Source organism: Cinclus cinclus, chromosome 3, assembly GCF_963662255.1.
Source record: "Cinclus cinclus chromosome 3, bCinCin1.1, whole genome shotgun sequence".
Classification (NCBI taxonomy): Eukaryota; Metazoa; Chordata; class Aves; order Passeriformes; family Cinclidae; genus Cinclus; species Cinclus cinclus.
Window position 1 is genome coordinate 66,422,152 of NC_085048.1, and position 288,358 is coordinate 66,710,509.

At 37.2% G+C, this 288,358-nt stretch overlaps 1 protein-coding gene across 8 annotated transcripts; it reads left to right on the forward strand.

Annotated features, from left to right (window-relative positions):
* Nucleotides 1-8,388: 8,388 nt before the first annotated feature.
* RGS7 (regulator of G protein signaling 7) lies at nt 8,389-235,652 on the forward strand. 8 transcript variants are annotated; one of them, XM_062488943.1, is made up of 17 exons: nt 8,407-8,484; nt 105,432-105,528; nt 135,080-135,130; nt 154,745-154,851; nt 164,825-164,876; nt 176,871-176,935; nt 178,639-178,715; nt 178,853-178,934; nt 193,388-193,462; nt 194,527-194,625; nt 195,364-195,425; nt 196,861-196,971; nt 197,446-197,571; nt 204,584-204,770; nt 207,486-207,575; nt 208,841-208,894; nt 218,819-218,977. In XM_062488943.1, the coding sequence occupies exons 1-17, from the start codon at nt 8,407-8,409 to the stop codon at nt 218,975-218,977; spliced, it is 1,572 nt and encodes a 523-aa protein (XP_062344927.1). The 8 variants fall into 8 exon arrangements, with proteins under 8 accessions (XP_062344934.1, XP_062344927.1, XP_062344928.1 ...); XM_062488944.1 differs by lacking the exon at nt 218,819-218,977 and adding an exon at nt 209,706-210,016; XM_062488950.1 differs by lacking the exons at nt 208,841-208,894; nt 218,819-218,977 and adding an exon at nt 235,491-235,652 and having other exon boundaries at nt 8,389-8,484.
* The last annotated feature ends 52,706 nt before the right edge of the window (nt 235,653-288,358 follow it).

Consider the following 288,358-nt stretch of genomic DNA (forward strand, 5'->3'; position numbering starts at 1 on the left):
CTTGCTTTTCCTCACTGCCTGGGTATTTCAGGCAAGGAGGTCAAGGCTATTTAGTTTTTCTTGCTTGCAAAGTGGCTTGATATTATATTATAGCATAGTTTAGTAAAGATGCATTTTTTTACTCATTGACTCTCAAATATTGAAACCTGAGGCAAGTATTAGGATACTTGTGAAAATATTTCTGTAAAACTATTTTGTGAAACTATTCTTGACTGTCTAAACTATTCTGAATGACTACTTTGAACTACTAAATCTATATCTAGTTTAGATATAGTTTTTCAAAAATAAATAGCTTGTTACAATTTTAAATAATATAGCCAAGGCTTTCACCCTTTTCTAAAAAGAAATATAATTTTTTTTCTCAGTCAACTGTTTTGGTCTATACATCTATACTTTGGAATTTAAGGAAGTTTCCTTTAATATTGGAGAAATTGTATAGAAGTTGAATGTTTGCTAATAATCTTGTAGGCTGAAGTAAAACAATCTTTGTGGTAAGGAGTGCATTCTGAGAAGGACTTGAGTTTATACTGTGGTTTGGGAAAACTCAGCAAACTCACATCTTTTTTTTTTTCTCTTTTTTTTGTGTTTCTGGAGAATATGATTTTAAAAATAAAAAAAATAAAAATAAAGCTCTTCTTTTAGCCTGAATGCTACGTAGAATTTATAAGAATGAAAACTCCATTCATTTCCTGTGAGAGGATGAGTATATTTATTGTGTGTACTTGGATATAAATGGATGTAGATTGGTTCAGTTTGTGATGCACAATCAGCAAATTGATTTTGGTTGATTTAAATCGTTAGAAAAACAGAGCAACCTTGGGGAAAAAAAGCTGTTTTATTCTACTGTCAGTGGGTATAAGGCCGGGAATTCATCAATGATATAGGGAACTTCGAAATGAAAGGTGGGGGAAGCAAAGAAAAATGATGAACGAAGCCTGTTAAACTGCTGAGCTCTCTTTTTCTCCTGTGCATTCAGCTCAGTGAATTAATGAGATTAAGTCACATCCACTCTGATTGCTGGAGGGAATGAACAAAGTGGGCAATTTCAGTAGTAGCTTGCATAGGCAAGTTTGGTACTTGCAGGCTACCTATGATGGTGTACTGCTAACCTTTGAAGCTATCTCCCAACTTGATAGCTGCCACAGTTTTTATGGGTTTTGTGGTATGTGCAAGCTTATCTTGCAGTCCAAAAAGTATGATGGAGAAAAATAGTTTCTTAGAGAAAACACCATGAGAACTGACAAAAACCTGCAGAAGCCAACCAGTATTCTGTATTTTTGGCATTTACCTATTTAACAGGAGTTTCTAGAAATTCTGTCTCTGTGTATAGAGAATGAGATTGGATACAGTAAGGGACAACTTTTACTTTTCAAACTTTCTAAGTTGCTGCCTCATCTCTCCTTATGAACACTTTCAAGATATCTTCCCCCAACCATTGCAACAGCCTGCAAGAACCACCCCCTACTGTGACCAGTGTGAAGGTTTGTGGATTTTGTTTGTTTTCTTCTTGTTTTATTCTGCTTCATTATTCTTATTTATCAGCTCAGTTGTTTGCCACATAAATTATTCCTTCAGCTAGTTTCTCAGTGTTTCTGGATAATTCTGTTAGGAGGTCCTTTTACAATTAATCTGCTCTGGTATGTAACCATGGCATTTTCATATATGGTGCTCTTTTCTCTTTCCCTTTATAGGGCTTCTGAGTCCTCCTTTCTCTGGTCCTTTCATGTCAAAGGATTCTAAATCAATGTCTTCCTAACTAATCCTTAATAAGTGGCTTATTCTATTTTGATCTGATCAAGTGTTGTCCTATGAATCAGGCCTGCCTGAGAGATTGTCATGAGGAATGAAGGGTAAGAGCCTTTTCCTTGGTTTGTTGAAGTTTTTTGTTGGTTTAGTCACAAAAAAAAAAATACTATGGGTACTGTTTTTTTTTTAACCTGGGACTACTGTCAGATTGAATTAAGCTTATAGCTTGTGCTAAAAGCATTGTAGCTAAATTTACAAAACCACAATCACTGTGTTTTCTTTCCTTACTTTGTATGAAGTTGCTCAGTAATTGGACACTCCTATGTGAAGTATGTGGCATCTTAAGATGCAGATATTAACCTATAAAATGCTCATCTTTGCCTCTGGGGAGAGTGTTGTAAATGCCAAGTGATAAGAAATGCTGAGAGCATGAGAGAAACACACCCTTATTGTAATTATTTTATCTGAAGCAAAGACAAAATGTCCTATTTTGTGAACTCCTGGTTTGTTCTGTGTCAATAATAATATTTTAACACAAAATGGAAAACATCCCCAAGAGCTGTTTTGGAAGCTGGGAGAGCAGGATTCAGAACCGTGCTTGAGTCAAGGCTGTTAGTATGATGAGATCCAAATTTTACTCAAACCTCCTTTATTTTTTTCTTATTCCCCCCCCCCCCGCCCCTCGGATTTGTTCTGTCTGTCCATGCTTGATTGATTTCTCCAGCTTGTAGCTTATTGGAAGATCAAGGCTTATTAATCACAGGTCTTCCAGGCAGTTTTGAAGGAACGTGGTGTGATGTTTCATTTCTGTAAACACTCTCACTTTTTGATGACATAATGGTGTATAGCCAGTTGTGGTAACTCTTTTAGGTTGAAAAAATCCTAGTGGTCTGTCAGCCAGCGAGCCTGGCTTCTCTCTCTTTGCCTGAGACAGCCTGCCCTCTTCTGGGTAAAGTTAGAACTGGATAAATTGTCCGGACTGCAGTGGAACTGCTTGAGGTTGTTCTACTTTGCCTGGAGAAGCTGTTGAATTTCCATGGTTAGCTTCGATGGGCCACTATATTGACATCAAATTCTATGTAGCTGTGGAATTTCTGTTACAATAACAGTAAGGGATAAAATTTGTTGCATTAAGGTTTCAAATATATGCAAATTGTACTGTGTTCTCTGTGGGGGTGTGTGATTATGGGAATAGGGTCTTTCCTTATTTCTAATGATTTTGCATTCCTGTGAAATTATATCTGTCCACGACTCATTTTTTCCCATCAAATCAGAATTCTTTTTGTTAAATTCAGATTTCTTTTTAGCTATCTCCTTCTTTTATGTTCTAAAAATATTATTTTGTTGTTTTTAACTTCTTCCCTAACTGACAGAATACCAATAGCTTTGATCATCAGCATCATGAATTGACAAAGGTAATTAATGTTTCAATAGGGTTGTAAGGTAGGTGACAAGCCAAATCCTAGAGCATAAAAAGAAGAAAGTGGTGAAGTTTCTAAGTCAGTTCTGGGTTCAGCTATAGAAAATATATACTGTAATATATACTGTCACCTGTAATCATCACAATAACATTGGAAGACCTACATTAAACAGGTTGATTGCAATTCACTTCTGAAGAAGCAGGTGTTCAGATCTCATCCAAAAGGCCAAAGACTGGGCCTGGAATCACCAGGTACCTGCTCAGAGCCTGGCAGTGAAACACTTGTGGTTCAGTAGGGTCATAAATATATGAGTTAAATTAAAGTAGGCAGATTGTCTCTGTGCTTAACTGGCCAGAGGGGAAAAAAAAAATAAAAATCTGGGTCTTATATTTTAAGATAGCACAGTATTAACTCGTGTCAGTGTTTAGAGCCCAGTTAGCATGTTTGAATTATTTCAGTAAATTTGAATGTGGTTGTTTATAAAGTTCTAAAGCTTTAAAAACTTGGTCATAGAACAAGATCATGCTGTGCTAAGAGCTTGCACAGCATGTCTTTACTTCAAGGAACATTTAGTCTAGGCATAAGATGAGATAAATTGATGGATATAAGCGTCATACTGACATAACGTTACAGCATTGGCCAGCAGGACAGACAGCAACATTTCTGATCATATCCACATAGATTGTTGTACACATCCTGACTTAATGTTTTTACTTAAAAATGCCCCGTGCATGTGATGTCACTGGAATACTTGAGTTGTACTGAAAGCTAAACACAGAAAAAATGAAAAGCTAAACACAGAAATTGTAGTCACCACCTTGCTCAATCATGTGTACTTTATTGCCTTGTTAGATAAAGCTGCCCCTTGGCAGCCTTTCCCCATCATCTTTGTTTTATTAATGAGTAGTTTTGCCTTGCATTTTGAAAAGGCCATTCCTCTTCTGGCAGACCATGCTTTCTGGGGAGGCTAATGCTGGTTGTATATGAGATAAGTGATGACTTTCAACATGGGAAAGATGTGTAAGTAATTTATAAATTAAAGCCTTTTATAGGCTATTGAACAAACACGCCCAAGTACAATGGAATGAGACTATCCTGTTACACATTTTTAAAATAAATTATTTTCTTTCTACTTGCTTTTATGGAAGTAGTCCAGCCCAGGGTCTCTTTCACCATGAAGTGATGGCAAAAAGGAAATTCTGTTGGGTTGTTTCTGGTCTGGTCTTCTTTTTAACCCCAGAGGGGTTTAGAGTTTTATTTCATTTAGACAGTTGACATGCTGGTGAAAAAAAAATTGGTATGCTTCAGTGTAGCAGGTCTGTAGTTGTGAGATACATCACTGATATGTTTAAGGTATTCCTCTGGCTCTGAGGACAAGATTAAAACTATTCAGAATACAGTTCCTTTTGATGTTACTGGAGAAATACCTATTAACTTCCACGGGCCTGAGTAATTGCTCTGCTTTAGAACTGCATTTATGTTACTAAAATTTTATTATTTTCAAATAAAAAATATAAGCCTTGCCTATTAGTATACGATTTTGTATTTTACTTGTAAAATAATCAGAATGGTTAAAACAAAGGTAAAGCAGAGGCAAAATTGGAGGCAGCATAGCCAAAATCTAACTCAGCTGGGAATGCTTATGCCTTTAGTTTTAAAGTCATTCTCAGAAAATAAAAACTTGGAAAATGTTGCTGCCTAAAATAATCAGATTTTTTGGGGAGCTTTCCAAAGACATGTAACTGCTACCAAAATCTATTTGCAGAATACCTTATAGAAAGTAAGTAGTTGGAAGTCAGCTTTTAAGTAACTTCATGTAGGTACTCCAAGAACTGTAGTACAAAACAATTTAATTTTATGTGGGTTTTTATGTCCCTTAAATTAGCAACAAAGTGAGGGCAGAGTAAGAGAGCAAATATTTGATCTCATTGGAAACTTGCTAATGCTTGATTGTTATGCCCTTTAACACAATTACTATGTTAAGTGGCTGGCAGAACAAGTGGAAAGAATATGTGTCTTATCAATATTTTTAAGGATTTCCCTCCTATTCCTCTTTAAGGGTAAAATTATATTTGAATAATATTTTGTGCAGTGCCCATTTTTACTCTAAAAAGAAATTTAAACACCACTCTGATAAATAAGATTTTGAGTTTATTTTGATGCCATACAACCTCAAGGGTGTCACTTGTGTTCTTAGCAGATCTTGGGAGGCATTACCCTTGGCTTCTAGTGCACCTGTCAGAATTACAAAGTCAAATTGCTGAGCTCTGAACACTGCGGTGCTGCTCATTCGTGTGAAAGCTAGGAATATTACAGACTGAGATCTTTATTGCTGGTTCCCATTTCTCAACGGTGGACTGGGCTGATTCAGAGAATCTGTTGGAAGATTAATATTTTGATTATGACTTTATTAGCCTCACCGAGGTTATATGTCAAGTGAATTTTAGTGGGAAACAGGTCTTAGTTCTCTGTTTAATCTTTAATAAATTCCTCTGCCAGCTACTTTCAACATTGATACTTCTTCATTTTATGCTTGTGCTGTTGAAATCTTTCCCTTGGTCTCTTCCACTTCAAAACTCCAGAGTTCTCTCTTTTCTACCCCATTTGTTTTCACTTTTCCTTTTCTTTGTGACATGCTAAATTATTCTCCTCTATCAAAGTTGAGACACAAAATGTCTGCTACAGAGCTCCTTTGCTGCCAATGAATCTCCAATGAAAAGTGTTCTTATTGTGTCATTTCACCTTTTGCAACTTCTGTCTCTGAAAAACATTCCTATTTGTGATGGAGATAACCTTTCTTTACTTTGGTGTTTGTTCTAGGACCATTTTCAAACTTATGTCTTCCTTTTGTCAGCTCTCCAAGAAGTCCAGATCAGTTACGTCCTTTTCCTTACATTTTGTTGTGGCCACAGTGACTCCCTGTTGTTGCCTGAGCTAATTTACCACATCCTCTGTTGAAGTATCTCAAAGCATCTGCAAAGTTTGGAAGAGTAGTTGAAAGTAGTTGCAGTAGATGATAATAACCAACTTCTTGCAGGGTAGTGTTGGTTTGAGGCTCTCTGAGAAGTGAGAAAGGTAGAACAAGTAAGGGTGAAGGTGACCCAGTATGCGTGGAAACCTCTCTGATTGAATTGCATGATTTACCAGCACACACAACGTGCAGTACACAATAGAGGATTATTTTGCAAGATTGTTCTTGTAACAAGAGCTACTCTTTCCAGAAAAGACACCTTTAAATGGAGATATACCAAAGTTCAGCCACTTAAGTATCTTGTGTTCTTGTGGATGTTGAGTTCTGGGCATTACAGCCCCCTTGCAAAAGTGGTATTGCAAAAGTATTCTTGTCTGCATGTGATGGGGAAGTAAGACTAACAGAGCTGGTCTTTTTCTCTTGTCAAAGCCAGTTGCCCAGGACGTAGCAAAACAGTCCTGAGGGTGTCTTGAGGTGTCCTCAGGGTTTCTTCATATCTGAAACAGACTCTCTCTCTGCTCTCTCTGTTCCACTGTCTGCGGTGCCAACAGAGCACAGGCTCTCCTTAGTTTTCACTGAAAAAAAAATACATGAGGCATCCAGCATAAAACGGAGAGGGCAGATTCCCTGTTGCTGTCGGTAAAGAAATATGAAGGAGGCGACACAGTTTCCCCAACAACTCCCCCTTTCCTTCCCTATCCCATTAGCCCACATTTTCTTCCTGCCCAGCCCTCCAGTGATGCCTAATCTCATTTACAGCGGCTGCTGCCAGATCTGCTGGCAGCTGCAGTTTCTTGGCCGCGGTTTTCGGTGAGGGAGCCGAGAGCTCCGAGGAAGGAGAGGAGAAGGAAGGAGGAGGAGGAAGGCTGTGCCGTGCGGCGGAGCGGCGGCAGCGGCAGCACCTTTGACGTGCCCGTCCCCCACGTGACGGCCGCTCCATTGCGGGGAGGGAGCTGAGCTGCCGCCGCTCCGGCACAGCACGGGAGAGCCGCAGCCTCGGCGGCGGCAGCGCCTCCGCCCGCAGTGCGTGTGTGTGCGTGTGTGTGATGAGCGATCGCCGCGTCCCTCCGCCCGCTGCCGGCTGACACCCACCGCGCGGGGCGCGCCAGGAGCAGCAGGAGCAGGCGAGGAGCCGCGGCCAGCGCGCAGTGACCTTGGCCCAGGAGGTAACCGAGCGGGCGGCTCCGCACCCCTCCGCGCCCCCGCCCCGCGCCTTCCGCGGCGGGGACGAGGCCCCGCTCCCGCCGGGCCCCCGTGCGGCGCCGCCGCTGTCCGCGGTGCTGGAACTGCGGGCTCCGCGCCGAGCTGCCCGCGGGAGAGCCGGACCGCCCGGCCTTTGGCCGCCCGGAACCGCGCACCCCGGCGGGCGGTGCGGGGACAGCGCGGGCGGACGGCGAGCAGCCAGCCCGAGGAGAGGGGTCTCGGGGCTGGGGAGGGCTCGGGAGGTCAGTGCTTGGAGCAGGGCTCGGCGGCTCTCCGCATCCGCCGGTGCGGTCTGTAGATGGAGCACATTCTTACACCTGCGTGCAAAGCCGGAGCTACGGCATGATCCGAGCTCCTGCTTAGTGCAGCTCCCGTGTGACCCGGGGGAGGGCGGGGAGGAGACTGGGGGCTGTCAGAGAGCCGGTGTTTGGCGGTAAAGTGCGATGAAAGTAGGTGAAAGCAACCGGAACGGTGTTCTGGCTTGTTTCTTCATTTTCCCTCGTCACCTGCTCCCCTGCCCCGGCGTATGTACGAGCACAGATGTGCTGGTGAATTACAGGGAGCTCAAAGCGTCTAGTTTGCTTTTTGTGCGTTTGAATGTTGTGAAAGTTGCTACGACCCGAGCTGCGAGCGGAGGGTAGTGCTGAATACACATCATGGGCCGAGTCCGCCCTCCCAAAACTGGCCTGGAAGGTGCAGAGCGTCCCTTGGCGAAGCCCGGGCAGGGGAGGAGGAAGCGCTTTGTGAGAAGGTGTCTGTGTGATGTGGTGGTTAGAGGTGTGTTAGGGTTCTGAGTGACAATTCATTAACATTTAAATTAGATCAGCAAGTTACATCCATCATTTACCTGCAAAAGAGCGTAATGACAGCAAATGGTGAATTAGCAGCTTCGCTCCAATGTAAATATCTGTTGGAGTAAGAGCATACACTGATTTTGATAACACGTTGGAAGAAAGTCAGGGCCATTTATCTTCAGGGAAGCAAGGAGATCTGAGGTGATGCCCTATTGAAACCACTTTTACCTTTTACAGTGCAACATCCAAAAGCGGATCAAATTTGTGGGATATGGCACAAGGAAATAATTATGGGCAAAGCAGCAATGGGGTGGCTGATGAATCCCCAAACATGCTGGTGTACAGAAAGGTAAGCCTTTGTATTTTTCAGAAGCTGAGGAAGGTGAAGTCCTGGACTTTTTTGCCTAGTAAGTGAAGCCATTGTTTTTTGCTGTTTCTCTCCAATTTCTTGAATAGAGCAATGACTGTATCTGTTGTTTGAAATGGTAAAATCTGCAATTCTCAACTTGGCATCTTGTTCAGAAACAGCTGCTTTTCAATTTCAGATACTTGATGTATTTCAGTCACTCTCTGCATTGATACATATGATATGTGATGGTGGTGACGTGCCAGAGACTGGACCATGCTTTGAGGTCAAGTGTTCACTTTTAAAGTTTATTTGTAAAATGATTTCATGTATATTAAAGCTAAATATCAGCTCTACAGTACGGTATTTCTGTCTCGCGCAGAGAAATTGGAACCATTAAATGATTTAATATGAGGGGAAGAACTGATTAAAGATCTCACTTATCTGCAATTGCCACAAGTCAACCCCCCCCAAAAAACATACGCTTTAGAATTTTTCTCTGAGAAGACTTCTAGTGTAGTTATTCTTATAGTATAATATATTAATAAATATAATACACAAAATTCCCAGGTATTGTACTCTAATAGTAAGGCTTATTTAGTGATTATACTTTAATTTAAGTGAGAGTAAATGCTTGGAGATTGTGAGATGCCTTTATACATTTTTTTTAAAAAGCCTTAATTACATTTATGAAAAAAGAATAACAACATAAGTGGTAATAATAATGGAAAAAACATAATTTTGCTGTTGCAAACTGAAATAAGTAATTATGCAATTGCTTTTTTCTTCTTAGAACACAGTACTTCTTAACTTGTTTATGGTTGTTTTTACCAGGTGGAAAAAAATCAATACTTTAGTTTGTTAGAGGCATTGACTTTTCCCCTTACAAGTTAACTGTAATAGAAAACACCTGATACATAATCAGTTTAGTCTTTGAGGTGAACTGAAGTATAAACTGTAACTGTGGTAAGTGTTCTTTTCCCACAAGTTAAAAAATAATTTCAAATTGAAGTCTGATGCATGCTTTTTTGTCTTTCTGTTTTCAGGTGTGTTGCTGATTTCAGTTTATTGTGTCTGCTATTTTGTGAAATTAGGCTCCTTTTACATAAGTGAATGAATTTATGAACCTAACTGTGGTTATCCTTGTATGAATGCACATCTAGAATAAAGATTACCTTGCCATTAATGCCATAGGTGTGTTTAAAAAGGCAATTGCACACATGAAAATATGCTGCATATATGAAAAACAATATACAAGGTCTTATACTGTTCATTGCAGGTTTTTGATCTTTCTAAACAGAATCTTTCCACATTTGCCATTTACTTCAATGCTGGCAAAAAGGTCTTGTCTCAGCTTATTTAGTACACAGATGGACCAGTTTATTTAGAACACAAAGGGACAACATAGAGAAACTTTCTCTCTTCCTTTGGTGAGTATGGTAAAATCTGTGGTAAAATTTGTGACCTGTGGTATTTAGTATGACCTTATGCCAAAGTTTATCACTGGCTCCAGGCAGCATTGCCTCTGAACAGCATCCAGGTTGAATGGAACACCTGAGGCAAGTGAGAGTCCTGGTGATGCACAGGAGATTTGAAAATGAGGAGTGGGAATAGGACATACCACCTCAGGTGTATACTCAGCAAATCAAGACATCAAACACCTCTTTTGTTCTCTGCAATACATCTGTAAAGGGATGCTATGACTGTGCAGCAGTGATCCTTCCTTTGTTGCCACTAAACAAGTGGTGCTCTGAATATAAAACATTGAAGAACACTGGCCTTCTACAGCATTACCTGTCCTATTTGGTTTTTTTTCCCTATATTTTTGTAGCAGGGTGAATTAAAGATAATTTCATATTATGTAAACTGTATATAATAGAGTACAGAGAGAAAACTAAGTAGCCCTTCCTTTGGCAGTACTCAAAGAACAGGCAACAAAATAATAGATGACTTTTCAAGACGTCTGCCTTTTCTTGAAATAGGATATTGGTGTAAGCAAATGTTCTAAATTCTGGGTCTGGAACATTAAAGGAGGATAGTCAACTGGAAATTTCACTTTAGATTATATAATCTCTGAGTATAATTCTTTAATAGGAACGACTAAATCACAGTATTCCTTGTAATACATTTGAAAACACAGTACTTCTCTGTCATTGTGTTGGAAATGAAAGCACTGTATGAACAATGAACTAGATCTGATACCTTTGTGAAGGACTCTCTTTTTTGGCCAACTGGAAAAGTATTAACAGTTTTTAGGAAAAAAACCAAAAACCATGCTATGGGCTGAATTCAGTCCAAACTGAATTTGAAGTCTTATATTTTGAATAATGTTGCTGAAATGCACAAATGCTTTCTTCCAGTAGTGTATACATCAACAGATGGAAAAGCACACATTTTGTGATGTCTGTACCTGCAAAGAATAGATGGAACATCTCTTACTTATGTTAATGAAGAGTTAAAATTTGGATGTGAGGTGAAGGCAGTTATTTTGGCTATAAACCACAATTTTGTAATCTGGTAACTCTGCTAGTCTGTCTAACTTCCAGACACAATCTGAGCTAAGTACGTTCTGCACTACATGGAGTAATGGATCTGTATTGCCTAAATCCTGATTCTGTCAGGAGCATTTTATAAAAAATTTTATGCAGAATGAAGTCCTAGTGTTTTCAAATTTGGTTTTTAAAGCTTAATTGTTTCAAACTCTTGACAAAAAAAAAAAAAGGAGGCTGGTTTTCTATTTTTTAATGCATTTGTTTTTTAATTATTTGCTTATTTGAAGAATTGAGCAATTGATAATCAAATTGTAATCTCAAGTAATATAGAGTGTAGATAGTCTCTTATTGTCATCAGTCAGATTTATTCCTAGCTGAACAAGGGTTTCATTACATTTTGCTTTCAAAAAAGAATTTAAAAAAATCAGCATAGGATAATTCAATATTCAATGCACACATAACTAAGAATTACTTATTTGAATCTGGAGAAGACAGCAGCACAGATAAATAGTTCCCTGTATAATTCTTACTCTGCCTTTTAAGATGCTCGTGTCAGTGTTTTTATGCCTTAGGGAATAATTTTTATTTTAATAGAATGTCAGCTGCATTATTCTTTTTGTCTATCAGCCTAATTATAAAGTAATGACATGTGACACATCATTGGCACTGACGTACCTTAGAAAAAGTCCTGAATTTTTCTGCTGGTAGCCTGAGGCAAATATGAAAAAAGTAGAACCCCTCCTTTTATTTTCTATCTGACAGAGTCCATTCCAGCCACCAATTAAAAGAGATAAGAGACTGAAATCCACAGTATTTTAATATCACAAATTTCTCATGCAGAAATCTCATATTTTGGCAACACTAACTTCTTGCTGTAAGCTACGTCTTAGGGAAGAAAATTGAGATGTAGTAGTGTACTAGAAGGCCCATACTATGAAGTTTTCCTGAGTTTCAGAGCCTGACCTACTTTTTTGTTTGTTTGTTTGTTTTTGTTTTTTAAATAAATTTGAAATCTCTGCACACGATTAAAAGAATAGGAGTTTCCTGATAGGAACTTCTATTTTAGATGACTTAGACCTACTGCTGGTCTTGCTAAACTTTCTGGTCTGTGCTTTGCTTACTTTTTCAGTCAAACATATGCTTATTAGGACTTCTGATTTGCAATTTAATGGCTATTGTATTGCTGCCTGAACTAGCTTCATTTGAGAGTTGATAGCTTTATTTTGTAGCAAGATTAAGATTAAGATTATCCTTGTCTGAAAGGTAATATTCTTGTGACTGACATTTTGGCAACAGTGGGGCTTTCAGTGTTCAAATAAAGATAATGAGGTGTTTGTTCTGTTTCTGTGAGAATGGTGGAAGGTCATATATGTCAGTACTCATGTATAACAAGGGCTGAATTTGTAATCTCATACTCTGTAGTTTATCATGGTTTGATATTCTTCATAGAAATGACACCTCCAAAGCATGATACTTTCCAGTGTTGTTGTAAACGAGCAGTAGTCATGCAGGGACAACATCTGAAGAAGCAGTGACACCATCTTCTAATAACCATTCTCCATCTCTGCTTCCACTAGAGATGACATCCAGTATAAACTGCAGGTAGTGCTGTGTTCTCATGCAGCCTTTATCAACTGCTCACTAAAAAGATCGTTGGAAGAAAATGGTATAATGGATAACTGTGTTCCTTATAGCCTTCTAGACTAAGGAAGGACACTTTAGGTGGATTTTTATAAGTACCATAACTCACTTTGAGAAGGGAAGAATCACTCTGATACTCCACATTTCTGAATATGCTGTGACATTCTGTGAAGGCATTTTGTTTGTTACTACGCTGGAAGAGGCAGGGTGCTCTAAGGTACTAGATAAGTAGTGTGGGGTTTTGGGGTGTTTTGTATGTTTTTTCCTAGTATGTTTTTAATTTTTTTTAAATTACTTATTAAATTATACTGTACCTTTGGATTATGCTGTTTCTTCTTCTGAGAAGAAGAGTGGCACTGATGTGAGTCTGGTTGATGGTCTTGGTGTTATTCTAACACTCATCATTATAGAATTAATAGTTCAGGAAGGGTCGACTTTTGTGAACCTCGGGAGTTTCTGTTGTAGGAAGAAAATAATTTACCTTCCTGTCCAATAAGTTATGAGGAAGTTGTAGTCCTGGAGTAGCTGGTTGATAGTGAAGTAACCTTTTGCACAGGGAAATGTAGGGAGCAGGAACTTAATAGAGATGGACAGAATAACTGCTTGATGCTGTGGAGTGACTTTTGTTTTCCTGTATGCTGTCACCCTCATGTTTTGTATTTATTCTCTGTGCAGATTCACTTTGCTGTATCCTCTCCTGGAATGGTTATAGTTAGTACTAGGTGTAGCATGTATCTAAATTTTGTCATCATTTGTGATAAAAGCAGTATAAAGAATTTGATTGTCTTCACAACTATATAGAACAACTGAAAATTCCAAGGAAATTAGATTAAAAAAATGTGTCTGAGTCTATAGGTGGCTAGATCAGCAAGATTCCTGCTGGTATTTTCCATCCTTTCTGTTCTCCTCTTCCTTCCACTAGGTGTAGAAATACATCAAGTGATACTGCAGTGAGAAGTTTACTGCTGCTTACTGTTCTGAGCTTGATGTGTTCTCATCACTGGCATTACTGTCAAATGCAAAAACCCCACAGCATTCTGTGCCACCATGTTAATTCCTTTCTCCATCCCACATGTGCCATCTGAAAAATGTATGTGCCTGTTTTGATTGTGCATTGTCATTTTCAGTTTCTCTGCTTCTTTCCTTTGAAGCAGTCTACATTTGTAGCTATGGAAACAATGATGCTATTGAGAGTGACGTGCAATATCGAGGCAGAAATTGTTTGTTTTGGAGTTTTGTTTTCTTTCAGTTCAGGCTTAAAACATTCTTTGTGGACTGCAGGAATTTTTATAGTAATCTCTATCATATCGTAATATTTGACAGATCCCCACCAAAGCTGATCTTAAATATACTGGTAAATACAATAAAATACTTCCATGTAAATACAAATTTATAAAATATGCTATTTTCCTAATTCAGGAATATCAAACCAATTCAAGCATAGTTGCAACTTTATTACAGGAATCACTACACCCACTTCTTCAAATCAGTTTGTAAAAGCTGCTAAAAGAGAAGAAATTTGGATTAATTTCCACAGTAAAATAAGAGTTTTTTACTTTTTGGTCTTGATTTCCACTATTAAAAAAAAACCCCAAAACCATAATCCCAGGTCCAACCTAGAAAGAACAAACCAAAGTAAACAGCAGAATATATGTATTTTTTTTAAAACATACTTTAAAAATTTTCTCCCAGGATTGCAGAAAGATAAATAATGCAAGTATATAATAATATAGAGGGTGAACAATAACCAATTTTCAACTATTACTCTAAAAGATAAAGCTTTTGTGAAAGAGATACATATGAATTATTCTCTGTGTTATAGATATCCAAACTAAGATGCAACAGTGACATGTCAGAGCAGAGGAAAACCTATAAATCCTTTTATTTTTGGTGAAAAAAGGAGCGAACTATTTTCTACATGAGAGGGAGCCATTAGGGCTAAGACTGCAAAATAGTACCTGGAGTGGCATTCATTATTACTGCTCTTTTTTCCCCTTCTGGGTTTTGTTTGTTGCTTGTTTTGGGTTTTTTTGTTTGTTTTTAAATGGAAACACATTGCAGTAGTAGGGCAAGAAAAATCTAGATTTTAATAGTGTTAATATGAGTCTTACCAAAATGTGTAAGGGATGAAAACTTTGAGGGTGGGCTTACTACTAATAAAGATGGACCACTTCAGGGAAATGTCTTCAGCTAAAACTTTGAGATGCTGATGCATTGAAGAAAATGTACACGTGCAATTTCCCGTGGTGAAGGGATCAGGCAAGGATTTTGATTTTTGGTGAGAGATTGCCACCAGCTACAACTAAAAGCTGAAGATAGAAAAGGTTGAGCTAGTTATTAAAGTATGCGTTGGTTATAAGAGTAATTGGAATAGATAGAGGGGCAATGAGGCTGGCTGGGAAGCCACAGGGGGCATTGAAGCTGAGCTGGCTGAGGAGCAGAGTTGGGAACTGCAGTTTCATTTGGTATGTGAGAACAGCCTGGGTTAGTGCAGGAGAGCAGGCTGGCCAAGAAATAGAGTTCTAGAACAGGTATAGGAGCATCTCATAAATTCATTGCAGCTGTCAGGGGAAGTTTTTACTAGATAACATTTGGAATTCTTAACTGACACAAATGGGACTGTGGCATTTGGACTATTCAGCCTCCAAAAATTTGGGGCTGGTTTTGTGCTTGTGTGTGTATTTATCTGTGTTAGAAAGCTTACTCTTTCAGATGCTGCTGTGGATCTTTCTCTGTTTGTAATGCTCAGTGTGTCTTTAGAAGACAGTTTTATGGGCTTAGTTTCAGAGGAGCTACCTTGTCTGGGAAGGTGGTCAGGGCATCAAAAAAACAGTGACATCACTCTTGCTTTCTCTTACTGTTACTGCCTTCTTACTGTTACACCCTCAAATATACTTCTGCCTAAAAGTTTATTGCTGATGATTAGAAACTGGATAGATGACACTCTAATGTGTATTTTATCCATATTTTTCCAGTGAAGAGGCCTATTTTTCAAGATTTTTATAGTTCTATTATTTCTACTCAATTGAGGATATCTTGATAGCTGTTAATTGAAACTGGAGTCTATTAGATCCATGGTGTAATTCAAACAAGAAATCCTTTTGGGGAAGGCTCTAAGAATTTATCATGTAGCATTCATATCAAACGTGCTGGTTTGAATCTGAAAAACCTCAGTCAAGAGCCAAATAAGCGCCAAGAACCATCTGGATAGAAATTTTTCCATTGCAGTGAAATGATCATTCTCCTGGCATTCATGTACTGTTTTTACTGAAACTGGGTAAAATGGGAATTTTGAAGCTGTATTAGCTCTTCTGCGTCATGCTGCTGGAATTGTGTGCTTGCTTTCTTTCTCTGACCTGTGCTGAATCTTGTTGGCTAATGGGGTGAGAAGTTCTAGGGAGATTGTGCCATAGAGAAACAGGTAGCAAACAGAGAGGATCTCTTCACAATAAAGTTCGGATGTAAAAAGATTATCTAGCTGAGAGTGAAAACTGCTCCCTGTAACATCAAAGGAATTTATTTTTCTCTTCCACTTATTCTTGATGATGAAGATAGTTATATAATGTGAATGTACATCTGTGTATATGCATATCCTCCCAGCCATGCAGTCTTGCTGCCCTGAGACCTATTGATTATTGATTCATAATTGAATAGAGATGAACAAATGGTTGTATTAAAATATATATAGTATTTATATTTAAATATATAGTAGCTTTTTACAATATCTCAGATATGTGATGTAACACTATTGTATATTGTCTTCCACGTTATGAAAATTAATTACACTGAAGTATTCCAATTAGCTGTTTAAAAACACCCTTAATTATGATGGAAAACTACAGTTTTGCTGATTTCCTTTTGTATTGGGATGAATAAACAGTTTACTGAATGCCTTTTGAAGGACATATTAGTGCTTCCTAACACCTACACTTCTCTGAACTAGGAACTGCAAGAAGTATTAATCTTCTGTGAGCTAGATTATGCCCTCAGATGTAGATTCATGGCATCTCTTGATATCAGCAGGAGCCATACAATTGCATTTGATGTAGAATCAATATCAAAAAGAAGAATGACAAATCTTAATCGTAGCCTCAAAATGACAAAAACTTGAGACAGGTGTTTTACAGTAAGAATTCCCTTTATGTTGTATACATCTCTCTGTACAGAGGAGAAAATATGGAACATTTTGTGACTGTACTGCAACCCCCCTGGTACCAGCATATTTAGTGCTGAGGGTGTAAGTTCAAAATGGCAAAACAGAATGGGTTCTTAGCAGCAAATGCAAAACTTAATGTATGAATAATGAATGCTATTGTATAGGGCTATACTAAAGTTTCTGTACGTCGTGAGTAGTTTCCTTTAGCTGTGTCATCTGCAAAATAGGTCCTCAGTGGTATAATTAAAGAAGTCATAGTGAAATTCTGTAAAGATCTGTTTACTCTGTGCAGAGTACCTTAAGTTTGTCAAAGTACTACATTAGATGGTAAGGTATTACAATTATAGGTATGCAGTTTTAGACAAGCAGAATACTATAAACAAGTGTTCTATACAGCTGCTCACAGCATTACTAGTTTTCAAATGTCTCCGTTTCCTTAAGAGTTACTAGGCAACAAAAATTCTCATTCAAGTCACTAGGAGCTAAAGGTTTTTAGTACCCTTTCATAAATTACATTTGTGACTTGGTGGAGTCCTCACACTACCTGCGTGAAATACTTAGATTCTGACTCCTGTGGTCTGGAGGGCATATCAATGTCCATCACAGTACAGTAGCCATACTAATGCCAGTAAAGTTAATGCATTGGTTTGGTTTCCAAAATTGAGAAGAAATACCTTCAGCTGTTTAAAAGATGAATAACCGATAGTGTTTTATCTGTGCTCATTTCTTAAAAATCTGTACTGCAAGAATAGTACCTCTGCTATAGGAAAATATTTTTTCAGAGTTTAAGAAATGTGCTTCTTTACAGAGAGTTGTGCCCTTATGCACTTAAGTTTGTTTGGAATGGAAAAAAATAGTTCTGATCTTGCTTTCCCTTTGCCATCAACTCCACTTCTATAGCATTCTTTTTAGATGTTGACGTTCATGATCAGCAGTTTACTGAACCCACTGTCCTATTCTTATATTGAGGTAGTGTTTGTGTCTCTTTTTGAGGTGCATTCAGAAGAAATGCCTGTGGAAATGTTCTATTTATGTAGCTGTATTTGTGAGGTGTCTGTGGCTGTCATGCCATCAGCCTTTTAACAGACACTGTGGTGCGCAGCTGCTGATGCAAGCCATAGCCATTTGCATTGTCTCTGGGATTCTTTTGCTTTTCTTTTGTTTTGCTCCAGAAATTGAGGGCCAACTTTGATTCCAAGATACTGGACTTGACAGTCATTTCTAGTTCCGCACTCCAGAGTTTAGGGGCTCTCAACTATAAAGTACAGAAATTACAGTGCAAGGCTCAGGGCTTTCACTTGCCATCTTTATATAATGCATGTATGAATTTAATTTAAAATGTATTGAAGATTTATACTTCCTCCTTCCTCTTGAAACAGGAATTCTACCTTTGTGTCCTGTGAAATAGTTTATTTCAATAGATCATTATATGGGGATTATTCTCGGTCACTTTTGGCAGTATTAAAGGGTATGAAGTACATTCAAGGACAAAATGCTGAGTGTGATGCATGGAGAGAAAAACATTAACATTGCATCATTCTTTCACTTGCAATATACTGTATTCATGTGAGCTATACCACCAGCTTCTCTAGCTGATGAATATGACGAGACAATCAGGGATGATGAGGACCACCGGAATTCTGCACGTGCTTCAAGAAACGGTGCTGGAGCTTCACTAGGTGGTGCTCTTCCTCCTGCTCTTCCTCCAACACATCCCAGGGGGATGTTGAGAGGAATTCTCTTGAGGAGACAATGAATGCTGGTCTCATGCAGAGATCTTCCATGCTAGACGTTGATGTTGGTGCCACTGCCCTGGTCAAATTGTTGATCAAGTCTTTTGACAGTGTTTTTAATTCATTGATCCTTGTTCTGTGGTTTCCAGGGTGGGAGGTCTTCACTGTTGCCGTGTGTTCGTCAGTGAGTCTAAACACTGCTGTTAGTTGTCTGCACACGTGTTGCACATGGGAGGCTGCTGGGCTTAACATTCTGTTGGCAAACCGAAAGGATAATTTTTGTGCATAAGATTTGCAATCTAAATATAAAATAAGAGGTGACAAAGTGATTTGGGGAGACCAGTCAGGAAGGGTTGGAACTAGGTAATTTTAATTTTCCCCTCAATGCATGGAATGGTCTTTGTATCATCTTCAAAATAGTATTTGAGGATCACCAGAATAGAACAAAAATTTGCTACAAATTCAGTCATTCACATGATTTGGTCCAAATGTCAGTGATTTTATTTTTTATCTTGACAGGCCTTAGCAAGAAAAAAATACGTTTCTGTATGCTCTCACTTTTGTCCCATATCCCACCTTTTTGACCTTTGCATATAATCCATATAGACATGGTAAACGGGTGTTAGCTGAGTAGGCCATGGCTGATATGAATATATTAGCATCAGTTTAAGTTATAGCCATATGGTTGGTTGCATTGATATATTTTTGTCCTATTCTTTTTCCAAGCTATCTTGATTAGTATTTATTGTTGGACTGATGGACTGCTTGGATAGATTGTTTCTGTGCCTTCATATTGGCCACTTAGACTTAGAATGTTACTAGAAATATGTTGTTGCTTATCCTGGGGACATCTTTGAGTGTCTCAAACCTGTAGTAGATGGTTGAGGGTGAAGGTGCCTCCTCTGTTTTTTTTTCTCTTTTTCTTTTTTTGTTTGTTTTGATTTTTCGTTTGTTTGTTTTAAGCTAGGTTCTTTCCTATTTATCTTGTAGAAGTAGAGGTGCAATTTTGCCTTATTTATGTGGCCCTAAGTGGAGAGTAATTGCTGTTCTCACTAAAGTTATTAAGATTAATTTCTTAAAAAGTAGTACCACAGTGTGTTAGTGAAGTGCTACTACAGAAGCTGTTACATGCTGGGGCTCTGGTGGTGGTGTACTAGGGGTGTGAATTCCAGTTTTTCTTGTTTTCCATTGAAGTAGGCTACACTGTAGAATGAATTAGATGAAACATTAAAAAATATAATGTTTTTCATTTTCCCTTCAAAGAAAATAAATTTAATTATGATTTTTGAACGACTTGGTTCTTCTGCAAGCAAAATAAATTTTTACTGTTGATTTATCAATTGTAACATGGACTACTAATGCAGTGAATGACATCTGACAGGTGAGAATAAAGAACGTAATAGTCATTATCCAACATAGCACCTTTTTCCTGGAGATGCATGGTGTCTTGAGGACATAATCTGCATTAGAACACTGTGGCAAAACAGTGGCAGAGGGCGTGTTGTTCTAGAATTCAACAGTAGTCATACTCTCTGCCAAGGCTAGGGTGATCAGTGTTCTGTTACATCACTGTCCTAATGTCAGATCTTGGCTGATTGCCTCCCTATAGGGCTGGAAGTGATCATGCAGGGGAGACTGAAAGTGTGGGAAGTTGTCTGGGTTTATGTAGCTGAGTGGTTTTGAATAAACCACTCCATATCAAGTGACCTAAAAGGCGTATAGGTATTTTGTGCTTAGCTCTGGATATACATAAGCAAAAGGTGGGTATAATTTTAAATAATATCTGAAACAGCATTTATCTTAAAAGTAAATGACCCCTTTTCACTTCTCTAAAAAGGATGATTAGAATAACAGGAAATCTTGATTTGTGCAGGGCTTTTAAAATCATAAACACTTCATGACTGCAGAATTCTTGCAATGCTACCAGAATGCTGTTTGCTTAAGAGCAAAGAGTTAGTTTAAAAGTTGAGTAGTGGAACATGGATATGAGTAATTGTTCTTCTGTTGTGTTTGAAAAAATACTGGTTATTCTCTGCCTTTCTTTCCCATTTTCAATTTGGAGATAATTCAGGTGAATTATGAAGGCACACTGATGATAAGATTAATTGTGTTTTTGAACATTGTATGGTACAGTGATGGCAGTTTTGCAATAACCATTATTTCCTTATTTTTCTGACACACCTTTTTCCACCTCTTTTTCACAATATCATTGTGATTCATTACAAATCAAAACTTTGATGAAGCGATTTTTTTTCCCTTTTGAGTTAGATTTCATCCACCTGGCAAACTTTGTCTCCCAGTGGAGTGTAAGTGGAGACACAGTGGCTAAATCTCCACATGGTGTACTATAGTCATTTCTAGAGTCTTTGCTTCTGTTCCTTTACCTGCTTCTAATTCTTCTGTAAGTAATGACAGAGGAAAGACATACATGACTTATGGTACTGGACCATCTGTGAAGACCAGATGGCATATTTAACAAATTTTCCAATGATTTGGTTATTTTCCCTTCCATTTCCTGTAAATTGTCTAGGGGAAATTCATGTGCTGAAAGAAGAAAGAATGATGGAAGTGCTGACTTTTATTGACAGAATGGCATTTTATGCTTTATAACCACTGCATCCTAATCTCACTCTGTAATGCCTCTAAGTGCTGTGTTCAAGTGCTTGTGTTTCTATAGAGGCCAAACACATGGGGTGTTGGGGTTTTTTGTTTGGTTGGTTTTGTTTATTTTGTTTTTTTAAATTTATGCCACTAAAAACCCAGAGTGTATCTGTAACTTAAGTGTGGAGCCATGTTTGTCAGATTTTGCTTTTCAGGAATTTAAAGCTAGTCAGAACACTGAATAGGTGTCATGGATCTATTTACCCATGATCTATTTTTTTCTTTTTTTTGTAGCACATACTTTAATTGCATCTTTCAGCAGGATATCCTAACATTCCTGATGCTGAAGCAGGCTTTCAATTTGCATTCATATGGAAAGAGTGAGTCTAATATGGATAGTGATGATTTGAATGAACCTATGAAGTGACCTACACAGTATTCCCATGAAACATGATTATACCTGCAAATCAGGTGGCTTGTTTGTTTCTTTTGTTTGGCAGTTGTGGTCAGCTTGTGGTTTTTTGGGTGGTTTTATTTATTTATTTATTTACTTTCACCCAGTTTGGTTTTATTGACTTTTGTGCCATTGCCATCAGGATGCAATTTCCCAAACTGTGTGTGCACATGTGTACCCATGTAGGGTATTCTGGTATTGTTTTTTTGCCTAAGCTGTGCTCTGGGATGACTAGCTTTGCCAGTGATATAAAATATTTTCCTCACTTTGGATTAGTGTCCAGTTTCTTTTTCACTTTTCATAAACCTTTATAAAATAGCATTAAAAACACCTTACTATGTCACTTCTAAAATCCATGATGCTAAACCAATATATTTATTAAAAATACCTTTACCTCTCAGACATTGTGAGTTTTTTTTATTACAAGTGCAACTTATAGTCATTACACTAAAATCAATATCCCATTAAACTGTTTGTTTAGAATGTTGCTGCATGCTAATGAGGTTGAGTCATGATCCTAGACACTGCATGATTTTGAGTCTGATGCTATGTTGGGTTTAGTGCAGCTTCTGGCTGTGTCTGTGGGACATACATGACAAATTACAGTTTGAGACTAAGCAAGATTTTCCTTCTGCAATCACAAAAACTTTTATGAGAAATCTATTTTTGCAACTTCAGTTCTATTTTCAGTGCTTCAGTTCAGTATAGAAATCTAATAATTCCTTTAATTTGCATTATTTTATTGCACTGAAATTTAAACCACATTCCCTGAGCAAGAGACCAAATTAAACACCACATACAGTTGATGTGTACTAAAGAAATGCAGCTTATATACAGAGGAAGATTTATTTCTTAGTCTAATTAAATTATCAGCATCCTAGTCAGAGTTTTTATGTGTCCCAATATAGTATTTTACACAGATAGACTCTCAAATCTCTATCCCGAATTATCCTATTATTGTTAATTTCAAAAAGTTTTAGAGCTAAAACTCAAACATGAACAGTTTAGCAGCCATTTCTTTCTCTGGTGTTAGGCTCTTTAGGGCCCTAAGGTCAGTAATGCCAAGTTGTCTTCTAGAAGGATGTGAATCCTGATAGAAACAGTATAACATTGATGTTAAGTATTTCTTCCTCTTAGCTCTTGGATCTGCATGTATTTCTTACTTTGTGTTTGCTAACCTGATCATATTGCTTGCTCTTTATTTGTTGCTTCCCAACTTCTATTTTATATCTGAGTTTTACTATATGGGTCTTGTTTTGCCCAGCTACTAAGTCTGCATTCCTTCACCAGGAATTTGACAATATATGATTTGTGTTTTTAGCCCTGGAGCCCAGGTGTCAACCTATACAAGTAACAGCAAAAATGTATGCTATCATCTGCTGCTTGAACTTTTGGGAGTTTCTGTAATAAGACCTCTACATTTCTTTAACAACGTTCAAGCCTTTTTAACATAAGTAATAATTTATTAGGACATCCTTGTCATCCCCTTGTATTAGGGTAACTGAATTGTTTGCTGTAAAACAACAGTGATCCAAAAGAAAATCTGTGTATTTACTGATACATGTAGATACAATGTTTTGGTAATTGCTCACTGTTAATTTTGTTGGTATGTTACCAGAAGTTCCCTATAACAGTTTTCACAAAAAAAGGACAAATTAGTCTGGTTGTAAATACAATGACCTTTAAAGCTTCTAAATTTTTGACTTTTCTAAAGTAATGAGAGAGCCACAGGATTTGTTTTCTAAATCTTATGTAGTCTACAGTCTGTGGATCAGAACACACCATTTACACATTACCAGTAAAACAGAGGTAAATATAACAAGTCAGATCCATAGCTGTTATCCAAAGATAATCACTAGTGCAGACTTAGACTCTTGATGAGTATAATCTAAGAGGCCCTGTAAAAACCATGACCTTTAGCAAACAAGTGATTATTACCCTTGTTTCCACTCAAGTCTTATAACTGATGCCTGACTTTGCAGCAGTTTGAACTTTGCAATCATCTTGAATACTGGAGAAAGACCTTATTAAATGGAAAGCAGAAGCAGAATGATTTTGGACATAATTTGAACATCCTCTTGGGTTAATGACATTTACAGTATTAATCAGAGACCCTGAAAATCAGAGTTGTTGATGCCCAGAATAATTGAAGCACCTCAGCTGACAGTGTTGATGCTCTTGAATTTGATATACATGAAAGACAGTTTATTTGCATATAACTTTTCTTGTATTCAAGTGCACTCTGTCATCATTTACTATTTTTAAGAAAATATAAGAATTGCATTTCCATTGCGAGGGTACAAAAATATGTATTTTCTTTTTATATTAATCAAGCAGTATTGCTATGAAAGCTACAACACAGAAATCAACTAACAATTGCAAGCAATATTTATAGAAGCTCTGTTGGAGCCATATGTCTTCTTAACCATTGCAGCCAATGACTTCTGTTTGTTACTTTTTAAGCAAGAAAATCTCTCTGAGCTTATTTTAATAATAGTCTACAAGGGCCTTTTTCAGTTTTGGCTGTTCATATTTTTTCCTATCTTGAAGTGCTCACCAGACACTGTAGTTCAGATGAACAGAGTCTTTGATTGTCAGTGCTTCACTAATATGGCAAGAGAAAATGCCTTTTATCTCACAGCCTGACAAATTGATTTTTTCCTGCAGGGTACTGTTGGATCTTGCAGCTTAAAAGTGCTTCAATAATGTGCCAGATATATTTTGATGTACTGTTCCTTAAATGGAATTTGCAGTTTCTGAATTTTGGCTTTTTTTTGGAGCCTCTTCGAAAGAAATGAGACATTTTTAATACACAAAAAGATGAGGAGAATGTTCTATACGTTATTTCATTACTAACTTCAACCGTACTCAAAGGAGGTGTGCTTATTTTCTTTCACTTCTGAAATACTTTGAATTCCAGTTTTAAAATGAAGTTCCAAGGTTGCACGAAGTTTTCAAATGATTCTATTACTTAAGTTCATTTTTCAAATGTTTTTATTTCAGAGGAATGATTGGGTAATTAAAAACTAAGCTGTACACTTGTGATTTTGCTTTGAAATACACACTCTTATCAGTGCAGGTGTCCTAAAAATGATGTGATTTTTGCAAGCACTAATTGGATGAATTGATGATAAACAGTGTGAAAAAAATACCGAGTAATATTATAGTTTCATTTTATTACATGGGATTAATGTGCTTGGAGAAGGACATGTTTAGGGAAATAAATTGCCAAAAGAGCACTGGCTTTTATTTCTCGGTTTTGATCAATCAAAGATATGACATTGTTATTCTTTTTTTTTCAGTTGCTGTAAAGAATTGACTGTTATTCTGTTTGAGAGGCTCTTAAGTTTCAAGCTTGTATTCTGTCTCATGTGTCTCTGTATGACCACTTGCACTCACCATTTCAATCCTTGATCATCATAAACTTTGAAATGCTGAAATGCTACCTGTAGATACTTGTTGGAACAAGTATTCCTATAACTGTGTTGGTGACTGATCACTTAATGCACAGGCTATTGTATGCCTTTGAACTATTTTAGTATCCCAGTTGCAGAATAAAATAAAAAAAAATAATAGTGGCAGCATAAACCACAAGATCCTCAATGAGTGGTCAAATTCTAGAACTGTCAGAAAATGGTACTATACTTTTAGAGGGTATTCTCAATCACAGTTAGTAGAAAATGAGAAAATATTTTTCTGACTGCATATCAGTGACTATATGAAATTTGACAAATAGGAATAACATTGCATAGGTCAGAGTAAGTTAGGTGACCTTTAAATGTCTCTTCTAACCTAAACTATTCCTATATTCCATGAAGTCAGCTGAAGGTGGGTTTCTTTGTAGGGCAGTGGAGCCGTGTTTTTTCAGTGCAGTTTTTTTGGTTGGTTATTTTTTGTGCTTTGTTTGGGTTTTTTGCTGTTGTTTTAGTATCAGCACAGGTTCTCTAAGCCTTAGCAGGAGACAGACTGTTGCTGAGCCTTTATGTTGCCAAAATGGTAAGGCAGATCCATTCATTAGTAGGACTACATGGCTATATATTTTTAGAACTTTCCTGTAGTTCAATTAAGGCAAACTGTGTGATTTGTCTTTGACACAAGAATTAGCAGATACAATTTACCATGCTGCTGAGCTGACTTTCAGCATGATCTGGTTTTATACCTCCTCTTGCACTGCAGAATGTTTGGCTTAGAAGCAAAACACTTGGCAAGGTTTTCTAGTTGAAGAATGCAGGCCTTTATGCTGGTGTGTACAGCAGCTAGAGGTATGAATTTGGAGGTTCCTTAGTTTCCTTCTGAAACAATTTTTATATTCAAGGAGAGGCAGGATTTTTTTTTCTTTTTTTCTTTTTTCTTTTTTTCTTTTTTTCTTTTTTTCTTTTTTTTCTTTTTTTTTTTTCTTTTTTGGTTGTTTGTTTCCCCATGGAGGGTCCATCATCTAACCACCTAACTATAATAAAATCTCTTCCTGTTTCTTCCAAATGTTAATTGCCTGTGTTTTATAAAGTAGATGATACACATTTTAACTGAACTAGTATTTTAGAGGAATTTTAATTAAATTGTGTTTTGTGTATTGGATATAAATCCAATTTTCTTGATAGTTTCATTAATGTTGCTTTGCATATGGAACCATTTTTTGTTTGATGACTTTCATGCAGGTGTACTAACTGACATTAAATTAGTGGTTATCATTCTAATTTATCAGTGTTCTCATCTTAGGCTGCATTGTATTTATATTTAACTACCTGCTTTACCACTGATAAGTATCTATTGGCTCACCTACTTACCTGCACATTACTGTATTGATCTCTCTTCTTATCTTGCATTTTGTACTCTTGTACTTGAGTCAATTCATTCCAAGGACACAGAGTACTTTTCAAACCATTTAAACACACAGCAGGAAGATTATCCAGGTGATAGTTTTATCATTGATTTTTATAAAAGGGACTGTTGTTCTTTATTCTGAGCTGGCACCTAAACCCCACACAGCTGCTCACTCTCTCTTCTTCCTTATGGAATTGGGGAGAGAATCAAAAGGGTAAATCTGAGAAAACTAGTGGGTTGACATGAAGACAGTTTAACAGGAAAAGCAAAAGCTGTGTGCACAAGCAAACCAAACCAAGTAGTTTATTCACCACTTGCTATGGGCAGGCAGATGTTCAGCCATTCCCAGGAAAGCAAGGCTCCATTATGCACAATGGTGACTTGGGAAGACAAATGCCATCACTCTGAATATCCCCTGCTCCTTTTCCTCAGCTTTATATGCTGAGCATGATGCTGTATGGTCTAGACTATCCCTTGGGTCAGCTGTCCTGGCTCTGTCCCATCCCAGTTTCTTGTGCACTCCTGGCACGATTGTTGGTAGGCTGGGGTGAGAAGCAGTAAAGGTCTTGATGCTTGGCAATAAATAAAACCTCCCTGTGTTATCAACATTTTTATCATCACAAGTCCAGAACATAGCTCCATACTAGCTGCTTTGAATTGTAGTTTATTGTATAGTTGTTCCCATGTGCTTCCAGGGTTCCACAGCTATGAGGTGTGGGTTTTATTGCTGGAGGACTGATGGTATTTTTTTGCAAGCTTGGAAACCACTCTACAGTAAACCTGCCTGCATTGCACCAGGAGGGAAGAGGGGATAAAATGCTTTTTAATTGGATGGTTTAATGAGTAGGCCCAGTGATAACTTGCAACTCAAATTTTTTTGATGCTACTGAAAAAGTTTAGTGTGGTGGTAAGTGGCTAGAAGTTTGTCATCTCATCACTTTTCTGTGAAATATAAAGCTCATAACACCACTGGTATCTTGGTGCATCTTAACATCCAAAGCATAATGCTCTTGTTGGTTCTGTTATCCTTCTTCCCAGTGCTTAATTTTCCTGCTTTTATTATCTTGCTCTGTCTTACCATATTCTGATTTGGTAAACTCTGAATTTCTTAGTATGTGAGTGAGGTCCTTCTAAATAGACTGTTACACAAAAATAACATACTCTAAAACTCTTGGAAGTAGCTTTTCATATATTCTGTCCTTGTGTGCATTTGTAGAACTGGGAGATAGATCACCTTTTTAAAAAGTGAAAGTGGCTGCAGCCATAAAGATGCAAATTTTGGTTACTGTTATAGATTTTTTTTTTTTGTGTCTATGTGTGTCTCCGTATAACTGTGAATTAGTAAAAGTTTGATGACTCTTTCTTTCCCTACTTAACACTTTCTCAAACAGGCTGTGTTTAACAGCGTTATTTTTTCAGGTTATTCATGAGAGTGGATGAAGTGACTGGTTAAGCATCTTCACCCTGCAAATTTGGTATTAGAATAAATATGTAATGATCTTGTCTGCTTGGTGAAGTGAGATGCTTCAACCAAAGTTTGTTTTCAGCCAACAGGGTTACATCTGCATAAACCAGTGGAAGATTAATAATAGCTTCTTTTACCTACTGTTTCCTCACCAGTTCCTCACCAGTTAACACAAGAAAAAGTCTTCCAGTCTTCCACAATAATTGTTTGTCTGTCATAACAAAAGATTTATTGTATAAAACCTTTTCTTTTCTAAAATATTAGGCTGTTTTCAAGTGTATTGAAGTAACAGACCTCCCACACTCTCTCTCTAAATATACATTCTATCCAAAACATGCCAAGATGATAGGAAAAGCTGTGACCAGTTATTTTCTTATAAAATGAAACTATTCTGTAGATAACTCTCCTAATCGATCTTCTCTTAAAGAAGGCAAACATTAATTTATTGTCTATTTGATTAGTTAATACTCTCTTGCAGAATGTCTCATGATTGTCTTTGTCTTGTGAAGCCCATTTGTGCCTGCTCCAGCTGACAGAGCTGTTCCTGGTACTCACCCTGTTGAATACACTTTAGAGTGCTGCAACACTCTCCATAATGCAGATTATTCATTGTTGTTTATCTTTTGGTACGTTTTCTACTTTGCCCTAAAATGGTGGAAAATTTTGGTTGGCTTACTCCCCAGATGTTTTATATTGGTGAAATGATATTTGGGCAAAATAATGCCAACTCCTTCATAGGCTGTGAAGTTTTCTGCTATATTTCCTGTTTTGTACAAAGAAGTATGACGTTTCTGTGCTGTCACAGTACTTCTGATGAGCTAGCTTCTAGCACTGTTGTTAGGAGCCATCTGTGGAATTCAGATCTAAGGTGTATGCATCACCTTTTAATCTATGCTCTACTTAGGGAGGCTGTGTGGATGTGATGCTCAAACTCTTCACTTGCAACACCACCTGTGTTTTCCCCTTATCCAGTGAAGATACTCTCTCTCACAAAACACCCCATAGCAGACACTTTTTAAGTCCAGGCTTTTTGCGATTGGAGTTCTCCTATCACCATGGCACCTTTGCTTTAGAGGTACAGTCACTGTTCTTAGTTGATAATGAATTCTCTTATTAGTTGGTAAGATAAAAACATGTTTTCTGAATTTATAGAGATATGCCATGTAACACTGAATGTTTTAAAAAAGTCCAAATGAGATTCTCTAAACAGCTCTGAAATTTAATCTCTTGGCCAAGTCATATGCAGTACACTAAATACTTATTAAGGATAAGCTGTTTCTGCTTTTAGAACAAACATTAAATGGCAGATGCCTATAATTCTAATACCAGATGCCCCTGATGGAAAGGATTTGTGACCTAAATACTCCTGAACAATTTCTTCCCTAAATGCACATTCACAGTGGCACATGACTTAACTAGGTAACTGAAGAAACCTTTATCTCTGCTTGTGTTAGGAAACATACATTGGCAAGGTGCTCTTGATACCATTCTGTTTGGATAGAATAGAGGAGATAAAAGTGCAGAAGGTACAGAGTTACTCTGTTTAGTGAAATCAGTTGAAACACTCTGACTCTAACATGGAAGCATGTGAACCAATGTTTTAATTGGAACCTGAGAGTGCTAGAGAAGTATATTGCTCACCTTCTCCTGAATAGGAACTTTATTTTTGAGTTGCTTCCCATTGTACACTGAAAGGGCTCATAACAGTGCTGATGTATGCTAAAAGGTAAGATTCCTTGAAGGAGAGAAATGCTTGTGAAGACAGAATGGATGCATGAAGCCTGTTTTTTTTCTTTTTCCTTTACAAGCCATTTAGAAGTCCTAGGCTTGCTGCAGAATTAATTAGAGGAAGTTCTTTTGTACTTTGTTAAATACAAGGTCAGATTAGATTGCCATAATGGTCTCTTGAAGCTTTGTATTAAATCAGAGTCACAGTTTAACCCCAGCTAGCAACTAAATAGCAGACAGCTGCTTGCTCACTCCTCTGCCTTCCGGGTGGAGAGAAGAATCTGAATAACAAAAAGTAAAATGTGTGGGTTGAGATAAAAACAGTTTAGTCATTGAACCAAACCAAAAATATACTAATAATACTAATGAAAATAATTATAATAATAAAAACAACAACAATAATAACAGTAATGAAGAGGAGACAGAAAGGGAGGAATAAAACTGAAGACAGACAAGCGATGCAGAATGCAATCGCTCTCCACCCACTGACCAATGCTCATCCCCGCAGACAGCGATCAGTTCCTCTCGACAAACTTCCCCAGTTTCTAAACTGAGCACGGTGTTCTGTGGTATGGAATATCCCTTTGGCCAGCTCAGGTCAGCTGTCCTCATGATGCTGCCTCTCAGCTTCTTGTCCACCTGCTCCCTGGCAGAGCATGGGAAACTGGAAAGTCCTTCACTTAGGGTAAGACCTGCTCCACAACACTGAAAGCAACAACGTCTTACCACCAGTATTCTCATGCTAAATAAACCACAGCACTGCATCAGCTACAGGAAGAAACTGAAATCTATCCCAGAAAAAAACAAGAGTGTCAAAGGAAATTACTATGAAATTCTAAAATCTAGGTTACCTAAGCTAGAGAAGGCTACTTTTGTTTCAGAATGACTTGGCAGCTTTGCCAGTAAAATAGCCATATATTTTCTTATATTTATATACTTATTAAACAGAAGTTATTTTCTGAAAGCCCTTTCTTTTCACTGTCTGGGGCTGTATGTGCCTGCAAATGTCACTTTGAGACACAGTCCATGAGATCTCAGTCTGTGGTGGATTCTAGCATTATTTTAAAGTGATAATCAGCTTTAGCTGGTGGAATGGCTGTGTGCTTGTCACTGGGTATTGTGCTCTAAACTTTGGGTGAAGGGGTACTTACCTACCTTCCACTGCTGGTTTCCTTTGCAATGTTTTTATATGAACAAAATCTGCTGTAAAGTAACTCTGGCTTGAAAAACTTTAATATCCACCTATTCATGTGGATCCTAGCTGTCAGGGAAAGTTTTATGTGCATCTATAGTGTCCTTTGAAGTAAATGAAAAAAGACTTGTTTTCCCTTATCAAAATGTTTCTCCTGGGCTGGTGGTTGAATATTTTGTCACAGATATTATCCAGTCTAAAGTTGCAATGCTGAGAACCATTTAAAATATTTATCCACATAATCTTCCCCATGGATTTTTATTTTTAAAATTTTTTTAATTCTCCCAGGAAAATATTTGCATTTAATAAAAAAAACCTAAACAACCAAATGACTTAGATATAGACTAAGCAATGGCCTTGCTACACAGTTAATGTCTCTCTGTGTATATTTTATATTTTGAGGTTAAAACTGGTCCTTGAATCTAAATGTGTCTAGTGGTCTCTTTTTTTTTATCCTCCTAAACAATTGCTTTCTTATTTGATGTTTCTCTTATCTTCTTTCAAATGTTTTCATCTTTTCTATGTGTTGTTTTTTTTTTTTTTCTTATCCCATCAATTCTATTTGTCCCATTCATACTGGCAGGCCATTCAGAAATGATGTGTGGTAATACTTTATTGGAAATGTTCTGATTTTGCCCATATATTAACCTAGAAATACTGAACTGTGATGCTTTGGTTAAGGTTTATTTACAGTGCATTTCAACAGATCAAATGGAAATTCGATCTGTAATTATTAAACCTTATCTCCTAATTCTGGTTATTTGCTAGATGTTCATATGAAAAAGTGGTGTTCACAGAAGAGAGACACTACTGATAGTCAATGTTGAATTGGAGTTGTAGTGAAAGTTCTAACCAAAAGCAGATTTTTTCTGAAAGAATATGAACCATAGAAGGAAATAATAACGAATAAGCAACCTTTTAATTAGCGTTTGTTATCACTGAACATGTTCTGTATTCTTAAATTATGTGATATTTGAATTTATGTATCATTTCTAGAGAATAAAAATGCAACATGGATGAAACTGCAGTTGGTGGAACTTGAGTAGAAACTTCTAGATTTATTTAATGACAGCAAAATTAAATTAACTTCTAAAGACATCTCAGTACAGAGAAGGTAACAAATGTGACTGAAGCAAATTAATTTGAAACATCTGTTGATTTGTGGGAAGTATTTTCCTTCTTTTTGCCTTCCTCTACTTGCATATTCCAAACCAAACAATGTGAGAATGGCAAAGACAACTTAGCTGCTGTGGTGAAAAAAAGTACTGGGAAATCTCAGTGTGAAATAACAATAAAACATGGTGTTCTGGTCTAGTCACAAGGTAAATTAACTCCCTTCTCTATGTAGCTTGTAATGGTACAGACAGGGAAAAATACTTTAGAGCTGTAGAAAGCAATAAAAATGGACGGTCTGTATTGCAGTCTGTAGATAATCAAATAGTTACTAAAACCTTGGTCAATCAAAAAAATTTGTTACTAGAACTATAAACTAAGTTACTTCTGCGACTCAGAAGGCAATAATGCCTCATGATGTGAAGCAAAAATTCTTCATCTTTGATACTGGTATGTAACTGCAAATTTTGACTGCATTACTTGGAGAATATTCTTTCGAACAGAAATGCAACTAATTGGTTAGACAATGGGCTTGTTTTGTTTGTAGTTGTTGTTTTGTTTTTGGTTTTGTTGTTTTTTCCCTTTTGGGTGAAGGCAGGGCTTTATAGTAAATTTTGTTACTATACCGGAGAAGTTACAACAGGAGAAGTTAACTTATCCCCCCCAACACATGTTTTAATAAGGTCAGTGACCAATGGCAAGGCTTCTTGTAGGAACAGTGAATCTTTGGAGAATTTGATCAAGATGGAAAACAAGGGTTGGAAGTATCCATTTCCTCTCTCAGATACTCAACAGGACAAGAAATTTCCAGTATGTTCACTTTGAGTTAGTGAGTAGCACGTATCCTCAAAAGCACTGCAATGTAGTTTTCAGAATTAATACCCCTTAGAAAAGGGTCTGTGTGAGAGTTGTATCATTCAGGCACAGACTGGGACAGGATTGTGATAAACTGGTCTTCATGATATTGCATGTCATCACCTATGTCTGCAAGGCAGAGAGTACTTATTGCACACTGACATTTGAATTACCTATCAGCTGACCATGGAACATTCTAATGTACAGCAATACCTCTGTTATGAACTCATCTTTTTACAAGTTCAGGATACAATTTTTTTTACAAAGATCAATGAGCAAACAGAAAGAGGTGTGTGATGCATGCATCCTTTAAGACCCTCCTTCAGTGTATGATAGAGCTGATATAGAATACTCAGCAGTATGTAAAATAATAGAATTTTGCCTGAAAGATGGGTTTGGCTTGCACAGTATTTTTAAGAATGAGTTTATACTGTTAGTTACTTGTTAAGATGGAAAGGTGAGGCGTGTGGCTAACTCATTGCATTTCTAGCTAACTCAGGAGGGTATTGTCAAGACTGTGCTGGAAAAATTGGATATTTTTCAATAGCGTGGGTTTACACTGTGCTACAGCAGGTGAGCACACACTGATATGGCTGGTTTTGGAGTCATATGTACATACACAAATATTACTTTTTAAAATATATATAAAAGGCTGAGTGATATAATAATATATTTGAGAACACATTATTATTGCAAACAATCATACATTGAGAGAAGTGCAGAATATCTTTCACAGAAAACATGATGGTGAGCAGGCAAATGAGTCTCTATTGATTTATGTGGATGTAGCTGCCATAATCATGTCTAGGAACAAGTTCTGTTACTCATTTATCTACGTAAAGTACAGGGGATGGAATAAAAACAGTGGAGGTATGCATATGGAAATTCAGTTCCTATCAGTGTAGCAAATAAGAAAGAATTTAGAATTATTATTGGAATTATTATGGTATGCTGTAACTGGTGCTGCTTGTGAGAATCTGTGAAATTTACTCTGTGTTCACTGATTAAATATTTGTACTTACAATAACACATTTTTAATCCTTCCTATAATTCTCATTTCCAGTAAGAATTCCATGAATGAGGCTATATTTTATGTGTGAGGTTAAAAAAAGAAAAACTTTATGCTGGAAGCTAGGTGTAGAATCTGGAGAAATTGCAGCCACACTCTTTCTGATGGGATTGAATTCCAACCTATACAGCCTTCTTGAGCTCAGTGGGGCTTGCAGCTAGGGAAAAAGTGCTCACTTGACACAGACGTTTTTGTCTCCAAAAAACCCCAAGAAATTTTCTTCTCTAACGATTATCAGAATACTTATTTTGGTCTTCACTTCAAGTACAAATGTTTTGTCTTTGAAGATGGTAAAGGTAGAAATCTTTGTCTGTCTGTTCTTCATCCTGTGGTGAGTCACATGGATTTGTGACTCATATATAGAGATATTATTTGTTTATATAAATATGCTGTAGTTTGCCTATTTTATTTTCTATCAGATTCTTGATTTGACCCTAATATTCACATTTTATTTAGAAATGTATTTTGCTTTCTTGCTGTTTGTTAGTTAACATGCTAGGAGGGTTGTAAATGAATTAAATAATCCTCACCTTTCTCCTTTGGAAGTTAGAGTCTGTGCAATTGTGTGAACTTCTTAAAAGGAGTGTATGAATGAATGAGAATCTTAGCAAGTAACAACTTCCCAAGCTCAGTGATCCAGGAGACAGTGAAAAATGCTCTGGTGGACCTCCTACAGACAAGTAAGGGCTCATTGAGAATGTGAATGGCTGCTGTGACCATGAGATGATAGAGTTCAGAATTCTGAGATGAGGGAGCGGGGCAAAAAGCAAGATCACAGTGACGTCACTTTGGGAGAGCAGACTTTGATTCTCTAACTTCAGAGATCTGTTCAGTAGAGCCCTACAGGATGAGGCCCTGAAGCAAAGAGGGACCCAAGAAAGCTGATTAATATGCAAGTATCACCTTGTCCAAGCTCAGGAGCAGTCCATCTTGAAGAGTAGGAAGTCAAGAAAAAATGCCAGGATGTCTGCATGGAGTTCCTGTCAAAACTGACTTACAAAAATAAAGCATACAGAAGGTGGAAGCCGGGATAGGCATCCTGAGAGGAACACAAAAGCAGTTTGAATATGCAGACATGGAGTTAGGAAAGCCAAATCCCAAAGGCCTCAAGGTGGACTTCTGTAAGTACAAAAGGGACAAAAAGACCAGTAGTGAAAATGTGGACTTGCTGCTGAATGAGGCAAGGTAGAAAAGGCTGAAATACTCAATTCCTTCTTTTCCTCAGTCCCTAAAAAAGACTTCCCTTCAGGAAACCCAGGCCCTGGAGACTAGGGGGAAGCTCTGAAACAGTGTAAAAGTGCCCTTGGTGAAAGATGATTAAGTTTTAGCAAACTGAACATACACAAATCTGTGGATCCTGAGATGGGAGGCACCTACAAGTGCTCAGGGTTGGTGTTGTCAAGTTGTAATTGAGAGTGATGCCACTCAATTATCTTTGAATGGTTGTGGTGACTGGGAAAGGTATTTGAAAACTGCAAGAAAGCAAGTGTCACTGCTATCTTCAAATAAAATAAGGAGGATTCAGGGGACTACAGGCAAGTCAACCTTAAAGTCTGGAGAAGTGAAAGAATAAGTAATACTGGAAAACCTTTCCAGGCACATGGAAGGCAAGAAGGTCATCAGGAGTAGTCAACATGGATTCAGCAAGGGAAGTCCTGCTTGACTAGCTTGATAAACTTATATACTGAGTTGACTGGGCTCCTAGGTGAGGGTGGAGCAGTGGTATTGTACACATTAACTTCAGTAATGCTTTTGATGGCATCTCCCATAGGATCCCTGTAGAGAAGCTGATGTAGAATGAGCACACAGTGAGGTTGACTAAATACTTATTTAATGGCCAGGACCAGAGGGTGTTGATCAGTAGCACAAAAGTGTTGGAGGCCAGTAACTGGTGGTGTGCCTGGGAGATTTTTAGAGTCCTAAGTTTAATATCTTCATTAATGCTCTGAATGATGGGGAAATTGCAAATTTGCTGGTAACACAAAACTGGCAGGAATGGCTGATACACCAGAAGGTTGTGCTGCCATCTAAAGGGACCTCAGTAGGCTGGAGAAATGTGCCTCATGTAGCTGTGGGTGTAAAGTCATTACTGAATGTTGGTTGGTTTTGTAACAAAAAATGCAATAAAAGTGCTAAGCACAATGCAAAGGTAAGCATTGTATTATATAATTTGCTATGAATTGGCAAACACGGGAAACATACAAACGCATTTGTCAGTCCAAAGCTTATATCTCTCCTTCCACTTCCCATCCTCCTGCCAAATCTGCTTTCTTTCATGAGAAGCTGAATGTGATGTGATACTTACTTTAAATTATTTCCTAAATAACTTTGTTGCTATGGCAGCAACTGCTGCTGCTGCTGGAATTTACATGCAGAGCACTCCAGTCAGGAGATTTACAGAAAAGTAATTGAAAATGGTCGAGTTTGTCAGCATTTTTGTAGCCTACCCACAAAGCAGTTCATTATGCATCTCTTTGCTAGAAACCAGATCATCTGTTATGACAGGCACAGTTAGCAATATAATAAAAGAGAAAGAAAGGCCCAAGCTATCTAGTGTAGGGTCTTGGCTAATATTTTTAGTTCTTGCAGAATGTAAGTTGCTGTTGTGTAGGAACTAGACTTCAGTGTGATGAAATGATTAAGTGCAATGTCATTTTATGATTTTGCTTACAAAATAAGGCTGAGTTCTTTGAAAAAAAACGCTTTTTAATTTATATATTTCAAATGAAGACTATATCAGTATATTGCTTTTTGAAATGTTCTGACATTGCTTTTGAAAGTGTTTTGAAAGGACTTCTAACCTTGTACTTTGACACTTGCTTTCAAAGGTGAAGCCCAAACATTGCCACATTCACTTGATTTTCAGGAGTGGTTTTATATATAGACTGAAGAGAATATGAGTAGCTGAAAGGGCTGGGCTTGTATTTCTCCTTAAACTTTGCAATGAGATTGTAGCTTTTTCCTGAGTAGTAGTAGTGAATGTTGTAATTTTGACTCTGAGAATTAAATTTGTACAACAGCACTGAAAGTTCATGAGTAAATGAAATGATGGATTTGAAGATCTACTGGTTAAAAAGTTTGTGTCATACCTAACACTTAATATTTATTCACCTTTTGTCTTCACTTTCTGAGGTCGTCAATCAGTAATCAATTTAGCCTGCAGCATTATCTGTGAAGGGCATATTTTCTTTATTCTGCAGCTGTGAAACAAAACATATGTCATACAGTATATATGGCAAGTAAATACATTGAATTAATTTGTTGATATCTATAGTGGAACAGGAAAGAAAGATGAGCTATCTTAGTCCATTCTGTGTGACCAGAAGCTTTTCCCATTCTTAAGCAGCATTGTTGCTCAAATGGTACAGGTTATTAATCAGTAAGCAGTTCTCTGTTCCTATAGTCCATATAGAAACTCCCTAAGAATGCAGTCCAGAAGTAGAGAAGCCATGCATAACTGGCCAAGAAGTGTCTGTATTGTCGTGGTGCTGACCTATGGAGTAAATCAGCATCCCTTAGCAGTTGATTAAGCTATCAATCTACTTTCTCCCCAAGTGGCTTCAAAACCTCTGTTACCTTAACTAAAGCAGATAAGACCCTTCATTGCACTAAAACATGAGTTAACAACTAGATACAAGATACGTAGTTTTTCCCCTGGTTTAAGTGGTTTATAGGCCCTTTTTGTATGGATGCACAAAATAAAAATAAAGTTAATATTCTTCAATGAAGAAGTACATATTCCTTTATTTTTTTCTGTAATATATAAAGCTAGAGCAAATGAATGTAGGTCACATCTATCCATTTTACTCATCCCTTAATTAGTCCTTATTTTGAACATAATACATTTTTTGCTATTTCACAAGCCTTGGAATAAAAAATCGACTTTAAAAGCCAACTGATTTTCTTTTGAAGTTTAATTAGAGATATTACATTGGGATGTTTTGAAATTAAATTTAGCTTAAAATGGAAACTCAAAGTACATATTACAAATATATCCTGGCTTAGGTGTGTTCTGGAAAATAAAAAAAATCACCTAATTCAAACAGCTTTGGGAAATTGCATGTCATATACTAAGTTTCCTTCCTCCTTTCCTTTCCTTTCCTTTCCTTTCCTTTCCTTTCCTTTCCTTTCCTTTCCTTTCCTTTCCTTTCCTTTCCTTTCCTTTCCTTTCCTTTCCTTTCCTTTCCTTTCCTTTCCTTTCCTTTCCTTTCCTTTCCTTTCCTTTCCTTTCCTTTCCTTTCCTTTCCTTTCCTTTCCTTTCCTTTCCTTTCCTTTCCTTTCCTTTCCTTTCCTTTCCTTTCCTTTCCTTTCCTTTCCTTTCCTTTCCTTTCTTCCTTCCTTCCTTCCCTCCTTTCCTTCCCTCCTTTCCTTCCATTTTATATGTTTCTGAAATAAATGTGACCTGTGATCACACTGGCTGTCAAGATAGCTAGTTATGAACATTTGATCTAACAAAACAATGTTACTTGACCTTATTATATGCAAAATCAAACATAACACAAATTTCTGCTCTCAGAAAAAAACACTAATTACATCCTGAAATCTGTGTTAACATATGTAAAAAGACAACTACTAAAATGCAAATGCAGTACATGCAATTTTAATTGGAGAGTTTGAAGCAGGATTTGAAATTTAAAAATGCATTTGCCTGTGAAATCATTTGCAACAAACAGAAGTCAATTCATGAGGTTAAATAGAAAATGTGAGTGAAAAAAAAATGCATTCATAAACTACTTTTTCTACCAATATGTATAAACTATTTCCCCAAAGTGAGGTGGAGCAAATATGTGCCTTATGAAATTTCAGAGCTTTGATTGCCACAATAAATTTTCCTTGTATGAAAGATTTTAAATAATATCTCTATTAAGTCTGAAATAAAGCAAGTATTTTTTCTTAATATTTTTTTTCCTAATTAAGGAGTACCTGAAATTATTAAACTTCTGTATAAACTGTTACAGTTTGAGAAACTCTTTGTTAAGTAAAAGTAATGAGGCAATCTACAAAGCTGGCATGCCTTTACAGAAGAGAAAATGTCTTAATGGATTTCTATTCACAAGCACTTATTTGTGAGGTAATGAATTGCTGCATGAAGTAAATATAGTATGATGCTCTTGCTAATCAAAATACTCAGATGACAGGATTGCAAGGCAAATACAGATGACTGCATGCAAAAATTAAAAGTGTTGATGAGTCTCTAATGAAACACCCTTTCGTTGGCTATGTAGAAGAGATTCCAAAATGCTTCCCTGTGCATTCTGTCATTACACTATACCTAAAATGAAAAGGGAGAATCTGGAAGAGACTTGGTAGGATGTGGTGCATTTGGTGGAAGTTTTGATACCTGATTTTGGCTGGGAATGGAAGAACAGAATGTAGGATAAATACCAAAGAGGTCACATCCTAAGTCCTCAGGTCTTGGCAGTGGATCATTTGTCTTGTACAAACTTGCTCTAGACTATGTTGATGAAAGAGTAGTTTGTATAAAAACACTCTCAGTACTAAGTGCAGCATACAATTAATTGTTTCTGTAAACTTGCAGACTTCAAAAACTCTTGTCTTTTGCCATCTCCTTTCTCTGCCTGCTTTTAACTATCTCTGGCATTACTGGCTTGCTTATTCAAAATTCATCATCACCATCATTAAGTCTCTTGAAAAAAGTGCTCAATGCATGATTGAAGATGCATACTGAGATTGCACCTAAAGCAGAATTAAAGATATTTGGTGTTTTTTGGTGGTCTTTTTTTTGTTGTTGTTGTTTTTCCCTCAAGTCTAGTAAGTGGGACTTGTTCTCATTTTATGAATTGATGTCTACATTGTTACTGTAGACATTGTAATTTCTTTTTTCCTTGTAGGGGAAGAAGGGAAGTGTGAGAAAGGATAAGATTTCAGTGCTAACACCGTATTGACAATAACAGAATACTAGCTGTGCTAGAACCTCAACTGGGGCTGAAAAAGGAGCTGCCCTAGATATTAGTTTACCTTAATATTAAAGGAGCTTCTGATCTGACATGCCAGGATTTACACTGTGGCCAAAAAATCTAAAAATAAAGATTTCCTAAAAGCTTGTAAATGACTGAACCTTTTGACTGTTCTGCTTATGCAGAACTTGACTTTCTCTGCTTGGCAAGGAATCTTAAAACATGGTGTGGTTATTAGGGACCAGATATTTAGGGACACTCTTCACCCTTCCTTCCCTCAAAGTACTACTTTTAAAGATTTTACTGATATTTTTTATTCTTCTTTCAGTTCAGCCAACTGTTAAGTTTCAGTCCCATATAAAGTAATAGTAACAACCCCTCACTTAACTTTTCAGAGTTTTTTGGTTTTGCTTCTAGTACACATTACAGGTACTTTTGAGGAAGATTTCAAAGGCTGCCACACTTGTTGCAGAGATTAAAATATATTTTTTTAGTTGTGCTAAATGGGTTCCCAAATAAAAATTCTACTTCAGAAAATAGCTGTGCTACCAGTGAGACAATCTATTTTCAGCTGTTATGTGTGGCATGCTTTTGGACAACTTGATAAATGGTATAATGTACATTTTTTTATTGTTCCAGCAGGAAACCAAGGACATTTGGTCCTAAACTTAGCGCCTTGAATGTGGGAAGCTCTATGGAACTAGGAGGTGGCCATTATCTCATAAAATCTATTTGTTTTTACTTGTCCAACTTAGAAATTCAGGGTGCACTTCTGAATCTAGGTGGTCAGTCGAGATTACATTTAGAGGAGGCAATGATTTTATCTACTGCTGATGAAAGGAAGGAACGTAAGAAAGAGATGTTACAATTCTTAGTAAATTAAAAGAAATGATTAAACAATAGGCTTTAACAGTAACTAGTAATTTTTGACCAGGTGCATAGGTCTAGCATTTTAAATACTTCTACATGGCAAGACATGCTTTTATGAAGAGGTAGTTTAATATATGTGCAATCTCTAATATTTTTTAAAACTGATTTTAAAAATAAAACATTCCCAAGAGAGTCATGCATGCTTTGCAATAATTATGTAATTATGTAAATGAGACCATTGCAGAATTTTAGATTGTAAAATGTCCAGTCCTGCTTGTTAGGACAAAATGTGTGTTGCTGGGAACAATATTTTCCTTTGAGCGTGGCACAACTAGTGTCCTTATTATGTAATCAAATAATCTTGCAGATTTCAAGTATTTCTAAAATTCCCATAGAAAATAATGCAATAAAATTGCAATCAAGATGATGATAGCAGTTCTTGCGAAAATTTGTTGGTGGTAGCTTACTAACCAGAATTCTTTTACGTTTGGAGATTCTGAAGTTCAAGTTGGATGCTTTGAAGTCGTGTATAGTTCAGCACAAGTCACTGAATGCTGATGAAATAAGTTCTTTATTGAAAAAAGCTTTCATTTTGGGTGTTGAAAATTAGGAAGGAAACTTCATACATATAAGATGGTCACTTGCATCAGCATTCTTATAAACCTTTTAAGTTGAATTTGGCTGACTTCAAAGGCAGCCATTTCTGATGATTTTTGAGAATTATGTATCCTTGAATGCTGTAAGGAAGTGGAGCATTATGAGACCCAAGATTGGAATAAAGCCACAGCAAACAGTGAATAGGCTAAATGCTAAATATTTTTCCAAATAATCTTGGTGCTGTTTAGTTTTCTTGTCCTGAGATGAGGGTTTCTTTTTTCCTCTCTGATGCATTAGGTTAATGGATATAGATGGCTTCTGTTTATTTAAGGTTTTAGACACACTGTGTCCTTCTCATCATTAATCAGTTTAGAGTAAGTTTGCAGGATACAAATCTCACAGTGGCCAAAATGCTGCATTATATTTCTGCACTCCTTACAAGTTTGAGTAACAGGGTAGGAGCAGTTTGTTCTGTGGTTACAGATAGCAGCCCACATAGGAAATAACTGATTAAAAAGAAAGGTTTCTGATCTAGTCCAGAGCATGCAACATTATGAAACTTCATATCAAACCAGGTTTTTAAAAACAGTTCTCAATGTCTGTGAGCTGTTTTTACCCACTATGAGCATATGCTAGAAAAAAAGGTGACTTGCATTTTCACTAAAATTTCACAAAATGCCAAAACACGCATTTTCTTGGAAGAGATGGAAAAAGGAAAGAAAAAGGATGGGACTCGCTTAGGTAGTACCATGAGGGAGAAATGTTGTCCTTCTATGAAATATAAATTTCCATGCATATCATTTGTAATGGTATGTTGAGGTCAAGTAAAATGGCAAGCTCTTTTCAGAACATGGTGAAGATAGCAGAAAAATCTAAAGATAAGAAGTGATGCTTTTCAGAAAATCCTACTGTTTATTCTAAGAGCAGAGAGAAGCTGTGATTGAACTTTGTTAAATCTTTGTTCATAACAGAAACTAACATCAATCAAGCATATATATAAAATCTAATTATGTTTCAATGTGTATTTAAGATTGAAAATATATTTGTGCTTAGCTGGGGGCAACAAGTTACAACTTGCTGTAGGCAATTATTTTTGTGTGTGAGAAAGAATGTAATAATATAATTCTGTTTGCTTTATATTTTAATTGATTAAAAATTGTTGTGTAAGTCTTCATGTATTTTTACCTTGTCAAACCACTTTTTAATCTTCTTCTTCTATCTAAAATGGTTTGGTTTTTTTTTTCTATAGATATGCAAACTGTAGCTTCCTGCAGCTTGCTTTGGCTTTGAAAACAGTGATTTCATATTACAGGAAAATAATTGAGAGCAGAAGAAACTTCTGCTTTCCTGTAAGATAATTTACCTGTAAGGAGTTTTATTATTGTTTTCTTTTTTCAATGAAGAGTGAAAATAGTGGTTGTTAAAAAGTAAAATAGTTGACTTTAAAAGAATTGATATTTGCTGTTTATAAAACTATCTAAAAATGAACTGAAAAAGTACATGAACACTGCCTTCTAGTAAAATTAGTGACGGAATGGAAATGACTATCACCCTGAAAATAGGAAACTGTATCACTTGTCATTAGACTCACAGGCATGGTCTTTATTGTTCCCCACTGGCATTGTTAGTTTCATGGAGAAGTCTCACATATTCCTTGTATTTGCCTTTTATGGAAAGAAATGTTATGTGTCAGATTAGAAGCAATGGATGTAGCAACCACCTGCTTATTGGAGGAAAATTTATGAAATGTTTACATTTATGGATCAGCCAGAAAGCTAAATTAGAGCCTCAAAACAATACACTGAAAATAGTACTCCTCCTCCCTTTTTCTTGTTCCTTGTCCCTATGTTGCCTTTTCTTTAATGAAAGTTTTGTGAACCAAAGGAAGAGTCAAAGAGTAAAGAAGATGAGACAACTGGAGATAGAGGAGTCGATGCAGAAGAATAATAGGGTGTTCCAGCTGTACAAGTGAGCAAAGAAACTGTGTGTGTCCATGTTTTCCTGCATTCAGAAGAATTTAAGTCTTAAATTAATTTTAAAAAGGACTCTAACCATGATTTGTAGGTCTAATAAGTTTCCCTACCTCTAGCACTTTTTTGTTGTCAGCAGTATGCTGGAAGAGTCTTGACTTGAACTACCTGATTAGGAGAGATGTGAGAAATAGCACACTTCTCTTTGCAAGCAAGAACTAATTCTGGTGGAGCATTTTTTTCCTGTTTCTTTGTGTAAAACCTGGGTTGTTTAGCTGTTTGTTTATTTTTTATTTTTTATTTTTTGTGAGAGAGAACCCTGTTTTAAACAGTGCTATGCTTCTGGCCTGTCCTCCAAATGACCTATGTAGCTAGAAAAGGAATGAGTGGTTAGAGTTCCAGGTGTGTGATAGCTACAGCAAGTGTCAAAGGATCTGGCCTACATTTTGCCTCTTATCACACGGTTCGGACTTGCTTTGTTGCAGACTTAAAATTATTGTCACATGTTTGTAAAAGTTCTTACTTTCATCTGTGATTGTGATTAAAGAAAAGAAAAGAATTATCTCCAAAGCAGTGGAGAAGAAACTAAAATTGATTTAGTGTCCATGTCCCCAGTGACTTCCCAGTCTAAACTGTATGTGCTCTTTTATTCTGATATTTTTTATTTTAATTTAATAATGTGAAAATTCTATAAAATGCAAGGGAAACAAAATTGGTAAAGGGTCTAGAGCACAAGTCCTACAAGGACCATCTGAGGCATGGGAGTTTATCCTGGAGAAAAAGGAGGCTCAGGAGTGTTTATCCTGGACAAGAGGAGGCTCAGGGTAGACCTCATTGCTCTCTACATCTGCCTGAAAGAGTCTGTAGAAAGGCAGAGGTTATTAGTGGATTCTCCCAATTAACAAGCAATAGAAGAGGGAAAGGTCTGCAGTTGCACCAGGGGAAGTATAGACTGAATATTTAGAAAACTTTCTCCACCTAACGGGTTGTCAAGCATTGGAACAGGATGCCCAGGGAAGTAGTTAAGTCTAAATACCTCTGGAGATACTTAGAAGTTGTGAAGGAGTGGCACTTACGAACATGATTTAGTGGCAGACTTGGTGGTGCTGGGTTACTGGTTGGATTTGATGATCTCAAAGGTCTATTCCAACCTAAATGATTCAGTGATCTGAAAAATCTGGAGATTTTATCATTAAATTGTATTACATTTTCAAGGATTTTGATTTTGCTTGTTACAGCTCATTGTCAGAAACAAGACTTCTGTCTGCTCTTTAGGTAAGTACCTGTGTTTCGAGAGGCACAATTAGGCAATTGTCATTAACGCCAACACCAGCAGCTCCTTCCTCTAACTGGCAGAAATAACAGAATTACATTTATAGAAAAATATTTACCAGGGACATGCTTGAGTGATGGCTCAATAAAGATCAAACAAATTACATTTTGCATAATACTTAGTGCATGGCTTCATTGATCCCACTCTTGAACCACCACGTATGACCTATATCCTATCTTTTTCCTCTTGTCTCTCCTCCTTGTTTCCCTTGCCCTAATATATAATATTCAAATATATAAGAAATAGTTTTAGTATTGTCATCTCTGATTTCCACAATCATAGTAGGTAGTAATTATTGCAAAATGGCAGCCATAGTAGAGCTCCAGCAATCCTTGCTCCAACATCTTGAAAATTAAAAGGTGTCAGTGTGGCACTTTCTGTCTAATTACATTGATACTGTAACTTAATTTGCATACTTTGAATGAGTTTGCAGTTTAATTTTTTTCAAGGGTGCCTAAAAGTCAAACATCAGAGTGCAGGTCTTGAGATATGCTGCTGTTACTACAGCATTTAACATTGTGTATTGTAGCATTTCAAAATGGTATTTCAAACTTCAATTTTTTTCCCCTCATAGAAGGAAACAGCAATGTGACAAAGAAAAGGTACTTGCTGAATAAGGATTCATTATTTCTGTAACTATTTCTTTTTCATATGAATACAGAAATACAGACAGGTAGGAGGTCTGAGGATTCTTGTCCTTATTCAAATACAGAATGTTCTATTGTCTGTGCCATTTCAAGTTTTGATTGTCATGAAAGAGATCTGTGGCAGAAATGAGTCCAATCAGCAGAGTGCAAAAGTGAACAGAATTATTGCTTAGCTCAGGAGAAGATTTCTGGTTTGAATTGGAAAAGATTCATGGTTACGAACAGGAGTGCCCAATACAGCCCATTGGATTTCAGGATAGAACAACCTCTGTGACTGGCCAGGTTTCAGGCTGATTTCTATTCTAAAATGCAGGAGTTGTTTTAATATTAACATAATATTTTTTTTCTTTTTATTCTTGGAGTTATCTGCTTTTCTGAAATATATTCAAACAAAAATCTTTAGCACATGTCAGGCATTTTGCACCTTTAGTTCATTGGTTTATTTAGTACAATTTAATAAACAACTAGAAAAAGCTTCTTAGCTTTCTTACTGTGGGAATTAGTGACCTGTTTTACTAAGCAGTGCTGCACCCCAAGCTCTGTTAGGCAGATTTTATCACTGAGTACTGTTCACTGCTAAGCAGAATGGAAATGACATCTTCACATTTTACTAAATATAGTTCCATCTCTTGCGAACCCTCAAAGCTATAGAAGTTTCTTTTGTCTCCACTGTGATAATATCACAAATTAATTTTGTCATAACCTTGATAGACTTGATAAGGAGTGCTCTCATCCCTCTGCTATGTTAGGCAAGTTTTACTGTTGGGCACAGGCAGATATCAACTTACAAAAGTACAAATGATGCCTAGGGGTGATATTTTTTGGTCTCTTTATTATATTTTTTTCTAATTTACTGATAAGTGGATGCTGCTTTACGAATGTAGAGTTATTCTGTGTATCTCCAGTGTTGTATTGTCTCAGCTGTGGAGATAAGCAGTCCAGATATACCATGATACTTTTTTGCTTGCTTCTTCTACTCCTTTCCCATCACTTCTTTTCAGACAGTAAATACAATTTTCATTTATGTGGCAGAATTCATTAAATTCCTGATAAAAATGGAATAATGCCTTAATAACAAGGATGTAAACAGTAGGGATTCACTGTGACTTTCAGTGTTGTTAATGAGGTGTAACTTTTTGGGACCTCTGGACCTGCTTCAGGCTCTTAATATTGTTTCTAGACTTTCATCATACTGACATCTGAAGTCAGACTGTTATATTTGATTAACAGCACATTCTGCTTACACATAAAACACGTATTTAAATGTATTTGGTTCCCCTGTGGTATCCAGGTCTTCGAAACACATGCTAATCTGAGTCTCACCAGCTCTCTGTTCCAAAATTGTGTACTTCACTTTGATGCACCCTTCTGCGATCAAACTTTGTCATCAAGGAACAACTTTTCTATATAATAGCTAAGTGAATGGTGTAGGTCTGAAGCTAATCTCTGTTTCTCCAGTGAAGGTAAAGTTCCATCTCTTGTTGAAGATACAAAAGTTGTTTGTCCCTAATTTGATACTACAGCAAATTATTTTGTCACAAAGTCCTGTGAGCTCAGGTTTGTGTTCAAGAAGTCAAAGCCTGGAGCCCCTTAGAGTTTCATGATAGTTTGTTAAATGCTAACATAGAATCTAAATAACTGTGGACTTCCTGAAAAATCAGTAGAGTTGGTTCAGCGATTAAGCAGGCTCTAAGGTTTCATGACCCATAATGTCAACTTTATAGTATGTCTAGCCTATTTTTAACTTCATTCTAGATTTTCCGATATCTTCTGATTGTCCGCTTACAGCACCTGTTAAAAAATCTCTTCTAAAGAAATGGATTGTGACTGTAGATTTGAAGAGACCTCTAGATTTTATACTTGTCGAAGGCAGTAGGAACTCTGCTTGAGTAAATCCTTTGCTCTTTACCCTAATTAATTCTTTTTCCAGTGGAACTCTCTTTAGTGCATAGAGTAACTTGCATGAAAAAATACGCAAAATTTGTCCCTGAATTCCTAGAATACCTAGGAGAACACAAACTGGCATCTCTTGTCTCCCTACAGTTCTTGTTGAGATCCAGGGACTGAGATTTCTTGCTTTAGATTTATCCTCTATACCAAGAGCCAAGTAAACAGGGAGGTATGAATGTTCCTGTTAATGTAGAGCTGAATTTAAAGCATGTGTTCTACTTTCTGGAATTTTTAAAAAATTCCTTTTAGGAACTACTTTTGTTTTTTATATCTCTGAGACGTTTGAGCAAACATGGTGTTCATCTACCTTGAGAACCCTGGAGAACGATGGTCGGATCACTTCAAACTGTAACGTACTCAGGCTTGTGTTTGTTTGAAGATTGAGCTCAAAGTGATTTGCAATGAGTACAAACGGTCCAGATCTTGCCAGATTTGCCTCAATTCTCCAGTCCTTTTTAACACCACCTCCAACATGATTTAAAATCAAATTTATATTTTTTCTGCAGTCATACTAAGATTGCTGTGGGTATGTAAGGCTCTTCTGAATTTGGCCAAGGCTGCTAAGTGGCTGCTGGCACCTGTTTGTTAGGGATTATGGCATGTTTTTTATAGTTGTAAAAATTTTGGGTAGCAGTTGGGAAACAAAAAGCTTTTTTAAAATTATACATATCTGAAAAAAATATACATTGTGAGAACATGCTGTGTTGTATACTGAGAACTAAGTCTTATGCATTCCCTGCAAGACAGAAGGGTCTGCAGCTGGAGTTTTTCATTGATTTCAGATTAAAATGTGAAGTTGAGTTCTGTACTAAAAGTTTTGAATATGAAAATGAGTAGTAGGATGTCACATCCTTCCTGTTGATAAAGTTTTCAAAGGCAACTCATATCTAAGAGCTAGAAATAACTGAAGCTTATTCTTCACATTCTCTTTCTCATTCTAAGAAGTTGTAGGAGAGAGATTGGTTTACCTGAAAAGCATATTTAATTAACCATGAGACAGTTAATGCTGGTGCTGAAGTGAAACTGAAGTATTCATAGTTCTGAGTTCTTATGTCATGCATTATGCAAATTCAGGCAAACATTACTTCAACAGCCTAATTGCAGTTTATGATTTTAGGTCTTATTTCCTACCAAAAAGCTTCACTAGAATTTTTTTTTTTTTTTTATGCTACAGAATCTTGATTTTCTACACAGATAGTGTGGGAACCTCTGCAGCTGCAGAATTTTAAAAAAACCCCAATCCTTAGTATGGTTTGTTATTTGATTCTGGTACTTTGCTAATTATACCTATGTTCTTTTATAAAACATTTGGAATATGTCCTTCAGGAAAGTATGTGTATTTTTTTAACATGTTTTGTTAGATAAAAAACTTTTTCTTCCTCTCTAGTTTTAATACCAATTTTTCAGCTACAAGTATATATCTAGTATATATCTACAAGTAGACCCATGGAAGTCTAGCTGCACAGAGTAAATTCTACCTCTCTTATGCTGTGCCTCCCATAAAGTTTGTAGCTGTCTTTCGTTAAGTCAGATAAATGAAGGCTGCTTACGGCATGAGAGATAATTGGGAGTCTGAACACAATTTTAGCATAACTTTACCTGTGTCAGACCATTCTTATGCCTTTGATTATATGACATGGCATATCTTCAACAGATTAATGCCTGTAAGCAGAGGTTTGAAGCGGGTGAGTCTGTTCATCAGTGTTTTTTTCCAGACATGGCTCCAAGCACCCTGAACAGAAAGCACCATATGCTTTCCAGTAGGACTTGAAGTTTGTGAGTGTATGTAGGTGCTGATGAGTTACAGTAAATAAAAATATGAATTCAAGTTTGATAAGGGAAACTGGCCTTCAAGACCTGTGAAGTATGCTCAGGTCTAAGACAGCTTCTGCTCCCAAATATTACTGCCAGGTGTGTCTGGCTGTAAAAAGACAGCTAAAATTGAGTTGTAAGAATAGGGATTGTTTTTTTTCTACTTTGAATTTTATCTTTAACAACTTTGAGGACTTAAAAGTAGAAGAATTATTTCATGAAATTGTCCCAGAAAAAGAGATAAACCGGATATTTTGTTTCAGGCTTAGTGCACTCCATGCAACACTATGACTAACAGATAGCACTCTTCCTGGAAAATGTTATTTGGCCAAAATGCTTGTGTGATGCATTATTTAGAGGTAGGAGAATTTGCTGAGCAGAGATGTTTGCATCAGCATGAATATTTGACTCTGGTTTGAACCCATTTTTAATTTTTTCTGGTGATGGGATTAGACATGGTCATCCAGCTCATCACTGGGCCTTCTCCCACTTTCCTGAAGATATCTGCAGGCCAGTTATCCTTTTCTGATGAGCTCATGAAACAGTTCTCCCTGCACCACAAAACACATTCCAACACTTCATAATAAACTGCATATGCTGCCAGATGGTAAAAATGTGAAGCTTCTTCAAATGTTTAAATAGTTTTAAATATATGCTGTCTCCTTTCTCCCTTATTTTTCTCCTTCCTTAAGGTTCTTGCTCACTTCTTTCCCACACCTTCCCCCATACTTTTATGACTTCACTCTCAAGCACCAATTCTTCTTTTTCCACCCCTTCACCCAGCTGCTTCTATTGCTCCTCCAACTCTTTAATTCCAATCTCTGCTTCTGTCTTTTTGCTGCTCTCCTATTTTAAAGCTTTAAATTCTTTCCTGCATTTTTAATCTGATATTGGAGCTCTTCTTCCAATTTGTCTTTATAAGGTTCTTCATGAGTTGTCAGATCAGAGGGAAATTAGAGGGGTGAAGTTAACACTTGGCACCTTCTTCAGGTGTCCAGTGGTACTTAAATCGTAACAGAAGTTCATCAGTTTCTGCTTTCTGCTTATGAAGATGATGTAACATATTTATTGCTAAAATCAAAGCAGTTCTGTACCTTAATATAGACAACAGATGTGTTTTTCAGAAAAAAGATTTGAAAGACTAAAAGACCACTCCTTGAAATGTATCTTTCTCAGACTCTCCTCTGCCCTTGGTCTATTTATACTTCCACACCAAGTAAAAGAAATTCTGAGAGAGAAATTTCAAGAGACCTAAATATGCTTGCTTTGTTTTGAATGAAATTCTCAAACTTTGCTTTTCCCTGAGTATAGCAAACTACAGCATATCACTCAGATCTGTTTTCTCATATCCCCTCCATAAATCTTCTGTTTTTGTGTATTTGATGTAGTGCATGCAAACTTTTACCAGTATGAAGTACCCATTTTGGTGTCAGCTTTGCAAATCTCTTGGCATACTGGGAAATGTGAGTTACACTTTATGTGAGGAGTATTTGGAAACACAGAAGAAAACCCATTGAATTCAATAGGGAGTGTCACATCTCTCTTTTTAGGTATGATTGGGGTGCAGTGAGAGATAAAATGCATTGAAGATAATATTGATAACATTGATAGAAATGTTCTAGTGTTCTGTGAATATTTGTTTTCAGTTTCATATTAATTGGCAAATATGTATTTGTTCAGTGATTTCTTACCAGTTTGGAAGATGGCTTGCTTCCTCCATCCCTACACAGCCATCTCAGCCTCACAGATAGAGACCTAAGTGTAGCTCAACTTTTAAACACTGAACATAAATTATGACAGGAAATATTGTATCATTTCAACTCATTTAAATGGTTCAAAATTGTTGAATAATCCAGCCTAATTTTTAGTGATTTAATTTGACTTTGAACGTTAACCATAATGTAGGCAAACTCAAGATATTTTAGACTTTTTCCAAACTGCCTTTATATTTCTGCATAACAGAAATGTGACATTTTTTCCTTTAATTTTAGGACTGAAAATATGTTTGAAATCTTGTCTCTTTCTTCATGAGATGGGAAAAGTCTTGGTCTAGCTCTTACAGCAACTGATGGGTTTCCTGTTAAGTTTTATTGCATATGCAAGAGTTGGGGTTTGTATGTAGACTTGAATGGGAGCTGGGATCTTTTAGTGTGAATGAAAAGGACCTGATTCTCCTTGTTTCTGTCTTCATGTTTAGTGTCCCATCTCCTTAGCCAAATGAAGGTTTTGTGAAACCCTGACTGAAACAAGATGTTCTTTTGAGCATGTTATACATTCCAGAACTATAAATTTAGGACTACTGGATTTTTGCCTGAGGAAACCTAGACAGACATGCAGGTGGATGTGTTGGAGAGTATACATGATGTAAAAACGTTTTACTAGGGATCCAACCACTATATATACTCAGTCAACCCAGCTGCTGGACTGCACTAAGTGGGTGGAATGATACTGGAGTTGCTAGAATGCTGCAGGCCACGGCTGGGACTCTTAGTTTACTATAGACATGTGGTTGATTTAGTGCCTTCAGATTCTCTTTATGGTCAATGGGGATAAACAGATACTTTGTGGGATTTGATTTTTTCCAGCCAAATGTAGATGTTCTCTTTAGCAGAGGGAAGTCACAACCTGGGCTAAAAAGAGAGCTCAGTAGGATTGGCTTACAGGCAGATGTCTGCATTGCCTGATGAAATCTATTCAGATGTCATCAGGTCCAACAGTAAGTGTATTCCCTCGTAAGAGAGGGCCAAAAGCTTTGTAGTCTTTGTACCCTCACTGCATTTTCCAGGTCCAGCCTAAACCCAGTTTTGTCCTGTTACTGTAGCTGGACTTGATTCAGGCAATAAGAACCTGATATGAAGACCCAGAGAATAAGCCAGTCATAAGAATCAAGTGTTTTTCATATGAGAGGTGCATTTCAAGGCTTAGAGAATCTGTAGCTTCCTAAACAAGAACACAGAATCTATTTGCAGAATAAAGTAAATCACATGCCTCAGGCTTTAGTTATACAGAAACACTGGGGAAAGAAAAGGAAAAAAAGAGGTGAACAAAGTCTCTCTAGCACTGCAGTGTAGATGGGAGTCTTGCAGAGGATTGAAGGAAGTGCTGTCTTGGTTTTCTAGAGGTGTTTTTAAAGAACTGAAGAAATAAAATCTTTCATAATGGTAGTCCTCAAAGTGTTAATGGGCTGCTAAAATAGCTGAAGGCTGATGATGGTGATAATTTTTTTTTTTTTACAGACCTGTGCAATAATAAGTATTGAGCTAAATAATGTGATAAGACTGTAGACAGCAGGATTTTAAGTTGGTCTTGATTTTGGAAAGGAGTGGGTGATTTACTTCTTGATGAAAATCTCATTTTCCAACTGAAGTTTAGTGCAGAGGTTGAAGAGTAGACTATATTTTATAAAATGCAAACCAAATGTGGAATGCAGATTTTTGTATCTTATCAGAGGGTGTAAACTTTGTAAAAGCGCATTGCTATTGCTGCCTATGTAGTCTGTTGTCAGAGGAGTTGACAAAACCCCACAGGACCTGCAATGTTACCTTCTCCCCCATAGTAGAATGGCACACTACACTGCCTCGCTTAAAGATTTGTGGTTAAAATCAGAAATGGTAAAAAATGCACAGATGATTAAAATAATCTCTACTGATGATTTTGGGAAATTAAATGTAGATGAACAAAACTTGTCCAAGCTTTGGCAAGGTAGGGGTTGGAAAATCAATCTGCAAAATACAGAAAATGTGAGATCAGCGCAACTCAGGGAAGATGTGAGCCCCAACACCATGTTTGTGGTAGGGTGATACCTGGAAGACCCTGTGCAGTGTCTGTGTGTGCTACCTCGCTGCTTTCCGTGCCATTTCACAGGGAAAAACTCTGCTCTGTGTCTGCCTGTGACAAAGATAGCCTAAATAACATAAACTGTGACACTGGCTAAACTCTGAACTGAATGGGAGGCGGCTATGTTTAATTTGAGAGTAGTAGCATTCTAAAGGCTCTAAGCCATGGTCTGTCAACTTTAGGAAACGCAATGTGCACCATTCTCCTAATGAATGGAGGATATATTTTATACATCAATCCCTGAATCTTATGCAATTGAGGCTTTTTATGACATTAGTACTCATATTTCCCTTGGCATTTCTTCATATCTCATGCTTTAATTGAGGAAAAGTTTGGCAAGAGGGCCTGTAGCTTAATATTGCTTCCCAAGAAAAGTTTTAAAGGGTTTGTATTTTCTAGTTTCCGTCTGAGCTTTTGTTACAGGTAATTTGTAGCTTGCAAAACAAATTTGTGTAGCTCATTTCCTTCAGTCACTGAGTGGTTGCACAGAGATGTGTGAGATGGGTTTGTATCTGGGAGCTGATGCTAACTGTGTGGCAGTAGTTTATCCTATCTGTATTTTTTTTCATAAGGAATGGCATCTTATCAAGAGAAATTTTGTCTGATTTGTGCATTAATTTTCCTCCTTCAAAGAAGGTACCTTAAGATTAAAAACACCTTTTCTAGCAAAAGGATGATGATGATGATGATGATGATTAGTTTAAATCCTGTATTAAAGGTGTGTTTTTATGGCAGTAGAAGTATGTCTGGAATACTCATTAAGCATTGTAGCAGGAAAGCATTTTCCTAACTAATAAGTATCAGAGCAGCCATCAGATCCACAGAATTGCTTGTGACTTGTTTAGGCTGAGCTGACAGCTGACCCTCACCTCAAGCTCTTATCATCTATCCTGTCTCTTGCTGGCATAGTGCTTCATCACAACATGCCACTTTCTTTCTTATGTGGGCTGTGTCTCAGAAAGAGAATCCAGACATTTCTAAATGACTTTTACAGCTCTTAAATCAATTTTTTTATGAGGTGAAATAAAAATATTAAAAATAACGATCTGGCAAGTTGGAGGATGCCAAGGGAACAAATTTTTTTGCTTCTTGTGGCTCCTTGTCAGGGACATTTCTGTCAGGTGTCATAAGATTGTTAGCATAAGTTAATGATGCTTAGCTGTACAGCTAATCATCAAACCTTTATAAAAGCCAGTGAAATACATCAAGATTAGAATTCTTTTGCTTGCATCTCTGAGAAATGTTTAATATCTTTGGAGATTTTTCATAATATAAAACAAAATGGAAACTAAATCTCAAAGGCAGTTTGTTTTGTAGGTGAAACTAAAGGAAGCAGAACATCTTTGGACAAGGTTTCTCTTTGTGAGATTATAAAGAGTGATATGAGAAGCGCTTGATGAGCTTGTTTTTTTTTTTAAGGGTTTCAAGATACATGAATCTCTTTTTTGCCTATGAAATGAAATCTAAAATGCTACTGAGGGGAAGCTCATTTATACTCTGAAAACTAGAGATAATGGGCAGCCTGCCTGCTCATGTAGCGCTTACTGTGTTTCTAACTTGTTATTGTTGTATCAGATGACATGGTGTTATTTTCAGAGTGGCACTGTGGGCTCTGGGGAACTTTCTGGTGACTGGAAGATAAAACTGTCCTTTTTTTCTTTTCTTTCTTTATTTTTATTTTATTTTATTAATTCAAAATACACTTTATGTCATCAAGTATCAAATAGAAAATAATCTCTCTTAAATTCTGCACACATGTAGCTGTGTTCACATATATTGTGGAAGAAAATACCACATATATTGTGGAAGAAAATCATAAAGGATGAAGAGAAGAAGAATACCTTATTGACTCATATGCATGGCCTGAAAGGAAAATCATCTTTAGCACCTCAAACCACATTATGACTCTTTTTGCATTTGACTAAAGAATTTTTTTTAATGACTAGATAAAATCAAATCCTGCCTTTTAATACTTTTTTAAAATGAAATTTGCTGGGTCATAGTTATCCCTTAAGATTGCCTCTGCTCAAGAATTGTACCACTTTGTTTATACTAGTGTTGGTTTTATAAAGCTGAATAGCAGCATTATCATGGGAGGAGAGTTGACTTTTTGTGAGGTGGTCTTATTTAACTAACAATTCAGCTAGTAATGATACCACCTTTTTATAACTATCAAGTTTAGTCTCAACACTGATATCCTCACTATTGTGACAGTAGGAAGCCTCAAGATTCTTGAACTTCTAATAAAAGCTGAATTTAACTTGCCGTTTACTTGAAAGAGTCTGTATGGGAGTGCTGTCTTGACAGTCCTCTAGTCTTCTGACAGTATTTATTTATTTTTAGCACCATATTTTTTTTCTGTGACAATAGTTCTTGACCATCATTTCACTGTTGGAGTGTGAGCAAGTCCTTGCTATTCTTCTGTGCATTAATTTTGTCCTGGTTGTTACTTTTAGGTGGTACTAGATAGATAGTATCTGGAGAAGGACATGGGCAGAAAAGTTTATTTTCTGGGATAGGCAGTGCTGGTCCGTTGGGAAATCCTCCTGTGGGGTCCTTGCAGGAGTGCATGTGGACTGCAGCTGAAACTTGTTTTTGTGAGACAAAATGCTTCCCTCAGTCAGGGATGATATAAAGCTTTAAATGAAAAATTCTCCAGACAGGGTAGTAGGGGGTAATGAGAGGAGACCTGTGCAATGAAATAATTGGTGTGATCCTCATCACACACCCTTTAGGGACATTATTTCAGCCAGCCTCTTGTCTGGTCCCATGGTACAATGGATAATTAGGAGCACATTTTTGTGTTTACCTTAGTGTGAAAAGAATTCAGCTGGTGTCCTGTGAGGAGACTGCACCATAATGTGAGGTCTCCACAGTTAAGTGGAAAGCTTGCCTTGGAAATAGATTTGTCATCTAAACTGGCACACTAATGCAGATGAGTCTTCAGGGAAGCCAATCATCCTATTAGGAAATGCTGAGAAGAAGCACCTCACCCAAGATATCTAAGCCTTTGGCATGGTACATATCATGCCTTCTCCACAGCTGTTGGTTCACTGGAAGCTTCTTAATGACAGTACTTGGAATTGTTGAAGTATGATTGCCATTGTGACACCTTTTAAAACCATGCTTAACAAAATATGGTTTTCCTTCTGGACAATGTTGAAATTTTAAGCATATTTGTTAAGGAAAATTTATTTTTTAAAATAGAATAAAAAACTCTGAATAACTCTAAACGAATTTATTAAATTGTTAAATTAACAATTGCAAAAGGCTGTTTATTAAATGTATTTATGTAAATTTTTGTGATAAGTGCTGCTACTGGACAAGAAGATTCTGTGAGTGTTTAATTTTTTGTTGTCTTTGCATTTTTTGTTATATCTTTTTTATTACCCTGCTTTAAGCTATCTTTGGGCAATTGCAAATGCAAATTGTCTTTTCAAAGACAGTTTTCATCCTGATATAAGAAATAAATTTTTTACTGTAAGAACAAACTTTTGCTGGAATGACCTCCCCAGGAACATGGTGGAGTCCCTGTGATTAGAGATTTTCAAGATGTGACTGGACAGGGTGATGACTAATCTCATTTTAAGGTTCTCATTGCTACAAAAGATTGGCCTGGAGGATTTCTTGAAGCCCCTACTAACCTGAGCTGTTCTATTTTTCTAAGATTTACTGTCAGTTGTTTTGTAATTGCTTTAATGGATGCTCAGTGTGTTCTACAGTTGCTTGAGTAGCAGTTAGCTAGAGTTCAAAATTTTCCATCAGACTTAAGTACCAGGAATTGATGCATATAAAACTTATGTAGGCTTAGACATCTTTGTAGGTAGAAACACTTTTGCTGAGCAGTCAGAATATTTTTCTCAAGTAGAGCTTTATTTTCTCGCTCCTTAGACTGAGTAATAGCTGTGTGTCCTCCTCTTGCTCCCTCGTGTAGCTTAGTCACTCAGGAACAGCTCTCTGAGCTCTGGCTCTCTGCAAGGTGAATGATTCCAACAGATTTTGGTGGCTGTTCATGTATGGTCAGGGAGACCATAATTTGTGGTGGTTTTTAGCTGTCTGTTTTGAGATTGTTTATCTTCTGTAACAGATTCACCTGTCTTTCAAATATACCATATTTGAAGAATGGGAGGAAAGCAAAAAAGCCTTCTGTTGTGAAGGTGTTTTGGTGGAGAGCAGATGTAATTTTTCTTAACTTCTATGCATTAACTTCTTCCAGCTATTAATCTTCTTTCATGAGAAGTTTCTCTCAGATGTGTAAAAATGCTTCGACTACTTTGTGCTGTTTTAAATCATGCTGAGGTAATTAGGATATAAAATGGTTGTTCCTCTGTCACCTCGACCTAGGCAGTGAAAAAACAGTGTTTACTTGCCACTTGTTCTGGAAGGATAATGCATTTTTCAAGAAAGAAAGGGAACTGAAGTATAATAAAAAAAGAGTTAAAACAAGGCTACCAAAGTGTTTCAGAGCCCTGTCTTCACTACAAAACCAGGATGTCTTATTTTAGGACAGTTAGGAAGCAACTTAGAGGTGATATTTAAAAAGTATATTTAGTATGTGTCATTTTCCCCTTACTGTACTCTCATCTTAATGCACAGTTGCTCAATTGATCGTAACAATTTTTGAATCTTTTGGCAGCCTTTTGAGGGAAAATTAAAAGACAGTGGCTCCTCTTGCATCTGTTTTCTCATAGGTGAATGATTATCTGATAATGATGAAATATTAGGAAACATAGGACAAGATAATTTTAAAAAATAAATAATAATGCAAGTATAAGGTAAAACTGACTGGGATTCTGAGCTTCTGCCTGGAAATGAAATGAAGGGAGGTGTTGGACAGAACATCTAAAGGGATAATATTGCAAAGTATTTGAAACCTGTCATTAAAATGTGAAGTCTAATATGCGTTTTCTAGAAGTTTGGTCTTGTAAGTATTGTTGCTGGTTTCTTTGTTACTGCTCCCTCCTCCCACTATTCATAGTCCAAATTGCCTAGAATGGTACTAAAACCTAGACCTGAGCTCTACTGCTTGCAGTGCATATCTACTCCTCAACACGAGCAGTTCAATGAGTTTAGGTTACAGACCTTCTGGACCCAATCTGCAACTAACCAGGGTTGTCAGCTTCTGAGAGTGGAATGATTACTTTTTGTGCCTGTGTGAAAAGGAACATTTTTATTCCTGAATATGTTGGTGAGATCAGATTGTAGGGGTTTTCATGCATAAGAAGGTCTCTGTTTTTCATTATTTTATCTTTGGTATTTCATAGCTAATACAGCTTTTAATCAATTTCTAGGCAGAGATTCTTCATTTCTCTTTCCTAGAAACACTGAAATGTAATGTTTCTAAATTTTAGCATTCTCCCTTTGTGCTACTGTTGCTCAGTGACATTATCAAGATAGCAGCCAAGGGTTCCTGAGGTTCTGAGTCACAGTTCTGCAGTAGGGTGCCAAAATCCTTACTAGACTTCCCAAGCATGCCTGATTGCAAGCTGAGGCTCCTGGGACTTCTAGACTGCCAACTCTGTGACAGAAACTCTGGCATAACTTTCTTTTCTGTATTTGGCAAACTGCGGGTGCTGGTATCCTCTGTTAGACACATCTGGCACACTTTTCCACAACCCAGAAATCTCATTTTTTAATATCTCATGGCATGAACAGACTGCTTGGTATATATGCCCTACATCTACGGATTTCTTTATTTCACCTGCAGCCTTTTGTGTTGAGAATTTTGAAGAATGTCTTAGAGGAAGTCTTCTGGCAGGAGAAGACATATTTCTATGTCATCATTTTTTGCAGGAGATAATTGGTGTTAGAGAGTACCCTTTTAAATTAATGCATATTTTGGGATGCCAGGTGCATTTTGAATTTCATAGTTGAAACACAGAACACTATTCCTGGAATTGTACATTAGTTTTTTCACAAAAGAAAAAATCCCAAACAATTGGGATTGAGATTTGGATTTTCAGAAAAAAAAAAAAAAGACTGGAATAAAGTACTCACTAATATAAATTTCACTACCTCTTTTGCAAAACTCCACCTAATGAAACAATAGTATCTGAAGTAATATACCTGTGATTTAAATATTAAATGTAAGGAAGCAAATTCATACATATGAAGAAACTTAGACATATGAATTTAAAAAAAAAATTAGGAGAAATAACTAGGGAATTCCAGGAAAATAAAAATTAAGTATTTCTATGACTTATTTATTTATATCACTCTGACAGTACTTGTCATTACATATCTAATATGTTTTGTTTTTTTCTTACAAAACAGCTACAGTTTTGATGATGTTTCAACAAGTTTTGTGAAAACACTCTGTATTAACTTATGGCTGACAATAAATGTTTCAGATTAACAAACCTGGACCTTGAAGCAAGAGCATTATGTATTATGGCTGTTCAACTAGCAGAACAGTAAAAAACCTGTGTCTTTCATAATGGCAAATCAATAAAACACAGTTGTTCAGGTAATGGAGATATTTCGATTTCATTTTTCCATCAGACCTATATTATTATGGAGCAAAATGGCTTGGATCTAGCATCTGTCCTAGAAATATTTCTACCCATGCACACCAGCAGTCAAAATGCCTGGGCTCATTTCTATGTATTTGTGGGTGGAGAAAAGATAGCAAGGAAAGTGTTCCGAGTAACATCTGTGTTTTTTGTTTTGCTGCTGTTATATAAAAGGCCAAAATACTATTGTGAGATAATCTGAGAATCTTAAACATGTAAATATGGGTTACTGTTACCTAACACTTGCTGTTTATTTTCCTGTGCTTACTTGTTAGGTTAGGAGAATTCTATTTTGTAGAAGAACTCCAACTTCTTGGTGTTTGCTATAAGCAGCACATTTAGATTCTGTCTATTTTTAATAAAATAATGCAAGTGTAAATTTGTGCATTTCTGTAGCTCAGTGGATCTCATTACTCTTACACTTATTTGATTAAATGAAACATTGAATTCTCCATAAATTTAGCCTATTCCCAATGTGTCAATGGGGTTTCTGGCATCACAAGTCAGTTGGGCAATTTATGCTGGTGCTGTCAAAAGTCAGACAATAAAAATAACATACAGAGGTAAATTTGATTAATTCAATTTATTGAATTGCTAATTTGAAATGTTTAATTGTATTTGACAGTTATACTGCTTCAAAATATAGAATGGGAGGAGTCTTTCAGTATGTCTGGAGAACACCTGCTGCCTTGATAACAAATTATTTGGAAGAGATGGTGTTTGCCCAGGAGTGCTACAGGAACTCAAGGGGGAAATAGCTGTATTGTGGTCATGCACAACTTTTCATTTAAAATTTTCTTGGTGCCTACGATTAGAGGATGGTTAACACAGTGCCAGTGTTTAGAAAGGACTTAATATGAAATCTAAAGAGCTGCAAGTCTTTAAGTCTCTCTGTTCTGTATTATAGTACAAATTACTTAAAATAGACTTTGTGAACTAGTGGATAAATATGATATAGATACAGTAGATATATTTGGGAAGTGTCAGCATTGCTTTTGTGAAAGGTGGTCTGGCATAACCATTGTTTCTGGAGTTCTCTGAAGGATTTGGTTCATTGTTGATGAGGGTGACCTGAATGATGTGCTCTACTTGGGCATGCCATATATAGTAACAAAATCTGGTTTCATAAACCAGATTATTTTAAGGAAACAAGGCAGTCAAGACCCAAGCATCTTTTCTTTGACGAAAAGTCAGTTTTTGGAAAGCCAAACTTTTGGAAAGTTTTTTAGTTTTTGGAAAGCCAAAAACTGAGGATAGTAATAAATTATTTGGTTTGGAGATGGAAGGGGGGAGAGAAGACTTGCAGGGGTTTAGTCCACATTCTGAACTGCTCAGTATACTTTTCAATCACCTGAAAAAGGGGATAGTGTAATGGCAAGTTATTGTGGGAATGTGGATATGGCTAATTGTGAGGAATGGCAGAGAATGGCAAAACATTTTCTGACTGGTTAAAAAAAAGGCAGATAAAATTCAAGTAGATAAATATTGGGGTATTTTTTCTTCCATCAATTCATTCATGATGGTTTCCAAGTTCTTCCTTGCTACCCAATGAGTTACTGTCTAACAAGGACAAACACCAATCTGTCATTACAGGTAGAGCCATGGAAACATCAACCTAATGCTAAATAGCAGTCAAAGAAGGAAATAAAATGCTAGTAGTCATTAGGGAGAGAATGCAGAACAAAGCAGAACATCAGGGCAGCATTGTAGAAATCCATGGTTTGTCAGCATTCTGAATTCTGTGCAGGTTTCTGCTCTTCTCAACATGATGAGGAGATAGTGGAGAAAATTGAAAAAGAATAATGGTAGCAACTGAGAAACCTTTCTTACAAAGAATTTTGTTGCTTGTGCATTCCATAAGATGAAACCACAATATTTTGTCCAGTTTTTAATCCCTTACAAATGGAATTGAAACTACTGCTTCCAAAGTATGCCTAGTTTGATACAAATTGCAATATGAATCCAATTAATGTTATTTTCCAAGCAGTTTTTCAGGATGCAACTGAATTAGAGCTTAATGACATCAGCTGGCTAGGTTCCTGTGAACTGCAGTGGGCCTGGAATCAGGCATCCCAGAACAAATTATGAGAGGGTTTGGGTTCTTACATAACAAAGCAGCAGAAAATAAGCATTGTCCAGTTTTGCCAAATGTCCGTTGGATGCACTCTCCCCTAAAAAAAAATTATTTATGCCCACATCCCAATTTATAAGTGGGGGAAAATGGCTTTTTAAAAGAAACCTTTATCACTCTTCACATTGTTCTTATTATTGACAATATCTGGGTGAGATACTCTGGGAGAATCCAATAGTAAAATACGTAATAAGGAATAAGATTGAGAAGGTTTTCCGCTATTTCTTTGTGTATGAAAACATGCACCATCTTGAAATGCATAAAGAGATGTATTACACAACGCTATTTGCATTAAAACAGTGCTAATTACAATAAAGCTTTTGCAAATCTCAGCTACTTTTCTTGTTATCATCTGCAAATAGGGTAGTTTCTCCATTTTTCTATTGTTTGCAATTTAAACTTGTATTTCAATCACTGGCATGAGATATTATTTTTTGATAAATATAAGCAGATGCCTTCTCTTTCTTTTGGCAACTTTAATGTGAGGGAAAAAGAAAAAGATTATTTACTAATTAATGTTTTTGCCTGCTGAGATGCCTTACCTTAAGCAAGCCCTGTTTGTCACAGTTGTGTAGCAAGTGTTTTGTCCTGAGGACTAATTGGCAGGCTAGATGGACTGTGACATTCAGAAATATGGAAGAGAATTCAAGAAAGTAGAATGCAGCCAGAATTTTAGACACTTCTGTGCATTTAATATGAGGTTATCTCAGTGGTTTTTCATACTGTTTACAGCTTCTGGGTATTTTAAATTGCAATGAATTCTGCAGGTTTTCTTTCATTTCTTTTCTTTTTTTCCCCCCTCCCCTTAGAGTAAGCATTTGATTGAAGACCAAATAATTTCTTTTAGGAACTAGTTAGTATTTTTTTTAATGGTGGTATAATGATGGAAAATCGGTTATGGTTTCAATATACTCACCCTTGAATGTTGTATTACATTTAGGGTATTTTTTTTCTCCTTCTTCCTTTAGTTTACTGAGAAATTTTATCATTGACTGTAGTGGATTGGAACTGGCTGGATGCCAGGTACCCATCAAAGCTGCTCACTCCCCTCCACAGCTGGACAGGGGTGAGAAAATATATTGAGGTGTTCATGAGTTGACATAAGGACCAGGAGAGATTGCTCATCAAATACTATAATGGGAAAAACAGGCTGAAAATAGAGATATTATTTGAATTTATTGCTAACAAAATCAGAGCAGGAAAACTTCCCAGCTCCATCTCCTGCCCCAGTGGCAAGGAGACAGGGAATGGGGGTTATGGTCAGTTCATCACCTGTGCTTTCTGCTGCTGCCTAGGGAGAGAAGTCATTCCCCTGCTGCGCTATGGGGTCCCTCCCACAGGACACAGTTCACTGAGAACTCCTACAACGTGGCCCCATCTCGTGAGCATCTCTGAACTGCTGCAACCTGAATCCATCCCACAGGCACCAGTCCCTCTCAAACTGCTGTGTTGTGGGCCACTCTTTCACGGGGTGCAGTCCTCCAAGGACAGGCTGCTCCAGCCTGGAAACAGGGGCACCCTCTCTCCACTGGGCCACTCACTGGATCACAGCCTCCTCCAGGCATCCACCTGCTTTGGTGTGGGGCTGGGGCTCCTCCACAGGCTGCAGGTGGATCCCTGCAGCCCACTGGACCTCCAGGGGCTGCAGGGGTACAGCTGCCTCACCATGATCATCACCAAAGGCTGCAGAGAAATCTCATCTCCAGCTCCTGGACCACCGTCTACCCCTCCTTCTGCACTGACCTTGGAGTCTGCAGATTTGTTCTCACATGTTCTCGCTCTGCTCTTCTCTGGCCTCAATTACAACTGTGCAATAACTTTTTTTTATCTTCTTCTTCTTAAATATGTTAGCACAGAGGTGTTACCACCATTTCTAATTTGCCCAGCCTTGGCCAGTGGCACGTCCATCTTTGGGGCTAGCAGGGGCTGACTCTGCTGGACGTGGAAGATCCTCCTTCTCACAGAAGCCACCCTGGCATCCCCCCCGCTACCAAAGCTTGGCCATGCCAACCCAGTACGTTAACTGATACAGGACTCTATCAGTTTAGAAAGTGCACATTATTTTACAAGGTTTCCAGAGGAACTTATTGAGGAAACATCTCTGGGTTAGCTAGATTCTGCAGGTCGTCACAAAATCCTGCCTAGTATGGAGACTGTGATCTGAAGCTGACATTACTCAGTCCATGAAACTGAAGTTCAGGTGTTACTGGTATATTATAATACTCTGCTCCCACTGACTCCATTGTAAATACTGATGTAATTCAAAAGAATTGAACCTTATTTAATATTTGCTTAAAATTGTGCATTCCTTTTGCTTTATCTGCCACTCTCTTCTTCATTCTCCACAGATTTTATATCTTCTCTGCTATGTACACTATTCAGAATTAAAACCCCTGGTTGCTTGGATTGTGACTGTGCTTGTAAACCTCAGTCACAGTCTGCAGTGTTGAGCTATGTGTGACAGAAGAGTATGCTGTTTTTTTCCCTTTGGGAATCCTCTGACAGTTGCATCCTGGGGGTTACTTATCCCTGCAACTGTAGGCTGGGTGCACATCTGACAGTTTTCCTATATGCTGCAATCCTGTTATATTTTGTGATAGCACATTAATGACCAAGGAATATGAGCCCAGAGTACTTTGCTTTGGCTTTAATGGTGATATTGAGATCAAGTTTTAAAAAAACTGAGAAAAAAAACCCAAAGCAACCCAAACAAACCTGCTGTGCTAAGAGTCCACAAACCATGAATGGAGAAGGGGTAGTTGGCTCAATTGGGCTGTAGACATGAAATCACTTGTGCTCTCTCACAGTTTGGGCCCTCTCTTTTCAGAATGCTCTTAGTGGATGCAGTAGAACAAATACTTTATGGATTAGTTGCAAGTTAATGCAGTGATTGGCATAAAACTTGCTAGTAAAAGCAATACTTCTTGTTTGCATTTTCCTATGCTGTTGGCATATCTCATTAAATATCCTTTTTATCCCCAGATGCTAGCCCTTTCAGTGTTTACAGTAATTAGAGTGCAAGTCACTACATTTACCTCATCAATGTCAAACAACATTGAATACCTATTGAGCTTTTACCATTATGTCTGTAAAACCTGCAATAGATGATTTTTAGGAAATATATGGGTTTTACTGTGTTTCTGAGTATTTGATTATTTGATCCTTGTTTAGACTCAGTTGTGAATATGTACCCTGAAAGACAAATCAGAATAATATAAATCATTAATAGAACTCTGATGAAACTATTTTTAAACTAAAATATTTGCTGAAAATTTAAGGTATAGGTGAAATGTTGCCAAGAAGGGAAAAATCTAATGCTTTGTAAAATTATGGGTTTTCAGTTGCTAATAAATGCTGGTATAGTTAATTTTTGCAAAATTTTATTTCTCAAACTGTAATTTAGCTGGCTATTATGCCTTGCTGCTTTGAAACCTAGCATTGCTAACACAAATTGTATCAGCATACTTACTGAGACTGCCTTTTTTAGCTGTGATAACTCATACCTTAATCTGTAGGTGATTACCTAAATCTGATTTTGTGAAGCAACAGGGGCATGAGAGAAACTATGTAACATTAGACAGAAGTAAAAAGTGGACAAAATTTGAAAAGCTTCCTTAAATTTATATCTCCTTTAAAAAGTATTTTAAAGCATTGTAAGTGATCCTGGCATACCTCACGTGCCTGTGTGCTTCAGCATCTGAAATTATGTGGTTTCAAAAAGCTCTCTGTCAGAGGCTGCTACAAAGACTGCTACAGATTTTTTTTACAGACATGTTTTTTTTGTTGTTGTTGTTTTCTTGGCTATCTAAGAGCTGTGATAAAGGATTTTGCTGTCCTTTAACACATTTTAATTTTCACATTTTTTTCTCCCACCAATTTTCAGTCTGTTAATTGCACCACTGCTATGAAAGGATGTTGAGAGGTGTGTTGCTTTTAGGTTGACTTGGAAGATAGGTTTATGTGCATTAACAGTAAATTAATATATTGCATATGTAATATTTGAATTCTCTACTACTCGCCTGTTCGGTTTGGGTTTTTTGTCTATTTCCTACTTACATTAGTTGGGAAATATGAAGGTGTATTTATTCAAGATCCTAAGTTCTTCTCAGACAATATTCAAAGTGTATACATTTGAAAGAAAATTAGGTTCACTGTTTTAGTCATCTGTGGGCTTTGAATTGTATGATTTTTAAAATGTAATGTGACTTAGCAAAATCCACAGAAATATCAGTAGCTTTTTGATCATCAGGCCTCTTGAATACTCTTTGTGAGGTATGGAATTTGTAAATGGCAAACAAATATTGTTCATCTGGCCTATGACTATGATGCATTCTGCTTTGTCTTCAAAAGCATGGAGTTCAAAAAACGGAGTGTTCAAGGCCTTGGAGACTTGATTTATGTATTTAAACAGAGATTTAACCTAGTTGAAGATTAAGGGTCTATTGATAGAACTAATAACAATATTGTATGTGTTAAAATCAATTTAGAAAACATTTAGAAATATCCTTGTACATTTTTTTTGTATTCATGTCAAAAATCTTTGGTACAGAGGAGAAGAAAATCTTGCTTGTGTTTTTTTACTAGCTACTAAAATTAGAAAGGCTTGGATTTTGGAATGTGTTTTACCTGTATGCTTGCTAACAATTTTTAATTAATTGGAAGAAGGGGTAATATATTAGTTTATCTGTATTTGTGTTCTTGGTAGGAAGTTCTTGGCACTGTTTCTTCTTTCTGTTTTATCCCTTTTCCTCTTGAACCACACCATGTTTCCTTCTGATATGAAAGAATGATTTTTTTTTTTTTTTAATAAATTCCTTCATTAACTGCTGAAGTTTAGCAGAGCTCTCTTAGGTGAGCTGAAGTTTGCTTCTTTCAGATACCTCAAATTTTTTGGGGAAAAGTTATGAAACTGTGAAAGGCTTCTACTCATCCAGAAGAGGATACAGATGAAAAAAATCCACTGCAAAATTTTATGGAAGGACTTTTTATAGAAAAATGAGAAATTATATGTCTTTAAAAAATATTCAAAAGACTGATATAGCAAGTGCTTATATTATCTCAGAGATTACCTTGAATGCTTCTGTAGAATTTCAGCATGTTCTAACTGGAAGTTATATTTAGTACTTTAGCATTTTCAGTGTCATTTAGAGCATTAATAAATTTGGAAATTGTAGCAATTGCTTCCCAGAAATTGCAAAATTACTCTTTCAGTAGAGGCTTCCAAGAACATAATGTTCTGAGACTAAATATCAGTATTTACTGATAATAAACCCGATAAGAAGCAACATCAGTGGGCAAATGAGAGGAATAATGACATGATAGTGGTAGAGGTAAATGACTTAATGAAAATAATTTTTCAAGAACACCTTTGTTCAATTTGAAAAATGTGGTTCATTCAAATAAAAAGCCAGTTAAGTTACCAACCAGAGATGGTATCAGACTTTTTTTTCTTCTGTAGTGTTTTGCCACAGGCAAATGGCATCTGATAATTGCAGTGTCAAGATTGCTTTCTGCTTTAAGACAATTTCTTCTGAAAACATGCAGAATTTAGATTGTTTTTCCACCTTGTTGCCAGGAGATTTTAAATTACATGAATAGTTAATTGAAATTACTTTTTGTTTCTAAACTGTCTACTTCTGCTTTATATGCTTGCATGTTTTGAAAGGATTTTTTTATGTTTGAATAGCTCTTTTCTCATTATTGAATTCAGTGTGATTGAGTTTGGATTTTTATTTTTTGTTTTAATAAATTGGAGTTCTATTTCTGATCCTTGAAGGGCTTGCTCTGAGTTTCAAATCAACAGCAAATGCTATGTGACTATGTTTTCTCTAGCACCCACTGAATATTGCAAATAACATTGCAGTATACAATATAGTAGAGTCCTCTGTAGGAAGGACCCAGGCAGACTTCCAGGAAAGGACTAATTCTTGGTAGTTGGCTAGTTACATCTCTTTCCTTCAGTGATTTGAGTCTACTTGTTTATGAGAAATTGTGGTGTCATGAAAATGGATACCAAAAGGGATTTCAGGAGATCTAGTCCCCCTGAAAAATGTGAATGCAAGACCAAAAGTAAACATAGGCCAACCCTGATAATTTGTTTTTTTTATTTTTTTTTTCTAAAACCTTCTCTTTGGAGATACTTTGCAGAATCTCTGGAAAGTCTTGTTCCAGTGGTTAACTCTTCTTTCCTAACCATTCTTATTTTCATACCTAGTTACTTCATAAGATGTTACTTTCTCAACATCAAAACACAGCTGCATAAACAGCATTGGAAAGTTACTTAAGACTGGAATCTAATAATTCCTCCTTCTTTGTTAAGAATGATCTTACATAAAATGAAACATGGAAACATGGATTAGTTTAATTATTGGGGGGTGGGGTGGTGGGGGTGCAGAGAGAGCGTGCTCAGAAACCACATACTGAACATCATATTATCTTGTATGCACCTCTAAAGTTTCTTAGCATTGCCCAGTATTTTCCTGAGTGCCACAGTCAGATTGTCTCGCCTGTAAGTTTGTCTATAGGTTGCTCCCTCTGACTTTAAAGTATTATATTTGTATTTCACAAGTCCTTTGGGACTTCACTGATCTTTCCTTAAGTATCAAAAATATGTTCCTTTAGCTGATTCTTAACATATCCTAGATAAATTACTAAGTTCTGCTGAATGAGATATACCTAACCTCTCTAAATGTATTTAGCTCTCTGATTCTGACCTGTGTTTCTGCAGACAACTGTTCTTACATGCTGGTGGAGAGGAGTGCATGGTGTTAAACAAAGGTGAAGTGCAGATGCAGAGCAGGGAAGTGGGTGCTGCTTGGCCTGCAGCACATGAATGACTGGTTTTATTGGTGTTCTTCACCTGAACTGGAGATTTTTGAGATGCAGTAGAATGTTTCAAAATCTGGTATTTATACATTGCAGATTTATTACTGTTTCTGGATTTGTTTAACTTTCTGTGCACTACAGAAATTACGTTTCACTGAAGTAGGAAGAAATACAGTGGGGCAAGTTTTAATCCCAATAGCCCTATAGAATTATGAAGCCATAGTGCCAAAACTCTGAAGCTCAAAATAAAGAAGTAGTTACAAGACTGCTTTGTACTCAGTTTTTGCCCTGAACCCTGCCCTTCTTCAGTCCCAGAACCAGGTGTTTTTACTAAAGCAATTACCCATGAAATAGTTAATACATAATTGCTATTTATTTATGTAAATAACTGTGGAACCCCATAGATGGGGAAAAATATTTCACACTCCTCAGAATATGAAACTGTATTTGGAGACAGAACCCAAACTAATTCAGAGATGTGCATGTTAATGAATGTAACTCCTGAGTTTAAGTTCTACTTTCTGTATTTTCATTTTGTGACTGTATGGGTCACAGCTTTTTGTAATGTTTTTGATAACACAGGTTCTGTAGTCTCTAGAACATCTAAGCCTGAAATGCGTCCTAAAACAGAGACTAGCAGGTGATGCAGACTGACATTCTGCCAGTTCAACTGTTATTGATTATATGGACTAGATCAGTACACATCAAGATAAATCCATACTTAACCAAATCCATGAAAATCATTTGCAGTTTTTCCTTTCCTTATCTCAGAAAGGTTCTATTTAAAGCTAAAAAGGTTCAAAGATGGATGACAAGTATGCTTAAAGGTATGGAATTAATTACTTGCTATCAGCCCAATGTTAACTTTTGCCAGAGTGGTTTTCCACTACTTTTTTGTCATGATGAGGATTTGTGCTCATGAATTGCAAAACAGCAGAGCTCATTGGTTACAGGAAGTACAGATCACTTTGTTTCCATTGTTCAGACTGGGATGTTGAAGGGTAACATATTAGAAGCAGGAATTATTCTCATGGGATGTTTTGACTTTTTCTTGGCCCTAGATAACAAATAGTAGCATTTTTGTTTCCTTTAGTGTGAAAACAAACTTAAGTATAAAGTTTGTGTAAAAAATCTCCTTTCTAGAATGCTGGTATTAAAACAAAAGTCTGCTGTACCCATCTGCCTCGAAAGTGTCTCATGCTTACCTTAGAATGAGAATGAAATTCAGAATACCTCTCCAGTACCTTCTGTTGGAGACACACTTTACTTTCATTTACTAATTGTAGTTACATGACCTGAAGGTATTAGTATTGTTCTCCAAAACAACCCCAAACAAAAAAACAACAAAATCCCAAGAAAACAAAACTATTGTTTTGTACAGATTAGATTCAGGAAGTTTTTATTCCAACTTTTATTCAGCTTTATTTAAAGAATTTTACAAATTAAGACAGTTTAAGAGTAGGGAAGTACTCAGTAATGTAAAACTCTAGTTCTGTCTATCATAGATGCACATTTTATTTAAAAATTCCTCAAGTGGCAGCAGGATGAAAAATACTGTTCTTATGGGAACGAAATTACAGTGGAAATAATTATATAATAGTTACATAAACAGATTCTGCACTCTGTATTTTCATGCAGGAAATATAAAGATACTTAGGTGGTGATGTGGTTCATAAGGCATTATGTAGGAGGAAAAACTATGTTCTTAGAAGTAATAAATGTGTGAAAATGGCTTGGTTGTCCTTATATTGGGAGTAGTGTGACATGTAAAAATTGCAGTTCTAAGCATATTTAATAATGTGTAAAAAATTTTTGCTGTTTCATGCATTTTTTTCAAAAATACAGTTGATTTGTCTCGACTGCTTCCATACTAAACTATGGTTTAGGATACCAGCCTGTGCTCAGGAGTTGGAGATTTAGGGATTGTGTAGAAAGCCCTTAACATAAGCCCAAGAACATTCCTATGAGGACATGGATCTTGTCCTTGCCACATGTTCTATCTGGCGCTATGCCATCTATAGCCAGCTCCTGACTTGTTCCCCAAGATACAGCTTGAAAAACCATACATCCCTACCTAAGATTTATTTAGGATTCATAAAACATGGAAATAATTTTTTTTGATCACAAATTATGTGTCAAGGAGATGAATGCTCAAAATATTCAACAAATTGTAGTGTGAAATTAATTTTCAAACTGGCACATGTACAACAAGCAAGTAAATATGGGAATCGATCAATAAAAGAAAATTAAGTTAGATAATTAGAGTGGACCTTAAGAATTACCTCAGCTTTCCTGATTGTCATGAAAAAACAAAACAAAACTGTTCAGTATCGATTTAGAAAGTGCATGAACTACTTTGGTCGAGTTTGTATTAATAGAGCCACACACATTGTCTGATGGGTAAAAGTGCTTTTGAAGTAAGTGCTGTATAAGTGTTAGCCATTGATAAATTGAACTGAACTTTTTCTTTAGGCAATGTAATACCTCCCAGATTGAGTATAAGGAGTTTATCTATTAACATAATCTTATAAGATTATGTTTGAAAGGAAATATAATTTACACACAAGTACTCAGCTTTCCTAAGAGATGTTTATTGGAAGAGAAAGATGCTAGCTGTATGACAGAATAATTTGTATGATACTAATTGGAGGCTTAATTTTGCCAGACACACAAAAGGATGCTCAGAAAATGTAGAGAAAGTTGGATCTGAGGGACAGCTGTGCTTTCATGCTGGAAGAATCTTCACAGATGTGAATTTATAAAACCCAGTTTAATGGCAGCAAACCAAAGATGCTATGACTCATAAAAATTGAAATCTGCTTTACTTATTCATCACTTTAACAGGTTTTTTTTTGGACATGTGCATTAGTTAACGAAGACGTGGAACTATATCTGGTTTCAGTGAGTTACTGGAGCTTTTTCTGGAAAAATGCTGCTGATTTTGCTATAGAAATGCAATATTAGGGTGGGTTATTGAAATTTTAAAAAATGTAGAATATAAGAAAGATCTTTAGGAGTATTTACTTTTCGTAATGCACAACAAATACTTTTTCAATATCAAGAACCAGTTGGAAACTACAAAATTAGTATAAACTCAGACTTCCCATCTGAATATTTAGATGATCTGTGATTATGTAACTGGACTGTGCTACAGTCAACCGGAAAAAGATTCTCTTAAATTCCATAATGGTTTATAAATGCTTTTATTTAAGCTTGCAAATACATTGAAAATTACTTGAAAATTGTGGAGTTGTAGAATATGGCTTCTGACTTCATGCTGAACAGTTTATTTTAGTGGGTAGTGGTGGACCTCAGCTGTCTTGTGGCAGAGGATTGCTGCAGCACCTTGTAAGTCATGTTAAAAATGAAAATAATAAGTTGTATCTGTAAATTGCTGCATAGACACATTTAAATGTCTATGCACTAGACATTTTGAATAGCTTTACAATTTGATTGGGCGTCTAATTCCCTAGTCTTGGAATTTAACCCATTAAAGTCCTCAATCCAAATATCTATTGACTCTAATAAAGTTGCATTTGATTTTGATGCCAGTAAATTATGCAAAAACCCCAGTCCATGTCTCATTTATGTGTTCTTGTATTTTAGGTAAAAGCTAATAGTGTGAATTGTTTCTCTTTTAAAAATTATTCTAGTCTTCAAGAATTAATAAATTGCCATCCTGGTTTTGACTAAAAGAATCAGACTTCAAGAATGATATGTATTTTATTGGCTCCTCTTTGTAAATTTTTTTCTACTAATTTTGAACTCAAACTTTTCTGATCTCTCCCTTACCCATGCAAAAAAAAACAAAAAAAAATCAATTCGGTTTAGTTTGTTCTTATCAGCTGTAAGGGACTAAACTTCTGTGGTTTCCTAGCAGTACATATTCTATTAAAACATGGTGGCTAGGGGAAAAAACTAGAACCTGCCATTCCCCAGCCTTATACAGCAGTTAGTCTTATGGATAAGGAAATTTTCTTTAATGTGTGGAGCTTCATGAATACTGAGTGGCCAGCACAGGAAATGAATAATAGCTAAGCTATGCCTTTTACTCAAATTAGTTTCTTCTATTACCCACCGATTCTCCTAAATTTTACAAGAATTTAATGTTTGGGAGCTTTACCATTGGGTAGAATGGACTGGAACTGTCCCTTGAATGTAGGAGCTAATAAGACTGAATGAAAGGGCACAAAAGTATAACATATGTGATATTAACTTCATAACCTTTATGTTTTTTGGAAACCATCTACAGGCTCTCTCCCTTACTGTCAGAGTTAAAAGTAGCAGTGTACAGCAGTTCCTCCTCTCTTGTCCTCAGACTCTGAAGTGGCACTTCTGTTCCCTGCTACCAGTAGTCTCTTGTGGTTTTCCACTCGCTGAAGGGCAGGAGTGGGACATACCTTTGACTCTCAAGCTAGCATTCACTTTTAAAAGTAAGCCATCTTCTTTGTAGTAATTGCTGTTACCTAGTTCTTGTGATTTGTCTTTGTTCCTTATATGATCTTCCTTCATCCCTGCCTGTCTGTGGAGCACAGGCCATCATTCTTGATCCTCTTCTTCAGTGATAAAATCACAGAATAACTTTGCGATATGATTTTAACTACAAATAGTATGCCAAATTGATAATGTTTTTTTATTTGATGCTAAATCTTCTTGCATCCAAACTAAATCTGTTTGTCTAACCTACATGGTTAGCTGGAATTTTAAATAGGAAAAAGATTTTTCTTCTAAGCCTTTTAAAAAGATTGTATTGGCTTCTGGAGACCTCGGGCTGACAAATAGAAATACGTTCAGTTCATCCTGAGTTAATCTGGCCATGTCTTCTTGCACAATATTTTCCTTATTACTTTTCCTCTCCAGCTGTGCAGCACTAATCCAGATTTTGCCAAATTATATCTGTTATTGAAATACTTTCCTCTCTGTTTTGGGAAAGTGCAATCTAGTCCCACTCATACCTTCAAATGCTTTTTAAAATTCTGCCTGTTACTTTTACTATGGGTATTTTTTCTTCATTTACCTGTCACAGTGTAAGTTCTTCAAATGTCTCAGATTTTCAGATCCTCTTGTCTCCAAGTTTCAAAGCAGTTTATATTGGAGTCTTCCCTTCACAACAAGGTGTTGCTGTATTTTCCTGGCTGGTTAGTGGTGAGAGATCTTGTTCCCCTTTTAATAAATTTCAAATGAGTGCTTGTTTGAAGAACTTGTTTAATGCTCACTTAATACTTGAGTACTCAGATTCCCATCATCATCTTTAACTTTCCCAGCATAATCTTTAACTGTATATGCACTGTTTTGCATGTGCTTATCCACTCATTTAACATTTGTAACATCTCTTCCTTTGATGCTGTGTCACTCTGGGTTTTTCTCTTGGGTACTAACTCAAAACTGCCATTGTTCTGTAATTTTGTCCTGCTTAGGATGTTCAGTTTGAAATATGCACTGAATTTTCAAAAGTGAATGTGTTCCTCATTTTGTGGGATTCCAAACATGTTTTGAAAACTAGATTATCTAATGTTAAATATTTTTACATAGAAGAATGCTAATTGAGAAAGATTGCCATATCACAGGCTTTCTTGACTAGTAGTCATTTAACTGGAAACTAGAAGTATCACAATATTTGAAAATGTATTAACCTCCATGTTATACAGGTTTGCATGGGTATATGTCTGATTATTTTCTTTTTGCTATGATTGCTGTTGAAGCAGAAATAAAAATCTGGGATAAGAACAGGAAAATGTGCATATCCACAATAATGGCACTGTTTTATCAAAAGTGCTAAATGCAGCAGATTTTCAGCTCTCAGCAAACAAGAAATATATTTGCCAAGTCACTAGTTGTCATTAGACATAGAGATAACATTAGAAATTCAGATAAGTGTACTGAAAACATGAAGGTGACTGAGTGCAACTGGTGTTTGCTCTCCTCACTGCCACAGGCTAATTCTGGATTGTAGTTCTTTGTAGACAGGTTCCAGTCATGAAATTTTATTTAATTACTGTAAGGTGAGGCATAGCATTCTAGAAAGAAATATTGAATTTCAGGGGAAAGAAAAAGAAATACTTTTCTTGGTAAGAAACTGAAGAGATCTCCAAATGCTGTAGTTCTCAGTCTTCTTGCTGGCATAGAAGTAAATGGCTGTGCTTATATTTAAGCACATTACTGTAACACAAAGTTCCGTCTTTTCATTAATCACGTTATTTTGAAAATCAGCTAGTAGAATATTGGCAGAGCTTCACATCAAAATTTGCACTACAAAGTTGATAAGGATGTTTGAACATTGGTCCAATTAAACCTAGAGCAGCTGACATGCTTACTGTCTCCCTTTCTTAGGATTAAACTAGACATGAACAAATATTGATTGTTGTTTATATCAGTAAGTTGGCTTTTGTTCTTATGCAACACTTGCATATTCGCAGTAGCACTCCTCCTGGAGTTCTATTTCCCCATGTCAGTTGGAAGAAATAGTTAATGATTTTTGTCATTACAGCACTAACAAAAACTGTTCTTAGTAGTTACTGTAGAAAATTCTTCATAGGTGGCATTAACAGTGACTTTGCAACGATCTTTTCTTGGGAATGACAATACATGATAGGAAATTATTTATAGCACAAACTATTCAAAGGCTTTGTGAGAGAGAGAGGGTTTAGTACACAACCCCAGACTAAAAGATGGCATAAAAGCAGTAGCTTTATTTTGGATCCATCTTCCTTCTCTTAAGCTCAATCTTGTGTTTCATGGTCACCGCAATGTATCAAACTTGATTCAGACTGACAGCTCATGGAACAGAAAGCTTACCTCTGAGAAAGGCTGCTTATGTAAGTAAAAATCATACTAAAGGTGCTTTCTGTGAATTAGGTCCAGAGTATTAGGTAAAACATAGATGGTGCTTAAGAATTTCTCTTTAAATTTGTGGTTCTTTAACTACATGTTCTTTCACAAAATTCATGGCTATTTTAAGTGAATTAGATAAGAATCTAATACTAAGCAAGTGTTGTAGGCTTTTTGAAGTATTTTCTAATGGAAGCTTAGAAATAAAAGTATGGAAATCTTCACACTTTGAAGTATCAAGAAAAATATTATGAGTGTATAGTTGTCAAGAAAAAACACATAGTTGCTTTCTTCCAGAGAAGCAGAAAAAAGATATGTCTGGCATCAAGATGATGGACTGTTCAGTTGCCTGCTCCTGTTTGAACAAAATATTGTGTATGAGTTTATTTAGAACTTTCTTTGCTGACACATGTTAAATATATGCAGCTGTTTGGGTGTTTTGTGCAATTTTTTCTTAAAAAAAGTCTTTACTTCAGCTCTTAGAGATGCCCATATGTGCTTTTGACTACAGTTAAAATAACTCTGCTTTCAAAAGAGGAGCACATTGCTTTTGCTTTTAAAATTTAATTCCTGTGAGTTATACTATTCTATTTTTTTTTCCCTTAAAATTACCTTTGGTGCTAGCATTTAAAAACAGTTTCATTATTTCACAGTGTGGCCCAAAAAAGCCCCCAAAACCAAAGGAGCTGGTGGGGGGCATAGTATTTCCTTTCTTAGTAAGTAAAATAATCAGATATAATCAGAGAGCTATGTACATTGCTGAGTCCTTTTTTTTCCTATTATAAACATACTCTTTATGTTACAGAGCTGCTACTAACAAGAAAAAGACAGGTAATTTACAGATTTTCCCAAATTTAGGGAATTTTTTTCCAAGCCATTAAGATTCTCTCACATTAGGATTTCTGTGCCAACCCCATCCTTGGTTGCCTTTTTGCACTGTTTCGTTGCCTCATACAGTCTGTAAGTAAAGACCAAAGTGTTGCAGAGGAACTTTTAGATGAAATTGAGTGATGGATACTGAATCTTCTGCCATTTATATCCTGTTGTGATTATTCAGGTTTTTCTAATTTGCATCCTTTTCATTAGGAGACTGTTGGTGTTAAAACTCACCAGCCACTCAGTAGTGCATAGCAGGTTTTTTGAGGTGTACCATGTTGTGCTTTGAAATGCCTTTTTAAAGATACTCTGTTCTTCATTGTCATGTGTTACTTATTCATATGCCTAATACCTACTTCAAGACACTTCAGATATCTCTCTTGTTTCAAATATTCTTGAGTCTTCCTGATTTTATTTTGTTTTGTTTTTCTTTTAATAGAGGGGAGGATTCTGCTGTGATATCTCTTTGGATATTGCTATTTAATCAGCCATTTCCAACTTCCTGGCTGCACTGTGATAGGGCAGATGTTTGTTGAAAACTTCAACAATCTGTTGTCTTCATCCCATACAGGTGATCTCCAAATAGGAGTGTGGGGGACATCTTATGAAAAAGAGCAAGAGCAGATTTTATCAGGTGGGGCAGGGTGGGGGGAAGGAAAACAAAATGCTATTTGTATTATTGCAGTAGGGTAGTAGTCCTGAAGTAAACATGGTGAATTCTTATGTGTCCTTGAGAAGGGTGATTTTCAAATTCATGAGGACAGTGATTAATGTGAGCTGGATGATTACTCCACACATCCTGCTCCAGGCTACCTACAGATTCAAATCAGTATGGCTGTGTCGTTTATGCTTACTGTACTGTTGTCATATGTCAACTTTCTGAAAAAAAACCCCAAAACCACAAGACAACTTTCCAACAGAACTAGGGGAATTTCACTTGCTTTTTTTATGTAAAGATACTTCACATTTGCGATGAAGACTATTAGCAACAATCTAAATAGATAGTGGCGGCTCTTGGCCTCCAGTATTGACTGCAGCTTTTGGCTAGCAGTGGTTATTCTTATTGCTCAAGGAATAATCAAGAAAGAGTATAAATGAAAGAAATAGCTTGTGAACTTTTCTGTCAGTGGGTTGTGGAGTCAGCTTGGACTGCTCTGAGTCAGTGCTTCTGTAGCACTTATCTCGCCAAATCCTCTTCACATGGGAGCTGTTTGTTCTTAGTGGAACAGATAATCTAGAGTCCTAAGCCTCTTTTTCTTCCTTTCAAAGTAACTATACAATTTGTCCTCAGTTTATACAGGAGATTAGCTTAGATCCAAATACCAATGCCTGTTTGCAAGATTCACTTTGTTGATAAGGCCTAATGATTCCTCAATTCAGAAAAAGAGCCACAAACCATAGCATGAGTCTCTGGCTAAAGGAAAATACTAGAACAGATTGAAGCGGACTCTAGTTTATATTTTATGGGCATATTTTTAAGCCTTGTTTGTTGGTTTTACATCATTCCTGTGTCCCAACAGAAGGAATCCATGTTTCATCCTCCTTGCAGAACCAAAAGAAAGGGAAAAGAAAAAAAGCAGAAACAAGTCTTACTTTCAGAGTAATTGTAGGTGAATAACATATGCTCAAGTTATCTACTTTATGCCTATTTAGGAAAATCATAACAAAGTTTAAAATGCATGTTCATATTTTTAATAACTCCAGAAGAATACTGTCTGAAAATATAAAAACACAGACTTATAAAATTTACATTTTTAAGCTATATATCAAGTGTCAACCTTTTTATTCTGATTCCTTGTCATCTGTGCTCTAATGAAAAAGATAATTTTGATATGAAGATTGTATTGACAGTTTGTCTTTTCATGCAACACACGTTGTATGGTAGCTGTGATGGATTTCGCCTGAAAAACAACATGCAAAATCTTCTTGAAACACATTGATACCTCAAAGTACCAGTAATAAGCTTCACATAGTTATTATGTCACTTTGTATCAACTTGATTTCATTGTACTGATTAAACATTACATTTGCATTGCTGCAAAGACCCTCGCTGCTATTTAAAAGGATTTTGTGATGCACCATGAATGTCTTTTTATGACACTGAACTATAATACATTGTGAATACCCACACAACATACATTAGAAGTTCTTATACTTTGTAGCCCCTTCAGGCCATATGTCCTTTTGTATGTCAAAGGTAAGCTGTTACACATGACATCAGACTTTTCACTGCTTTGGTGTCATTAAATAAAACACTTAGGTCTACAGGAAGCCTCCTTTATTTCTATTTTTGTGTTTAAAATGGCAAAAAGACAACTCTGCTTGATCTTTAATGAGATCAACACTCATTAGCAGCTACTTGTGCATCTCACCTCATGCCTCATTTCTGCCTTACCTTCATTTCATTTACTCTTAATTTTACTTCATTTCTGCCTTGGCAAAAGCGTGCTGCTGTGCACGTGAGGTTTAGGCTGAGTGCTTTGGAGGCATTTCCAGCTGTGGCAGCAGAAGTCACCTGTTTCTCCACAGGCACAATATCTAAAAGCTTTTACAAGCAGAGCTCTTCCCATATTTCTGTACTCTGGACAGATCTGCTTTAAGTGGGTCAGCTGCAAAGCTTCTCATTGCCTCATCCCTTTCCATGCAGTGAGAGAAGAGGGAGATGGCTTCCTGCTCCTCTGATTACCCTTCCAAAGCTGAAGGTACTGTTGAAGCAAACATTGGTAGCCAGTGGAAGCTTTCAGTATGGCTTTTCTGATGTCTGTCTCGCTGACAGCATTTGCTTGTTCTTTGGTGATGGGCAATGCCAAATTCATGCAGAGCTCTATGTGTTTTGTGTAGTTTTTGTTGAGCTTTCATGCAGGTTTTGTTTGAGCAAATGATGGCAAATAAAAATTTTCTAGCAAATGACTAAGAGCTAGATAGCATGATATATGTAAGCATTTCAACTGAAATAGTGGAAATAATAAAATCAAGCTGAATATTTCCCCACAATGCATTTTATATTTCATAATTCATGGTAGATATGACAAATTGGACTGTTAGCTTCATATCCCAAAGCTTCAAGAAATATTTTGCATGTTTTGAAACTAAGCTTGTATGCAAATCAGTTAGGCTTAATTTTTCTTCCTACAGCCCAGACTTTTGTCTTCTCTAGGACTCACAGAAGACTATATAACCACATCTTAGAGTATTACAGATTTTGTTTAATAACAACAAAAAAAGAAGCAGCAGGTATGTGTTGATCCTTAAGCTTAGGTATATGAACAATAATTTGTAAAAGTAGAGTTGCACCAGTAGGTTTTTCCATCAAAACTATTCCATTCTAATAATATATGGATGTTACTTCCTTTTAATTTATGAAGTCTCTTCATTTATGAAAGTATGGCCCAAACTTGTGAAAAGTTGAAAATGCCTTTTGAATTGAAAAAACCATTTTGATTCTGTTTTGAAAAGCTCTCTTAGATTAATTGTTGAAAAATAGTATTTAATGTTGGGCAAAAACTCAATACGGCCAAAAAGCAGTAGAGCAGTAGGCTGGGGAAAAAAAGCTATGGAGTTGTCAGCTATGCCTCGCTGTTTTCAGTTAGTCTTTCATTTTTTTTAAGTAAGGCAAAAATAGTACAATGTCATGTTAGTGTATGGAAGGGAGAGCATGAATGCAGCTAGGCAGTACAGTGCTGAAGACCCTGATTTTGGCTTTGCTTGGTGTTTTTAATGATTAAATGATAGTTTATGTTATTGCTGTTCACCAGTTTTTTAATATCTATGCAATGGTAATATGACTAATATTACGCAGTTGTGTGTAAGTAGATTAAAAACCAAATAATAATAAATGCCTTATTCATGAAAGAAAACATAGCCCTATTATAACTTAACACTATTCAATTTATACTTAGCTTAGCCTAAGAGATTTTTAAATGTTGTTTATATTTGAAGGATCTTCCTTCATTTTCTTCAGAGGTGAACATGGTACTTCTGAATCCTCAAACTCAGGGGGAAATTGAAAAACAGAGTGGACAATTCATAATCTCATTCACACATATTGGTGTCTTTCAGATGGCAACATAATCTGGAAGAAATTAGATGTAATTTATTTGTTTGAAATGTGTTTTGGTAAGAAACATTTCATAAAAATTCACAAAGAGAATAATTTGCTGAAAAGGACCTTTTTTTTGGCATAACAATGATCAACAGAATGGGAACATTAACATGAAAAAATTGAGTTCTTGGTAGCATTTTGAAGGAAACTCCCATCATAGCCTTTTCACTTTCTGCCACTTTTGTGGCAGACCTTAAAGTCTACAATATTTCATGCATGGTTTCTTGTTAGTGGACCATGTATAGAGTATGTGCTACCTTTAAGGTATATTTGCACATAAGATAACATGAAAAACAGAGAATCTCCTTTGTAGTGCTGAAAAAACAGTAACATAACTACAGAAGGAAAGCCTTGCTTTCCTGTGTTCTCAGTTGCTGGTGTTCTCAGTCAAGCATTTTGAGATTTGAAAAAGGAGCTTATTTTCTCTGACAGGTTTACCTTTTATGATTTGTACCACCATTCTGCCAAACCTTGGCAGAACACCTTGCTTTATGCTTCATCTTCTGCTTGCACAGTGTGCACACAGACCATACATAAATGTGCAGTTCACGTGACTATGTGAAAGGTGCTGTAAAATTCAGTGCAGAAGCATTATAAATATCAAAAATGTGTATGCTGAATTAGGTAAGAATCATTGAGATAACCATTTTAAAGGAATTAAACCATGACGTAGGCTTTCCTTCCTCAACTACATCACCTTCAGCACAAAATCTGCCACTAATCCTTTTTGTCATAAGCACAGCAGTTGCTGTGTTCTAGTGAAGCAATGGCTGGGTGCATTTGTAGCATAACAGCCCTTGAATCTGTGATGATTTTCACAGGACTAATCAAACCATGATCACTAGTAACCCTCCTCCCCCACCCCCAAATTATTGATATAAAGGCAAATTTATTATACCTTTTAAATATTTCAGTTTGCATTCTCTAAGATAATCTTGCACCAAAAATGTGGTGATATTCTCAATTAGCTTAATTGGTGTAGGTTCAAGGCAGTGAAGAAACTCTAGAGACAAAACAATAGAAAACAGTATAAACATCTAAAGATTTGTCACAATACTCGGAATACTCCAGATGACACTATCTTTGCTTTGTCACTGAGCTGATGGAATTAGCATGCAAATCACATTAAATTGAAATGCCTTCATGGGTGTTTTTCAAAAGCGTCAGTGAGCTTTTTACTCAGTTAAATGTCAGTGCTGCTTTTGTGCGTAGAGCAGGTACCTCACACATGTGACCTCTGACCACACACTGGCTCAGTCTGAGCTTATAAAAAGTCACTCTGGGGGGAACCATTTGACCATAAAAACAAAGCAAATCAGGCAAGTGGAGGAGACTTTTGCAAATGTGGTGCTCTGCTGCTGAGTGCTGTGCTTGGAGAGAAGTACTTCATACTGATGTGAATGGTTTTCTAGACTTTTTCATTGGGCAAGGGGAAGAGAACGGGCTGAATATCAGGTTTTGTCTATGTGATCCCTCTTTTTAGTTTTGGATATGAGCACGTGTTTGTATCCTGTGTCACCAACAAATTTGTGGGAGGAAGAAAGTAACCATTTATAACTGACTGTGGCACAATTAGAAACATAAATGCTTTAAATGCTTTTGCATGTGAGGTATCCTTCATTCCCTTAAAGAAAATACCTTTACTTCTCTTTTGTGGTTTTAGGATTAGCAAGAACAAAGTAGCATTAATGGACTCATTTCAAGTCCACTAAAGTGCCCCCAAACTGGTAGTATTTTCTTTTTAATGGAGGGGAGCTTTAAGGCTATGTACATATGCAGTCGTATCCACCTGTTCTGGCTGGGCTCCTCTGCGGGCTGCCAGGGAATCCTGCCCCAGTGCAGATGGCACAGCTTCCCGCCTTCTTCTGGAATGACCTGGGTGTTCCCAGAGCTGGTTCTCACATGTTTTCCCCTCATCCCTTGTTGCTCTCATTTTTTGTCCTTTCTGAAACACGCTTTCCCTGAGGCACTCTCCAGGGTGGCTGTGGGACTCAGCTGTGCCCTGCAGTGGGTTGGTTGCAGCTGACTGGCATGATCTGCTCCTGGCATGGGGCAGCTCCCATCTCTCCTGCAGCACCCTGGTACCTGGGCAGAGAATACCCACAGCAGAGGTATTCTTACAGCAACAGAACATCAGCCTATGTCGTATTCTGTGACTCTTCGGAAAAAAACAGCAATGAGAAATGAATCTGCCATTTCAGTCTTGGCCACCCATGGCAGACTGGGAGACACCAAAGGTGGGGTACCCGTGCTCTCCACTTCAGCTGCCCTTGCTGCGCTCCATTGAGTTTCCCTCAGGTATTGCATGGTGTGAGCTTTAGCTGAGTGGCACTGAAACACAGAAATCTTTCAGGGTTAGAAGAGAGGCTGAATGATGAGAATGTGGGCACCACTGCAGTGATCTCAAAAGTGGGGAGGACATCCCTTGGCTAGGGCACAGATCTCTGCTGCAGGCTGTGAAAACAGCAGCGTGTAGTGCTGGGCTCTGAAGTGTCATCCTCAGCCTTGAATGAGTGCAGCCTGGGAATCTACTGTGGTCAGCAGTTTTTAAGGCATACATGACTAGAGTGCCAGGTAATTGTTTCTTGAACTTGAAGCAGCTTTATAAAAAGTATATTAATTTCTATAAAATCCCACTGATTTTATGACCTCCAAAAGCCTTGAAAAAAAGATTTTCTTACCTACTCTTTTTGCTGTCTTGTTTGACAGACTGATGACTCATTTATCTGTCAGCAAAACTACAACATCTGAAACTTTAAAAAAAATCAATCCATATGGAGTGCTATGCCTAATTATGGCAGTTACTAAGAAGCTGATATCACTTAAGAACAATAAATGGTAGAAACATTCAAATCTCATGTTGAAATATTAAAGTGAGGACTGTTTTCAGTTTTGGTTTACTGAATTGTTGTACTTCTTTATTTCATAAAACTTGAGTTTAGACTCAGGTAAGAAAGCTGTGGTGGTTTGAAATGGACTGGCAGCAGGACTGAGATCTTGCCTTAAAAGGCTTCTGGTAGTGAGATAAAGACCAGGAGGGGTTGAGAAATTGGAAGATGAATAATTTCAGTTTTTCTTCTTGGTGTTTAATAATGTAAGAAGTTCTGTGCATGGTAATAGACACTAATACTGGGAATATAAAAGGAAACTCTCAGAAGTCAAGGCATTGCTAAGTTGTTCACTGTGACGGTGTGCCCACTACCTCCTCCCCCTCTTTTCTCCCCAGTTTGAGTACTAGATATCAGTGGTGATCTGACTGGCTGTCTCTGGCTTAAGCTGGACTCTGGGAAGATACAGAACACAGTAGTTAGAGCCATAAATAAGCCTTGCTGAATAGCTGAGGGCTATCTGAGCATGTGCCAACCAAACTACAGCTGTGTCTACCAAAAGTGACTACAAGGAAATCATCTTGCTCCATAAATAGTGGACAGCCCAGGGCCTGCTGAACTCTTGTGAATGGCAGAAGGCTGCATGCCAGGATATTCCCTTTAATTGAGACACCTCTCAATGTTATTGCTTTGGGCTGAGTCAGTAAGTGAGTTGGGAATAAACGTGCTGAAATGTGCTGAAATCTTTTCTAAGTGACATAAAGGATTGATTGTGCACATATAATTCTTTAGACATGAACCATTGGCTAAGTCTGGGATCAGGTCCAGATCCAGCACACCTTGAACTCCCTCAGAAAGGAGTTTGAGAGTGAGGGGGTCCTTTCTTAGTTTTGGCTGACTCTCTTCTCTAGAGTAACTAATCAAGTGTACTTTGCCACTGAGTGTTGTTAAACATCTGAAACATTTACTATTCAGCTTGGTTAAATTGCTGTTTTATGTCAGTCAACAAACTTACTGCTACTTCTCTCTTACAAGTTCAGTGCATCACTCCATCCATGACACCCACACAGTAGGAGTATGTATATCCTTACAGATGCATCCTTACATCCTTACATCCTCTTGTTAGGAGCTCTTGAGCAATTTTTCTCATAGCAGCCCAGCTCATTGACAGCATAGCAAGTGAAGACCTTGTGGAGTAATTTAAGGTCTTACACAGATTTAGGATTTAATTGGAATGTATGACGTGGCTACAAAAAGAAATACATTCATACACTATCTTTGAAACATATTCCTTCTTTTAGATTTTGAAACTATTAAGTTATTTGAAATAAGCTAAGCAGTCTCTTCCTGTTTTAGTTTTTATGGGTAAACTCTGTTTAAAAGGATTTTAATATTTCAATTATTTTATTTAAATCAGTATTATAATAGATATTACTCTATATTATTTTTATTATTATTATTTATACTTTTTGATGCTGTATGTAATCACATATGCATAAATATATAATTAAACCATGGCTGTGGTGAATAAACTGTCCATATAAATCTGAATGTGTATGTAAAAGAGAACAGTTACTACTGAAATCTAATTGTAAGAACTGGGAGAAAGACAGTATGGTCATTAGCTTACACTGGAAGTCTTTTAATCACATTGTATCTCCAGATAAACTGCTGTTTCTTTCAGTCTTGTTTGCACAGAACAAGAAGTTCTACCTGTAAAGTGCTCACTTTTGTGTAAATGTAGTGGCAGTGGGAATTCCAATAAGCATTGTATTGGTATGTTTCTATTTCCATAGCTGTAGGGAGGTGTTCTCTGTTTCAGTCTCTTCTTTTGAGATCTTGGCATGGAAAAAATTGTCATACATCGAATTACAAATGACATTGTACTTTGGATTGTATTGGTATTCTCTCATCCTATCTGCTTTTACTTTTGAGATTTTTTCCTGGGGCTGGTAAATTAAAGATTGAAGGTGAGAGTCCTATGATAGAAGAAAAATATGTTCTGGTGTTTTAAGTGAGTTAGAGAAAAAGAGAAAATGAAAATCTATTAAAACTCAGAACTACAAGCAAATGAATGTGAAAGAGTACCTCTAGTCTTTCTGCTGATGGATCCTCCTATTGCCATCACATAGTTGGCTTGGACAGAATCAATAGTTTAGTTGGGTTAGGTGATGGCACTCTGTACAATGTCTGTCTGTTTGGAACACAGTGCTGAATAGGAAGGCAAATTTTTGCCCCACAATAATTTCCTGACTACTGTCACTGACTGAGCTTTCTGCCCCTACATTAGTGCATACAGCATCAAAGTGATTGACTCAGAATGGATAAGGATGTGAAAGTCATCATCAGCAGAAAAAGTGTGGCATGAGAAAAAAAAAAGTATCTGGTTTTGTAAACCTTTTATATAGATTAAATAACAGAATTGGTCTCCATCAGTGGTAGCTCTACTAAGTAACTTTCTGGTTCTTACACAATGAAAGTTTCTACCTCTTAGTTTAGCTACCTGACAAATCAGTTCTCAGTTGCTGGTTTTTTTTTTCATGGCTTGGAAGTCCTGAAATAAAGTCAGAAATGAAATATTATTTTTCCATTGATATCAGTGGATATTATATTTGCAGCTACAGCCTTGACAACCTTATTATCCTTTTAAAGCTCTGAGGTACCTTGACCCTCTTTGTGAGATGGCAGAAAACAGGGAGTCCTGGGTCTGTCTCTATCTGGCAGTGGAAGGTGTAGCATTCAGGATCTGTAAAATTGAATGGTGTCTGTTTGGAAAAAATATTAAAGAAAATTTGAAATAGGTTTTTATTATGCAGAATTACTCACAGAGCTTGTTGTCCTGCCAGAGTATTTCACTTTCATTGTGGAGACACTGTTTGTGTTGCAACAAAAAAGTTATAAATTACCTTTGTCACAGTAAGTAATTGTGATTGGTTGAAATTCAGAATTCTCTAACTCAATTTTACCAATACAAGCCAAAAGTAAACTTGAAATAAAATACTCTTACATTTAATTTTCATAATTCTGAATTAAGAGAAACTTAAATTGTTTTTATAGTATATAAACTTTAATACTTAATATTTACATTGGTGTCTAGTGATTTACTTTAAATACAATAGAATTGAAATTTTAAAAAAGTAAAAAAAAAACCCAACCAAACAAAAAAACCCTCTTTTTCAATAGAAGGAACAAAAAGTGGGAAATTGTTAATAAGAGGAAATGCTCAGCTCTAAATAAGAAACAGAATATTCATTGAGTTTATTTGATGAAAACTCATTCTTTGGTAACTGCATCTTGAGCTTAAGCCCAGGTTTCTTTGAAATGATGCATCATGATGCATATTTATTTTATAGTAGAAAACCATTAAATTTTTAATTTTTTAAAGTATTAAATATGTGTAAAATACTGTATGCACTTATATACTTAGTCTTTTGATATTGTCTTATTGAGATTATCCTTCTGTAAATGAGCACAAACTCTCTGAAGATGTTGTGAGTATGTATTTGCAGTTTTTGGGAAATGTGTTAAGTGCATTATTTTTGTCCAGGTGTACTGACTTGATGTTTCCTCTCCCTCTCCTTTATGCTCCTTTTTCTTTTAAGGATTGCCTCTTTAATAATTTGGATAAAAGAAGCTTGTGGTGTGGTTCAGCTGTGAAAGAGAGTGGCAACAATGTCTTCATACATTTGTAAAAAGGCCTGAATTAGCACAAAGAAAGTAGAAGAGAGCTGGAGACCTCAACTGAAATGATTATTTCCTGAGAGGATTCATTAACAGTACTAGTCAGTTCTTTGTACTTAGGAGAGAGCAAGCCCTCCATTAATAATAATAAAAAAGAAATCACCAGAATTTTTTATGCTATTTTTTTTCCAGCAATTTTTTCTCTCTCATTCTGAAGCAGTACATCCTGCAGTATGTGCACTCCATAGTGTTCATTAGCTGGCTCATCATCTGTCAATTATAGATTCTTGGTTTTTTCAGGCACCTAAAAGGAACTGCAGAAATCAATCTATGTAACTACAAAATCATAAATAATTGAGCTGGAACAGAGCTCAACCATCTGTGTGCCAGTCACTGTCTTAATTTCGAGATGTTGCTTGGAAGATATTTCTGTGTAGTTTACAAACAAATTGTTATACTTGATTTGAGGATGGTTCTACCTGAAAAATCAATGACATGGAGGATACTTGCTATCCTCCATGGGAGTCTGGCAATGTCACAATTTCAGTTCTGGAGGAAAGAGAATAGTTCTGTTTGCTGTCACTTTGGATGCAAAAGGGCTAAGACCTTAGCTGAATTCAGGGATGTATTACCAACAGCTAGAAGGCAGATAGGACACTGAGAGTTTGAAAGGAAAGAAGAGTAGGTTACATTTGGAAAAGCAGAGAGGCACAGAGAAGAAAAAACAATGCTGAAGTTGATGCTCAGACAGATAGTGGCACATTTTTGAATGGAGTTATTGAGAAGACCAGCCCTAAATATTTGGGTTGAATTACACTGTACAATTAAAAAAAAAAAAAAAAGTCCTGAATGTATCTAATAATAGCTGTGAAACCTTGAATCAAAAATTTGGAAGAATTGCTACATGTTATGGTAGGAATTGATCATCTTATTTAGTTCCTATCTGAGCAAGCATTCCTATATTACTATCACTCTTAGTTCAATTACATTTAATTGATTAAAAGAGTTTATGAACCAAAATTAATCCCAAAAAGAAATTTGCATACTATTAGTTGAGAGACTCTGCTGACAACTACAAAAGAATTTATGAATTTTATAAGCCCTTAACTGCCTTGGCAATAATTCTTTATTATGACTGAAATAAAAATGGATTCCATGGTAACATGTGCTGCAGTATAAGCAAACCATTTTTTGTGGGTTTCATTTTATTCTTTGCACTGATATTTAGCAATATCACTTGATCGTATGGCTTACCTAATGAGCTGAACACTGAACCTCAAAAAATACGTTTTTTTTAACTGATTAGCTCCAAGTACAATATATGCATAAAAATCAATTACGGTATATGCAAAAAAAGTAAACCTTAAACTTGGAGATTCAAAGCCAGGACAAACAAGAAGACTTGAGCAGTATTCTACTCAAGGATGTACAGACAAGAGCTTCACTATCTTGCAGCTTTAAGCAACAGTAAAGGAAGTCTGGAGTGGTCAGAAAGTAATAAAATACGAGTAATATAGGTGGAATTTATAGAAATCTAAAATCAATTTCAAATTGAGTGCTTTTTTGTGTGTGTGTGACATTTGTGTGTATGACTTGGGAGAAGAACTATTGAATCAAAAAGTCTTTTTGGCACCTGAGCTATTGAGGCTGATGTTGAAGATACCTCTTTTCCAGTGGGAGTGGAAGAATGATGAAAAATATAAAAATGGAGATGCTTTCTACATTTTATTTTATTCTGTATCTTTTAAATTATGGCAGACCTTTTATGAATTCAAGTTGATTATCTCAGTCTTTGCAGTCCATGTGCCCTAGGCCCAAAAATTAGATTGCTTCAATACATGGGCTGATGGTTGCGAGTACTCATGGACACCACAAGAAGGGAAAGAGGTTTGACTTGGTTACAGTCTGTCCTTGTGAAGCATGGATTAAATTTACTGCTTTTTCTTCATTTCACAACCTTTACCAAGTTACTAATAGTAGAGATGTATTGTCCTTTGTAGGTGAATGTGAGTGAGTTATGCCCCCACTGCCTTGGGGCTGCACACTGAGTACAGACGTAATCCCAAGATGGAACACGCTGTGAGTCTGGCTTTGTCAGGCTCTGTTGCCTTTGTGCTCATGTGGCTGCTCGTTACTGCAGGGCACAGGCAGGGCCTGCTTATATTTGTGTGGAGAATTTTGCCTAGGTACATTCTCTTTCTTCAGTGGTTTATATATAAAATACATATATCATTTCTCCATAAAAGGTTACTCTGAGGAAAGAGGAAGTGCATGTTGTGAGGTGATCAGGCTTGGTCACTGCTGCCAAGATTGCCCCCAATCAGTTTTTTCTTGATTTGCCCCCAGCCAGTTTTTTCTTAAGAGGCTGTGAAGCTCAAAAGGGCACTTGCCCTTCTCAGATTGTCAGTCAGCTCTGTCAAGTTATCATCAGTGTCCTCCAAAAACCTCCTGGGAACAACCATGATCTCCAGCTCCTACTGCTTGTTCCTCTTGCTGTTTGTGTTGGGATACAGGCACGTCATAGAGGCACCCTGTGCTGATTTCCTAGGAAAGGCAAGAGGGTTTTCCCCATAATGTTGTCCTGTAGGCACATCCTTACTTAGGTGGACATGCTTGAGGTGGGCTCATTTTAGTCCTGTGCTGCTGATTACAAGGGCTCTTGTGTGTGATAAACCCCAGAGAGCTTTTATTTTCCTATCTGCTCCACCACTTCCTCACCGGGTTGTTGATCGTCTTTATGCATCCCTGTAGGTCTTAGTTTATAGCAACGATGCTTTTCCTCATTTAGTGAGAAATAACTTGAAATAATTATACTGCTGTGTCTGGAAAAATATGTATTTGAAACAAAAATGTACTATTTTAGATTTTTTCAACATTAGTAATATAAAATGGAATTAAGGGATAAAGACTTAAATGATGCATTTAAAAAATAAATAGTGTTACATAAAGTAGCTTTTGAAGATCAGTGGTTTGGTTCTCAAAGATTTTGATGGGATGGGCAAAGGATGAGCATATGATAAAGTTCTGAGATCTAAATATTGAAGACTTGCTTTTGTGTCTGTGCAGTATGTATCAACATGCACAGCTACGTAGGTTCTCTTCAAAAAGCATTTATATTTTTCATCATTGATTGATTTCATTATTATTTGATTTCATCATAAAACCGCTACCTCATTTTCTTCCTACTTAATTTTCTTTCTTCTTCCATGTATGAACTGTTTTCAGTTGTATGCACAAAAGACATGATATATATAAAACTCTTCTGTCATGCATCATCCTAACTGAGCCATTAAATGGTTAATAAGGCTCTCAAAAGCAGTCACACCCTGCCAAACTTATTGCAGTGAAATTTTGAAGATACCAAGATACCAAGGATGAGAAAATATGACCTGAATTTGAATTACATGTTTAGAATAATATAGTGTTATGCATCTTTAAAAACTTCAATTGAGGTTCTTGCAACAGCACTGAAAGCTGTGCTTTGCTCCCAGTACATGTGGCATAAAGATAACTTAAATTTTAAGAACTCTCATAACTATCATGTGCTGCAGAAGCTTCAGTTGTCTAAGCTGAAGTTGTCTCACAACTTATTTATGTACTCATTTCTTTCTTAGCCTTAAACGTTTTACCTACTATAATTAAATTCTTTTAGTTTGTGTGTAACACAAATGATCAATTCTCTCATACTTTTTTTTTTTTTCTTTTTTTTTGGTCTTTCATTGATCAGTAGAATCACAAAAAGCTATGAAAGGGACCTTTCAGATCATCTAGTTAAACTCCCCTGCCATGGACATGGATGTCTTCCACTAGATCAAAAACCTGTCTATGGCTTTCACATCTGTCCTCTATCTATTTGGTAATCTTGAGTCTTCCTTTTTCTGTGCATATGTTTAACCCCTTCCTTCATGGACCACATTCCAGAACTTCATTAATTCTTTTCCACACTTCACTTTTTCATCATTATGTCTTCTCTAGATATAAATATTAATTATTTCTGCATAGTCAGAAGAGGGAATTATAGTGTTGTTTTTATTTCTGTGAATGTTTTAATTTTATGAGCCTTGCTGTAAGGTCTGAAGTTCTAAGATAAACAAGTTAAGAGTTTATTAATTATATTAATCTGATTTTTAGTGTCATGGATTCAACAGCGTCTGAGATAACACTAGGAGAGCATTAGTGAGGCTAAGAACTAATTATTGTTTTATGTATGTGCTTGGCAGGGATGCAAGAGAAAAGGCAGCAGAAGCAGTTTGGTACTCAGAGCAGCCCTTGGGGTACCGTGCTGTCCCAGTTGCCTCCATGTGAACTGGAGCAGAGGGACTGAGGTGGGGCCATCCTGGGGCTGTGCCCTCACTCAGATGTCAGGACAAGGCCATTGAGAGCTCTGCCCTGGATTTCAAATGAATTTCAAAATGGATTTCAATAGATTTCAACAGTGTGGCTTACTGCTTTACCAGTGTGAAGAAAACTTATTTTGGATATGAGCGAGGTGTTCTGGTGCATTAATCTTGTAGGATTACATTGGTTTGCCAGCAGCAATATTCAGTAGTTACAAACTATGGGAATTATCACATGTTTTCCTATATTTTGGCACCTGGTTTATCTTTTAATTTTTGTGTCTCTGAGGGCTATCAAAGGACATGTACTGTGCTGCTTTTGAGCTTTTGGTAAAAAATTACAGTTTTATGATCTGGTTTGGAACATGTAGTCCTTGGAATAACCTGGACCCTGAAGTGAAGTCAAGATTCCTCATTTGCTATGTATACTGTGGAACAAATTCTGATTGGCACTTTCCAGTTGGTTGTTGCAACTCTTTTAGATGCTTTAGAGCACACAGTGGGGATGGTCTCACAGGTTAATAAGTCTTACTGACATAATAAAAAAAGGAAATAAAGCAAACCATAACTACATCCTTTTGGGGTCAAATTGATCTCATAATTATTCCTAATGAACTTTCTGTGTCTGGGGATTTATTGCATCTATTTTATTTTGAAAGTATAGTTAAATTTGCAAGTAATTACTGTGTAGATTCATAAATATAACACAAAAATTAGAATTTTAAGCCTGTGGTTTGATAAGAAATCTAAAACCAGTACAATATTCCAACATCAGAAAGCCCTTTTGCATCAATTTTTTTAAGACATGCTTTTTTAAGACAGTGGACTACTGCTTAGGAATGAATGTCAGACTTTCAGTGACATTATAGAACTAATTCCTGAAGTTAAGGCTTAAGTTCACTTCTGGGAGTTTACAAATGTTACAAGGACACAAACAACAAGGAATGCAGCCAGATCTCCTCCTGATTACTGTGTTTTAAGCCCAGCTGGAAATTAGGCACCATGCAGCCTCTTGCTCAACCCACACACTCCACCCCTCACAATAGTGGAATGGGGAGGACAACTAAAGTAAAACTTGTAGGTTGACATAAGAATAGTTTAATAATGGAAAATAAAGTAAAATACACCAATAATGGTAAATTATAATAATGGTGATAAATAAAAAGGGAAAAACAACTGATGCACAATGCAGTTGGTCATCACCTGCTGACTGACGTCAGATCTCCCTTCCTGAACCCCAGTTGGCTGCATTTCCAGATAACTCCCCCAGTTTATATACCAGGCATGACATTCTACAGTGTGGAATATCCCTTTGGTCAGTTTGGGCCACCTGTTCCAACTGTGCTCCCTCTCAGTTTCTTTTGCTTACCTCCTCACTGGCAAGGCACAATACAAGGAAAAAGTCCCTGACTTGGGATAAACATGACTTACCGAAGAAACAAAATGTAAGTGTGTTATCAACACCATTCTCATTCTGAATCCAAAACACAGTGCTGTAATCACTACTGAGAAGGAATTAACTCTATCTAGCTGAAACCAGGATAATGATGAGTAAGTCTTCAATTCAATTTGTATTCAGCTGCAAGGTATACAGTGGACATTAATATGTTCAAGACTGTTCCTGAGCCAAGTGTATCATTAATGTCTTGATACACTGGATATGTAGCATTCAGAGATTAAATACTTTCATTGCTTTTACCCATTTATACCATCTTAGAAGTCACTGCTGTCTGCAGTCTAACCTCAGTAGGTTTACTCAGAATTTACAATCTCCATCCCCTTTTGTCAGCATCTTTTTATACCAGCTCTCAATTTGCAACAGTAGTTCTTATGATAATAAAGATCTATAAAATATTTGAGATAGTACTAGAAGCACCATGGTCACTCTCTGGTGGAGATTGTTTTAGAGCAAGGAATGATTAAAATGTAATGTCTCTTTTGGCAGAATTTGTCATTTTTGTCATAACAGTCAGATCTGGGGGTCTTTGATGTTACAAGATTTCCCTAGACATCACATTTATTTGATCTGTAAAGAAAGATTTCTTTAAAATAAGAATACAGTGCTGTTACCTAAGTGATATATTCTGGATGCAGGATTTTGGGAGGTCTTGCCAAAAGTTATGAGATAGTGAATATTTTAGTAATTTCATCTTTCAGTATTAGACTTCAAAGATAGTATCTTATCTTTAAGTAGGATTATGTATAAAAAAATAAATCCTGGTAAGGCTGTGTATGATGACCATAAACTAAAATGCAAATTGACACAGTTTCAAAGGAGATGAAAAGATAATTAACATGGGCCTTTCCTTTGCCCTCCTTGTGATTCCCTCCTCCCTTTCTGCTTTGTCTAACACATAAAAGCCTTTTAAAACTATTTTAGTGTACAAGTTATTCCTTATGTTTCTTCTGCAACATCATGTACTGCTACAGGATGTGATAAGGTAATGATGGAACAAAGAGGCATACAGTAAACAAATGCCTCCAAACATTCTCCTTCAGAATAATACATTCAAGACGTCAACATCCAAGATGTTAAGTTAGTTTTAAGGGGGAACCATACAGAAATAGAGTTTTGTGGGTTTGTGTATGAAATGCAAAATCTTTAATTTAATTTTTGCAACTTTATAAATAGTTTAGCTTTTGATAGAAAAACAGGACATGTGCTGTCACAGTCATGAACTACTTAATATTTAGAAGCCCAGCCCCAGTGATGCTAATATTTATTCCCAAAATATCAAAGGAAATGCCTTCACTGACTACAGTAGACTTTGATTCATGTGTTTGAGAAGATACAGGGTGGGAAAAAATGTCAGGACTCTGCAGCTTTCTGGAACAGAAAGAAACTCCAGTATGTTTTAAAATCTGTATGCTTTAATTTTATCTAGCATTACAGTGCTCCAGCACATCAAAAACTTTAGAAAGTTTTTTATTTAATGTTTGCTTCCTTAGTTGTCTTTCACATTTCTCAGCCACTGGAGGTTACAGTGACTTGCCGAAGGTCGGTTGGTAGCAAAGTGGAGAAGACCAAGGATTCTCAAGTCCTCATTAAGTAACTCCTGTGCTGAATGTAACTCATTCTGTTTTTTCCAAATGTCAGAGGAATCTTACCTGTGCGTGGGTATTTTACTTTTCTCTGACCTTATTTGAAACCATTTAAAAGAACAGAATTAGGGTTTTCTATATTTGTACACAAAACCTGCAGCCCCTTAATTTTTCCAGGTAAAGACTATTTGTGTAATGTATTACCTCTTTTCAGCCAAAAATAGGAATCTATGGTTTCTGCTTGGAAGGTGTAGGTGCTTGCAGACTACCTACATTTATTATATTTTAATTTATTAGTGTGGAGATCTCTTTAAATGTAATCACTCTGTATAGGAAAATATGGTTTCTTTTTAGTAAGAGTCTCATTTCTTCTAGCAATTTTTCATAGCTAAAATACTTGCAGTATGAGGTAGGTCATTCTAAATGCTTCCTAACACAGATACAGGATTAATGAAGTAGTGCTTCAGTTGTTAAACCTAGTTACTTTCCATTCTTTAAACTGGTAAAACAGATAAACTCATGACAGAAGAAATCTCTTTCAAAAGACTTGTGATTTTTCAAGTGAGAAATTGCTTTATTGCAATCAAGCTTTTCTGTTCTGAAAGTAACTTTCTAGGAATTTTTTTTTTTAATTCATGTTACCAGTTTGATCCAACTGGATCTATTACAGAGATTCTGACTTTTCCAAGTATTCAAATTAACCACCTACATATCAGTTGAGAGATTTGAGGTTGAAGTGAGAATCTCTTGTCCACCCCTATGGCTGACTGAGGGGTGGGTATGGCATTCAAACTTCCAGTAAGCATTCCTGTCATATATACTGGTCACTGCACGAAATAACTGGAATGAGTTTGTCCTTCTGGGAAATTAAAATTTGACCCAAAAATAGTGTTCCATAATTCTTTCCTGCAGTGTTTTGCCTTTTTTTTTTCTAGAGTAAAAAAAAAAATCACAAATTAATTTGTGGGCTTTAATTTTGATTTATTTTAGTTTTATGGGTTTTTTTTAAAATTAATTTGCTTAAATCCACTTTCATTTTTTTTGGTTCTTAAGTTACAGTGTGTCTGATCTTAATATTGTTCTAATCTCGTTGCATACCTATAGCAGTATGTGAATACCACAACTTTTTTATAACAGAAGAATATCTCCTTTCCCAGTTGTGTATCAGGTAGAGTAAAGAAATGGTTTTATAGCCATTATTCACAATTCTCAGAGCTCACATATTTCAAATCTGTTAATGACTGCTGCTCTACTTTCTTTTGTGGCGCAAATGTGATTTGACAATAAAGACATAGAATGTTTCTAATCAAAAGGAAAATGACTGCAAAGGAAAATAAAATGTAGATACTGTAAATGTCAAACTGTGAATAAATTGGACAAGTACAGAACATCCAGACCTGATTTGCTTTGAAGTGTCTAAATCATGAGAATTCAAAGGCTCTGGTGTTTTGATGGCAAGATAGCCTTTTCTGCTTTCTTTATTCCAAAGGAAATTGAAGTATGGTTGGTTCTTCTGGAAAAATATAACATGAATTCATAAGACAAATTAATGTTTTTAGAAACAGAGAAAAATTAAATAAGACACAGACACATAGCCCATTTTAAATTTCCTTAATTCCTTCAGTCCAAATCCAGTGGAGCGCTAGAGCTGATGCAATTGCTGCATAGAACTGAAAGGAAGTATCATAAAATATGTTCTGCTTTTCCTAATTATGCTGCAACCAGTCAAAATATAAACTGGGAAATGTCACATTGGAATGGGGTCCTATTTCACAGAGCACTGGAACATAACACACTCACCACTGTGTCATGCACTGTCTTTTGGTATGTCAGTTCACTAGCTTCTAATGAGGTAGGTACTTAGCTGCTTCCATTTTCTTAGAAAATTTCAGCCTTAATGTTTACAAACTGTTTAAGTGCTTTGATAAACAAGCCCTTGCTGAAATTGCTCCCAAATAATTACATGGCAGAGGATCCTTCAAAAAATACAGCAATTTAGAGAGGGATTGAAAACAAACTATGTCTTTTCTCAATGGGTGGAGAAAGAAATCGGGTAAATTTAATTGTAAGCGATGAAGCCAAGAAGTCTTGGCTTGTGTGTTTGTAATGTAACTGCATACCATGGAATTAGGTGTGGACAGGCGCTACTGCTCTTTAGCAGTGATTTCTTTTAAGAAAAGTAAAAAAAGTAAAAAGCCTGCTTTGATCAAGGAATATGCCTAACTTAGCTTTCATTGGCAAATAAGGAACTTCCGTTTCTGTTTAGCCCATTAATTGTGTAGAATCAAAAACCCATTTCAAAATTCTGACTAAATAACTCCTAAAGGAAACCATGGACTGCATTTTGTTAATCAAGTTATTTTCCTATTACTTAAGTAATATTTAGAAGAATGCCAGGATTTTGTGAATGCTGTAGAAATTTTGTCTGTTTTAGGAAAATAAGATTTTAAATTCATCTTAGAGTTTGGCTGATACAGTTAGAATCCTATATGGGAATAACTGGGGAGATGCTGAGAAATTTTAAATAAAAGAGTGGCAGTTTTGGCACTTTTTTCAAAATGCAATTCCTTTTTTATATTACAATTTATATTTTTGTTTCATTGCAAACACACATTTTTGGGTGTTTCACCACAATCAAATTAAAATACATTTTAAAACTGCAAAAACCAATGCAGAAAAAAATGTTTATTTCCACATAAATTCACCCTAATGTTTTTGTTTTTTAAGTTCATGTACAACTTATTTTTATTACTTCCTGCTGAATAAGAAGACCTATGACCTATTTTTCTTAAATCTTATAATGTTCTGATTGATGAAAACCTTGACTAATTTGTGTAGTCAATAAAAGATGAAATCATTTGCTTGACATGTAGAAATGCATAATTTTTGTCACTGAAGGGCAGGCTAATATATGTATGTACTGCTTGTCTTACATAAACCTGTAGTTTGCACTACAGTTCCTGAATTGCTATTAGCAAGAGCTAATATTTTCATGCTTTTTTCCATGAAAATTAGTACTAGAGTGTGTGTGATCTTCACAAGAGGAATAAAAAGATGATCAAGACTGGAGCTTCTGCTGGCTTGAAGGGGAGATGATGATAAGACTTTTATTAAGGAGGGAAAATGTCCTGGTGTTACTGGAATACTAGAAGCTAAATTTTTATGGAAGAAAGCTTTAAATGTTACTCTTCTTGGTATGTTTGGGTTTTTTTGTGTTGTTGTTTTTTTTGTTTTGTTTTGTTTTATTTTTAATTGCATAGGGAATGTACCATGATTGTGTTTTCTGTGGACTTTATCCATTAATTATCTGTGTTTTTCACTTGGCAGACCAATAGTTCAGTGTTTAGTTGTTTTAATTTCTTTTACATTGTTCTCTAAGTGAAAATGGGTGAATTCAACATGCTTTAAGAACTGACATAGCCAGAACATCCACAACTGCCTATTTTCTATGTATTCAGATTAGGTAAGAATAAAATATTTGTTTTAAAGTAAATTGTGTAACAGAGGGTGAACAGATGACTGTGAAATGAGTCCATCTGTCATATAATGCTACATTACTGTATTGCATCAGCAGACTGTTTCTTAAAATGCCAAATAGAATTGATACTGAAAGCTTTCCATACTGTAATATAATTAAGGACCCTTTTTTTTTACAAGAACATGATGTAAAAGTCGCTTGTAAAAATTTATTTTGATGGTAGCAGTTTTACTTCAGTATTTAATGGAGTTTAATGACTCAGAGAAATTTCAAGGACCAATAGACTAGAAATGAAGTTTTTATACAGTATTTCTCTTCTCTGGGTGCTGAAATATTAACAGAAGATCAGCTAGCCTCCTTCAGTCTTCGCCCACCACAGGGCAGGGAGCAATGCAGAAATCACCAAAATACTTATTGTTTTTTGCCCTAAAATGTTATTTCTGTCAATGTAATTGTAAACATTTCTTTCAAGTACTTTTTCATGCATCAGTATTTGAGGGATAATGATATTTTACTTTTTAAGAAAGGTTTTATCCTTGGTAAGCAGTATCTGCTTCTAAAATGATCTGCTCCTGACGTGTGGCTTTGTAATTTTTGGGCTCATCTGAAAAGCGAGGAAAAGAGATTCCAACCAGAATAATTTAGATTCAAAACCATTAGTAACAAATGTCAGAAGACAGATGTACCAATTTAAAAAAAAACAAAAAAACCTGTTTTTTTGGACTTCAGAATTAAATGACAATATTTTGGAGTAAATGTAAGTGTTCTCCAGAGGAACATCACTTTTTTGTTAGGTGGATGAATATATCATTAGTCTTATAGCTAATATTTTTGTGACTCTTTTGTGAAGGAAAAATGTGCTATTTGCTACAATTCAATTTTGTATCTGAGTTACCTATGTATAAACTAACTTATTTCATTATTTTCCATCTCCTACAGAAATGTCTGTATCTGTTTTCTTCTTTTAAATGCTAGCCTGTGTACTGACCAGAATCTGTCCTTTAATTATTTTTTTTCTGTTGAATTTTGACATTTTACTTATTTTTTTGGAAAAAAAATCAAACATTTTGATCACTTTTGTAATATTGTTTTGGAAGGTCCATTTGGGATCTCAGAGATCAGGTTTCCATTGAACTTCTCTGTTTCTGAAATGTACAGGGGGACTCAATTTTTAGTGTCAGGAACATCATCTTACAAGTGATCAGTACAACCCAGGAAACAGCTTGGCTTTGAAAGACTATATTTTTAAAGCTTTGTATTTTGCCCAAGAAGTATTATTTCTATGTGTGGTAACATGGTCTAGAAGCTCAAATCTTGGCCTGACAGATTATTAAAAATTATTCATAGGTTTAGCTGCCTTAATAATATATATTTTATTATTAATGAAATATTTTTGTAGAAATCTTTCTATTAATAAAAGCAGTCTTTCACCAAAACCTCCTTCATCAAGCTTTGTTTTCTTCTGAAGTGTCCATAATGATGCTTCTCTTTCTTCTGTCATTCCCACCAAAGATGGAATGTGATGGAAATAATTATTTTACTGAAAGCAGAAATGCAATTTCCAAAATTATCATTAACTTAGGTGGCTTTGAAATTTCACCATCTGGATGTGTTTTTTTAACTCCTTTGGGTAAGCTTTCTCTCATGTTTTTGCGCAACAATAACATTCATGGTTTGAGAAATGTGTATTTTTAACTAATTGTCATTAATTGTTTTTAAGTTCCAAGAAAAACCGGGAATCAAAATGAAATGCTTTTCTTTATCTATCTGGAATTTAAACATGAGAACCATTTAGTTAAAATAGTAATTTTTGCATCATTTCACAGCCTTTTATATTTTCTGTATCTGATTCTGACATTGACTAAATATGGAAAATGCTTCTTGGCTAAGAAAGGCCAGAGTAAAAATACATTCTGAAGTATTAATACTATGAAACAATTTTAAAGCATATCTGAATTATTTTGCAAGTGGTTAATTTAGAAAATGGCCTATTTTCTTGCTTGCGATTTTTTTTTGTTGCCAGAAATTGCATTTTGATGAGGGCTAGGGAGCTAGAATTGCCACTGCCTGATTTTCCATAGACTTAGTATAGAATTTTCTAGAATCTTTTCTTGATTTCAAAGCTTAATCAGTATGATACATTTCTCCTAAGTTATATGATCTTTCTGTAATGCCAATTGAGGTTTTTTTAGCAACTACTTCAGTCTGCTCTTCACAGTCCAGCTATACATTGATATACATTCAGTGAACTGGGTGTATGTCTTATATATCCAGATGTTGGATTCCTAGGTGAGATAAAAATTTAATTGCAAAAGGTGACAGTAATAGCCCTTGCAGTACTATAGGTTTGGTGACAGTGTTCCAACGTGTTGAGTGCTCAAAAAAATTACAGTGATACAAGCAAACTCACATTTTTTTCTGAATTAGAATGAAGAACTTTTTTTTTTGGGGGGGGGGGGGGGGGGGCAGAAGGGTGGGAGGAATACAGAATAAAGTAAGTGTTTTCAGATCAACTTATCCAAATAAATAACAGTGGGAAATAACTGTAGAATGATGGAGGAATATAAGATTACTGGGGGATCATTTTACCCAGTGAATGAAACAGAGAAAAAGAGTGGTGCATCAAAGCATGCTCAAGACTAGCAGTCATTAGGAGAAAAGATAGTTACTTACTGGCATAAATTGCTACCTACAGAATGTACTATATGCTATCTTCAAGATTTTACATTCAGTATTGTACAGTTTCTTGTGACTTGGATTGCCCTTTATTCAATCCTTACTCAGGGATCACTGACAGGTTTATGCCACATGATTACAGGTTAGTAACAGGAGATCAAAGTATGCTTTTAAGTTATCCTTCTTTCAAAAAGTATTATAATAGGTGTTTGAAAAGCACAAAAACTACTTTTATGGTTTGTATTAAACTACAAGAACCTTTTAAATTAAATGCTGGTTTTGATGAGTCAGCACTCAAGTTACATGAATAAAACAAGATCGTGCTTAAAATTATCAGTCAAACCCACAATTTTAAATCAGCAAAGTGTTCAGAGCCTATCTTATTGATGCAAGTTCAGTGATGAACATACAGGGTTGATATTAAGGAGAAGCCCAGTGGGACTGTTCATTTAATTAGGCCTCAAAAAATAATTGCACAGAACAGGTATCAATTTTCAAATAAATTCAAAATAGCCTTAATTCTTTTTAGTAAATGACAAAGGTTTGCCCTGTGCTCATTTAATGTAAGCACAGGCTTAGACATGTAGTACCACTCTTGTTTTACAACCAGTCTAACACATTACTTGTTTGTTGAATCTGAAACAGTATGGATAATAAAGGAAAATAAATTTGAATCTTAATTAAAAATTCACATTGACAACTACAAATGAAGCCATAAGAGTAATGACAGATAATGATTCAATACAGACCTTTGTGCTACATATGAAGCCAGAACATCTTTTGCTCTCCACAGGTATTCTGTTTAGGGACAGAGTATGAACTATTTGCTCACACCAATGTCTTCATATACAGAAGGAAAGAAACTTGAGGCAGAGGTGCCAGCATCATAGGTACATGTAGAAAATTAGGCTCTTCAAACTATCTCCAGTGCATCTATTTAATATGATTGGAAACTTTTGTGTTGGTTTGTCGTTTGATTTTATGATGTCAAATAATTATTTCAGCAAATAGAAGCTCTGAAAAGAATGAGAGCAGTCATCCTTGTACGCTTTTAATTAAGTTATTCTATAATTTAATGTTCATCAGAGATTACCTAGGGCTGTTTCCTGTATTGGTAGACCAGAGATGCAGTATTGCTATCTTAGAAAACCTCCTGACTGACTGCCTTTATATCAGCAAGCTCAGAGAGTTCGTGCATGACTGCCATTAACAGTTTGGTTAATCTTGCATGCTTCAAGCCATCTTTCAGCACTGTATTTTAGTCAGAAGTGTAAATGTACTTTTCTGAACTTCTGAATGTTTTAAACTTGGTTTTCGTACCAAGTAGGAATAAAGAATTGAAATAACCAAATTCTGCATTAAATGGAAAATGCTAAAATCTTTGACGTGAAGATATTAAACCATCTTGTTTCTACGCATCTGATTTAGAAAAAGAGTTGCCAGCGTTGTTAAACTGAGATTTTTTTTTTATTGTACTTTGGTTACTTTGCCTTATACCCTGGGTAAACTGAAGGTCTCCCATTAACCTTCTATCTCCACCTCCAAGGTTATTTCTTACTGATTTCATTTGGCAATCACTTTGCCTGTACCTGTGCTTGTCAGTGAAGCAGTAAGAAGAAGAGTGGCACTTGCATTGTAAGAAACCTTGTATCTGTCTCCTACCCTGCAAGTTTTTGTTCAGCCTGTGTTGCTTGAAGCACATCTCTGCACAGGGAGAGGCTGAGGAAAACTTCCTGCAAAAAACCTTCTGGCCAACTGCACTACTGACCTTGGACTCTGTAAAGTGCTAAAGTAGAGAGGGGAGAAAATATCTAAAGAAGTATGTTTCATACTCTAAGAAATGTGACTCTTAACAAGTAAAACAAGTTTGGATAAGTTTTTTAGCTAGTTTCACTTGGCTATTCTACCCCTGTATTTGTGTAAAATGAAGAAATGAAGAAAGTTGTATTGTGGGTGGACCCCAGTACATTCTATAAGAGCAATCCCTGTTCTGATGTGTGATAACTGAGTACAAAGTTGTGCTTATTTAATTTTGATATTCCTGAGTATAGTCTTAATTCCCAGACATTGAATTTATTTTTAAGGGACAGGAATCAAATTACGACATCTGTGTGTGTCTAAGTAGGCCAAGGCTTCAAGTTTTTACTATGTATCTCTTGAACTAGGTTAGTTCCAGATTAATTACTTTTTCTAGTAGTATCCTTGTGTGTAGTGATCAGCTTTATGTGGAGTTGGTTTAGGCTCACTTTTAATGGAAGAAAACAACTCCTGCACTAACAAACATTTTGTTTTTCACTTTTGCTGTGTTTGAATCAATGAAAAAAAGAAAAAACAAACCAAAACCAGTTCTTAAGGTGCAGTGATGCTGAATTATGTTGATAATTTTTGCCAGATGTGCAGATGAGCAGCAATGAAATTGTTATTTAGATTTGGAAGTTTAAAGATCAGGGTTTCCCCCCACAAACCACATGGCATGGTGGCACTGAGGAACCATAAAAATTCTGCTCGTAGGAGCTGTATTCCTTTCACCAGGCTGTAAATAGCTAAAGGATACTGCCCCTGGTGTGTTGTCAAGACCTCCACTGGTTCTGCTCCTGGGGTGAGCTGGGCATGCCTGCATGACAAGCTCCCAGTGTGTTCAGAGCAGAGTCAGTTGTCATTGTTCAATGGTTCCTGTATCCTGTAGCCCTTCTATTACAGGATATTGTTACCTGCTTTCTTTTTGCTTTAGAGAAGATGCATTGTCACTGTTGTCATAGAGTTAGGCTTTGAAATAGATTTCACAGAGTCTTTACGTGTCAAGATGAAGGCTGCAAATTATCTTCACAAGGAGACAAGTGAAGTTTTGAATATTAATATTGCAAGTTTGTTCTGAGTTGCCTATGCATCAGAAGTTTAGTGAGTTTTTGTCAGGGTTAAAACTACCTCACTGGTAAAAGGCATTTTTTAAGAACACGTTTATTTAGAAAGCCTTCTGTTGGATTTGTGCTGCGCTGAAATGTCTTTATAGCTCTACTTTTTATACAATAAGTAGCTGTACTTAATGATGTATAATGATGTCTGAAAAGCTAAAAGATATGCTTATACAACTTCCTCTTCTTGAGCATATTGGCCTTCATTTTCAGAGGCGAGTGATTTGTGGGTTTGTTTGAGTTACTTGAGAATGTTTAGGATTAAAAAGGACCTCACTGCAAGATGAGGGCCAGACAGGTTTAGCCAGGTAAGAGCATATGAATAGAAAAAAGTCTAATTCTGAGGTGAAATGAGGAAGCTGCTATTTTATTTTTGAGCGTTTGGTCAGGTGACTCAGAAACAAACAATGATACATGAGGAAGGAAAATTATTATATCAGGCAGCAACATGTGTTTCCCAGATTAGGCTTCTTGAGCAAAATTAGATTAAGATTTTCTTTCATCATTCTAATTAAACTATTCTGCCCTTTTCATTGTCTTAGGTCATTGTTGATGAATGACAGAGGAGTGCCTTGACTGCTGCTTCCCAAATATAATTAAGTTTGATGGTTTTCAGTGGAAGAGGTTATATATTTGCTGAATTTAAACTGTTGAAACAGAAACAGCAACTGCCTATTTTGAAAGTTAAACTGTGCACCTGCATATGTTGAATTGGATAGGTTTGAATCTTTAATTTAAACTTTTTTTTCATTTAAATTTCCCTTAATTTTCTAGAGTTCTTATGCTTAATATTTAAGATAACCACAAACCACAAGTAACTTAGATTTCCATGCAAGAGGTCAACCGTACCTAATTAGTGGACTGCTGTTGTTCTGTGTGTTCAGAACATTCCTGCTCACTTAGGAGGTAATCTTTGCTCACTGAGTTATCCAGACAGTTCCCAGTAATGCTGTCTGGAGTGTGAGCTGCCTTTTGCACAGACAGGATTCATACCCAACACAGAACAGTAATACAAGCTTGATATTAAAGGGGAAGGCATGATTTTACAGTGCAGACATCCTAGAGTTCACTTTGCCAATTAAAACCAGGGGACTCTCCTAGAGCTTCAGTCTCTCTCATAGTTAGATTTTATTCTGTTTAGAGTCAATACTGTCCATGAAGAAGAAAGTTTAGGAAAGCATATGTAAATGTCAGTTAACAATTTGTTCCATGCACTCTCAAAAGACTTACTGCTGTCAGCACTGGGCATTTAACATTTGCACTCCTGTGTTCTTGAACAAGCAGTAACTGCATCTCTCTACCTGTAATACTGTGCTTGAGAAGTGTGGCCTGTGTTTGTAGTAATCCTTATTATATTGCAAACATACCTTTAGCATGTTGCCTTATGTACAGATGGTCTCCTATACTTTGTCCTAGCATAATGTTCATTATTCACTCTGGGGTTCTAGCAGAAGTCTCACAATATTTTCACAAACTTACTCTGATGATAATTAGCAAGAATATTTACTTGAATCTGAGTGAATTCTTATTCACTTAAGGGCTAAATAGGACAATTCACCAACTGAATTTGGAAGGGGTTGATACCAACTTTCACTTACTATATGGTTAAAAACTGTAGGGACAGATGCTGTTTCACAGATAATGGTTGATAAGCATAGATATGCTTGACAGTTTCTTCAGAAATCTATTATTAGCCTTTTCTATTTAAATAATTAAACTCCATGTCTGATGAATATTGGTTCTTCTGTTACATTTTGAAAATTGCTTAATTCTGAGCAATAGACTAAGTTTTTCACACCTTGCTAACAATATCTACTTCTTGTGTTTACTTTTTACTTTTTGTTTTGGACAATGACACTGGATTTGTATTACTTAGGTTGTTAATATGTGATCTATAAATACATGGAACATGGGAACCTCCAGACACTCAATATATAAGTAGCTTTTTCATGACTAGTCAAGCTAAATTATTCTTTTTTTCTTTTTTATTTTTTTTTTGTATGGATATTTGTTCTTTTTTCCTAAGTACACCACTGTCCTAAGTACCCCAAATGCTGTTCCCTTTCCTGGCTCTATACAACTCCGTTATTGGGCCAAGCAATGCACAACTGCACCCAGTGCTGGTTTGCTATTTGTTAATGTGAGACATCTGACTTCAGGGGAAAAAGAGGCCTGACAGAATATTGTCTGTTATTCTGCTCCCGCAACACAGCCGAGCCACAGACTTTTATTTTTGGGAACCTATTAGGGGTACAGAAGCAACAAACAAATTTTTTTCAAACTTTGACTAATAAAAAAGCATGAAGTGCGCTGTCACACGGAGTTTTTCATATAGAGCATCTAGGTGATTTAAGTAAAAAGAAAGAGTACTTGCAATTAATTTGTCATAATTTCATTGAACATTTTGAAAAGTTAGATATTCAAAGGAAGAAATTATTTATTCCTCTATTTTTAATTTCTCTATTCAGATGGAAGACGTCATAGCCCGCATGCAAGATGAGAAAAATGGGATTCCTATTCGTACGGTGAAAAGTTTTCTTTCCAAGATTCCCAGTGTCTTTTCTGGTAAGAGTCAAAGTGAATTTCATACTATTTTAAAGTTTTCACTCTGCTTTTTGTAAGAGGATGCTTTAGTGAGAAACACCTTTAAATAAGTACTGTTGAGAATTCACGGTCATCTGGTCTGGAGGAGGCATTCTTTATCCTTTGAATAGTTTAATAATAGAAATATTTGATGTTTCCCTCAGATTGGAGTGGGTTTACACAGAGTCATTTTTGTCCTTAAAATTGGGTGAAAGGAATACTTTATTTGCTACAAAAAGTTAATTATCTCAAAATGGCAATATTTTTATGGCAGGTCAGGTCTGTTTTTTAGCCAGCTACCATAGCAAGTATGAGTTTAGTGTATTGGCCAGTACATGAAGATAATTTCATAGCAGCAGAACTAAAGAAAAATCATCACCACATTCCACATACCACAGGAGTGTATAAGGAGTGTATCCTTATACAGAAAGTATTTATACAAGTTTCTACTGTCCAGAACATCAACAAGAATTCTGTATTTTAATTTTCAACCTTTGGAATGTTTTTGGTTTTGCTAGTGAATAATCATGTCATAAAGAAGGATAGAGTCTTACGAGTAAATAAAATTGCTTCCTGATTTTTAGAAAATAGATTTTAGATTTTAGAAACTTGCACAAATAATGGCATCTGGAGAATGGACCTTTCTTTGCCATGAGTTAGTGGCAAATTTAGCACGGCATCTTAATGAATAAGTCATATTCATTGTTAATCTCTGCCTTAATTTGTATACTATGGGTTTCAAAATAGACCAACCAAAATGCCAAATGTCTTTTTTACTGGAATAGACATCACACTTTTAAAGATTGAGTATATCAGTTATACATAAAAGTTACTTATGTACCAACTTTTATCAATGCATTAACTTTATTAGCTTCAGAGGGAAATAAAAATCATACAGTTAATTTTCTTTTCCTCTTCTCTGGTTTTCTCTCTAAAATATCAGGGAGTACCAGTAATTTTTGCTACACATGACTAAAACTCCCACCAGAACAGTGTAACTGTCATTTTAGTTCAATTAATCTACTTTCCTGTCAGTTCTCTCTCCTGAATGGAATCTGAAAGCTTCAAATCCATGTCCTAGGTCACTAGTTTCATTCAAAGTGCTAGGAGTTTATGTATATGCAGCAAACAAGTATTAGCTTTAACTCAAAACTGTTGATTGCTAGGAAACATGGGAATATTGTCTAAGGATCATGGCGACAATAATGCAAATATATTTAACAAAACCTTATAGTACTCTTAATACCTACAAAAGCATTAAAGTAGATGCTCTGATGTTGAAATATATATACTTAGATGTTCACTCATATATTTTTATGCGTGTATGTGTCTTGTATGCGTGTATGTGTGTACATAAAAGATGTTTTGTACACAGCTGTCTGTCCTGGGTTATGCCCCATAAATACTGGAGCTTTGCAGGTGTTTGGAATGGGGAGAAGCAAAGTGGATAACTCTACCACAGTGAAATCATGTTCCTGCAAGCACTTAGGAAAGACTCTAAAAGTCCTTTAAACAACTTGTAAAAGCTAAGGATGTCCATAAGTTATCTGTAGGAATAGGGTTTTATGTGATACAGTTTTAATTATATTGTTGTATACCTTTGTTTAATGTACTTTAATTTGTTTAATGTACTTTGTTTAATGTTGAATTTACTTTTATTTTATAATACTGCTTCTAAAAACAGCAAGTGAGAAACTAGTTGAAAGAGCCATCACTTTTTATTGCTGAATTACTGACCATCTCTAAAGATGACTGCATCAGCAAAATTAGCCTGAGGAATGGTATTTGAATTTAACAGAAAGTTGTAATTGTAATAAATAGGATGATGTAATCATACTATCTCATTTACTGAGTCATTCCTGAAATGTTTTCACAAGTAAAATATCAACAGAGAGAAACATTTGAAATACACATATTTCCCTAAACAACATACAGATTTTGTGCTTCAGAAAAATATAATCCTAAATTAAAGATTACTCCACTTTGTGAAATTTTGAAAATATGAGGAATAATTTTCCATCATGTTGCATATATTCCATAGATTCATAGAAGTAAAATAAAAATCTGAAACTTTTTAAGACTCTAATGAAAAAACTAGGCAGGGGACTTCGCTCCTTCTATGTGGTTATGCATTTTAATGAAAAAAAAGAAGGACTTACTGTTGTCTTCATGCATTTGAAAAGTTTTGGAGGAGTGAAGTAGATAATGTACATAGACATCTTCCTGGTCAGCAATAATAATTGCATGAAGGTTGTCATGTGCATTCTTTTATTAACATCGATTAGAGTATTAGAAATAAAGAGGAGGTGATTTTCCTGGTCCATGGTTCACCTTTAGACCTGGAAATGGATAAAAAGTGTTGTTTGAAATTATTAATTTAGGGAGTCTGACATATGAATCACAGAGATTAGAAGAAGGTCTAAAATAAAATTTGTATTTTTCCGAAGGAGGGATACAAGAAAATGCCAAAGCTTTGCTGTTCACTTTGAAGCAGAAAGAATCATTCAGAGTTTGCTCACAAAGCAGGAGTTGAGGATTTGTGGAAGTCTTTGTGAGGTGGTGTGGGTGGTTTACCCAGTATTAGTGCTGAAAGCTTCATAAGCTAATGAGAACATGATAATTTCATTAAGAAGATGTAGTAATGTTTTGTGGTCATTATGGAATATCAGTGTGATTCTTCATAGGACTTGGTGATGAATAAAACCTGTGGGAAATGTGCCAATTGAGTGGTGTGTAAGCTTGAGTGTGGAACATGAGAATTTTTATTGAAGGAACAGGGAGAGCTATGAGAAATGTAAGTTCATTTAAAGAATACACACAGAGGGAGAATAAAATAAAAAATTTTCCAGAAAAGCATGCTTATACTAGTTATTACTGGGTATTTCTGATGCATGGCTCAATGATTTTGGAATGTAGTCACAGCTTGAACCAACAAAAATAGGAGGAGATCAGTAGAAAGGTGTGTTTTTAACCTCTCCTATGTTACAGAGAAAATGAAAACATTAATTTGCCTTTCACGGGAAAATATGACCCATGTGAAGTCTTTAGTTTTTTTCTCATTGCTGTAGGTGAAGCTGATGTAGTATCTTTTCCATAGAAACATTGTGTTTTCTGAGTTTTAGTAGGATTATTTCCTTTATAACTAATTTTTGTTAAATGTTTTCCCTGATCTCAGAAAATGCTTATTTCTCTTTTACCTGTGAAATCATTGCATTTTGATTAGTAAATGTATTAATATAATGATTAATTACCAGTAGCAGTATGCTTGGTAAAAAATTAAAGAATTTATGTGTTTGAACATAAAAAAATCCAACTTAAAAGTAGGCTGTCAGTCTTAGTAGCCTGGCCAGATGTAGTGAGCGACTCCAGAGGAAAGCAGGGTTATAATAGCACATCATACTCACAGATCACAGGTGGGTGAACCCAAGGAATGAGTCACAGGGGCTACCTGCAATAGTATTGCTTGTTATACAGAGGCAGGCAGCAAAAAATGAGGAGCAGTACAGTGAGAATTGTATGACTCAGGGGACTAATAACAGGAAAGAGAGTTTCATCTGTCATTAATTTTGATCTTTTCCAGTTGAGTAGTGAGTTGTTAGCATCTGATGACTTCTCAGTGCTGCATGTGAAATTAGTTGCTTGGTTTATCCACTTCACTTCTGGAAGTTACCAACCTGAAACACAAAATGAAATAGAAACCTCTACTACTTGGTTTGACAAGAAGCGAAAGCTGCAAGGCACAACACTTTGATCATCTGGTGCCTTTGGAGCAAAGTAATGTTGCATTATAGGTAAATAAAAGGATTTTTGAATTTATATTTTTGAGAGATTTTTCAGAGTAAATAAACCATTTTGGAGAATCTAGGATTCCCATCCAAGTCCTGAATTTTATAGACCTTGTTTTTAACTCCAGTGTCTCCCATGCTGGGTTGATGACAGGTTCCTGTTTTCTTGTTCTGTCCATTTCTTATCTCTCTTTTCTTGCCTTGTCCTAAAGTATGATTTAATGGTAGAATCATTGCTGATTTCTTTATGCTAAATGAGCCTCTTGTTATTTGCAAACCGAACTTTCAATGTTAAAACTGCAAGATCTGTGCCTGGATGAGGTTCCACTCTTGGTGAAATGCTTTGATGAAAAGCTTGCTGTCAGTTCATGAAGGACAGAAGCTGGATCATTCCCTCTCCTGTGCCCTCTCAGATGGGCAAATTGGAGCAGGGACTTGCTATCTTTACAGTTTCACTTTTCAAAGCAGAATTTTGAGAACAAAAAGTTAATAAACCTCTATTCCCAAACGAATAGTTTGAAGTTATAGCACCAGTCTCTTGCATTCATCATTTTGTCAGAATGATGATTTGCATTCAAATGTTCATGATCATTTGGGAGTGGATATGTTTTGTTCATGATTTTTAGAGTCATGAAGAGATTGACTAAGTGCAGCCATAAGGTTGGATGCACAGTCATTTCCAAGTATTGACATAATTAAGTGATTAATGAGTGATGCTTTGTATACTTTACAGAAAACCAGAGTGGATATTCGAGTGCTGTTTGCATCCCTTCACCTCCTGTTTCTGCTTGTTTGCCTGTCTTGGCCTTGTGACTGGAATGGTCGCTAAGGGTGATCATAAGCTACTTAAAACTTGACAGAACTTTTGTATCTTATGGAAAATCAGATTTGTGACAGCTTTGCCGTTGGGAAGTGCAGAATGAGCAAGCTGTGGTGGGCTGGGATCGAATAAGACGAATGCTGTTCAAAAAGAAATGAAGAGCTCTTTCCACTATCTTTAATAATAGAATCATAGAATTGTTTGGGTTCGAAGGGATTTTAAATATTATCTAGTTCCAGTCTCCCTTCTATGGGCAGGGATATCATCTACGAGATGCAGTTGCCCAGGGGTCCATCAAGCCTGACCCTGAACACTTCCAGGGATGGGGCAGCCACAACTTATCTGGGCAGCCTGTTCCAAGATGATTGTGCTCTTCATTTTCATTTTAAGGAATGTGTCAGACCTTTATTAAATTACTGTTGGAATTAAAAGCTTTTCAAAATGTGAAGTTATTTTAAACAGAACATCAAATACTAATTTAAATTTTATTGCTTCTTCCTAAACAAACAACGTAATAAAAAATTTTATTCTTTTGCTTACTTTTCAATTCCGTTGCAATTGCCATTTGGGAGCATTAGTAAAAAGAAGGAATAATAAAGTAGAAAAAGTCCAAGGCAATTTTGCAAAATTGTCCTAGGAAACTGAGATATACTGAAAAGCCATTGAAAAAGTATTTTAAAATAATCTATGTGCAAAAAAAAAACCATCACAACTATCTGTTCCCTTAAAATACGAAAATATTATTTTCACAGACATTTGCAAAATAAATAGATATAGAAGTCCTGCAATGATGAAAAAAATAATACCTTAATACCTCTTCACTTATTGTGAGATGGAAAATTGCTAGGAACATTTATCTTTGAGGTTTGTCCACATGAAATGCACATCTTGAAGATGATCTCATTTCCTAAATGCATGCTTCCTCCCAAACTCCTCTTTCCAGAGAATTAGCTCTGGGCCTTGTTGATCAGCGATAGAAATTTTTTGCTACCATTTCTACTATGTTGTTTCATAATGAAAATACTTCACTCTCTTTGCTGCGCCTTCTTACTGATCTCCTTGTGTGTAAGATTTTGCCACTGTTTTAGTTTGCCCCCCTTGATGCTCTTTCTCTGGAGCGCAACATTCATGGAATATGTGGGTTGAAAAGGGAGCCCTGAATCAGCCTCACATAAACCTGCAATTATCAGGAATTCCACAATCTATTACAGCTTCAATTTCAGTAGTGTGCCGTTTTTTCTGTTGTTAACACTGGCAATAACTGTGTTTTGCTGGTTTTCCATTGGCAACAGTGAATCGTACTTTGGGAAAGCAGAGAAAATAGCCCCATCCAACACAGACAAGCAAACATAAGTATTATGCATACTTATGCCATTTGTATTTGCCCATGGAGGCAGTGTGTAATGTATCAGCTTAACAGAAACCCTCTTAAGCTGATGTAAGCAGCATCTGTAGTAGTGATAGCTTAACTAAAATCTGTGCACAAAGCCCTGTAGGAAGGAAAGAGCAGGTTATGTCTAAAGAAGAGTGAAGATATGGAAATACATTCAGGAGTTCTGTGAAAGTGGTTGTCCTTCCTTGCTATCTCTTGGAAATCTCTTAAAAAGAAATATTACTGATGCTGCATAGCAATGATTAGAACTAGTGTCATAAGTATCAGTGAGAATTTGTCAGGGATATGTATTTTAAGCAATTGTTTTAATTCGGAAGCAGAGTAAAGCAAACTATTTAACTCCACCAGTTTAAGAGACACTTCTATGACTGCAAAACTGTTTAAATCACATTGGTATTTTTACACAGAGCAATTTGAGGGAGGCAGAAGAGAAGTACTTTCTCAGAAGAAGGGGTTGGTACTGCATCTGCCATCACTTATTTCTGAGACAGGAGGGAAATTTTCAGCTCATGTTAAGAATAGGGAGAGAAAATGTGTGGCTGAAGACAAATGAAGTCCCATCATGTAGTCTTTTTTCATCATTAGTAATGTTGCCACAATGGGAAATCTGTTTCGTGGTACTCTTTTCAAGTAGTCTCTGGTTACTATTTCAGAAATGAACATCCACTTGGACAAATGGAAAAAAAAAAAAACCAACAAACTGTCCACTTGGACAGTCTGGTTCCTCTAACGTCAGACCCTTGAGTCCCAAAAAGTATCCGTTGTCTTGCCAAAAATCAACTTTGCAATAGTAGATGGGATTTGTAAATGTCAGTTAATGGAGTGTAGTATAATTCTGAAGTGCAGTGTAATTCTGAAGCTGGGAATATGTGTTAGCAGGTTTGGGTCCTGAGTATACTGTCAATTAGAATGGAATAAAATAGTTGCAGGGAATTTCTGCATGCAATGCTGTAGTTAAGCAGGTACTGTAATTGTTTTATAGATGGAGATGATAATTATTGATGCAATTATATTTTGGAGTACACGCTGAAAGATATCTGATTTTTAAATTTATGTGGCATTGTACCCTATTGTCCAATGGCATGTTTTTGGTTGCGTGATGATTATTAACTATAATTTAACAAGCAATGTAGTCATGTGATAAGTTCTGCTGGTACAAATAACAAATTGTTTACAGGCACAAATAACATATTATTTGCAGGCATCCTGCTAGCTGTAATACAGTGTAAACAAATTTCCTTTTCTTTTTAGTATGATACATATGTGTTTGGAATAGTCTGCTTTTCATCTTAAATGATATCTAACATTGACTCCTTTTGTGACTTTCCAAGCAACATAATTTCTTTCTGCTTCAATATAATTTCTTTCTACTTCATTTTTACTTTTTTAGTACATAATTTTCTGTCCTACTGTCTTAAAATCTATAGGTTCAAAGAAATTTGAAATATTTAAATGAGCTTCATTCAAAAAGGAAAGTGGTTCTGTATTTGCAGATTTCAAATTTCCATTTTTACACACACATACATATAGTTGGCCAGCAGTTAAAATAATCAAACTAAGTAAAATCATTCCCATGAGAATATGCCCCTTAAGCAAGAAATCAAGTTAGCAGGGTTTACAAGATTACTTGTGATTTAGCTTCTTATTCTATTGGTTCCAGCTATGAGGAAAAACACATTGTCATTGCACTTGCATCATAAGACTGCAGACTTGTCTTTGCAAAAGGAAGCAAGGAATAAATTGTAGTAACTGTAATTGTTTATATTTCTGTTGTTGCTGAAGTTATCTATAGGCTAGTTTTGCATGGTGCTGGAGAAGTTCTGCTGCTATTTTCTGTCAGCTGTGTTCCTGGAAAAAGTAACATACATTAAATTAGAAAGTCACCCTCATGGGAAGTAAAGGTAAGTTCATGAAGCATACGGTGACTGACAATCTATCACTATGCAAATAAAGGGTCCATTGATAGTAATCAATTTTCTACAAATTATAAAAATAATTTTAAATGGAATTATGGTATCAAGAACAGTTTTTTAACAGGAAATAAGAGTGCTTGAATGTGCGATGACTGTTGCTTACAATGCTCCACACATTTGACAAAGCTTATTATACTCCTGAGCTTCATATTAAAGGCCAATAATTGGGTTTATTGTTTAAAAAACTACTTTCTAGTCTATGCAGTTGTAGACTAAGCCTTGATGTTACAAAACCAGCATGTAAACTGGCTATAGTTAGCATGTTTTCTGTTATCCCAACCCCACAGACTAAGCAATCCCCAATGCCAGAGGATGTGAGCAGATTTGGAGGCGCAAATCCCGGTGCTCCTGCTGTGTCCCTTGCCACACAGCATCTGTCTTTTCTTCTTAAGAATGGAAGATCTCAGTGGGGATGCTCTTGGTTTACTTGTTTCCTCTTCTAAGGAAGATCACTGGAGTAGGTGCTGCTTCCCTGCACAGCTCTCCATAGCAAAGGTTAGACCACACTTGGAAACAGGCAGAGCTGTTGCAGTGATTGTCAGGAATTCAGAAGGAGCAGGCTTGTGAGTCTGGTGTCTGAGGAGCAGAGCAGAAACCCAGGAATCTTCCAGAATCCAGGTAGATGGCCTAAAAGAATGCATTGTTGATAGGAAGGAGGACACAGTCATTACCACGACTTGGTTAGTGATGCCCAATTAATTAGAAAGCATTTAGAATATCTGGGGAAAAAAAAAAAAGAAAATAAGACAGGGAAATTAGTATTAAACTCCCCTCCCAAGCACACATTTTGTAAGATAATAGTTTTTATTGAAAGGCCTGGTAGTGTGTGAGTGTACAAGCAGACATGTGGGACTTTTTTGCTTTTTTTTTCTTCAGAGGCAATTACCATAATATGTGCATGCAAGGCTCTCATGGTTACCAGCACCCATGTGCTTGTCTGATACCAGAATCCTTACCATTTGAGATTTTATATCAAGATGTGAGACAGCTACAATGTGGAAGTAGTTTAAAGACTTAAAGAACTGAGTCTATAGGTATTACTTATTATGGAAAGAAGCTTGCAGATCTTAATAAGTATACAGTAAAATGCTCAGTTTTTTTCTGAGCTGTGTCTCTAGACTAAGCAATATGTTGTGACTAGAGAAAGGGCATTGAACTAAACCTGCCCATTAATGGTTTGATCACATAAATTCCACCTTCTGGTTTTCTTCCTACATTTTTACCTTCTCTTTGTTTTTCTAGTTGCTTTAATCAGTAATCGAGTTGAATTCTCATTTCTTCCATACTCTTTAGAAAAAAAAATAGACTTTCTTTGTTCTCTATTCACTTGTTTTCTGAGTAGTTGTATTTTTGTGTTCCTAGTACCTGAGTTCTAGAAGTGGGTGTTTTTTTAAAAAAAATTATCAAGTTCTTTCATACTTACAAAAGCATCTGTTCAACAGAACAAATCAGAATCTGTCTTAATGAAAGGTGGAGGTGGAGTGACTCATCTCCTTGGCTTTTGTGCCTGAGGTCAAATACAGTTTTACAGAAAGATTTAGGCCTTGCATGTTACTTATGTCTTTTCAGACTGTTGATATATCATTCGAAAAAAACTATCATGAGTACTAAAATGGCAAGCCACAAAGACATGGTTAGCATGGTCAACATTTGCAGAGGGACCTCATCTGTTCTGCATGAGTGATGGGTTGCTGTGGCCTGGAAGTAGGTAGAAAATATGGTTCTGTTAAAAAGCATCGTATTGCTCAAGCAGGATTTATGAGGCTAATCTTAATTTTGTGTCATGCTTACAAGGAAGCTTCCAGCAGGCATGACATCCCCTAACTCTAGACCATTTAAAGGCCAGTAATTGAGACTATTTTCCAGAAAATGCGTTGAAAACTGGTCTTAAAAATACATTTCTTCATGTTTAAGAAGAAAAAACAATCACTCCCAGACAAGTGGGAAATCCAGGTCTCTCCATGTGTTGGTCATAGCTTCTCTGGACAGCAGTGCAAGGGACAGGGAACCCAGCTCCAGGTACATTTCAGCAGTGGTTGTCCTGAACTCTGTCACACCAGCAGAAAGGTAAAGTACATGAATTGGGTGGTTTAATATGTTGTTTAATTTCATGTGATGTCAGTGAGATCTCGGACACTGCTTATAAATTACATCTGCAATGAGTTCAATGACCTCTGTAATCTAGTGACAATTAGTGGAACTCTCCTCCTATTATTCTAAGGGATGATATACCATGTTTCATCAAAACAGTCACCTACTTAGTTTTGGATTTAGTCTGATATAATTACACTTTTGATTATTCTTAAATGTTTTATTTCTAGTAATTAATGATGGGATGCAAAATTTTAAAAATCATTTGAACAAGTTTATATGAACATAGCAATATTAAAATGGAATTGTGTATTAGGCAGAGGAAGAACTTATAGGGCAGTTAATAGGCTATGAAAGCCAGGCTATTGCAGAAGGCTAGAGGGAAACCATTTTCAGTGAAATGCTAAAACTGAGAATAAATTGAGCATAAAATACTCTTTTGAAATGTATTTTAGTAGAACCAAAATAAACTGGTAGAATAAGAAATATAAACTAGTGTACTAATTGGAAAGTCCCAATAGAGCAGTGGTCCTCTGTGATTTTAAAAAGGGGAAAGGGACATGTGAGCTCTTAGTTGCAGAGAAGAATTGAAGCAGACTTCTGAACAAGAAGTGCATTGGGAAGAGGGAAGGCACCATTAAATCTTTTTAATGAGAAACGTAATGGCAGTACTAGACACTACCAGTTTAAAGGTTCCAAAGTGCTTTGAGATTTATATTTTTTGATCAAAAGCATTGCATTTTTTTGCAAACAGTGTCTGTTTGGATTATTTGGGAGCAGTGATTATTCATGTAGGTGTCAGAAAATAAGAAAATACTTCCTCAGTGTACATAAATTATTAAATGTGGAATGAGTCATTACTTCTTGTGGAATAAGCAGAATTTCATATAGAAAGTGTGTCTTAACTTTTGAATCATGTAAGTTTTGAAGGGCAATCATGCTCTACAAAAGGCTATTTGAATTACGGGTATCCAGGACAAGGTGTCTGTGTAGACACTGTCTTTATTCTCTGTGGTAATCTTACTATTTTGTAAGAGTTAAATATCTCCATTACACATGTACTGGTGTTTTAAAATGTAATAGTATAATTGGTTTCAATTGAAAACTCGCTGCTTGATAGCTGAAAATTAAAAAACAATTTAAATTTTCTTCCAATTTTATTTCTTTTAGAACAGTACAGAAGGGAAAATAAATATTGAGGTTAGAGTGTGAAATGTCAATTTAGTTCTTCTATATATTGCATCTATTTTAGGTCAAGTCATAATTGTTCATCTGAGAAGTAGCTCCCAGTGTAAGGGGTTTGTGTCAAATAGTTATGGATCCTTTGTTATAAAAGCTGAGATAAAAATCTCAAACTCAGTGTATTTGAAATATTCTTTTGGCACATCTCTACAGCCTGGCTATTCAGGCCACTCCATCAAACTTAGACATCAATATTTGCTGAATCTCTGTGCTCAGTTTGTTATTAGTCAAGCCAAAATGGAAACTGTCTGTACTCTCTGTACTCAGAAATGGAATCCTGATGTGCAGATGAATGTAGTGAGAGATCTAAAAGTCCAGAAATAAGGGAAATAGATAAAATATAATTACATTAATGATAATTTGCTACCTTCTGTCCAAGACACCACTTACAGGTGCAGATAATTTGTTTTAAAAATTCACATGTAATTTGTGGTTTAGCAAGGGAGTTATTCAGTTTAAATGCTGTATTTTATGATAGGTTATCCAAACAGGAAATTTTATTTACTTATTTACTTTTACTATAAGATAGCAAACAGAAAGAAAAAAGGACACTGCACAGAATATAATCAAGAGTTCCTAAGTCTTGCATTATCTTCAGCAAGCACATAAACAGGCACAATGCATGGCAAAAAGAAAAATGGAATGTATTAATTGCAACATTTGCAGTAGGTGTCCTCAGTCACCTGAAACTTTTCAAATCAACACCTCTGTCAAATAAGAAGGATATTATAGCCCTGGGTCTCAGATCTAATGAAGATTTGTATCACTCTTGGAAATCTTTTGGAGCTATCTTTTGCACCATTATTCTGGAAAGGAAAACGTTCCTCTCGCTGACATAATTAAAAAAAATAAAACGTGTTTTTCATCTGTGATTAGTATTGATTGGTAAGAAAGAAGAATAAAAGAAACAGTAAAAAAATTCTGCCTCAAATCCAAAATGCTTTCTTTTTTTGGTGAGTATTACTATTTCCAGCATGAGATTTTTCAATTGGTAAGTGAACCCTGCAACTTTAGTGATAATGAAATAAATAGATTCATTTGAAAGATTTGTATACACAAAAATAATACCTAAATACCTTTTACAGGAAGAAAAACTCCAATAAAATCCATGCACATGTGATTAAATCTTTCTTCACTTAGAATCTAATTAAATCACTGAACATATACCACAACATCAATACATGAAGTATGTGTTTAAGCAGCTATGAAACAGCAGCCTAGTTTCTATGATTATGGGTGAAGAGTCTGAAACTAGTAGTGGGCTACAAATGAGGCAGCACCCAGCAAGGTCAGAGAAAAACAAGAAAAATTGCCTCCTGCCCCTGTTGTCAGGGCCCTGGGCTCCTGCTCTGCTGGAGGGGATGAAAGACCTTGTGCCTGCTCCTGCTGCTGCCCGGAGCTGGGTACCCACATGTGGGTACTTAGTGGAGCTGCGGGGCTTGGAACCCCCAGACTGCTCTCAGCCAGCGCCTCACTGTGATGCCTGGGCACCTTTATACTGGTGCCCTCTGTATAAAACAGACTCTCTCTGTGGCTCCATTAGAGGCCCAGTTAATTGTCTGAAACTGAACAAAGTGCAGGTAGGCTGCACCCATTAGGACTAAAATACTGCCTTGTGTTTCCAAAGGTGTTTACTCTTTATCTGCAAGGTTCTTCTCTGCAGTTTCCAGTCAAGCATGTTTATTAACAGTATCAACCCTAGCATTGAATCACACAAATTGTCCTTTAATGTCCATTTATAACTACAAAATAATCCTGTTTTCCCAAAGCAACTTTTGTGTAGTACATCAGACTGAGTGTAATTAGCATTTCAAAAAATGTAAAGGATGTGATAGGAATCAAAGTGCTTGAAAGGAGTGATCAGTATTATCATGCTATACTTTTTCATGACCTTTTAATCTGGCAGATACTCAGAAATATATGGTTATGGTGCAACAAAGCCAGAGAGAAAGCCTGAAGTTTTTCATTGAGAAAAGCCTGAGCTCTTTTCATTGCTCAAATGTTCAGTTTATATCCCCTCTCACAGCAAAAGAAAGAAAACCTGGCAAAATGAATGCTAACATTGATTTTTAAAAAGCACAGAAACCCATTTAACTTATGCCCAGCCATCAATGCAAATTATATGAAGATTTTTTGTATGAAATAAAATCAAGAAGAAGCCTGGTATACTTTGAAGTCCTGCCTGAATTCATCATGTTAAACAATGATCTTTATATTTTTCCCGTATCTTGCATAGCTTTTATAAATAAATAGACCAAGGGTCATTCATTATTAAAGAAGCATTTGCAATAGGTAGTTCAGCAGGCTAACAATCACTGTTATTAAGGCTGAATCTTCCCTTTTGAAGCAACATGAAAATTTTCCTGTCATTCTTTAATTACATTTTTAAAAAAATTTTGAGTATAGTATTAGTATTCCTCTTGTAATTGCACCAGCCCCCCCCCCCAAAAAAAAAAAAAGAAAAAAAAAGAAAACAAACCAAAAACCCTGGTGTTGCCAAAGGCATGCTAGCATAACCTATGGCTCATAAGTGGGGCTTATAATTAAGCCCCTTTGATTTTCATCATTGTCTTAACTATTCTCTCTTTGTGGCAGCAGTCTTTTCATTTGGCCTCTCTGACCATCAGCACAGCTAAAAAGTGAACTGTATACTCACTTCATAGTAATACTATGGGCCTTAATGTTGCTGTAGTTCTTCCATATACCATAGTACAAATTGTAAATCAATTAAATAATTTTCTGTAATTTTTTGTAGGGCACTTGGTAAGTTTTACATCTTTAGGAAATAACACTCACTTTAGTAGTGCATCTTCTGGGACAAACTGAGCACTGTTGTTTCCCTTGCTGAAAAGCTTTATTAAGCAGTGATCATTCCTCTCTCAAATCCTTTCCCTTGTGCCAGATATAGGTAACCAACTTTGGTGCAGGTAACCACATCTGTCAAACTCAAGAAAACAGCAGGTCGTTCAAATAATATGTCCTTCAGTAACCTCGTCCCATTTGTTTGTATATACCCACTTGTCTTTCCTTTTGCTTTGTTTTCAGCAGTTACCTAACTGGCATCTAAGACACTCCCTGTCTGACACCCCAGAGACCTGTCCTCCCTCAGCTTCCCTGCACACAGAGAGGAGGCAGCACAGCTTCTCCTGGTTTTTACATACGTGACTTTAATTAGCAGCATTTGTGTACTTTTCCTTATGAAGGCATCAATCACACATCAAACAAAGTGTTTTTGAGGGAGGGAATATCATAGTATTGCTAATGCCTCTGGTAAAACGAATGTGTTTTGTGTCAAAATAATTGGAGTGTTTCTTCTTTATATAGCGTGATCATGACCAATTTAGAGCATGGTTTGTGCATAGTTAGTTTGCATAGCCCAGGAAGGTGCTTGAGAGATGATCAGGACAGCTTCTTAAACAATATGAAGAGTTGGAGCCTTTGTTTACACATTCCTTTCACCTGTCAGGTAGCAAAGGTGCAGATGAGTATAAGAATGTACAGTATTGTATAGAGTTTTATGTTAGAAGTAAATAGCTCTAGATGATTATGCTTTCACCACAATTTTGCATGCATACTGACCTTAGGAGTAAAGAAATAGACTTTAAGTTTCTTAAGCAGCTTTAAATTGCCATTTGTTTTCTGTAAGTCACAATACATATCATAGCTGAGAAGAATTTGAGCCGTATTTCAATGTCTTTTTTAATCACTTCTTGAAACTATGTTGATTTGGAACTTTTGAAATGTTTTTAATCACCGTAATGGAGTTACTTTGGATTTTTCCATTGCAACTTAGATGGAGAATGTTTTTTTAATATTCCCTTTGATTTAGCATTCAATAAAGAGAAATTACTTTTCAGCATAGCACCAGAATAAAAATATAGATTTGAAATTAAATCTTAAAAGGACATGATTCAAAACTGCCAAAAGAGTAAGTTTGCTCTTACTCTTACTTTCAAAGAAAGCATCTTTTACAAGCTAAATTCCAGATACGTCCCAAATGTTTTCATCCCCACTCTATATAACACACTGACTGGAAACTGGTGTAGTAGTTACAGGAGCTGTGATTTTACAGATGCGTTTCCCAAATGGTATTTGCTATATAAAATTGCAAAAGTGTAAGCTTTTCAAGGCTCATCTGTTTTCTTTACTACATGGTAAGAGGAGAGATGACTCATAAACCAGAGAGAGGCATGGTATGAGATAAGGAGAGCTATCACTGCTATCCTTATAGTGTTTATATGGCACAGTAAGAATATCTTTGAATTTAGTTTTGCTTAAAATGGAAGTGGCAAGTTACTAAAGACATACAGTGGAATAAAAATTTTTACTTAGTCTGATAATGATTGACAACCTAGCACCTTAAGAGGAAAAGGCAGATGAAATTGCCCATTATTCTCTTCTTATTTTATCTCTTGTGTCTAAAAATATCAATTGAACGACCCTGAGTGCTCCATGTAGCAGATCCTATGGCTCTGTCCTCTGGTCTTGTCAAAGAGAGCATAGAATCATAGGATAATGAGGCACATCCATCTTAGTTCTGTTCAAGCCTTATACATCTTCTTAATTTGGAAGAATTATCTATTAAAAGCATTTATGATGTTATATCTGGCAAACCAGTTTTCTGCTGTGAAATGTTTTCAGAGCCCCACTTTTTCAGGAGAATGTTTTTTACATTGCCATTATCAGAAAATACTGAAATACTGAGGGTTTTTTATTGTTTTATTATTATTATACTCCCGTTAGAAGGTGTCGTATGAGTCAGAAAGATGAAGATGAAAAATTCTGTTTGTTTTATGCTAAGAAAAAGATTTTGTCCCCGTTGAATCACACATTTTGATAGCATTAAAGGAAAATATTTTTAATTTTTCAGTTTATGCAAAGCTTTGATGTTTGATGTTGGGGTTCCACTTCATATCAAAATTAAGTTTGAGAGCCTCAAAGTGTGTTGCAAGGTAAGAAACTCTGGTGTCTCTGGTTCTGTTGTGATTCGTGAAGCATCCTCTTGAAGATGCATTACATCAGAAATGCTGGTTGTAGGGTCCTTAGCAGAGGGACTCACTGTTCCAACATGTTTGAACAGCAATTAGTATAAAATGCTTCCATATTTAAATTACTGAATGAGCTCAGCAACATACTCAGTGAAACAGCAGAGTAACTCCTACCTCTGCCAGATGATCTTCCTTCACTGATATGCTTGGTTTGGTGATGATCATCTTTACTTAGTCTAGAGTACATCAAATTTAGGCATCACTAAAGCATTACATGCTCCTATTTTCTATGTATGTAACAAGAGTTACTTGTGGGGGCTTCATCTTAAGAACCTCTGCACAGGGCTGTAATTTTCCTCTATTTTCTCTGCACACATGTTCTTGTTTGAAGAACAAGAACTTGTCTTCCTTTGTTAGATTACTTGCAAGAAACAAGAAAACACTAACTAGCAAGGACATCTTTCATAACACAAGCTACATTATAGTTTTAAATATGTGAGAAGGAAAAATTGCTGAAATGTAAACTTTATTAACAGTAGTAAAACCTTGTTGCTTCCTTTCCCTGAGTCACAGTCATTTCTAGAAGCATAACATGCGAGGGAAAACTCAATACTACAAGTAAGAAAGGAAGTCAGTTTCAAAGTTGAATCTATAGATATTTTTTTAGTATAATCACCCAAACTGGTAAGCCATCCCTTTCTTTTTTTTTTTTTTTAAAAAGAATAATTAAAAATAGAAGCATATGAATATATTCCATCAGCCATCACTTAAAACCATGGAACGTTGTTGCAGAAATGGCAATGGCCAAATACATACTCTTTGTTAAGTCAATAGAAGATGAGAGTAGTGAATTTGAGATGGAGAAATTCTTCTGATATTTTCTGACTGGTGTGAATTGCTGCTGTGTTTGTGTGCTGCAGGACAAATAGAGTGGTCATCTCTCGCTTGAGAACAGCATGTTTTACTGGCTGTTAATGTGGCTAGCCTGTTCCCATCCATTGGGCATTATTTGTTGAAAACACTGCTAAGGCAGGCATTTATTTGTGTATTGGTTATTGACAGGAACTCAGTTCTATGCTGGGTCAGATAGAATTGGAATAGTAGAAAGGAGGACTAAAACAGTCTAGAATATTCTTGGTTTCTAAGTAGAAACCTGCCTCATTCAAAGTGAAGCCGAAATTTGAAGGGGATAATCTACCTAAAACTTCCTGTCTATGTGACTTATATCCATACAGTTTTGCATTAAAAAAAAAAAAAACCAACAACAAAAAAATACCTCTCAGCAGTCATATTACCACTACTCCCTTGCCCCTGTATTTTGGAGAGGAGAATGGTTCTGTTCCCAGGCTATCAAGGGGAAGTGATTTGCATACTGCCATAATCAGGCTATTTGCTAGTCCAAGCACAAGCACCCTTTGCTACACTCCCCTGATTTCTTATCTGACAATAATGTAGCAGGAGAATCATATTAATTTCTGGTGCCAGACTGAACAGGTACATTTTTCTATGAGAAAATATTTAAAATTTTTTAATTTTGGCATTTTGTTGGGTTTTTTTCTGTTGCAGGGGAGGGCAGCTAGTTTTCTTTCATAATCTGTTGATGAGTTCATTTTAATTCTTTTAAGGATGTAAGAAGATTGAGCAAGAACATGTTTTCCCCAAATGTCTTCTTGCCTCCTCCCTCCCAACCTTGGGACCATATTTCATGTAAACAGCACAATTCCTTAGCTGACTGACGAATCTTTATTGTCTTCAGCACTAAGCACAAGAGTTGTGTCTACTTTTGCCTTCCACTAGTGAACAGTAATCCTATATATTCTGGATATCTATTTGCTTTATATTTCTTCACCAATCCTGCCTTTATATTCCCAAGAGAATATATATCATCTGTTCCTGAGTCTGAAGTAATTGGTAAAGGAAGAAATGGTGGCCATTGACAATTTTCCATAAAATATGTACCTCAAGTTCTCAAAAATTACATAGAGAAACCAAAAGTGAAATAAATGGTTTATACAGGGACTGGGAAGGGGGACCAGGACTGGTTTGGATATGGCTGTGTATATGTGTTCCCTCACCAAGGGTGATTTTACATCTTGATACTGACAATGTAAACAGCAAAGTTGCAACAAGTGCTAAAAGTAGTATTCATATCATTGCATACTCCTAGGCAACTGCATGAACCTAATCTTTTTCCTGCATTTTGTGAAGAAGGAAAAAAATAATGAACTACAGTCTCATCTTTACAAAGAGCTTCTGTACTCTCAAGTCTAAGTTACAAAAGATCCATCCTATGTTCACAGTAAGACACCATCCGTTCTCAGCTGTTTTATCTAAAGAAATAAAACCTTGAAATGTATATTAAAATAACATGAAGAAAAGACTCCAGACTCCAGAACATGCACTATTATTTATTGCACTAATACTTACAGGTTGATCTTTTCAAAATGCTTTTCTATTCTCTAGCCCCCAAAATCCACAGGACAGTATGAGGAATCTTTACTGCGGAAATAAATACCAAAGGTTACATCTTGGTCCAGGATTCTTCAGAATAATGTCTTTTTTATCATTCATCAACTTGATAATCGATGGTGGAAAATTACTCTCTCCAGCTTTTCCACACATATTTACAAATGCTTCCCATGAGGTTGAGTCTCAGTGTTATTAAATGGTTGCTCTGGATGGAATGAATATGAGGGTAGGGATGGGAGAAAACAGAAGGTTTTTGCAGAGATTGTTTCTTTGTCCAGGCTCCAAGAGACATTCCTAAAATGGAGACATTAGTGAAGGCTCTATGAACATTGCCTGATAATGATGGAAAGCAAAGTACTTTGCTTCAAAAATGTATTTGAATAATGTGGTACCACGTTACTTGTCAAAGCAGAATGGTGGCTTTTGTATTCCTATAAAAATGTCAGAGAGAAAAAGCCAATACTAGCTACAGGGCTGCAATTTATATCTTACAAATGCTGTTGAGCATGTCCCTTGGGAAATACAGCAGCAAGGGAATGAACTTGGTGAACTGAAGTGTGGAGGGATTTATTTTCTCCAAGTTTTACTTCTTGGCTTGCTAAGTTCATTATGATGGATGGGAGCATAATATATAAAATGACTGGCATGTATACTCACATGTATGGGTATATACCATTGAGCATATACCATACTTCAATTTTCAATTTGAGATAGAAATATGTTACTTATTATGGATGATATGATTAGGTTTATTTTAAACCCAAGAGCTGTTAATTGCATATTAAAATAGTAGTTCATATCTACCTCAAATGTTGGTAAATCTCCATTGATGGATAAATCATGTTAGAGAATTTCAGTTGCTAGCAGAATTTATATTTCAATGAATATTTTGGAATTTTCCTCTAGAGCTAGTAAATTTTACCTTTCTTATTACAGGGCTCTTGAGGTACTTATGTAAAGAACTACCATGAGAAGAAGTATGAAATTTTTATGTCTTTGAGAACAGACCCAGTAACATCTGCTTCAGATAGTTGTGCAGCACAATTATCGAAATTTAGAATAGGTTAATTCATGATCTCTGAATAGTGAAGAAAGACTGAAATGAAAAAAATGCTGAATTTGGTGGAAGTATCAAGTTGGAGCAAAGTAATTATTATTTATAACATGATTCGTTTCATACTATCTAATATAAGTTATTTTTATTGCAACTGAGCATACTAAAGTTTTGAAGCAGTTCCATATTTTGGTAAAAGATGCATGGGATTAGATTTTCAGTCAGATTAATGCTCAAAAACATAGGTAGTTAAAATTTTAATATCTTAATTTCCTTTCCCTTTTGCAAATGTAGCCCTGAAGCAGATCTTTGAAGTGTCAACTCTGAGACATATCTGTATTAAAATAATCACGGATCTGGAGGAAATGCCACAAAAACATCCAGTACAGATTAATCAAGAATAGAAATTCATTTGAACTTTCTGTGGTCTATTGAATATTAGAACATTTCATATTTCAAATAAAAAACAAAGCTTGAGCAAAGTTTTGATCAGAGTCAGTGACATTTCTGGTGTAAGACTTGAATATTCGGATTAAGGTTGAATGTTTCTACTTAGCTTCAGCAAACTTTCTTGGATTTTATACTTTGTATTTATTGCTACAAGTTGAAAAATACCTGATCTGTGCTACAGGCTGTGGAACAATGGGAATAAAGAATTAAAACTCCCAGGTGACTACTTTGGCCAAACAAAGTATTTTTATTCTGCAGTTTCTTGGCATTTTGTTATGAAAGTCATGTTTTCAGACTTTCTGTTGTAACCTGTGTCTCTACACTGGATTGTATCTCTGAAGCTAAGTATTTTGTGCGACTGATGCATTGTAGATTTTTTTATTGAGAAGTTTCCTATTGGAGTGGTTTTGTGTGAGAATGGCTGGGTAATGATCAAATTCTTGAGAAACTTGTGATTCAGGAGCTTTTGCAGAGCATTGCTAAATCTCTCTAGAAGGTGTATTTTTGTCAAAATAACTATATTAAATAGATTGGGTTAGTCAGGAAAACTGCACTGATCAAAGGTTGTTTTTTCTTTTTTCTGGACATCACTTTTGAGAGTCTTAAGTGAAGAGAACAGTAAAAGCATGAGTCACTGAAAGAGTGTTTTGAAATAGCAACAGTGGAAAAACCCATTTTCAAACCAACTGTATAAATTAACTATTATTGTGTAGGAACACTTTGTGAGGAAGTACATTGACATTGTTGCTGGGCAAATGTCAAAACTGCAAATCACTGTGTCCCCACTGACTTTCTTCCTAGAGTCAAAATTCCAAATCAAGTCCAATATAATTTATATGTTTATTCCCATTATCCCTGAATTAGGACTTGGGGATTTTCCCATGTGAAAATCCTCCATGAATTTTAAAAATGTCTAGCAGAAATTACATTGCTCCTCACTTCCTTCCATTGCCATCTGTGTGTGGGTGTCCTTTGGGGGCCAGTATGACAAGAATTAGAAGAAGCATTTCTGAAGGAAAATATTGTATTTCTTAGAGATATTAATGTGGAACTATAAAAAACCCCACATAATTGCTTGAAGAATGGTCAAGAGTTTCACAAAGCTTTTTTTTTTGTTGAACTTAGACGATTTTTGGTTTTACACTCTATTTTCAAACTAATGTAAAAAAATAAGAAAGCAAAAGAGTTTATTTTGGCAGAGATAAACTCAGGCAGCTTTTACTGTGCTGTGAAGATTATCAAAGTGTAATGTGCAAAACACTGGTATGTGTATGAGACAAAGAACATATGCTTATCCATCTACCTGTTTTCTATATGCATGGTTGTCAGCAAGACACCAGTAGTCAGTGAAACATCCAGTAGATACAAAAAGAAGGCTAGATGAACTATTTATGGCAAGTAGCAATTTTTTTGTCTCAAGAATACCTAATCTGTTTTCCTGACATAATGTTGGATGGATTTTTCAGAGTGAGAGTTCAAGATAGATAAACCAAAGTGATGTTACTATTACCCTCTTATATGTTATTTCAGGACTGGGAGGTCAAACTTGGCATAGGAGTCACATACCCATTTCCTTCTCAACTTTTCTTGAGGGTGCTGCTCTTACATTCATACCCTGTAGTGTTCTCCACCAAGATACACTTGCCAATGCTGTTCTACTTCCCATTAACCAGACTGCACAGGGTAGGGAGGGAACTCCAGGTGTTCAACTTCCCACATGGGTGTCCTACAGGGTTGTAAATAATTATTCTCATCTCCCAAGCTATTTGACAGAAAAGAGTTACAGCCCCATCAAAAGGAATTAAAAGGGGCCACAACCAGAATGCCCCAGCCAGAATGCCTATAAACTGAGGTGGAGACATTCAAGTTCAAAGGCCTAAAACTGCTTGTATCTGAACAGAAATTTGGATTAAGCTGTTCTAGAGAACATAATTAAAAGACAGTAGAGATTGTTCCATGTGGAGTTTCTCATTGTTTTTAAACAGAAATTACAGAAAAGAAATTTAAATAAATTAGTGGCTGGGAAGAACATGGACACCATTATGCTTGATGTTTGGAGGCCTCCTGCTCTCCACTTGGCATTGAATCCAAAATTATTTTGAAGGATGCGATTTAACTTGAGTTCCCAAAGGTAATGGTAGATGGAGAACATTATAAGTAGCTGATTTGTTGTCTGTTTCTCTCTTAATAATACCCAAATGTTTCTGCAGATGTCTGAAAGATAAAGAAAGGAATTGATTGAGATCAAAATCAAAGGACATAATGATGAGAAAAGTTGGAAATCACTTAGCTTCTTCTCTTCTTTTAGCATTATTTAAGATTTCTGATGAACAGGAAATCAAGTAGGTCTCACTGATAAGTCTCCTAGCCTCCATGTTCATCTCAGTCTTTAGAAGTTTTGCTCAAAGAAAGCATGCAGTAGTTAAAAATGAAGTGTGTTTTTTTCTTGTTTTGGTTGGTTGGTTTTTGGATTTTTTTTTTTTTTTATTTCGAGGTGCAGATTTCTCATAAGTGTAATTTCTTCAGGGCATTTTTATGGGTTTTAAATTTCTACTTATATTTTAGGGGCTTCCACCCCCCAAATTTTTTTTTTACATTGAGGACGTTTTCAAGATATCATGTGCACACTGATACTCTATTATCTTCATCAAGATCACAAGGCTTTACATAATTTTGAAGAAAACCATTAAAAATTCCTTTGCAGTAGACAGGCTGTACAGGGGTTTCATGCAACTTAGTTTTTCTAAACAGAATCACTCTTGTCTTGCAAATGTTTACCATGGAGCAATGTTCTTCAGCAAGATGCTAAATCTTAGTGCTTGGGATAAGAGCCTTGAGGTTACAGGGATTTCCTCTGTGGTTACTGGTATATTGCCAAGTACACACAGCTGGTGTCATTTTTAAAATGGTCATTTGTGGCTGCAGAAGAGATTTAAGTAGAGGATGTCTTTTGGGAAAATGTAGAGATAAATGTTGCTGGAGGACACAGAGACCCGTGTGGATTGCCACTTTTAGAATAAAGAGTGGCACAGATACGCCACTGATTTAATTATCCATTTAGTGTTTATAAACCTGATTTCTGCTCTGAAGCTTACTTATGAGATAGAGTGTGACACCAGGGTATACATTACTGAAATTCGTTGGTCAACACTATTTATTTATTTCATATTGGTATGAAAGTGGAAGAGATATTTGCATTCTTTATTAGCTATTTCACAATATGAATGTAGATGAATTTTCCTGTCTAAAGCAGAAAGTCATAACAGTATCAAGCAACATGTTGTTCTTCACAAGTTAGGCTAGTCAGAATTATGGATCCTTTCTGCCCTTTTAGGCTTGAGTATCTCTGAGAGCTGCTTACAGCTGAGAATGAAAGAATCCAGCTCAAAAGAAGTAGGATGATTCATATGAGGGTTTCAGTTCTGAAATTCATGTATCTACCTTCACTTTGGAAAAAAAGTATATTTCAGCTTATGTTGTTTTAAAAGTAGAAAACTGCAATTACTTTTGTGCTTCAGTAGTTTCATTAAAATATGTCATATAGTATGTCAGTTAGTATTATTCACATGACATTTTAAAATCTGCACCTGGGTACAGTCTTCCTTAACATAACTCAAACGAATGTGTGGTCCACCCTCAATTATAGTAAGTCAAAAGAGTAAGTTTTGGCATTTGTTTTCATCAATAATTCTAAAAAATCAAGAGGCAGAAATGTGTGTGAAAATTAAGATGTAAATAATTTCCTTAATCAAATTGCACTTTGATAATGATGTTTTTTCTTTTAAAAAGTCAACCCATTTAAATAATAAAGGTCAGAAAGTTAAATATGTTAGTGCAATCAGCAGAGTATTCAAATTATCAGTTGCTAGTCATGATAAAAAATTCTATTGAGTTAAATCTATAAATCTATTTTAAATTAATTTAAAAGAATACAGAAAAGAAAGAAAGAAAGAAACCTACTAACTAAAAATATAGGGTGGAAAGAATTTATAGGGTACATGATCCCTTGGGAACTTCTGCAACCCCACTCTCAGAGAGGAGTCCCCACATTCTTCTTTCACTTTTCTGTGGACACTGCAATCAAGTAATGCAAAGCTTCTCTTTGCTCAGCTGTAATAGACATAGGGAAAAATAATCTGAATAATCCAGTATAGGTACTGGATAATAAAGTACTTTTCCATATTTTAAGCCAAATATAATATAGCCATTGTTTTTCTTCCCTCTGCACTTCTGTCTGTAGCTATATAGTACTTGATTTCCTTCAGATATATGCAGGAAGAATTCATACACAAACTGTTCTCCTCAGATAAAGAAAAGAAATTGTAAAATATCCAGGCTGATAGAACTGTGACAGTATATGCTATGGTTTGTGATTGCAAAAACTTTAGGGAGGCTGCAGATCATTTATGTCCCATTCACCAGTGAAAGGCCTCTTGTAGACTCCTACTCTCCATTAGACAGCAATTTTTGTTCGCAAACAGCTAGTGCTGAAAGCCTCAGAGACCACTGGCTTTTACAATCTTCCTGCTCATCTAATCTGCTTTCTGTGCTTCCAATGTCTGAACCAGGGTTGAGAAATTAAATTGCACATTATCTTTTTTCTCAGTCATGATCAAGGATTTTGAAGTTTATATCAGTGACTAAACTTGATTTCCTGATGTATCACCATGAAGTGATGTTGTTGAAGACAGAAGTTAAAATGACCCGGTACCCTCCTCTCAATATAAAAAATAAAGAGAAATAATGGAAATACAGTACTATTTCCTTACTAATTTAGTAGCATTCTTGTCTTAAATTTAGACAGTGATATTTTCTAGACTCATGTTTATTAAGTTTTCTGTACTGTTAGCTGACCTGCAAGAAGTTCTCCAGGTTCTCAAGGCTAGGTGGTGGTGAAGCACTGAAGCTGAGCCAGCCGACCACAAGGCTCCCTTGAGGGAGCACTGGAATGATCCTCTCCTGCTTTTCAGCACCAAACAGACCCAGCTGCCCAGATTTCACAGTGCTGGGCAAACATAACTGTGATGGTTATGCTGCTCTTGAGAGTTCAGATGGCAAAAGCCTTGATTGTCAACAGCAAAACCCTCTCTCTCGATATCAGCAATGCAGGGGAGCTTCCTGAGTTGCTTTCCCTCTTCATTATCTGCAAATATTCTGAGGCCAAACAGTAAAAAGAAAACAGGTTTTAGTTACTAAACCGAGATATCAACAGCGAAAGACTATTTTCTTTACAAGATTGAACCCATCTCTTTATGAAGTAAGAAATCATTGAATTAAGTTTCTCAGTGGTCTCTTGGTTTGTGATTCTGATAAATAAAATATATCTTTCTTGCAACTGTCTCTTCTTCCACTAGATACATTTTTGAACTTTGAAAAAGACAGAGCACTTTGAATTTTGCTGTTCTTTTGCAGTACTACTATCATATCTTTTTTTCCCGTCAGATCAAGGCTTGCATGGCTCATTGCATCTATGCATATCAAAAATGTGATTTAGAATTCCTGTGAAATTTTCTGCAGGTCAGAACCAGTATCTTTTGAAAATGTATTCTGCAGGGACTTGTTTACAAAAGGTGATTTTCTCTGAAAGGTAACCTTAGCATTACCCTGTCCTTTATGACTTTGACTTGGGAATTAGTATGGTAGAGTTCAGAGAGCATGCTTTCCTCAAAAATATGCTTAAGATGCTGTGACAGCCTCAGCAACTGCTATTTTTGGACTATTTCATTTAAAATTAATCACTTGTGGAATTTTAAGCAAGTACATTTCACAAAGAACATGAGTCTTTTTTAGTTATATATGAATATAGGTATGTTTTTTGCCTATTTCTTTAAAGAAGATTAAAGTCGGTCTTTTTTTTGGACTTGAGTAAGGTCTTGTGAATTTTATTGTCTTTGTCGGGATAGGTGCTGGCATATAAGGGATCTCACTCTTGGCTTTCAGGCTGTATGTCTAAAAAAAACCCTTTTCAAGTATTTTCTGCTTTTGATAGCTTTAAGATATTACTAAAAATTATTGCTTTGACTTATCTAGTTTTATTTGCTTTGGAAATTGGCATGACAACTGAAGTTTTTTCTGGGATTTCATAATTCAGTTGGCAATTCCACTGAAGTATTCTGCACCTTGCAGATCTAATAGCCATCTTTTTGATGCTTGCTGGAAGTGGGGCAGGGAGACCTGAAGAACTTGAGAATCTTCTCTGACAATGTTATAGCTGTGTCTTTGATACCACACATTAAACAGTGTAAAAAAACCTGAGTATCTGACACAGCAAACATTTTCTATTTTGGATTGCTGAAATTTTCCTTTTCAGGAGAGGCCAGTACCAAGGTAGTGGCTTCCATGAAATTTATGTAATCTGACTAGCTTGTGTTTTTGCTAGATTTCTGGTGATAAGATAGAATCACGTTTGTAGGCTAAAGATTTTTCATCCTATAAGTCTTAGTTCTTGTTTACAAATAATGAAGTTTATAGTCTTGGATCATAATTCCTTTAGATGTAAAGTGTCATGTATGAAAACTGTCATGAATTTACTGGACAGTGTTTATCAAAACTACACTCACAGAAAGTATTATTTTCCTGTTTTCACCTGCTTTGCTGCCTTGTTTTTTCTTTTTCTTTTTTTTTCTGAGATAAGAAATTAGAGTAATGTTTTTTGCTTTTAGAAAACCATTTGCATAATTAATAAACCTTAGAAAAGAGCACAGGAATAATTAAGGGAAAAAAATATTGTTAATTACACGTTAATACTAGTAGCTAAAACAACACCCAGCAAGCTCTACAAGTTAATACCTGTATTATTTTAAGACTGGAGTCAGCCCCAAGTTCTTCCAAAGATATATGAACTGATACATTTCTCACTTGCCATATGACAAATTACTTGCAAGTTTGTTTTACTCGAATAGTCTTCACTGTAGAAGGAGAGCTTTGATGTTGATATTTATTCCTCTGTCATGAAAGTAATACCTCTGAAATCATCAGATTGTTTGAATGCAATAGCTGGCTTAAACTCCTGTCCAGGCTTTCATGTCCCAGGGCAATGGCTTCAGGGTAAAGTGTGAAAAGAGCATCAATGATCTTTCATAATCAGATGGTGCCATTTTCAAGAAAGTCGATTTCCCACTATTATTGGTAATAAGCCAAAAGACACGGGAACATATGGAGGTGAAATTTTGGATGTGCAGACCAGGTATACTCAGATGTGAGGCCAGGAGCTGAGGAATTTAGCGTGTCACTGTAAGAAAGTTTCCAAAAGAGGCAAAAAGGAAAAAAAGTGTTTGAAGGTAAGATGAAAAGAATAGAAAACTTCTTCCCATATGGTACCTTAGAGATTTGAAAGAAGACAAAGTTAAAAATCAGTATTCAAAATGTCACTTTGTTTTTCTAATTTTTGTCTTTGATCTTTGAAGATTTAGGAAAATATTTAGGGCTGACTAACTTCTCTAGTCAGCTGACAGAAAAATATAGCAATGCTTGGAACTGCGTCATTGAGGTTTATGAAGTTTAATCTTATATCAAACTAAAAGTCTTCCTTCAGTGTCAACCTTGTAAATTTCATATGTATAAAAAAAGATTAAAATTGTATTTATAAAAATAAAATCTTTTTGGGGTAGGAATATCTGTCTGAAACATTTTGTAAACCTCCATCCGTATGCAAAGGTAAATTGCCTCATTTAAGGAATAAAGCCATGTAAATGCTATGGAAACTCTTCCACTGAGTTTAAATCTCTCTGCAGTTTAAAATCTCTCAGAATTTAGACATTTAACATAGCAATGAAAAATGTTTGCTCTGCACATGGTTGTTAAATCTCTAGAGATTTTCACTGCTATGTAATGGATTTTGTAATGCATACAGATATGGAAAGCTATGATATAAGCAATGAGGCTTTGTAAAATACATGATAAAGCTATTCACTAAGTGTAATAAACTAAAAGCAGAAGGAGAAGTAAATTTATTTTCTTTTCTGAAATGCCTTTTTAAAATATTGTTTTCATTGCCTTGAGAAAAGCAAAGGAAATTATGCAGAATGTAAAGTGCAGGAAGAAATTTGAATCTAAGGAGTGACAGGGGAAATATACTCCATATTCTAATGTTATATATTATTGTACATTCAAGAGATTTTATTGTTTGATTTGGTTTGTATTTGTGTAAGTTGTATATATTTTTATTATTGTTTTAAATTTAAGGTTTATGAAAGAGTTTTGTTATTATGCTTGGTGGGAAATGGATGAGCAACCTAAATATTGGTTCTATAAGGAAATACCTGATGTCTCTCTCTCTCTCTTATGTTGCTTGTCTGAAGTCAGGGTATCATGAAAAATGAAGAACACGCATGTAACATCCCTCCATGTTTCACTCATTTTCTCTCTAAGCCAGTTTGGTTATTTCAAGTTACTCAAATTATGAATGTGGTTTGGGTTTTTTGTCTGCAGCAATGCTTCATAATTTATTTTGCAAATCATGTTCACAGCGAACTCAAAGTTCACTGTATGAGTGAAGTTCAACTGTAGCTTTCTGTCTTGGAAAACAAGGCTGACTTCAGCTTGTGGCATGAAGTGCAAAATGTGATAGAAGTGCAGTTGATAGAAGTGCATGCCCAAGAGGAGCGGGTGGGTTAGGAATTAGGAGGTGAGTTTGGAGGGATACTCAGTGTTAAAGGCAGGAAGAAATCTGGTATCAAAGGTGTTAGGAGGTAAGCAATAGCATGGGACCTTAAAATAAGCAGGAAATTAAACAGAAAGAAAAGGATATGCAATAACTGAAGGTATAGAGAGCAAGGGAGACTGGAGTGGTAAGGAAAGCACTTCAGCACCAAGTGAAAAATTAATTTTGTCAAGATCTTAGCCATGGGGTGGAATTCAATACACTCATAGTCCATATATAGGTAACTGAATATGCCTTTACTGGTAAACTAATTTTTAAGTGGGATGGGGAATGATTTAGATTAATAAAGTGTTTTTCTATGTACATTTTTGTGGTAGTATAATTTTTAAAATGCAGACTATTATTGCACACTTAATGCACGTCTATTACTTTTTATAAGTCTTAGCCTAAAGAAAGAAATTCTATGTTTCACTGCTAAAACAAAGCTAAAAAAAACCCAAACAAACAAACAAACAAAAAACTAAACTAAAACAGAATGGCCAATAGACAGACTGAGTAAAAAATGTAAATCTCTTCCACGGAAGAACAATAGGAATTGCCTCAGGGATCTGAAGAATAGTGAGAGAAAGCTTACTAATCTGTAAACGCCTTTTCTTTTGCTCCTAGGTTCAGATATTGTTCAATGGTTAACGAAGAACTTATCTATAGAAGACCCAGGTAATTTCTCTTGTTTTCTTGTCTTCAAATTCTAGTTTGTTTTTTCAAAATTATTGGACTTGACTTTGTTTTCTGCTGTGGTGAGAGTGACAAGACAGCATTTGACCAGTTCAATTTCAATAGCAAAACAGACATAAAATCTTAGAAACCTTTACTATCAATCTGGGGATTATCCATTTTATTGCAGCAGGTACCAGGAAACAATATAAGAATAATAATGATAGTTCTTCAGTAGAAAATGTATTTGAGTCCATGAGGAATTTATTCAGTGTCTTGCTAAACAGTTTGTTAAATACATGCTGTTTTCTTTCAGAATTTTTCAATATATAAAAAATAAATAGTACTATTAAAATAGATTATTATGCTGTTACCAAAAGCTAATCTTAAATTTGGACACTTCTATAGCATCTTAAATGGAAAATGAAATGCAAATAGAATCAATGAAATGAGGAAATGAGGAAGAACAGTTCCTTGCTTGATCACCTGGGTTGGGATGTGAAAGTAAGGGTTTGGTTCCAAAGTCTGCCATTAGTTTCTTGTGTGCCCAGCAGGAAATACAGTTTGGTTATTGTATTTAGCTATTATTTATTTCCTGGATTTACAAGAATCTAGTTACCTGATCAGATATTTTCCATGAAGGTATGATTTCCAGTAGATAACGCTGAATTGCAGATATAACAAATTCTATGAAAGTTCCCATTTTCTTTTGGTTAGAGGAAAGATAATTTTCTTTCTTTAAAAATGATCAAAAGTGCTTTTTTTCCTTGCTGTCTTTCAGATGTTTTGGGGTTTTTTAATGTTTTTTGGCAGTAATTTTTGTCTTTATTTTTAAAATGGGTTTTTCTGTCAAATTAGAAGTCAAAGTATGATGATTGCAAAAAGCAAAATCACTGTATTTGTGACTCGAGCAATGAGGAGCTATCAATACATAATTTGGGTATTTGGAAGTAGTCAGTTGACATGTTATGTGGCAGAGATCACAACATTTGAATGGTGTCATACGCTTGCTTCCTGGAGATAATGTGGAGGTTTCAAGAGACCTAAGTGTGATACTGCATTTTTCAGTTGTTGGCTACAAACCACTCACCTCTTTATATTTACCAGAGTTTGAAAGATTGTTAGGCTATGTTTATTTGATGTGCAAGCTTAATCTTTATTTGTCAAACCAGAACTGCAATACTGGAACAGGTTGTCATTCAGATTACCTGCTTGTTGCAAAATTTGGAATAGAAAAAGCTTCTACTAAATAGAAAATATGTCCCCTTGGTTCCTTATATTCCTGTCCAATTAAAATTAAGCAAACACACAAACTACTAACATATGTAACCAAAACACCACAGTAATTTAAATGAAGCTGGGTTTTACCCTCTCAGATTACATGTATGGAAAAAAAACAACTATCCACAATGACAAAAATGTCTTATGTATTTTGGGCCTAGTCCAAAGTCAGCTATCTATGATTAAATTCAAATATTCAGAAAACAAGTAGTCCTAAATGCTTCCTTTGGGTAATGCTCAGAATTGCCAGATTACAGTGAACTTGACAGAGCAAGAGCTTTTCACATGACAGAACTTCTGAAAAGATTGTATTTTTTTCAAAATCCCTAAGTCTCTTGTTTTTCATTTCAATTCTGGACAAGTCAATCTAGAACCTTGTGTGGAAAAGCCCTAACATTTCTGCGATCTGTTGTCACCATAATTTGGATTTTCAGTGTCTTCTGATCCCTTTAACCTGTGTTTCAGAGTATAACCCAGTTGTCTTTTAAAACTGCCCCATAGGGTCCTGTTACAAATCACTTGTGAAGCTGCATGGTTTTTTGATGCAGAAATAATTATGCCTTAGTTTGCACCAAAAATTATCATCTCTGTCTAAATTGGGTATCAGCCACATACCTGGAAGAACAACATAAAATAGACCATGGAGTGCATATTATAAGAGTACATTCTACTCTGTCCAGAAAAATGTAAGGACTATTTGCACACCTCATCTCCCAGTGCTATGCAACTACTCATGCAAGATAAGCAGGTAAATTGTGATTCAAGAGGTAAGTAGAGAGATTCACAGAAGGGACCTCAGAAGATCATGTGGTCCAAACTTTCATGGGGAGCAAGCCTGGGTGAAATTGCCAAGCACTCTGTCCTGTCTCATCCTGAACACTCCAACACATCCAGTGATTGTTTTTTCTCACTTTTAAAAATCTGAATAGATAAAACCTCTCTCCCTGCAACTTGTACTCATTGTTCCTTATCCTCTCAGTGTGGCTCCCTTTGAAGAGAATTGCTGTTCTCTAAGCACTGGAAAATGTGATGAGTCCCACCCCAAGCCTGTTCTCTAGGGTGAAAACATCTAAATCTTTCAGACAACTTGTTCTTTAATAAAACATGGAACTAGTAAGAAGAAAGTGACACTACCAAACTTTATATATAAAAAAAGTAATATTTTGAAATGCAATTTTTTCCTTTGTTTTGCATAGGGAGTACAACTCCAATACCATTTAAGTGGGAATGAAGTAGGCAGCTTTATGGATAATGGGAGAACATAAGGCACAAGGAGACCTGACAGCAACATTTGCTTCAGTGTGTTAATAAGTGTAAAGCTTTCACCTGGAAACAGCAATTTGCAGTAAAAAGTTGGAACAAATTGGAACTTTCAAACTGCCAGTCAATAAAACCATGCACATTGTTAATAAATGGAAAATAATATTCAGTGGAATATTTGCAAGATTTTGGCTTGCTGCAGTAGATCTCCATCAAGAAAATAAACTGGAGATGATAGGTGGATTCTGCTAATTTGTACCAGATTTGGAGTTATTTCAGTGGAGCAGAGCTCGTGCCCAGAATAGCTGTGCACAATGCAATGTTCAGTTGCTGTTACATTGTTTGCTATTCAATATGTACTTAAAAATATTTGTGTTTCAGCCTACAACTCATCTGTAAAATTTTAGGGAACAGAAATTGTCCATGTTATTTTTAATGGGGAAGTTTTATTCAGGTATAAATATAATCATGATCTCAACCTGAAAAGAAGCATTTAACTGAGTTTACAGAATTGTAAGGGCTTGTGATTTGGCACTTAGACATGTGTTGTTGAATTGACCATTACAAGGGTAAGTGCTGATGTTGCCAATTACTCTTAATGTGGAAAATCTACTCTGTTTTTCTACCTTGTGTTTTTCTTTTTTGAAGTGATCATTAATGATGTGAAATGCACCAGACTGACCACATCAGATACTGAAGTTCCTTTAATCCTTAGAGGGAAAAATAGAGCAAAAATGGTAGATGAGCTGATTTAAAGGTATCAGCTCAAATTGCCAAGAGTCTAATCCTATACTTGGTTCTGCACTGATTTCTTTGATGCCCTTTCAGTACTTGACTTCTCTATTCCCTTGATTTCTCTATTCCCTAACATCCAACATCCTGATGGTAAATCATGCTGTTGTCTCCTAAAGTAGAAAGAACAGTATGACATTTCCAGTCTTTTCACAAGGAAATGTTATTCACAAACACTCATTTCATCTTCAAGTCATCCCATGAATAATTTTCATCTCAGAAAACACCTTTTAGTATAGATAATATATTTAGACATAATCCTTGTGTTCCTTTAAGTACCTTTATTCCCGAGTGTTGCTTATTTAATTTTCTCATAGCTGCAAACCAGCTGAATTTGACTGGAGGCACTTCTCTATCGAATGGTTGCTCCTGCAGAGCCACTGCAGCCGCTCACTCTAGAATGCTCAGCCTCTGCATTCACATTGCTTTGCTCCAGCTCCTTTGGGCAGTCTGTTGAAGTAGTTTGTTACTGCTTTTGGACATCAGGAATTACACTGAAGTCAAAAATATATGGCTCAATCCAAGTTTTATAGTTATGAAAAAATATTATCTTGATATTTATGCCCTCCTTTGATTTTTCAGTTTCTGTTCTTACCTCTTATAGTTTTTTCATGTAACTGGTGTAACTAATTTGTAACTAGATGCCCATCAGCATCCATGTAAACTGTGGCCATTGATCCAGTGCAACAAAAAGGGAGGCCTCAGTAGCACAACATCTGTTTATGTTTCTTCCAGTTTTCCTTCTTTAGTACAGTCTCTCTCCAGCAGCAGGTGTACTAATAATGACCTGGAGAATACACAGTACTTGCTTGAAAGAGCTAGAAGAAAAATGCTAAGGTTTTTATTTGAGTCTATGAAAGTTGACTTGAAAAATTGTTCAGTTCTCAGTTTTGCCCTTTCCCCAGTTATATGCAGAAAGGTAGCAGCAAAGAGTGGGAGCCAGACAAGATGTTCTAAACAATTGCTATTTGGGAAGCAGCACTAGGGAGCTGCAAGCAAAGGGGAGATACTTCAAGAGATTGCCAACAGAGAAAAGAGTATCTTATGAGAAGGAATAAAGAAGGGAATGGAAAAGTCATGCTTATCTTTGCAGTCTTTTCATTAATGAGGACAGGTAGAAGTGGAGCAAGAATAGAATGCTCCCCTTTTATTGTCTTGACCTAAAACCCCCCAAAACAACCCAAAACCCCAATAAAAGTGATTTATACTGCCTGCACACATACCATTCCCCTCATCCAGGCAATGCAGGGACATCAGACCCTCTCATTTTTCATATGCCTGATAGAAATTCAGGCACATTTTGTTCAATAGCAAATCTCATGAACCCTTGTCAATTCTAGTATAACTAACTTCCCAACTTTCTTCTACTGTGTGAATTTGATCTGAGCTTGTCAGATTCTGTAACATTTCAGTGGAATAATGACTTTAATCTCAGATGAGCAAAAAGAAAGTAGAACAAAATTCTACTTGAGAATGAAAAATGTCAGAATTTACGGACACTGCTTTAGTACCAATAATATTAACATTGTCATACTCATGCCAAAAATGTATGGGTCAGGTTTCATATAATTACAAGCAGCATAGGGGATATTTACCTGTGGCAATCAGTGGGCTTCTAGCCACTCCTGTGGTTCCAGGAGTGCAATGGTAAATGTTCACGTGAAGAGGGTGTTTTATTTGCCCAAAGCCTGTAGCAAGATTTCATAAATGGTGAACAGAAGTGTATTGTCTGCAATTCAATTGTGACACGATAGATCAGATCTAATGGATTTCATGTTTTTTTTCACTTAAGCTTCTTCCAGGCTAATATAATCTATTTTCCTGCGTAGATTGCATGTGTTAGGAGTGTTTCCAAGAGCACACAGACCTGCACAGCCACCTGTCGTGAGATGTTTTCCTACAAATGTGCCTGTACTGTTTGAATAGTCTCATCTCCATGTAGTCACTCTTGAAAGTGATTAATATGTTCCTAGTTTGGCCATTTTATTTTCTCAGTTGTAGATAGGTGGTAGGCTACATCAGTACTTATTTTTAATTTTCTTTGATGGAGCAGTCAGAGCAGTCATTTCTTCTGATCTTTTTTGTAGTGTGGCATCTGATTAACAAAGAACAGTTTTTTACATTTACTGGGAAGATACAAAGGTTGTGACTGGTATTGATGCAAAGTATGGGATCATTATGATGATGCAGAGTATGTTACCATGGTATTGGTGACAAAGTGCTTCCTTCACATAGCCAGAGAAGTCAAACTATTACAACTGATTCATCATGCTAAGCATGTGTAATGAAGTTTCTCCTTTGTTATTTTCTTAAGGAGGCATTATTTTGCAAGATTTCATTTAGAAATAGTTTATGTTTTTCACCCTAACAATTAAGAAATTTCATATGCATTTGAATTACCTGGGAAGTAGAAATCAGTTTTGTCTGTTTAATTTATAAATGAATGTCCATCTTGGAGTAATGGGTAAAGTAATGACAAGTATGGAATTTGCTGCTGTCTAGCATAATTTTCTGTACAATAAAATGATTGTAAAAATAAAATTATGTACCAGGTATTGGTATGACAAAATACATGTGTTCTAAAGTTGTTTCTGTGAGCAACCTCTCTGATATGGTCAATAGCATATTGATTCAAAATGAATGTCTTTTGGTTCTAATTAGGCTTTGAGCAACCTGACCTACTGAAAGGTGTCCCTGACCATGTCAGCAGGGTTGAAACTAGATTAAGGTCGCTTCTATCCCAAACTGTACTATAATGCTATGATTCGACTATAACTTGTGTGACATACATATTTTCTGTATAAAAGAGATCTCTGTTGATGCTTCCTTATCTCTGGTTAAAAGCAAGGCATCAACTGAGTCTTTTAATTTGATTTTTCTTAATAGCGTCCCTGATTCCATGATGCTGACTTAAAAGATATTTATTTTAACCAGAAATAATTATTGCCTTTAATATTAAGGTCTCCAGATTCTACTCAGAATTGTTTTCAGTATTAAGTATAATACCTTCACATGACATTTGCTCCTTTGTCCTTTGTTTTAATCATTAAAGGTGAAATTCCGACCTCTGCGCAAAGTTGGAGGCTTTATTTTTAACTCAAATGAAACAAGATTCAACTATGTTCCTTTTAAAATAGGATCAGGTGTAACCTGGCCTTTAAGCTACATCTCAGGCTAAAATCCAAAATCTAGTTTATAAAACATGTCTGATAAAAAAATTGAAACGAACCAACAATCAGTATATCCTTTACAATTCAGTAGGCAGCATGGGCTTTATTCCACTGAGGTCTTTGAGAGTCTTATTGAAAGAAAAGGAAGAAAAAAGTACAGACTAGATCACAAAATACTGATTAAAAAAATAAGTCTGAACAAGCCTACTGACATAAAAAGTTAATTTTAAAACTATTATCTGATCAAGCTGATAGAAGCTGAAATATCAATAAGCTTTAATTTTAAGTAATTTGCTTGGAAAAAAAGTTCAGATGCTCTGTTGCACCATTTGAAGGAATTATTTTCATCCTGTCACAGAACAAATTAGGACATAATCTAAATAACACAATTGAAACCTTTACTCATGAAGTTAGGGCAAAGTATGTTATTTTAGGGAGAACTCTAATAACTTTTAAAAATAAAGCTAAGTATTTAATTGCATAAGTGGAATTATAGTGACCTTAGTAAATTATTTTATCTCATTTCTACTAAAATAACTAGAAATTTTTGTGGTTTTCTTACTGTTTGACAGCCTCCTCCTGAAACTTTGTGTTCATACCAAGTTTTGGAGATTTAAGAGGAAGAATATTTACTAATTTCCAATTCACACTGGCATAATTAATTAAAAACAGCTAAATAACTGTCTAGAGACTTCATTAGATTTCTGCTTCCTTGTTTGCCAAAGAACTGTGTTATATAGTAATGGAAAATGCAAGTAGGTGGAAGTGAGATTTTAAATCTGGCCAATTTAATTGAATAAAAGCGGTTGAAATCCTATTTCATCTTGCCAACAGCTGCTGCAGCTATTTATAGTCAAGTAAACAAAAGTGTTTTAATATTTACATGTCATATGTACTATTTGATGACTGGAAGGTTAGTGTGAGGCTTCCTCATTATTTTGTCAACTGACCTTAGGAGTGTTTTAAGTTTTTCCATAGTGCATGTAGACAAATACTGCTCCACACACAGGGGCACAGTGATGGTCCAACATTTACTATTGCAAGAGCATTGCTTGCCATTTCACCTTGGACAGATTAATATTCCTTGGGCACTCTCTCATACTTTTCAATCTCCTCTCCTCTCCTCTCCTCTCCTCTCCTCTCCTCTCCTCTCCTCTCCTCTCCTCTCCTCTCCTCTCCTCTCCTCTCCTCTCCTCTCCTCTCCTCTCCTCTCCTCTCCTCTCCTCTCCTCTCCTCTCCTCTCCTCTCCTCTCCTCTCCTCTCCTCTCCTCTCCTCTCCTCTCCTCTCCTCTCCTCTCCTCTCCTCTCCTCTCCATGGCTCATGCTCCAATTTTACTGCATAGAATCCTCTGGTTCTCATTTATTTATGTTATGGCTGGCAGTTGGATCTAATTCACATGTTGTTCTCCATTCAGATGTTCTCACTCTGTTTCTCCCTTTTTCTTATTTCACTGGTTGCATTCAGTCATCTACTGAAATTCCACAAATTATCAGGATTTTAATTGTTTGTGTGGCAGAGTGGGTGACAAGATCCATGTTGACTCTGGTTTTGCAAGACCACATTTGGCTTCAGAACTCTTGGAACCACAAAGTATAAAATATCTAGTGTCAATAGAATTTAATTTTTATAGGTGATAAAAAATTGCTGTTCTCACTGAAGCTGAGGCTCAAATTATTTAAAAAAAATCAATCCATAAAAAGAATCTATTCACCTTAGGCATGCAGAAATTATTTCAAGTAATTTACACTTCCTTTTGAAAATTTACTTCTCAGTTACTATCTACTTTATGGAATACTTCAGTTAAACTGGAAAACTTAACCTTTTAATAGCCTTTAAACTTATTAGAAATATTAAATATTTTCCTCTTGAAATTTTGGAATTATTTATATAATCAAATATCACCACTAGCATGAATATAATATATATATATATAAAAGAAGCAGCTACTACAGCATGGTAACTGTGGAACAGACTCATAGACTCCTTTGGGCTGGAAAAGACCTGTAAGATCATTGTGTCCAACCACTACCCCAGCACTGCCAAGTCGATCACTAAACTGTGTCCCTAAATCCCACATCTACACAACTTATAAATACCTCCAGGAATGGTGGCTCAATACTTCCCTGGGCAACCTGTTCCAATGCTTGACAACCCTTTCTGTGAGAAAAACTTTCCAGTCAAAATCACCCCTTGTGTAATTCGAGATAATTTTTTTGTCCTATTGGTTGTTACGTGGAAGAAGAGACTGACCCCCCACCTGGTTACAGCATCCTTCCAGGCAGTTGCAGAGAGTGATAATATCATCCTAAGACTCCTTTCCTCCAGGCTAAACACCCCCATTTCTCTCAGCTGCTCCTCACAGGACTTGTGCTCCAGACTCTTCACCAGCTTCATTGCCCTTCTCTGGATGCTCTCTGGCACCTCAAAGTCTTTCTTGCAGTGAGGGCTCAGAATTTATTATGTGTGTGTGCTATGCTTATTCTCCCACTGTCTTCGGGGTTTTTTTCTATTTCTTTCCTAATAGTTCATTATTTTCTGTTTGAGATCTGAGTTGAAATTTTCACAGAATCACATATAACACCTCTAGTTTTTCTTGAGCAGAAGCAGTTACCTAGCAGCCACTTACTGGGCACATACAATTGGTGAGGGAATGTTCATATCTAAAATGTTTAGAATTTATCAGAATTCAGTTTCAACTGCTGTTTTATTTTTTAATGAATCAGTATCATGTAGTTTTACAAGATCTCCTCAGAACTCACTTTTTGCTGACCTCAGTAATGTTGTACTTACAGGAGATTTTATATCTGATGTAATTTCATCATTCACACCCTTCTGTAGATAATTTAGGATTATCCTGAACAGTCCAATTACTGTGGTTACCGCCCCCCCCCTTCAGTATAATATTATTATTTCTGTGTAATATTACTCTATTTAGTGTAATAACTGATCTGCTATGCCTAACCTTTATTCCCTCTTTTCTACCTATTGCTTTTCTCATGGTCTGCTTAATACCTTTAGAAATCATGCCAAGAGCTCCCTAGGAATCCAAGATAATATGTTAATCAGATTTTCATAACCTTATATGTTCTCTATTTCCACATAGGAACACTCACAGACTTGTGAGATGTATCCAGCAGGAAAAGTCATCCTGAACCTTCCTTTTTTGATGTATTTATCTTTATTTTCATTCCTTCTATCTTTTATTATAGTTCCTATTGTGTTGTCTATATGGGTGCCTGTTTTGTATATCCTTTCCCACCCCCCCCCCCCCCCCCCATATTTCCCCTGGATGTTTTTCTAAAACCAAAGGACATATTTTCCAACTTTTTTCCTTTAGTACTGAGGGTGATTAAATGATAAGTGGCACACTACAGCTAACAGGTCAGCCATTTAATATTTTACTTTCCATAAAACACAGATTGACTGTTATTTTGAACCAGATACTTCTGTTCATTTAATCAATTTATTTTAAACACTTTGATAGTTTTTGCTGCTGCTGTTGTCATCAGTCCCATCTCTTCCATGTACATTTATATTCAGTCACTAGAGTAGAAATAGGTCATTCATTGAGGCCTCTTCTCTTTTTGTGGGAAAAAAGGCACTTATGAAAGACTTTTTGCTGAGTTATTTTCTCTAGTTAATATCTGTCAGTATTTCTGTATTGTTAATAGCAGAATTAGTCTGGCTGAACTGATAGTTCTTTGTAATTATCTGTGTAAATCTATTGCAAAAGGGGAGAAGTGGGAGTGGGAGTTATGATAATAGGAACATGGGATGGCATAAAATGGACTTTTTATTTTTACAATATTGGAAATTTTTCTCCTTCATTTTGATGAGGACCAGTGAAATATATTTTATTTTTCTACTAAACTACTATAAATAATGGATGAAGAAAACTCTCTAAAAGTGATCCTGTTTGTAATAACTGACTTGGGGATTCTTGTGTATGTGCATCCCAAATAACTGTGTCTGATCACATGGGCATGTTACTCTTCAGAAAAGACACCTCCACATTCTTTGTTGTTACCCTTCCTGAGCTTTGATGGCACTTTTTCTTGATGTGTGTCTCAATGACACCAATTTACTTATAGAGCTGTTAACTCCTGGTGGACATTAAAATCACAGCACTTCCCACAGAAAAAAGGACACTATTTTCAGTACTTTATGCTCTCAGTTTGCTGGAGGTATGAAAATTGTTATAAAGAGAACAATTGTTTTCTTTTTTATTGAATTGAGTGCAGTGAAAGAGGCAGTTATTTTTCTAGCTGTGGCTGCTGCATATTCTTTGTATTTTCTGAACTGCTTGGTCATAAGTGAGTGTTCTGTGATTATGATAGAGATGCATAACAATGACACAAAGTTAATGGTTGGTGCAATAGCAATTCACATCAAAAGAGACTTAGAGACTAAAAAAAGTATCATGATTCATCTTGACCAGCAGTAGTCATTGTGAAAGACAGTACCACCTTTAGCTTCCCTCATCCAGCTTCAAAAACTCCATGCTAACTGATCTCCCTCTGATTCAACAATATCTTCTGTAGTTCCTTCAGAGCAAATACTTTATGCACTGAAAAAGCCTGAACTTGCCTTTTGTATTTGTTGTCCATGAATACAGGTGGTGCATCAACCATGCTAGTTATTCACGTGCCCCAAATCTGCCAAGCCTTAAAAACAGGTCTCCTTTGAAACCCCATCCCAGATGTAAAGCTGTCTGTGGCAGTCCCTGCTGGTAATGTGCCTGCAATGTGCTTTTCTAGATGCTCCAGCACTTATGGTGTCCAAGCAGAGCCGACTGAGAGGGGACTTGGCAGCTGTGCCTTCCCTTGAGCTTGACAAAGAAGGGGAGAAGCAACGGCACCGTGCTGTGGCCAGGAAAGCACACCATCACACAGGGCATGGTGTTTGAGGGAACTGTGATGTAAAATACCTTTCCTGGCTGCTACTGGCATGCACAAATTCTTGGATGTCATGTGGAGAATGAATCACATGCTTCCACACCAAACATTTGCAGCCAGTTTCGTCACGTATCTGTAGACTCAGCCACTAGGGGCAAGAAGAGTTGGAAGATCTGGTGTGCTAGCAGTGACTGGCAAGCAGTACACAAGAAAACCTGACATAATAGCATAATAATTATAATACTGAGTAGGAGTACTCTATGTCCAGTATTTTGGGTCTTTCATAGATGCTTGAAGCTGTGGAGCAGGATTTCATCTGAAGGATTTCTCAAAAGTAGTATATTTGCAGTAATTGGATTTTTTGTGGTTTTTTTTTTTTTTTTTTTTTTTTTTGGTCTTTGGCAGGTTTGCTCAAAATGATGCACATATGACTTTAAATATTAGCTCAGAGTTTCATACTGGAGGAGAGAATGAGTGAAGTATTTGGAAATATCTTATGGAGATAAGTTCAGAAAGTCATTAAGGAAAACAAGACCCACAAGTTTTGATTTCCTCTATTTTGCCTTAAAGAATCTTGGGAATCAAAGCTTAAACCAAAAAGTTGCCGTTTCAGAGGAAGACCCAGAGGGGAAAACAGGAAACCCATACTTCAAAGGAGTTTGGATTTCATCCTTCTATCATTTCAATTTGAAGAGACGAGAGATATCAGTGATAGAAAAGCAAAAAGTCTGTGATTTCTACAAAATTGAAAATAGAAAAGATCAAAGAGTAGTAATAGTGAAATTAGAGGAAAAGTTTTATAAATGCTGACTTTCATTGCTACAGAACTAGATTCCACCACTGGCAGGCCTGACTGCTGGTGTGATATTTGATAGGAACTTTAAAAAATTGAGGCTGGGGATGACAGGGAAACTACAAAGGCAATTTTAAACATTTCCAGGCTGCTTTTCATGGCTGCATATTGAATGAACTGTGACAAAATCTAGTGACCAAATTGTTCTGTTTTGCCTGGTAATTAAGTCTACCTGTTGGTTACAGCTTGGATGGATTTATTCCAGCCTCTGTAGCAGCACTTTTCCAGTTTGCCAAACAGCACAAACAAATACTCCAGAGGTGAAGTTATAGTGCCAGCACCTCATTACTCATTTGCCTGTTTCTTGAGATCTCATGTTGCCACTTCAATTTTTTTTTTTTGTCAATATGAAAGCTTTGATTATCACCTCAAGTCATTGCATTTTGACTTGGGCATCTGCCTTTCAAGTTACAAATGCATTAAGAGAATAAAAGCAGACTTTAATAGGACATAGCAACAGTTAAAGTATAATCAGTGAAATGTGGTGGGAAACAATCACATAAAAAATTAGCAGGAAATACTTAAAAAGTTTTTAAATTGAGAGTTTGTGTGTTGCTAGCAGGGAGATGCAGCTTCTTTTTCAAGGACTGTAGGCTAGCTTCCCGTTTCCTTCAGTCTTTGATGGTGACATGACTTCTGTTGATCTTATCTGCATAAAAGATTTCAGATTTAGTTCAGCCCCTCCTTTCACCCACGTCCTGTCATCACAGAAGGCAGGACTGGCAGTGTGTCCCTGTAGCAGAGTAATCAAGAAAATGCTCTTCATCAGGTATGAGTAGTAGTACGTGCTGATTATGTAGATGATTGTAATCAGCTTTAGTGCTAATACAGTATCTAAATCTTGCTAATACAGTATCCAAATCTTGCCAATACAATACTTAAATACCAACTGTATCATCTAGTTCAGTGGATAATAGTATAATCAGGCTGTGGTCCTTCCTGTTGAGTCAGTAAGACTCCCCTGCTTTCTAAACTTCTTGGACAAGTCTAGGTGCATCTGAGTCCACTTAGTCTCAGATTTAGTCAACAGATGATGTTCAAAGGCTTATAATATAAGAGGGTTTATCTAGAAATGTACAGGTTTGAAGTCTTTGCAGTTGCAGAATTCACAATTACAAAGCAACAAAGCATAAATATAGCTACTCCAGGATTTTATCTCTGCATTTGACTGGATCTTAATGCATTTTTCTCACACACCCTAAAGTGTTCTTCACCTTTGGGCTGGACGTACTCTGCCAGAATCCCTGCTGGGGGGAGTTTCCACCCAGAAGCTGCATCCGGCATTGGAAGACCAGTTCACCCAGTTGCACCAACCTCCAGAAGTATTTCACACTCTCTTGCAGGCTGATGTGAGTGAAAGTCAATCACAAGCATCTCATCTTCCCACCACTGGAATACAGAATCATGTCAGCATCCAGAAATTCCTCCTGAAATACCCACCTGGTGTTCTTATCTTAGGGCAAACTGTGCTGCCCATCAGAAACAGAGCAGAAAGGGGTGTGGTGAGGGGAGGATGCAGGAAGACCCAGCTATCTTTCATCACTGTCACAGTGCCTGTTTTGTTGAGTGTTTTTGTGAAGAAAGTAGTTGATGTTTCAGGTGTGCATCATTGCTTCTAGACTTGGGATGCACTGCATGTTACACATCATCTCGGACTGTAAGGGTGGAAATTACCATTCCTTGGGCAGATGATGACTCATAGCCCACCATTGATAGGTTTTTCTCCTTACCTGCTGAGTGATACTCCTAGCAATGCCTCTGCCCTGTTGATGGCATCAGCAGGCACTGTCTAGCACAAGAAAAATCATGCCTGTGGTAAGATGCTTTGTTGACAGATAACATTTTTAGTGATTGTTATCTTGAAATAAAGTATGAATCTTGTTTTAATTGTGTTTGGGTAAGTAATGCCTCCTTCTTCAGCACCTGATTTATCCTCCTTGAAGTGACTCTCACCAAGTGCTAGTCCCCTTACAAATTCAGTCCTTCAGATGGGACAAAAGAGAGTGGTTTACAGTGTTGTGGGTGTTCAAGAATGTTTCTAGCTGGTTTATTTTCTCCTCTTTAAACACCAAAGTCAGGCCGAGACAGTGAGTCTCTCCTACGCTTTATGTCAGTGTGAGAAGCAGGTTGTATTTTATTACTATAATCCTTTGCAGCTTGTGTTCACACTGGCAATGAAATGACAGCAGGAGTGAGGTGAGAGTAAGAGACATTAGACACTTACAATGAATATGTGCTTGTGAAGTTCTGACTCATTAATTCTTTTTCCAGGCTTCTGTGTGGCTTAGCAGTACACTTCAGTACTGTGATGGATTCAACAGTAGATTCAACAAACAACCCAGAATACCAAGCATTTTATTGTTTCACAGAAAGGGAAGTTTTAACTTGACATTTTTGGATCCTAAAAATATATGAAAGGTTGGAAAATGTGGGGGTTTCACTGGTTTTTACACTATAAAGCAATTTTAAGGATGCAAAATGCCCCAAGTCACGTTCCTTGTAGGAAATCTTTCCACATAGAATGTAATACAGACTCCAAAAAGGACTTCTGAAAGTGGAGCACAATTGGAAAATACTCCATTTTTCTTTCCTCACTCCCTCAGAGATTACTGCAAGGCATTTCAGATGTTGGAAGAGCTATACTGGTATGATACCATAAAGTGTTTCATGGACTTCAGAGTAAAAATAAATATAGATACCACATCACATGTAGACCTGAGATGTATAAGGAAAAATAGAAACCACACTAATCACTGAAAACATATCCTTTAAGGTGTTTCAAAGCATGGAAACATGCTTATTCCAAAGAAAAACAAGGAAAATTCTTCCTTTTTAATTCCCTCCTGTGGACATTATCATAAGAAACAACTTGTTCCACCAGTACTACCATACCCTGCAATCTAAGATGAACAAACTGTCAGCAACCCATGCAATAATTATTACCGTCAGGAGAAAACTACACTATGTTTAAAAAGAAAATAAAGTCAAAACTCAACCACTAGGATATGTTTTTCATTCCTTAAATTTTAGGATTTTATTCCTTAGATTCAGGTTACATTGTCCCAAAGAGTTTGAAGTATCTGACTCTTGTATAATGAAGTATATTAAAAGTGACTGACATTTAATCTGTCAAGATCACTTTCTTGTAATGGCACAGCAGATGGCTGGGCAATATTATGTCTCACAAAAATGATTTCTAATCAATCTATGTACATGTGTTGTTCACTTCACCCACTCAACTAAATAAAGTTCAACAGCAGAATGAACCATGGAATTTTTAGCTTTTTCTGAGCTTTTAGCCCAGCAATAACAAACACATTAAGAATCAAACATAGACCCAAAGTACGATTTTGATTTTATATAAAATATTTTGTATCCTGTTGAGTTGCATCAGGCTCATAAAGATGCATTTCTTCTTTCACCTGAGGAATTCTTCTTCCATTAGGTATTGCTGCTCTCAACACTCCTATTTTCTCCTATGAAAATTAAAACAGTGGTTTGGGTAAATTCGTTTTTTGAATGTGCTGCTCCACTTTTCCACAGTTGAATTACTAGGAAATATCTAGAACCTCAAATCCTTTAATTGATATCTTCAAAAAAGGTGTTGAATCAAGGAAGCCTCAGTCTACTCTGTTTTACCAGTTACACCTTCAGGAGCTTTGTCTTCCTCAGATTTTTTACATTATGTCTTTGGCTGCAGTTTGTATTCCTTGTACAGCAGCTGACAGCCATTTGAATTATGCTTTCTCAGCGAGGCTGTCTGGGTGTGACTGGGGATGTTGTTTAAGTTCTATGTTTTTATACACAGTGACTGAGATTAGCAAAATAATAGTTGTGTAGGTAACACGTTTCTCTCTGCGTCTGTGTACACTTACCATCTAAAAAATATTTTTTTTTTATTCTGTTGCTACAATTTTTTGAGTTTGTATTCTGAATACATATAAACATTACTCTTTTTACCTGGCAACCAGTATGTCTAAAACCATTTTTTGGACTTTTTGCTTCTATCTAATGCACTTCATAAACGTTTTTGATGTTGCCAACCTACATTTGCCATTTTTCCAGATGAAATGTGCTTCTTAAATGAAAATCCTTTAACTTAATGTAGGAATAGCTGGAAGATATAGAAGCTGTTTGTATTTGAATTCTAGGATTTTAGGCATGTCAGATTAGTCTTCTGCTGGGTTCATTTTCCTATTCAAGCTCATGGGTTTGTTTCCTAAATACTACTGTTGTACTTCATTGGCTTCTTACAGTAGTTATTTTCTCAGTGATTTTAGCAAATTGAGATGGCTATCAAAGTGTTGCCCCTGTAATACACTGGACAAACTCTTGCTTGGAGATTAGAAAACTCCTAAGAGCTGAGTTTTCTTTCTGTGCTGTACTTGCACTGCTGCTCCACAGAGGGCATAGCATTAGTCCTCTACCAGCCCGGTGTGAGGCAGGAATACAAACTTGTGGATGTTACTGAGTACAATTTTGCAACACTCAAAGTGTGAGCTACAGTGGATCTTAGGTGGATACTAAAAGTGAATATTTATACATTTATATTAATGCAATTCTGAAAGAAACTGATGGATTGACAGCCATAAAAAATGAAAATTATTGTGTATTAGTTAAGGAAATAGAAAGAGAAGTTTATATTAAGGCTTAGTGGCTGAAGGGACAAATATATGCCTTAACATTGAGTTGGTGTGGATTCCAGCTGAATGAGATTGCCTGAGGTAAGGGTATAATCATCTTCTTCTCTATACATAACTGGAGAAGAGATATAGACTGCTGTTGGGACTAATTCAGACCATAAATAACTTTAATTGACTTCCAAAGGAGGGCAGGTGACTCCATTTTTAATGGGGAACTATTGTGACTGTACTTGCTTATATGACTCAATAGTCAGTGAAAGAAATACAAGCTCGTAGTGCTGCTGTATCCAACCTAGCCTGGAGTATAGGCTGTTCTGGCAGGAACTTTCAAATAGTTTTCTCTCCAGTTGTCTTCATCCATTTTTTATGTTCTACATACCACTTCTGCTTTACCCATCTAGAGTCACAGAGCTGTAATAGAATTCAAGCTGAGAAGGACCTCAAGAGGATTCTAGTCCAACTCCTTCCTCAAATGAGTGTAAATTGTAAAGTCAAACATATTGCCCTGAACTTTATCTGTTCAGATCTTGAAACCCACCAAAGATGCAGATTTCACAGTGTGTCTGGGCAGCCTCTCCTGATGCTTGGCTGAAAGTCAGAGGTATACCTGATTTGGTTTATTACCATTTGGTCTTTTATTTATGTCTTCATTTATTTACTTTATTGCCCTGCAACAACATAAAGATCTTGACTCCCTCATTTTGAAATCTTCTTTCAGGTATTTGAAAGGTACTTCTAGACACCTCCAAAACCTTCTTTTTTTCAGTCTGACCAAGCCCAACTCCTCCAGCCTCTCCCTGTACAGTTCTCTAGCCCTAGTGATCTTAGTGGACTCCCACTTGACTCACTCAAAGTTTGTTGATGTCTTTTTTGTACTGCAATGGATATGTTAATCATAACTGAACATAGTAGTCCAGATAGGCTCTAAAAATTCCTGGGTAAAAGGAAAGAATATGAGCTCCTTGTGATCCTGAAAAATATTATGATTCAGCATCCAAGAAGCACATGAAAAAAATCTGGAGCCTATTTAGTGTATGCTAAATCAAAAGAGAATGCACTCCCATCTGTGTCAGAGCTCCCTGTCAAGCCCCGTCACCCTTGTCTGAGAAAGCCTTTCTCTAGAATAGCCAGCACATTTCTTCCTTGTTTTTCTCTCATTCCACCAGGATACATAATACATGCAAAAATATTTTTTTTTGATTGGCTGTAAGTTTCAATGTAAAGAACAAAGAAAAACTTAATAAAATTAAAAGACAGATGAACTGAAACAGGAAAAAAAATTTCAATGACTGACACACTACAGAAAGCATTGACTCAAAATTTCTGATTCAAGGGATAATGAATAGTATTTAGCAGCTTGAAATCAATGAATAACAGCCATATATAAATATTTTATAATTAGAACAAAGTTGAGATGGGGTTTTACAGTTATCACAGGCACAAGGAACAAAGCAGCTCCCTTCCTTTTGTTAGAGAGATGTCTCATAGGCTTGCAACTGGGAAAAGTCTAAACAATATTGCAGAGTTTTACATCAGGCTGGAGAGCTCAGTGCCAGAGGGGGTGTGTTGTATTTCAGGTAATGGCTCTGGCTGGAGGGTCAAGAACCAGTTTGCTAAACACAGGGATGGCAGTAAATATTTGGTATCAAATAAACCCTGTGGGTTTATTTTTGGTCTCAGTTAAGTACTGTCCAGATCCTTTTTTTTTCCATTCCTTTCACATGTTTGCTGTCTTTGGGCTAGCCTAAACCTGTCCCACTGCTTCTCCTGTATCTCCTATGTGAGTCAATGTCTTCAGGTGAGCAAGGAGGGAATTTTTTGGGATGCTGATGAAGTATGGGTAAATAAATAAGCCTTCTCACATTGAAAATAATAATGGGTGAAACATAAGTGAATGCCTCTTTCTGTGTTTGTCAGCAAGAACACAGATGTCAGGACTTGAATTTCTTTCTGCATGATGATGCTTGGCTGCTGGTCGGGTGCTGCAGTGGTATTTTTAAGAGTCAGGACAAGACAAATCTGTGCTTGACATTGCTGAAAGCCAAATTACAGGCAATAGGAACAAATGGGTGCTTCTTAGAGGATGAATATGGATCTGTGCATTATCCAGAGGGGTTGTGGTGTCTCACTCCTTTGAGTTATTCAAAAAACACTTGAACAAGGTCCTCGGCAAGTAGCTTAAGGCTTCTCTGCTGGATTGAGGGAGTTGGACAAGATGACCATCACAAGTACCTTCCTACCTCAACTGTTCTAGGGACCTGTTATCCTTTGCTATTTTTCCAGTAATAAACTTTACAGGAAATCTCTATCCTTTAGAGTAGCTCTGATAAAGCTACTGAGAAAGATATCATGTAATTGGAATAAACTATTTTAACATGTAATCAGAAGCTGTTCTGAAGAAGAAAAGAAGGCTGCACCATCAAGGTAAAAGTGATAGCTGTTTTCAGCTTCTGAACAAGTGAGTGAGCATTAAGGCTACCTTTTAATGTTGATATAAGTAGTGGAACTGCAGCTACAAGTGGGACATATAAAAGCTATTTGTTAAGGAAAGTGCAGTGTTTTTTGGTTGCATCATTATATTGCATAGAAAAGGACAGCTCTTTCATGATGGTAGGACTTTGAGAACAAAGTGGTTATCTGCAGGATATCAGGTGATTCTTAACAACGAAACTATATTGCTGAAGTTATTTAACTTTTTCTTTCCTTTTTTTTTTTTTAACAGTTGAAGCTCTGCATTTGGGAACTCTGATGGCAGCACATGGTTATTTCTTTCCAATCTCAGACCATGTTCTAACACTGAAGGATGATGGCACCTTTTATCGATTCCAGGTAAGTATTTTCAGTATGTTATTGACTTGCACAGATAGAGGCTCGAATGCCTTACAGAAAAGTTCATAGCAAATTTACCAAACTTTGTTTCTTACATAACCTGGTAAAGAGTAGAAATTCCCCTAAAAATAAAAAATGGTAGAAAGATTTTATTTATAAATTTTCATCAAAGTGTTGAGATGATTATGAATATTTTGATATCTGGAATAAAAGTGTGATAATTCTGAGTGTGGAACTATCTCTCATGAAATAAATTTATGTAGTATTTTTGAGATATTGTAAATTAAACGGTGCTATTGCCTCTTATTCTTACTACAGTCTAAATTTGGAAAAGGGGAGATATTTTAAATATTAAGTCTATAGCAGGAATCTGAAAAATAATGGACAAATAAATCTAAGAAATAAATATTTATTTTTCTTCTTTTTTGAGAATTTCCTTACTGATAACTTAGTTGTATCAGAGTAGTGTGTATTCTTCTAGCAATACAGAGACATTTTTAAGTTGAACTGCCAGTCCTATTGAGTACAACAAATGTGCAGATGGTTCAGAACAAGCTGGAAGCAAAAATATGTCCATATGTCTATACCTACACTTGTACATATATTATTCACAAACCTACATAGTTGTATTTTATTATATTAATTTTCAAATTAGGGGCCTGGGAGCAGAAGTGTTGTTTTTCTAATAATGACTAGTGGGCCAGAATTTTGCAGAACAATATTGCTAATAACTTGATATGACTGCAAAGTACCAGATTATGGATTCAATGAAAAGAATTCACTTTGCTTGTCATGTGCCACTTTTGACAATGGTGGCTGTGTTCTGTATTGCTCTTTCTATTAGATGGTATTCCTGTTAAGTATCAGCAACAGCTGGTCCAAGCTCTTTTTTAGATATGTATTGCTTTGAAATGATATCATTACTATACCTATGAAACTGAGTTTGTTAATTCTTCTCTGCTACTTCTAACGGTATTAAACACTCAGTAAAATAACATCTGGTAGAACAAAATCTATTGTCTTCAGGATATATAAGTCTAAACTTTGTTTTAAAGATTGTTTAAATAAGAAGACATCAAGAATAAAATAGTAGTGAAATTGTGACCTTCAAATCCAGAAGAAAACTAGAGATTGGAGACAAGTCCTAGTTTCAAACCACTTAAATTGTATTATATTAGTCTATGTACAATACTTTCACCAACATTTTGGCTTAAGTCCTATAGACCCATATAAGGGAAGAGAAAGACTTGTAATATTTGTATAAATCAAAATCTTAGCATGAATATAATTAAATATGCATAGCACAGTCCAACAAGGAAGAGAATTATTATTGCATATATGCAAACAATATTATCCTGTTTTCATATTTAGTTTTTGTGAGTCAGACTGCAAAAATTTGTTCTTCAGCAGAACAGAAAGTTATATTTGTACATGGGTAGTACTAATAGCAAGCATTCCAAGCCACCTCCCCTAGATCCACAGCTACCTTTGATCCTGGAGAGAGTATTTGAAGGAAAAGGGGTTTTTTAAGCTCATGAGGCTCCATTCTCCTCAGTGCTCAATATAAAGATGGTTGAAGGGGCTTGCTGATGTGCTTGTGAGGTGAGTGGAAGGGAGTCATGGAGTGGTTGAGGCTCCAGTTCTTGGCTTGGCATCTGAATAAGCAGTGTCCAGAAGGACAAAATATACAAGGACCTAATTTGTAGGGAATAGCACTTACTTACAGGAGTGCTAGTCATTGAATTCTGCACATCTGCTGGCCTGCCTCCATCTCTAGCACAATAAATAAGCACCTCTGCTGGCATGATTGACTGACTGAAGGGAATTATAGACTAGAATTAGCTGAATTGTGGACCACTCTGAGTACTGCAGGCACCCTGCTGTGAGCTTTCCTCAGAGAGGTCCACAGTCTACGTGTTTGGACACACGTTTGAGGGCTAGACTGTAAAATCTTCTCAGTTTATTTACATAAGTTAAGAATTCGGCACCTATTTGACAAATGTATATGAAATTAAAGGTTTTCATCAAGTTTTTCTCAGTCTGTATCTGCAGTGTTTGGCTTGTTTGCTTTTCTGTGGTACCTTTTGCAATGCTATTCCTATGCCAACAATGTGACTTTGCTGTTGTGACAATATAACTTTAGCTGTTAATGTATAGGATGAGAAAAAAATCATAGTTGTGACATACTGTTAACTGGAGTTATAACAGCAAAATTTGTGTGATTGCATCTCCACAGACCCCAGCAAAATAAGGCTAGTATGAAATCTGTTACTGAACTCTTAAATTGGAAGATGAAGAGAACATATTCAACGGGGAGGAAAGTTGGACTGCAAATGTGTGAATTTTGTGCTAGAATAGACATTCAGATTCTTTGCAAATAGTGGACAGGATTCACAAAATTCTGGATATTTTGGTAGAAGGAGAAAACCATGCACCTGCCAGCACTGAAAAGTTCAGAAGCCACTCCTGCAGAGAAATCTTTGCAATAAAAGATCTAACCTACAAAAAACAGACTAGCTCTAGTAAGGTTCTCCATGTGCTTGCTATTTTGTTTTTCAAAGGGTGACACATTCCCTCCTGACAGTAAAATTATCTCTAGCTTGTTTTAAACCACCTTCTGTTATATAGAAATAGCTAAAAGCAGTGGAGTTTGTGCTTCATTTGGACAAATGTCCTTTTATGGGGAAAAATTATACTTTTTCAGTTATTACTCCTGCCATCAGGAGGCAAGAGTATAGTTACATCTGCTTTTTTTAAATAATGAGAAGTAAAAAAAGTTCTGGATCATTCAGAGAGCTACTCAGGTCACTGAATTAGGTTCGTTTCTGTGATATCACTTTAATTCAAAAGAGATGAATCGAAATATTAATTGCCTTATTGAGAGAGGGTTTTTAAAATTAGTCTCAGTAAGAAAAAGCAGAAACAGCTGCATTGCCTTTTCCTGGTAATTTAAACATGCAACCAAAAAAGGAGCTGAATATTTGCTCACCATCTTCCTCTAGCTGAGAGCAAATAATTATTAGGGGCCCAAATAAGAAAAGCAAGCTGCATCTTAGAAATCATATCCTCCCTGGGCCAGGGTTTACTCATGGAAACATTTCATTTATGTCCACACAAAGGATAATGTGTCCATCTTGGTGAGGAATGCCTGACTTGCCCTCTCAGCTGGTAAGCTTTTGTAATATCCTATAGAAAAACGTGCTGCTTTCCTCTACAAGCCCTAAATGCATAGTGTCACCTGATGTTAATTGTGAAAAATAACCTTTCCCAGTATCTTTTGGCCATAAACAAACTCCTGGGATACCTGAGACTGGTGATAGTCACACTCCCATTTTTAAATGAGATTAATTAATGATTTAACATAAATTAATTTCCTGAGATGAGTGTTAGGTTTTGCTGTTGTTTTCTAACTTTTAAGATGAAAGGCACAAAAATCTGAGCAAAAGTGTACAAAGAGGAACAGTTTCTTGTGAACCTATGAGTCTGGTGAAGATAGTAGCAAAATTCATGGATGTTGGAAAGATGAAGGTGTGGACTTTGATGTCTTCTCCTGTTCTGCCACTGGGAACACTTTCTTGACAAATGCATTTAACTGCTCTGGCCTTGTTTTCCTGTACCTAAATTTGGGATAAAATTATATAACAATCAATGTACGGATCTTGAAATATCTTTGTTGGAAAATAGTTTAGAGTATGAAGTGTTGTGGACACCTCATGTCTCAGGTGGAATCACATTGCTTTGCACATGTCTTTGAGTCAGTCTTACTGAGCTCACTTCTTCTTGGCCTGTTCTGGACCCACCTCTGGCCATTCTGAATGCTGAGTCTGGCTGAACATCATAGCTCTTCAGCCACTCTCCAGAGCCTTTCTGGATCATCTACTGTGCCTTGAGGGAAGGATTTTATTTGAAGCCAGATTTTAGAACTTAAAAAGAAGCAAGTTATATTATGCAGCATTTGTTAGATTTTCTTTGGCAATTGCAGGTGCAATAACTAATTCATTGTCTTTACAGGTCAGGCTTGGCATATTACAGTTTGTGTAACACAGGTTAAGGTTTCTGAAGGAAAAATATTTTAAATCCATGTGTCTTTCTGACTGCCCCATCAGTGTCACTTTTGATTTTTTGAACTCCTTACTCAGAAACCCTTTGCCCCACACTACTTTCCATGTTCATCCTCTTTTTGGTTAGAAAAGAGGAGTCACAGAGCCAAAATCTTGTTTCCAAATTCCTCAACCTCTTTTCTAATTATCCTGAGCTCATCCTGTGCACTACTTGCTTACTGTATGGGCTTGACAGTGCTAGACTAGCAATTTTACCCTTTTACTTTACCAAGAAATCATTTTTGTCAAGTGCAACAAATGTAAAACAGAATGCCAGTGAAATCTGCCATCCATCATGCAAAGCATTTAAGATTGTGCATAACTACTTTTCAGCAAGGGCTTGATTTCTGCTGTTTATAAAGACTCCCTGGTGTCTGAGAGAAGAATAGCAGTAATATGCAAAGGTTTATATGTGATTTGAATACTCGTCCCCCATCGAAGTAATTGGATTTAAAAAAAAAAAAGTGGAGTGGAAAGGAGCAGCTTTAGAGACAACAACTCGTTTCTTATTACTATCAACAAGGGGTAGCTGAAAGATGCTTAGTGATTTCCCTCCTCATTTATACAGTTTAATTCATAGAAATTAATAATGTTTTATAAAAGCTGATGGATAACACTGATTTTTACAAGTGGCTGTTTCATTAGCTCAGATATTGTTATTGATTAATTTTGAGGAAAAGCCAAAGCAGATCTATTTACTTTATCACTGGATTCCTTACAATGCATAACAGCCACTGCTTCTAGTTTGTTTATTGTGGAATATGTGCTATATTACAGGATTTTGTTTCATATTACTTTATTACAGGAGGATTATGGATTTCTGTGGTTAGGTTTGCCTAATGATATTGGCGTATAATGCAAGAGAACCAGTATGTGTTTGTGTGTGTAAAACCAGTTTTCTGATTAAAGGTATAAAGGTGCTTGTAACTGTTTTGTTCTGGAGGCTTAAATGTATCTGAAATCACGTCTGCAGTGCTCGGTAAGCTTTATTTCTCTCGCTCCTGACTTGTTCTGGCTGCTGATTCAAATTACACCTACAATTAAACAGAGTGCCTCAAAAGCATGCTGATAAAAACTGGCAGAATTATTTCTGCCTGGGCTGATAAACAGTACTTGACTTTCCCATAACTGCTCTACCACCCACCTTCCTTCAGCTGTAAGTGGGATATCATGGCAAAATGACAAACGTTCCCTCTTTAATACTTCTTCATGATGAACTGCTTCGTATTTCCTTCAGAGGAAAAGTAAAATTCTTCAGTATGATAACTCCTTCGGGTTTTATACATTCATGAAAGATAACCACATCAGTATTTCATAATCTTCTCTTTGAAAGTGGTGGTGTTGTGGTACATGTTAATACCATGTCCATAGCACTCCTGGGTGAAATCTTCACTTATGAGCTTCTAGATCATGAAGCCAGGCACACAGATTGTGTAATATTTGTGCTGTAGGAATATATGACATTGCAAGGGATGCTATAATTCCACAGCATATTTGGATATGTGATTTTTAACAAATAGTTGAACCAAGCTTTGTTTGAATGGTCCAGCTATTTAGAAGTTAGTTTATGTGAGCAGAGCCTCCCTGCATTGCTGTGGGATATTTTTAATACATCAGATGAGAACAGGCATCTTTCTCCTCTGCACATGCCTCCTATTCTCTTTCCTGACCTCATTCCATTAGACCAGGGATCTTCTTATCAGACTCTTCTTATTTCCTAATCCATCTGTGTTGAACAAGGCAAATCTTTCTCCCATAGTCTTCATGGAAAACCTCTCTAGCAAATTCTTCTCAGAGATTGTTAAATATCTGGAGCGTGAAATTGTGTGGAGACTTTTGAAACAGAAATGGAAATGTAAACTCAGCACACACATTATAGTCACATGTTATGTGATTAAACTGTTTGATGTCTGTAATAAGGAACAAGGTAAACTTCAGATTAAGACCAGAATTTTATGATGGTTAAAATCAAGCAATTAGACAAGAAAATGTGGAATATTCCTTTGGAAAAATATTAGTCACCTTAACTACATGCATGTTTATTGTTGGTGCTTTTTGTCCATGAAGTCACAGCACTGCAAAAGTTCATTAATCAGAAACTGATTTTTATATCAGACTTTATTTTCAGTGTCTAGGGTTTTCAAAGTTCTTTCTTTTTCTTGATGTTTTGGACTTTCTTTCTGTTAAAATCTTAATCTGTCCCTTATACCTAATTTTTGCCTGGTTTTAGAAGAGTTTTCCTTGTCTCTTCACACATCAATGCAATTTCCTGCTTTGAAAGTGAATAATAGATATGTACTCTTCAAATAGAACTTTATCAGCAGCTGTAGCTGCATTTGAGCACATATCTTAGAGAGATACCCTAAGTCTTTACTTGCTGGTGAGAGAGTAACATAGGACTTTGCCTTGGTCAAAATACATAGCATCTAATGTTTATTTCTCAACTAGTAAGGGTTTTACACTATCAGTTTAAAATGCATTTTTGAAAAATCCAAATATTAGTAACCTTTAGCTTTCACAGATTGGAAACATATAGTTTATTATGACTGTTAATCTGGATAGCATATGTAGAAACATTATAAAAGAGAAAATTTAAGCTTTTTACTTTTTCTGGCAATATACTTTTTCCTTTAGCTGTAATCTTCTGAAGCTCCTCTGCTTTATGCACTTTTTAAAATAACTGTCCATGTCTCAAAAGTTACTTGAATTAATATTTTTTCCATGTATAAATTACCCTTCAGGTAACTTGCTCCCCTATAAACATCATGCAGATAATTCAGTACTTTTGATAATTCTCACCAGTTAGATAGTCACTGTTACAGAGTACTGGAGATAGAGGAGAAAGAGAAATACCAGAAGAAGAATTTCGTCATAATATTTACACACGCATATACCTCATAGTCCTGAGGAACCAGGAGTCATTCTTTAGCTTGGTGAGGCTTTTTTTAGTTTTCTGGAAATAAACACATTTAACTCATGTGAAAACACAAGAAATCCTTAAGTTTTCTGGGCTGAATTTCATCAGCCTTCTAACCTGAGCTGTCTGACCTCATAAAAGCATTTTTCTCCCTCATTTTTTTTTGCCCTGTGCTTTGCCCTGTAGCCTTATCTCCACGTCCAATTTAATTTTGGGCATGTTCGCAGAGCTGATTGCAGGCAGAATTGAACTTTGTTCCCTCTGGGAGCCAGCTGGCTGGAGGCCAGCTCTGGCTACGCTGCAGTGCCTGAGTGGATGAGCTGTACTTCTCAGCAAGTCCCATTCAATGCATCCGAGCACCAGGCAGGCAGGGTCATGGATTGCAGTTCAGAGCCAGCCTGTGCCTGCCCAGCTCAGAGCATCGGCAAGGACACCTCATGCCTTCGTGTCATGCCTTTATCTGCCCACTGTCTCCCTCCTTCTGGAGACTCAAACAAGGAAGGCATTTAATAATCTTGTGTACTTATCTGTACTAGCTGTTATTTGAAGCCTTTTCTCATATTGTAATGTCTGCCTTTACCTGGGATTTCTTTTTGGCTTACCCTATCGCACATCTTTGGAACCTTTCAATATGGCTTATCATGTGCTTTGCTAATTAAAACTCATCTCTGTTTTAACTTTTCTGCTTTTATCTCCCTGGCACAGGGAAGCTTATACTCATCCTTAGTAGCCAGTGCATTATTTTGTGCTTTTTTCTCAATCTCTTCTCCACATTTAGGTTGCACCTTTTTATCATTCAGAAAAGCCTTGGTCATCTCTTGCCTCCTAGTGAACTAAAGGGACAGTATTTCATAACACTGAAGATCATGTCCCCTTTCTCATATTGTGTTTAGTGCCCACACTAACTTCACCACTGAAGTGCAAGTTTCAGTAAAAGTTAAATGTGTAATTTGAACTAAATTCTGAAAGCAGTACTCTGGCCACACATAGCTTTTCGTTTATGTATGAAACAACAGAGCTCACCTCTAACATCACTTACATAGTTGTGAATATATAGCATTTTTTCATAGCCCATTGTAAAATGAATGCTGAAAGCAAAGTTTGTGATTTTTCTCAAAGTCTGAAGAGGGAATTTGTTTTTAATCTCAGCTGGGATGGGAGTACATGCAATTTGTCAAGAGAAATCCTGAATATCCGTGAGGACTTCGCAGCAAGCATGACCACATCTGGAAGAGTTTCAGCTGTCTTGAGCAGATATGGCTTCTATGTATTTAGTAACCCTCACTACATACTTTTTTCAGAAACTCATCTTGAACCTGTAAACAGAGCATAACCTTCCTTTTAGCACACAAATGATGTAGCTGTGCTTTTTCTTCTCGGGCCTCTCTGGATTTATATTTTGTGCCTGTAAGGAAGGACTGTTTTCACTTCCTGAGTTTGTAAGCTGTTTATTTCAAAGAGGGTAACTTTTTGCTTTGTATGAATCACACTATTAAATTTTATAGTTGCTTCTCCAAAATGTGCTGAGTACTGCGATTCATTCTTTAGGGGTTCATCTTCTTTCTGTTTGTGCTTATATGTGCTTCTACTGGTCACTTTGATTTCAGTGGCACTGTGAAGGAATGGTTGATTGGAGAATTACTTATTGTTGCTTCCTTAAAAAGTACAAAACAGCCTGCAAGAAACACATCTTAGTCTTTGAAATTGGCTTGTGATAGTTCCTTTTTTATCCTTTATCTTCTTGCTGTTGCTTGATAAATACCAAGTTCTAAATTGCTTCTATTAAATTTGGTGTGTCAATGTTACAAAACCAAGAGGTTTTTCACAATATATATTTAATTTGAAAATTGGTGTGAATGTGTCACCCTTCAGCCTGGCTGGTTTCCAGATTAACATTAAAACAATTTTGAAGGGAAGTGGGCAGCAAAGAGGTTTCCATTTTTGCAGCTGGGAGATTTTTGAGAAAACAGTAAGAAATAGAGAGTAAAGCAGAAGGTTTTCCTGAAGAACCACCTGTGTTTTGAAATACCACTCAAACCACTTCACACATTTAATGAGTTTCATTCAACTGCTCAAATATTATATAATTCTTTGTATCTGTGTGTATATATTTATATATAGATCAGTCACTCAATCACAGAATATCCTGAGTTGGAAAGGACCCACAGGGATCATCGAGTCCAACTCTTAAGTGAATGGCCTGTATGGGGATTATGTGCTCTGTAAAAAATGCTATAATAATACACGTTTTAACCAAAAGCTGCTATTTTAAAAAAGATGTAATTTGTATGAAAAATGTCTGTATAGTCTTATATTCTCCATTTGTTAGAAGCAAATTATTTTAACAGTACATGCAGCACAGTCTTAATAAGTATGGTGTTGAAGTATTTTTTGGTACTTGATTGTCTTTCCCGTAAAAAAAAAAAAAATCACATTTTAAATCACAAATGGTAAACATTTATTAAAATATAGAATTTGATGTCTTTGTGAAAACAGAATGTTTTTAGTGGCATTTTTAAACAAACATTTTTTAAACACCTAGCAAAGATAATTGAATATTAATCTGTGAATAAAAACTCTCAAAAATATAGAATTAAATTAACTTCAAAGCATCCTCTGTCTTTATACTTCTAAACCTGATTCTACAGGACATGTGAGAGATTTATTTCTAGGGAAGATTTAAAAGACAACCCCTTTACCTGGGTTTTGTTCCATCAATTTTGAAAACAAAAAATCTCACTTTGTTTTCTTCTTCAATGCCGTTCTGACACTAGCGTGATAAACAGGTGTACAAATGTAATTTTCTGTTTTGATGCCTATTTCAAAAATGTCAAGTTAACAGTATAATAGATCTACCAAAAATATAAATTGATTCTGAAAACCAGTAACAATCCTAGGACTGTATAATGGTTGCATTGTCTAACCTGAGTTTCCTACTTCTTTGTTTTGTCTATAGACACCCTATTTTTGGCCATCAAATTGTTGGGAGCCGGAAAACACAGACTATGGTCAGTGTAGAAATATTTCCTATTTCTTTTGGAAATTATGCATTATATAAATGAATTGCATCATTGCAATCTGTCTTGTTTCACCATCCCATTGTTTAAAACATAATTATATGCCATGTAATTCCTGTGCAAGAGCTGCTGATATTGAAATGAACGTGTTGCTACATTTTTCAAAGTTTATCAGAAGCTTATCAAAGTAGTATTTTGGAATGGATCTGAGGAAAATAGAAAAAAATTCAAGTCCCAAAATTAAAGACTCATCAAAACCTACCTTGCCATTTATATCCTCTGTTTACTGCAGCAAGTGTAATTATTTACAGTGAGAGAATCTCAGTCAAGGAGAGGAGTCTTTATTGATGGTTGTGCAATGGTTATTATCAGATTGAGACCCAAAGATGTACCTAGTTTAGAACTCTTATTTCTAATATACACCATGTAGAAAATTACTTGTTATGAAAACTAATATAGTTCTAATATGAACTGTATTAAAAAATACCGTTTATTGTTTATTTGCCTGTGTGTTGGGGGTTTATTAATAAATTATATTCTGCAGTTACTGATGTGTGCTTAGACAGCAAAATCTGAAGATAATAGGTAGCAGTGTATTAGGAAAAAATATTATTAAAAATGATAACAAAATTAGGTTCCTCAGTACATCAAATAGTGACCTAATTTTAAATGAAAGTGGATCTATGAGTGGCCTCCTGTTCATTTTAATCCAAACTGTAAGTACTGAGCTCATCTGAAGATGGTCACTTATTTAGGTAACCAAGCATGTACATGATAGGTTATGTTTTCAAAACTTCAGACCATTAATATCTCTTTTTGCAGGTTTTCAGAAATTTAGGTCAATGTTCACTTGTAATTTGGATTCTATGCCCTTGGGAGTTTAAGGCTTTGGGGATGGAGAGTTCCAATAAATGCTTCCTTCTTTTTTGGAGCAGACACAGTTTAATTTCAAATACATTGCCCAAAAAAGTAATTTTAAGCTGAGATACTCAGCAGAACTGAGTTTCTCCAAGGTACAGTTTAAAAATGTGACAATTTCATCATCCTATAGGAGTGGAAAAATATTCAATTTTTTACTGATATTCGAAGCTGTCCAGTGAATAGTTATTGAAAGCTCCCAAGGAGGAGGGATTCTTACCACATATGTGTGCTTAGCCACTCTGTATGAGGAAATTAGTCACTGAAGAAAAAATGATCGATTTACCATTTATTACTTCAGTAATAAAATAGTCCCCTAATATGTTCCCGTAATATGATGAGCAAGTAATTAACTATGGTTTAAGAGACATTGAGTTGTTTAGCTGTAATGTGTGTCATGTTACTGGGTGGTTTTAATAAATAATTATATGCTTAACATGTCTGAATTTGAGATCAGCCTGAGAAAGTTACGATTAATATCCTTTAGTCTAAAGTAGGAGATACTAATTTTCCTGTCACAGTTGATCAGTGGATTGGTCAATGAATTATAAACCTTAGTCAGTAAATAGAAATCTTGTATAATGTGTCCAGGTTAGCATGCTAGGAATACAGAATTAAACTCGGAATCAGTGTCTTCATCATACAGCAAGGTGTTTTTGCTGAAGAGTGAATGTACTCATCTGACAGCTTTTGAGATTTCAATATGTTTCAGTTGCTGAGTTAAGCTCTTTGGTTGCAGAGGGGAGAAGGAAGGGGAAGCAACCCTCCAATCCTATCCCTCCAATGCTATCTCATTGCTCCTTCCATGTCATGAGCCAAAAGTGCGATCCTGTATGAAACAGACCCACAACTTCCCTGCGTAACAGGATCAGAGCATTGTACTGGAGCTACCAAAGGGGTGTGTTACCAAAACTAGATAGTGCTAGAGCATTTGCAGGAAAATAAACTTCTAAGGCACGTTTTCAATACTGTTCTTATTAGGTTAGCATCATCCAAGTTCCAGAAATTAGTGTTTCCCTTGTGAACAATGGTGATCAGAACAATACAGGAAAATCAAAATATTTAATCAAAATATTTAAGGAACCAAAATAAATTAAAAGTAGGCTTGAAACATTTTGAAAATATGAAAGGATAAATATCACCTCAAATATACACTGAATAGGTTCTGCAGATTTTCACAGTAATTGTTACTTCCTGGAAAATATAGTACATAGAATTTATGTTATTTCAGATACACAAATGCATTTCATAGTTATCATGCATTATGGTGCTGTGTAGTGCTACCAATTTCATCGACTTGTCCTGAAAAAGCTTGAAACTGTGCCCTCTAAAATTAATGACTGTGGCAGGTGTTAGAAGTCTCACAAGAGCAGCAAAAAGTAAACTCTCTCTGGAATCTTCCTTGATCAAAATTCCTAACAAGGCAAATCACTTTTTTTGCCATCACTTTCTTTGCCATTAACCTAATTTTACAAGCCATTGGAAATACTCTAGAATTTTATTTTAATTTAAAAATGAATCCTAAACATTCATCTTTATGCATCCATAACTGGGCTACTGTCCAGAATGTAGTACGCTGCCAGGAAAATAATTTATCTTAAACAAGAAATTAAATGAGATTCAGATACTGTGTGTTAATTTATTACCAGAACTAACTAAGAAACAAGTAATCCTTACATATTTGTATAGCATGCTAATATTTTCTCTAAAATATAATCTGATCTATATGAGCTTGTAGTATCAAATATTTTGGCTTAAAAATATTTTTCTTTAGAAAGTATAACTGAAAAATGAACGTAGAAACAGAATCTTCCAATATGTCAAAAAAAACCAGACACATTCTCATAATAAAGGTGTAGTGCACTGCTACGTTGTGGTGGCAAAAAGAGGGTTTGGATTAATTTCATTTATGTCAAAATGGAAAATAGCCATTGATTGTAATTTCCAAATTATTGACTATGATAATTCTGAGTTTACTGAGAAACTTCTAATTTTCATAAATTCCTGGAAATCTCCCTCCTTTTCATGAAAATCATGCTTTAATTGTTGTCAAGAGAGATTCCTCAAATTACAAATAATTTTTATAAAAGCAGCTCCTTCAGTTCCATCTGTTGAAGTCCCATTTTAGTGCCATATGTCTTGGAGTCCACCTAGGCAGGACATGTTGTCCTTTGTAGAATCCTATTGTTTTTACTGTGATTATGTTAGTGAAAATAGGTAGTAATGATAACAACTATTAGTATTAAAGCCAGTGTAGTTCAAATAACTTTGCTTTTTTTCTGTGAGTTAAGTCATGTTCCTGAATTATGATTAGGTTTTGTGACAAATAGAATTGTATCTCAATTCAGAAAAACTGGCTCTTAAAATGAGCACAGCTAGTGGCTTTGACCTGCTTGTAATTATCTTCTCTTTTCTTACAGATATAATTTTGTAACTGATGGAATGTTTTTTTCCTGGCATATTATAAACAGGTCATGTCATTAGGAATTAGTTAAATAGGGAGGCTAGTTAAGACAGTTGCATCCCAGAACGAGGAAATATAATGCCATGTATGAAATTGCTATTCCGTGTGCATTATGTATCAATTCTAATGGAACCTGTCAAGTTCTCTTGGAGGTTAAGTGACTCACAGCTGTTGCAAATTCGAGGTATTTAGTTCGTTACTGTCCCCTTTTTTGAATAAGTAAAAAATATGAAATGTTAGGGAAAAATTCCATTCACAACAAAATAGCAATTATTTGCCTTTTTCTTTTCTTTAGGCTTAATTTAATGTATTTTTTTAAACGTAAGAGGCTTTTAATAATTCCAGACATATGAAATAGCAAAAATTAGTAAATTTTACACATTTTCTTTAGTGAACTTTTGCTGATTGCTAGACTTAAAAATATCTATGACATATCAGACTTTTTCTTACCTTTAAATACATATTAAAAAAAAAAAAAGAAATCTGCTCAAAGGAGAGAAAGAAGAAAATTTACAATGTGCCACAGTCACTTACAGTCTTAAGGAGGTTTGGACATACTAGAAGACAAAAAATCAACTGTGTCTATATAGTTGCAACAGGATGTTGTTTGAGCATTGTAATTTTTTTGTGTGTGCATTTCTCTCAAATGAGTTAAAAATGGAGGAAGACTGCAGACTGTTGGTGAGTTACAGAGAACACAGTAAATAACTGATAATGCAACATGAGTTGAAGAGCTCTTGACCATGTGATCTTTAAATGATGCTGAATGAGACTCTTTTTCTCTATATTCAAAGCAAATTCTTGAGTTCTGTTGCTGTGAAGAAGGACAAGTTTGAAAATGTAGCATATTTACAGTAGCCTTCCAGGTAGAGTCATGTATTACAAAGGCACTCTCCTAGGAAATTAGAGTAATCATGGGAGTTGGGGTAAGTCTTAATTAATTACTCCCTTTAAAAATGTACAGTACTTGTCTGGGTAAATGCTGCAGTTCTTTAGATAGTCATCACTTTATTATCTATTCTGTGGTACTGTAAAATGAGGTAGCCATTTACTTTTGCTGTGTCAAAGCTATTTCATTGTTCTCCAGCATTTTTAAGAAAGTACAAGTATTTCCTTATTAAATTTACTTCATAGTCAGCTAACAAGTCAGTCTGAACAACACTTCCTTCCGAATGATACCTTCTTATCACTTAAAAGTGAACTGACAGAGGCCTCTCTCCATGTTCTGTCACTGCTGCTCTGTTCTGAACACAAGTTATTTCCCCTGGGTCATTTCTCTCTTCTCTCCCAAACCATCAGTAATTCTAAATAGTGCATAGTGCACAAAAAAACTGCAGTCATGTATCATGTTTTCCACATGTTGAAAATTTCCATATAATTTTCTCTTTAGAGTCTCTTGTCTACTTATTTTACATCCTCTATGAAAATTTGAGTAGTCCAGGAATTTTCTCTCTCATTTCTCTTTCTGTACCCTTTATCATAGAGTGACTGTTTGGAAGGAGAACTGTGTGGAGAATGCATTATATATTTTCTTTGCCCAAATGCACAGGAAGGATTTCCTTGGCAACAGATTATTAGTAAGAAATTTGTAGTTGAGATATACTGATCCCTATTGCTTACCTGAACTCTGCTGGAGCACTGCATGTTCTCAGCATCTCTCAAAATCAACCCATAACTATGAGTCAATAACTTGTGGCAAAACTGGTGGCAGAGAAGCACTTTTGATACGAAATGTCACATATATATATATATATATATATGTATATGTGTATATATATATATATATATACATATTTAATTGTTAAAATTCATACCATGAGAATTTACAAAGAATGTGTGAATAGTTTCTGGAGAGCTCTGCTATTCTATAATCTCAAATCTTGATTCTCAATTCTCATTTTTTCAACAGCTAATGTCAGAGCATGTCAGCAATGACTCCTGCAAGCAATTCTTTTAAGTCCTTAATACAGATCCCTCTGTTAAGGACCCGTCTCTCAAAATTTTCTGGATTTCTAGGTGTAGTAAGAAACAGAGATTTCCTAACTGAACTCAGTGTTTCTAAGAATGGGTTGTGACTCTTTAAGTGAATGACTTGCCTTTAGGCAGCTACTTTTACAGAATATATTGACTAAGATTTTGGTGACAGGACTAAGTGAGGAATACAGTATACCAAGAATAAAAACATGTCTAGAAAAATATGACTGGTGTCAGTGCTTGCTATGTATAAAATTTGATCTGGGTAGAACCAAATCAAATGAGCTTTAGCAGATAGGTGGAAGAGGTGACCTACAGTATTTTTTCCCACTCTGAATTCATATACCATTATATTTCTCTGCAGAGATACATTATCCACGCATTAGAAGAGATCTCTGTCATATAAATGATGAAATGAAAGTCTCACTTCAACAAGCATGGCCTGAATTCTGTTCTGATCCTTGCTAATTCTGACATTGACAAATCACTGCAATGAGGGCTCTGTAACCAGGAGGCATTTCCTGATAATGCTTTCCAGTCATCTCACCACTTCAGAGTTTTGTGCTTACCTGAATTATTCTTTCAATGAAAGTGTGACTTATTCCCATAATATGAGGAGCCTAGAAAATGTTTTTGGCCAATTCATGTGTATGCACACATGAGAAAGGGTAACTGATCCAAGTACATGTTTCTGCAGTACTGTTTTAAAACTGATATCCTTCATCTACGTCCCCTATAAATAAAAATAAAATTTCTTCTCAGAATTCCAATATTCATAAACATAACTTGGAATTTTCTGAATTCCTTTCAAGTTTCTATGTTGAGTAAACTAAAAAGGTTTCATATAATACGTGAGTCAGAAGGGAATCACAGGGAACGTTGAAGTCCAGCTCCTGACCCTGCACAGGACACTCCAAGAATCACACCATGTGCCTGAGAGTATTGTTCAAATGCTGCTTGAACTCCGTCAGGATTGGTACTGTGACCTCTTACCTGGCGAGCCTGTTCAAGTACCTAACAACCCTCTGGGTGAAGAACCTTTTCCTGATATCCACCCTAAACCTCCCCGAACACAACTTCAGGCCTTGTCACTGGTCCCTACAGAGAAGAGATCAGTGGCTGCCCCTCCTCTTCCCTGACAATTAAGCTGTAGGCTGCAATGACATCTCCCCTAAGTATTCTCTTTCCTAGGCTGCAAAGACCCTCCTCATATGACTTCCCCTCATCCCAACACCACGAGGGACCCAGATTAGAAAGGTGTTGAGGAAGCATCATTGGTGTGCTGCTGTGATCGCAGTGACATGTCTTCCCCAGCACCGGTGCCTCTGGAGCTGTGGGCTCTGGGACTGTTTGAACACTGCCCCTAATGGAATCTTGGTGCTGAGGCTGGGGTCCCCATCACTGTGGGTGGTCCAGGTTAGAAGGGTGTGGAGGCAGCAATGAGCAATGAGCACTCTGACATGCTCCACTTTGCATGCCCTTTCTTGCCTCATTGTCCCTGGAGCTGTAGGCTTTCTGACTCTGAAAATGTAACCTTAATGGCAAATGGAAAGCATTATGATAATATCAAGAAACATTAAATGATTCACCGGACATAATTTTTTACACCTTGCAGGATTTTCCAAGGCCATCATTATCTAGGGACTTCTGTATGTTGAAGATGAATTTGCCTTTTTTCTAATTCTTGATTGATCTCTTTGGTAGTTTGAAATTTGGTTTCTTTCTTGCCCTTTGTTTATGTAATACAATTGTTTGCTTGTGTAAATCTATGATCAAATTGCTTTCCTGAAGTGTTGCAGGGAAAATAGGATCAAAGAGTAAAGAGTAGAGAAGTGTTTCATAAGTTAAGGTTTTGGCGATTTAGCAGTTTAATGTACATAAACCTGATCATGGTCATCCTTCTAAGTTAATGATATTAGCATTTACTTAAGAGTGTGGTTCTTTTATAGATCCACAGGGCTCTGCGGTGACCCATTTTTAAGACTAAGTGAAACTCAATAGCTGTTGCTAAGGGCATTTATTTTCTCTATGGACTAAGAGCAGAGGTGACCTAAAGATGGCATGAAATAGGCCTAGAATTCCCAGTGTTTAAATAAAAGATTTAATTTCATGTTTTATATCCTGCAGTCATGTTTTGTGTGGTAATTCTCCGTCTGAAGCGGGCACTTGTGTATAGGGGGAGAACTGTCTGCCTGTAGGGCATTTGAAACCCTTAGACCTTGCAGCACTTGCTGTTTTCTTTGCTCTTTAGATACAGACTAGGCCTGTACACACTGACTCTGAAAACAGGATTTTGACTCAGGGAGTACAAAAATTTAACCTGGCCTCAGTGGAGATAACAAGCGTTTACTGAAAGCACGCTCACCATCTGGGGTGAATGGAGCTGTGACACCACTGGCACCAGCACAATTATGGAAGGAGTTTGTGTGCATGCTGGTGAGTGTGTAGGTGCCATAGTCTGTGGTCTTCAGAGGCCCTGTTGAACTTCCACTGAATTTAGCTGTGGCCTTTGCTCCACTGTGGCAAAGGGGGAGACTTAGTCCCTGTTTAGTAACAAGATGAAACTCCCCAGTGTGGGGGTTTTGGGTGAAAGTTCTGGGTTTGGTTTTTCAAGGATTTTTTTTTTTGTTGTTGTTGGTTTTTTTTTTATAAATGTGTATAATAAAATGTGTACTCAGTCCAGTTTCTTTAGTCTAGAATGAAACCTGTCATAATCTCTATGATCTTACCTAAAGAAAAAACCTATAGAGGTTTCTTAGGACCTTTCAAGTGCAAGTGAACAGTCAAGAATAGGAAACACATGCAGCTAACCATGAAAATGTTGGGGGTCTTTGGGTATAACAGCTTAAAAATTTGCAAGAGGGAAGATACATGCATCCTCTCTATGCAAGTCTAGCTTTGTAGTCTCACTTGAAACTCTCACATTGTCCATATTTTGTGAATGCCTGAACAGAATTTTCAAGAGCTAGTAGGGTATTTACAGCACAGCTACTGAAATGTGTTTCAATACTGGTTTGTTGTTCAAATACCCATTTATAAACATCACTGACCATCTTTCATTATGAAATGTTGCAAATTAATATGGCCTTTAAAATTATTGGTGAATCTGTTCTCTCATGGTAATCAGTCACTTCTAAAGCACAAGCTATAGCATTTAATACATAATTCACTTTAGTAGAGGCAATTATGTTGATTGCAAAATCCATCAGAATACACTGGCTGTAAAAATAAGAGTGTAAGAGGCAGACCATATTTAGCAAATTGAGGTTATTAATCAGACCCTGGTTCTTGTATATCATTCATCCCCATGGTGAACATTTTTCAACACCTTTGTCAGGGAGTGGCAAGCAAGGGAAGGTAGGCAAGAACTGAGGTTGGCAACAGTACAGGCAGGAGCAAGCTAGTAACATGGGTCGGCTACAGGGCTGCTTAGAGATGTATCTACAACACAGCTCAAGCCTGTGCCAGGGGGAGTAGCTAGGCTTGAGCACAATTCCTGGGCACGGGCCTCAGTGGAGCCCCTAGATGGGCTCCTCAATGGAATTACAGCTCCTTGGTGTACTGAAGGTCCTGACCAGGAGCTTTGTGAGATAGATATAGAAGTATGTACAGAAATAGAGAGCTTTAGTTGGAGATCCTTCCTGCAGGCTGTACTTCTTGTGAAGCTGTAAAAACACAGTCAACAGATGGGATTGGAAAAGCAGACATGGTAATTCTGGGAGATTCTGATTCTGCTTTGAGAGGGAAATTGATTGGCATCCTCGAAGTCCGGCTACTGGACAAGTACAGTTACTTCATGTGTGATATGGTGCAGAAGAGGAGTGGTGCCTGTGAAAGGTGGGAGTATCCATATTTCAAATCTCATTGTCCAAAAAGTCAGAAGAAAAAAATCACCTCATTACTCTATATCTTCAAATAAACAGGCTGAAATTGAGGGTGATTTTCACATTCTTGCTTTCCAGCGTGCTACTGAATTTTTTTACAGATAAGCCAAATAATACGATAGAGAGAGTGTAAACTGGTAAACACAAATTCCTGAGCTGCTGCCAGCTTTTCACAGCAGTACAGTTAGCTCTTATATAGAGGCTCAAACATGCACTTTTATAAGGATGCAATTGTTAGCACACAGCAATAGCAGTAAATTGAGTAAGAATAGGAATGTCCTTCAGCACTGTTTTTTTCTACACTAGTGGATATGCTGTGCTTCCCACAGTAGTAGTTCTTCCTTGGGCATATTCTACCTTATTCACAGTGGCACACAGAAACATTTCTGACATAAGGAATCCAAGCCACACGTGTTATAACTATTAGGCTCCTCTGAAGGGGAAGGGATCTGGATATTTCTGTTTAAAAGAAAGGGTCTGAGGAATTAATATGATTCTTTGAGTCTTGGCTAAGTTATGCTCATAAAACCAAACATCTTTATATGGACTCTTTACTATGGATTGGGAGCAAAGAGGGTCATTAAAAGCAGGGAAAATAATTGCAGTGGAGTTACACACTGTAGACACAGTATTAAATTAATAATGTGTCAAGCTAATTTGTCTCCTGGTGACCTGTGGTTGTTTCCTCCAATGTTGAAATCTCTGTTATCTCAAGATACTTTTTTGATGAAGCCTCTCCTGACAGTCAGCTATGTCTGAAACAAGAATTTTGGTAGGAGGCAGCAGGAAATATAATACCAAAATTTGCCCACAATAGGACTCAAGGAAAAGCTAAACTAACAGAATGTGCCTGTACTGGGACTATAAGATTATGGTTTAGAAGTATTGATCCAGTGCAGGAACAGGGAGCTTTTTTTATTGTTTCTGGTCAGGTGGGATTAAATTGGTAGACAAATTTTGACCCCTGGAATTCTCAGAACTGTCTACACACCTTATATAAAGTGTGTGCTTATTGCTAATATTTACTAGGGGTTTAGGATTTTTTTCTTCGTTCAATGAAATAAACAGTTTTGAAGGAAAAGAGGAAAATGCTTTACTTTAAAAGAAGCTAAATGACAAAGACCATTTCTCTCCTCAAGAATCTCTCACTGGTGTACTGACTGTGAATGCAACCTAGGTGCAAAAGGTCCAAAATTCATCCCCCCCACCTTTTTGTGACATTTCAGGATGCATGCCAATACATTAGTGTAAGTGTATAAGAATATTACAGTGCATGAAAGCTATGGAAAATATCTCTGTGTTGAGTGTGGTGTGGATATATATCAGTCTTTGTAGATTGTGTAGACACAGAAGCTGCTTTGGAACCAGAGGGTATATGGGGGGCAGGGAACAGAGTAAGAGGCCACGGTTTCTTATGAGAGTGGAAAGTGAAATATTATGAAAGAAAATAGACCAAATAACACACACACAAAAAGAAGAGGGGAAGAAAAGACAAAAATTGCATTAAATTACGGCTTAATTTTGCATCAAGTAACACCTTTAATTGCAGATAGAAATGCTTGTGATCAGTTCAACTGAAAGAACATTCTCTGGAGTGGGTCTGCATGCATTTTCAGGTGTCTTGTCAGGAATCAATATTTCCATGGAATCTGAAATTTAGGTTGACTACCTTAATACTCAAAACTGTATCTAAAATGAGCACCTCCTTCTTCTTAGTTAGGAAGAATTAAGGTCTTATGTGAAGTTATTTCCCAGAAAGGCTTTGCTCCTGTAGTAGACCAGCTGGCAGTCAAGGAGCAGGAACATTCCTAAGCACAACCAGTAACTGTGGGCTCTTTTTGCCGACCGTAGAGACAACGTATAAGTTAGGGTTTTATTGCCTACAATGATCAAAGATTCATCCATCTCACATGAGCAGTGCTCTGAAGTGGGTAAATATTGGAAAATCAAGAATTGTGCTGCACTTGTCTTACTGGTGGGGGATGGTGTAAAACATTCAGAGTTGTTTGGACACTATTTGCTTCTAAATAAAGTCTATTGAAAATGTACTTCAGCATTTTATTACCAAATATTCTGCTTTGTTTGGATGAAGTGGAGGAAGGACAGGTCTTCTGAAGGTTTTTTGGATTTAGAAAATAAATAAAAGAATATTTTTTTCTCATATGTAAAAATGACACTTTTTTTTTTCATTTTTTGGTCTCACATTATTTTCTTGTTTAAGTATTGATTATGGCAGACTGATCAGTATGAGACATGAATTTTATCTGGAATTATTTTTTAGCTAAAATACTAGGTTGAAAGTTTTCTAAATATAGAGTAAAAAAACCAAACATGTATTCACGTTCTTAAAATCCTGTTTGACTAATACAGCAGCGGCTCCTGCTAAAATTCTTACGCATTGTGATTTATACACACAGTTTGAAAAATGTCTTTGCCATTTTTCTTTAATGCGCTAGCTCCATGGCCATTAAAAAACCCTGACTTCAAGTACCTCATGAATTTTGCACGTGATGTCTGTTGCATAAAGCAGATTTTATTATTATTTAATGAACCTCTGTATTTGATCCACCATTTCAGTTACAATACTGCTAGCATTGATCCCATATTTAAAGCTTTCTAGATCAAAGGGAGAAGTCAAACGAAAAAAAGAGTTAGCTTTAAACCAAACAGGTACCTTTTTTTTTTTTCTGATCTGCTGTGTTAGTGAGATAATAGCAAATTCTGTGTTATTTTATTCTGTTCCAGCTGTTTACCTCTGCAAGCGGACAATGCAAAACAAAGCAAGGCTAGAACTAGCAGACTATGAAGCTGTAAGTACCTGGCAAAAAGTAAATTTCTCTGCTGGGCCTAAAGAGCCTGTGAAATAACATTAAGCATGAGAACTATGGGTATTATGTGTGAATATCTATTAGTTATTCAGTTCTTTCATCTTGTGGGTCTAACACTGCTCAGTTGTCTTAAATGGTGTTTGAGAGATGATAGTGAAGGCTAAATGGATAAATGTTGAGATTACAGTCCATGTCTAATCTTACTCTGTTCAGATCCCCGTACCAGGATCACAACTTCACAAACCCCAGCTACAGCATGAATCTTTGGAAGCAGTTGTTCTCGACACAATTTAAGATTTGAACAAAGAATCCCTGACTGCATTTCCTAAAGCCCTTGATAGATGTAGAAATGTAAATCTCATTCTTTATAAGTGATACAGACACTTGAGCCTTTTCCCATCAGCTGAATGAGGGGCAAAGAGGGTCAGAGCACTCCTACTCCCTGACAGTTGTGCTGTGCCTCGGGCAAGGTAAGATAATTGGGGCCAGGAAAAGCCTGAAAAGGAGGGAGTTGGATTAACTGATGAGGATGGCATTCGATAAAGAGAGAGATGTCTTGAATTCCAACTCTACCCCCAAAAAGTTCCTGAATTTTTCATAAGCATGTCAACATAAAATTCACGAACAGCCCTGTCTCTGTGCTGAAAGCTGTCCAGCTGTGCTGCTGTGACCTGATAGCAGGATAGTCAGCCAGGCCTCAACACACCAGATATTCCAGCCACAGCACCATGCTGACATACTGTATTGCTTCTCCTGGCACAAGCTTGTTTTTCAGCGTACAGCACTGTGGGATGTGTATAGTTTTATACTCACATGCCACAGGAAACTCCCCTTCAGTGTGCAATCCATGAGAGCCTTTTCTGGTATTGACAAGATCTCTAGAAAGTCTGCTCTTTTCTTACTGTAGCCTTCATTTTCAGTGAGTATGGCACAGAGATACATTTGCACTGCATAGAAATATAGTAAAAACATCACATTTTTTTGTTAAGAAGACTGCATACTGCTGCTGTTTAAGCTGGGAAGAGATTTAAAAAGCTTTGTTGGAAATGGTGAAAATGTTCCATCATCAATAGAAGAAGGAATTTTGCCATGACTTTATAAATTGTCTTCCTGTTATTATTAATAGGCTGTAGGATAGATACATTTCCTCTGCAGTACTGAAGAACTATAGTCTGCACTTTTAAAAATGAGGATAGCTGTGGAGGTTTGGCTGTACTACCAAATATGGCAGCCAACACTGTTCAGTGGAAACCATTTGCATAGATGACTGATGAGGAATTGTCAGGTGGATCATCCACTATGGAGACAACTGCTGTTATCTCTTATTATTACATACTTTCAAAACAAGATTGATTCTTTGTACTATTTCAAAATTGCTAGGATGGTATGAAGTATATAAAAATGTTTCAGAAATGTTCTGCTGAGAGATGCATCTACCCTTTTTATCAGAGTTTCAAAACTAAAATAGTCAACGCATTCAGAAGTATTCAATCTCATTTGGTGTCTGGAAAAAAAACTTTATATCAGATAAGTAAGGTCCATTTACACTGACACAAATATGATGACTTGTATTACATCTTGGTCAGGGGGAGGTGAGGAGGGGAGGAGAAGATAAAGCCAGAAGCTATTAAAGAGTGAGTAAATAAATTGCAACCTAACCCACTAAAATTGTGATGTATTTTCAGGAAAGTTTGGCCAGGCTACAGCGAGCTTTCGCTCGGAAATGGGAATTTATTTTTATGCAAGCTGAAGCACAAGCAAAGTAAGTTCCTTTGGAGACCAGCAGTTTTCGTTTTGCATGCTTTTTCAAAGGATGGGGGGGAAGAAAGTGGTTGGACACATTGTTTAAAATTACTGTCCTCAACACTATTTCTTTTAAATATCCTATGACATTGGCAGGGTTGACAAGAAGAGAGACAAGATAGAGAGGAAGATTCTTGACAGTCAAGAGCGAGCATTTTGGGATGTGCACCGTCCGGTGGTGAGTGCTGGGTCTGTGAGCAGGGCTGCTGATAAATTGTCAGCTCCTGTGGAGCCTTGGGGTAGCCTGGGGACAGGTAAAAGAGCAGTAGGGGAAGGGGTTGGGCTTGCCTCCCTCTTTTTAGGATATAGAGTTTATATGAATTTGATACTGTAGACTTCAGACGTGTGTGCATCCAGTTCATGGTTTTTAGTGAATAGATGTGTTGTGCCGGGTTTCTGAATCAGAAAGTACCTGTCTTTGACTATTATCATCTCAAAGGTTTCCTGGGGTATGAGTCACACAACTGAAATTATCAGCATAGCTAAAAATACCCTTAAATAAGTCTGACTATTTTTCTTTTTTAGTCTGCTTTTTTTGCTTGCTAAGCCTTTTAACTTCACTCTAGTTATGTTTCCAAGCTATTTTTGAAGTACATAAAAGCTTTGAGCTGTGGGAGTCACACACTGTCTAAAGAAAATTTGTCTGAGTTCTTTGACAAAAAGTCCATCTGAAACAAAACTTCAAAAAAGGAAGTTTCTTACATACTCAACTATATTTGGATGCTAAAATTGTGAAAAAGAATGTCAATTGTTGCAATAATTCAAATTAAACTGTATATTTTTTTGCTTTGCTATGGAGAAAAATTGATTTCCTCTACCTATTGTTAAAATATAGTGTAGTTTTCTGTTTATGCAGTTTGGTATCATTACCAGTGAAATCATATATGAACTATATCTTTTGCTCTGACACTGGGGAAATCTACTTTTAGTGGGGGAAATAAAATTAGATGATGACACATGTGGAAGAGTAGAATGCAATGAGAAAGTTTAAATAGAAAATAATAAACTTGAACATGGTCAGCTTACATTTGTGACTGTGGAACTGAAGCAGTTGTAGAAGAAATGGATTTTTAGGTAGGATTTAGAATGTCAGGTAGCAAAGATAACTTGATGTGGAAGATTCCAACCACGGGAAATAGATACAAAAAGACTGGGACGTTATTGTCTAATCACTGACATAAGACAAAGAAGGAGAATAGAAAGCCATTTTCCATCTGATGTAGATTGAAGCTACACAGGGAATAAACACAAAGTATCTGTTGACCTGAGACCTGTGAAGGTGCAGAGAGATTTTATATTTGCTTCAGAGATGGATCTAAAGGTTTTGAATCTGAGAATGAGATGTTATTTTCTGGTTTGGAGGAGATGAATTGTTGAAGCTTCAAGAGAGTAAAAGGGACCAGGACAAGAGGAAATTGAATCTGATTAAGGGCTTTGGCTGGACTGTGGATAAATCTGCCTTGGCCAGCAGATGTTTTTAATCTGGCTGTAAACATACCTAGGAATTTTCAGAGGCAAAAGACTGGCTTACAGTCAGCAATGTAGGCTCCTGGCTTTAGAAGATATAAATAGATGAGTGGAGAGGTTCATACTTTGGCTAAACTGCTCCTCTCAAGACCATTGAAATAATATTTTTGAAAACACCTTTACAATTTTACTGTAACAGTAAAAGCCAGAAGCTTCTTTTGAAAAGAGCAAAAGATAAAACACAAACAGTCTGAAAAGAGGAGAGTGATGCTAGAGCTAATTTCAATTTGTAATGGATTTTCAAGCCCCTCAAAAGCCTCCCAAAAACTTGCAGAAATGCTGCTGCAACTCTGGAGAGCTAAATTTCTTAAACAGTTTTTTATGGTAATGTTCGGATGAGAATCTGTGTACAATGCTTATTTTCATTTACAGTGTTTCGCATTTTGATAAAAGTTCAGAGGCTAGGTGCAGTGATAACACAGAAATCCACCCCAATGTAATTTTTTTTTTTTTACTGAAAACAAGTTTTGAGGATCAAATGTTCCATTTTTTTTTTGGTTGGTTGATTGATTGGTTGAAGGTGAGTAACTAAATATTTTTTCAGGGTATTCTTGCAGGTGTCTTGGTCCTTAGTTGCTCTATTGCTATATTTGTTACCTAGCCAGCTACAGTACTGATACAGAAGATTTGCATGTAAAACATAAACTATGAATATTAAATTTGTATTGTATTTCAACTGTAAGTTGATGAAAGGAGCAGAAGAGGGAAGCAAGCCATCATTCCTAAAGGACAGTGCAGCAGTGCACTACAGGAATGGGAGACATGGAGAATGGGGATGCAGAAAAAGGGGGTAATTAGGTATCAGAAACATCACTGTGACTCATAGGCTTGGTATTACGGAAATGTACCAAGGTTTGACATATAAAGAGGATTTCCCTCAAAACACACTGTTGTTTCATAGGTTCCAAGTCAAAGGCAATGCTGCAGGTGATGACAGTTCTAGAAGATTTATGCCACAGTCTGAGGAACAAATTCATGACTGTTACATTTTGATTGGCTGGCCTGTAATTTTTTCTTAGGTCTTCAGACTGAGATGATGCTTGGAGATGAGCTGGATAAATTTGATTTGGAAAGTTTTATTCAAATAATCATCTATTCCTCAATTTTCTTCTGAGAGACAGTTATGAGAACAGCTTTGTTGTCTCACTGTTTAGTTTTCATTCCAATGTTTATTTCATTGCTATTTCCCTGTGGGGGTGTTTTGTTTGGTTTTTTTGGGGGGGTGTGGAGAGGGTGGAGGTTGTTATGTGTATTTCAGAGTATATGGAGTGCAATATCGGTCATATCTGTAAATACAAATTTCCACTTTGTGTAGAAAGATCTTAGCTTGCAGTTAAAAATAATATGGCTGAGCTTCAGCTGTAGATCACTGCAGAGACATTCCCAAACAAATTTTAATTTTACTAGCTCAGATACCAGCCATAGTAAAACCACGGAAATTTGTGTCAGGGAGAGCTGTATCCTGAGCAGCAGGCCTAGGATAAGGTCCGTGCTGTTATTTCTAAGGTAGAGCCAGTATCTGGCATAGGTCTGAGATTAGTATTATTCACATATAGTGATGCATTTCTCTTTTAAATGGCAGAGTAAAAATATTTTAAAGTCTTTCTCTTCTTTTCACCTGCATAGAAAGTGTGTTATTTTCATAATTTTGAAACTTCTGTTGATAACAGACTGTGGAAATAAGCAAAAAATTGTTTGGAGGGTTAAGATGTTAGTCAAAATCAATAACAAATCAAGCTAAACAGGGAAGTGAGTTACTTCCAGGAGAAAGAAATGGAGAAGCTGCTTTTGTTCAAAAGAAATGTCATGCTCCCTATTAAAGTCTTTGAAAGAGAACTTGTTTCGGCTTTTCTGGATTATTATCTCTTTTTAAACCCCATAATCTCGCACTTGTTGAAAAGGAACAAACAGGTACAAAAGCAGTAAATCATTTAAACTGTCTCAAACCCATGCTAAATATAGTCAGAGCAAAGCAGCTGTGGCTTACTGTAAAATTAACTCTTTTAGGTGACAAGCAAGACAACTGATGTCTTGCTGCTACAAATTATTCACTTTTCTTCCTGAATTATAGATTCATGCAATAATAAAGTCCTTTTGGATAGCTGAGGCCTTTGGATAGTGCTGAGATTCAGATTAATTCAGAAGATAATGGGTGAAGTATCCTTTTCTTTTAAAAGTCACCTGTATACTTTGTAACTTAAAAAGTTTAAAAACCATTTCATTTTCTACAATTACTGTCTTTGCCTTCATTCTGTGTTGGTTATATTACAGTCACATTTAGAAGGTTTCTGTGTAGTTGTTTTTAAAATTAAGATGGGAAATACGCAACAGATGTGCTAGAAAACTGCATTGGCGTGTGTCCCGCTCCAAAGTTTAAACATTGGCTATGTTTTAGTCAGATTTGATAAAGCATGAGCATGAGTCAAAGTGTGAGCCAGTTCTTCCATTCTGCCATTTATAACTTGGGTAAACCCAATCCACAGAATTTCTCTTTCCTTTGCTGTTACTGGTTTTCTGGATTATGGTGATTATTTTGGTTCTTTGGGAAACAATTAATATAAAATATTGATAATGGTCAGACTCGATGGCCTTCAATGTCTATTCTAACCTAGATTCTATGATTTTATGAAAAACAGCAGCAGTATTTGTGTGATTTGATACAGGACAGCAAAGTATCTGGGGTGACTATGTCTAGTAAGGACAAGCAGTAATATTAAGAGTAAGGGTGGATTTATGATAATTCATTGTTTTTGTAAAATTCAGAAGTACATATTATTTCTGGATTTGGGTGTTCCTTGCCATTGTTTCATAGCACCAAACTCGCTGAACAGTGTTCTTCAAATATTTTAAACTTTATCACACATCCCACACCTTTTGTTTCTCTCTCTTTTTATTAGACTCTATGTCCATTAATTTAATTTTCTCTATTTATTTTTTTAGTTGTACTTTATGTGGTCTGAACATGACCCTTAACATCTGACATGGCAGGTAACATTACCAGGTGTTGATGGCTAGGCAGTGGGTTCTTTTGTATTTAATGATTATTTTATCCTGTCCTTCAAGATCAGCCTCAGAGACTTGTCAAAACAGTGAATTTACCTTGGATAAGATGGTGCATGCCTGCATTTCTGCACTCAATGCTAGACTTTTCTGGGCCAGTCACTTGTTTAGCCAGAGAACACTTCTCTCTGCTTTTCCATAATATTTTCAGAAAATTTTTAAACATCTTTAAAAATGTTAAAAGAAAGAAAGCAAATATGAATCATGCCATCCAACTTCCCTAGTGATATATATATATAGATAAAATTTTCATGTCTTTCTTGCACCTGTTTGACCATATCCTTACAAGGGAGTTACCTTTACAGCAGACAGAGAATGCAGCCAAACCAGGAATTTCCATTCTCAGATAATTACCCTTCTGGTAATGAAACAAAACCTTGTACAATGCTTTAATTAAAAAAAAAAAGTTATATTGTTTATGATCCATACTTGCATATGGTTGAGGCACATATTTATAAACCCTCTAGCTGGCCTGGTAACTAAGGCCTTTGTAGAAGATTTTGTACTCATATTATTTAGCATTTTTATTTGGTCTAATACTTGAGTAAAGGTGGAGCAGATGGGGGAAAAGAAGCCAAGTTTCTTGTAACAGTGCAACAAAATAAATTTTTGGAAGTTGAAACTGAGAGTTCACAAGCTGTAAAGTAGTTAATTGATGGGATGGTGGAAGGGCACCAAGAAAAATGATATGACAATATGGTTTCGAGTAAGACCCAGTTGTGTGTGTAACTAGGAAAGTAACCTGAAGAAGTAAGTATAGTGATATTTTTTTAATAAGTGCAATGTTTCTACATTGATCTTTGTATCTGTGGGGATTAAATTTGCTGTTTTAATTCAAAGCATTTTGTCAAAGATCTTTTTATAAGTCAAAAGGCATATAATCAATTTCTAAATGTCACCTGTATTTTCCATCAACATTTTCAGAGACGTGTTAGACTTTTTTGTTGCCACTTATTTTCAAGTGAATAACCTAAATTTCTTCTGTATGGAATCTGTAAACAGCAGTTTCCTGCCTTTGGGGTAAAAAAAAAAAAAAAAAAAGAGAAAGCAGTAATTAATCTAAATATTTAGCACAGGGGCAACAAAACAGGTAAGTTTAACTAAAGTTTCCTTGAACAAATAATACAGCCTTAAGTAAAATTAATACTACTGAAACACCAGTTGAATAAATATATTGGATCTAGTTTCTGTGCTATAATTTTTGGTTCTGAAAACCAGTCATTGCAAACTTGAAATGGTATATCATAAATTGAAACTAATTAGAAATGAAATCAACTTGCAGAAAGAAATAACCATAGAACTTCAATGCAGTAGCATTTTCTTGGGTACAGCTTCTTGTTTAATTTCATACGACTTGTGTCAAGAATTAAATTTTAACATCCTTTTCTTATGCGTTTTGCATATCACATAATTATGTGACACACAGACTACTATATTTTTTTTTAACAATGGTCTAATCTTACTTTCTTAAGGTGAAAGCTCAGCTTTCAACATCTGCTCTTAAACAACCAAGTATGTGAGAACATAAGGATCACTGTCATCATTCAATATGTTCTATCTCCTATGGATTCATTTTATGGTTTCATTTATTAGTATTATATCCATTGAAAGTTTCTCTATGTCTCTCTCTCTCCTGTTTCAAACAGGTCTTTCATTTGCACAGCCACTGGAATACCTTGTGTGTCTGATACTAGTCAGGGAAAAGGTCTGAACTCTAGTTTGAGAAGACAGATAAGTGTAAGACAGAAATTGGTGCAGTGTAGGTTTTTTTATTTAGGAAATATACTAAAAATCTTTGAAAGTTTAATTGATCCTAAAGTCTATAGTAAGTGAGACTTCACATCTCTTAGTTTGAAAATCATCTGAATTTTACCTTGCTGCAAACATAATTAAAGTTTGATCAAACTGATTGATCAAATGTCTCTCCTTTATCTGATGGTGGTTGAACCTCATTTGTCTTGTCCATGTAAGAGAAACAGCTACTAGTTGAGCTTTTATCCATTAACTTCACAAATTTCTGTGTTTTGATTAGCTCCATTGCAGAACAGCAGTGGAACTACTGTTATTTTGGTAGTAGTCAGTGACCTCCAAATCAATCCTTGAATAAAGGATGTATAGATTTTACTACTTGGTCCAATGGCAAGTTTTCTGTCCTCCATGTGGGCCTCTCTACATTATGTTTAACTTGTGCATAAATGCAAAATTCATTGTTTCTCCATCAATATATTTCTAGTGTATGACAAGGTTTATTGTTCATTCTTTTTAGTTTAAATAAGTCTGTAACTTTTTAATATTTATCTCTGTTCTTTAATGAGTAAAAATGAAATTAGCTATTGAGGACAAGTATTGAGTGCTTAAATTCATTCTATGCTATCTGCATAATTCTCTACTAAAAACTTCAACAGAAGAGAACACTTAATCCTAACAAAGTTTTTATTAATTCTTATGAATTAAGACATTCCCTTCCTTTGAAAGAAGAAGCTCAATAAGATTTTACATTGAACATTCTGTGGCCTGAAATATCAGTGCAATAAATGAATAAGAAAAAATGAAAAGCTTTTATTTACTTAATTAAAAGCCAGTAGGTTTTACATTATTATCAGCTGATAGCTGGTTTTAGCAGCTAAGCTGTATACAACTAATTTGTTTTATTATCCTACTTGACTGTAGATCACTATTTTCAGGTATATTTGCAGAATATTGACAGATGTATTGCATGTTTTAAAAATGGATTTATATTAGGAAATATGAACAAATGTGAGGTTACTCTGTGCAAGTCCAGTTCCAAGTTGTATTCACTTAATTCAGTGTCACACTGAATCCATACATTGCAATTATATACCCTATCCCGAGTTCCAGAAAAGATAGTATTTAGAAGCATAACACATACATAATGAAAAGACTGTAGACACTGAAAATATCTAAAGAGTCTGTAGAGCAAGCAGGTTTCAGTAATTTTGCCCTGATTTTCTGGCAAATTTATGAGGCCTCTAGAAATAAAAGATTAATCATGCTTGTACAGAATATATACTTCAGAATGATCTTTGGATTTGCTTCTTAAAAATTGTGTTTCATAGGTGGCAATTGAAAGATACAGCTGTACTTCTGAGAGAAGGCAATTTCTAACAGACAAGAGCCTGTAGGAAAATCTAGTAACATGGTGAGCTAATTTTAGAAGTTTGGTCTGGAGCTGTAGAGAGGTGAAGTCTTGATGGGAGCTCTTTGCAAAGTAGCCATCCAACTTACATACTTATTACAATTTACATTTGCTGTTATTGTGGCTGTTGGACTATATTCCAAATGTTAGTCTCCCTGTGCTTGCTTCTTGTTATTACTGTAATGCAAGTGGGACCTCCACAAAAGCACTGTGATTTAACAGCAGGTGTGTGAAGTCCAATCACACTGCTTGTTTGTCAGCCACACAACTGAATCAAAAGGGCATGTTTTCAGAGGTAGTTGTGCTAACATTAATTGTGCAGAAGCTTGGACTATGATACTACTACAAGTAGTATATTATGATATATGATATGGTTATTTCATTTTTATACTACTGTATGTGTGTATGAAACTCTAAATACTATAACATTATTTAATACAATCATTAAGTAGTTAGGCCCATCAAATTTAGTTTAGAGTTTGTAGTTATGGGATTATGTTGCATAATGAAAAAATAAAATCCACTACTTGTGTCATAATAACTCAGAATAATATTTTCCCTTTTTCTTCAGACATCTGCTGATTTACTGGGATCTTGTTACTAGAGGAGTTGTCAAGTCCTAATGTTCAGACATTTGATTTCTCAGTTATTTTCACAGAATTGCTGAACCAGCTAGAAATAGTAATTAAAACATACACTTTTAGGATCATAAAGTCCCTAAGAGTGTTTCAGATTAGGTACCCCTATCTGATTGTAAATTAACCCCATGATTAAGTTCTGCTGTTTTAAGTAACAGCATCTTTTTCAAACCAAATGCAAGTGGTTCCTGTAGCCCCTTGATCACTGGTTTGGTGGTGCAATAGGGGCTGGTGAGATCTCCCAGAGCAGAACATAGTCCTACATATTTGCAGGTTCTGGCAGCTACAGCTTCTGAGTTTTTGTGGTTTTTTTTTGTTTGTTTTGGGGTTTTTTTGTGTTTCATCACTTATTTGATGTTCATTGATCTCTAATTATAAAGCGAGATGCATTTTTCAAAAGTGCATTTTTGAAATTTTTATCTGAATTTAAAATTTTGCTGTCCTTTGACTGGACCTTAAGATAACAGCTATTTCCCAAATCCTGTTAAAAGACTTGACCATTTGTACTCAGTATGTTTGAAATGTTCCTCTGAGACCTTCTATTGTACCAGTGAAGTTTTTAATAGGGCAGCTCTTCCACTGGAAAAGCCTCTTTATTTGTTGACTCTGAAGTGTGTAAAATGAGGTAAAATCCCAGAATACAATGATAATCATTACCTAAACCTCAACTTTTCCTTCTAAGCCTTAATGGGTTCTGCACACTTGAATAACTTCCATCTCAGTGAAATGAAAAATTGGTGCAGTGCAGGAGAATGTAGCCTGTGTTTTTCTTTATGAGAGCCTCAGTTTTAGCCATTACTGACAATTTACTCAATATAGGATTTTAATGTCTCCTTTGATCCTAGACTATGTATGAGAAAAAACAATCTTTCCCACATTACTGGAGTTAAACTGGGTATTTTTCTAGCTAATAACGCCTTTGATTTTTTTTGCAGCTGAGTGCCACTGATTTTTTCCCCCCTCATTCCTTTATTTCGTAAACTTCCATGTCTTTTTTAAAATCTTCTCCCCTTGATTTTTAACTACACACTGTTCAGCTATCTGCACAAGTAAACTGGAATAGAAAATCTACAAGTAAAAATGAACTCTGTTGTTCTGCTTCTCACTCACTGCCTAATTAGCTTCTTTTCTGTACTTTAGAAAGTGATATGAATAGTTACTGTTGAGGGTTAGAAGACTCCTAGAAAAAAAGACAGGAATAGCAGCAATGTCAGAAATAGCAGGAATAGATTGTTGCAGAATCCAACTCTAACATGTGGCACTGAGAAAATTTCAAATTTTAAGCTTACTTTTTTGTGATAATCTTCTGTTTCACATAATGTGAAAGAAAGATTTCAATCTCTGCTTTTTCTTTGTTTGTGTGTCTGACTTTTTCTTTTCCATTGAAAGAGACAACCTTTCATACCCAGGTCCATAATTTAAATTTAAAGTATTTAAATTCTGAAAGCCTGGAGATCTTGAAATTTACTATTTTGCAATTACACTTAACAAGTTAGCCCATGCCTGCAAAACAAGTAGAAAAATCTATTTCACAGTGTATTGACACTGAAATGCAATGAAATTGCATAAGGTATGTGAATCAATCTACCTAAATATTTACTGCTTTAATGAGCTCTGAATTTATGGGTGTGCATATTGAAATGAGGTAATTATTTTAAATAGCACCTACGTATTTTTAGCTAAAGAGACTGTGAAATTACATTTCCTTAAATCAACCCGAGGCTTGTTTGTATGGGTTGAGAATGCACCACAGGCTGCTTGCTGCAGGGCAGGGGCAGCAGTAAGGCAGAAAATACCAGTCTTGTTTCCACTCTGCTGTTGTGGGGTGGGGAAGGCAGAGAGATGAATTTCACACCAATATGAATGCTTGATTGGAGCGTTCTGTAAAGTGGATTATTTGAATTTCACTCCCTGCAGCTTGTGTAGAGCAGGCTGCATTGCAGAAATGTAGGCTGAGAGGGACCTCTGGAGGTCTTCTAGACCAACGTCCTGCTGAACCAGCACTGACTACTAAGGTGAACGAGACTGTCCAGGCACTTGGGTTAAACAAGCTTTAAAAATAACCAAGGATGGACATTCCACAGCCTCTCTTACTTTGTATTGTGAAGTATTTCGGTACTGCCGACTGGAAATTCCTTTACTGCCATTTCAAATTACTGTCTCCTGTCCTCCCACAGTGCACCTTTGGAAAAGTTCTATCTCTCTAAGCCCCACTGTAGGCACAAAAGGCAGTGGTTAGCCCTCCCCTTTTGCAAGCATAAAGAAAAGTCTGTTCCTCCACTGGATTTTCCCATTTGAAATATATTTGTTGTGTTGTTTGTGGGGCTCAGAAGTTGTCATGATGTTCTAGAAGTTTCCTTGTGATGCTGAGTAGAAAAAAATAAACGCTTTGCTGGGTAAGCAGTTGCTAATGCAGCTGGGTATGTGGTTTGTCTGCATTGCTGCAAAGAGACACTGCTGACTCATGTTCAGCTTCTCCTTCAGATCGTTTCCTACAGAGCAGCAATACAGACAGACCGTTCCCAGCCTATGGGAATGCACGAGCTTATTCCCTCCCACATACAGGGGTGTATTTGTCCGAGATATGAGAAAACTCCTGGTTATTTTGGCTTAAGTAGGTTCACAGTTAAATTGCCATCTTCTTTGAGAAAGGGGAAAAAAAAAAAAAGACATCAAAACTTCAGCTGACCTAATTATAAATATTAATTTACTCTCTGTTGAGCATTTTGCACTTTTTTACATCATTATTACATTTTTATACAAAAAAGGCATTAGCAGCTGTAGATTTGGGCTATATGGCCAGGCAATAAAAAGGGTACTTGGAGTGTGCAACTTTGAACAGCAAGCAGACTATAAATACCCCATAGTCTGCATGCACTGCTTGGGAGGAAATGTACCATAGCTCAGGCATGCCATTTTATGTAAATAATTAATTCTTCCCGGGAATTATTACAGGTTTCCTAAAATTAATACACTGTAGCACTGTTAGAAGGGCTTAATTAATTTATTCACTGTTGCCACAGTTATCAGGGACAGAACATTAATATCAAGTGGATTTTTTTTTTTAACTCAGCATATTCTCAGATGGTTGCTTCAAATGCTGGTGACAGCCAGATCAAAGCATCTATGTTCTGCTACCTCCTCTACTTACAGACAAGGCTTCTTCCTTCTTTTGTGTTTCTTGGCAGAATCCTGGTATGCATCCTCCTAGACAGCATCAGTAGAAAGTGGTGCTGCTTGGGATTCATACCAACACTGTTATCCAATAATTGAACTAGGGATTGAAATTCCCTATGTGTGGGGTTTTTTTGTTTGTTTGTTTTTGTTTGTTTTTAGAATGTTATTTATCTGTATCCATTTATATCAACAGTGAGTTTATCATGACTGGACTGACTTGTCATTTGATGAAAAATTAATACAATGGCATTTGTACTTTGAGATAAGCACTTGCTAATAGATGGGTGAAAATAACCTTAAGTGAATGTATCACAGTTTTTCACCCAGATATTTAAAAATTGATGAGGACCAGATTCGGCCCTGGTTGTGGTCTTGCTGTATGATAATTTCAAGAAGGTCACAAGGCTTCCCTCTGTGTGTGTTGGGGGAAATTATTTTCACACAGAACATTACTCCTGAAAGAAATAAGCACTCTATTTACACATATAGAAGAGTTCTCAAGTCTTCCAGGAAATCTGTTTGAAAACTATTTACAGTATTAGTATGCAAATTATATGCCACACACTAAATAGGATTCTTGCAGCAGAGCACTCTGACAGGCATCTCACTATTTGAACTATGGTAGTACAGTTAAAAAAAACAACACAAACAGGAAACACAGCTGGATGTAATTGTATTCAAACACATACTTATTATGTTAATGAGGGCATACAAATAAAATTAAATGTTGTCCAGCAAAGGTTTTCCATAAAGACTGAGTATTTTAGCAAAATGTTCATATAATGCAACTTTTTGTGTTTATTTCAATTGAAAAGGTGTTTAATATTTATTCCTAAATATTGTCAGATGAAATTTGGCAGCATCAGAAAAACAATAAAACCCATCTTGCATCAAGAAAAACTTAATAAATACCCTTCAGCTGAGAAGAAAGCATAGATTGTGTCCCAAACTACATTAGGTACTTCCAGTCATTTAAGTTAAATCGAATTATGAGAATGGTATTGTCTAGAGGTAGTGACACATGTCTTAATCTCCTGTTGTTACCCCAGGCTGTCAGAGTTGATGCACCCTTTAGCCACCTCCCCTTCTGCACTGAAACTTCCCGATGCTTCCCTGCCCTTACCTTCCTGGGGGTGCTCTCCTCTCAGCTTTACTTCAGTCCCACCTTGGTCCAGCTTCTCCCCCACAGCCTCTCCTGGGAGCCCCTGCCTCAGCAACTTCACTTCAGTGCCAGGGGTTTTGAAGAGCCAGGTGTCAGTAAGGAACCCACTGAGAGCTGTAGGAGGTCACTACTGGGTCTGGCCTCTCTGCAACCAGCAAGAGCTTTGCCCTTGTTTCATTTCTAAAAGTCTCCCAGAATTTCTTGTCCCCCTTGCATCAATCTGCACAATTCTGGCATGTAAGTTACCCAGGCAAGTTGCAAGATCTGTCTGTACCAATTTACTGCTGTTGGGCTTGAAATCTTTAAAAATAAGAGGCTTTAGATAAGGTTTACGCCTTTTTTTTTTCCCCTCTCCATTTTTAGGACATGCTTTTAACAAACCATAACTGAAAACTGAACAAATAATAGTTTGTGCTTTATGTAAGAGTGCCTGCTATTCAAATTGTTATTTTCAAAGGCCATAGATGTTGTTAAAGCCCCTGTCCTTCTTCACTGCCAGCTGCTGCTGTAGTCTTTAAAGTAGATGCACTTGGATTTTTTAAACTTTGTATCTCAGTATAGTGCCTGGGAAGCAGTAGGGGAAAATCAAGGGAAATTGCTTTCTGCTTTTAAATTGACCATTGTACAGAAGTTTGTATTTTTCAACCTTTTTCTTTGAGATTTCCAAATATTTCTGGGTTCAAAACCTCACATTTTTGTTCAGAAGTACTGAGGTTACTATCCCAATTCCAGTGTGTCAGATGCAATCTTGAGAATATTGTCTATTTTTATCATTAGCAATGAGGGACTGTTTCTACTTCAAATGTTATATGATCAAATGCACAATAATTTTTTGCTTTAAAATAGAAATTTATTTATTTATTTATTTGAAATCACCATACTGATTAAAAAAAAAATCAATCTGTTGTTTACAGTATTTTCCAGAGGCAGAGTACCATTGCTCTGTTTAATGAAAGCTACTTTTTCTTAGCTGTACAACAAATCTTTAACTTATATAAGAAATTTTTAAATTTTTGTCTTATTAAATTTACAATCACATCAAGCATTTTCCATTATGATAAGAAGACAGAGGTTGTATCAATACTGCAATAATAATTCCAGCTTGGCTGTTGGGCAAGTAAATTCAATATCTAGCTGCTTCCATTAAAAAAAACCCGTCTACTTTCACTAAAAATCTGCTCCCACTAGAGAGCAGATTTTGTAGTTTCCACTCAGTGTCAAATGTAATCCCTCTAAAATCAATAGATAAAACTCACCTGACAGCAAAACACTTACTATTTTTTTCCAGCAATGGGTAAAAAACAGATTTACACATAGATTTTGTACTTAGAGGGAAGTGTCAAAGGAAGATGAATTAGGAGAAACTTGAGTACTTCTGTGCTTTGGGAGGCCACTGAGTTGTGAGAATGAACCACTGAAACCTAAATCTGATGTGTTAAGAGTAATTTTATTTAGACTGTCAGTCTTCTGGTTGGGCTGCAGAAGCCTGCTTTGTTGTTTTGGTTTGGGTTTTTTCCCCTTTATTTTCTAAGGAAACAAAACCCATTTTGGTACCTTTTTTTTCTTATTATTTTGTTCTAAGAGAAGATCTTCTTTAAAAATTGACCCAAAACCAGATGCTCCTGAAGCCAACCTGAAGTTCACAGCTGAGGTGAATATTGCACAATTCTGTTTATTTTGCCACATTAGGTCAACCATGCTCTTTAGAGAGATAGCTAGAATGTAATGAATGGCTTTCTTGGCAAAACCAAAGCAGAAACTGACTTGTTTCCATTATCTTGGCAATTTTTTGTTTTTTCAGCTTCATAGTGTGGAATTTATTTTTCAGTCTTGCACACTGAAGAGGAGTAGCTCAGACAAGTTCCTTCACAGATTTAGCCTCTTGCTTTCCTTTCTCTTTCTTTTAATAGCCTGGCTGTGTAAACACTACTGAAGTGGATATAAAAAAATCTTCAAGGATGAGAAATCCACATAAAACAAGAAAGGTAAGTATGGTTATTATATCAAAAGCAGGAGGTGGAGGAAATTTATAGAATGAATTTCCATATTTTCTTAAAGCACTTTTTTCTTACAGCTGCAAGGAATAAATGCATGAATGCATGTTAATATTTCATAAGCTCTTAGTTGAATTAGTATTAACAAATTTGCTAATGCTATTTAAATGCTAGCACATAAGATTTTGTAGAAATACAAAGAGATTTTGAAGATAAAATTCATTTTTGCATGCTTTATTCACATTGTTCAGTAGATTGAATAAAGCATATTAAAATGTTTTTGTCAGTAATTAAGGACAAAAAAATTAAACTTCACTGTAAACTCTAACAGCAGTTCTTGTCCTGGTCTTAATGAAAAAGGCATCTCTATTTTACAATTATGCCCAAAATGAATGACTGGAAATTATGGAAGAAATTAGCACCATCTAAATTAGGTTGCAATTAGAGTGTAACTTCTCTAGGGATGTACAGATGGATTGGCTCAACACTTAAATCCTTTGCATCATAACCATGTAGATTGATTCTCACTTTAAAGTATTTCCTTTGAGGTGCATTGAATGTTGACCCATAGAAAAGTATGTTTTAAGAAGGAAAGTGGAGTTAGAGAAAGTTTTAGCTTGTCTTATTTGTGGTAGTGAAAAGTCCAGATTAATGTAGTTTACCAGACAATAACTGCAATTTTGGAAATCATCCAAATAATTCATGTGTTAGTGCACATCTTGGGATACTCCATCTACCAGTCATCTCCCCTTAATGTAAGAACATCTCCGTGTCATTCCCCATGTTTACTATGATGCTAATATAGAGACCTAGTAAAAGCAGATGCTTTGTTGTGTGGCTTTATGGAACTGTGAGAGTTGGGGAAGTCTTTATTTTTCACGCTAGTGCAGAAGCACGATTTTATCTGAGTGTATGGGTTATTGCAGTTGCTTTAGGGAAAGATGATCTTGGCTAACTTCTTGAGCACAATGTACTCAACCATGATAGTTACTATGAGTGTGTGTAGAAAGCATTGTCTGAAAGCAACCATCATTGTTCCATATTTTCTTGCATAGTCTGTCTATGGCTTACAAAATGACATCCGAAGTCACAGCCCTACGCACACTCCAGTGCCAGAGACTAAGCCACCCACAGAAGATGAGCTACACCAAGAGGTTTGGAGCATAACTACAAACATGTACTTTTAAATGAACTTTTTAGGAAATAACTTTTTAGTTATAAACCCAAAAGTTATTGTAACTGGGGAGTTATTCAAAATGGCTGTTGCAAACATTTAATAAACCTTTTTCTTATCTCAAGGTATATAGATTTAGGCATGTAACTCCATTAAAACTAATGAGACAAAACCTCAATTTTTTGTATCATGCATTAAACACCTAAAGGCAGTGGGAAGTAGGCCAATGAGTGGGATCATTGTATAGCTAAGCCCATTAGCCCCTTCAGCTGTAAACATCTTGCTCTTCTTTCAACACTGATTTGAGGCTTGGGGTATACTTACCACTCCATGTATGCATGTATAGGTTCACACTCCTACCTACTGTTAAAACTTTTTTTAATCTTTCCTGAGATGTTAGTCTGGAGAAGGTAAATGTCTGAAAAAGTATTAGTTCTCCTCAAAGATCTAAAAAAGGCTAATTGGATTTTTGTTGATGAACCTTTAGGGAAAATGTTATATTGGGCACATTTTTTGTCTCTGTGTGATCCTTTTCCTTCAATGGAAACTTCCACTTACTTTAGGGCCACACTGGTGAAATGTTGCTTTAATTCAGATATATTTCTCTTCTGTGTCCTAGGATAAATTAAGGTTGAATTACAGCCCTAATAAAAAAAGTCATAGAAATAGAGCCAAGTAATAAATTACTCATAAAACTCTTTGCCTTTCTTTCTTGCAGATTAAGCACTGGCAAATGCAATTAGACAGACATAGATTAAAAATGTCAAAAGTTGCAGAGAGGTATGTATATTGTCACATTTTCTATTTTTTTTCAATTAGACTGATAACTATTGGGGAAAATGTCAGTACGAAATAGCTTCGAAGAGCTATTCACAGCAAATAGCTCTTCAAAGAGAGACATGGAAGATCAGATGTCAGAAATAACTGATGAGAGTTTACTTTAAGTGGAGAAGTATGAAGTTCTTTTAGTGATAAAAATATTCCAGATATTTCATGATGCATTTCTGATAAACCCGTGTCACTGAAAGAGCCTCTGACCAAGTAATCACAAGTCTCACCTTTCATTGGCAGGGAGGCTAAATGGGACTAGGTCTGGGGTTATTGTTCTGATATTTCAAAGGGCAATCGCTGATGAAGCAAGGGAACTAGCTGGTGTGGAGCTCAGTCAGTTCTTGAGCAAAGTGAGTTTGGGCTCAGTTTGGGTCACAGATGTAACACTAGTAAGAATCTAGCTCCAAATAAGACCAAAATTTGTCAGGAAGGGGGTAGAAAGCAAACAAAACAAAGAGCCCGACATTGCAGAAAATTGAGCTGCATAGGGCTTAATCAAGGAAATAAGGCCAATACAAATTGCTATTCATCTTCTCAGAAACATTTGTGCATATATGTCTATTTATATATATATGTATGTTTGCATACATATGCAAATACATATAAATATTTATTTATAAAGACAGCAGGTTAAGATTTTTTTGTTTACTGAACAGAAAAAATATAATGTGCACTAAAATATAATAGGAATGGAAAAGAAAGAATAGTTGCCCTCACCTGTCAATTATTTTACAAAAGTTATGAGGCCAAAGGAAGCAGCAAGAATAAATAAGGAAAATGGGAGATGTAAATTACCAGAATACAAGCAAAGATTTTAGTGTGTGCAACTGAGTCAGACGAATTCCTGAATATAAAAAGAAAATTGTGAAAAAAAAAATATTTTCTAAAAAATAAACCTGGGAATAGTGTCCTTTGATTAGGAAATGATGCAATTATTAATTACATTTAAGAGAAAAAAAGGAGTACTGGCAGCTGCAGGGCCAATAAATATAACCTGCAGAACATGCGGTGTTTTAGAACAGATTTTAAGGAAACACATTATTAAAACCACAGGGATATAACACATGTTCCTTTATGAAAAAAAATGTGCATGGAAGAGGTTGTATTAGTGCCTAAAGGAACCTTAAATGGAGCTATGTGGAAGTATTAGAGAAGCTTATTTTATTTCTACTCTTGGTAGACCTGAGCCAGCCCTCCTTCTTCAATGGCCCACTTTCAGATGTCTTGAGCAAACTTATTTCACCCTGAGCTTGTAGCTGCCTTCTGTGTGTGCACAAACAATCACCATGGTTTGGTTGCTGCAAGGTAACTTGTTAACTGGGGTAACCTGGTCATGCTTCTTCTCCTCCTGACATGACAATGTTGGACACTTTTTTTTTCCTAGTCTATTAGCTTATACAGAGCAGTATTTGGAATATGATCCTTTTCTTGTGCCCCCTGATCCCTCAAACCCTTGGATATCAGATGACACCACTTTCTGGGAACTGGAGGCAAGGTATATAATTTTATTTCTTCTTTGGAAGTAGGGGAGTATAGCATGTTTTTCTAGAAATGTGAAGATTTCAGACAGAGGTACTGCGGGAAAATACTGAGGCAGAAGAGTAACGCAGTACCCTTTTGGTCTTTCCAGTTTTACAGTTTTTTAAGATGGGCAGTGCTATAGATTAATAAATCTGTGTGAAATGTTACTATACCCAGTTTCCAGGCTTCTAGTATGGTGAAAAACAAAAAAGACAGCTTTTAAAATCTATAACATTCCTAGTTGGAAATCTTTCTTTTTCTGTGTATTACCTTCATCCTGTCTAAGTTCTAACAGTCTTTTTGCTCATTGCTGAACATTGCACAGATGTGAGCACTCCAAAAAGTGAGAAAACCGTGAAACTTTAGGAATTAGTCTAAATTATGAACACAGATTGTTAGAATACTGAAGTATTGCTCACTTTGAGTTCTGTTGTTTTCACTTGTGTAGCAAAGAGCCAGGACAGCAGAGGGTGAAACGATGGGGATTTGGCATGGATGAAGCTTTGAAAGACCCTGTGGGAAGAGAGCAGTTTCTGAAATTCTTGGAGTCAGAATTCAGTTCAGAAAATTTAAGGTAAATGAGAGCTAATTGATTTTTTAATGGCTTGTAAATTATATTGGGATTTTGCTTTGTTGTTTTTTTTCCCCTAATACTTTCCATTTTTTGACCCCTTCAAAAATTTTCCTCACCTTTTAGAATGAATTCTTCCAGATTGCTGCCCAGTTTCATATACAGGCTGAGGAAAATATTCATATAGTTAACAGACACTCACATGAAGCAAATTTTTCTGTTCATATTCAACTTTTGGTCAAACTACTCACATAAGAGCTTTTCTCTCAGCTTGTCTTTTAAAAAGGTATAAAACTGACTCATTCAAAGCCTGTTCAATATATTTTATTTAGTCAAGTATTATGAGAAAAGTAAAATGAAAATTAAGAAGTTTTAAAATAAATAAAGGATTTAAATGTAAAATTCAGACTTTCATCAGGTTGATTGGTTTCTGGAGATTATTTTGAAAATCTCCATCAATATTCTAGTACTTGTGCATCTGATACAGCTGAAGTAGGGTGACATCTAGCTCTCAAATTCCTCACTAATTGTAAAATGGAGAGAGTATGTTTTTTAAAGTATTCTTACAGAATTACTTTTAAGTGAGGGGAAAATTTATTTGATTTTAAAAATTATAGTCTATCCATTGGTTAATAGTGTGTTTTATTTTTGCTGTTCTAAGAAAATCGTATTTCAGTAAGAGTTATTTCAGAGAGATTAATAACAGCCTTTCTACAGACAAATTAACCTGAACATAGTACAAAAATATAGGCAACATGTTTTTCTCTTAAATTCCACCTTCTTGTCAGATGTCATCTGTATCACTTTCCATTCAGCAATAACATAAGTAGAATAAAATCCTATTTGCATTTACATTCTAGAACTCAGAATAATCCTAACCTACTTTTTTCCTATGCCAATTCTCAAGTCTAAAGTGGTGCAGCATAGCCATTCATACTAAAATTATGCTTTTGTAGCATCTTACAAGAGGCATTTAATACTTATGATGTTGGTTTATAAATGCCAAGTAATTGCAAAGATCTCCTTGTTGTTAGTTTAAATTTGTCAGCAGAATAATTGGAGTTGGAGTTCTCTAAGTTGCTGACCATGTTCATATTCAAACATTAACTTTGCATCACAAATACAGCCTGACCTGTATGTATATGTTGATGACTTTATTTGCCACAGATACAGATTTTTCTTATTAAAAGCTCCAACTGGTAAAATAATTTTTTAAAAATCAGAATAATACCAAGAAAAGGAAAGGTAATTTAAAACAAATATTATTTAAAGAGCATCCTGCTAATTTGTTATGCAGAGCAGCTGTTCAAACATGAATCTGTTGAGCCCACTGTGTGCTGCAGTTTCTGGTGCTTTTCTGTGATTAATTTGTCTCTCTGCCAACTAGACTGTTACCCACATAATCCCTAACTCTTTCATCTAATCCTATTTACAACACCAAATACAGGCAAACTGCAAGTAACTGATCTAGAAAAATTCCCTCAAGAAATTTCTTCAGAGATAATTCCTTGACATGCTATCTACTCTTTTGTCTCTTCCTCTAAATTCGTAGATTTGCATTATAAAATATAATATCTGAGTAACAGTGAATATGATTTTAAAGGCCAGGCAGGGGATAAATTTGCTCTGAAAAAGGTGCTTTCTGTGATAATTAACTGGAGGGTAACGGTCTCAATAGCTCAGAATTATGTTTGCAAATTCCCAAGCTGTGGAGAAATCAATGTATTAGGTTCACATGGTAAATTTGGGTAAGAAAACATGAATTTGTAAAACTTGTTGTGTATAGCTGTCAAAATGTTTTAGATGTCAATAACAAATGTTTAAAGCTTGATGATTTCAAGCATTATTGCTAAATAACCTTAGAAGGTGACCTTGTTGCTCACCTGTTAACTCCATCCATAGTAATTTGGGGGTTTTTAGTGGTATTTTTTTCATTATTATTTTGACAGCCACCTTGAGAAAAATAATTATGTCCACCCACATCTTCCCACTGCAAAAAATTGAACTCAAATCAATTGCTGGTTATTGTACTTTTACAGATTCAGTCATGATAAAATGTACAACACTGATAAGCCTATAGTTGGATAGGCAGCTGGGACCCTGCTGTCCAGTTTTATACCTCATTTTGGTGAAACAAACACCAAAACCATGAAATGATGAGTCTACCAGATACACCATTTCAATTTCAAGTGTAATAGTCCTAGATTGCAAAAAGTCCCAGTGTTACTGTTACATAAACTTTGCCTGAGAGTGTTGGAGGTGTCTGAGAATGTCATTCTTGGTGGATACAGACCCTGTCTTAAAGAATGCAACAGGGATGAAGGAACTTGAGCTGTGATTTAATCCTAAGAATTGTGCAGTAATATAAGGAGGTTTCCCCTTCTTTGTATCTCTGTGCTTTTTTCTTTGCCTGTAAATGGGGCTTAATAGTATTTCACTCTCTGAAGAAGTGTTGAAAAGCACAGCAGAGGAATAAAACTGTCTGAGCAGTTCTGTCAGTGCAGTAACTTCATTACAGTGTGACTGCAGTTTTCAGGTTGGATTCTGCACTCACCTAATGCGGGGTATGACTTGTGATCTCTTGTTACCGTGCAAATTTTTTTGAGGAATTTTTTTGTGTGCTGCTCAATATACAGAACAAATAGCTAAAGTAACATATGATTTGGATAATAGATTTATGAAATTCCCAATGCCTATTACAAAATGGTGACCATTGTTTAAAATTCACAAGACTAAAGTTTGAGCATGATCCAGTACTATTGAGCTTGGTCACAAGGTTCCCAAGTATGAAAAAAAGCACTTTTCAAGGAGAGTGAGTTTATGAACTCAAACGTACTTCAGAATGGCACCTGGAGACCTAATGTCTTTCATTTCTCTAGGAAATTGTATTCCTCTTCTTGTCCTTCCTTTGTCTATAGTGCAGCAGAATTCTTTGGAAAGTTAATATTTGTATGCTGACTATAGGGTTTGCTCCGAACTGGTTATTTTGTAGGAATTGCAGCCTGTAAATATTAAATCCTTTCAGACCTGCCAAGCTGAAAGCCTGTCCAAATCCTTATGCAGTATTATAGAGGATGTGATCACCAAAGCAGCTCTAAGACTGAAAAACCTGCTAGGTTAGTGAAGGGAGAGTGGTGACAGGTTAGGTTCCATGATACACAGAAGGAAAAGCCACTGGACCCTTTGCCCCTTCCTTTGATGCTCATTTCTTAGGTGTGTGATGTGTGACTAGTAGGGAAAAGGGACTTTGCATTCTTGTTCTCCAGTAAAAGAAGAGAGCGACTGAGAAATTTGCTAGATTTGGATGTTTTCCTTCAATAATTTGTGTCTAACCATACCCCTGCAAGCTGACATTTTGTGAGGAGTTTATCCTTTACACTGGTGATTATGAGGCCCTGTTGTGGGTGCTAATAACTTGACCAGAATTTAATCCTCAAAGCTGAAATTGCCTGTGAGTTCTCATTCAGAGAAACTCGAGCTTAAATGCCAAGTGCCAGCAATGTTGCCATCTCTGCAGAGTAGACGAGAAAGAACTAGTTGCAAGATTTAATGAGTTTCTCCATCATATTCTTGAAATCCTTCAGTTCTAGTATGTCTTGAAACTTGAAGTTGTAGTTGGCAAAAAGGTGGAATCAAGAAATCAGAGAGCAGTGTTTCCTGCCCCTGGAAAAATATTATGTGATTTTATTCATAGAGTTTGTTGAACTTTTTATTTGCTTTTTCTGAAAATGCTGAAAGGTCTGGCCTCTTGTTGTGTCACATGCACTGAGTGCAAAGTTCACATAATTCCCACTTCAGTGTTTCCACAGTGACTATACCTCACACATTTCACAGAGAACCACTGCAGCCTTTTTTTCCCCTCTTTGTTCCTGCAGGCTAAATTTAACTGATTAACTTGGTCTGGAATCTGTCTGCACCTGACATTTAGGTTAGTTAATGGGACAGAAGCTGTGTTGCAGCTGTGCTATTTGTCCGTGAGACCACTGTGGCTTTGAAAGTAATCCATCTGGAGAACCTAATCCCCAGATATCTTGCAACATGTGTTCTACCAGTCCATGTGGCTGGATGTGCTACTACTGTACGCTACACACTCTCACTCTGCCATGTGTCTGCCGTGACCCAGCATGTGGCAGCCCAAATGCTGTGCTAGGAGACAGCAGGGAGGTTTGCACTCAGCTCCTCAGTCCATGTTCAGTGCTGAACATCCGCTAGAAAGGGTCTACATGGCAAAAGCAAATCTCCACCAACAGGAGATTCAGTTTCATCCAAGGGCAGCCAGACTGAGTTCTAGTTGCTTACACAAAGTAGCACCAGGTCTGTGTATATCATTGCTCAAAAATACAATTCCCCTTCTCCTCTCTCCTGCCATTGCACATAATTAATGTTGCAGACTGTGTACTTTTTGCTACAAGAGTCTTGTCTTGCTCTGGTCACAGTTCATGAGGCAGAGAGCTGTAAAACGGGACAGGGAGCTCTTCTGATTTGAGGCTCTGTGCTGAGGTCTTGCTGGCTCCCTTTCCACTTCATCTGTGCTATTGGTTGCCATGGGATATTGGAAGATTTTATTTTTGATAATGCAAGGGGGGGCAGCCTTATTTTTGTCATTTCCTAACTTTGAATTCAACTCTGTGGGAGGAGGGCAGGCATCTTTTCTTAAAAGATAAGTAGATTAAAATCTTAAAATGTGTGTTGGATGTGAAATAAGCACCCTAGACATAACACAGAAATCATAATTCTTCCCACTTTTAGAGAGGTTTCTATATTTAGAGCATCACATTTTTAGTAGAGTCTTTGAATGCTATTGTTAGAAGGGTAAAATTAAATTAATCTATCAAAGAACTGGTGTTCAGCCTGTAAGAATGGGTCTATACAGCCTCCTTATTCTATGCTGGAAGCAGAGAAGCTAAATTCATTGAAGTTTATCTCCCATCTATTTCCCCATAACTGAGTATAACCTACTGTATGAAAACAGTTTACTAGCAAAAGAAAATAGCGTCTCAAGGCATGTTTGCAGTGACTTCCAGAATTACTGGCAGTGATACAACTGAACAAAAAAGGAAATTACATCTCTGAGCTAGATCTGCAGGATGTCTGCAGGGAGAGAGAAGATATGTGTTTACAAAGGGCATCCTTCCCTTTCATTTTTGTGTTCCTTACCTGACTTGGAGACACATGAGTAATCAGTCAATCCCAGAAGATGCACTTGAAGAGGTTAGCCCTGCAGGATATGTGCTTTTAAATGCAAATCTCAAAAGCAGCTTAAGGAAACCAAAGTGGGTTGCCCAGATTTGAGACAGTGAAGTGATTAGAGTTTGTGAGCTTTGCAGTTTTTAAATTTGAGTTATCAGGCATTTCTTCTTGCTGCATTGCTGTCTGATTCTCAAGATACATCCCCGGGCTCTGTGCAGAACTATGTTCAATTCACACTGTAGCTCATATATAAAAGTGATGCTACCCAGAAGTTTTGAAACTGGAGTTCTATTGGCACAGATCCCCTTTGTGGCCTTGGAGAAACCACTATACATTATTACATTATTAATATATTTGCAAAACTGGGACAATATTGCTTCTCTGTCTCTTGGAGAATCTTAGATGAAAAAAATGTGCTTATGTGCTATTGAAATTGAAGGCTGTAGAAATACCTAAAATAGTCTTCTTGGTAGCATGAAGCTGACCATACTGGCTTGTGGAAAGTGCACACAGGCTCCTTCCACCTGTGCTACAAAGAAATTTCAAAATAGGACTATGAAGGAATAATTGCTTCCTGAAAGGTAAATTTTCTCAAGTGAAGAATATCTTATAGCAGGAATACTGTAAGGTTTGCTATGTTTTACTATTCTCTCTTAAGTGTTTTGCAATTATTAAATTAGAATTTGGACTGAAGGTGGTGTCATTTTGGTTTCTTTGGGGTCTGAATATTGTTTCACTGTTCTCTCCCATCCCTGTTGAACTCAGCCAAGAGAGATTAAGTTGATCTCACAGTGTAAGCAGGGTGCAACCACATTTTAAAGGTGCATCCAATCTATTTGTGAGCCTAGGAAAAACCAGCTGATTTCAAAGTTAAATCATGTCAAGGCTCAGCTTATCTCTTTCTTAGGATCACCTGTGTCAGAACAAAGATGAAAAGTTGCAATGGTATATATTGCATGTTTGCCAAAGTCAAACTTTATTTGAGCTCTTGGATTTGGGGGAGAACTAAGTGGTCTGAACCATGTCTAAGAATGGGATCCTAAATTGATTTAAGATTATTTTGTGCCATGAGAAAGTCTGAACATCAATAGAAGAAATCATGAAATAAAACTTACAACTAGTTAGCTATGATTGTAAAGTGCTCAAGGCTTTTTAAGTGATCTTGGTCCAGGCTGAATGAGGATGCAGTGAACTGGCTGCACTACATATGACTGCCCAGTGTGGGTTTACTCAGCAGCAGGAAAGAGAATGTGTAATTCCATTCAGCAGTTCTAGCAAAAATATCCGTATAAATGGAATGCCGAAAAGAGAAATTAAATTATAATTAGCAAAACAACTGCTTTTCCAGTGTATGTGTGTTTTGTGGGTAACAAAATTAGAGTTACACAGTTTAGGATTTAGTAGGACGCAGAGGTTCATGTAGATAGCAAAAATATAAATTACTAGTTTTTGAAGAAATGTCAAAAAGCAGTCAGCTTATAAGTAATATAAGCCCTTGTGGTTCAGCCAAAATGATGTCTCATTTTAATTCCAGCTAAATCTGGAATCTTCCTGTAAGCATGTTACCCATCCATAAGTAATGAAGGACTTCCTATCCCTCCCATGAAGAGCCTTCTAATAATTGCTTCCCTAGGTGGATTGCTTGCCTTGAGACAGTATAACAGAATGCTGATCCCAACATAAAATCACTCAGCTTTTTCTTACCTTAGCATGTTTAGATGAAAACTTCAGTTACTTAATTTCTTTTTTAAGAGCATGGAAGAATGTGGGCACTTCATTAGTGGTTATCCTGAGCTGGGAGTCAAGATGATGTGTTGTGCCATAGGTTCTGGTTAGCAGTAGAAGACCTGAAGAAGAGGCCTATCCGTGAAGTTCCTGCTCGCGTCCAAGAAATCTGGCAAGAATTTCTTGCTCCAGGTGCGCCCAGCGCTATCAACCTCGACTCAAAAAGTTATGACAAAACCACTCAGAATGTGAAGGAACCTGGAAGATACACATTTGAAGATGCTCAGGTCAGTTTGGAATCATGTTTATGGACATTTGAAATGGAATATTGGCTACTGAAATCTATGTACAAAAATGAGATGTATTTGGGAATTAAATGAAAATGCCCTGTTTCCTAAAGTGCCATTTTGGCAATGAAGATGTGTAGCATTCTTTCATGAGGCATATGAAGTTCTTCATGAAACTTCTGTGCTTGATACAGAGTTTTCAAGTGGACTTTGAATAGAGGAAAGAAGTACTTCTGTATTAAATGCAACACGTCATGTGACTTATAACTTAATATTTCATCTTTGAAGACTTCTGAGAAAAGCAATAGAAAATAATTGGATTCACAGTAAAAGTGGCAGAACTGATATGATCCTCCATTTTCATCAGCAGCCCAGTGATGAAAATTTAATTATTAATGCAAAGTGAAATGGTGTCAAAAGGAGAGATTAAGATCGTATGCCTGGAAAAATTCCCACAGCTTGATTAATAGGTCATCATCTTGGGAGTCTGGAGATGCTGCTACATTCCCATGAAGGAGAAAAGGGAATTGAATTGAGGCTCTCTACTTTTTGGGAGAATGCCTCTGCCCTAAATATGAAATGGAATAGTTTTACCTCCTTTTATTTTTTTCATTATGAGTGTAGCAACCTATGAAGAAACGATGACATTTTCATTAGACTCTATGTCATAGCCACTGTTTTGAAGTACTCTGCATTAAACCAAACATATAATTTTTGCTTGCATCTGCTGACCCCTGTAGATTTAAGAATGCAGTGTATAGCAAAGACAGAAATGGCAAAACTAAACAAGAGAGAAAGGTTAAAGGTTTTAAAAGATATATCTTTGCAGTTGAGTGAGTAATAATGGACATTTAAATTCCTTGCCAGTATCTTTCTTTTTTTCAATAATAAGTGTAAAATTTCAATACCCTTTTATTGCCAGATTTCTCTTTTCATAATTTTGTCCTTAATTTATGAAAGACATGGAGTATGCAGTATTTATGCAAGCAGGACTTCGCCACCCACCTGGAGAGGACCTCTGCTTAGTTCATCCAGTTCAGCAAAAAAACTTAAACCTGTAAGCCTCAATTTCTCTGGAAAAGGGACAGGCTACACCTGCTGTGTCCTCACTTGAAGCTTTAGGATCTTTAGAGTGTCCCATCTGAGGTGGAGGGTTTTGTCAGGAGTAGGGCTCTGCCTCTGCAACAGGATGTTTTTGGCCTGCCAGCTGGGAAGGGGACCGCTGGTGTGCCATTCTGGCAGTTGGTGGGTCATTTAATTGTGGTTAAAAATGTATGAAAAGCATTTAGGGACTGGAAATACAGAAAGATGAAACTCCATGTCAAATGCAGACACGTAAGTAAAATGGGACACATAAGTAAAAAAAAGCCTGATTGTTCTAAATATGTGCATTAACATGTCCTGGCTAATGTGTACATTAACAATATTAATACAGCCCCATTTATTCTTGCTTTTACAGGCATATTTCTTGTACAGAAATAAATTGCAATGCCTATCAAAAAAAACTTCCCCAAATAAACCAGTCTAAGTTCTGAATATACATCAGAATTGCTCTTCTTAGTGTAACAAATACAATCAAAGACATTTAGAATATTTTTTATGGCTTCTAATACAGCAAAAATTAAATATCAGTTCTAATTTTACCTTGCCTTAATTTTCAGACAAGGTGCGGAGTTTTGTTTAGGTTTTTTTTGTTTGTTTGTTTTGGTTTTGGTTTTTGTTTGTTTTTGTGTGTTCAGTAATTTTATGCACTTACCAAGCTGAGAAACCATATTTTCTTTCCAACTTGTTTGTGGTTTCCCAATTCATGTGGTACAGGTTTCTTAAAGTAAAAAATAGAGTTTGAGTAAAAGAAAAACTCAATGAAAATAGCTGACATGATTCAGGAGTTTTTGATAATATTTTTGAGAGTATTTTCTATTCTGGTTTCTTTTTCTTCAAATCTTTTATCTAGCATATAATCAGAACTAGAATTATCAAGTGTTCTACATCACAGATTTCTTTTTGTCTTTTTCAGAAATTAGTATTTTCCAAAATTAAAAGTTTATTAAGCTGCTCTTATAATTTATTTTCTGAATAAAGGTTTCAAAATTTTCATATGCCTCTGAAGAATTAATATGTAGAAAATTACATTGGCCAGGAACTGTTTTCAATTTACATATGTGTTCTCCTTTTTATATTGCTAGCTGTAGAGCAGACTAAACATCTGTCAAAGGACATTTTCAAGAGTAGCCAGGGGTAATCCTCACTAACCTAAGCATTATTTGTGGTGCTGAATTGAAAACCTAGTACCTCTTCCTAGCCTCTGAAATCACAAGAGTATCTCCAGAAACAAATTCAGGAAATCTGATCAGGAAGGACCCACAGCTCTTAATTTCACCACTTAGCTAAACTAACTAATGTAACGGAGGTTTGAAGTTGGACCTGAAGCTAGGACTCGGTTGTGAATTCTTAGAAAATAATTTTGTTCTGGAAAATTTGGTCTACAAATTAAAGAAAGGTTTGTTGTGTAATTATACATAAGAAACGGGATTTCAGCTTTAAGAATAGAAAGTAATTAAGCCATAGCTTCAGAGCTGAAACCTGCTGTCCTGTAATACTTCCCATTCACAGTAGTGCTAGCTGGTGTGCTTTCCACATCCAGAACATGTGGCTGCCTCCCATTTTACATGTGTCCTCTTCTATGGGACTAACAGCTCTTCCTTTCCTTTTCAGGAGCACATTTACAAACTGATGAAAAGTGATTCTTATCCTCGTTTTATACGATCCAGTGCCTACCAGGAGCTGCTACAGGCCAAGAAAAAGGTATTGGTCCATCTTGCCTTTGTCTTGCCACTGTGCAAAGCAGTGGTTATGTTTGCAACAATACTCAGTCTTCTCTCCCCTGTGCCAGTGCAACTGGATATCTGGTAGGTGACCAGCTTGGCGTTTTTGGAGGGTCACATACACACAGGAGTTCAATATACATATATGTGTATATATCCTGCATGCGGGCATGTTTCGATAAGTTAATCTAGCAATACTTATTTTTATTTTTACATCCCATATTGTACTGTTTTCTCTGTTATGAAGCACCTTAAATTGCAAAGTGCTTTACAAATACATTAAAAAAAAAATAAAATAAAATCCCAGAAGAATAGTCTTTCATGTTTGCAAGTTTGCTTATGTAATAATTGTTGTTCTCTTTATTCCACCTGTGAAAGCTACAGAATGTGTTTAGAAACAATCTTATTCATATGAATAGCTTCTAACTTCAGCTATAAATATAGGGGCTTCCTAATTTTGTTTCTTTCCCAATTACTACATGAATAGTTTTGAGTAGGCTAGGAATCGGACTTGAAAGACTGATCATGTCACACTTTGGCAAACAGAGGTTCATGTTTTGGTATGCAATATTTTCTTAGAAAAGTCCAGATTATGGAATGGGTTCTGAATAGCCACAACCCAGAGTATGTGAAGCAGCTTGTACAATGCAGATTTCCATGTTGATAAATAATTCTGTTAGTGGGCTCTAAACAATAATCTCCTAGAATCAGCTGGGAGCCCTGTGCCTTGCAAAATCAGGGCCCCGATTGTTACTGGAACAAGGTAGTTATTAACACCATAGCATTCTATTGTTAATAATGACAACCTAAAATTATATGAAAGTACTGTGTGATTTTGTTTTTTGTTCAAACATTGATTTCTGAAGATCCAATATAGAGAGAGATGTTGAAAATACCAGAAAGCTTCAACTGTCCGTGTGAAGTCCTTAAGTCTGTGAATGTCAGTTCATTAACACAAGACGTGCACTTCATTATTTCTTTTTACTTTCAGTTTTTCTTTAAATTCAAACTAATTTGATCCCCATGAAAAATTATTTTTGTCGAGTACTATATCTGTTTTGCCCATCCCCTGTTTTGCCAAGTCCCATTACAGCCTTCTACCTGTGTTTGCTTCCTGATTTATACAAACTTTGTTTTGCAGTCCATTGTTACATCAAACCTTCTTTTCTACTCCATTGTTCTTGCTTTTCTTTTCCCCCTCCTTTTTCTTTCTGTTTCTTTTGTTTTATGTATTTCAAATTTAAGTTGGAAAACACTCTGGATCGTCGAACATCTTTTGAGAAATTCACACGCAATGTGGTAAGTTCGTTGCCTTGGAAGACTAGTAAGCCTGATGGGACATCCTTCTCCCCTTCCCCTCACTGATCCCTACTTTCCCTTTTGCTTCTCTAACTTGATGGTTAAAAGTGTATTCATCACAGCCTGTGAATTTTCCTGGGAATGACAGCTTTATAGTATGTTTTCATTACAACCCCTCCTCCCTAAGTCCCTTTCCCACTGATCTCAATAGTCACACATGGAGGAATGGACCTTTGGGAGCCATGCTTTTTGCATTAGGAAGCATGAAATTAGTCACTTCCCCCCCCCCCCGCCCTTATAATTTTAGTAAAGAATCTGTGAAAACATGCTTGATGTTATTTCTTTTTCTGGTGCCTTCTAAAATGCTAATTCTAAAACAGTTGAACACATTGGATTTCCATCCTGTCTTCTTTTAATTTTACTAAAAAAGACTTTGTCCCCTTTTTTTCCAATTTGGCACAGGGAAAAAAACCACACGAATAATTTTCCCATCTTCCTTAATGTCTAACAGCTCTACAGGACCAAAGAATTCATGATGTTTACGTGCAACTGTTTGATTTGGATTAATTTTCATAATGGTCTACAAGAACTGATTTTTTCTTTTCAATGTGTAACTTTCAAAAGCTGTTTCTCAAAGGCAAAAAAAAAATGAAGGCTGGTAGATTTTGTGTGGGCATTCTTTTCCACCTGCCAAAGTCCACTGATTTCATGATACTCGCGATTCTTTTTACTTATCCAGTTTCTTTGAGATTTTTTTTTTTTTACATTGTGAAAGTTCCAACTAAAGAATTCAACGCATTTATTTTTGTAGGGCAGAAACATCCCTATTTTTCCATGCCATAAAAACTGTACACCAACACTGAGGGCGAGCACTAACCTGTTATGAAAAGAGGTAGAAAGATCTTGGATTATAATCGAGTTTGTCTGCATTGTCTGTTGAATTGTGCAGGTGATGCTGCTGTGTGTGTGTGTGTGTCTGTGGCTTTTTCTGTGATCTGGTTAGTGGAGCTGTGTGTGTTGAAATGAACTATATGAGAGCTTTCAGCAAAGATCATGGTTTTTGTTTTTTTTTTTAGTTTCTAGGGAAGGAGAAGCAGTTGTCAGAACCTGTCTCTCCTGTAATGAGGCTCAAGAGTGTTGCCTCAATTATTTAAAAAATACATATATAATTTCCAGTAATCAAAAAAAGAAACAAACACAGTGAAAGTTTTGTGAGGCTGTGGGAATATCTCACTTTTCAAAACAAAACAGTAATTCTTTAACTACTTTCTTATAGGAAAAGGCTTCCTCTAATATACTTTGAATCCACTGTAACCAGGAAGAAATTTGGATTCAATGGGACAAAGTCAGTAAAGGACACTAAAAGTAAATAAATAGCCACAAAGGAATCTATCCCAATATTTGAAACAAAAACCCCTATGTTTTGCATGGTGGTGTTGCCATAGCATGTTGCAGTGTGATTTGTGTGTTGTCTAAACAGGTTGGATCTATAAAACAACATTGTACGTGATAGCACTATACATGGTAATTCCATTATAATTCAGTAGGAAGTTCCATATTAATAAAAAGTCTATAAAAGAGAGTGCATAGAGTGGGCAACCCATCTGGGACCTCTGAGAGGCAGACTTTTTCCCAGTCACAGTGCCTGGCAAGCTGCAATATTTCATTTATTCATGGTATTTTGAGCAGTCCAGGAGTCAGGAATTGGCTATGGTAAACATTATGTAAAACAGGTGGCCATGAGGGGGGAAATAGCAAGCTGCAGGTAGAGGGGTCGTGAATACAGAGCAAAACAGGAAAATGTGAAGACAAGACTAGGAGATGCTGAAATCCCTTAGCCTTATGGATAAGCCAGCAGTTCTGGGCACAAACATTGGAACATTGTGCCATGCAGCCCTGCCCAAGTTTCATCCTTTCTAATCTCAGGGCAGAAGTACCAGAATAGCAGCATGCCAGAGATGCAAGAAAGGCTCAATAAACCAGCTGTGAACTAGAAACGGAAAAGAGGATTTCTGCACATTAGTAGTTGGGTAGAAGAGGGAGATTGGGTTTTTTTGGTTTTTTTTTTTTTTCTTTCTTTTTCACAGAGCAAACTAAAATAAAATATGTGGTTTTGCTTTTTTTCCAACTACTACCTGTTAACCTGGGTGGAGTCTGTCAAGTCGGTCAGGTATGAAAGAAAAACATGTGTCTGTATTAGACTGACAGATCTGAGGCTTGCAAATTTATCCAGAATAGCAGGATGCTGAAATGTAAACCTTTTTTACAAGATGACTGAATTCATGTTACCCACTTCCTCAGGACCTCTTTCCACCAGACATCCTTGTTCTTCCACTCTTGTTCTTGGTTGTGATGAGTGTATAATATGTAATTATCTGTCTTGGTACAGTGGTTCCAACCAGTAGGGATGAGGGAAACATTTCTCAGAATATTCTACAGTGTACTGATTAACTTGATCAACTGTGAAGGGAGGGACTGTGGAATAGATCTGTTTTACTGATTAATATTGAAGATAGGTGTGAAAAGGGTCTTCTACACTCTGAATAAATGCTATCATCTCTGGCTTATTGAGATGAAAATTACAGTTTCTCTTCTCTGATGGTTTGAAATATTTAGACTAACTTTCACTGGATTTTTTTTCCTCAGTTATATCGAAGTGGTTTTGTATTAAAGTAAATTAGAACTCAGTTTTTTTCCATTTGAAGTGTTTAATAAAAACCCAGTGACCTTGGCTGTGTCTAGGGATTCAGTCTGAGCAGATGGACTTGTAATTCATTATCTGATTTGTTGACTCTAAGAGGCTCCTGATCAATGTTAAATGAAATTGGGTTATCCTTGCTACAGAAAGCGTTTGTTAAACTAGAAAGTTTAGAAACTTTGTAGAGGGCAATTACTCTATACTATTTCATTAATTACATGGAAATAACCTATTGTAATGAGTCATTATTTTAGTCTGATGGAAAAAAATAGAAGCAGAGCTATACACCAGGCGCAGCTCTGCACTTCTTTGACATTGAAGGTTTTCTTTCCAGAAAATTTTCAGTAAGTTGGTGTAGTTCATGAAAGGCCTAAATGCTCAGACTAATCAGCTGCTCTGTAGATTTTATAGTACAAAATTGCTAATGACTTCATCAGTCTGAAGCAGAAATATGGATAGCGTCAGAAACAGGTTCGCATTCACATAAAGTATACAGAAGTAACAGCAAGCTGGCATTTGCTATATGTAATATTTATTACTGAACACTTTATAGTTTGTATCTGAGTAGCAACCCCAGCTATCCTTGGTCTGCCTCACTCACACTCCCGGGTACTGTGTGAAAATACAGAGCACAGACACTTCAGCACTACTGGAATGAAGCCATCGGATAAGTGAATTGCCTTGGACTAACAAGGGCAGCTGTCTGTGTCACAGCTTTGAGTCAGAGGCAAAGAGAGCAGTGACACTGTGCCCTGGGCTCCCCCCCGCCTAGATCAGCCCCTCAGCTTTCTCTTTGAGAGTAATAAAAGTCCAGACACCTGCAGGTCCCCAAGGAACTAGGGAAGTTAAAAATTGAAGTCAAGGAGCAGGAGGATCTCATTGCATGCTAAAGCAGTAGAGAGACTTAAATCAGCAGTTTCTGTGGCATTTTAAAACTGAAATTCTTTTGAAAATTTCACATGGGGAAAAATATTTAAAATAAATTTAAAAGCTCAACACATTTACCTCAAGTGCTAGTATCTACATTACAGGGGGGGAAAGCATGTGAATATATACTGGTGATGTTGATGAGAGCAAAGAGGTTCTTTAAGGAGCAGTTTTGTCTGTAATTTCTCATATGCGTGCAGGACTTGTGACAGTGGCAGACTGAGCAGGACTTTGTAAGCCCCAGCCTGGTGCTTAGCTGTGACTACTGGTGTTGAACACTTGACACAAAGGTACCTGCTTTACACGGGGAGTGAGTTAATTTAATTTCCACCCCATGCAAATTTTATTGTCCCACCAGGAACTAAGTTAGTGAGGCAAGGAAGGGTAGCCTCCCTCCTTAGAGCTGTGGGGGCACACACTCCATCCTCATGTGTTGGTGCCGTGACTTCAGACACCATTATCATTGTTAGCATTTCATCTGTCACTGCAGTTATACAGAACACAAAAAAGAGGTTCTTGTTGTACATTTATGAGGTCTTAGGGAAACACAGCCAGCACAAAACGGACAAGTTCAGTTCATATATTAAACTAGAAAGCCATTAATCTATAATTATCTCCATTCATAACCTCGTAAACAAGACCCCATTTAATAATTCAGAGTTTGAAACCATTATATGTTTATTACCTGTATCCTTTCCATCTGTCTTCTCTCACTTACCTGGAAGAACTTACTGACCAGAGTCTTTTGGTTTTTTTCCCCTCCAAACCATTAACAATAGACCATTCCATGCATGAGATGTGAAGTGCAAAGGCTGTTGAACAGAGCACATTTTCAATGAGTTTCAGTCCAATGTCAGTTAAAGTGACATCGTGAATTATGGCCTAGAGATGGAAATTAAAATTCATAAAGTAGCTTCCTCAGTTCTTATCAGTGGGTCATAGACTTTCTAGATGTTTAAACAAGTGTAATCTCTTTTCATGTTAAAATCGATCCCTTTTCTAGAGGAACAAAGCAGATAAATAATTTCATCTGTAGGTTAAGAAATTTTTTCTATATGAATAGGTAAAACTTGTGTACACAAGGCCGTACTGTGCCAGACCAAAAGTCCATCTAGTCCTGAAACCCTGCTGAGGGCTAGATTTTTCTCAAGTATAGCATTGTCCAAGAAATTAATTGCAGTTTCAGCTGTGGAATCTAATTCTGAATTTACTTACAGGTTATTCCCAAAATTTAAACAAAAAAACCAGCTAGTCAGAAGAAATAGAAATCACAAAACTACTTATTTGGCAAATTCAAAACAAGAATGAAAATAATAATCATTTGTAGAATTTAAGGTCTTTTCCATTTCAGGAAGAGATGTCTTATTCATGTTTTAAAAAAACAAATAAATAATTGAAATTTTTAATTTGGCCTACTAATTAGTAAAAACCCCCTAGGTTTAGGAGATTTTTTTAAGAGTTATGCCCACAGAGGAAAATTATAAAGGACATACCAGTGAGGACTGGCCTCCTTGTGCTGTTCTGCAGCAACTGGAGCTAAGCTGCTGTGCTCTGTGCTGGAAGAGAGGAGCTTAGGAGTAACACTTGCACAATCAGGTTCATCCAAGTGAGGAGCCAGCACAGGCTGCTCAGGTACTGGGCCAGTGTCTACCATTTTACTGCTGAAAAGCATTTAACGGATTCTTAGGCTATCTACAGGAATGACAACTGCAGAGAGGTATGGAAACTTAAGGACTCAGGCCCAGGATAAACATACTAAAAATATTTTTCTTGTGCATCTGTCCCTTGGAAAACTACATTTCAGATGGTTATTCAAGTTCAAACTACCCCATCTGGTGAGAGGTTTTAGCTTAATCACAGATGAGAGCAGCTCATCTGTAAATGCAAAGTGCAAAAGGAGGAAGAAATGGATGTCACTGGATTTGGAGTGAGCCAAAACAGGAAAGCAGTTGTTCAGCTGCTGCCTCCTGCTTCAGATCACTGCAGGAAACAGTACAGTACTGCCCTAATGAGAAGGGAACAAAAGACTGCAAATCTCAGCCAGAGGCAAAAGGATTTCCCTGCACATGTAACCACTTAGCACTGCAGCTGTGCTGACAGCTTGTGCCCCAAATTCAGTAAATACTAACCTTGTCCTCTTCCTTGCATCTTAAAGAAAAATACACCTGCACAGATGGCTGACAGCAGCATCCTGTGCTGTTGTGAAAGCTAAAGCAGAATTCTGAACCCCAAAGCAGTGCTGAAGCAATTCCCTTTTGCTGGTGGAGCAAGGGCTGCCTCAACATGGAAAAGGATTTACTGTTTCTTCTCCTATGTCTCTCCAGATGTGATCCTCTCAGGGAATGTTCACACAGCAGCTCTGTATGTAGTGCACTGCAATGTCTCTTGAAAGCTTTCCCTGCTCATCTGGCTGAGCTGATGGTGTGCTGCAGGTGTTTCACACATGAGCAGATGGGGAACACTGAGACCAAGGAGGGTTGCTTCTCACTCCACATCTCATTTTGCTCACAGTGGGACACTACCTCTCTTTTCCCATCAGATGCATGGGGTTCTCTTTTCTAGTGCCACCAGTATAAGTCCTGGGGAGTAGCACCTGCACTGACAACAAAGAAACATGAAACAGGAACAGTTGAGGTTGCTTGGCAGAAAGGAAGATAATTAATCTTCTAAAAGGAAAAAATGTGATCTTTCTCTACCACACATTTCAATTCCAATGCCTATAGACTTTTTATATTGATTTATTTTAAGCCACATAGGTATGGAGGTTGTTGCTGACTTTTTTGCTGGATTATTTGAGGTGTTAGTGTCATGCTGCATAAATGGGTCAGTCAGCACGACTGTATTTTGCAGCACCTGCACATAGCTTTACAATTTTGCGCCATAAATTTGCTAGAAGTAAAGCTGGAAGGACAACTCTATGTCGAGCAGTTAGTATGTTCAATTGATTTTGTACTTTTAGATGTGCTTGCTCATCTCAGCTGCTGTGCAGCCTTCTCGTATTCTGACTCCCTTGTCAGTGTATCTGGGCAAGGTTCCATTTCGGCATCTGCTTTATTAGTAAAATTCTTGAGTAGTTACAATTGTTGTGTCCAAAGTGCACTAATACAGCCAAAAAATCCTAATCATCTTTAGAATTTGGCCACATGCTTCTAAATGTTGATGGCAAGAATATATTGAAATTATTAAGGATTTTCTTTTCATATTCAGGTAAACATCAACTACTTCTGAATTTATTTCCCCCTAATTTTCTTTTATCTCATTAGCACAGGAAACATCTTCATATGGTACAACTCTGAAAACTGGCCTGTTAGACACAGGTTCCCAAATCAATATCTGGCATATGGAAGTACTGTTAATATTGTATCTGAAAGACATAACTAGGCTCAGTTCTTAAATTATGATCCACAGTGGATGATCCTTACATCAGTCTATAAATTAAGTTAATCTGGAAATCTAGAAGCAAGAATTATTAAACCCTGCCACAGGGAACTAAAGCAAAAGCATACTCTGGAATAGAGTTTGAAAATAATATTTTGTGGAAAATAACAAGTCCCTGCAGATCTAATAAGAAGATGTGATAATTCTGTATCTGGGGCTGCAATGGATTCTGTTTATTAAAAGCTTATTTTCCTAATCAGAGAACTTAATATGATTTGGAATAAGCATTTAAGAAGATCTCTTAAGGAGGGTGTATCTTCTAAGCTGTCATTTTTCCAACTTTGTGATAAATTACAATTACTACTGCATGGAAAAAGACCAGTTGTTGTTCTTGTTCTTGTTCTCGTTCTTGTTGTTACTGTTCAGAGGGAGGTTCCTCTGAGGCAGGGAGGGGAGTTGAAAGAGAGGACCATCCAGAGAATTCCTGATCACTGTAGGGTTTTGGAGAAAAAAAAATCCAAAGATTAGCAATATCCAGGGAGCAAGTTATGTGGAGCACAGAAAAAAAATTTTCATGACACCTCACTGTGTCTCTAGGAGAAAATTCAAACAATATGTAGCTAACAATCACACAAATCAGATCAACTAATAACTACTTTTTGGCCTGATTTTATATCAGGACACAGTTTATGTGATAACATAATTAATTCCCGAGATGCTAGAATTTGTTTGTGGTCCATCTAGAAATTCCAAATTTTCAAACTCCTAAATAGTTGTTGAAAATAATAATAAACAATTATTTCACAGATTTTATACCTCAACAAGCATTTATGCAGCTTTTCAGTGTAGTACTGAGAAAACTGTAACTAATCAAGAACTCCTGAGTTTAATATTTTAATTAAGTGGGTTATGCAGTTCAGTACTATAGGGAGCCTGTAACATGTTTACAGAAATTAACCAGACCTGTACACCTGTAAACTTAAGTGCAAATAACCTAATGAAAGACAAAGAGGAGCATATGTTTATTATTTTCTGAGATTGTGTCTAGAACCAAAAGTCATGAATTGTCTAACAAAATTGCCTAACTAAACATTAATCTTGGAAATGCTTTTGATGTTTTAAACTGTATTCCAAGGCTGTTTAGGCTTTTTTGACTATTTAAAAAGAAAATATGTCTTACTATAACAGCTTACCTGCTGCATTAGAGGAAAACATAATTTATATACTTTAAAAAGTATCAAGAAGCTGTGGATTTAATATAGGTAGAAAGTGGCAGATACAGGAAAGACAGAGTGCCAGGAAGGAGACTTTCCATCTTTCAAAGAAGTAGGTATTAATACTGTCAGGTGATATGGGATACCTGTTGGATGAGCATTCTAACCAACATTGCAAATCATGGGTTCCCTTTCAAATTATATGGTTGGGGAAATATTCTTCCTAATTTGTTCAACTTGTATTTCACAGCACAAAGAATAAAATAGTTTTTCTTCTTTTTATGAAGACCCACTCTGATACATTGCGTTTGAGCAAAGGCTCAAGAGCAACTTATATATCCCTGTGAGCTTAAATTTAATTGATGATGACAATAGATATTAAATTGTGCAATTCCACTGAGTTATAACACTGCAGATGACTTAACAATTTATTGATATAGTAGAATAAGTTCATTTACCATTTATGGCAGAAAATGAAGCATCTCTCCATAGTTACAGTATTTTTTTACTGTATTCTCATGAAATCAGTTTGATATTTCTGAATTTGGCACTTAAAATGAACGATATAATAAATGTAAGTATTAAATATCTAACTGGTGAGTTAGAGCCATTTTCTATTTAATATTTTATGATGTATTTGTGTTACATTGTCAGGGTATGCCTGTGATGTCAGCTTGCTGTGCCAGCTCTGCTTCTGTTGGATCAGAGCCACAGTAGGATGGCCCATGGAGAGCTAACTCCTTTTATGTAGCCGTAGGAGAGCTAATTCCTGTGGTTCTGTGGTTTCTGTCTGGCTCAGATAAAGCTCAAATCTGCCTGAAATATACCAGAGTGACATACCTTACACCACCTTCTTCACATTGTAGACCTAGCTCCTGTGGGACAGTCATTACACCTTATTAAAAGAACTTGTTACAAAGTTGAAACCACATCCTTGCAACAGGAGGAATGATGAGGAAATAAACAATATGGAAATCCAGCACCTTCAAAGCAGTCACATGTAATAATACCTGATCAATGTTCCTTATAAATAGTAAAAATGGTCTCACCAAACCTATAGCTGTGTTCATGGAAAAGCTGCTTTCCTACCTATATGCAATCTGTGTCTTACTTTCTCACCTTAACTTGAAAGTAGCTTTTTTGTCCTCTGTGACACAGCTACCACAGTTTGCACGTTCATCTTTTCAGTACAAGGCACTCTTGCTTGCGGTAGCCTTCATGTTCTGGGTGTGACTGACAGCAAAAACTTCAGCATCAGTTTCTCATCAGCCAAAACCAATCTCGTTCAAGAATGGCCTTTAAATTTGTTGGCTTGTTCTGTGAAACAATCTGGCTGGCTGGCAGTGCAGGTGTTTAAGTGTAAGGACTTCCTGTGGTTTGAGATTTGACAGACTCCAGTTGGTGCCCCTAGTTATTTGAGAGTGATGTGGCAACACTGAGTGGTTGCTGATGAACAGGTTTGCAGTGATCATGCCTCTGTTTTCTGTTTTTGTTTTTTGTTTTTATCTTTTCCTCAGGGGAAATCGCTCACATCAAAGAGGTTAACCAGTCTAGTGCAGTCCTACTAAAAGGATCACCTTGTAGCATGGAAGCAGACTCAAATCATTATACATACTTTGTAGCTCACTGATTGCCTGACTCAGAGGACAGTAGAACAAGATGTTGCATGAGCAAGGACCTGACTTGTTTTCTTTTGTGTATACTAAGGCATTACAGACTCCGAGGGACTCTCTAGCCTTTCGATGCCTCCATTTCGAAAACTGTCTGCTCACTTCCTCCTTCATATCAAGCTGGATCTGTGTCTTTTTATTTTCTGCAAGCTCAAGTACAGTGAAAAAAAAGCTTCTGCTAGGCACAGTTTATTAAAAAAATACGTCAATCAAAAACTGGAAGAAATGTAAAAAATGCATATATTAATAAATATACATATGGCATCACATTTATTGCACAATAAATTAGCACAGAAGGTTTCATTTCACTGATGTATTCACATTGAGAAAGAAAGCCTGTGTCTTTGTCTGTTGTCTGTATATTCTCTGTTAATGTTTCTTGCATTTATTTTTATACCATATTTAAAAAAAGAACACCTTTTACTCCAGATGTATTAAAGTTGATCCTTTCTCTGTAAATTTGTGTATGTTTATATTGTTGTTTTATCTTTCATTAAAAGATGCAGAATCTCTTTCCTTTGGGAAGTTTGAGATTTTAATATTGAATCTGAAGATTAGTCAAGTGCAAAACGATCCCCAAAAGTCACACACCTCGTGCTTTCTAAAGAGTGACATGAAATGGCATTTTCTTTCTCTCAGTGACACCTGATCAAACACACTTTATTGATAATCATTTACCTTTTCTTTCCTTTTTATCAAGCTAGCAGCAGAGAGACCTTTCCCGCTTGCTCATCGCATAAGCAAACCTTTCCTTAAGCTAGCCCCGTTCTGTCACAGTGCAGCCTGCACCGCGATTCAGTCGCTGCCGCAGCGCATGGACCGCACTGCGCTTCCTTAGGAATGGACCTGAACAGAGCTGCCTGGGAGCACTAGGGTGCACTTGCTAAATAGGAAAGACAGTGCTTCTTGCTCCTTTCTGTCACTTGTGGTGCAAAACAATATTTGAAGCTGAAAAGGTAGTGGTTTGGGAGCGCTAAGTATGTGGTCTGTGGAGTAAACCTCTGGTGGCAACGCAGGAGGAAGCTGTCATTTTAATTTCAGGGCTCTGTTTGGGGTTGCTGTTGTGTGTCCACTGCTGAGCTTACTCGCACAGAGACCTGTTGCCAGATTTATGAACCTGTATTGGTGTTGCCCATGAGACAGTAGATATGGAGCTTCTGAAGCTAATCTGAGCTGGAACCAGAAATCTGCTTGGCCTAAGAAACAACACTGTCAGCTGCTGGTAGTGATGTAAGGATATTAGGCAGAATCTCAGAGTAGAAAAGAAAGGATGGGAACTAAGTCAAATGACCAAATGCTGATACCTCCAGGGCATGGTAGGGTGCACAGGACAAACGAGCCTTTTTAGCAATGCACAGAACAGACTCAGGACAGCCAACTTTACTGCCATCTGTCATGCTGACTTTGGTTTGATATTGAGAATCTTGTTTCAAAGGGACTGTGAATTCTAAACACCCACACATGAAGTAAGATGGTCATAGATAAAAGCAGACAATCAACTTGAATGCCTTAATACCAGAGACATCTAATTGAGCTTTGGAAAAACACCTGCACTGGTGCCATTAGGGACAAAACTTGCACACAGCAGCCCTGGGCAGAAGGGAGCTGAGCTGCCTTCTGCAGGGAGCACTCACTTCTCCATGCTCTGTCAGTAGCCTGGTGTGGCCATAACCAGGAATGCAGCATCTTTAAAGAGGCAGTCTGAGTGAACCCAGTACAAAATGCATTGCAAATCCATAAATGGTTGTTCCCCATATTCTGCTCAGCTGAGGTTTTCTTGAGGTTTGGGATTTCTGTTTGTTCATTGTTTTCACATGCCACTGTGTTTCTGGTTTCTAGCTAGGATGGCAATTACTGCTTTAAAGTGTCTCTGTTTTTGTTAGCACAATTCTACTAAGCTTTTATGGAAATACCCCATCAGAACTGGGTCCTACCAAGAGCTCCATGCAGGTCAACTCAAAATATTCACAGCCTAGGGAGGTCAGATGAATTTTACTAAGTAGCCACACTGAATCACTGATCTTAAACTGAGATTTAATTTTACCACAGAAATGTGAGCTCTGAGACAAGAGCTTGGGGCCAGGCAATCCACAGAAACTTGAGCTCTGCTTCACTTCTCAGTGCCAAATAGAGATATTTATTTCCAAACTCCTGCTGCCACCAATTACATCAACTGGTATATTGCCTCCTTTGCCTTAGTAGTTAACTAATTAGATACCACTGTCTGCTTCAAAGAATCACTTCCTACAAATACCTAATGTTTCAAATACAAGCAGTAGGCATTCCATGCAACTTCACCCTAAGGAATATTTTTTTTCTTTCCAATCATTTTGCAACACCAACTGGTCAATAAAAAGACATGGAGCATTTGTATTCCTGAACCCATTGTGTACTTAATCTAGTTCTTTCCTGTCATGGTTTAACTCCAGCTGGCAACTAAGTATGATGCAGCCACTTGTTCACTCCCCACTACCTCCAGAGGGATTGGGAGGAAAAGAGGAAAAAGTAAAACTCATGGGTTAAGATAAGAAAAAATGAATAATTGAAATAATTTATATTATTAATAACAGTAATCTTAATGAAAATGAGAGTGAGAGAGGAAGGAATAAAACTGAAGACAGACAAGCGATGCAGAATGCAATCGCTCTCCACCCACTGACCAATGCTCATCCCCCCAGACAGCGATCAGTTCCTCTCGACAAACTTCCCCAGTTTCTAAACTGAGCACGGTGTTCTGTGGTATGGAATATCCCTTTGGCCAGCTCAGGTCAGCTGTCCACATGATGCTGCCTCTCAGCTTCTTGTCCACCTGCTCCCTGGCAGAGCATGGGAAACTGGAAAGTCCTTCACTTAGGGTAAGACCTGCTCCACAACACTGAAAGCAACAACGTCTTACCACCAGTATTCTCATGCTAAATAAACCACAGCACTGCATCAGCTACAGGAAGAAACTGAAATCTATCCCAGACAAATCCAGAACATTTCCTTTCAAGAAATACGAAGTCTGTATTGAATGGCTGTCTTTCCCTCTATTTGCACAGGATTTAACATGATGTCTCTAAAGTAAAACCAGGCATTACTACTAAAGATTTCAAAGTAGTCAGGGAGCTGTGTTAAGGTTTCATTTAAGCTTGTTCCAAGTGATACAACTCCACAGTTACATATGAGAGAACTGGGCCCAAATAAAATCAATATTATGACAAGATGATTTTTAAAAGGTTTATCTGCAATATTCTGGTACTTTACCTTATCACTGTCATCAGCCAGTGATACAATACTGGGACTGGAAACTCCAAGCAGGTGTAAATTTCCTTTAGCTTCCCCACAGAGAAAAGCTAAATTTATGTTTCCAAATTTATACAAAGGCCCACTTCAAGAATTAAGATCATCTCAGATGAAGGCATGCTTGTACAATAACTGAACAGCTGCAGCATGACTTTGGTTGTGAGGAATCTGGTCAGCAAAAATCTGCCGAGGAAAAAAAGACCAAGAGAGAAAATCACTCTGAAGGGACCATATTTCTTGTCTTCTAGGGAAAAGCCATCAGTCAGTGCCTCCTGGCTCTGCCTGAGAAGGTTAAAACCCCCATGTGGGATATGAATTGTAATATTCCTTAAAATAACTGGTTGGAGCATGAAACTTTCATCTAAGAGCTGGGGTTCATCAGTTAGTCTCTATCCCCAAACATCCTTGTACATAAAACAGCTCTAAAGCCTACAGGATAGTGTTCAATGGTGCTTCTGCACACTTCAGGTGGTTTTGTGCTCCCAGGTAAGCCTGTGAAGGAAAATGGCTGGTGGGAGAGGTAGAAGTTACCCTGGCACCTACCTGACAATAGCAAAATATTCACCCATTCTTCTGTAAGAAGCAAGTAAAAACAGTCGTTCAATCCTAGAAAACCAAAGAGGGAGAAAAAGGGACTTAGAATAGTAATGAGGTAAATTGCAAAATGCTGAGTTGAAACAGTAGTGGAGATGAGCCAAAAACTAATGAGTTGAAGGTGAACACAGGACTAAGAAATAGGAATTAATTGTGGTGACCAGAACAGAACCGACAAGGGAGGAGAACTGGAGAGCTGAAAAATTAGGAGCAAGAGGCAGAATGCCGCTGGTGGATTGCCAACCTGTTGGCCACAGTCATGCTGAGCTGGAATTAAAACCTGAAAAATCAGGCAAGATCAACTGTGCCCAGCTCCTTAAAACCCAAACCCAACATTTTTTGCATCTAGAAAGATATACTGAATAATAATAAAATGTCTAGGGTAGCCTTTTTCAACTTGCACTCCTAATACTGTTTGAAATCATGAGACATAAATGCCAGCTAGTCTCCTAAGAAATAAAAATATAGGAGGGTAACAACCAGTTACAGAAAACAAGACCTATAGGAATTCATTTAGGATGTTATTAAAAAAAAAAAAAAAAGCCACAGCAGGCCACCAAAGAGAGGAAAGGCTGGTTTTGATATGTAACTGGAACTAGGGGTTGGAAAAGCCAGTGATTTATTTGTGGCGCCTCCAATTGTTTCTTCTTATGCATAGTGAATAACAGATCTTTGAATTTCGATTTTAAAACTGACATATTTTATATGTCTCTTCTAGCTAAAGATTCTTAGAACTAACACTGCACTTATTATAGTAGGTGCATAACACTGGACTTATTATAACAGGGACATAAAACATAGGAATTTTGCTAAAAGATTTTTAATAGCTATAGGGATTTAAAGAAAATAAGGTTTTAATCCAAACATGTTCAAGGGAAATTATCAGCAAATTATTTGAACATATTCTCTGTTCACAATTCATTTAAGCAAGTTGCTAAGTGGTTGTGACTCACACCAGTCTGCCTTTTGATCTGACTGTGCTGAACAGATTGCTTTAGTCTCCTCTGAATTGAAGATATGCTGAAGTCCCAATATTAAAGAGGTGAAGGGGAACAGATGATGAGCTCTCTGAGGCTGGATTCCCCTTCTCAAGCCATTGCAGATTGTGGAGTCCTCAAGTGGCATGTGTACAATTCAAAGTGTCTTGTTTGTGTAGACGTCAACTTGAGGGCTACAGAGTGTCCCCAGACAATCATTATCTGTGAAACTACAAAGTTTGTTTCCCTAATATCTAAACAGAATCTTCCTTGCTTTGATTTATCCCTTTATTTTTGACCAGGCTTCTGCACTCACTACAATAATATGTCTCCAACATTAATGGACATTGCAACATCACAGCCTCCTTTGGTTTTCTTACTGGTGTTCTCTGAAGGGTTGAGTAATTTTATTACTCACCTCTGGGCCAGGGGTTCTTACAAATTTCTTGGAGGATGGTGCTTGCAGGATTCCCACCAGGGTTTTACAGGAGGAGGGCAAAGGTTTATTGTTGTACTTCTGCCCATACTCACAACTACAGGACTTGTCCTTTTTGTAGTAGACAGCCACTACTAACTGTGCCAGCCTCTGTGACACAGTGATGCCCAGATCCTGAGCAGTCTAGTGTGGATGGTTGCTCCCCTTTTTGTGTAGCTGACTCTTCTTGGGTCAGTGAGGTGCCTTGAGTTGTCTATTGAATAGCATCATCTTTTTTCAGACCATCTTTCTCTTTTCTCAAGATCTTTTTCTTATTTTTATTATTTTTTTATTCCACCTGTGCATTACTTGCAGTCCTTTTATCTGCAGGTATCATTATGTGAGAGTGAAGAATTTGCTGGCCTGGTTTCTTAACACAAACACTTGAATGAGAATGAGTACCATCATCACTATTTGCTGTAAGGGATCTGTATGTGTAAATTGCAAAGAAAAATTGTCCAGATAATAAACTCTGAGAACCTGCTCAAATGCTAGGTGATAGTCCTTATTTACAAGTGTAGACATGGACAGTAAATATCAAACAATATTAAGACACAATGGTAAATGTTACCTTGTTAGTGGCATTTGCACAATTTTTATTGTACTTTGCTCCCAAAATATATTCTGCTGCATTCACCTTCATTTGCTTTATTTTTCATTTGACTATATTTTGAAATCTCTTGTTAGATTCATCACAGATGTCATCTTTCAAAAGGGGTACTGTTTCCCACCGTTCCTCTTAACCTGGCAGCTGCTCCTTCAGTGTGGGTATCACATAAATGAGGCATTTCGTTAGGCACATTATTTGTTCTATCCACCTTTTTATTCCTTTACACTTTTCATTTTTAAAAGATGAGTGGCAATGACATATTTAATGTGACTTACTTTTCTACCTTTTTGCTGAGACAAATGTATAACCCAAACTCTATTAACTTTTTTGAGTTCATCTCTTTTAATGCACTATTCTTTAGACTAGTTTTCTTTTAAATTCTCTTTCTTCTCTCCCCCTGCCCATCAGTAAGATCTTTTTTTTAGGATTCTTAATATTTTATGGTTTTTTTTCCCTTTGTTTCTTTCTCTATTGATCTCTCCTGCGTGGTCTTTTGGTGCCCACTAAGGCTCTTTTATACTTACGTTGTCTGTTTTCTCCTTATTGGATCGAAAACAAATTAGAAAAAAAACAACAAACAAACAACAAAAGAAAACAGAAATCATTAAAAGAAAGGCAGATCAACGATAGGGCAGGGACTTTATTGTTGCACAATGTGCCACTGACTCTGTCCTGATCTCAGGGGACCATCCTTCTCCCAGGAGTCTGCCTCTTCCCTTCCCCTCCCTGTTCTCAGGAGCTCTCCACTCCTCCTACTGCCTCTGCTCCCCCAGGGTGAAGGAGAAGGGGTGTGAGGCAATGTTCTGGGGAGGAGGGTGCCTGTACACAGCAGGGACATCCTTCCTCGCTGCTGGGGAAGTGTGTCTGGAAGCTCAGGAGATACCAGGGGGGTCAGTTATTCCTTTGCTTAGGTGAGTGGAGACGGACAAAAAGTGTAGCTTTTGTCTCCTCTGGTGCCCGGGACTGATGGAGGAAGGGGTGGGTACTCAGGCTGTTCACTCCCAGCATCGCAGCTGGGAATAAGTAAGGAGCTTGAGCTTCTTCCACAGTAAGAGTGAGGTGAGGGTGTCCACAGAGTGACGTGGAATGTCTCCGTCTGTTGTCAAAGAAAGTGCCTGTGGGGGGCAGGAATGAAGATAAAAGCCCAAGACTAGGAAATATTTCTAAGTCCTGGTCTATACTGGTCTGGGTGGTAATTCCAGTGACACCAGTGAACAGGCCTATAGAAACTCATGCTGTGCCTAAATCACAGATAAAAGGAGGCACAAATGTGGAATTTCATCAATGGATAGAGTAAACTGCTGATACAGTTCAGACAATTGGACAGATATGCTTCCCTAATGAAGGAATTGGTTTCCAGAAAGTTGTTCTTAGGGAGCTGTTGTTTTCAATTCCCGAGTAATTTTGGGTGACTCCATTTCTTCTTCCTCCATCCCTTCCAAAGTAGTTCAGCAGTCTTGCCTGACTAGCAAGGTTTTGCCTCTCTTTCTTCCCTTGATTTCCTTCTCAGCTGTTTTCCTAATCCTTTTCTGACAGTATGGGAGACCCCAGGCATAAGGAAGTAGCTGAAGCTGCTCTCCCTCCAGTGCATTTATGTGCAGAGAGGAATTTTCACCTCCATCTTTATTTTTTGTCCTGTAATGAGAAAATTGAAATATCAGACTTTCTCTTTGTTCCAAAGGGCTTGTTCCCAGTGCAGTTCCCATCATACAGACCCATATCAGCTACCTTTTCTGTATACTTGTGGTATTGGAAAAAAACAAAACAACACGTTCCCACCCCCAACCAACTGGAAAAACAAACACAGAAGATACGAATTTTAGATATCTATTCTGCTCCTGGTCAGAGCTGAGTGGAACAACAAGAAAATACTCTCTCAAACCTCATTGCTGTATTAAAACTGTACTTTTGGATTAACATCTGCAAGAAGTGCTGTTTTTTTCCTGCCCCAAAGTATACTTCCACTGAAATCACAGATGTGAAACCTGTAAGATTGGCTTTAAAATACAGTTACTCTTTGTTCCTAAAATCACACTTGTTAGCTGGATGTCAGTGGTGGAATCTCTTTTGTGCAGTAGGGTTGGTAGTAGTGTGGCTTTGGGGTTGTTTTTTGAAAAATGGTTTGGATTTCTCCTGCTTCTTCTCTCACACCAGTCCACAGCATGTGCTGGCAATGCACCTTTGTCTCTAGAAAGCTTTTGAAGACAACCTCTTTCCACAAAAAGCATGGACTAGGTGGAGTGGCTTTGATTATTTTGTGTCTTTTAACAATACAGAAAAAAGCAAAGGTTTACAGGCCAGAAGACTTCAAGGAATGTGAGAGAGAGGAGGGAGTGATTAAAATAACAAAAGCAGCTGCTTTCATTTTACATCTAAATAAAGATTTTGAATATGTTACCTTAATAGCAATGTGGGGGGCGGGGGGGGGAAATAAGCACAGAAAAAAAAAAAAAAGAAGAAAAACAAAAAGCAAGAAAGAGGAGAGAAGAAAAAGCTTTTACATGCCTGATGTGGTGAAGACATCAAGACATCTGATGCTGCCTGGAGAAGCTTCATCCTTTTCAGCTCCTGAGTTCTTCTGCACCAGCATGGGGGTCACTACTCCTCATTATTGAGGCCTTGTCATCTTGTGCATGCAGCAGCAGCTCTACCAGAGAAAATCTGTCTGCAGCAGTCAGCATCAGTCCTTCATGTAATACAGAAATGTTTTTGTTTTCTTAGCAACTCCATCCTCTGTGTCGTCCTACTTTCTGTTTTATAGGTACTGACATGGTAGGACCAGCATTGTCAGTGTATCAGCACCGATCTGTTGCCCTCCTGCTGCAGTGTCCTGCTAAGGAAGATGTGTACTATGAATTGTGTAATGCTTGCTACAAAAAATATTCATTAGACAAATTTACTGGATGGGACTATTTTGGTATTCATTATAACCCACTATTTGAGAAAACTAAATAGGGCAGAAAATCAGAAACAAAGGAAGGAAGTCAAAGCAATTTTTTTAACCGCAGTAGAGCAAACCAGTTAGGTATTATCAAAAGCCCGGCATTTTTTTTTTTTCTTCCTTTTTTCCTCTCATAGTCCCGAGGTGATCATATACTTCTTTTTTCTATCTGACATTTTCGGTTCTTCTTTCACACGGAGTCTCGCCGATGTATGCGCTGACAAGTGATCGATATTCATCGGAAACAAACAAACAAACAAACAAACCAACCCGACATTCCGCCTCTCCTCTGAGCCCGCCGCTGCGGTGATGCTGGAAGCGGCCGGGCTGCAATCCCGAGCTTCCCTGGCAGCAGCAGCGCTCGGAGCCTTTGCCGGGTGAGCGCGGCTCGGGCGGCGCTCGCTGTGCCGGGCGGGGCCGGGCCGGTGGCGGGACAGCAGTGACACCTGGCGGGTGCGCTCGGGAACCGCGGCACGGGGAATGCTGCTCCGGCACAGGGATGCTGCTCCGGCACAGGGATGCTGCTCCGGCACAGGGATGCTGCTCCGGCACGGGGGACAGCAGCACCCGCGCCTCTGTGGCCGCGCTCACACCAGCGCTCCCTGTCCCCTCCCGCGGGCGGGGACAAACGAACCACCTTCCTTCTGTCGCATCCCAACAGAAAGGTTACATCAGAGGAGACCGTGTGCTTTTAAGAGGATTTCTGGGAACCTGTGTCGCTGTACTACACGAGTTCTTTCTAGGATGTTGGGGTTTTACCAAGGTACATTTGATTTGTCCGAAATTTATTTCAGTAGCCAGTGGGACTTGGTTTAAGAAGAAAAATATCAGACTGCTGTGCAACCAAATATAAAGTACCGCAAAAGGAAGAAGACATAGTGACAGCCACGGAGCAAAGCCAGTTCACCAAGGTCTGATTCGGCGCTGGAGACGTGCAGAGGCTGAGAACTGATGGAATAAGCAGTTCCACTTCTACTAGTGTCATGTCCCAAGCAAAGACTGCCCCCTCCCCCCCCTTCCAGCTGGCTGCCCACAGGGAAGGGGAGTTTAGAAGTAATGCATGGGAGCACGTAGTTGTTCCTGTTTTCCTCCAGGGCAATGAGATTTTGGACCTATTCTATGTAAGTGAACAAGCTGTTCAGAAGGAAACCTACTGCTGTCTACTTCTTATTTTAGGGAGAACCTCTTGTCAAAGACCAAAATATAACTGGCTAACAGCTATGAGACTGCAGCAGTATATTCTGTATTGCTCTCCACACTTAATTTGTTCTTCATTTGTTCATTTCTGTACTTGTTAAGAATGAGAAACCAAATCTAAAAGTTGTGTTTGATTTTTCTGGGCTTCCACCTGCATAGTTGCATTGATTTTGGTTTTTCTCCTCTTCTCCAGAGCCCCCTGCTGCCTCTGATGGGATTGCTGAGAAATTCTGACTGTTTTTCAACAATTTAATCTCATTTTTTATATATCTCGTTCCAGCTTTACCAAAATACCTGCACTTTGCCTGTAAGGACAACAGGCAAACTAGGAATAGGCACCCTAACGACCTCAGGCACTGAACCATTTTGGGAGGGTTTTCCTGTTGAGAATCATGTATGAGGAGGATCTACTCTCCAGTTTTGAAAGCCAGAGGATGAAAGAAATACTTTTTCTCCATTAGCAATAGACAACTAACCTTAATAATATAATGCTTAATGAAAAATACTTTAGTTATTTGTATGTAATATTGTTTTATGTCTGGAGTTGATATTATGGGAAAAATTGCCCTGGCTTTAGGGCATGAAGAGGAAGTTTGTCTTTGCTTGGATATATAGCACTACCCTTTGGGATGGTGTCATTTGATAATTCCTGCCACATGTTCTTATGAGTAGGATGTTTTTGTTTCCTTACTGTGTCTCCCCTCAAGTCCTGCTGGGTAATATTTCAGATGGTCACGGTCAGAAAAGGCATGTGACAACTTCCAGATGTTCAAATAATCAAAGCGATCTGCAGATCTAAGGGAGCACACCAACAAACAAATGGAGAATAACTTGAAGGGCTGCAGTCTAGGTGGGGGGTCACGTTCAGAGGTGGTGTAGAAGGCTGAAGGATAGTCTTTTAATATCTGGAGAATTCACTGGTGTCTAGATAATTTGCTAAAAATGAGCTAGTCTGATGATGCGGCTGGGCAGGCAGTAAAAACGTAAAACATGGGGTCTGGTTGTGGTTTTCCCACAGCTTGGAGCAGAACTGGTTTCCCTGGGGAGTGAGGAAGGCTCTCAATAGTGCACCATAGCTCTGAGCTGAGCTGGCCTCTGGGCTCCAGCTTGCGTGATGCATTTGAGACTAAGATATGTGAGAATGCCCTGCTGTTGTCCACACCACCACAGCATCTGGAGCTGCATCCTTGCTGAGCTGGTGGTGACTGAGACAGTGCTGTGTTCAACTGAGAGAGGGGAGGGTACATCTCAGCTCAGAGAAACATGTGTGCTTCTGTTTTGCTCCAACCTGGCTTGTATAGGCACCTGTTTGGGTACCAATAGGTAGTTCTAAGCTGAGTTTGGGGAGCCCTTAATCAAAGCACTTATCACCCCAGGTGATTTTTGTTAATCTATCCTCCCAGCTTTATAAAAACAGATATGATAATTAAAAATACATGGTGGGACACAGAATTCCTCTTTGGGAATGTAAAACCAGTCATCATCAAGATTTTAAAAGCTTGTTAGTCACTGGCAACCTGGTATTTGTAGAGGTGAATGTCCATGGCTGTGGTGCAGTGTGTGTGGAGGAGCAGTGAGGAACACCAGGATGAAGGATGCATGTTGCTTCTGTGACACAGACTGAACAGTCCTGTCTCTGGTCACAGGATGGACAAGGTTCATTCCCCACAGGATCCTACAACAAGTTTCTTGATGCCTTTTTGTATGCTGGCATTTGATGTCACAGTGCCTGCATTGCTGGCACATCCTTTGAAACAGATGTTCTCTGCATCTGTCTGCTCCATGTGCAACTGGCACAGCTCTGCTGGAAGATTGCTTTCCAAATCCTTCCAGTGATGGAAAGGGGCAGGCAGTATTACTACTATTATTTCTACTACTACTAATTTGTTTGGAAACACTGCTGGCTCAAAACCTGGCTCATCTGCTGATGAAGGAGGGAAGATCCGCTCAAGACCTTCTAGAGTTTTGAACTACAGGCTGATGCTTTTGAAGCATAACTATTTGGGACATTGCTACCAAGTGTTCTTTCCCCTTGGTTGTAAGGCTTTATATGACATTTTGTACAATCCTATATGGGTATTTTGCTGATTGGGAGGTAATGGTGTAGTGTGCTAGAAAATTCAGTTCCACTCTAGGAAAAGGAACAGCTTTGTGAGTTTGTCCATCACCAGTGGCTGCTTTTGTCAGTTGGGCTTTCTGTATAGCATTCCTGAAGCACCTGGAGAATTTCTGACAAAATTAGTTTTTGGTTTTGTGATAAGAATACTTTTGCATGTGCATGGAAGGGGAAAGACCAGTACACTGCTCTCCTGGAGAGTCAGACTGGTGCCTGTGTACTTGGAGGGGCCTTAGCCTGAGGAGGGCATTGGTAGCAGTAGCAGGGGCTTGGAAGAGACACACCACAACATGGGCAAACACACAAAAGTGAGGAGGATGCTGCAACACATGAGAACACTGGTACCTGAACATGCTGCAGGAAAGCGGTGGCCATGAAGAATTTGATCATATGACAGATATTTATTGTGGCCACTCACCTCTGTCCTGATCCATCTCTGTCATTGTAAGACTGAGCTAACAAGGCCATCTTATGTAGTAAACTCTGAAAATATCAGAGGCCAGTATTCTTCTACTAGCTAGGGCATCAACAGCACATGCTTCCATCACTTATAATGTGATTGTCAAGACTGCAAGCTCTTTGCCCATGTCCACGGGGAAAGTTATGACTATGTATGTATGATATATTAAAAATGGAAACCATTCATTGTGCTGGAAGCCAACTCAAAAAGGACAGATGGGGAGATGTGATAAGGAAAATAAAGCTACTACAAACCAGAAAACTGTGGGAGAAACAAACTGAGTTGCCTCTATCTACTGACTATCCATCTGTTGGTCATCCACCAATCTCTCTACTAGCTACATATTTGGATGTTACTATTTAAAAAACAGACGAGGGAGCAGCATGTGGAGGTCTGGCTGGGACAAGAGGAAAGCGGCTAGAGGATCTTTTTACTGGCTGGTAAATTCATGCCTGGTCTCCCTTCAAGATTTCATAGTTTAGAAAGAATTTCAGTTTGTTCTTCAAAAGACGCGTCAGTCTGTTCTGGATTAAGAAGACAATATGCCTTCCACATTTCCTCCCCCTGCAAAGACTGATTTTTGGAGGATTCGCTAGTCATTTCTTAACAAGATGGCTTTCTTTTTGGTTAAACTTAGATTCTGTCCTTCCTGAATCCTATAAGGCTCACTATGTGGAGTTTGTCCTTTCATGGTCATTACTGATAAATGCTCACTACACTCACTGTGCTCTACAAAAATTGTTTTGTCAGGGTAAAAATTGCAAATTAAAACATTCTCTAAGAGGGAGGACCCCCCCAAATATATTTTCATAACAAAAATTCCCCAATCATTTGCAAACAATTTGAAATTGAAGATAAATCTTTCCTTTACTTCAGACATGAATAATCTCTCCAAATTTTCCAACTGTTTCAATATCCTATTCATACTGAAACCAGCCTGTGCCTCTACGACCTATTCAGGAAGATTTGCAAACAAAGCCAATGTCTGACATCTTTATCAATTAAAATCAACGGTCATACATATTTTAATTTACTTTCTCAGTTTTCATTCCCTTCCATTGCTTGTTTGCAGCTGCACTTCTGTCCCGTCCCCCCCTCCCCCCCCCACCTTTTTTTAAATAGGAATCCAGGGATTTCCCTCTATATTCCATTCTCTGCCTTTTCTTTCTTTACAATCTCTAGTCTCTTTCCCTTATTTTAGTAACCATCATTCTCTGTTGACTGCAGATCTTGGCTATATCCTGATAAAGTCAACAGAAAGGTTTTCTCTACAGTTTCAGATGTGTTTCCATATTGGTTTTCTTTCCACTCCTCTCTTTTTTCTTCTTGATGCCTGGCTTGCCGATTTAAACAAACATTTTCAGAACAATTTGTCCTCAGCTGACTAAACTGGTAAATAAGAGATAAATATAGTTTCAATTGGGAACAGCTTTCTGGCAAAGGATGGAGAACAGCACTAAAGAAGAATTTTTCTCACCTTGAGTCATGGGACCTGGTTGGTTAAATTAAAACCATTTACTTAACCTGCATGTACAACACACAAACAGCAGAGATGTCCTTTACTTGTACTGATACTTTATGTTGCCTACAGTGCCCTTGTTGCTGTGAAACACAGACTATTTGTCTTTCTTTGAATCCAAAACAACACAAACCTAATTTATATATAAAGGCCCAGGCTTATTTTTTCAGTCATTCTTTTTTTCCCCCCACCACCTAGAAAGCACTGTCATTACCTTCAAGCTTTAGCATGTAATAACAGAATTATAAATTCCTTGATGTCCTAAGGCTGGCTACCTCCCATCGTAACTCAATCTTGCTGCTACACATTCCCATCTTCTCACCAAAGTGCACTTCACTGAGCATATAAAGGGGGTGTTGCTATGTTTGTTAAGATGATAATTTATGCTTTGTATTTGTTATGAAGCATACAGAGGACTGCTATATATATTTATTTATATGTGTTTCTTCATAAAGAGAGGCTAGAAATCTAAATATTACAGTGCTTTTGATATATAGAAAAAAATTTTAAAATCACAATAGTAAGTCATTTTATTTTGAATTTTTATTTTAATAAATTATAGCAATAGCTCACACAACCCAGCTATTATCTCAGATTGTCTCTCTGCAGAATCACAAAAACAATCTGAGTCATCCCGTCTTGATTCATGTTCAGTTCCTGTTTGGGAAGGCTTCCCTCACCATCAGGCTGCCTGGTAGCATTTTTTTCCCTGTGAAAGATCAAATTCTGTACAACAGTCCCACAGCCTATGGTGGGTTCTGCAGCATGAATCATGGAAAATCTGTATCCCTGCTTATTTGCAGCTGGTTATTTCTGTCAAAGCCCATGTGGAAGGAGAGCTATGCAATTTTTTCCTACATTATATGTGTCTTTTTAGCATTCTGATGGGAATGGATTAATAGAGACTTACCAAACATATCAAAAGATGCTCAGCATTTAAAAGAGGGGAAAAAAAGTGGAGCTGACATGCAGACCCAAGGTTGGGTATCAACCATTTTCAGAAAGAAAGTTAATTTGCCTTTCTGAATAAAGCAAAGCACAAGAGAGTTGTTTCCCTTTTTCTCCCAGGGTCCTCCTCCTCCTCTTCATGGCTTGTCACTAAATTCTTGTGAAACTTTTATGTATATTTGCTGTGGCTTTCATTTCACCTACATACATTACATTAATTGGTACATGCAGAATATATTATTTTAATTAGTTCATGGAGCTGATTAATTAATAACATGCTGCTCTTACCTGAAAAGCATGACAGGAGCACAGAAAATTACTTGCACTTGTTGCCCTTCCTTACATCATTTGAGAGAGACCTCTCTGAGCTGAAAATTTAGCACAGTAACTTTATATCTTAGACATGAAGTGAATAATGAAATGAAGGTATGCAGAGTGCCAAAGACATTGGCTAATACTTCTGCAGTTGAACAGTTCAGCAGTGAGCAGCCTTGCTTCTGACAGTGTCCTGAAAAATTATGGTACAACTTTTACTATTAGCAATCGAATCATAAAATCAACACTTAAAACATTACAATGATTACAAAGATTACCAGATTCCCACATCTAAAATGAGGACTGAAGGAACTTTAGAAGCAAAATTTTGAAGTGTTGGGTCATTTGATGTTGTATGACTGAGCAATAGACATTTACCAGGGGGGCAAAGGTGAAGTTAGGTGCAGAGAAACAAGTTGTAGGGGCTGCAAGTGCTGTGGGGAGAACGCCTCAGCAGGGGTCAATGGGATTAAACAGGATATGCTGGTTCATGCCCAGGGCATTAGCTGTGTGTCAACTCCAGCAACAAAACTGGTCAGAAACTAATGCAACCCCTGGGAATATGCATTTTTGGCATGGAGGCCTGATTTCCTCTGTATGTGTGTTGAGCTCTGAAATACAGCGTTTGCTTCAGGCACTCTTAAAGATTGCTCTGAGACCAGAGCTGGAAAATGTCTTTGGATAGAAGTGGTAGATGTGCCATCATTTAAGCATGACAAGAAAAAGTTTAAGGATTTTGGTTGTAGATGGTAAGTATTTACTTCAGGACCAATGCTCTTCCAATCTAGCAAGAAAAGATATAAAAAGATCTGGTGGCTGGAGCTGGACAAATGCACAGGATGAAAAGGCTACGCATTTCACCAGGGAAGTACTTAGCTACTGGTGTGGATTGCAAGAGGTTCTTGTGGCTTTTCTACCATTAGCAATTTTTAAATCGAGAATAGATGTTCTTGGGTTTTTTAATCTAAAAGATTTACTCAAGTTTAAACTGGAACAAATTCAGGGATGTTCTATGTCCTAAATTATGTGGTTAGATGACCACAGAGTGACTCCTGGTTTTATGATCTGAAAATCCTTTTGCTCTGACAAACAGGGCTGGAGGAGCTTTTACTGTGATTGATGACTTGGATTCATGGATGCGCACTGTGTTTACTGGGGTCAGCACTCACCTTTCTTCCTTCCACTGACTGTCCAGGCTGCAGAAGTCCACTAAGCAGACCTGTCCTGCCTAGCCCAGGGATGCTCCTTTTTCACTTATTTCTCTCCTCCCAGGCTGGAACCCCACATTCCTTTTTCCGAGGAGCCAGGAGCCACCTTGAACCGGGGAACTTCTGTAGCGCTTTGAGAGTAACCATTCACAAAGACCTTACAGCTCTGAACTACAGCACGCACAAAGAACACTTTTTTTCTAACAGCTACAAAATGCTGCAATAAGCTTTGCTCCAATTAAACCCCTCTTGGTGGTAGTGGAGCTTGGTATGTTAGTGACTAAGGATTTGACTACCAGGTAATTGTGATTATATGTTCTTTCCAGAACAACTTGCATTATTTCAGAAGAAAAACAAACTCCAATCAAGCTGGTCAGAGGTTTTGAAATATTCAGATGCAGAGCTCCAAGCTTTAGCCATTGGGGTACAGTGCAAAGTGCTGCTAAGCAGGCAATAGGCTCAGGATTTATTGCAGCGACTGAACTTAAAAATACAGAAAGTTCACAGAAAACCTGCTCTTGTGAACTTTCAACCAGCATCTGCAAACTAAAAACCCACAGATTAATTATATAATAAATGGATGCATATCTGTCCAAATGTTTAATAAAGTTATTATGTGAGAAGCATGTAACCAGTAATTTTCCTCTACAGTAACAATATATTTTATTCTATAGTATACAGCACAGTCACAATAGCAGTTTAATTCTTTTGAAGTTTCTTTGTTCAGAAAATGATATTTTGACAATTATACCCAAAATACAGGTAGAATTAGAACGGGAATTTTTACGTCAGATGAGACTAAAATTTGGTAATGAATTCTCTTTAACTGTTATTGATATATATGCACCATTAAACAAGACCTTGATACTAGAAAGTAAACTGAACTGTGGAATATGATCCAGTAAAAGCTCTTTTTTGTAAGTGCTCTTTGTACACTGGAAGACATGGGGATGGTATACTATTGATTTTCAAAGGCCAGATCACCTGTTTGTAGTTACTTTGGCTTGGTGTGTGCTTTGCCTGGAAAGGAGAACACTGTTTGGCCACAGTTGCCACGTACCCTTACAACTGCCTGCTCTCTATGATTGCTCTCTCTGGCTCCACTGCAAAATACTGATCAAGTGCACATGAGTTACATCTACACCAGCACAAAAAATGGTCATTTCCATCTCCCAGTTGCTCCCAGAGGCTTGAACACAACCTCCAGCCCCAGGCTGACACTTGCTGCCCTACTGCTGGCCCCGCTGGCTCCAGGTCTGGAAGTCTGGCAAGATGAGTTGAAAGTGCTGTTTCTTCCACATGCATTCATGTTCCAGTTGCAGTTCAAATGTATTAAAGGCATTTTCTCTCTCTAGATGTAACTTCACATATCTGCATTTCAGATTTATGCTGCTGCCAATTCACTTTACATTTTGCATTTCACCAAATGCCTACTTCAACTGTTGATATTTGGGCTCGACAAGAACAGGAGGGAAGTGAGGAGAGGGAAGAAACTAAAATTACTTGTGGGTGTATTAGTAGGATTTTTAAACTTGGCTTTAGGTCTACTGAATCTTTAGCAGCACAATTTCTGTCTCAGAACTGGAGTGATGGGTGCCTATCAAGATTGGGCAGTTCCCAGGATGGGAGCCCATTCTGTCCCACTGGCACTAACCACACCTGGAGCATGAGCTCTGCTGTTTTGTAAGCATGAGTCTGCTCTCTGGCTTTGTTTACATCTTTGCACTAAAGCACACACAGAGGAAATGCTTCTTTTGAGTCTAGCTACTTCATCCTTAGAGGATGCAAAGATTCCTGTTCTTGCCACCAAAGGACTCTCAAAGCCTTGCATTTTGGAAGAGGTAAGTGACAGAGAGGATGGATGTGAAAAGGTAAGAAAGACCATTCCTGAGAGATAGAAATTATAGCACAACTCTTGTTAAGTTCTCAAGCTCCAACTTTATGGATTCTACAGTACTTCCAAGATACCACTTGCCAAAGATAACACTCCATAGGATGCTATTAGAATAGCAGAAGGTGAAATAAGATGATGAAAAACACATTTATCAAGAGTTTGGTGTGACAGGTATCCATTTCTTAGCTGTCATGTGCTGTAGTATCTGTTTTACATTCCTACACAGGGTTTTGTAACAGTGAGAGGAAGTGGTCAATTCTTTCAAATTTGAGAGAGCCATGCTGGCACTGATTTCTGTGGCTGCAGTCATGTGTCAAGAGATTATTTGTGCTGGCGCAGTGAGTTCAATACATGTCTAAATTCTTGACACTTGAATCTCAAAAGCTTCCCTAGAAGAGATGCCAGTAAACTGTTATTTTCTCTAAGTACCAGTTCTCCATAGATGTAATCATAGTAAGAGCCATCACATTTGTGCTAACAATAGCCAGCAAGGCTTGAAAGCTGGGCCCTGTTGAAATCTTTGGTAAAGACTTGGCTGAGAAGTGTAAATAGGTTTCCACACAAAAATAAAAATATGGAAGGAAAAAATAGAGGTCTCTGTAATAACAGTAAAATGGTTTTGATTTTCAACATCCTGGATGTCAATGTTCTTACGCTATAAAAAGTTCAAATTTGTTTGTTCTGCAAGGACCTCCCCCCAAAAAAGGTTCACTCCTCATTTCCATATCTACCTCCAAAACAGAAATCCTGTCAGGACTGTGTTTTAACCCAGATGATGGCAGAACTACAGCCCAGCTAGACACCAGACAGCCTAATGAGGGGAGATGGAGCAAGTCATATGCCAACTGAATTCCTTCTGGTGAACACAGGGATTTTGTTCATGTTCTGAAAAGCTGATCATGCCCCAGAGGGTATCCAGCCTTCAGACAGAAAGTTTCATCTCTGCAAAAGCGATCTAACAAGTTGCCCTGTGCTAATCAAAACAAGGTTGTTCCTTGGTTTTAACTGATTTTGGAAGCCAGCTCTGCAAAACAAATACCTGTAGCACCAAATATATAGATCATGAAAAATACTGTGAAGCATCAGGTCCTCGACCTATAAGCTACAGGAAATTCCAAACTAAATGTTCCTAAAAGTTGAGTTGATCATGCCTCATCTTCAGGCATGTAGGAAGTAGGAATTACTATTAGCATGTTACACAAGGATTCAAAAATGCTGCAAAAAAATAAAGGTTAAGTGATATTTTTCATTTCTAGGCTCTTTACCTATTTCCCTTTAGAATTGTATTTTATTTATTCATTATGCTGATTTATTTTAGTTGCTCTTTGCTACTTTGCCCAAAAATGCGGGCAGCGTGAGCCGCAGGAGCAGCAGCAGATGGCAGCAGCAAGCTGCTGGATCGGGGCTGTCAGCGCGAACAAGGAGGAAACGAGATGAGCAAAAGTTTCTGAGAGTTTGTTTGCTTTCAGATCTCCTTCTTTTCTCCCGTTCCTTTGGATTTATTTTGTTTTCTTCTGGTTTTTCTACTCTATTGGAAAAATAAAGAGAAAAAGGAGAGCAGCTGAGGAAAATTGCTGTGTCAGGTCATCCTGTACTGATTTAGTAGAAGATGGTAAGACCTGATGTGACCTGATGAATAGATGACATGAGGTTATGGCCTAGCCTACCAGCACTTCACGTCCTATTAAACACTCCACAGGGGCAACATCTGGAGGGTTAAACAGCTGCTGCGTAATGTAATTTTAAATACCACTTCATCAAAGTAATAGACTCCACAGGACCCTCTTGGGATCTGTAAACTGATGTGTTCCAGGCTTTGTGTGCTGCAGCCCTTTTGTGTAACACATTAAGGAGACCCTGATAGCTCTCACTTTAGCAGAATGATAGAACCGAGGTTTGCAAATTCATCTACAGAACAACGCCTTGCTGAGCCTGGGATCAAACACATGGCCTTTATGGGTTTTCTCTTCTTCTTCTTCTTTTTTTTTTTCTTCCTCAAAGCTTGATATTTTGTATATCCAAAATTACTGTAAGCTAAAGAAAAGACTTAAGAAGAATAGATTTACTCTTGAGTCTATTTTAACAGCAATGTATGAGCTTCCAAAGGAGATTTCATCCATGCTTTCTGTTCTCCAGGGTAGTTACAGAGGAGGGAGCAAATCATCTCTGTGCTCAACATAACTAGCCAATCTTTCAATCTGAATAACAAAAGGATTCCTCAGGCCCTTACCAGATCTGGGTCTTCTCCTGCATTCTTCAAATGCAATCCCTAGCTCCAGAAACACAAATCATAAAGGAAATGTGGTCTCAACTTTGGTCAACCATAGAGGCTGGTGCCACCATCTAGCTGCAAATCAACACACCTGACAGTAGAATGGCATGCAATTTTCCAGAATAACTCCTTCCACTGTTTCAGAGCTGCTAAGCAACAATTAAGAGAGTTTCCATTAAATAATTAATTAATCAATCACTTTAGTCACATGGAATAATTAATCACTTTGAGAGATGACAGCCCAATAACTTTCTCTATTGCCTGCTAATGCAACACTTGCTTTTTGATTCTGAATCCAGGGAAACCCTTAGAAAACACAGATCTCTCCTTCTGGGCAGGCAGAATCTGATAGCTGTCACTGATTGAACTTTGTCACTACCAGGAGCATACGGATGGTAACTCACTTCCAGGGAGAAAAACATAGGGTAAAACTTGCAGCCAGCATCATCCTTTGGCTGAAGTCAGTGGAAAGTCTTCAGTTCTTTCTGAGCAAGTATCCACCCTTGGTCTTGTCCTTACTTGGAGATACTTCTCTTTGCTGTACTGCAATCATTTCAGAGTAAAGGGCAGAGGAAAACTCCTCAATTACCTGCCATAGTTTCTGGTCTGAAATTCCAGGTAATTTTCTTTGAGATGCCTTTTAGAGAGGGATGTAGTCATAGAGGAGCAGGAGGAGTTATGAACCTGGCGATAGCCAGCACTGCCATTTTAATTTTGTTATTGTGCACTTTTAAACTCTGGGAGATTGTGCACTTATAAACTCAGAGAGGCCAGAGAAATAGCTTGTTTTATCTCTTTCTCTACTGAGCTATACAAAACAATCTTCAGCTACCATAATGTCAACAGGAGCACAGCCCTGACTTGTCTCTGAAGCATGTGCTGTAGCCTCACTTGACAACCTCCATGCCATTCCTGCACAAAGTATTTATATCAGGCAGTACTACCCACAGACAATTCTATTAGGTAACCTTTGGACATTGTAATATTTTTGAATGCACATAATATGAAAGATGCCCTCCTGTCATTAAACTAGTTTGTGGCCCATGCTTTAGAAACAGAATCTATTTAGACTGCAAGCATATGAGCTACTGTAATTTACTTACTGAAATTATTTTCCCTCATTCATTACTGCTGAGGACACCACGGCTGCCCTCCATCTGTGGAGAGGTCTTCATAAGAAAAAGGGGAGCAGTAGGGAAACAGCACGGATTCTCCAAAGAATGCCTTAGTTTATTTATTTATTTCAAACGTGTTTCATGTCTTGGCTTTGTGCATCTTTTCCAAGAAGCAAATGCTTCACAGATGGAAAGAAGCAATTTTCAGTTGTAAAAATTCTAAACAGTTCAGGTGAAATGAAAAACAGAGCTTCCTGGATACATGCCAGCTTTTTCTTTTTATTCATTTTTTTTTTTGCCCCAACCTCACTTTGATTGTAAAAATATTCACCCACCCCCAGACTTTACAGCATGAGAAATGCCCTTCCTGGGGTCTAATCCATGCCTGAGGTATCACTGCAGATCGATCAGAAAGGAAGGCTCCTATTTCCACATGGACTTTATACATCTGCTCTGATTTTCTGAAGGGTGGATCCTCAGTAACCCTGCTGCAAAAGTTGAGTCTTATATAAACCAAGCTTATACTGGCATAGCTCCTCTTCTGGAGGGAGCTGTGCTATACTGTCATGAGAAAAAGGTCTCATTTTTCTGCTGGTACTCTGTTTTCTGTCAATTCATAAGGTTAGATAGTGAAATTAGGGTAAAAGATCAGTTGATTGGTGAGAAAGAGTAATGAGCTTTTTGTTGGATTCCTCCTGCTGATAATACCTTTAAGGATTTACAGCAGATCAAATTAGCAGGAGCTTTAGTAGATACCCTCATAACCTTTGGATATCACACACTGCCTATGAGGCAGTTAAATCTACTGCACACTCCCCATGGGGAGCTCAACTCATCCTCCAGGACGTCTGCCTTGGAGCCAGACACTCCCAGCCAGACTCCCACACATCCATGGCCTCCCATGTGTGGACTGAAGCACAGCCGTGGACAAAACAGTATCTGCCTAGCACTGCTGGTGGCCATGAGTATGGAGCTGGAGCAATCCCCACATGGGGCAGGCATCTGCATTCAGCAGAACAAGCACAGGGCACCAGAGCAGCTTCTGAGTACTGAAGGGGTGAGTTCAGTTCCCTGGATTTTAAATTGCTTGGGACCCTCAGGATCAAAGACTAAGAGAAGTAGAGAGGGTGCCCTGTAATTAGTAGCTGCTGCCACGTTTTGGGGAACGGAGGTCTGGCACACACTTATGCTGAAAGCTCAGTCACTGGCACCCTTTGGATATTGCGGTGGATTTTACAGCTCACATTTGACACGCATGTTGTGTGACGCCCTACAGGAAGAGAGTGAAACGCTCAGCAGTGGGTGCTGAATCAGGGTCTGAATGTGCAATCCAAGGTTATTTGCTAAAAGTCTAGGACATTCCCTTAAAAATATTGAGTTGTGCAGGAAATGTCTGGTTACTTGTGTAACCGTTTGCAAGATATACAAACTCATCAGGATCTGACTCCTAAGTCTTATGACAATAATGCAGTTTCTTCCAGACATGTTCAGTTGCATATCTGATACACATATTGCTCAGCCAAAATGACTTGTTAGTAATTTATTTGGAATATCCAGCCTTTACCATATGACATCACCTCTTCAAGTTGATGAAAAAAAGGTTTAGACTGAATTCTTCCCATTAAAAATAATGGGGCAATGGTTTCTTGATGCCAATATTTACTGATATCAAAGTGAAATATTGTCTTGGTTATTTGTCTTAATTTAGCCCAAACAGTACACAAAGCACAGTGTACAAAAACAGTATGTTCCTTCTTCTAAACCAGATCATCACTTACTAATTGCTATATGATTTTAATGAAAACAGAGGCATGATTCAGTTATGCTTCATAAAAATTATCTCACTATATTTGTTTCTTTTCTAACCCTGATTGATAGAGAGGCCATGTAAAATTACTTTATATATCTGCCTTCACACAGAACCTCAGAAAGATTGCTTTTAAAATGTCCATTATACAGAATACAGGAGAATGAGACCCAGATCCTCTGCTAAGTCATGTATGAAGCAGTTACATGATGTGAATGTAACTTTATATACACAAGTAGTAAAATATGTACTCTGTATGTGTGTGTGGACACATACATAATTAATTTTTATACTTTAATTAAAGCTTACAGATCTCAGTGGTATTTGAACGTTCCTAAAATTCAGGTGTTGGATTGGATACATTTTGCATAGACCATTGAATGTATCTAAATCAAATATAAAATCCAACCTAGGACTAGGGCAAGTTCATGTGAGAACTGATATGCTCAGAGAGAATAATTTTGCTTCCGAGTATGGATCTGGAGGCAGACAGAGACGTGCCTTACCTTCCTGTGACTTTTGTTCTGTTTAGAAACTCATATGGAAACCCAAGTGTTGCAAGATCAAGATTAAGCATCAGAGAAAAATAATTTCAAGCAAGGATTGACAGGTGAATAGCTAAAAGACTTTGTAACTACTAGTCTGCTTCCAGTACACCAGAAAAACAAGACTTGAGCCCAGATTTTTTTCTCTAGGACACATTTGACCATGAATGAAACTGCCCCTTCTCTGTTGCCTTTCCATTGCTTAATAAACCTTTATCAGAAGTTAAAAAAGCATTTTTCTCAGAAATTTCTACCACAACACCCCTTGCTTACAGGCATTCAGCAGATATTTGCTTCCATCTATACTGGGAAATTTCTCCTCCTGCCTCCACTTGAGCAGTTCCCATTCCAGGCTCCAGCACCAAGGGGGGTGTGGTGCAATGGAAACCATGTTGTCATGGTGAGCACATCAAAACCCATTAATTGACGACTCCTGGACTTCAGTGACTATAAACAAGCCCAAACCCTGGTGCACACATCCAAAGCTAACTTCTAGCCATAGCTCACACACTGTTACTTCTGTGGGGAAGGAGGAGGGAGGATTTCTGCCTGGTTGCCACTAGATGGAGTGAAGCCAAAACTGTAGATTTATTAGTCTTGAGATGAAAACACATCCTTTCCCTATTCAGGTTTGGAGTGTTTCTTTTCTCTTTTCTTTTCTTTTCTTTTCTTTTCTTTTCTTTTCTTTTCTTTTCTTTTCTTTTCTTTTCTTTTCTTTTCTTTTCTTTTCTTTTCTTTTCTTTTCTTTTCTTTTCTTTTCTTTTTTTTTCTTTTCTTTTCTTTTCTTTTCTTTTCTTTTCTTTTCTTTTCTTTTCTTTTCTTTTCTTTTCTTTTCTTTTCCTTTCTTTTCTTTTCTTTTCCTTTCTTTTCTTTTCCTTTCTTTTCTTTTCTTTTCTTTTCTTTTCTTTTCTTTTCTTTTCTTTTCTTTTCTTTTCTTTTCTTTTCTTTTCTTTTCTTTTCTTTTCTTTTCTTTTCTTTTTCCTTAAGTAAGTCTATTAAGCTGAGAACCAAACCTATCTGGTTCTGGAGTGAGAGAGCCCTGTTTATGTTAGTGTGCTGCTCTGATTCGTAACTTGGGATTGATGACATTTGGACTTTCCATGCTGTTCACCAGGGAACTGAAGTCAAATTCTTCAAAGACTGATTCATTTCTTTGTCTTCCAGCACCCAACTCAGATAAGTAAATAAGGAGTTTCAGCCATGGAGAGGATCCTTGCTCTGTGACTACACAGGCACACAAATTCTATCTTTAGGCTTCTAGGGTAGATCATTAATATATGGTGGTGTCACCAACCTTCAAAGAGTTTAAGCAATAGTCCATCTCCCCTTCTTCACTTTCACTCTGTTAGCTCACATTTTGCACTTGTCCATGCGTGCCTCTAAGCTCCCATCCTCTGCTCAACTGATTACATACTCATAATACATGGGGAAATGATGAGAAATTCCTTCTTGGTGAGCAGTATATCATCAACCACTGTTTTCACAGAATGGTTGGTACTCCCCAATGTGCTCAGCATTGTTCTACTCCATCTAGGGGAGTTTGGTTATTGTTTTAAATTGCAGGTGACAATAAGGTAACAGTTATGGCTTCTGAAAATCTAGTACACACAGATGTGTACTTTGAAAAGTGTAGTGCAGTTTGAATGGTGAGCCTACCTACATAAAGTTCATTATATTGGTTTTTTTTTTAATTATACCAAATCTGCATATACCTGAAACAGCTGAAATCCCCAAAAGTTCAAGAGAGTTTTAGGAACTGTTTTACTTAGAGAATAGACTAGAATAGAATAGACTAGAATAGACTAGTCTAGACTAGAATAGAATAGAATAGAATAGAATAGAATAGAATAGAATAGAATAGAATAGAACTACTTGAGTTGGAAGGGACCTACAACAATCCCCTAGTCCATCAACCTGACCAAGATCTGACCAAGTTTAACACATGTCAAAGGCATTGTCCAAATGCCTATTAAGCACTGAAAGGGTTTGGGTGTTGAACAGTTCTCTAGGAAGCCTATTCAAGTGTTTGATCACCCTCTCGGTATCTACTAAACTCCTAAGAATGCATTTCCTCCTACATCGTATTTGGCAAGAAAGTAAGCAATTGTTTCATTTGCCTCTTTAAATCTGAATTGTAAGCTATTTTTTACCCTTATTCCTTCTGAAGGTGGAAACATTACTACTTTACAAACTTTGAAGGCCTTCTGTTAAGCAAATGAAACCCTTGCAGATTTCTGCTACTGCTAATATTCTTCTAGATGAGGCAGCTTGCATGCTACTTCTTTTTCACTTAGTTAGGCTTCTTTTTATAGAACTCAGTGATGAAATGATTTAAGGCAATAGCTGCTCAGAAATGCAAACACATCTCATCAAGTGCCTTTTAAAAGCAAATTTTGTTGAGGAATGTTTCTGCTTGAAGAATAATCTTGTATTTTCTCCAGGAAGTTTTGAACAGATTGAGAAAAAATTAGAAACTCTGAAACATTAATATAAATATAATTATTATTGATTGATAGATATTTTGACTATAAATATAATTTATTTTATATTTTGGAACTGATTAGTGGAAATCACAAGACAGCAAAAGAAGTTGACATTTCAAATGTAGAGTGCATCAATATGAAACAAAACCATTGTTTCTGTCTGAAAGAGTCTTTCAACCTCTTTTAGAGAGCTGCCCATGTCAAAGGCTTACCTCCTGCATGTTGTGCACGCACACTTTCAAATCTGCCAGTTTAATAATGAGGGACAGATTGTGAGATCTCAGTTGTGCAAGCAAAGCTTTTTTTTTCCATTCCAAGACTGGAATTGAAGTGGATCAGGGCAAGAGCCAGATATTCTCATCATGGACAGGAGAAGAAGAGTGGGCAGGAATACAGGAGAGAAAGAGACAAGGAAATGCATTAGCAATCCAGGCTTTTTCTTCCGGGACTCCCAGGGGAAAGGGAAACTGACTGCAGCTTGGCTGCATCTAGCCAGGATTATGACAACTTCCCACATCCCAGGACTTCCTTCAGCAAAGCAGTGGAAACATTGAGTTTAGCCCTCTGACACCTGCAGTCTGATTTCTAACCAAAAGGCATGAAAGCAAATTTTTCTTACTAACGCTTTAAGGTGGATAGAACTGTCATATCATACTTCCCAATTAGTAGCATAGCAAGGCTATCCCAAGTGCTACAGGACGTTTTGATGCAAAAAAATAAAGGGCTTGTTGGCCCTTCTTCACTAATAATTTTCTGATTACCTCCCTCTTCCTTGAAAGTACTGCTGGAGTATTGGTTCAGTATCACATTTTATGAACATCAGGTACTTCAACAACTCTTGAAATTAACATAGGCTTTCTTTCAGGCTCTTACACATCTTCTAACTATTCCTCATCTCATTTTCTTCATAATAACTGGCATCACTGCATTAAAAATATACTACCAAAATGTTTATGATTATATGTTGCTTTGATTAAACACTGACTGTAGCCATTAGTATCCATATCCATTTCTAATATGCATAGGTGGGGGTATTACCTAACTTCAGTTTCTTAAAAACCACATCAAATAAAAAAGACTTTGTGAGCTTTTTTGATACTCAGTGGAGAGAAAGAAGCATGTTTATAAGGCAGATAATTTCTTCTGATGTCATATGTGAGGAAGTAGTACCAATAACACAAGGGGTATCTTTTTCCTTCTGACAGGCATAAAAGGGGACCTAGGTGGCTAACTTAAAATATATAATTAATACTTTAGAAGGTAAAATTGTGTCAGATGAATCCCAGCAACCATGTTGTAACTTTGGCAAGCAAAAAGCTCTGTATTGGAATATAGCTATGCATTTGCTAATGCATATATATTTAAATACTAATGAGTCTATCCAAACCCCATAAAAGCACAACTATATTATTCTAATAATAGAGTAATTCTTTGCACCAACTATGTTCTTTCCTTTTCCACCTGCCTTTCTATCTCCTCATCCTCATCTCCTGGAAAACATCACTACCTAAATACTTGGTAAGTAGTCATAGTTTCTTAACTTATTGAAGAAAAGCAATTTGGAAACATCTCACTCCCTTTCATATTGTTTGTCAATGAGGGTTTTTAAATTAGGTTGCTTTTTGTTACTCATCTTGTAAGCCACAAGTCTTTAGGTAGTTTTGCAGTGGTGAAATACCATTTTATTCTAAGGCTGTAAAGAAAATAGCTTCCTTCACCTTTGTTCAGGCAGGACCACCAAGCAAAGGGAAAAAGAAATCCTGCTGGGGGCTGCACTGGTTGTGCCTGAGGTCAGAGATGGGGAAAGTGAGTGACTGCAGCTCATGTGCACAAAGTGTTTGCTCCCAATGTGTTTGTGCCTGGGAGCACAGGAGCCACAGCCTGAGTTCAGGACGGACACAGCTCAGGCTGTGTGTCCTTGCCATGCAAACCTATTATTCAGCCTGCCCAGTGCTAGGCCTGTCCTTAGTCATGAAGGAAAATTATGGCAGTGAAAGCAATTCTTTTTGATATGGAAAAACGTCAGAAGGGGCTCGGATAAGATTAGAAAAACAATTTCCTTTGCTGACCAAACACAAATTTTAAGCCAGGTCACCAAAGGTGAAATGTCACTACACCAAGTTATGTAGTTTTGACTTCCCAGTTAATCCTTATTTCAAGGTAATGAAACTTAACTGTCAGCTGGAATACCGTGTCCAGCCCCAGTATCTACACCTTCAAAAGGATTTTGAAAAATTGGAAAGCATTCAGGAAACCACTTCAGGAATGCTTTGAGAACCCTTTAATCCAGCAGACAAAGGCATAACAAGATCCAGTATCAGAAAAGCTGTGTTTTGAAATATTCAGATTAAAATAAAGGTTATAAGAATTGCATGAGCAGGGAAGGATTATGTTATCCATCACTGCACACTCTTGAATCTAGACTGGTTTATCTTATTAAAAAGATCATCCTTTGCTTAGCTAGAACTATGGATTTGAGTTGAGAATTTCAAGATTTTTAAGATTCCTCTTGGGCTTTGATAAGCAATAAGTCAACGTGAAGTAAGGTACTTACTTTCAAGCATTATGTCTCATGTCTTCTCCATTTGAGCATGCACTTAAAAGTTGGTACAATAGTTGCATACCCAAAGGAAAATCCAAGCCAAGCTTTACACAAACTTTGATCTTTGATTATTTTAAATTATGGTCTTTGATTCTTATAGATGAAAAAATAAACCAAGATGGTTTTTGTTGTTTTGTTGGGGGGGTTTTGTTTGTGTTGTTTGTTTGGTTGGTTTTTTTGAGAGGCTTGGTTTTGGAGATTTTGGGTGGGGTTTTTTGTTTGTGTGTGTGTGTGTGTGTGTGTGTGTGTGTAGTAGAGATGTGAGTTATGGTCCAGTCTTAGATATATGTTCAAAGTTCTGGGAAAGAGATGATGCTACAAAACACAATTATAGATAGCGATTTGCTCTAGGACTCTTTCTTTCCATACTTATTCAAAGTTCACTTGAAAATTGTGGACTCGTCAGATTTGATTGGTATTTAGAGGCACTCAGCTACATTTTAATAAAAGAATATACTTCAGACCATTCATATTTTCTATATTTAACATTTTCATTGCAATGGTTACCTGGTATTGCTTATGTTACCTGAGTGGATGAGTGGTCTAACACATCAAGCACAGATACTTGTACATGTGTCCCATCCACAGATGTTTCCTTGAGTCAAATTTCATTACTTAATCATAATATTAAAAAGTGCATAAGAAAAATGAAATTATTTGAGGTCCTTAAAATATTCTCAGTTCTTTGCACCAGTGCAATGAACTTTCAGAGAAAAGTGGACTGATACATCAGAGACTGGTGATGTTCCCTTCTCTTTTACACATCATTTTTCTAGGTGCTATGCTGCACCTTTAACCTATTTCTTCTCCATCGCTTTGTATGTAACTCTGTAGCTGTCAAATCCTTCTGTCACCAGAGCTTTCTTAGACTTTCCCTTTTGTCTGTTTTCTTCCCATCCTGATCACTCTAATTCCAGATTATCCCATTCCCACAGGCCCTAGATTTAGAAAAGTATGCAAACTGTGAAAATTAGGAGGCATATGTGCATGTTCCCTTGTGATAGCTACACTATGGAGTTTTGCTCATCTGAAGTCCATTTTTCCACTGCAGATGTCCAGGGCACATGAATGAAGCATATGGTACTTTATGACTTGAAGTAATATTCTCACTATGTGCACCCACAGCAGTTCAGGAGCAGCAGAAATTCTAACCTTTATCTCTGAATATTTTTGAATTTCCCTGTGGTTAGAGGGAATAGCACTAAGCCTGCCCTCTTATATAACATTTAATCAGACAGTGATGGTATTGAAAGCAGACCTATAGACAGGTTTATATATTCAGAAGTTTGTTTGTTTACTTCTAATTATGTAAATTGGCTTGCTAGGAGCAACATACGCCTCCCTTTTCAACTAAAGGATTCATGAGGTTGTTAAATGAAAGTACAGATCTAGGACTAGAACAAAAATAACTATGGGGTGCATTGCCTTCTGGTTTCTGGAGTGATTTAAATGATCTAATCTTATTTCATTAGCCTGTGAATTTCTCCTTATTTCTACCCAGGCTTACCATCATATATAGAAAAGGAGATTATTCAGATCTTAAATAGCATGGATTGAAAAGAGAGATAAGTATGCATGGCAGTACTATAATTTTTAACTCCCTGAAGATCCTTAAGTACTTTGCAGCTGGAAGCTTTATAAATACTTGGTTATAACAAAATACATAAATTAGAGAAAGTACAGTGTTTTTCCACATGCAGTGTGAAGCACTCAGGACAACTGTTGCAGACCCTGCAAAATAATAAACATACCTGCACTGCCTGGATTGCTCAGTGTTCTTTATCGATTAATCCCTTCTGATCCCTGCATAATTTAACATAAATTCAAATAGATAGCATATTTTCTCTCTTATTGATATCAAAATGGATAAGCATTTATGTGAACAGTAAGACATCTCATTACCAAATCTTATTATCAAATTGAATAATTACCAACGTTAGGTATAGCTACCTGAAGCAGCCTACCCTTTGATGTCCATTATTCTGGTAATAATCCTAATCCATCACTAAGAAATTAAATAGAACCATAGAACATCCTGAGCTGGAAGGGACCTACAAACATCATCCAGTACAACTCCTGTCTCTGCACAGGACACCCCAAGAGGCACCATATGCTTGAGAGCATTGTCCAAACTCTTTCAGGCTGGTGCTGTGACCACTTCCCTGGGAAGCCTGTCCAGCCACCCTCTGGATAAAGAACCTTTTTCTAATATCTAATCCAAACCCCCCTGACACAGCTTCATACCCTTCCCTTGTGCTCTGTCCCTGGGCATCAGAGAGAAGAGATTGGTGCTTGACCCTCAGCCTCTCATTGCAAGAAAGCTGTGGACTGCTGTAGACCACAAAAGACCTCAAACTCATTCAATAGTTTTCTTGAATGTTCATAATGTGTAGTTGATTTTTGAGAATGGACAGACATCTGCATTCATTTAGATTCCAGCTCAGCCTCCCAGAAGGCAGCAGGATGTCAGGAAGTCAGGATGGCTGGAGCGGGAAGATTGCACACCTTGCTCCTAGAATTTGTGACAGAGCTCTTCAGGTTCCAGATTTGCTCTGGAGATGTATTTTTTTTGTAGTCCTGCTCTTTTTATCAGTTTGCACCTGACATTGTACCTTTGTGGTAAAGGGCATAGTCAGCTCAAATCAAATAAATTCCCAGCCTCTTTGAGAAGAGAAAAAGACAAGTCCTTATTTAATTTTTCCTTAAATTCACTCTCTTTAAATATTCTCTCTTTACATGCATAATTTTTATTGCATAACACACAGTACTTGGGATTATGTTTTACTTAAAAGAAGACTTCATAGTGAATCCACCCACATCTGACAAAGATCTCTTAATAACTAACAAAAAAAATTAAAAAAGGGCTGAAGGAAGGACTGAAGGAAGGACTGTGTGCTATGTTACTGCACATATATCTCTCAAAGTTTAGCTGGATAATTTAGTCAGAAGTGGACAGACATTATTGTGTGACATTAGGAGAAAAGAGGAGGAAAGAATTCCATCATTCACAGAGTCGATGAACGAAGCATTAACTGTGCATACATTGTATAAAACTGGTCAGGTAAATTAACAAAACTTGGCAAAAATAATTCAATTCATGGTGAAACTGTACAACTAAAACAAGGCCCTGTCCAAACTGGTACATTTCACTTAAAAACACACATAAATATTCCTAGGTTTCCAGCAAATAGAAGATTCTACTTGTTCTGGCCAAATCTCAGTCCCATTCTGTTTCATGTAAGTGAACAGTTTTGTAATGATACAAATTTTTGTTGTTATTCAGTTTTCATGGTCTCTGATCACATCTAATTATTTCCTATTATGAAAAAAGTCTCTTAAGAAAATGACTTAGAATCATAAAATGTTAAGGGTTGGAAGAGACCCTAAATATCATCTAGTCTCAACCTCACTCACCATGGGCAGGGATTAGGTTGCTCAAGGTCTTGTCCAACCTGGTCTTAAACACTTACCAGGGCTGGGGCATCCACAACCTTCATGGGCAACCTGTTCTAGTATCTCACTACCCTCACTATAAAGAATTTATTCCTAATACCTAACCTTTTCCCCCCTTATTTTGATTGCAACCATTACTCCTTACTCTATCACTACAGTTCCTGATGAAGAGTCCCTCGACAGTTTACGTATACACTGTTCCCCTTGAGACACTGGAAGGCTGCTGTGAGGTCTCACACAACTTTCTCTTCTCCAGGATGAACAGCCCCCGACTCTCTCATCCACCTTTTCAGGGAAGTTTTTTCAGTCCTCTTAACAGCTTCATGGCCCTCCTCTGGACTTGATCCAACTGTTCCATGTGCTTATGCTGGGGACTCCAGAACTGAACACAATACTCCAGGTGGCAAGTCACAAGAGCAAAGTAGAAAGGGAGAATCACCTCCTTCAGCCTGTGACTGGACTCATTATGATGCAACCCAGGATTCCATTGGAGAATCTTTCTGGGTTGCCAGCAGACATTGCTGGTTTATGTCGAGTGTTTCATCAACGACCACCCCCAAGTCCTTCTCCACAGGGCTGCTCTCAATTACTTTTCTGCCCAGCCTGGAGATTGTTCTGACCCAGGTGTAGGACCTTGCACTTTGCTTTGTTGATCTCAATGAGTTTTGCATCAGCCCATCTCTCAAGTGTGTCAAGGTCCCTCTGGATGACATCCCTTCCCTCCAGCATGTCGACTTCCACTCAGTGACACCACTCAGTTTGGTGCACCAGTGAAATTGCTGAGGGTGCGCTCAATCCCACTGCCCATGTCGCCAGCAAATATATTGAACATAAAGGGATCTAGACTAGGCATTATGTTTTCAAGGGCTTGCAGAAACAGGCATATGGCAAATGTTACATTATAAGATATTCTGTGCTCTGTCACCTTATCACCTAATTCAGAAGCAACTTAGTATTATTTCTTCATAACAGTTAGCTGACATGTTCATAATACATTTGAAATATTGAAGAGGATACTGTCTTTTGTTTGAACTGATGGTTTCAGTTAAATGCTTGTGTATTTCCCAAAACATCCAGTGCCAATCACTATCAGTGAGATATATTTAGGTTTAATTAAAATATCAATTTAAATTGTGCCATGTGATATTAATATAAGAAGGAATATTAACTTCTGCCTTGTGTGATGTAGATACTAAATTGTTATCACATGTACTCCATCCTCAACATATCCCTGCCACTTAAAATCTTTCCCGGTATCAGAAGGAACAACCTATCAATTCATTTGTTTGATTGGAGCATCTTCTGCTACTTGGGGTGGGGGTAGGCTCTGTTTGCTTTGGGCAACTCAAACATCTTCCACAACCTGCTTGCTCTGTTGTAGTGAGGAAGAAGGTGCTTGTTAAGTTCAAAGGAGACATGTCCTCAGTCATGGACAGCAATGGACTGCTTCAGGAGCAGTACCAGGGGAAAGCCTGAAGTACACAGAGCAAAAGAGATGGGGCATTCCTTACGAAGTGTAACAGTGACAGCAGGCTGAGAATTGTACTTTGCTTATTTTCATAGCTGCTGTGACATGAGATCCACAAACAAGGATAGTATGTTAAGTATGTTACTTTTTGTGCATTTCTTCTCCTTTGCAACATGATGCAACTAATTAGGCTTCTTTCATCTCTGGAATTCTGAATTATTTTTCCCCTGAAACACTAGAGATTTGAAACACTTCAAAATACAAGAAGCTAAAGCAAGAAACTGGGGCATGTTATATGAGGATACAATAATTACAGCTGGATTGTAGACCAGATTTTGAGAGGAAAACCACCAGGAGATGAAGAACTAAAATGGACCAAGGATACACTACTGATGCAGCTCGAGACAAACGCCTCCAAAATTCTGAAACTTTGAATTTTTCTCCCTTTCAAGTTGTATGAACTTGTGGTGTTTGGGAGTAGAAGGAGACATCACACAAAAAGCACCACTTTTAAGAATATCACTCAACACATTTTCATGAAAAAAATTAACCAGAGACCCTGTTAATTACTCACAGTTCTTGGAAGAAGCTATATTGGCTGCCTTCCTGGTTCCACACATATTGCCTTTATTAGGCATTATACAGCAAGTGAATCATACATGACAAGGCTAGTCTGGCTCTAATATTTTGAGGTTATCTGGTCCTATTTAATGATGTTCCCTAGAGATCCAGATGTCCCTAAAGCCCCTCATGGCAGAGAAGAAGGAAGAGAACTCATCTCAAATGGACTTCTGTTTTCTACTACTCATCTCTCTTCTTTGTCTAGATAATATTGCAATCCAACTGGAGAAAATAGAGATGGAGCTGAGATTAACTGGTGACTTCATTCATTCATTTCATTCCAGATTTTGGCAGGATTGTCTGCTCTAAAACCAGTACAGCATCATCAAAACAGGGTAAAAGAGTGTCTAAGGTTAATTTAGAGAAGGGGAATGACAGACTTCAGAGACGTTAACACCATTGCTTTTCTGTTAATTGTCACTGAAAGTTGTTACAACCAAAAGTCTAGACTGGTCATAGAGCATATGAAACAGAAAATATAGGATGTGTGTGATGTTTTGGCATATGAGATCACTGCTTTCATTCTAGATTAGCAGTTCTTGAAGGATTCTGTGTAGCTCAGATTCCTCAAGTTATTTTGGAGAATTGAAAGGTTTTGTAAAGTGTTCATGACTTAATGAACCACAGCTTTAAAGGCAGTGTTAAGAGGCACTTTTGACTGCCATGTTCTGAGAGAGGACCAGTCAATATCTACTAATCCGTTCTGTCTTAAAAGGGCATTAACTTTTCATACCCTTCTTTCCTCCCTCTGCTTTTTTCTTTCTGTTCTTCACTAGTTATCCCTTTTCTTATTATGATCTCCTGAAAAACAGAATGGCAGCATTTTATATTAAATCTTCATCAGTCAAAGTTGGAATCATCCCCAGGGTATAAAAAAATTCCAGCCAATAAGAAATTTACTTCAGGTTCTGCATAGACTAATTGTATTTAATCTGGTAAACTTGTGAGCCTTCTGGAGACTGTCCAAAGGTAGATGTGTGAGGAGCAATTATTTCCTCCCAGAGAACAAACAAAGGAGAAAAAACTTTCAACTACCTAAAGCCTGAGTGCCTGGAGCACACAGATGGGCTCAGGGCATCTGGATAGCTCAAATTAAATTCTGATGGGAATGAAGTAAAAGAAGCTAAAGAAAGGTGATAGGACTTTCTTTTCCTTCTGAGGTGTGTACAGAGTAATTTATATTTGAAGTTAGAACAAGGCAATACTGTTTCATTCATGATGACTGTGAAATACAGAGATGGCATTTTTACCAGGAATACATTTATCCATGTTAATGAAGTTCTTAACTGGGGGTTGTATGAAGTATTTACTCATGTTCTGGAATAGGATGTTGCCCTGTCTAGGTAGAGACATATTTTAGACTTGTTTTTCACATAGCAAAGATAAGTACTGAGAAAAACAGGATCAAAATTACCGCTGCTTAGAGTGCTTTCCTGGCTTGAATCCACAATGTTAGAAAGAACTCCAAACTGAAAAACAGGTGCACTATGTCCGAAGGCATTTAGGTGCCTAATTGTCTGTGAAAACAGTGCGAGCTGTTGAAGATCTTGACAAGTGTGATTTATCTTACAGGGACAACACATTCTCCTGCATTCTTGCATCTTCTCCTAAGCCACGACCCAACGTTGCCCATACAACCTATCCCACCGGCGGCTGAATTATCGTGCAGATAACCTATGTGCCAAATATTCTGCGTCAACAGTGGGATATCATGTTTTGTAGCTCCCATTCAGAAAGGTGGCTTTGAACGGAAGTTATTAAGGAGCCACAAGTGGAATACTTGTGCTAAGTGAGTGTAGCTGGGGCGGGTCCAGCCACTGAAACTGAAGAAACTCAAGACCAGGAGTCAGTCACCAGTGACAGACCAGCCCAAGACTCCAGATGGAAACACACCTAGGAAAACTGAGAAATCAGGGCTACCTCAAACCAAAGAGCAAATCAAGAGCAAGGTCAGAAAATCAGAGATTAAACTGAAAGTTGTGGATAAACCTGAGCTAGGACTAGAACAAGATCATGCAGGTTAGTTGAGAAGCAGGAACCATGAAGATACAAAGGGGTATTTGTAAGGCAGTGAAACCAGTTTGTAGGACTGTACCTGAATCAGAAACATATGGCATATCCCTTGGACAGTCAGGAATCTCAGGACACTAATCTCCCAGAAGGGTATTGAGCCAGCTCCTGGCTGCAGAGCTTGACTGCTTACTTAGGGCCTAAGAGAGGAGGATACGTGTGTAACCTGACACAAATCATCGGTTTGTTCATTCAGTGCAGATATGTCAATTTACAAACAGGAATAATTCATATAATCACCAACTGGGAGCACCAGATCTCCCAGGTTTCTTCTCTTCTGATTTATGTAACTGTGGATTGTGTCTTGGGGCAGGACTGAGGTTGGGGTATGTGAGTGACAGTACCATCTCTCAAGCCTCCTTTGGCTCTGGGGCTGTGCTAAACAGCCCTTCATGCTCTGCAGGCACTCCTGCCAGATGTGCTCACAGATCAAGACAAGCTCTGTGTTCAGGGCTGCAAAGCAGAACAGTTTCTGTAGTGGCGATGACAAAGACACAGTCCTTGCTGTGAAGGAGATGGGCACCAGTTGTTTGTGTTTTGTCGCAGTGTGAGACAAAAGACATGGATTACAGTCATTCCTGAACTGTGGCCACATCAGTAGAATGTAGTAATTAAATCTGTAGATTAAAAGTAGGTATAGGCTTCAACATCTTGCTGAATTAATGGCTCTGTAATTGCCAGGGGAAATTAAAAGGTTAGTCTGTTAATTTGACTACAGCATACAATAGAAGTCAGGCACTCACAGTGGAGGAAAGATGCAGCAATATCAATACAAATGTGCTTTAGAGCAATATTGCTGGATAAATGCTATCTGCAGAATATAACAATTCCAGTTTTTAAAATCAAAACAAAAACTGCATAACTAACGGAAGGATTTTTAATAGCATAAAATTCTAGTTGTAGACCATACCAAAGAATAAATATGCTGTGCGTTTTCCAGATCAAGATCAAGACCCTTTGCAGTTCTCACTAACTAAACTGTAAAAAAAAAAAAAAAGAAAAAAGTTGTTTAGAATCCAAAATGTCTCAGTTTGCTTACTACTATATGTGTGAAAGAAATATGTGGGAAAAACACTCATTGATCAAACAGAAAATTAAACATTTTTGATTTTAAAATAAAGCCCATAATGAGAAAATAAAAATTATTTATGAAGTCAAACGACTTTTAAATCTTTAAATTCCCCACATACCTTCTAGGATTATAGTAACCTGTGGAAGGTCATTATAGTTATAAGGGAAAAGATTAAATAAGCACTTAAGCAGACATAAATAAAACAGACAGGTTAAAAGCTATTAAATTGAACAAGACTAGAGGGAAACTTATCAGTGCTGTAAAGGAATCCAAACACAGAAGGAAACAAACACAATGTTGAAAATAGCTAATGGGAAGTAGCAACTCTGGAAGTACAAAATGTTAAGTTCCAAGTCATCTATACCAAAGAGAGTTCTTGGTCCATAAAGAGGAGTATGAGGAATATATTACAGGAAAACTTCTGTAATGAGTTCAGAGCTCCCCCCCCCCCCCCCCCCCGCCCCCCAAATAACACATAGCACAATATAAAATTTATGTTAAAATTATAAAACAATATGATTGAAAGCTAGTAGCTAGAAGGAAGCCTAAGGAAACAGCCTGCTATGATGTGCTATGATATTTGCTGTAGCCAGTGCTCAGCTGGAGGGCTGTACCCCTTCCTCTGACACAAATACCCATCTGTGGAGGGAGAAAAACAGGAGGCTGAAAAGAGGCCTTGAAAATGGAGTCTGCATTCTTCCCAGAAAAAAAGTCAGAGAGAAGACAGGCAATACTTTCTGACTTAGGAAGTACTGAAAGAAACTGTTTATATACATATATATATATGCAGGGAGAGATATGCCTGTGACAGAGGTGTCAGGGGGGCGATGGAGGTGCAGTGGCTGCCCTGTCTCTTGGGCCATGGCTGGAAATGTATCTTGGTCTCTAAACCAGCAATTTCATTTTTCTGGGGAAAAATAAATCAGCAACATGTGAAGGAAAAACATATAATAAAAAAGAAACAGGATCTTTTAGTTATTCTTGGGAGGTAACTGAAGTTCCAGAGGTGCCATTGAATTCACTGAATTCACTGAGGGAAGTTTTTGCTACTAAAGCTTTTAAAATGAGAGCTGGATTATACTCCAAGTATGGATATTTCTAAATATGTCTGGGTTTATATATTTCTCAATATTTCTAGTTTTATTTTTCTGACTTTTGCCTGTAAAAATATAAAAACCCCCATTCTTAACTAGTTCTGGATGCCCCAAACAGACTTCCCATTCATTATAGGGAATGAAAAATAATATACCATTTTGAAGGAAAAAAATTCGTTAAATACAGAATCAATTAAAAATGTTATGGAGGTCACCACTAAAAGTGTACATACTGGTGTCATGCAAAGGTATTTCTGCAACTCCATTCTCTGTTTCAAATGCTTAAATCTGCCAAATTTGGATAAATAGTGACTTTTAATGGCATCTGATGTACCAACAGGCGTAGATGCTGCCTAATTCAACAGCATCAGTTAAATGCAGGTCATTGAATTAATTAAGAGTGCATCTGTTATAACTCATCATTTTGTTCTCCCTAATTTTAATAAGCAATTTTGCCAGCATGCTTACTGGAAATATTACAACATATTCCTGCACTGAGAAAACCCACACGACCTATTTATCTGGTTCAACTGTATATTGTATGTTCAACTGTATATTGTTTAAACAGAGAGTCAAACCAAAGGCTTGCCATTTTGCCCAGAAGACAGGTCTAAGATCTGCTTTAAGATTACAGCAAGTCTGCAGGAGAGATAATACTATTCCACAGGTCAGTTAAGTCATCCTGAGCAAAAGGAATACCAACACCAAAGATGCACCAAGGAATGACAACCACAGCCGCTGAGAGTGAATAATCTGAGATTCAGGACGAGAAGGCATCCTGGTTCTATTTTCTGTGCACGCCAAGATTTGACGTGTAGTTAACCCAGCTGGGGCTAGGAGCCCAAACAGCGTAAGAAAAGCAAACTCAACTCAGGCAAAGAATGCTTTGTCCTACCTCAGATTTAGCCCTCAGGTGATCAGGCACTGCATGCTTTTAATTTTACTAGCTAGGGATATTTTTTTCTATGTTCCAAGAACAAACGTGTCTGAATATTGAGCATGACACAAAATGTCATAAATGCTTAAATTTGCGGGTCCTTCAGCTCTCGGAGGAAGATGCGAAGGGAAGGAGGGTGTTTTGTCAGACCCACGGTGAGAATGTCCCCACATAAACAAAGCGCCCGGGATTGGACGTCGTCTCAGGGAAGGGAGGGCTGAGAGGGGGGAGCGGGAGGGTGTGAGGGGGAAAGAGCGGAGCTAGCTGTGCCCGCCAGGTTGGGAAGCCGGCGGGCGGCAGGGAGGAGCGGGGCGGCCGAGAGCGGAGCGCGTGGGGCGGCGGAGGGGAGGCGGGCGGGAGGCGGCGGGCGGGCAGGCCGGTGTGAGCTGTTTGGCCACCGGAGCCAATCGAAAGCGGGGCCTTGATCCTCTCCTCGGGCAGTGGCTGCTGCGCCGAGCCAGTGCCGCGCTCCCCGCAGCCGTCGGGACCGGCACAGCCGCCTCGCTCTCTCCGCGCACCGCTGGCTCCACCGAGCGCCTATGGGCATCTGCAGCCGGCCGGGGCTTCGCACCACCGCCACCGGCAGCAGCGGCAGAGGGCGGCGACCGCCACCGCGCTTCCTCGCCCCTTGGGATCTATAGCCGGCGGACGGAGCGCGCTGCGGACCCTTCGCCGCCTCCGTGCAGGTATGGGGCGGCCGGGGGCGCCTAGCGCCCTGGCCCGGCACCGCTCCTCTTGCGGCCGGCTCCCTCCCTTCCTCCTCCTCTGCCCTCTTCCCTCCCCTTGGGGGACAGGCGGCGGGGCCCGCGGGCGCGGTGGCGGTGACAGCGCGGGGCCGCCCGCAGCCCCGTCCCGCTCCCCGCCCCTCGTCCCCGCTCGGCCCGGCCCGGCCCGGCCCGGCCCGGCCCGGGGAGCTCGGCGGGGCGGCCGCACGGCTCGGGGGAGCGGCGCGTCCGAGCCCTCGCCGCCCGCGGGGCGCTCGCAGGGCACGGACCGGGATCGGCGAGAGCGGCGCCGAGCTGCCTTGCTCCGAGCGCCCTGGCAAGTTACCTGGATGGCCAGGTCCCCCAGCCTTTCGCGCGTCGCGTCCTCACGCTCCCTCCCAAAGGAAAAAGTAAGACAAACCAGAAAAAAAAACTAGCCCGTGCTTGAAACCTGTGCCCCTTTGTACCTTTCTTTCTTTGCTTTGGGTTAATGATGGTTTGTGATTATGAAACCCCACGAGGGATCAGCTCCAAGAGCGAATAGCATTACTTTAAGTCATGACTTGGAAATATAAGTGTGTGTATACAGACACTTTTTTTTTTTTTTTTTTTTTTTTTTTTTTTACTTTGAACTATACAAATCTATGTCTGTCTCACAGGGAGCTCCTGATTGACTTTCTGCTAAAGCTAAGGAAATATTTGTCAGGTCTTGCAGAATTGGAGGCACAGGTCTTATAAAAAATTGCAGTGGCATTTCGCTGAACAACTCTTATTTTTAGCAAGCTATTGTGAAATTGGTTATATAACTTCTGGTGGATTTTTGAGGACGAAATTAACAGCTCATAACAAGTTAAACATTTCCCCCCCACGCCCCCCCGGAAGAGGAGAAATAAACAGAATGAAATCCCAATGAGTAGAGTCAGGTGAACTTCAGCCCAACGTTAGAGATTCCCTGAGAAAAAGCCCCAGGTTAAGAATCCCACAGCCCTCTCAACAATCACGAAGCAGCAGGTGCAAGACCAAGCAATGTCAGAGCCCCAATTAGGAAGTCGGTTATCAGGCTGCTTCAAGGCTATTTCTTGTTAAACCAGGGTGAAATCAGCAAGCACTTCAGAATCTTATATTCCCAGCCATGCCAATACAATACAGATGCCATGTTTCCTTAAGGGATTAGATTGTTTCTTGAACTTCAAGAAGTGCACACAGCCTGACGTATTTGCTTATAATGCTTGTTGTACTTTAATGAAGATGCTTCACTTGGAAAACTTGGTTCCTGCTTCTCAGGCTGGTCTTTCTTCATTACTTGCAAAAATTGAAGGAGACTATTAGCCCAAGATTTTAAAAAATTGCTTCAACAAAGTAACCGTGTGGAACAGCAGTGTGCCTACACTGAGAGCCAGGACATGAGGGTGCTGGGATAGTGTTCAGGCTCTGAGCAAGTGGTCTCTCTCTTGCTTTTGTTGCGTGGTCCTTGTGAACTGCTGTCATCCAAGTCAAGTCCTAAGTGCTAAACATTTATGATCACTGTGCAGCTGAAAAGAGAGAACTTGTTTGCAAAATCTCTGTTGTAAGATGAGTGAGAAACCTAGCAAGTAGGGTTTTGCCTTCTCATCTTGTAGCCCACTGTTCAGGCAGACCTCTTGTGTGCAAGGAGGAGGTGTGTCTGGTAGCAGCAGGTTTTGCTCAGTCTTCCACAGCTCTATGATAAGTAAGTGAAAGATGTGTCAGTGAAAAGCATCAGTAAAACCTCCACAAGAGTGCCAGAAAAATAAATGCTATTAATCCAAGATTTTGAGCTGATTTGTTTACCTGAAATATATTCTTTTTTAATCATTCAAATAGACTGTGCCTGACTTTTGATGAGGACTAGAACAAATATATGAAAAGTTGAAGAATTTAACTATGGAGATATTTGTTTCTTTTTATAGTACCAGGTGAGGGTAAAAATTAATATCTGAAGTATCCACTGAACTGCATCAGTAAAGTGGAACATGCTTGGTTTCAGTCAATGTCCATGAAAGTGCAAATCTCAGAGATCCAGATCATCCTTTGTAATAAATAGTCCTGTTTTAGTTTCATTTAATAAATCTGGTAAGTGGTTTATTCTAACACTATTGCTAAAATAATGTAGTAATTCTAACCCAATCATCAGAAACTGATAAATTCCAGTTTGGGATTGGTACAGTGGTTTTTATCAATTTCTGATCTAGAGTTAGAATTGCTTCAATGAGCAGTTCCAAGTTACCGAGTAAGAATTGAATGGTTCAAACTACTGTGCAGACTTATTGACATCTGAAGAGTATATTTTTAAAGAGTACCACAAAGAAGTCTTCCCCTCTGCTCGCCAATGCTGTCGGGTGTGGTTGTGCATTTATAGTGTTGTGGTTCATGTCAGGAGTGGGCTTTTGATGCCCATCCTTCAGTTGTTCCACTTAATGTCCATCTCCATATACCTCATGGTGGGCCAGTTGGATTCCTTTAAGATGAAACTAAACTAAAAGATGTGCTAGAGTTGTTGCTGGAAATACAATCCATAGGACCAACCCTAGCCAGAAGTAAAACTCTATAAAATGCATAGAGTGTTTTGCTGTGCCTGTCAGCTCCTGTTGGGATGTGCTAGCTGCTACAGTAGACCTGGTCCATTTGCAGCATGCTGTTGCTGAGCTACCATGCAGTTTGAAGCCCATACTGCCATCTTTCCCAAGGATGTGGTTTAGTCCCTGCTTCTTGCCCCACTGCTCAGGTATCTGTTAACCAGAAAACTCCTGGCTCAGCTGCAGAGCACAGCCCTGCAAACAGCCAAGGTTGGTTGTCCTGCTGAGATTTCTTCAGTTCAAAATGAAGATGGCTATTTATTTTTTTTTTCCCCTAGTCTGGCATGTGATAGCAGACTAGTTTTTTAAGTGGGAGCTTTGGATAGCGTAGCCTTGTGCTTGTGTGCTGGGTGTGGACACAGAAGTTGCATTTAGGAAAGGACAGCTGGTTCTTCATAGTTGTTTGCCTGTCACTGGCCATTGCCCTTCTGCGTATAAAGGTCCATAAAGCTGTTTATATTCCTCATTGTGTTTGGGAGTGGTGAGAAATGTTGGCTTAAAACTTTTAACAGTGTCATCTAGAAATGCTTCACTGTGTTCCCTTGGTGCAGCACCGTGGCTGACTGCATCTCCCACAGGGCACTAGAGGTATCGCTTGGGAGGAGATCCCACCTGTGGGGGTAGTTCCTGGGTTCCAGCGCATGAGAATCATGCTCTGATCCTGGAGTCTAGTTGCCTCAGGTAGGGGGCAGTGTTTAAGGGGAGATGTTTAGAAACTTCCACTTAAAATTTCAAGCTTGATTAAAACATGCTAAACTCTTTTTTTTCCCCTGCAGTTTTCACTGTAAAGGGAAAGAAACTTCCATTCTCTCTTTTTTTGGTGATTCGGCTGGCTTCTTACAATTTCATGTTTTTCTTTAGTTTGCTTCTTTGGAAAAAAAATATTTTAAATTGAAAAATTATTTTGTTAATTATAAACAGTTATCTCTTTTATGAAAGCATTTCTTACTTAAAAATATATTATTGGAGCAATTAGGGATCAAATCCTTCTTTCATATAGAAACAGAAGACGGCTGTCATTGCTGCAAAAGTGGATTTCTTAACAACTCTTCAGTTTTACATGTATTTCCATTGGATCATGATGGAAATGGTAGGATTGCATGTGTATAGCATGCTTGATGTAAATATTCTTCTTGTCTTGGATCACTGTGACTGCTCAAAGGCTGCTTTTAGATTGCAGAAAATGTTGTGCTATACGAAATAATAGGAAGTGAAAAACAAGAGAGTGTTTCCTTCTCACATGACTGTATTTCTGTTGCTAGAAGTTCTCTACTCCAAGTCTTATTTCAATGCATAGCTTCTCTGTGGGATGAAGTACAGATTTAACATGAGTTGTGTAGATGATGATATGTCACTTGAAACCATGGTATTTCTTACTCTCAATGCATTAAGCCTTTTATTATCAATTTTAAGAAGATTTTTGCAGCCTGTGTCAGAAAGGGAAGCAGACCATAAAAGTCTGTGTCGCTCCAGGACATTAAAACAGAGGGCAATCCATCTTTCAATATCTGGTGTGATACAATCATGGCAACTTCAGTTGTAACCTGTCTTTCTCAAAAAGTTATCTTACAGCACCTACTTTTAACCTTTTTTTTTTTCTTCTGTGCTTAACCATTCTTATCTGTGACATTCTGAATTTTTTGTTCTTCATTGCTGTCCAGATATCTCTGAGAGTTATAATGGTGTATTTTAGATTAGCCATAAAAGTTAGGGGGATTTACTAAGGTCAGTTTTTCATATAGACTGTGCTGCCATATAGAATTGGTAAATACTGTAAACATGAGTTGTATATAGAAATATGTGTGCTATCTTTATTACAAGATTTTTAGAGAAAGAAAAAGGGTAAATTTATCTCTTATTCCTGACAGTTTTAAAGTCATTGTTGCTTAGGAAGTGAGTATTTTCAGAAACGATAATTTGCAATGAAGCTTGAGGAAATTAAAATTGTGATGTATTTAAGTAGAGAAAGACTGATGAAGTTTTTGTTTCTGTCGACTTTGTGTTAAAGAAGTGGGAGAAGTAAAGTACACTGTGAAAGGAAAATATATTATTTACCCTCCAAGTTTCATTTTGGAACCAGTTTTTATTGAGTGTGATGGGCAGTGCACAAATACAACATCAGACCGTGGATTAAATGCAATAAATCTTGAAAATGTCCTGAATATTTAACATCTCTTAAAACTTGGAAACAACACGTGTACAGCTCATGCAGAACGCCTTGTTGACCTTGTGTTGTACAAACACTTTCTGGAGTTGAAAAACTGTGTTGAGCTGGTCTAGATGTGAATTAGTTGCCTATCTCCATTTACATGCAGTTTTGTTGTGGATTCCAGCCATGTCTCATCTATCCTATTACCCTACTTAAGTGCTGTTACTATAATGCTCAAATAGACTGATACTATACAGTAGTGCTAAGAAAAAACCAAACAGTATTGTAAAAATTCTCTATGACCATTTCTGGCATGGAACTGCAGGTTTTTTCCCTGGTGCAAATCTCAGACCTAATCTCATTTCCAGTGAGGCCAAAACACTAGCTTGGCTTAGAGTTAAGTGAGATCCTGCCCATAAATCTGGCCAGTCTCCATTAAGATAACATCTAGAAAATTGTAGTTTAAAAATATGTGGGAGAGCTTGGGACAGGGGTGTAAATAGTGGGTCAGAGCTTCTATCCAAAAGGAAAACATCCAAAAGGAAGCTCTCAGATATCAGACATCCTTGCTCTAGGCATTTTCTTTGTTATGATCCATCTATCGTTTGTCTGTTCCTGTTCTGTCAAGATGATTTGGAGTTCAATGTCCTCTTGTGAGGAACAAGAGGAGGCTGACAGGCAAAGAAGATGGGGAATATGTGAACATGTTGCATGACTTAATGGATGCATCCAGTAAGGTCTTCTAATAAAGAGAGAGATGGCTATCGCTTGTATTTTGATTTAACTTGTTCTCTGGCTGACACCTTTCAGATTACTACACACAGTGGATTTATACTAAGTTTGTTGACTTTGGTCTATATTCTTCGTTAACGATGTCCATGGAAACTTTGCCTGATTCTTCAGTGAGAACAGCTTTTGCTGAGATAGTCTGAAGTGTGACTAGTTACAAACTGAAACAAATTCTAAGCATCTTGGATTCCATGTAGGCAGGGGAAGATTGTTCATCTGTCTAATACTTCCGTTCCTTAAACCTGAGCCTTCGGTAAAGTCATAGCTCAGAATATGTGGCTTCTTAACAGTAGCTGAAGATTCAAATGTCACAGAAACTTAGTTTTAGAAATAATTATTGTTTTGTTCAAAAATCACAGAATATATGTGAAATAGCACCATTGTGTTCTGTTTTTTATATATGTAATGACCCTTTTTCTGTAGAAACCCTGAAGGAAGCAAGACAAATGCACACAATTGGAAATTGAGCTAGTATATGTCACCTGAAACTGTCTTGTTTCAGGTTCCCAAAGTCTCTTCAGTCACTTACATAAAGTTATTTAACAATTCAGCCTAGATTTTTGTTTGTTTTTTTTTTTAACTGTAAGACAAATCCCACCCTTGTCTACTGTACATTCCTCTCAAATGAAAAGAGGCTTTAAATACAAACTGTACCATAATAGATCCCATTTTGTTTTCTTTATCTAATTTTTTTAAAAGTTGTCTGCACTTGATGTTCTTCCTCCTGAAGGAGGATTGCAAAAGCTCCTTCACAAAGTAAAGTCTTCTATTTTCTGAATTCTAAATCCGGAATTCCAGTTGCTTGCTTTTTTCTTCAGTTCAGGTAGACTGCTTCCAACTAGAAAAATATTCTTCTCTTGGTGTTTCAACAGCTGACTTTAAGAATATGATACATGCAAACACTATTTTGAGTACCTATCAGAATTTGCCAGTCTTCTCTTTATAAAAATAGCCATGGTTTTTTTTTTTTCAGTCCAAAAATACAGTATTTTGTGAAACTCGTTTCTTTGGAAACAAGTTTATTGTGTTATTCCAAGTTGAGCCTAATTATTTTCTGGACATCTCTAAGGTTTCTTTAAAAGAAGCATATGATATTACAGGAAGAATGTTCCTCTTGTTTGCCAGAGAGCTGTACTATGTTTACTATAATAAGATTAAAGGAAATCTGAAAGTCAATGCTAGCTCAGTGGGAAACTGATAAACACACGTTGTACTTGCAGGAACACTCTGCCCAGTAGTATTAGGAAATTTATCACTATTTATTTAGCAGCTCAGACTCTCTCCGCCAAGCAGATTTGGTGTCCATTTAAAAGTACTCCAGACGCTAAAAAAACTTAACAATATGGATGTGATTTGCGGATTCTGAACTGTTATCCTGGCATAGCCATTTTGTGTGGCTTAGGATTGGGAATCTCATAGCATAGTCTCTCAAAATAAGGAGTCTGTATCTTATGGATCCTGTTGCTTTCCAAAGACTGTGGTTTGATTCCTGGCACTTCTGGTTAGGTCAGCTATTACAGCCACAGTCATAAACAGCAATTTTCAGAATTTGAGCAAGCTAGACAAGGGTGTAGCTCTTGGAAAAGTTATTCTGGAAGAGGTAAAACCAGCAATATCTCTGGATTCGTATCTGGCACTAGCAGACTTTACTCTTGAGAAGCAATGGCTGTCCAGTCTCATATTTGCTAACTTTTTTTTTATTTGTGCCTTGGCCAATGTTTCATCTAGAGAGTGAATTCTGGAGAAGGAAAAGGCCACAGGGATGACTTTTCATTCCTAAGTTGGATTAAGAGGTCATTTTTACGTGGTCACAATGCTGCTTAAAAATCAGTAAAACAGAATGAAGTAATTTTGCTGTGAAACGGATGCAGGAAATCTTTTGGGAAATGGTAGGAGTAGAGGGGAATGTATAAGCACACAGTGATACATAAGCTACTATTGCAAATGTCTTCATCACCTCCGAAATGTCAGATCTGTTGCTGAAGTGGGCAGATACTGACTGTGTGCTTCCGAGCACCACAAAAGGCCAGTGGATTATTCCCACCACGTGTTGGTTATTAGTAGGAACTGCAGGATGAAGTTACTATTGGTTATTGAAGCTACTATGGTTCACTGTTCATGCTGTGTATGGTAATACATTTATTTGATAAATGGGTGATTAGGGAAATCAGTTAATTTCCACACTCCTCTCAGCTATGAGATTTCTTAGAAACAAGCCTAAAAAGCAAGGATCACTCTTTGTGTGAAATTTATGGATTTGTATGCTACCCATGAAGTCACCCCAAAATATTAATTCCTTTTCCTGGTGATGTAAGATGTGAATGTGAGCTCCTAAACTGCTTCAGATACTACAGTCTGATGTAATTTGTTCAAGATGTGGAGGAATAATCTCATTTCTCCTGTGTTCCTCTCCCCCCAAATGGTCTTTAAAGGTCTGTGGATTCAGTGGAGATGACCTTTCCATGCCAGCTGAGTTATAATTACATTCAGGGCCATGCATTTCCATTATAACCTTGACTGTAGTACAGTCCAGCATGTTGTGGAGTCTTTGAGGCTCCCAGGAACCACAGGAATTGTTATTCTGGTTTGAGGTGATCCGTTCAGGCAGTAGAACTGTAAATGCCGGGGTGTGAAGCCCATACCAAGGGTTTCATGTCTCAAGGGAGACTGCTGTGTATGTAACTCTGCTGGCCGCTCCGGGGCTTCAGGCCACAGCTGGGGTGAGTTCGTCTGCAGATCTGTCCTTGGCAAGTTCACCTGCAGATTGAAGAAATCTCTGTAAACCAGAGTATTGCCTCTTTTGGCTCTTCTGCTTAGTTTTGTCCACATTGATAGATAAGCTGCAATCAGAGTGCCTGCAGTGCGCCCCATTATATACAAATTGTACCTCAAGGCTCTACGGCACAGTGACAGTTCATCTCCCTTCTTGGACTCCAGCTTCTTTTACTCATATAAATAACTGGATAGCAATCAAACATGATTGACTTAAGCTGTTACTTTTATCTGAATGTATAAAATATGGAGAGTTTGAGATGCAAATGCCATGCTTCTTGTTTAGGTTTTCTTTTTCCACAGTGAAATTTAGATGTGTTTTTTAAGAACCTGGAAACTTACTGGTCATTATATTTATCACAGGTTTAGATTTATTGTCATTGTTTATAAAACCACCCCCAATTAGTTTTTCTTCTTACATTAAAATCTGCATGGTTAGGTTTGTATTCATTAAGGGGAGGTTTATTTCCTATTATAAAAGTGAACTGCGATTTAAGAGTTTTTGATTATGAAGTGCTCCTAATTAGATTGTTTGACCAATATATTTTATTTCCTTTAGAAACATTTGAACACTGGGTTTCTTTACTGTGATTAGAGCTGTTGCCTTAATTTGAGCAACAGATACACTTTGAACTTCTACATGTACAATAACATATATAGCAGTTAGCCACACAGTAGTGCTGATATAATATTTTGAGTGAGAGTCATGCTTCAGTGTGTTTTTGTAAGTCCTGTCTTCATACTAATTTTAATCCTTTCCTAAAGCTTCTGTGATGGCCTTTTGATTTCATTGGATGACCAGTGTTTTTTAGGTGACAGAATCTAATAATCTCTAAAGTCTTTGTCATAATTTAGCCTTGTCTGGCTACTAAGCCCCTCACAGCTGCTCATGCACTCCCCTGCCTGCTGGGATCAGGAGAGACAATCGAAAGAGTAAAAGTGAAAAAACATGTGGGTTAAGATGGTTTAATAGGGAAAGTGAAAGCTGAACATTCAAGCGAAGCAAAACAGGGAATTTGTTCACTCCTTACCATGTGCAGGCAGGTGTTCAACCATCCCCAGGAAAGCAGGGCTCCACCGTGTGCAGTGGTGACTTGGCAAGACAAATGCCACCACTGCAAACAGCTCTCCTACCATCCCACCATATGGTCTTGAATGTCCCATGTGTGAGGTGAGGTCAGCTGTCATGGTTATGTCCTCCCACTTCTTGTTCATCTCCAAGATCAGAAGCAGAAAAGGCCTTGATGCCATGAAAATGCTGCTTGGCAATAACTAAAATGTTATCAACACTTTATCATATCCAAAACAGCTGTATACCAGCTACTGTCAGGAAAATGAACTCTATTAAACTCTCCCTGCCAAAAGCATCACAAAGTATTAATGGTCCAGAGAGTATCCATGTTTTGTTCTTCTGTCTACAGCTATGCCTATGTGACATCGCTTTAGCAAGGCATAGGTCTAAACTTGTAAACTAAAAGGGTCATCCTGCCCTTGGCTCTGCTTCTGGCCATTAGGCTGTGTCTTAATTCTGTTCCAGCCTTTCTATGTGCCCTCTGGCATGTCTGAAACAGTATACGATCAATACATATGGAAAACTGGCTCAGAAAGTGGGCTGCAAATGTTGACGTAAATGTTCAAAACACCATATATCCTCTAACTGATGAGGCTGGTAGGTGCAGACTCCTCCCATGATGTCTTGAAAACCCTGTTAGTACTGGGTGGCCTTAGTGGTCTATTTAGATGGGTGTAGTTGCTAAGTGGGGAAAGTCTTTAGATAGGATTGTTATTTAAGAGACAGACTGGAGACCGAAGTTCCCAAATCTTCTGAAATGACACGGGCTAATGGGAGTGTTGAGATCCAGGAACAGTTTGCTCAGAGAAGCTGTGTATGTCCCGTCATTACAAATGTTCAAGACCAGGCTGGGTGGGGGTTTGAACAGCCTGGTCTAGTGGAATATGTCGTTGCCCATGGTGGGGGGATTGGACTGGTAGTTCTTTAAACTTCCCTTTTAACCCAAACCATTCTGTGATTGTATAATGCTGTCATTGTTTGAACAGAACCTTATGGTTCACTTTATGAGCTGTAAAAGCTCTTACTGTCATTGAGCACTTAAAAAAAATTATGAAAGGCTAACATGTTTCTCTTATTAACTGCTTATTGCAGTGTGGTATGTGTGTGTAAGCAAATATGAATAAAAGAGGTAGCTATTACTTTATGTGTAGATACAAAAAAATTAAATGTTTCGTTTTTCTGCAAAGCCTGTAAGGATGTTAATTCTAATGCAGATTTGCACACACTGGATTAAATTCCTTACATAGAGAAGGAGAACAGTGTATTACTTCAAGACAATGCAAATATACTTCTATACTTAAAAAACCTAATACTTTTAACCATGCCTTCTATACAGTGAGAATTTCACCACAGTGTGTATTGCTATGCTATCCTTCGTGATTTAATGTTTGTAACCTAGGACATCCAAAGTTTTTATCTATGGTTTGCACAAGACAAATACCATACCTGTAAAAAATTTTTACTGTAGTAAAAGAGAGACTGCAATTGCTAATTGCCCTCACACTTTCCTCTTTTGAAGCAGCATATCTAAACCCAAGTGCTATAAAGTAGGGAAGAGAGTATTTGCTTCTGATGAGTAGAATTATTCCATACATAGATTCTACTTGGTCATTTCAATTATGCCTTTTACTCTGTCTGAATTTTACAGTAGTCATGAGTCAACATAATATTTAAATGGAAACTTTCAAAACAGTTTTGTACCTACTTAGGTTTTATGATAAAACTTGTATGATTTAATTCTGAAATTATTCAATCAGCTTTTCCTGACTTGCATATATTGTAAGGGTTCGGAATTGATTTCAAATTTGAGTTAAACTAGCTTAGGCGCTTTGAGACATAGAGTTAACCTATCAAAGATATGTCCACTAAAGGGTTGACATTAACACTTCTGAACTTCATTCTTTAAGAGTCACCTTATTTATAGCAAGATAAATGCACTTTCAGCTCTACTTGCACAGAGTGGCAAAAGCATTCTTTGGGTAGCCTAAGTAATCTACAATATATCTTATCTGGGAAACCTCAAAGAATCTATTTATTCAAGAAGTTAGGAAAATTTAAGGGATGTATACTTACAGACTGGATTTCAGAATACACAACTGCTGCTCACACATTTTAAGAGGACTGTTAATTTCTTTTAATTAAATAGAATGTTTTAAACATCATAAGCTATGTCTTCACAGAGTTTATAGGAAAGATGTCATGCCATGCTAGAAATTTATATAAGAACTTGAAAAGTACATTCTAGAAGAAAATCCAAACACATTAATGCTTTCATGTAACTGAAAAGAAAAAAGAGAAAAATGCAAATAGTGACAGAAATGAAAAGTGAGTTGGACTTTTCAGTGGCCTGAAGTTAAATTCCAGACTGTTTATGGCTTTGCAATGTGTGTGGGTTCAACAAGTGTTTTGGGCTTTTTTAAAGCAGCTTTAGGATTTTTTTTCTTTATTAATTGCAAACTATTTTGCTCACACATTCATTGTTTAAATTTTAAAGTATTTTTACATGGCAGTCTAACATGATTCCTAAGAAATACTTACAAGTTGCATCTTTGAGTAAGACATCTGACTGTAAGCTAACAGTCTCAGAGTATAATCTTTTTCTAAGAGTGTATACATATAGCTTGCTGTTTTTAAGGCTTTTCATGAGACGTCAAGTGGGAATTAGTCCTTCATAGATTTCCTTGGTTACCATACATGAGGGAACTCATGTCTAACCACTACTAGATTTTATGTTGGGTAACCTTTGCAAGTATTCATTGCATGTTAACTCTTGACAGATAAAATTACTTATTCACTATTGACTTGTCTTTGAAGGATGATTTACTTTGTCACTATTGAGTCATCTCCATGCTATGTTGAGACAGAAGTCTCTCTCCAGATCATCTTGTGGCATGCAACTATTGCCCCGATGCAGAGTTGTTAGATGTCTGCAGGAGGAATGTGCAGGAGAAAAGGGAGAAAGGTAAATGCTGGCTGAATCTGTGCTGAGGACAGCAATCACTGGTGTCTTCAAGAAGAAGGGTGTCACATTTGTAGATCTTGCTTGCTTCTGTTCTCATGGCAACTCTGCATGGCCTAGTAGGGCTGTGGGGAGATGAAGGCTAAATATTTAGCCATTTTTTCTTTATCTCTTGCTGCTCATAGGATTGTGTTATTTTGCTACACTAAAAAAATCAAGAATCCAGAATTGCTGTGACATTGCTCCTCTGTCTCGGTCACCTTCTCATATCAGCTTACCTTTTACATGAAATGTACCTGTTAGCCCAACCTTGCATATGTGTATGACTTGCAATAAAACCTTGATTCATGCATAAGTTAGTGAAAGGAGAATTTTGCTTTTTTTCTGAAAATTTCAGCACAATCTCTGGGTAGCTTAAGAAGAACTAAAAAAGAATATAAATGTATCTGGCCCCTGTGGCACTGCTTAGTTATGTGGCCCATAAAATTAGCCTTTGCCTTCTTTCCTCCCATTTATTTTCACTATGCAGAAGACTGGCCTGTTAAGAAGGTCAAAGGAATTCTACAAATAACAATGCTTAGAATACTAGTTGGTGAACATGAAGCCCCAAACTTTTTGTTGCGTAACTTGCCTTAAACCTTTTTCTTAGCAGTGCTTAAGTTTTCCTCTGCCTAAAATTACAAAGGCTAAGAATTTTTCATGGTCCTTGCTCAGTATGTGGAGATGTGAAGATAGATTAGCCTGACAGTCTGAATTTAACAAATCTTGCAGAGAAGCAGGAGGCTAAATAGGTAAACTGCTTTGTGGTAACCTGCCTAGTTGGCTTCCAACCATAATGAAGTGATCTGTAGAGTGAACTGCACAGTATTAAGGAAGTGCAAGTCATGGTTTTCCAAAGCATCTGTTTTTGAATGTGAAACTGAGCAACCAAAATAATTCAGTAGAGGCATCACTCTGAGACCTTCTAAGGATTATTGAAGGACACAAAAATTAGATGTCCAGTATCAGGAATTCCAGAGGTAGGGCGGACACCTGCACTCTTTGTGCTGCCAACAGGGAGTTTGCAGGATTAGCCTTAAAGTGTACATAAGTCAGTGTGCCAAAGTGGGAAATTATTAAACTTCAGATAATGCTGAAGAAATGAGTGTTTACAGAGCCCTACATCTCTTAAGTGGAGGCTTCTGCAGAAGTGTTGAGAAAAAAAGGTGGAAGAAAGATTAAGAAATGCTGCAAGATGCTGCTTAATGCTCACGTTTTTGGATGTATCTGCTGAGATTTTCAATCTGCATGGAGAAAGGTGCAACTGCAGTCTGGGGAGGATCTATGAGGGTTCAATGCATAGGTTAAATTACACTCTGGAGCTAAAGGTGATAAGATCCTTGGAGCTATAAGAAGGTGTAATTAGATCTGCAGTATAGCTAGACACATTTTACCCCCTCCCCTCTACTGCCAAGCTCTCACATAAGGAATGGTCCCTGGTGCCAGTAGCTAGAATGTCACATTTCTGAGCTGGTGAGCATTTCAGGGGCTGTGGGATTTCCCAGATGCTTTTAAGGATCACTGAACATGACTTTACTTCAAGATGAGGAAGTCCTATATAACAAACAATTTTACAAGTCCAAAGTTCAGTTGGGAGCTGTGCATACAAAGGAATACAGATACTGAATTCTTCACTGATACTGTATTAGCCTTGCATGAGAAGAGATTAGGATCAGCCTTTCTTTGCTGAAATGATTTGCCTGGTACCGCCAACTGGCAGTAACTAGGTCCTTCCAGCCAGGGAACTACCAAACAAGACATTTGTGTTATGAAGCCAACAAGTAATGCAAACATTGTGGGGAAATTACCATTAGCTTCAGAAAAACAGTTGTGTGTCACCATTGCTGAAACTGAACCTCATGACTTCAGATGATCTGGTATCTCTGGTTTCTTCAGCTGGTCTGGTATCTCTGAGGTGAACCTGTTAACCCTTAAGTCTAAATTTGGTTCAAACCAGGAGTGTAAATCAATGGAATATAGGTGATTCCTATTATATTTATGTATTTATTGCTTTAGAATTGCATGGTACTTGGGCCACAAAATACTCCTCATTTCTTTACATTTTCTCCCAGAGAAATTTGTATTATAGCTCTTTCTCCTTCTTCACTTACTTCAGTGTTTTACCCACAGTGGTCTTCCATTAAATTCTTTCTAGGTCCCTATACCTAAGGTCATGGAAAGAGAGAATATTAGTAGATAATTATCTGTGGTGTGTCGATACTAAATTCTTGTGGGCTCAAACTTCTTAGAAAAAATTTAATGGGAGACTGAGCCGTTCTCAGATGTCCTAAGTGAGCCTGCCAGGTGGCTTTGCTGACTTGCATAAGCAGGAAAAATCAGAAAGCAGAAAGTGTGGGTTACCTCTGACTTGCAGGATTTCATTGGGCTGGATGTCTTTAAAAAGAGGGAATTTGTCCAGGACCATTTGGGGGATACCTTTTTAGCTATGTTTTACAGCAACCTCATGGAGTAGTGGTGGCTTTGTAAAGCCAAGGGCTTCTCTAACCTAGATTAGGATTTACTAGGCTAGATTTATTTGCTGCTTCACACTAGGCAGAAAACATTCATCTTTGGAGTTTTCTCTTCTCTTGTCCATTTTTTCCCTCTTTATAGCTAGATGAAAAATGGTTAAAATAATTTTATAATTTTAATTAAATATAAAAAATAACTAAAGATGCAGCATGTTATTAAGTGCAAAAAAATTGTACTGGAATTGCAAGATACTCTAAGAACATAAATGTTGTTAATCTGTTGTTTCAAATTATTTCCTGGTAAACATTTTTTTGGTGTAATTTTTATTCTTTTTTTTTTCTATCCATCAGCTGTCAAAATAACTTATCTGTAAGAATTTGCTGGCTACTTCAAACTGATCAAGTATTTGTAAAGGCAGTACATTTTTGTGCTGCCTGAAATGTGTCAAATATCAGTAAGTCTACATGCAACCACATCACTGGCTGATCTAAATGACTACGTATTTTAAACCTCAAGGATTTTGTACTGGTATTTCCACAGAGTAAAATTATTGTCTCTATTAACTAAAATAATTGTTTCCATTCACTTCAATGAAGTCAGTATTTGTCAGATAAAGCCTCTGGAATATTTTTAAATACATATTTGCCGAGAATCCTCCCATCTGCCATATTTCTTTTCCTGAGCTTGCTGAACACAGTGAGCAGGTGTGGAGCTTTTTTTTTGGTAGAAAGCAATTGCCTAGTACATGAAGCCTTGCAGGATGTTCTCATCCTCTGCTATACTGATCTGTATAAGGAATCTGTCTTGTATTAAATGTCCCTTTTGTTTCAATTCTGCAGTAATTCCTTGGCAATGACTGATTGATGTACTTTTTATTAGAATATGAACATATGTAGATCCACTTGATCATAGCTTTGCATTGGGTTACAAGAGAATGTAAATGTAGCATTGGATTAAAAAACATACCCCAACAACTGGCTTCTCTCAGAAATAGCAATATATTGGTTACTAAATAACAGTACATAATAAGAATGTAATAGTAAAGAACTAAATAATATGGGTTGTAGGTTGATCTTGGGTGAATGACTCTTTCCTGGCTTTCAGGAAACCACACTCTGCGGTGTCACCTCACCTGTTTATAGTAGTCAGAAATATTAGACTATATCTAGGTAAGGAAGCAGTTCCTCATAGGGAAAATGTCAAGGAGATGCCTTTACTCTCTGTATTAATTTTAGGGAACTATCGGCAATAAGTAAATCATGTTTCAAAACTTGTATCAGTGTTGGAAGGATAAAGAAGGCAGATGGGAAACTTGAAATCTATTTCAGTGTGTGTTCAGTTTCTGTTTGAGGGTGATTTCATTATCTTATTTGTCGTGCTCTGTGGGAAAGGGAGTGTTGGACAGTGCATACAGCTTCACAGAGCACTGTGCTTGTAGGACAAATGCCATAGCTTTATGATAACAGCTGTTGACAAACTATTCCACACCTGTTAATTACAGGTATTACAAATAGAGAGGAATTTGGGTGTTTGCTGTCATGAGGGCATTACAGATGTTTTCTTCTGTGCAGACCTTTGCAGTTGGCTTCAGATCTTTGAGGTTGTGGTTGTTTGTCAGCCTGTTCTGTCATTCTGAGACCTCTGGGTAAGAAGGCACTCAGCTGTCTCATTCAGTTTTTGTTTGTGGGATTTGGTGGCTCCATCAGCTGGGGTTGCAGCAGTGCCATTGCCAGCCTCCTAGTGCAATGCATCTGTCACTGACTCTGAAGGGACTGTGGGGAAAAAGTGTGCATTGCACAGTATTTTCATCTTTTCATCTAACCACCCTGGCTAAGTAAGCAGTTTTGACTCCTGCCTTGAAATTGGTCTTCAGAGATGGTTTAAAACTTTGCCCAAATTAGCCTTATGTGGAAAATGGTGTCTGTGTGTTTTATGCATATCTAAATATCTTTTAGGAAATCTGACTTATTTTCTAATGACTTATAACTTACATTCATCTTCTTCAAAAAATAAACAAGGCAACATTTTCTCTAAATAACTGAAATTTTGGAAAAGCCAAGACATTCTTCAAAATCTTGAATCTTGACCTCCTTTGCCAACAGAGGAGCATTGCACACAAGTTATATATTCTGCCTGCAGCAAAATAAGTCAAACTGAGTCTTTAATTCAGAAACCATCTGATAGTATCTGCATTATAAACCTGTTAGGCTCACATTTAGCAGTTTGCAGTGTGTTAAACACCAAGCTGGCTTTGAGTAGTGGTTTGGTGACCCTGTAGCTAAAAAGAATGATGATTTATTTCTGTGATAGCACAAAATCTAAAAGCCTAGGAAGATAAGGAGAGAGATGACAAAACTTGGCAAAAAACCCGCCATAACCTATTAAAATGATGGATCTTTGGCAGATGATGGTTGTTTTATGTTACACATATATATGTATATATGTCCATTTACTTAAAAGGGAATTAAAGGAACTTTGAGAAGTTGTCTGGCTCTTCTCCTGCTTGTTAGGATCCATTTCATCTAACATAATCCATGGAAGGTGTGATTTTGCTTTTTCCTTTTGCATCACATTTTCCTTAATAATTCTGATGATAAGTCTACAAACTTAGGCAAATCAATTCCAATGCCTCACTATCTGTATCATGGTGCTTACTAACAGGAATATTGTCTGAAGTCTTATTTGCTAACATTGCTACATTCAAATCTGTGAAGACTAAAAACCTAATTTCATTCTTTGCTATTGCCTTTTATGCATTTGAAAGTTATTAACATCACTCTTCTGGACTTTGATTCTTTGTATTAAAGATCACTGGTTAGTTTCTGCAGTCTTGCCATCTTGAGTTGGCTTATGTGTATATAAATGCTCTTGTCTTTCTTCCTTGCCTCCCCTTGGGAAGACTGCATGGCTTTCCTGAAGCATGGTGCCCAGAACTAGTTCATAATCTACTACTTTCCATTCTGTATTTGTGCACCCATGTTTTCAGGGCCAGAAATAGCCTCTTGATTTGTCCTTAACATCCTCAGTGTACCATCAGTGAAGGGTGGTGGCCATAGATCTGAGTTTAGCATATAAATTGGATTAGCTTCTGCTTTTGGATTTTTGTTTTAATTTCCAGGTGCAGAGGAGTTTCTTGTCTATTTGGAATGTTTTGGGACCATCATACTGCGATGACCATTGTAAGAGACATCAGTGCACACTGAAACAATAGAAAATTGGGGGAGTGTATGGAAGCTGATTTAACAAAAAGCTGTCAGTGAAGTATAGAGCCTTTAAGAATAAATATTATTTCACAATTGATTAAAAATAAGAGCTGTACATTTAAGATGGCAGGCATGTTTCCCTGTTTAAATGCCATCTGATCCAAACTTATCCAGCTGTCCTACAATTTCCATCTCTTAGTTCTAATTACAAGTGGGTACAGGGTGTGTTCCCTGGTGCATATGACTTGCTGGTGACCAGGGTACGTTACCACACTTTTCTTCTAAGGTCTGGTAACTTTAACAGGCTTTTAGGTCTGAATGCAGGAAGCCAATTAATTGTTGGCTTAACTTCTACAGTGTTAGTTTAAAGCTGCCCTGTCTTAATCTGAGTCCTAATTACTAAAATGCTCCCATACCTGCATGAGAGCTTAGTCCTGTCTGTTGACAATTAATTATATTGCATTTATTCTTGCATAAAAGCAGCTGTAGTTAAATGGAAAGCCTTAGCCCACGTGGTTCTCAGAATCACCCAGGATTTTAGAGAATGAAGGTGCCTTTGTACAGTAACAAGGGAGAAGCTTAATGAACAGGTTCTGTACATAAGGCATGTTCCCTTTGGCTGGTCATTGTGTCTGTACAGAACTCCTGGTGGCATACGTACAAGATGTACGAGCTGGTGCTCTTTGGCATTGAAGCCTGAGAAACAGTAGGAGGCCAAATGAGCAGACTGCTTTAGCCTTCTGCTGAATGAATGCTCCTGAGTGTTTGTCTTGTGTTTTTCTTATTCAGGTATTAACAGCATCACTCCATCTCTTAGCATGTCATGTGAACACACAGCTTATGTTTTTGCCCAAGGAGGGCAAAAATCCATATGAATTCAATAGCAGAACAAGTGGCCAACTCTTTTTACAGCTCTAGTTCTCTGTTCTGAAAGGGAGGCTGGACAAATATTTGCATTCAGAATGTATTATAACTTCTGACAGGTTTTTTTTTTTGTTTTTGTTTTTTCATGCTATAAACCTGCAGATTGGTTCTGTCTCATGAGTATTCCGGCAAATCTGTTACCTGGAAAGAGAATGGAGAAGTGTTTCCTCCAACTTTTTTTGCCAAACCATGCCACTTGTTTGTTTGTTTGTCCTTAATTCAGTTTTGTTTAATTTTGCATCTTACTAATTGCATGGGCACATAGCATTTTCACACAAAGAAAGAGCCACCTTGTCACCATCTTCCAGGTTATATTCTAGATCAGGCATGGAGAATCCAACAAGGGTAAATTTTAGGACAGGTAAGATGATAATGATAATGGAGAAAGACTGAAGCAGAAGGCACCAGTGTTTCATATATCATATAGATAATTTTTTTGCTGTGTAACCAGTGGTTGTGTTTAATCAGTTAAAATCCTGATGTTTTGGCAGTAGAAACCTTTGCACTTAAAAGGCAAGACACTCCAAAGTCAGACAGTAGGATGGAGAAGTTAGAGTACATTTTCATGCTTCTTTTTCCATGTTTAATATTTAGTTTTGCTCTACAATTGCAGAGCACATTTTCAAGATAAGATAAAAGATCCTCTTTTTAAGTACCCCATATCCATTGAGGACTTGAGATAAACTGCGCATACCACTTTTGGAAATCTAGTCATAAGTCAGAGCTTTAGTGTTTAAGACACTTGCCATAATCAAGTTCTCCTGTCGTTATGGCAGAATGAGGTTTTGATGGAGAGCTGGCTGCCCTAGCACATGTGCCTGTTCAAATATGCCACATCTCTCACCTGGCTTCCAGTGGCCACTGTGGAGGAGTGTGCATTTCTCACAGGGTCTGTCTCTGATGTGTCAGCCTAAGCAAAATCTTTGTGATGCTTTTGGGCATCTGATACTACTCATCACATTCTATTGTATAGTGCAATATTGTATAGTATTGTATAGTATTCTATTCTTGTTATTCTTATTCTTATTCAGTCCTTCTCACGGCAGTGGTACAGACTGTACTAATAATATCAGGCCATTTAGATATAAGGACCATGCATCTCTTACAGGAAGCCAAAACATGCAGTTTCATCTGTCAACGCTGCCTTTATCAGCCACACCTTCCCAGTTACATTAGCCTCCTCCACCCTGAAACAGGTAAGTTGGGTGACAGCGTTCCCAGGCCCCAGTCTGGAAGGAGTATCAGGGTGTGGTGTGGCCACTGGTTGGAGGCAGTGTGCTTGTAGGCTGGAACTGGGAAGGCAGAGCAGCCCAGCATGGGCACAGGAGCCCAGCAGTACCACTGATCCTGCAGGCAAAACAGAAAAAGCCAAACTTTTTGGCTGGATCAGCAAACTTGTCTTGCTGACTGTGTGGCTGCACACATGCCTGTGTCCTGGGTGAGGGGGAACATGAGATCAGGAGCACAGTGACAGTGGCTCATAGTCCGAGGACTTTTAACTGCATCCTGGACTGGGTGACAGCATAAGATGATTTAAGCTTTATCTCAGAGGAGCATGGTTTGCAATAAGAAATACATCCAGCTGGCATTAATTGCTGTTTTGATTATTTCCCAAGGTCAGATATAGGATTTTCTGTGTGCCATTACTCTTCCTGAAGGTGGAGTTTTGCTGTACTAAAATTGCTATATATAGTGGGAGTATTTGAACCAGTATGCTGCAGTATTCAAATCAGAATGTAAATTTGAAGGAAAAAGGCATAGGTTTTAATTGTTTTGGTCTGTGATTAGTGTAATTTGGACTCAGAAATCTAGAACAATTGACCTTCTTAATCTGTCAGGAAGATTGGTATAATTCAGGGATCTTAAATCAAGACCTCACTCTCCATACCTCAAAGCCTGGTAACATCAAAACAGTGTTTAATACAGTACTGTAATTCTCTTCCAGTCCAGGAATTTTGTGTTTATTGCATACCTCTTAATCCAGCTTTAACTGTAAAATATGGCAAATGCTTATTTACGCTTTCCATTTTCTCAATAGCCTTTTCTGCAATTTTTTTTGTTTGTTTGTGTTTTTTTTGTTGTTGTTTGGTTTTTTTGCTTTTTTTTTTTTTTTTTTTTTTACAATGGGAGAGGAATGGGGGTCAAATTCTCTCTGGTTCATGTGTGTATGAAAACCATAAGTTTACATTTGTAAACAGGGAAGATGTTGTTGAAAGGCTTGTTACAAGAAAGACAGGTAGCGTCCCCCACTGGCTGCATTTTTGGATGACTGGTAGCAAACAGTTCATGCTTTTCATCTCCCACTCAGTGGTGGCTGTATGTGAAACACACATGACAAAGCAGGGCTGTTGGGAAGCTACTGAGAGGCTCCCAAACTTCATCTATCTTCTGTGTGAATGACAGAAGACAGCATCATCATCTACCCAGCTGTATGTCTAGGCATCCTGCAGAAACACTGGCATGTGGACACATAAGTAATGTCACAGTCCAGAATGAAACTGGAGGGTTTGTAGGTGTGGGAACAGGTGTTTTCTGGATGGCTCACATTGATTCAAGTGATATGTGTCCTTGTCACCTATTTCTAACGTGTCTCTAAATCTCTTGTTTCTCTTAGATGCTTTGCCATGGATTTGGCAAGCAGCTGTAAACAAATAATATTTTGGTTTTATTGGGGGGTAGAGAAAAGATATAGAGAAGACCTTGTTAAAACTATAGTACTGAAAGGAGCTCTTTATGTCTTCTGTACAGTTATGCTGCAAATCCACTAGTAGCTTGCATTCTAAAGTCTGTTTCTATTATTTCAAAATCACCTGTCTTGCTTTCTTTTCTGCTTTAAGTCTGCAGTGCCATTGCACATTCTTCATAAACCATACAGTTTAATAATTTAATTGTCACTCCTTTTTAAAAGCTTTTTAAAAATTTTCTTAGGTAAGCTTAAGAGTCCTCCCGTTCAAGTTTATAACAAAGATGAAGATACAGAAGTGTGCACTTGCTTTGATGTAGCTTTTTGTGTCATTCATGTTGTAGAACAAAGTGTTTGATTTTGAGGGTAGGAAACAAGGGAAAAAACCCACAAACGTCCCTGTGTTTTTAACAAGCAGAGTTTTTGCCAAGTAGCAATTAGTACTCTTCAGTTTTTGTGCTAGTTAAGAGCTTCTTAGGATCCTCTGAGCAGAAGGGGTTTTGCCAAGGTAGCAGATTTTCAGACAGGTGAACTGCTTTTAGCTTTACCTTTGCTAGGTGCATTTTTTTATAATGTTTTTCCTAATTACTGTTCTGTTGCTCTGACATTCACCATGTTCTTATGCTGCCCAAATCACTGATGTGTGTGAAGCTTCTCTACAATTTTGTGCTGGAGAAAATTTACAGAAGCCGAAATAATCACTCGAAGCAAAAGCTGTTGTTCTGAAACTAAGTAAGGGAAGAGAGGAAGCACAGTCTTGTTTTCCTAAGCCAAATTCTTTACTGAGCCTCCTTTCAAAATACAAGCGTAGAAAGTCCCATGGGGCTATGGTTATCACTGACCCATTGAGGTCCATCATACTACAGGAACTGTGGTAAGTTCAGTTGAAACTTTTTTTGTCTCTTCACACACTGGGAATGAAAGTTTTCAGAAGTGTTGATCAAAACTTTATTTCAAAGGGGCTTTTTCAAAGGAGGAGATACAGACGTTTTTGGACTGAAAGCACCTGAAGGCCCTAGTTTGAATGGATGTGTTTTTAGGACTTTGCCATTATTGAGACAAAAATGTTTTTCGTGTTAACTTTGAAATGTCACCTTGGCTTTTGAGGATATAGTAATTTTACATTGAAAGTATCTTAAAACCAATTTTTTCTCACTTCACTTCCTTATTGAAAAGAAAAAAATATGGGACAATTCAGAATCTTACTGATCTTAAGTGGAGACATAGGCCAATGCTCCAATATCAAGATGAGGCTTTCAATAGGTCTAGTTCTCATAGTGTCAGAAAATATTTTCCCTCATTCCTTGTTTTAGATTCCTGTCCTCTTAGTCCCATATTACACATAACTTCTTTTAAAAGTCTACTGTTTAACCAAGACATAGGAAAAAATATTTGAAAAGTCTAGTTCATGGATACATAATGATTTTTGCATTTTTGGTCTAAATCACTCATAAATGAATATGTGAGCTCTGTGTGTGATTGTTCATTAGGAACCAGAGTAAATCTATGGATCAGAGCTTTTTTTTTTTTTTTTTTTGCGACAGTCTTATTTGGCTATAATCAACTACAGTGAGACTTAGCTAGTGGCACAGATGGCATCTGCTTGCTGAGCCATTACAAGAACTTTCATCTGATGGAACAAAACCTTCATCTGATCAAACTCCCTTTCTGCTTCTGTACAAAATATGTGATTTCTTGAACCAGCACTAAGTGGTTAGGAATGGTGTGAACTGTAATGCCTATGTTCTCTGACTACTTTGTAATAAGAAAAAAGAAACCAAAGCAAACCCTGAATGGGCAACCTTCCTGATCACTCGTTCCCTCTCTTCCCAATCAGTTTTGCATTTACTGGTCACATGTGGACCTGTTAGCTAGGATCTCACATTGTAGTTGTGTCAGAAGGGAAGCTCTTTGCCCCTTCACTTGCACCATTCATTACTCTCCATCCAATAAAGCACTGACATGCAATGGGGTTTTGGTATCTTTTTCCTTCTGTGTAGTAACATGAAGTCATCCAAGATTACCAGAAGTTTGTCTCTCCCGTCTCTAGATTCAGGGAAGAGCTGCCTAAGGTAGAACTAGGGAAGAGTCCTTGAACAGACCTGGAAGAGAAATTGAGCTCGTGACCTCACACTGAAATTTATAGCTAGATATTAGCTAACTCTTTCCAAGATACTTTCCTGACTTTTCTGAGATTAGCTTTCTAAAAGAGCTAAAGAGAAGAATCTTTAGATTTCCTTTTACTTAACTGTCTATTTCTGCTGATCTTGAAACCATCAATAATGGAAAAATACTCAAACCTTAACTGTGGTGACACAGTTTGAATGGCTTGTGGCCAAACACTGTAAAAAAAACAAGGTCAGAATAAGTTAAACTGCACCTGGAGGCTCTTTATTATCTTCTGCTTGTGTTTGAGTAAAGAAGGTGCCCAGTTACTATGAGCCAAAAAATAAGTCCTCAGCTAGTAAGGCATGAAGTTGGAATCCTTCCTCTCAGATGCTGCAAAATTTTAAGTGCAGCTGAGGTTACAGGGATAGAAGTGGTCCTGAAACTGTTTACAGAAGGGGAGCTCTGGCACTTTTCCATGGATATGTAGGGAGAAGGGGTTAGTGATTGCCCCTGTTGGCTTTCTCCCTCCTTCTTTCTCCCTCCTTCTTTCTCCCTCCTTCTTTCTCCCTCCTTCTTTCTCCCTCCTTCTTTCTCCCTCCTTCTTTCTCCCTCCTTCTTTCTCCCTCCTTCTTTCTCCCTCCTTCTTTCTCCCTCCTTCTTTCTCCCTCCTTCTTTCTCCCTCCTTCTTTCTCCCTCCTTCTTTCTCCCTCCTTCTTTCTCCCTCCTTCTTTCTCCCTCCTTCTTTCTCCCTCCTTCTTTCTCCCTCCTTCTTTCTCCCTCCTTCTTTCTCCCTCCTTCTTTCTCCCTCCTTCTTTCTCCCTCCTTCTTTCTCCCTCCTTCTTTCTCCCTCCTTCTTTCTCCCTCCTTCTTTCTCCCTCCTTCTTTCTCCCTCCTTCTTTCTCCCTCCTTCTTTCTCCCTCCTTCTTTCTCCCTCCTTCTTTCTCCCTCCTTCTTTCTCCCTCCTTCTTTCTCCCTCCTTCTTTCTCCCTCCTTCTTTCTCCCTCCTTCTTTCTCCCTCCTACTTTTGCCATAGGGGAGGACCTTCCCTGCTGTTACTAAAAAGTGTTTGAACTCATTCCACTCCACAGGGCTCCTGTATGATGTCTTGATTTCTTGTCGCTTTTCTTGCTGTGTTTAAAACTGGATCTACCCAGATGACTCAGAAGGCTGAACTTTCAAATCCAGATCTGATCATCTGCTTATCATGCATCACTCCATTTTTCAAGTTGTGTATTTGACTGACAACTCAATTCTAAGACTTTGTCCAGCTCCTAAGTTTCAATCATTGTCAAAACTGGTGAATGTAGGTCTTGCCTTCCAAATAGTGAGGAAGTTACTTCTTTAACTCCATTACTAGCTTTGCCTCTGGTTTACTAGTCCAGTGGCACACTACTGAATCTCCTTTTGTTTTGTGAAGGGAGTCTGGAGAAATCAGCTTGTGTGTGTTTTTAATTACATGTTTGTTCAGCCTTCTGAGGATGTCAGGAGCTGTGAACAGCAAATGCCAAGTGATTGCCAGGAAGAAAGCTGCTGACTGCAGTCCATCATAGACAGAACCCTTCTGTGTAGCTGCCACTGCCTTGCCATGCACATACCGACGATATCTGATTTTGATTATAGTCTCTCCTCTGATGATAGTGCTGTCTCGGGTTCTCCTGGAGACAAAGTCTTGGTCAAGTGAAAACATAAGCAATGATGTAGTCAAGGCCAAAGTCAGTCAGTCTCCCCCAGATTCCAGTCTATTGACTCTTCTTTCTTCCTCATTTGGAGTGAACTGAAAGGCTAACGATCTCCCTTTAAATGAGCATAACTTGCTGTATTATGTTAGTCTAGACAAAGGAAATCAAATTAATTAGCAGAAAGACTGCAAATGTGCTGTGGAGGAGGACCTGTCATTAGAGTACCTCATTCAGGCTCCTGTGGCTTGCTGTGTATTCAGAATGATAGCTCTGGTCTTTCTCTCCACAGAGGAGAAATAGAATAATACTAGGCTTCAATTAGAGACAGAACTATAATTCAGTCATGGGCAAGGAGAGGGGGAGGTGAGTAGGAAGATGGATACTCTGCAAAGCCTAAGCCATAAAACATAAAATCCCGTTTTACACATGGCAAGAGATCCTTCTGTGATTGAATTACAGCCTTCTTATTCAGTAGTTGGTCAGGTCTGTAAACCAGAATACAGACAGAGCAAATATTTACATTCTGTTTGTAATGACAGAGGGAGAATCACTGATCTGAGCATGAATCAAAACCACAAGAACATAGATATGGCATAGCCACTTGTTGCCAGCAGTGTGAAGTGGGAGGGATGAAGTAAATTTCCAGTATCTGTATATTAAATTTCCTACAAATCATCCTGCAGCATTTAACTGAAAAATTTTTCTTTTATTTACTTTTAGTTTTGACACACACTGCCAGGAGCAGTGCATAAATGGCAGTTTGCCCATTCATTCTGTGTGTATGTTTTCTAATATTTCTGGACAGTTATTTTGAAGTATATATATATATTTAGCATTTTATGTTGATAGTGCATATATAATTAACATTTTATTTGTGTTCCTGACTTCACAGTATCTCAAAAGACTTTTTTTCTCAAAAGATTTTTTTTCTTTTGACAGCTGCTGAGCTCCTATGATTTATTTTCATCTGTGTGACAGTTATGACAGTCAAAAAGGTTACTGACAGTTTGGAAATATCAGTAGACATGTAGTGAAGTAAAAACTCTTTTTTATATATTAGAGAATAACTTAATAAACAAGGATCAAAATATTTTCAAACTGAAGAAGTTGCATCAAGGCATCAGCTGGTGTATGGACTAGGGTAGCCAAGAAGCTGTGTAACTGTAAAGGTTTTGAACTCCAAATGTCATGTTTGTTTATAGGCTTGCAAAAACACAGAAAAAAAAACCCATCAGAGCATGTGGTTGCTGCACTTTTCAGCCCTTATAGGTGTGAATTATATTCTGCATACATCCAGTTTTTCTTGTAGAGACCCTGAGTGAGCAGGGTCTTTCAGAGCAAAGCCCACAGCTGAGTGAAACATATGAAGCAAAACTAATTCAACAGAGATTGTGATGGGCCACTGGTTAGCCCACAAAACGTAACTGCAAAAGCAAGCCAAGCAGAAGGCTGGTGCTCTTAGGGAAAGAAGAAAACATCTGGTAATTGTCCACGTACGTTTGTGAACAAAAGCAGTTAGAAAATATTACAGGATCAACCTAAGGGATAATACCATGCATGATGTGCAGCAGTGACTTGTTCCTGCTTGGCTTCCATTGACACACAGTGCAAACAAAGCTTTACGCTGTTGGGGGCCAGCTTACACCCTGGGTGAGAGAATGTATTAAAAACTTTGAGGTGACCCACTGCTGTTTCAAGGTGTCTTGTGTTACATGTGAACATTAGAGCTCATGAACTCTGATTTTCTGTGGGTGTGTTCAGTGTTCCAGTCCACCATAGTAACCCTAAATGTCCCCTTTACTACTCACATCTCCTGTTCTAAGTTGTGATACCATTGACTCGTTCCCCCCGTGCCCTTCCCTGAAATATTTTTCATGTCTCTCTGTGTGCCCTAGGAGAGAACACACTTAGTGTAATGCAACAGAAGTTTCAATGTGCCTTGCTGTCCAAACCTTTTGAAATCTGGCAGAGGAAAAAAAATTAATCATGAGGGGCTGTCAGATGTGTTGCTTATAAACTGAAGGAAAGGCAAAATTGGATGAGAGGATTGCCTAGATTTAGCTTCACCCAGGAGAAAAAGTGCTTTTCTGTGAAACTAGTAAGTCTGATAAGGCTGTTTATTAGTTACATGTTTGCATGGCATAGACCTCGTTGGAGCTGGCAGGCTGCATAGGGTCAATACTTGCTTTATTTGCTCATTAGCATAGATCTTCTGCATTCTGTCCTCAGAACTGCTGTAAGTTTTAGTCAGGAGGACTGATGCTTTGTCAGGCAAATTCAAGCAGAGATAAAGGTAAGTTAAAAATGCTCCAAGCAATAATAAATATGTGCTATTTTGAAGACAACTGTATGAAAATATAGCTGGAATGGTTCTTACGAGTGACATATTGAAAAGTAGAGGGATATATAGCTGAAATTTTGTTCGTATGGGAATTTGCATACTACCTAATGGAAAGATTAGCCTGTGGGATATTAGGATAAGAGCAATTCTTATTTGAACCATCTGTGTTTCAATAAATAGTTTCTATAAATAGAATACTGGCTTACAGAAATTCATAATATAAAGACCAGACTATCAATAACATTTTAGAGTTTTTGAACATGACCAGAGTCGTAATGTGGTAACTGAGGATAGCATCTTGACAGAGAGCCTGAAAGAATAAAACTATCTGAATCTACCAGAAAATCAGGAAAAATTCAAATGCTACTTTTCTGCTAATCAATCTAGTGTTTCTTATATACAAGATTGCATGCCACCTGTTAATTTTTAGAAGTACCTTCATTTTTCTGCTCCTTAAGAGAAGCAAGCACTTCTTTTTGAGCATTTTTATGATGCTTTAGAAATCTCAGTTTTTTCCTGGAACAGAACTCATTCAAATGTCCCCTATTTAGAATGGTGCAAGTACAGCAAGGAACAAATATTGAAGATTAATGGCCATCTCCCGTGCTGAGGCTAGAAAATGAACTGTGCATTCTAGCAGTTGTGTGTTTGAAGCTACAAAAAAATTAAGCTCCTAGCTTCCATCCCCGTTCTGTCAAAACTCAGGGAAACTATATTGGAAATGTTTATACAAAACAATTTGCATTTACAAGAGTAAAATGTTTTTAAAGAAAATCTTGCCTAAGGGTAACAATTCTGTATTTCTTTGCGAAAAGAAGAGTACTGGTGCCATGCAGTGCAATTGAAAGATGTTGGAAACAGTCCATTCTCAGTTAATTTCTGACCTCCAGTAACTCACTTCCCCTCTGAGCTCAGTTCTGGTCCCGCCATATGTTGGTCACCAAGTCAGTCTACAAACATTTGAAGTTGTGTCAGTTAGTGAGGCATTGGTCTTGGATGAGATTTCTATG

Bases quoted from the DNA above. Each gene is read 5' to 3' on its own strand.
- RGS7 (XM_062488943.1), top strand. From the start codon at position 8,407: ATGGCACAAGGAAATAATTATGGGCAAAGCAGCAATGGGGTGGCTGAT. The intron at 197,572-204,583 runs GTAAATGAGAGC...GTTGTGCCATAG, and splicing joins TTCAGTTCAGAAAATTTAAG to GTTCTGGTTAGCAGTAGAAG. The intron at 207,576-208,840 runs GTATTGGTCCAT...TTCAAATTTAAG, and splicing joins TGCTACAGGCCAAGAAAAAG to TTGGAAAACACTCTGGATCG.